General features: G+C 31.9%; 15 protein-coding genes and 1 long non-coding RNA gene across 25 annotated transcripts; 5 read left to right on the top strand and 11 right to left on the bottom strand.

Annotated features, from left to right (window-relative positions):
- Positions 1-10014: 10014 nt before the first annotated feature.
- LOC111004435 (A disintegrin and metalloproteinase with thrombospondin motifs 7) lies at positions 10015-74040 on the top strand. The gene is made up of 19 exons (XM_022275466.2): positions 10015-10307; positions 30685-31025; positions 38767-38986; positions 49290-49452; positions 52654-53211; positions 53462-53638; positions 53957-54207; positions 59969-60082; positions 63407-63553; positions 64890-65130; positions 66539-66726; positions 67637-67767; positions 68374-68496; positions 69235-69383; positions 71006-71121; positions 71507-71621; positions 71978-72146; positions 72339-72472; positions 72707-74040. Exons 2-19 carry the CDS (start codon positions 30839-30841, stop codon positions 72839-72841), a joined length of 3318 nt encoding a protein of 1105 aa, XP_022131158.2. The 5' UTR covers positions 10015-10307; positions 30685-30838; the 3' UTR covers positions 72842-74040.
- A 118-nt stretch (positions 74041-74158) lies between these two features.
- On the bottom strand, positions 74159-77596 carry LOC111004436 (G kinase-anchoring protein 1). Of its 3 annotated transcripts, none has more exons than XM_045628207.1 (7): positions 77438-77596; positions 76981-77160; positions 76721-76837; positions 76434-76614; positions 75865-76164; positions 75439-75578; positions 74159-74683 (listed from the first exon to the last, which is right to left on the bottom strand). In XM_045628207.1, the coding sequence occupies exons 2-7, from the start codon at positions 77146-77148 to the stop codon at positions 74648-74650; spliced, it is 942 nt and encodes a 313-aa protein (XP_045484163.1). In that variant the 5' UTR covers positions 77149-77160; positions 77438-77596; the 3' UTR covers positions 74159-74647. The 3 variants fall into 3 exon arrangements, with proteins under 3 accessions (XP_045484163.1, XP_045484162.1, XP_045484161.1); XM_045628205.1 differs by lacking the exon at positions 74159-74683 and adding an exon at positions 74736-74874; XM_045628206.1 differs by lacking the exons at positions 74159-74683; positions 77438-77596 and adding an exon at positions 74735-74874.
- An 849-nt stretch (positions 77597-78445) lies between these two features.
- LOC111004421 (ubiquitin-like protein 7) lies at positions 78446-83365 on the top strand. The gene is made up of 9 exons (XM_022275450.2): positions 78446-78636; positions 78708-78868; positions 78977-79191; positions 80068-80296; positions 80565-80692; positions 81407-81509; positions 82006-82137; positions 82306-82425; positions 83026-83365. The coding sequence occupies exons 2-9, from the start codon at positions 78709-78711 to the stop codon at positions 83079-83081; spliced, it is 1143 nt and encodes a 380-aa protein (XP_022131142.2). The 5' UTR covers positions 78446-78636; position 78708; the 3' UTR covers positions 83082-83365.
- Positions 83366-83712: 347 nt separating this feature from the next.
- LOC111004420 lies at positions 83713-86086 on the bottom strand. 2 transcript variants are annotated; one of them, XM_022275449.2, is made up of 3 exons: positions 85959-86086; positions 85617-85744; positions 83713-85326 (listed from the first exon to the last, which is right to left on the bottom strand). In XM_022275449.2, the coding sequence occupies exons 2-3, from the start codon at positions 85733-85735 to the stop codon at positions 83775-83777; spliced, it is 1671 nt and encodes a 556-aa protein (XP_022131141.2). In that variant the 5' UTR covers positions 85736-85744; positions 85959-86086; the 3' UTR covers positions 83713-83774. The 2 variants fall into 2 exon arrangements, with proteins under 2 accessions (XP_022131141.2, XP_022131140.2); XM_022275448.2 differs by having other exon boundaries at positions 85832-86048.
- An 867-nt stretch (positions 86087-86953) lies between these two features.
- On the bottom strand, positions 86954-89224 carry LOC123689197. The gene is made up of 3 exons (XM_045628326.1): positions 89170-89224; positions 88492-89050; positions 86954-87092 (listed from the first exon to the last, which is right to left on the bottom strand). The coding sequence occupies exons 2-3, from the start codon at positions 89001-89003 to the stop codon at positions 86954-86956; spliced, it is 651 nt and encodes a 216-aa protein (XP_045484282.1). The 5' UTR covers positions 89004-89050; positions 89170-89224.
- Positions 89225-91447: 2223 nt separating this feature from the next.
- LOC111004456 (2-oxoglutarate and iron-dependent oxygenase domain-containing protein 3) lies at positions 91448-92998 on the bottom strand. The gene is made up of 4 exons (XM_022275490.2): positions 92789-92998; positions 92239-92665; positions 91923-92075; positions 91448-91773 (listed from the first exon to the last, which is right to left on the bottom strand). The coding sequence occupies exons 1-4, from the start codon at positions 92881-92883 to the stop codon at positions 91498-91500; spliced, it is 951 nt and encodes a 316-aa protein (XP_022131182.2). The 5' UTR covers positions 92884-92998; the 3' UTR covers positions 91448-91497.
- A 254-nt stretch (positions 92999-93252) lies between these two features.
- On the top strand, positions 93253-103608 carry LOC111004432 (putative RNA-binding protein EEED8.10). The gene is made up of 13 exons (XM_022275463.2): positions 93253-93527; positions 93606-93706; positions 93776-93921; positions 94004-94176; positions 94301-94359; positions 94698-94857; positions 95440-95630; positions 96277-96363; positions 96750-97254; positions 97836-98041; positions 99085-99252; positions 100307-100463; positions 102409-103608. The coding sequence occupies exons 1-13, from the start codon at positions 93452-93454 to the stop codon at positions 102480-102482; spliced, it is 2103 nt and encodes a 700-aa protein (XP_022131155.2). The 5' UTR covers positions 93253-93451; the 3' UTR covers positions 102483-103608.
- Positions 103609-103955: 347 nt separating this feature from the next.
- LOC111004431 (mitochondrial import inner membrane translocase subunit Tim29) lies at positions 103956-104773 on the bottom strand. Its single transcript, XM_022275462.2, has one exon. It carries the CDS (start codon positions 104598-104600, stop codon positions 104034-104036), a length of 567 nt encoding a protein of 188 aa, XP_022131154.2. The 5' UTR covers positions 104601-104773; the 3' UTR covers positions 103956-104033.
- A 1066-nt stretch (positions 104774-105839) lies between these two features.
- On the bottom strand, positions 105840-108028 carry LOC123689212. Of its 3 annotated transcripts, none has more exons than XR_006750238.1 (2): positions 107713-108028; positions 105840-106095 (listed from the first exon to the last, which is right to left on the bottom strand). It is a non-coding gene; the product is annotated as an uncharacterized LOC123689212 (long non-coding RNA). The 3 variants fall into 3 exon arrangements; XR_006750239.1 differs by lacking the exon at positions 107713-108028 and adding an exon at positions 107379-107588; XR_006750237.1 differs by lacking the exon at positions 107713-108028 and adding an exon at positions 106371-106953.
- Positions 108029-109048: 1020 nt separating this feature from the next.
- Positions 109049-110214, bottom strand: LOC111004441 (probable 39S ribosomal protein L23, mitochondrial). Its single transcript, XM_022275474.2, has 3 exons — positions 110083-110214; positions 109730-110009; positions 109049-109503 (listed from the first exon to the last, which is right to left on the bottom strand). Exons 1-3 carry the CDS (start codon positions 110094-110096, stop codon positions 109345-109347), a joined length of 453 nt encoding a protein of 150 aa, XP_022131166.2. The 5' UTR covers positions 110097-110214; the 3' UTR covers positions 109049-109344.
- A 396-nt stretch (positions 110215-110610) lies between these two features.
- On the top strand, positions 110611-145449 carry LOC111004465 (tyrosine-protein phosphatase non-receptor type 9). 2 transcript variants are annotated; one of them, XM_022275503.2, is made up of 15 exons: positions 110611-110730; positions 116610-116831; positions 117173-117262; positions 117727-117867; positions 130878-131086; positions 134108-134220; positions 135036-135153; positions 136208-136284; positions 138792-138978; positions 139588-139751; positions 140801-141030; positions 141526-141662; positions 141862-141938; positions 142061-142218; positions 142582-145449. In XM_022275503.2, the coding sequence occupies exons 1-15, from the start codon at positions 110698-110700 to the stop codon at positions 142651-142653; spliced, it is 2028 nt and encodes a 675-aa protein (XP_022131195.1). In that variant the 5' UTR covers positions 110611-110697; the 3' UTR covers positions 142654-145449. The 2 variants fall into 2 exon arrangements, with proteins under 2 accessions (XP_022131195.1, XP_045484147.1); XM_045628191.1 differs by lacking the exon at positions 110611-110730 and adding an exon at positions 115583-115648.
- A 15-nt stretch (positions 145450-145464) lies between these two features.
- LOC111004450 (bumetanide-sensitive sodium-(potassium)-chloride cotransporter-like) lies at positions 145465-153345 on the bottom strand. Its single transcript, XM_022275484.2, has 19 exons — positions 153213-153345; positions 153050-153141; positions 152502-152570; positions 152150-152330; positions 151342-151601; positions 151116-151224; positions 150779-150918; positions 150115-150306; positions 149457-149688; positions 149091-149212; positions 148593-148728; positions 148143-148354; positions 147693-147934; positions 147376-147569; positions 146962-147071; positions 146478-146629; positions 146262-146401; positions 145746-145879; positions 145465-145572 (listed from the first exon to the last, which is right to left on the bottom strand). Exons 1-19 carry the CDS (start codon positions 153265-153267, stop codon positions 145465-145467), a joined length of 2880 nt encoding a protein of 959 aa, XP_022131176.2. The 5' UTR covers positions 153268-153345.
- Positions 153346-154705: 1360 nt separating this feature from the next.
- LOC111004459 (bumetanide-sensitive sodium-(potassium)-chloride cotransporter) lies at positions 154706-180675 on the bottom strand. The gene is made up of 20 exons (XM_022275493.2): positions 180459-180675; positions 175258-175383; positions 174713-174998; positions 171218-171289; positions 170664-170844; positions 168973-169232; positions 166764-166872; positions 166429-166568; positions 163784-164008; positions 163072-163303; positions 162373-162494; positions 161780-161915; positions 160414-160625; positions 159522-159763; positions 158478-158689; positions 158065-158243; positions 157392-157549; positions 156904-157046; positions 155979-156112; positions 154706-155784 (listed from the first exon to the last, which is right to left on the bottom strand). Exons 2-20 carry the CDS (start codon positions 175350-175352, stop codon positions 155671-155673), a joined length of 3252 nt encoding a protein of 1083 aa, XP_022131185.2. The 5' UTR covers positions 175353-175383; positions 180459-180675; the 3' UTR covers positions 154706-155670.
- Positions 180676-184686: 4011 nt separating this feature from the next.
- Positions 184687-186306, bottom strand: LOC111004457 (40S ribosomal protein S15). The gene is made up of 4 exons (XM_022275491.2): positions 186191-186306; positions 185948-186033; positions 185480-185702; positions 184687-184880 (listed from the first exon to the last, which is right to left on the bottom strand). Exons 1-4 carry the CDS (start codon positions 186197-186199, stop codon positions 184755-184757), a joined length of 444 nt encoding a protein of 147 aa, XP_022131183.1. The 5' UTR covers positions 186200-186306; the 3' UTR covers positions 184687-184754.
- Positions 186307-186791: 485 nt separating this feature from the next.
- On the bottom strand, positions 186792-188050 carry LOC111004443 (tRNA-uridine aminocarboxypropyltransferase 2). Of its 2 annotated transcripts, none has more exons than XM_022275475.2 (2): positions 187713-188050; positions 186792-187485 (listed from the first exon to the last, which is right to left on the bottom strand). In XM_022275475.2, exons 1-2 carry the CDS (start codon positions 187793-187795, stop codon positions 186807-186809), a joined length of 762 nt encoding a protein of 253 aa, XP_022131167.2. In that variant the 5' UTR covers positions 187796-188050; the 3' UTR covers positions 186792-186806. The 2 variants fall into 2 exon arrangements, with proteins under 2 accessions (XP_022131167.2, XP_022131168.2); XM_022275476.2 differs by having other exon boundaries at positions 186792-187482; positions 187717-187817.
- Positions 188051-188564: 514 nt separating this feature from the next.
- Positions 188565-227483, top strand: LOC111004449. 3 transcript variants are annotated; one of them, XM_045628461.1, is made up of 23 exons: positions 188565-188681; positions 189025-189120; positions 189384-189451; positions 189540-190037; positions 207806-207988; positions 208971-209103; positions 209313-215142; positions 215366-215559; positions 215805-215943; positions 217087-217252; positions 217457-217613; positions 218099-218199; positions 218537-218881; positions 219427-219712; positions 220209-220426; positions 221083-221182; positions 221763-221917; positions 222739-222993; positions 223311-223480; positions 223903-224005; positions 224341-224508; positions 225252-225380; positions 225836-227483. In XM_045628461.1, exons 3-23 carry the CDS (start codon positions 189386-189388, stop codon positions 225989-225991), a joined length of 9552 nt encoding a protein of 3183 aa, XP_045484417.1. In that variant the 5' UTR covers positions 188565-188681; positions 189025-189120; positions 189384-189385; the 3' UTR covers positions 225992-227483. The 3 variants fall into 3 exon arrangements, with proteins under 3 accessions (XP_045484417.1, XP_045484418.1, XP_045484419.1); XM_045628462.1 differs by lacking the exons at positions 188565-188681; positions 189025-189120; positions 189384-189451; positions 189540-190037 and adding an exon at positions 192687-193493; XM_045628463.1 differs by lacking the exons at positions 188565-188681; positions 189025-189120; positions 189384-189451; positions 189540-190037 and adding an exon at positions 207156-207262.
- The last annotated feature ends 3092 nt before the right edge of the window (positions 227484-230575 follow it).

The raw sequence follows: 230575 nt of genomic DNA, 5'->3' as shown, positions 1-230575 counted from the left end.
TGTATGAAACCGTTCGTTATGCTCGTTTGTTAACTTCGTTTTGCCTTGAGGTAACGCATAGAAAAAGTGTTAATATACGACCTCTATTGATACTGGCCATGTCCTTAGTTACAAATATAGTGCACATATTTGTGCGCAGAGACAACTGCGTTTTATATCTTACTCTCATGCTAATATCGGATGTGGGTAAGATGTCAGACAGGAAGTATCATAAGCCCAGCCGCAAATCTTCAGTTTTTCCAGTTTATCCTAGGATAGGGCTTAATAATATTAGTGTAAAGCAATTGGTAATATACTTTACATTAAATGGTTTAAGGATTAGAAGAATTGCTTAGCCTGTATGTACCTTAAAAGTATTTCAGATATCGGAAGCATGCCTGTTGAGCGGAGTTCACGAATTATCCTAGCTATTGGATAGCTACCATATCCTCTTTTTTAAGCCGTTTCCTCAGTTCTACACCACAATTGGACATGTTTTTGAAATCTTTAAGAAGACTGAGAGAAGAATGAGTAGATATATTGTAATTATTGTTTTAAATTTAAAAAAAAATGTTTCTTAGGAATAGCGACAGTAGGAAGGAGATTTACGACCCGGAACTGAAACCTGAGAGCTCACGATCTATCTAAGTTCTAGACCCGCATTGGCACATAGCTAAAATATAATAACTTATTGAACTGCCCTATATAAGTACCATAGATAAAGCATGCTTCCGTGCGAATTACATTGTCACGTGTATTGTGGCCTTCACCGATCGTGCTCGGTCATTCACGCATCACCCCACCTTATTATTTCTGTCAATGAGCAAAGTATTTTTCAGCCTGCGCTTTTGCCTCGAAATAAACACTAATGACAGGCGAATTAACGCTGCACGCTTGATATGTTTAATGCAGTATGCGTTATGATTTAAGATTTACATCGATTTTTGTTATTTGGAAGAATTAAAGGGAATATCCTTTATAGGTTTCTGATCGAACCTTGCTTTTGAATTGCGTGTAGGTACTATGGATTTTGCGATCTTTTCAATAATAATAATTATATTTTAGACAACTTACAAAAAATTATGATCAATTATTTAACTAAAGCTTCCTCATACGCTAGAAAACACTTACACTAAGTTTATCACCTTCACAGACAAACGAGAATGGGGATTGCATTATTTAACTTATTGCTGCTTATCGTTCACATACTCTATTATTTTTTTTATTTGCCTTTTATTGTTTCAACCTGCATTGAAGTACAATCAGAAAGTTATTAGTAAGTACATATTTCAATCCAGTGGTTTTTATGAGTGTACGCCACAGATTTCGTACATTCTACATTTGGTACATTGATGACTATTCTTTTTAAGCCAAAAAACTAGTAGTATAACGTTTGGTTTCCTATATATAATTTACAATGTTGTTTAATGTCCAGTCTGAGCTCAAACTCACGACGACAGGTTTGAGAATCACGTGCTTGTAAAATACAAAAATTAAACGTTAAGTAATCTATTAACAACAAGCTGGTTAACTGATGTTATACTTTCGATAAGACAACAAAGCTTCATTGAGTTTATAACATGTATGTCTGGTTAAATCAGACTTATATTCCATGTCCACGCCCACCATGCAATTGTTATACGCTCCATTACCTTTAAGCAAGTCTGGGGGAATCTTCAGATCGAATTACGTGCTTTCTATAATCTATAGTGAATAAGTTTTTTACTTTAAAATGCAGTACAAAATACTAGTCTTACTAGTGTATGTGGCATACGTAGCTTTAAAAACATAATGGATACAAATTCATTGTGTGAACAACGATGCAACAGGCTTCAAACATATGTTGTCAGTTAATTTGTTTATGAGTCTACGTTTACAAGTCTAATCGATAGGTATTTTTATATGATAGAGGCAAACGAGCATTCGAAGCAACCTTAAAAGGCAGCTGCCACAGTTAATGGACACGAATGTTGGCGAATGCGTTGGCTTTAAGAGAAGAGAATGCCTTTTTTAAAGTTTGGAGGCTGTATCTCCCATAAAAGTTCTCCACTAGAATACGATTCCATGGCTTAAAAAAATACGGACCGTGGAAGACTTCCATCTATTGAGGTGGTACGTATGATACCTGAAATAATTTCGACTTCGTGCAGTAATGAAACGAGGCAGGGAAGCATAAACAATTCTTCAGAACACTTATAGTACACTTATCAAAGACAATAATATACCACTCAACATAAACGAACAAAAATTTCTTTTAATCATTCTCTAACCCAAAATAAAATAATAATTCAATGTTTAAAAATAACGCGGCTATTAACTTCGGTGCGTAAACGATGTTTCCTTATTTCCTGTAAATCAGACTCTTTGTAAGCATATCAATGTTGCGAACATGCCAAAAATATTATCGTGTGTCGAATATTAATCAAATACATATGTTTCAAATACCCATGTGATATTGATGGAGCTCCTTTTGGTGAGTATAAAATCTTACAAGTAAGTGTATACTAGTGTTAGATTTTATACTCAAGGCTATTTAAATACTATATAAATCGAGAGTAACAATTTTTTTTATGTGTAAGGGTGTATAAAAGAATATAAATTAAAGTCTACCTCAAATGACTATAGTTGATCCTTCTGAAGTTTGTACCGCTACAAATGTATTTTAAAACATTACAAACACATAAATTAGCAATGGATGGCTTTACAATGTAGGCGACAGAAAATTAGCATCAATACAATCGAATCTCGACGCATTTACACTAATAATTTAAAATTAATGCACATGTTTAATATGAAAGCGAGTTTGTGCAATCTGTGAGTTGCGGAACGTAATACCCAATGTTTAATGTCGCTCTGCGCCAGAATTTTACATTAAAATAACCTGAGTACAATAGAGGGCTCGACAATATACGTAGGAGTTCCTTTTGAATGTATTTTGGATACTGAATGCATGAATTAGCGGGATTGCAGTTATAGATTAATAAAAAGTTATAGAAGAATACTTTGTTTAGATCAAAAGTCCAAAATAACGTCTATAAATAAGTAAAAAGAAAACGTAAAAAGACTAAGAAAAGACGCGCCTTTTTATATTAATATGTATTTTAAATATTTTATTTTATTAATGAGGTCGCGTAACGGCCGCCATAGACCATATTCATTATTTTTTTTCTAGAGCGTTCTAAATTCGGTTGGTACGAATCAGCACGAAATCAATTGTTAAAATGTCAATGTTTGAATTAATTATTAGAAACAATAAAGTGTATTAATGATTGACATATCGTAATCTTATATCTTAATTCAATTAGGATTTGTGTCTTGTCCAGGTTTTTCGTTAGTATCATAACGATCTTTGACACAAATAAATAAATTAAATACATTTGATAAATATTAATTATTAGTTACCGGTTTTATATAATTCACTTATCATGAAATGATGTTGATAGACGATTGTCAAGGATCCATATTATAAGTATTATTTCGAGATTTAAATTAGGATTATATTTCATTAGAATTCTTACTTGCTGAAATGGTAATAAATTATCAATGGTAACAGTTATGTACAATTTACGGCGGCCACAATTCTGGTAATAATTATAATAAAATCAGATACAAATAAAATACGTTTATATTTCTAATAATTTCTAGGTCTTTGTGCAAGAAGTTGCAGCAACTTTAGTTCCTATTAACTGATCTTATACGGAAGTCATTGCCGAGATACATAACATTTAACTAGGTACATTAAATTTGACAATCACGTTACACAAGCACAGAGGATCTGAGTCACCCATGCAATAGTTCTCAAGCAATAAATTTCAATATACGTGCCTCCTTAATATTCCCAAGAGGCCTTGTATAATGACTTTGCGGAAGGACTTCCATGGGAAGATTGTTCTAAAGGAATTGCTATTTATTATAGCGATAGGCGTTGTCAGTTGTATGACAAAAACTATTATTCCAAAGCAGACCTGGATCTTGTGCAAACAGCATTTTTTATAAAATTATATTTTTCTTGGCGGCGAGTATCGACGTTATGTAGTACCTATAGTAACTCGAGTATAAAGAATAAGATAGTAGGGACGGATAAAGGTCGGTTTACTTGCCGAAATTTCTGTGATAGTTGAGTGATATATTCACTACACTTTGCAAAGAGAAGTCTTCTACAGATTACACTCTACTCGGTCATAACAAGTGATTACATATACTACATTTTTATACGAAGGGTAAAAATTGGAAACGTTTCTTTCAAATGTATTGGTGTATTTAATCTTAATTTTTTTTGTTTTCTTTAGTGTATATAGTTATCAATGTCAGATAGTACGAGTCCACTGAAAGCTAGTGTTGCTGGTGACAGAAAGTTGGGGTTTTGATTAAATTAAAGGGTGCTTCTATTATTATCAAATATAAAATCAATAGCATAGGATAAATAATGAATTTTCTAAGCACGAATCCTGCTTTTAGTCCTAAGTTTACACCATTCGACACCATCTTACAAAGCTTCTTATTACTAAAGTACGATTTCAATAATTAAACGAAACATGACGCTAGTTACTAGTTTTAATTAAAGGTTTCACCTACATCTACTGACACAGGATGTAACTCCATAAGGTAATAGAAACGTGTTTGTAACTCCATCTATGTAATACATATAATTATAGTCTATGATTCTTTTGCTATTTTTATGTTTCCCATGTAAACTGTTATATTAAAGATGACACGCCAAAGACAATTTTTCTTATGCAAACATTTTTCAATAAGTTTTTACAAGTTTATATTAACTGAATTCATATAATTGATAAAGTGAGTTTTTTGAACTAATTCACTTTGTTTTAAGAGTACTCAGAGAGACGCCCTTCAATTGATTTAAGAAACGAGGCGGTTGTTGTCTTAAGACAGGAGTCCCGTAGGTTCGTTTTCTATAAAGATATAAAAAAATGGATACATTTTCATAAGGTTAATTTAATATGAACGTAAATTGAATTATTACACTTAAAGTTTCGCGGGTTTTTCAGTTAACAGTCAGTTCAGTTTACAGATAAGAATTTTATATTGTAATTAAGGCCTTTGAGGTGTAAATCGCGTTTCGTGTTGTGTTAAAAATGTTTTATTTTGTTTGAAAAATAACTGATACACAAGATCAATGCATTATTTAAATAAACAGTTGTAAAATATATCTACTTATGAACCACATAGATAAATAAAATTGATGCTTATAAAAAAAAAAAACTTTTTTTTTACTATTTTATATTAGCCATAGTACGTCTGAAGTAACAGTACAAGCTTTTTGCAGTATACCACCGGCTAACATTCTTTGTATCCTATTATTTTTACCTGATTTATGTTATTGAATGTCATGTAAATATTTTATATCAAATTATATTAAACCTGAGGTCAAGTTCGAGGAATCCTACCTACATGAAATATACATTTAGTTTACGGCGCTGAAACGAAAACAAGATGCACTGTTAAACATTTCGCGGAATTTCCGTACGCACAGCACGTCCACATGTTACAAATGTAAATATCAATTAAATGTACTTACAAATTGAACTTGAACAGGAGGTTGTTGTATTTATGGACAAAGACATTGCACCAAATCAAATTAACCTTCCATGTAAATATGGGTAAATGGTGTTTTGGTTCCACTCACCCAAGGCGTCTGTTTTGTCTCCGTAATATAAAGAAAAGATTTACTGTGTCGTTTAGAAATTATGTATAATACATATTATAAGGCCAAAATTTAATAAAAATTTCGTTTCTCTGAATATTTCTGCTCTTAGTATTTCTAGTTATTGATTAATCTGCGCTGAAACAGCCTCTGCAAAGAGCTAAGAAAGAGATTTTTATTAAGAAGATAGTGACCCGTAATATCCCTTATAATCTACTATTTAAAAGTAAGTATGTAAATATGTAAGTTACTTTTTAACAGTGACCTGATTATAGAACGTTGATTTCCTTTGCCTTTTTAGTTTCAAACACTATATAATAAACCCGCAAAAAACTATACCCCATAACCTTATGTCTCACAAAAGCTTGTTTCTAAAGACGATGTGGCCCGGTTCCAATATGGGTGTGTTCTTATTAAATATAGAAACCTATGTAAACGAAGAGGTTCGTGCGTGTTCTGCGTGCTTCATTTGTAAACAAGAAACTTTTAATAAAGTTAAAATCATCTAAACGCACTTTGCCGCTCGAAGGTTTGAACCAGTTTTACTAGAGTGCTGCTATTAGATATTTTAAAGGATGAAGGTTGTTAAATTGTGGACATTTTCTTGTAGTTATATTTTAGAAGTATTTACTTGTAGTTATATTTTAGATTTACATAAATCTGTAGTTGTAGCAGTTAACGTGAGGCGTTATTATAGATTACGGTTAAAATATAAAGTTTTTTTTATATAATAACTTGCATTTAACATATATTCAAAAGTATATGTTTACCTTCAACGCTAAATCATAGCGAAACCTTAAAAATAAAGAAAATTTATATTTTAACAAAATTAGAATTGATCTAGAACGTCTAGCTTAAAATATTCCCACAAATCAATTTGTATCTGTGCGAATTTTTATTCTAGGTCGATGAAATCACTGGGTGAATGGCCGTGGTGTTCTGTGGAAATAGGTCGGTGGGACTCTGACATTGATTTGATTGATATTAGAATACAGAACGTTTTCTTCGTTCTTGTGATTGTTGTGATGTTGTTGACTCTTCAAGGCAATCGAATCTAGTTAGACGCAATTTGAATTGACGTAGTTCAAATTATTTCGTTCGATTATATTGATAACGATCTTTGTCTATGAATTAATTTTATAATCGATGATCGAAAATTATTCCCTTAGCCATCGATTTAAACATGAGTTCTGATTATTATGTGAGTTTAAAAAATAATCCGTTTTTATCTGATTAACTGGCATTTCAACCATGCAGATTACAAGATATAAATCTTGTTGATATACATATATAATCTTGTCATTTACATGCAAACACTTTGTCGGTCCGTATTTTTCAGAATAAGTCTTTTTTCGGCTGTAGTAATTTAATAAGTATTTTTATTCAAAATTGGAATAGTCCATAATCTTGTGCAGCGTCTTATCCTGAAAAATACGGACTGACAAAGTGTTTGTATGTTTATTATAAATTGTATAATTATAAATAATATTTACTTATAAATTAATATAAGCGGTAATTTTACCATTGAATAAATTATTTTGTAATTTAATTCAGTTATTAACTCGGTTTTTCCTCATATGTATTTTTAATTTAATTTATGCCAGTTCTAGTGAAACATGAATCAATTATTTTTTGCTCTCGGTTCAGACGATTTTTATTAGCCAGACGGAATCGGGAGTAAAAACATGAAACACTGACATCTGCGGTTTTGAGGGCAATTTTTTTTTCAAATAAAACTGTTCATGTCAGTGTCCTACATGTTTTTTAATTTTTCTTCCGTTACCTAATATTTATATATTCCTAGACTTACGAATGTATTTAGACCAATTCATTGTCAAACTATAAGTCATTACCATAGTGGTTTTCTAATGTAACTTTTCATGATTTATTATATTTTTTAGATTTAAAGTTTTGAAAGTTTTCATAAGTCCTAAAAATCTAATTTACCTTCCTGGAAGTAACTATTGGTACTACATCCGTAACAAAATGATCTAAGTTCAAGTGAGGTGAAAACGAATTTTTGATGGAATTCTTGAACAACATGCGTAATGCCTTACTTTAATGTCTGTGAATTATATCCTAATAGATATGATTAACATGACAGTATTTGGTAGGGCATGTCAGTTACGAGCCTTGATAGAAGTAATTTGTTCATTGTTGGAATTGATAGGCGCCAGTCGGCCCTAGCCACTCATGCATGAGAGCAACTTGTCTGGTATTTTAAACCTTTTAAAAAAGTAAACATCACCCTCATTTCCATAGACAGTTAAATAAAAATAGTTAACATGTAACATTGTCATAATTAACTGGCCACTTTCAATTAAAATTAAAATTTTGTCGGCAAATTCAATTGTGTTCTAAATATGAATTTATACCAAAGAAATAAAGACACGACAGAATCTCTACAGGCGGTAAATGTAATAATACTTTTAATTTTCAGTATTAATTTCCTTAAGTAGAAGTTAAAATGTATATAAATATTTTTCACTAAGAAAATGTAAACATATCATTACTAAATTTTTAGCCTGCAAATCTTATAAGTTATTTATATGTTAAATACAAGTTAGCATCTGTCACACGGTTCAAAATAACCTATTATTTTAGCTAATTATATTATCTGGTTTGTACGGCGTTGTCAGTTTACGTAAGTGGCGCTTTGGCGCAGCTGTAAATCATATAATTTGGCACAGAGCCGCAAAAAATTAAGTACTTTTTGTAGAAATGTTGATGTTACTAAAATGTAAAACAGACGACTGGTCGTATATATCATCAGTTAGTGTAAAGATTTTCTTCTATTTTCATAAACTTGTTTTCTAGACAATGAGTGCTATGAGATACATTTACATTTACATACATGAAATTAATTATTGTTTTGTCCATGTGGGCGTTAACTTTGTAGTTTGTATCTAGGATTAAATAATCCAATGGCATTATAACCATTTAACGTTTATCTGTAAACATTTATTAGGCATGTAGGTAATCTAGTTATTCTTTTGTACTTGACAATACGATTCGATAGTCTCAAACTTTCAAAGAAAAATCCATAGGTAGCCTAAGTTTGAAACCTACGAAAGTCAAGGTTGAAAGTCATATACGCTTATACTTATATTTATAATGTTTCTAAGTTTAATTTCTAATTGTTTATTCGACTAAGAGTAATTCGTAAAAAAGAGGCTTTAATTTTTTTGTCTCTCAAGTCTCTTTGAAACTAAATAAAACTGACAAAATCTTTTTTAACTAAATCCAGTTTTTTTATGATTCTTAATAATAATTTTGATTCAATGAATTTGAAAATATGTAACAACCCTTCACCAAGCTGTTAATCATAAGAAAGCCCTCGAATTTCATAATTTTAAATTTCAATTCTAAATTGATTATTAAACACTTCCTAATCTGGTAATGTTCTAATTTTCTTCAAATACTCCCATGTATAAAAGAAACTTAATATTTTGAAGAAAAATATTAATTTGCTCACTAGCATGTATATTTCGTAAAAGAAGCCTGTTAAATTATTACTTTATAGTGAACAATGGCCAAAGAATATATTATCAAAGACTATTAATTATCTTTGGTACTACTTTTTTTTATAAATAGAAATCTCTTGATATTTAGCTGCATTACACAAAATTATTAACAATTATTAGTGTAGATGCAATCTTGGTTTTGATAGATACCTCATTGTTAAGGTTATCTAAGCCATAAATTTAGTAATAGGTCTCACAGTGATGGTAATCGAATATTTTCGGACCCTAATCCCCAGCAAGTGGTGTCGATAAATTAGTTGTGATCTGATTGGTGACATCATCGTCTGCGCCTGACCTTCCAGTTAATGGCATCATACATTTTCATAGCACTATATTAAACGAGGGCGAAGTGTTTTCAACAAGTCTATTTCGGTAATTGGTTACAGTTTTGTTGCGGAATACAAAGTTTCATATACTTAGTAATTAAAACTTTACATGTGCTTAAGAGTAGCCTTTCAGTATAAATTTGTCTTTGTATTCTAGATTTCTCCAATTCTCTACTGTTCATTGCGATGAGTCTTGAATTTTTCTATGCGCAGAAAATGATTATAATGCGCTGAGCGAGATTCAATGTAATTAATTCAAATTTAATTTCTCAATAGACTTTTTTAACTCCTTACAAATTCATTTGTACCTCATAGTAAATCGATAGCCACTCGTCTTAAGCTTAATATGCTAGCTATGTAGAAGATATATATGGTTAAAGAATTAAATTAAATTTTCTCACACAGTTTTCGATTGAACTAACTATGAATATTGAAGGAGTAGCGCGGTAAATCTGCGCCTCGGAAAAGTGTTATGTGTTAAAATTGAAAAACTGTAAGGCGAAACAGTAGTTGGGCTGTCTCGGTGAGCAGGCGCACACCGTGTAACGTGCCAGTGGTTCGCAACTCGCCGTGTCGTACGCTCCGCTCCACGGGCAAATCCGATACGAACTCCGAACGTATTCACGATTCTATATAAACCAATTATTCGAATTTTATCAAACACTTTCGTTAGAACCATAAACACGTGTTTTAGTTTTTTTACTATCGACTGTTCCGAGTGAATAATTTAGTAACCGGGGCGTCGCGAAATTTTTTACTTTTAAGGATCGTCTCTGTCAACTGGATGAGTGACAATATGCAACTCTAAGCCAAGTAAGTTATTAAGAAAATATTTAAGTAATATGTATTAACAAATATATATTACGTTTTTATATTATAGCACTGTTAAATGAAAATATATATTTTTATATGTTAAGGATAGAGATTAGCTTGTGTGTTAGGTATGTTGGTGAAAATATTTATTAATTAATATGTTATTAATATATATATTTTTATATGTTAAGGATAGAGGTTAGTTTGTGTGTGAGGTATGTTGATGAAAATTATTATTAATTAATATCTATCGGAATCGGAGACGGAATCATCTGGGCAGACAATAAAATTAAAATTGTGTTGAATTCTTTTTGACGTAAACATTTTATTATAACTCTAGATAAGAAATGCAAAAGAAATAAAAATTCAAAATTTATAACTTGGTTACCAACCTAGTAATACAGTCTGTAATAGAATGTATTTTTTTCTATATATTTATGAATTTAGCATTATAAATAAAATCAATTTAATTTCGAACATTAGGTATTTATTTTACATGGTATGTATGTGATAGAGATGTATGTGGTCTAGTTTTAAGCAGAATTATATTAAATTTATCTGTTTTGTCTAAAAAGTACATATGGTATTTTGAACCACAAGTTCAGTGGCTCACGGTTATATTGTAGAGAAAGTTCTCTCCGTTAATTCAAGGAAAACTATTACATTTCCCTGATCGAAACATAATCAACTTTTTTAATCATTAGGCCTGTGTGACATTTGACACATGATAACATATGTGATAACAAAGAAAGGTCAAAATTTGTATATGTATTTATAACTTCATTAAACATTGTATTTGATAAAAACTACTAATTAAAGATTAAAGTCGGCACTATTTATACAAATCGAACGAAGATTTCAGTAATGAATTACTAAAATCATTCGTTCTTTTTTGTCGCTTCAGACAAGTGATGTTAAAATGTAGAGCAATAAAAAGAGGCCCCATTTTGTAAATAGTAAACGGAAAATTAATTTTCAACTATTGAAATTAGAAGTTAATTGAACGTTTAGAGATGTGTTGCGAAAAATTGACGTAAAAATAGCTCGTAGGTGAATGACATGACATGTGCTAATTGCATTCAACGGAAAATGGTTTTAAAGTATAGATTACTGAGACAGTCAGTTGTCTCTGTTAAAAATATTATTTTAGTTGTTGCAAAAAATTTATGCCACTTAACCTCCCAAGGTTTAACACACAATTACGGCTAAATAATGTCAAAATGGAAAGTTCTAATCAAATAAAAAAAATTGTATTTATTTATTGGAAAGAAAAGTATACAGTATAATTTGCATTGCGTATTAGCCTATGCTGGAAATATCCAGCATAGTCTAACATAAAACTCGTGGATATTAAGATTTTTTCAATTAATATTTCGTACAGAACATATTTTATATCACAGATCGCTAGCGATCGATAGCAGTGTTGCACTAGTATAGTGTCTTTAACGAGCTATTGTCATTCCTGTAGTCGTAGTTCGTAGATTCGAACCCCGGCTGTGCACTTTTTGTCTATGCACTCTATGTAACAAAAACTCGTATATTGAAAATAAAACCGGCATTCAATATAAAAACTTAACATGTGAAACAAACACATAAATCCAAAGCCCAAGTCTAAGAGGTTGCAACTAGCAACATGTTGTAACATAGTATTTTATAGACATTATAAACGCTAAAAACCCAATTCATTTCATATTTCGGTACATACATTTAAATTAATCGAGAGTTGTTTAAAAACCAACGATCACTCAAATAATTCTTTAAATAAACAACACTTTTCGTTAGTCATGCAATAAATAAGCAATTTCATCAATTTCGTATCCAATATAGGCCATGATAACACATCCTCGCTATTAGTATCAATTAAAACGATTTTGCAGTACTTTCATGAAGTATAAGTTTCTTAGTCACTACTCTCAATCCTCAGACCAGTCTACTAATTAAAGCATTTTATTGTCTTGACACGTATATTTATATCCTTTTTAGTAGAGTAATAGTCTGGCAATGGATAAAACTTTATTCTCTGTGGTGCCGCTAGTGGATACTCCCATTTCGAGAATGCCCGACCTAAAACCTGCTTCATGTTTTTTTTTAAATTTATATATTATTTATCAATAATTCCGTGAATATTTTAGAATTTAATTTAAGTAAATTCTAAATAAATAAATTAGTAAATGAAGCTCTTCTATTTCGTAATAAATGTTGAATCAATAACCTTGCCTAGAAAGACTTACGTCAGTGAAATGGTTTAAATGGATTCGTGTACTTAAAGCAGCCCTCGCCGTGAACTGAACTCATCTGTGCTCCCACCCAAGGTTACCGGCTTAGGTTCTAGACACACTAATTTAACAATAGAACAGTTGTAATTGTTTTTACAGCTTATATCGACTTCTAATTAGAACCCTCTTATTGTTAACTCGGAATCTACCTATTCATTCCGTGTTCATGCTAATTTAGAAGTGAAAATTGAGTAATTAAAAATCGAAATCTATATTCTATATACCATTTCTTTTGATTTCGTACTGTACTTATTGCCTAGCCACATAAACTGAGTCTTGGTTTTCTACGTACTTGACCTTGCGCTTCTTTTATCATGGTGCATCTCCTCATCATCTATCCAGCGTTTCCTTGGTCAATCTACAGATTAATTCGAGATATGTATTGTTTCCTTCTTTCCTTTTATCTCAAGGATTAGCACCGGTTTTAATGAGCTTTTAGTTTAGCAGTCCCTCTTCTGCTTAGAAGGTATTCGAGCTTCCAACATTTGTTTATATCGGGCTTATAATCTCCGCTAAACATTATTTTACTAAAATTTCTCACAGTTTTTGGACATCGTCCACTGTATAATATTACTAGAAAATTTTATACTGAAAAGAGTGGTGAAAAGTTTCTTGCCAGTTCTTGCCCGCTCTACCCCCTTGAGTTGCGAACTGGTAGTAAATGTAAATTTACAATTAATTTAATTTTTTTGACATTCATAATAAAGATATTTTGTTTGTTTGTATATTTTTGTGGGTTTAATAACCGTTTTAAAACATAGTGGTGTTCACGTGGTGTGAGTTAAAAAGAAGTCTTGCAAAAGTTTTGTAATTATCTCTAGGTTCTATTTATAGTATACATTATTAAAGCTATTTTTGAATAATTATGATATATAAGAAATTATTGCCTAAAATTGCTAAATGACAGACATTAACCATTAGTTTATCATAGAGATGATAAGAAGCGGTCGTTGATCGGATGAACTTGGGCGAGGCCTTCACGCTTACATCTGGTATTGTTAACCGAATCAAGGTTTAATATTCGTAAGAAAAACAAGTTACGTGTATGATGCCATGATTTCGGCTGCAAACCCCCCATTTATATGAAATTTCTACAGTATTTTTAATTCCTGGTAATTCTTTTTAATAAAGTGTGGAATAAATTTGACGCATTCTAAATTATATTTTCCTTGGTAGGTATGGTATGCTTCCGCAAAATTTGTAGATAAACTTTTACCAAATTTAGCACACGTGTTTCAAAGACTTTCTTCAATCAATTGATTTAAGTATAGATAATATTTTAATTATTAATATCAACAGTATCACACACGTGCAGGTCTATCTTATAAACTATTTTTTTGGAGCCGTTAAATTAGAAAACGAATGAAAATATATTTCATAATAATTTGTTTTGGTCCGAAGTCTTCAGTTGTGAGTTTTTGTTCTCACCTTTTAATACTCACATACTATTGTCAGAGATGTTACATAAAGATATGGTAAGGTTTTTTTAAAAATATGTCTAAACGCACGATTACTTAAACTATATGACATAATCATTGTGTTTTTGTTAAAAACAAACGTTGTCTTTTCGCAGTGAAATAAAATAAAAAATATCTAGGTAGCTCATGTAACTCGTTCATTGATAAATATAATTTACGTAAATGAATACAAATGTAGAACATTTTTTTAAGTGTTAGATAACAGTATTTGTTTTTTAACGCTATGTATATACATAATATAAAAGAAACGTATTTTATGACGATCGGTATCAAAATTCAACTCCATTAGTGATATCACTTTTTAACAGAAAGCTAATTTCGCTAGCTTCATTTTTTTGATACATGACAAAATAGAGAAGAATGGTAACTATTTCTAACAAATTAAACATTGAATAACATAAATGACTAAAATACATATTTTAAGGTAACATATAATAAATACATAAACTTATAAACGTCAATATTAAAAAAAAATTACTTTACTACCAACACCCAAAGCAAAGGCGTAGAGCAGTTGAGAAGAACTGGCAAGAAAATCTCGAAGCCTTATGGGTAATTTAGGGTAGAGGCAAACATATCAACAGTGACCGTCGACCGGCTGAAACGAAAGTTTGAGGCGAGAAAAAGAGGCGTTAACCAACAACAAAACACAACATTAAACTATCAACTAATATCAGTTTAAACTACAAAAGCTGGTTTAGAATTTAATACATGTTCCTCACGTTTATTAATAAATGCGCTCATTACTAAAGTTGCTATTCAAACCAATCAAACAGTAATTTTCCATCGTTTAATATGCAGATAATATTATTTTTAACACCAAAAGGTAGACATAATAACACAAGATTGCCTTTTAAATTTAAATTGATACGCTTAAATGAAAAACTGATAACGGTATTAGAAGGTGCTGTCACTACTATTATGGTCGAAAGAATGCTCAACATTATTGTCTATCGTAATCCATAAATTATTTTGATATTGTCTGTGGTTTACGCGTGTACTACGTGTGCAGTTTCAGCATTATCGTAATGACAGTAAGCAATTAATCCGCGTGTATATTAACGAAGATTTAATTCAAGTATATTATTAAAAGGGGTGAATACTAATGAATAGTAAATTGAGTAACTGAGAATTATTCGGAGCTTTATACGTTTCTACATTTTTTACCCTACTACTAATTAATCAAGGGGCTGATTAGAAGAGATCACGTGATACACGTTGCTATGAAAGCTATCTACGCTTGTAAAATGTAATTCTATTTTCAACAACAAATATCACACAGCACACCGATGTGGTTACATATATAATCACAGGATTAAATAATACTAGTCAAACATTATTAATCATAGATATATGTCTATCCGGCCAGAAGCGATACAAACCTTTCAGGAGTCTTAATTTTTTTTTAATATAACTGGGGGCAAACGGGCAGAAGAGAAGACTCATTTGATGTTAAGCTCATGGTCCACCACTTTCTATTTCTTTACTATGTCCCTCTTTTTTCCAAGTTGAATAGAGAAAGATAAATTAATCGGGGGTCAGATTAGTGGTATTAAGATCCATGACTCAGAGTCAGCCATTAGAGATACGACTTAGGGCTCTGTATGACTTCCGTATGTTTAGACTCTAAATAAATGTGGTTAAACGTGTATAAGCTTTAATAAATTTGAAAACTAAAATACGGATCGTTGACCTAATATTAAATCCTTGACGTTTAAAATGACCTAATAAATGACAAACATTAATGTGAAAATACCGAAACAACTTCCGTTTGACTATTTATAGTGAGATGAACTATGTCTAACTTTGTTTTATATTTTGTACAGATGGTTATATTTAATATAAATATGTATTCGTGATTTTATCCGTTCTGGTTATTTTTTTATAGAAACAGCTTCAACAATAAATCTTACTTAGGCAATTTATTTTATTATTTAAAAGACAATATTTTGTAATCTAAACTTTACTACTGTAAAGGCAAACTTGCATGGATATAGATTTCTCAATTCTCATGTATGAAATTCCTAATATTGTATTATTTACTAGTCTGTCATCTCTGATTATTTTTCTGTGGTAATTCCACATCATCAAATACTCCTAGCTTTTATTTCCTCTTTATGTTTGTATTAAAATTATGCATCTGTTTCTTCATCAATTTATTTAGAAAACATTACAGTTTATTAATAATAAGTAATAATAATAAAATTAAATCAAAACGCCAACTTAAATGTATACTGACTAAACAATAATATATACAGAAAATCTTAGCTTGAATAAATTTGTTTCGACACCATAATTTTCTAATCCTTACGAAACAATAATTGTTTTTTAAAAATAATTGAAAAAATACTTGAACAAGGGATGACGACAATTACGGGCCTTCAATATTCAACGAATAATACAAAAGTGAAAATAAATATTACGAATAATCTGAAGTGTCTGACCCGATGGCCTAAATATCGTAGTTCAATAAAACTTCCTTGTCTAGTTTCCCTGAACTTGTGCAGACGCCAAGGTAATAAGATACGTCTTAAAGCAGATGTGATGTTTAAAAATAATTTTACGGTAGCGGAGCGTGTAGATTTATAGGTTATGAGAACGCGGCTAGTACACATATACTTATCTATATAATGTGTATGAACCATTTTAAAGAAAAACTAATTATTGAAATGACATTATAAGAATATATATTCACTTGATTTTAATAATGTATTGATATAAATGTACACAGAGTAATACCTAATACTATATTTTCTGCAAATATTTCTAGTTAGCGCGAATTTTAAAAAAGGAACATGTCATGAAACTATCAGCGCAGGTGATTCAATATGGATAATGTCTATGGGAGGTCTATGGTCAGCATAGACGTAGACATTCCACATTTAAAACAAAATGTGGTTTACGACCAGAAACATTGTTAGTTTTACATTATCCTTGGAAACTATCACAACTAAATGAGTGACAGATAATATAAACATTATTGGTGATAAAAAGAGGATTAAAATAAAAAAGAACAATGATATCGATTTATATACATTTACAAATTGGGTTAAAGTTTATCTACGTGTGCAATATATTATTTATTTTGATTGTTAATTATAATAAATGAATTGTCTTCTGTTTTTTAATATCATAATAATAAACTATTAACATTATTATTGACGCCGATTCTATATCTATAGCTAACGAAACGTTTTATTAGTATAGTTTTAACATACATAACGCTAATACTGTAAACTGAGAAATACCTGATACGGAAACGTACACTGAAATTGAGAGAATCAGTTTTGAACTTACAGACTATGGCTGGTGCGTTTGGTGTCTATCAGGCTTCCACATTCATGTTGATTCTGTTTACTTCCTTTAATCGTTTTCTCAGGTGTCGTATGGAATTTATTCTAAACATATCCTAGATTGACTTTTTAATGTACATTTTCGAAGATGCTGTTTGCAAATCACTTCAAAGGTTAAAGTTCAGTTTTGATTTCCTAGTTAGTATATTACATAAATTCACTTACCCCATAGTGGCGTAAACTTTATCAATTTAGTCAAGTTTATTAGGCAATTCACGCGTTCATATTTACACAGATGTGCAAGAGACAATAATTTACGACGTCATTTCTTACTTTAATAGGGCTTAGACAAACGTTAAATTTAATGGAAAATCTAAGATACATAATATTATAAGATAAGATAAAAAAATAAACATCAAGTGATATATTATATAAGTTCTCTAGGGAGAGATTAATAATTAAAATTGTATATTTTATAAATATAGCCCTGTCTCTGTGTGTGTCTAAGACAAATATGAACTTCAAGATGTGTCACTCTACTAATAGAGAATTTTTGACTTTATAAAAACATTATTACGAATGAAATACAAACTTCCGAACGGATTATTGTATGTTTTATGTAAATGAAATAGACCAATTATTATCTTGTCTTTAAATAACAGATTAAAAAGAGTTTGCACATAACAGATATAGAAATCCAACTCGCAGGCTATGGTTTTGGGGGGATTATTACTATAGGGTCCCAGCAAAACTGTGTTTTTAAAACTAAAATGTCGCAATATATATTATATTTGATTAGATTAATATTTCATAGACTTTCTAGATGTTGCTAACTAGAAGCTCATTAGGGTATGACAAAGACCGACAATAATTTCGTGTCGTTGTGTTAGTAAATAATCCCTCCACCCACACATTTCACTATAGACTTCGTTTTACCATTTTCTTCCGACAGTCAAGGACAGATTTATGCGTCCTCTACACGTCCTACGCGCTCTCAATTGCAGCCAACTTATCTTAATTTAAAATTTTATTACACCCACTAGACTTACCGTATCTATGGAGAAACTATTCAAGTTTTATTTCTTTGCGTTTTATAGTCTTGTCAAAATCAGTGTCATTGAAGACCTGAACTTCCAGAATACTAACGTTTAATAATAATAAGCGTTTATTTTACTCTAAAATTAAAAATGGATTATGTTTCACTATAAGTTAGTTCATTAAAAACTTAAATTAGGCTAAACAAAGTGTTTGATTGTAAGCGAAATACGTTGGCAGACCACGGCGAAGGTGGATGATCTTGTGGAGGTGGCCGACAAAAAGTATCTTCACCAAAAACGTTAGAAAGAAATGGAGTGGACCCTAGATGGGATTTACTATACAATCATATCCATCGTTATATTTTCGTTTAACCTTGGTCTATATTATATGTTTGTAACGGGGAACTCCAAATTTTCAAACAATTACCGTCTCCGTTTAGTTTTTTGAGTTACGTAGTTGTAGAATTTCAAATAAAGTAATAACTTTTGAAGTGAAACTTCTTTAGAATCGTTGTGATTTCAAACCGGATGCAACGAAAAAGCGACAGTAAAAAGAGACAGAAACATTAATTCATATGATTTAACGTGGGAGAAAATGAGATAGATAAACTTCTTTCGAATCGTCGTGATTTCAAACCGGATGCAGCGGTAAAGAGAGACAGAAACATCAATTCATCATATGATTTAACGTGGGAGAAAATGAGATAGCAGGCATTATACAGCCTCTCTTTACTGCCGCTTTTTCATTTGATCGAATTTCAAACTTTCGATGTTTTAGTTTTTCCCAAATTAAAAATTTATATTAAACTTATAAATTAAAATTTATCATTAAAATATACTGTTTTAAAAGAACACACACATTTAGATAATGGAAAATGATTAATTTATATATGATTAATAATAAAAAAAATGTTTTTGAAGGTTTCACTTCTACCATGTGTGAATTGCACATATGTTTTTATTTTTTAAAAAATCTTTTGAAACATGAACAATTTATAGAACAATGTTGAAATACAAATAATATCGACTAATCTGCTAATCAAAGTAGTCATTGTACTGTACCTATTTCTTTTATTTTGTCTGTTAAATGAATCTATAAAACAATAATTTTATCCACTGTTTTTTCAGTACCAAAATAAAATTTATATTTCATTGTTTTTATAGAATTTGAATAAAAAATTACAATTTAAATTTTGCGTATTCACAATCACGTACCATAGAATTAATTAAGATGTCTTCGAAAACTACTATATCTTATCTGTACAGTCATTTTATATCAAATAAATTTATCAACGTCATTTGTTTAAATTGCGTAATCCTAGTAATCATTTCACTCTGCCATTCACCTTGGTGACATTCACTAGAGTTTTATTTAGTTTCTTCTCAATATTCCTGTTAGGAATAGAAATATTAAGAGCCCTTTGGCAAAAATGTAGCCATTTCTCGAGTTGGTGGTGCAATAAGAAAACATTTAAACCTTTATTTATTCTCATGGAAAATTGAGCCTTTTCTTACACTTTTATCATCTCGCACTTCTACGATCACAAATTAATTAAGTATTCTTCCCGGCCTAAGATAAATGCAACTAAACTGTGGAGACAGCAAATAAATACGTGTTGTTATTCGGCTCATAAAGCGACACGTTGAAACCCATAGCCAGTGTAAATTTGTCAGTTATTAATGTAATAAAATTCTTGAATTTACACGCTCGTAAATAAGGGAAACGTATTAAATCTCATTTTATCGGTCAGGCCTCTACTCGATATAACGATAGAAATAAATCAATGTGATTTCCAAACTGAATTTTGAAAGACGTATATTGAATTTTAGCAATAAAACCTGTGATTTACAGACGAAAATTAATCAAATAATAAACTAGATAAATTGTTTTGGACAACTTTAACTTATATTTAATGTTTTAGGCCCATATTCTAATTTATATATCAATCGTCTTGAGCGCTTCAAATATCTCAGTAACTTTATTAAATTGACGTTCTTTAATGCGGTCCAAAAATTTTGTTTGTTTCGTTAAGCGTTCATCTCAGGAATTACTGGTCTGAATGGAAACAATAATTATAAATGTAAAATTAGAGTCATATTTGTTAGTTTTAATATATCAGAACTAGATTAGTTATAGATAACATTAATGTATAAGTAAATAAGAATGACCTCCCTTTATTATAGTCTATGGACCACTGACGTGAAATCGCACTGGCATGACAATCATACAGCCTAAATTCTCCAAATTTCCTTACCATCACTAGACCATAAACTATAATTTTGGATATAAAAGATAATGTTTTCGCATAGATTCTATGTCCAATCAGTTTGCAGACGGCATTGCCTACATTAGCATGTCGTAACATTGTAATTTGTAGTGAATGAACAACGAAAGAGACGCCGATAGGGAAGAGCATGTATCGATATTTTTGACAGCTTTAAACTGCCGGAATATATTACATATATTTTAATATGATTGTCAACACAAATATAACGAATTTTTCAATTTTAATAATTATAATGAAATAAATAAAAACACATTTAAAAAGTTCGGTCCCTGTAGGTATATTTATTTAATGCTGGCAGCATTAAATAATAACAATTATTCGTTGAGCGAGAAAAACGCCAGCTCTGAGGTCACCGGTACTAATATTAATTCATTCTGCTGTAATTACGGATTACTTCTCATCTCGGCCTTTAAAACCGTTAAGAAACTCACCTTGCTCTACCTTAAACGTAAATATGTTTAGCTTTCCTTAACATTTATGATACATTAGGTTGCAAAATAATCGTTAAAATATTAGCTATAACCCTAAAACTATATATCGTGTAAATGTTATTTTGAAGACATCACTAGCGGTTGACCTTAACATGCGTTGACGCGAGACGAGTGGAGTGTTTTAATTGCATGTTACTGTTGTGTTCCACCACATGCAAATCTTAAACAAACTAATTAATACGAATATCAAGTGTTCGCATCAAACTGCTGGGAATTTCATTGAGTACTGTATGTTGAGTTGGATGAATATGGAGGTAACCTACGCCCAAAAATGGACCCAAAGGAATGGCTGATAATGTGTATTATGCATTAGTGTTTTACACTTTAACCTCTTAAAACACACATTAACTTTTCTATACAACAATAATTATTTACGATTCTTAAACTCCTAGTTGCTTGAAGTTAAAGTGCATGTTCCTTAGTCGGTGACTATCTCTACAGTATCTTCTACTGAATTTGATTTGTACCTCCTTACCTCTTGATATCAGATGTGCTCAGTATTTAAATTTATTTAAAAATCTTTTTGAGCACCGAGTGTTGAAAGCATTTGGTCAGATAGCAATCCGCAGAGAGCAAGAAATGATCCCACCCTGCATCGGCTTAGACGAGGCACAGATATTGTTGCATAGTGTCAGTAGCCGTAATGGCGTCGAAACTAATCTCAAGGAACCACTTGAGCAAATTTTAACCAGTCAAACTATAAAATATTAAAATTGGCAACTCTAGTTATACTTATAAATTCAATACGAAAACGAAAGTCTATTTTTTAAATTTATAACATTCACGATTAATAAGAATTATACCATTTAATCACAAATTTACGATAGTTATTTTAAACCGGTTCTATTGACAATTTACATTAAAAAAATGTGCCATATATGCTAATCGAAGACCTTGACATACCCCCACTATTTAAAAATTATATTTCACCAAATGATTGGAAAACGTGTCAAAAAACGTGTCGAAAACTTTATGAAAAACTCTTTATTGTTAAAAAATAAAATTCGAATAGAACTTATTATATTAAATATTTTTTTATGTATATACCAAATGTTTTTTGTTTATTATCTATTGTTTAGCTGTTTGACATCTACATTAAATATCTAGCAACTTATTGAATGTCCCATTCCTAAGAACTCTTCCTACTGTGTTTTGATAACGATACTAAGAAGAATTATTAATAGGTGAAATGTATGCAATGCATAAATCACGATTACAGCTAATAAGCATTGTAATATTGTTACCATAGCTACCAGTATACTTATATAAACTTCATATATGGACTAGTCATTATACTATTTAAGTTAATTCGACAGACTGCCTGCTCTTGAGAAAAAAAAAATATTTTGACCATTCTACTGCCGCTTTTCGTTTAGTCATTCTTTTTATATAACGTACTATATTAAATAGTAAAATAATATTTTTCTATTATAAGCGTGTTTAGGGTAACAAATTCGATTGCTTAACACACATGGTATGTTTACAATTAAGTTATTAACGTTCTTATATACCATATTATTATAGATATTAATCAATGGTATGTATTGATTTGGATTAATATTATAACTTTATATTATATTCCATGAATGGTTGAAAGTAAGATTATTTTATAATTTTAATACACTAGTATTTTTTTTAAACGTCATATTTTTATCACAAACCAAATATGGATCCACACTATTTATACATTTCTTGATCAAGGATATAGAATTAAAATTTCCGGCTTAATGAGTGATAAGCACGTGTAACAACAGATTACTTGGAGTAACATACTATGGTATAATTAATTATAATCTGTTGATTAAATCTATAATCTATAAATATATTTCTGTTTGTGTATACATATTAACTCAATGCGTAAAAGAAACGAAAAATTAAAATAAAACTGCGGGATATGAAGGTAAAATTATGTATAAATTACGGTTACAATAACTTTATTTCTCATATGAATTAAAAAAAATTCGCTTACTGAGAAAACATTACTAACTAAGATTAAATAATTATTACTAGAGCGCACAGATGAAGGTACCTATATTAAAGTTCACAAACCACATGCAATTATGTGGTATTAAAAATTAAATAATGTTATTAATATATTATTATTATCTTTAATATGATCACAATAAAAATAACTATTTTATCTCACACTATTTTTACATTTCTTGATCAAGGAAGTAATATTAAAGTTTCCGGCTTAATGGTGGATATACACGTGTAACAACAGATTAATCACACTATGAAATAAGTAATAATAATCATTAATAAAATAATTAATCTATAAAGAAATTTTCATTTTTATGTAAGTAATATAGCTTAATGCGTACGATCGAATAGCGTAATTATATATAAATAACTCGATGGAGTGCATTTCAATTATTAGCGACAAATGTAAAAACACAAGCCCAAATTTATCTCTACGGATCTTCAAATACAAATTCTGTGTATATTAGCATAAATTGTACCCACCCACCCACTAACCCCATTGTATCAATTTCCTAGCTGTACTCGCGTTTTGATACAATACCATACACTGACAGCATGTCAATGACGAACTGTGACTTTTTAACAAACAATCGTACATTGAATACTGAATATATTAGACTGTGTCTCCGTCTTAAACTAGTTCAGATCGAAACCTAGATTAATAATGTTATTTTGTCCTTATTCTCATATGCGTGAAGTCCCATAATAACATTTCTCTGATCCTTTTCTTGAATATGCGCGTGGGGTAATCCAATTTTCAACTAACAACAATTATTTCTAATCGATCTTAGATCTCAATATAATTTTTGAAAAAAATAATCGTTTTTCTTTAGAGACCAAATTCCATACATCCTTAGAACTTTACTCCATAAGTTACAATTGTATGACGTTTCACATTATTTTTTGAAACAGTTGAGAGAAAGTTTTAAATCTCACCAATAAATTTATATGTAGAAACGTTTTATTGTGTATCAAACATTTCCTAACAATACGTTGAATAATAAAAATAATAAAAAAGAATGTGAATTCTATTCAGATTGTTTATGTCATTCCCATATTTGTAGTGACCAAAATTAAACCATGTTTAGGCACTATTGTCAACACAACTTTCTAGATGAATGACCTTGGAAGGTGAAGGGTTTTTGGTTTCCTTGTTAAACTCGTTATTATCCAGAAGAGTGAGCAAAAAGGATATTTTTCGATTGTACATTGTCTTCCTAGTTCCTTTTGCGTCAGAATTCTTTACAATAAGAAATTTCTATAGTGACAGTCATCATTTGTTTGCCGTCATTATTGTTAATGTTTGCTGTCAAAACACCGGCCGGTGCCACTGCGCATGACATTGAGCAAAAAGAAGTCAAACCGGTCCATGTTCTTAGGGATTCCTTAACTTCCGACATACTTTTAATATATTTTTATAATTGAGCAAATAATCGTGAATCGATTACATTTTTGTCAAGTCATTAGCCAATTTCTTTTACTTCTTGAACAAATAAATGTAGCTTGACGACTTATTACCTAAAAAAGGATGATCTTTCTGACAAGACAAACGGTGACAATATATTTATATATATATAGATAGCGAACTGAAAAATAAGCTCTAAATGAAGATCGAGAGCTCAAACCTTTTTTTTAAAGATAATATTCCTCTGTCAAAGGTCTGCAACGGAATCACTAAAATGGGGGTACATGCTACTGCTGTGATAACTGCCATTTCTGGGCGTCTCATGGGCTCGTTTACCCTATACTCTAATATTTATATATATAACTTATATAAAATGCATTACTGCATATTACATACGTTTTAATTTCAATCTCACTGACATTCTTAGCTCTTCCCCTGTAATATATTGTACTAATATCCTTAATTTTTTTATATCACAACCTCAAATGATATTACTTGAAATTTAAAAGATTATAGATCATAATATAAACGGGTATGCGCTACCCGTATCAAACAAAGCAACAGGAGCGGAATGACGGATGCCTCAGGCGTCCCACGACTCTATTGTAAACTCTTGTACTAATAGCGCAATGACCGCCTAGTCTCCGATGTCTAACTAACTGGTTGCGTCGCATAGATCGTAAAATTCTATGGCTCTATATGTATTTTTATCAAATAGAATTATAATTGCGTTCATACGTTTCGCGGATATTATAAACAAAGAACTTAAGGATAATTTTTAATATAACATCCGTACTTAAAAATCTTCCATACATGTTTTTAACTGTCTAAATTCCAAATTGTCATACCTACGTATACAATATCGAATAGTGATACTTTCATGGCATACAAATCGTTGTTATTACAAACCAAAAAAAAATATTTTTTGTATAAAAATACCTTATGAGATTAATTTGACATTTAAAATCATTAATAATTTACTGAAGTTATTTTACATTCAAATCAGAAAATTATTCATCAAAATAGAATTTATTGCTTAAATGTTAGATGGCTTAGTTTAGGAAAATCATAACAACTGAGTGCAAACAAGGTACAAGTATCTGTTAAACACTATAATTACTTAAACTACCTACTCCCATACGTCCTTAAATTCTAAGAAAGTTATTATAGTAGTTAAGTAAAAGTCTGAGAAATGATTAGCGTTGAAGAAGTAATAGGAAATAGAATAATGGTACCTGTCCGGCTGGGATTATGAAAATAAATAGAGTCGTTCCACATGGAAAAGATACTCTTTTGCGTTGTGTTAGTGTTCACTTGACAGACCAGTAAGAAATTGTTTTAAATCGAAATTCAAAAGCCAAATTAAATAAGGAGATATGCCGTAGAGAAGCTACCACAACTCAGGAGACTCTGCGACACATAATCTATTTTTTTTTTAATTTGATCCCTGGGGTTCATGTGCACAGGCACTTATTGAAGATTTAAGTCGGCGCCTGGTTAATAGTAGCGGTGACCCCAGAGCTGGTGATCAAATAAAAAAAAAATAGATTATGTGTCGCAGAGCCTCATGAGTTGTGGTAGCTTCTATTTACTTTTTGAGAATAACACCTCTCAGCAGTGTCATACGCGCCATAAACGCACTACAAAGTCTTGGCGATACAGGAAAACCCGGTAATCTTCTAGACTCTGACATACTATAATAAAGCTAACCATCGTGATGGACGAGGCGAATGATGTGACCGACTGACAAATACCTTCCAAAATTATACATTAAGTATGATGACATCGAAATCGGGACGTCATTTCAGTGGAGATTAATACAACAAAAAAGCCGCAGTTAAATATTTTACAACACACCAATTTTACGTCAACGCGAAATCCATAATGGGATATAATTTACTGTTTCTTATTATGGATTAAGTGGTCTTTTTGTTGCTTTCATTGTTTTAGTACACGTATTCAAGGCATTAAGTAAAAAGTTGCGTTTGCCTTATGGGTAGACCGAATGGGTGAGATCGTGCTATTCCATCCAAGGCGCAACCTCCTTTTAGCTAAGTTCAGTGGCGCCAAGATTTATGCTTTTTGTATGTTTCACATAAGGATCGGGTAGGTGTAATTAATTATATTATGTGTCTAAACCTGTGCATTTAATTTAAATTAAGATTCTTAATTCCTTGTATTGTCAAAAACCCCGATTAATTTATAAGTATGTATACGGCGATTTTGATCGTGGCATGCTGCACAAATTATAGCGATTACTAAAAATTTTGATATATTTACAACGATTTTTCGCACACTGAATATAATATTATAAATGTATAAACTAAGCCTAGGAACACAGAGAGACGGCGTCGGGCGCTCGACCAGATAAGACGTGTTGCCGGTTGAGCGCTGCGAGCGAGTGAGCGTGAAAATATTGCGTTGAGTACGCGTATTAATTAGTGAGTGTTTTAAAAATGTCGGTAGGCGTTAGCTACCGTCATTTATTAATGAAGGTGAATTAGTTGGAAAACTATTGTTGTTTTCTTTGTGTTATACCACACAATTATTAAAAATGGAAGACGTACAAATGAGTGACGGAACCCGGGAGATGACAGGTTCAGACACGGAAACAGAGGAGACACAATGGAGAAAAACTATCCAAGTTGCTACTGTAGGCTTGAATAAGGCACGTGAAGCATTAAAAGCGACACAGGAATCAGATGTACAGGAAGAATCTTCGGTGGAGGAAATAAAGGAATGGGTTTTTCGACTATCTGAAAGAATTGGTGTGCTTGCATTAAAATCGGGAAACACAAAACCAAAGTATGTAAAGGAAATGAAAGCAGCAGCGAGGGATATCAAAGAATTAGCTACATATCTTCCTCTACAAAATCAATCGGAGGAAGTTATTCGCCTAAAAGCGAAGTATACTGGGGTAAAGATGCGCTTGGAGGAATCAAAGAAAGAGATAGAGGTACTTAAGAAGGAGCTTCTAGCCCGGTCTGATAATGGTGCTGAAGGGCTAACGGAGGTTTTAAAATCATTTGGGAAAGATCTGAAAAGCGAAATTATGCATTCAACTGAGGAACTTTTGAAGAAAAAATTGGCGAATATAGAAAATAGGCTTTTACCTAAACAGTTAAAGTCGAAGTCGGACCAAACAGTAGTTGATCAATCGATAAAGACGTTGGATCTACAGACCTCACCGGAGGGAACTACACGCCCAGGTTGTAGGGCTAGTGTTGTTTCGAGGAAAGTAAATAAAAAGATAGTGCAACATGAGGCGATCCCACCCAAAGGAGGGGCATTGCTCACTGTACCCCGGTCAGCAGCAGTACTAGTGACATTAGAAAAGGAAGCTGAGGAAAATGGTGTTACATATGCTGAGGTTATTAAGAAAGCAAGGAAGAGTGTAGCTTTACCCGAGTTAGGCATAAGTCACATTAACATCAGGCGGGCAGCTGCAGGTGGGCGCCTTATTGAAATAGAAGGCGAGGCATATAAAGAAAAGGCAGATTTACTCGCCAGTAAATTAAAAGCTGCGCTTCTTACAATGGCGAGAGTTAGTAGGCCAGAAAAAATGGTGTGTCTCAGGGTTAAAGGCCTTGACGATGCAGTTACTGCCGAGGACGTAATTGCTGCCCTGTCGAAAAAGGCAAACTGCGCAGCAGATTTAATAAGGTGTAAAGACATTGAAAGGCGATACAGAATAAGAAGTGTGCTTGTTTCATTGCCCAGTTGCAATAGCAAAAATAATTCTTGAAGGAGAGTGCATAATAGGATGGAGTTTGGTGGAGGTAGTTCTTTTAAAAGTACCCCCATTGCGCTGTTATAAATGTTTGGAATTAGGACACACACGTTCGTCATGTACATCCACGGAGGACCGTAGCAATGTGTGCTATAGGTGTGGAAAAGCTGGACACAAATCTGTCAGATGTGACGAAGCACCACATTGTGTTATATGTGCAAGCGAGAACATGGTGGCGAATCACGTGTTAGGTGCAAGAAATTGCAACCCTTCTGTAAAGACTTCTCAGGCGATGTCAATGTAATGGAAGATGGTTGCTACAGCAGCCAGTCACGGGGTCTCTTGGTAGAATGCTTACGCGAGCCCAAGTTACCCCAACAGTGACTTGATTGGTGGGAGGGGTTTAGTGGGTAGGGCTTTTAGAGCGAGTCCCACACTCTGTGCGGAAATGCATTCCCCTCAATAAACAAAAAAAAAAAAAAAAAAAAAAAAAAAAAAAGCCTAGGAACACAAAAACTTATCTTGTATGATGGCCTCAATTATCTAACACTAAATCTCTTTTATCTATTGTTTAATTCGTTGGGAAGAGTTTGGCGTCTAGGATAAACGTCATTATTAGTCTAGACACTAACCAGGTCAGCGCTAAGATTAGGATGTACACACTTAAAGATAACGAATTATGTACAGTATGTGACAGCACGGTATCAAGCCAATTTACTCAGTAAACTGCAAGACCAAAGAGCCTAGGACTAGGAGAAACCTAAGGATATTAAGAATCAAGATCGAGCGCTGTCACTTTTCTAAGGTTCCATATATATTTATATAGAAATATAATAATTGCTCGTAACATTAAGTACACTAGGCAAAATATACGTACCTAGTAGGTTTTGGCATTGTGGGCATGTAGCTATACACTTAGAAATAAAGTGTAACATCACTGTCTCCCGTAGGTATCTCAAGTTGAAGTTGTACTAAAGAGATGCTTAGGTCTATTTAAGAGATCGAAATCAAGGGAACTGATCTTAAAAATGTGCCATAATATTTCTATATAGACGCCTTACGGTATTTGTAATGTAGGTTTTTTTTATAGAACAGGGGGCAAACCAGCAGAAGGCACACTATTACTTGGGTTTATACTATTATTTTTACAATTTTACATTCTTTTAGTACATGCTGTATATAATTTGTTTTACTTGGAAAAAGTTGTAAAGATAGCGTGCAACGTATAAATTTTACGCCTGCGTTACAATTAATCTACTGAATTTAATAGAATAGGTAATTAGGTATATTTATTCAAGTGTGTGGTTCTGAATTGAATGAAAGTTTACACAAGATGTTTAATTGTTGTTAGCACATGGCAACAATTTTATACAACTATAGCTATATATATGTAATATGATTGATATAGTCTGCTTGTGACGATAAGGTTTTTACCAGTTTTATAACTCATTAATTAGTTTCATTTGACATACATACACTTCAAAAGAAATGTAATAAGTGAAAATGTATTTAGAGTCATTATTCTTTAAAAAATACTTTAACTTTTAACTAATTCGTAAAAACTATGTTTCGTATAAGTGTAAAAATCTTAAAACCCCGCCCTGTAAACTCATAAAACAGCAATTATAAGGCAATCAAAGTAAAAGTCATTGCGCATATCGCAGCGCATTATGAGCAGGAAAATTATACTATCGTAAAATTAATGACACTGGACCCATAAAACCACTGGAACGCTAACAATCTGTCATGGCGCCACCCGGCTCCGAAAAGAAACAAAAAACTATCGGAGCCACACTGCCTGGCGCCTGCTTATCACGGCACGTGCCCCGCCCTTCTGTCCCTCACTCCTAGACACGTCTTTTTTCTTAGAGAGCAACTCATGTTGCGTCAACAGGTAAAAGTTTAAATTACAGTTATGTAAAACACATCCAAAACCTTTGGTAATAAATCGCTTATAGTTTATGGTAAGACATGCTTGTCAGTCAGCCCGATTTGGCACGAGACCTCTATAGAACATTACCGGCGGACCAAAGAGATTTTCGAATGTCACATCGTGATAAATGATAAGGCTGAAGTTACATCATGTAAGATGTGGACTAATTCTGTATTTACTTTACAATTTTAACGTTGAGTGGGCATAGGAGATAATGTTATCTACCTAATAACGAAGCATTATATAACATATGTAGCACTTGAGAGATAGTAAATTACCTCGCTGGGGGAATAACGTGTTGCATTAATTTTTCTTAGTAGATGCTTTTTAGTTTTTTGTACAAAAGTGAAAGTGTATTTATTTTAAAATAAATATTTTTATTTATTTATAGGTATATTTATCAATATATCTGTGATCGTGTAATGGAAGTGGCAAAAGTTTTAACCTTTGTTCTTTTTTACAGGTACTTTATAATGATAGTCTATAAGAAGAACAGTGCAAAATCAATATTAGTTTTGTATCGGAAGCACGAGAAAGCGCGCTGCCCATAGACAATTATAGAAGAAAGGCGATATGCCAAATTCGTAGCATTTTAAAGGCAGCATTGGTACATAAAGATGCGTACTAGTGACTGTGTTCTTAGAAAGATGGATATACGACGATCATTATTCAAGTTATTACTTTTCCAAGTGTTAATAGTCTGTTGTACGGCGAAAAACATACCCGAAGATATGCTGAGAGCGCAAGTTGTGGGTGACGTAGAAGACAGTATTCAGGATAGCATAAGAAACCTTATACACTCCGGTAAGTTGCTTTTTTACGATAATTTTAAATTTAGAATCTCCAAAATTCATTTTTAAATGATAATTTAATTTTTTAATTTTATTCCTAAACCTACATAATACCTATTTTCTAACTATAATTTAAATATTTAAATTATGTTCTAATCTATTTATAACATTGTAAATTGTTATTGTTGGCAGTTCGTAACGCAGTCAATCTATATTTACCTCTTTCATTAACTTGCACCAAATGTTTGAAGTAAAATCGGTCACATAATTAAGAAAAACTTTTATTAGAGAAGGAGCTAAGTCGAAAAGGTTGTTATTAAATACGTTAGTAATACTAGGAGTTCTCACAAAATATATTTTTTTTAACTAAAATTAATAAATTCGACATACACTGAACGGACCTCGCGCGCTGTACCTTACTCGTTACTTAGGTAGGAAGTATGCAGCAACTATGCAACTTGGTTATCCTACTTGTTCCCAAATAAACAGAAGCAGGGAAACAGACCTTAGACCTAGAAATAGAAGACATTTGTCAGCCACATAGGGTTGATATATATACAAAGATAATCAATTAAATTATGCATAAATTTACCAATATAAGTTAAAAATAAAAATAAAATACGTTTATTTTGGAACATAAGATCTTCTAGGTATCACTTATTCCACGTCAATCAATTCAAACTTGTAGGCATCCCTACTCATCGGCAAAGACAGAGGGTGTAGGCCGAGAGAAAAAGCCGGCGTAAAAAACTCTCGGTACTCTTTTAAAAAAGCAAATCATCAAACAATATTTAAAACAAATATATCAAATTAATTAGAGGCAGCCTGCCCAGCACTAGTCCCAGGCCCTTTTATCAACTAGATAATCAATAACTTTATAGTAAGCCTTTTTACACAGCTTTTCTTTAATACATTTCTTAAATTTATTAAAAGGCAGAGATAAAAGAGCCTCTGGGATTTTATTAAAGAAGAGTATCCCTTTCCCCAAAAAAGAATTACTAACTTATGATATTATCTTACCCCAGAGGTCTCCCAAATAAAGAACAAACTTAAAAAACAGCGTAATTCTCCTTTAAAAGCCGGCAATGCATGCATTAACCAAATGGGTATCCATGGGATAGTCGGTTGGTAAATGATAAACACACATCAAAGATCTTCTGTCGGGGGTTAAAATTAAAAACCGTAAGCAATTAAGACTGACGCTTCAGAAGACAAGTTATGTTAAATTTACGGACTCGTAAAATCTAATCTTAGTCGTTTTGTGGTTGTCACAAGGATTGAAATGCTGATAATTGGATTCGAGTCTCGTGTGACGGCCCAAGATTGCCTTTGAAGGATTATCTTGGTCGTGTATTTGGGAGTGGACGGCATACCGCCTCAAAATTAAAATTTAATACCAAATTAACATTATATTTCGGATCGTTGTAATAAATTACAGTGCTTATATCGCGAATGAGATTATTATAAATAGATATTTAATATCCTCCGTGATCATGGATGGACCCTAGACAACAATATATTGGATCAGATGTATCGTGCTATCGTAATAAAAATGGTATAGTGTAGAATGACATTATCTTACGCATGGTCACGTGACAGATACAAATTCTATTGAGGAGACGTACTAAATCATATTAATTATTAAAAACATAGCCTAATGTAACACGGAGTCTGTAATACACGAAAAATATGAACAATAAACAATTTAACAAATTTAATCAGGGTTTTGTTAAAAACTTTTCAATTAAAGAATGTTTAACCAAATTGAGCAATTTATTTATCAATTATATTCATGAATATAAACGATTATACGCAAATAAATTGGTTAATAATAAAATACTTGAAGTATGTTTAAGATAAATTCAATAAAGTGTTTAATAAAATTGCTCGGGTTGTATTACCGGGTTCTTATTTCTTGAGTTTATTCGTTGTAGAGTAAAAGCTTGAAGGTCAGCCTTCCAGACCTCTAGATCATATTTCTTATACCATATTATATCGCGTTTCTAAAATACCATGACCAATAAGAAATCACGAAGGCTACGATTTGAGATGTAACATTCTTATAGGTACATAGGCTGTAAAGATCGAGGCACTGATGACATCTCAATATTAATAGATTACCAGTGTTTAGTAATAAATAATAATAATAGACAAAATCATATATACATACATAGCTAATAAAACTGTATAACCCTTTAAAGTCTGGGCCTCGTATATGTTGTGTGATGATTTATTTTTTTCCAATATGCAAGTGTGTCTGACATACGCCGCAACTATTGACGGTATATGTATATTAGATCATAACACTACAATAACAAAGTAAATAAATACTATTAGACGGACTGTTTGCCTTTTATTCGTGACTTGAATAGGATATCTATACCAATAGATTAATTAATTTATCCATCATCACATACACTTAATTTCACCATCATCACCTTGATGGCTGGAAATCTTCCACAGTCCGTTTCAAAAGGCATTTTCTTTTGCGAACTAGCAAACTGTGGAATCGACTACCGTCTTCCCTGAGAGATGCGACCTCCAACAATTCAAAATTCGAGCGTAGGGGGCAAACGAGGAGAGAGAGAAACTTTAAGGGAGGAGTCCCTTAAAGGCGCAGGCTCGTTTGCCCCCTTACTATATAAAAAAATAGAGGTATCAATGAATGACATAATATTCCTTTATTTGGATATTATATATTTTTATTGCCTTGAATAATAGCGTGCAAAATGTCTGCTTTATAGCAGATTTATGGTGCAAATTCGGCATAATTGGGATGCTTGTACTTAACAATTGGGGTATTATTAATTCATTCTATATATTTATATCTTCGTTACATTAAAAGAAAAACAAGTAACAAAAATCATAAGGAATACAACGGGCGGCCTTATCACTAACAAGCTATCACTTCTAGGCAACACAAAAGCAAAACTTACAATGCATTATAATTATTATTAATATTAGAGAAGCGTAACATGTAGTTTTAAGTACTTGGAATTCATTTTTAGGTTAAGAGGTAGTTTTCGAATTGAAAGAATTGAGTATGGGAGTTAAAGGAGATGAGCGACACGTCTGAGTCGAATAGCAACCCGAATTTAGACAAATGCTCAAATATATTATATAAATATAATATACTTAAGATTCTCGTAATAAACGGCCTTAAAATAATAAGACCTAACCTGATATTTATGACACCTATACAAGAGTTCATTGAATGATAATAAGGTGCTTAACCCACATAATTAATTAAGACGGTATCAATGTTAAATTTTCCTAAAACTGTCAAGTAAAATAAAATAGTGTTTCATGCCTTCTGCATCAGGTATTTATAGTAAGAAGTATAATAAATAACTAAACTTTTTATATTTAATAATGTTCTCATTAAGATTCGTGTTCTTGCTTTATTTTTTATTTATATTAAGTAACAGTATTTTAATTTCTATTTAGATTTTTGACATTATGCAAAAAATGCTAATTATTTTAATAAAATCCTGATTTATTAGATATATTATATGTATACGATTTTAATAATACCTTTAATCAAATAAATACAATTTGGCAATAGGTTAAATGTTAAGATATGAATTGTTAAAAATGTTCGTTGCTTGCTAAAACAAAACAATCAAAATGTTTATTGAATAATTCAAAATTAACTACTACTGAAATCATTTTAATTCCCTAGTCTAGTTTAGAGAATATCGGAATTAGCTCCAATGATTGCTCAGTTATGTAGGCTCATTTACGCGCCCAGCAGCGATGCGGTCTATTCTTAGTACCTATAATGTATAAAAATAGAATAGGAGTGGGCCAAGCATACACAATGCATAAACCCAGTAATCAACCGTTGAAAAACAAATATTAATGAATTAGCGACAATATTGCTTGGTCATTCAACTTTGCCGTCGTCAATGTAAAAATGTTTTTGTCACTGCATCAATAACTGAAAATATTATACAAAGGTAATATACAGAATTTAAACTTGTGCTGACTCAGATTTTTTAAGTATTCAAAGTTTTTAAATCATTAGAGAAAATGGCGCTAGGTGTTCTCAGAGCACTAAGTACATAATAATAGACCGAACTTATCTTGAAAGTGTAAAGTATAACGATCTGGATTTCTTATCTTATAAACTCAATATTAGCTTACAAAATCTTATCTTTTTTGCGGAGAAAAGTGAATCTTGGTCAGTGACGTACTGCGTGACGTAAATCTGTCAGTTGTCATAGGCCACGCGCGCATACAGATAATACAATACTTATCCTACAGTTAGTTACAAATTTATCGTTCAGAAATAAGTATTAAATTAAAATATAATATCATATGGAGTCACTATAGTGTAAAAACAACCAATACATGTACGTTTGAAACATAAAATATGAAATAAATATTAAAAGTTCTAGTCTTATAAGAAGTCAAAACAAAGTAGTTACGAAGGCAAATAGTTACGCATCATATCGTGTAGCTCGGAAATTAATTTGTTCTTGTCACACGAAACTTAATTCCTTAGTTTACTTACTCCGATTATATTATACAGTCCATGATGTAACTGTTTTTATCTCTAGAAGACGAAGTAGGTATCTTTCTGGCGAACGATTTATAGCAAGTATATTTTCGTGTTACCTCTGTCCGGTCGTAATTTTCCATGTCGGGAGCTAATTGTGATGGAGCGGTAACAAAGAGGTGACCAGAGTTTACAGTAGGTAAATAACTATTTATGAAGACCAAATTAGGTCTTGGTTGGATAAACTGGGAGGTTTAATGTAATGTACGTAACAATTAATCTACAAAACCAATGTCTATGAAATAATTCATGTTTATGCATTCAGCAAAATCACCTGTCAAATGTGTGACTGTGATAACAGATAATGAGCTAACCAAGGACATCAAAACGTAATCTGAAAGTCACATCAACGACAAGTCTTAATTAAGCATAAATCCGTTAATCAAATGCATAGTTTATACTCAGTATCTATTCGCACAGTAGGAACAAGTATAATTAACGTGTTTGTATCGCTGTAAGTGAAATGTATATCGCATGTCTATGTTTTTGTTATAAACGTCCACCCACGGCCGGCGTTCCAAACTGGATCCCGATCGGCGGGGGGCGGCACCAAGTAATAGACAATAATTGATGCAAACGCCCAAGCTAAACAGCCCACGCCACCCCAAACTAATCTCATTACGATTTAGAGATATCATCATTACCCCGAAACCTCTTAATGTTTTTTTTAAGACACAGCAAGATGCCAAACGCATTTGGTAGATGAGTTTGTTACACCTACAATTTCGTAGAGAATTCCATTGTTATTTTTTTGTAATTTGGCAAAGCATATGATACTTCGTTTTGTAGTGCACCGACCGCGTAATTGTATAAAACAGACGTTTAAAGAGTTATTGGGTTGTTGTTTTCTTGTAGACTGGTTCGCGGCCAATATCGATACCTGTGTGGCCATCTCTCGCTAGTTACCGAGTATCGAGTGTCTAGCGCGTGTGCTGACTAGACAATCGCACCTATTTCTTAGGAAATTGTCCAGCCCAGTTTAAAATTGTAAGAATCTATGATAAAAGAAGCAGAACGAATACCGATGTATCAGTTACAATGGTTGGCGCCTAAATTCCTTAAGTATTTTGTGTCACGGTTAAAAGACCGTGAGACGAAATACGAATACTTTCTATAGACTTTTCTTTGTGTAATATGAGATCAGACGACGGCCTGTCAGCCCTTCAGCTAACATGTATTATGTGTTTCTTAAAATTTGTGGCAAAGATACTTTTAATAAATATATATGCCGTTCACTATTCCAAAAATCTATTTATTATTTAGTACAATCAATTGATTGGATGGTTGAATGTTTGCAAATCTTTCAGTCAAAAACTAGATAACGGATGTTAATGTTTCTTGCGGTAGTAATAGAATATATGTTTTACATATTAAATATTAACTGTTCTGTTCTCATAGGCAGAACAGTTTTTCGTAAGAGCCAAAATCCGGATATCTGATAAAATGAGAATCCATTTACAGAGAGAAATTATCTACTTATAATCCCGTTCAAACATAAAATTGCTAAAAGATAAAAAAATTGAATATCACCCAGATAAATGGCGCTATCAAGAGATTCTGTGTAAAACGTCACTGAAATTCAATCAATTTCGTAATAAATCCATAATTTTCTTAACAGTGATCTAATATACAAGCCTCGACATTGACCCTCACAACGCTCTTAGTATTCATAACGATTGCGAAGTTGACATTCATTGTTTTATTAACCCCTGACTACACTACATACGTAATTAATTCACTTTTTACTCTGTGGAGCGTGTCAGACTGCTTATTCCCGGCCCATATTGCAGGAACGCATTTAAACAGGATTTCGGTTCATTAGGATACTTGGAAGTTTAATAAAAGTCGATTTAGTCTTAAGAACAAATTGTATTAAAATAAAATTTAAGTCGTGTTGAATGCGAAAATAATATTTTTTTATTTTCACAAAACGGGTTTATAATTTCAATTAGGATAATCAAACACTTGGCGAACTGTAACTCACGCATGTCATATATGTATTTCGTCAACATCAACATATTCTGTGGCAACTATACTGAAATGTATTTTTGTTATCTCCAAACCAATGCATGTACTACTGGTGTAGCAAAACAAATTTAGCTTATAATGAGCCAACGAAATACCATTTTATGTACTTCTTAATTGCCCTATTAAAATGTGTATAAAATCAAGGTCTAGAATTTAACCTTTAACTGTTTATAGCAGAAAATAAGTTTTTCTAGGATTGACCTTCTTCAAGGTTTATTTTTTATTCTATGCAAATTTATTAAGCTTTAATAGACTACCAAAGTACGTTTCTTTCTAATTATACTCTGGTACTTAGCTTGCAAAGGATAATTTTTGATTCAAGCAATTCGAAATTCAAAAAATAATATAAATTCATTCTGGATACGTGAAACACAAATTGTGTACGTGTAAATACGGCAATGTCAGGTCCATGGGCGGCGAAATCATTTAAGATCAGATGACCAGTTGCCATATTACATAAATATAATATATCTTAAGTTAGTTCCACACACTAATAATAATTGAAGTTATTAATTACAGGTTATTAAATAAATAAAAAATGTGAATATTTTTATATAATATGACATAGACACTTTTTTGTGTGTTCAATTTAGTAACATCAGCTGCCGTTTTGATTAAGATTTAAAAATATTATTAAGGATTTAATTTTATACTTTTAAGACATTAATCATTGATATATTTTATACGAAAATGTTTACCAAAATACTTTACAAAAACTTGAGTGCTAGAAAACGATTAGATTACCTACTATTAGAAAATAAACAGGCACTATAGAAAACCTGTCGTTCTGCCTTCATATATAAATAATATGCAACATTGCCTAAAAGCATCAAATTACATAGATGGAGTGATCACTTGCACAATCACCCACTAAGCATTAGACAAATATCAGCACTTAATGTGTCATATTTTTCTATGTTATCCGCTTTTCTTGGAAAGCCCTGTCATGTACAATATTAGGTGACATACATTTCTGATTTTAATTTTATTAAATAAGCATTATACAAATTACATATTACATAAACAAATTTGTTTTAATTTATTTGTTTTAAAAAATAAATGTAATTTTCGTTTGAACTACCTACGTATCCAAAAGTTACTATGTGGTTACCCATAGACGTTAAATTAACTAAGATCATAAACCTCCAGCTCTTTTTTTTTCCAGGTATCTACTCCCACAAACACCTGGATACATCAGCTGTGGAGGTGGTGACCCCCGTAAAGGTGAGCCAGGATGGTGAGCTGGTCTCCCATATCCTTGATCACTCACATGCGCATGGGCACATTCGCGCACGACGCGACCTTCAGGGCTTGGACCATAACCTACCCCATGCGGTGCATTACAACCTTACACTTGGTGGACGGGAACTGAGGCTGGACCTTAGGTAAGAGAAATAATTTTTATCTATGGCAGGATTTTGCAGTACAGGCAGCTTTCACTCGTGTACTGCCTGCCTTAATACTGTATTCAACGCAAGTCAAATATTTTGTACGTCATCAATTTAAACAATGTTACCGACAATAATAGTATTGTTTTATCTATATAAAATCTAGTTAAAAATGCATGTATTATAAAAATGTATTTATTTTACCGGATTACATAGATTTTTATAAACTCCCTAAATTTTTGTAGCAACTTGACTGGACTAACTTTTATATACACAATTTAACATGTCTTTCCATATGCTTTCTATACAACTATCTATAGCAAATGTGCAGTCTCTTCAACGTCACTTTACTATTATAGGTGGTAGGTAATTTGTTATCATTTTGGGAAAATCAAATCGTAATTCCTAGCAACGAGAAACCTTATTAGAACAGTCATGTCGAATTTATAGTATCTAAAGTTGTGTAACTCAGATACAATTCAGTACTAAATACTTTAGACAGTTACGTGGAGTCATGCTTATTGAAGGATAAAGTGCATTGATACAATCATATTATGTTTCGAGATAATATTGCAACGATAGCACGTATCAGTTTCGATAATTCCTCTTAAATCTGTGAGATCAGTGACCGGTATATGTTGATAACATATAATATATCACAATTGTCGCACTATTATCTAACAACTGATAAGTGAGGCCATGTGAAAATGTAAATGTTATGACGCTATCTTTTTTATCACTATTTTGTTAATATTTGCGAATATAATTCGACTTAATTAAAGAATAAAGAGTGTATTTCTGGAACGACGCTTCGTTAACTATCATAAATTTATTTATATAAGTAACACGTTTTCAGTTTTATACTTCAATTAATATACTTTTATTCCAATTATTTTACTGTCCGGACATTTTTTTTAAATAATAGAATTGTTAATATTTGTATTTACTAAGCAGTACTTCAACCGGTTGTTTAATTTATAGTGAAAATCTTATCATCTATACAAGTACCGAATCAAATACGTGTTTATTATGATAGACATAAACAAATGACACTTACCAGAATTAAAAGTCAGTCACTACACGTGCTGAACGATGATTCAACGATTGACGATGGACTCAAGTGAAGTGATTCCAACAAACAGAATACTGCCATAAAGTACGACCTTTAGTGTTTGAACTTATCAATTGTCTGAAAGTATCTTTAAATAAGGTTTAATTAAAACGAAACCATTAGAACAATGTACACATCGGAATTAATATTTTACAAAGGTAACTCGCATGCATATTAAATTGTATTATTATCGTATTTTATCTAGGTATTAATCTGGCTTTTATAAAAAGTTTTATTCAAAATACATATTAACTCATCCGGTTTATAAAAATGATATAATTGCAATGCTTTTTATAGCTCCGATGCTTATCATTTTCGATTGATCGCACGCCCACGAAGGTTAACGAATGGGATTCTATAAAACTTTAATAGGAATAATAAATCATTCGGCGCTAACAAACGATCTATGATATTGTTTTCATTCAACTGATTATTAACAGCTCATGTTACTGGCCTTTGATAAAAGACGTGATCATAAGTTATTTTATAGTCTTTGCTTACATTCCTAATATTTTATAACTATCGCCTTGTCTATTATCTGGTTCAAAAGGAATAGCTATCAACTTTCGTTGCACTTAAAGAAAATGGCGTGTTACGTTGTTAGTAGGTTATCCGTCATATTTTTGTCTCAAGATTGTATTCATTAATAAAACTTATAAAAAACTATTGAATAATATTTAACTGTATATATACTAAGTCTCTGAGTCTGTATTTCGATCATCACAAATTGATTCAGCATTGATCAAAAGTTATTTTATGCATTTCTGACTTGGTTTAGAATGTCAATACAATTACAAATATTACTTATGCTTAAAGGAAAATACTATTACTACAAGATACAGCATTTAAATTGCTCAATAATATTAGTGTCAGCTGGCATTTAGTTCGATAGGCGAACAATAACACGTTTATCAATAATCGACCATTTAAGTTGACGTATAGACAAACCAGAAATAGTAGAAGAGATATGTCACTTCTATTATTTTTTTATAAGGAGTCCACAGATTAAAAGTTAAAACAATGCTTGTTAACTCTGGAAAACGAAAACGAAAGAAGCTTTATGTACAATAAAAGTTGCAGTTCGTAAAATATATATTGTATCGAATATCCGCTAATTTATTTGTAAAATAAGATTTCATAGATCGTAAAAGACCTTGAGACGAATGCATCGGTAACATTGAACAGATTCTGAGAAACATAACTAAATCCGTCTGAGATTCGCGTAAAAATAAATAAAAGTTAAATCCTACTGTGCTTTTAAAGCCAACAATGTAGGACATTTCATACTAAATTCTTCTTATAAGATATTAATTTCTTACAAGATGTTGGCTACTCGCCTAACTGACTATAGTATATGTGAATAGTGTATCGTGAACAGTTACTATAAATCTAAGCTAATTCGAGACATTTTAACAGTGAAACATTTCTATTAGTGAATTTGCTAGAATTAATTCTTAAGAAATTCGCTAACTCTATCCGGTGGATGCAATATTTTAGGATGCCTGCAATAAACTGATATTTAATTTTCGTCACATAAATAATTAGGAAATAGAGATGCGAGATAATATCTTATAACACGTAATTGTAATTATAGTGTTACCATAACTGATTTAAGCTTTGAAATTTAGCGTTCAAACCCGGCTGTTAACTATTTTTCTTTTAAAACATTTGATTAGTGAGTGAAATATATCGATTTAATCACTATCATAGAGTCACGTAGAATAACGTATAACATGAGAGGCGGAACGCTGATCCGTTGCTAGCAAAAACATTTAAGAAATATTTTATCACAGAGATATTCTTAAAAATATATCTTAACAAAAGCAATTCACCGGCCGTGAAGAAAGTTAAGAACCTCAATAAGACGAAGGAAGGACATACTAATACGACATACTATATGTATTATAAACCTTACCAATTATATCCATGTGTGCCAACAGTGTACATATGTTTATATATGTGGGCAGATAAGCCTCACATATTGTGTTAGTTTGCAGTGCCTGTGAAAAATGATTATCGTAACAGTCGTAGAGGCATATAAAATATACTCTATATAGAAGAAGAATATATCGTAGAAGTAACGTCATAATATTCATTTAATTTAAACGCAATTTACTATTGACATAGACAATAGACATACAAGACATTAGTTTCTAAAACTCCACCCGAGTTACACAATTTAATACCTAGAGAGTTCTAACCTTAGATATAATGAATTCCTAATCTGGACCCGACAGCATTCCTGCAGATAATGCAATAAACGAAAAGATAAAATCAACATAGTGGTTAGATTAACTGGACACGTCTGACCTACAAAGAATACCTTCCCCAAATTATTAAGTGAGGCTTTCGCATTTCCTAGACCTACGCGGAAATAAAATAGTTACCTACTTTGTTTTCTATAATGATGGCTTCTAAGGAAAAAGAACTTTCATATTTGTATTCGCTTTATTATAGATTGATCTGGCCGGCACCGAAACGCCTAACAGTTTTTAATTTTATAATTAACTATTTATAACTAAAACAATAAACCTTTATTTGACTATTAATTATTTATTAGATCACATGTTATAAAATTTTCTTGTCTTTCTAATAAATAATTTAGGTCTTGGTAATGTTCTAAAATATATGTTAACTACAGTGGACTACTTATAAAAAATAATACGTTTCTAAAAGATAAAAAATATTTATACATCAAACATTTTGAGTATTTATTCCCTTCATAAACTGGCGAATATACAATACAAATAAAAGAAGACAATCTGATAAATGATTGGCTAACCCTTAACACATTAAACTTTTAAAATTTTAAACTGTTATTAATTTAATGTACCGAGAATAGCGTTCATTAATAAAACTCTGGATACCCTTTTGACGTTATAATTCGCGAGTTTCACGAGGTTCGAAATGATTTATTGGTTTTATTTTTATTTCTGATTTACTTATCTTAAATCTTTTTGTATTTTTTTTTTAAATAGAACAGGGGGCAAACGGGCAGGAGGCTCACCTGATGTTAAGTGATACCGCCGCCCATGGACACTCTCAATGCCAGAGGGCTCGCGAGTGCGTTGCCTTGTTGTAAATGTAGATTAGCCAATCAAACGTGCAAGCTGCATTTAGAGTCACCTAAACAACGCTGACTTTCTTATTTATTTGGGTTTGTACTATTTCATATCAATTTCAATTCTACTCATTTCATGGAGTATTGGACATTTTTTTATCGTTTTAAGTTATTGATATAAAAACATAATTCACTTCGCATAAATAACACAATATACTGTTTAACTTCCATGATACTTTATTGCAAGCGATCATTGTATGTTCTCTTAATTGATAATTTAGCAGTAAACATGAATATTGGTGGGCAACGAACTTAAATACTGGACCTACATCAACGCCAGACATTTGAACTCGTTAATAATTTATACTTAGGTAATACTGAAACATTTTATACTTAATATTATCTTGTATACGTACATATACATAACATTTAACACAACTACATATACAAAGAAGTTAAGGTTAACGCTTAGAACGAAGAAGTAACGCTAAGACTTCCGTATCTCAAAAGTGTGTTGGAAAAGAGTCACAATCTAACCAAACCTAACCATACCTCTCTTCTCTACCTGTATCAGGGCACTTTACATAATATGTATAACGTTACATATAAATATATATCATACGAAAGCGTATGGTACAATTTAATAATATCTTATTTAATGTAACATCCTTGATTTGTAATCTGTATATTATTATTTATTGTAGAAAAATATTGTACCTATATAACAGAATACCTATATCAATATATTTACTTAATAAAAAGTCTCTCACTGAAAACCTTGCCTGCCTTATAAAGAGTCTTATATGGTCATATTAGAGGAATTTCTCAATTCAATCTATCAATAATCATTTAAACGACCTCAATTGTGGCACGGAGGTGTCAAGGTCCAAGATAAGGACAGATTAGATCGGATTCATTGAGTTATGCGGCTGTTGCAGTAAGATCAAAGATGTACCGCGGAAGCCAGTTTTCGCCTGCAATCGTTTCTTGGAAATCTCGCTATGCTATCACTCGTTCACAAGTCACAACTCAAGTGACCAACACGCACCGCTACTGAGAAACTATGCACTTTGTGTACGCATTTCTTAACAGTCTGCACTTTTAATAGTTCTATGCAAAAAGTAGACATGGTCTGGTATGACCTCATTATTCAACTCTCTAAACTTGTGTAAATATCCTGTTAATTCAACAACGCTGATAAGAGTCAGACAGTGTTTTAATATTCGAGAGAAATTTTCGACCAAAGAAATTATGAAAAATATTTTTTTCAACTTATAGTATATACTTTTTAACACGTATGTGCTGACTTGACTCTAACTAGGGTACTGGAGAAACACTCTTTTGCTACTGAATTATTCTTGAATTAGAAAGCTAACTTAGTTGAAGTTTAATATAATTATGTGTAACAAATAACCATAGAGCGGTTGAGAAAAGTTTGAATTATTGAGAAAAAAAACACGTCTGACACGACCTCACTCGATAGACTATCTGATCGAGTAAACGGTGTATCATGCATTTTTATGACGGGGACAAAAACTTGACAATTTGAAAGTCGCCGCATGATCGGACACATCACATGAATATTTATGGGTAATTTATAATTAATGGTAAATGCAGAAAATTGTGAAAGAAGGTCAACCTGAAACATCGTGTTGCGAATTGATACAATTTTCCTTTACTGTGTGCAATTAATTACAAAATGTTGCTAATATTTTTAGATTTTAAGTAGTCTGAATCCCCGTAACCGTAACACTGTGAAAATAGCACGTAACAAAAATAATTCGAAATTCAAATATTGATATTTTCATATATATAAATAATTTATATAAATAAATTCAGGCAAAAACCCTTAAAGGTTTTCTCATATATTTGTAAGTACAAAAAAGTAATTTGTTAAAGCAAGTTTTCCATGCGATAAATGTTCTTAACACTTATCGAGTTTAAGATAATAGTAATTATTCTCTGCGTGTAATGTTCTTGGTCATTTTCAAAACTGACTAAAGCAGTTAAACTATGGGTTAAAGAGTAAAATGTTTCCAGTTAATGGCAGTGTAGAACTAATAGTAAATTGGCATCGTTTATAATAAATTTTCTCGTTGGCAACACTAATGTTACACGTTATTTGTGCCAAGTCGTTTGGTTAAATTTACATAAGAATTAATTTTTACATTACTAATTATATAAGCATTTAATAGTATTAATAATATTTTGAAACGAGAGATTAATTACTTTAAATTAGTATTTGTGGGCGATATCATCCTACACAACATCCATACATCAACATACAATTTTGCAAGTCATATATTATAATCATATGTTCATCGATTATAGATATTTCATTATACTCAGTAGGTACACGGAAAATGGCCTAATTATTTATTTAATTCTTGTCGCTGTAGGACGTCTTATAATAAAACACTTTTACATAATTTCAGATAAAAAAAAGATAAAACAAACTAATGGTTAGATAAATAATCGTTTTTAACTAGCAATTAGCTTACGTTAAAAACTATTTGTACTTGTCAAAACACGTATTCTAAATTTATAAACAGTTTTCTGTAATCTTTTTTAATAATTCTAATTAAGCCTAATCATGTATGAATAAAATTAAATCATTAGCTAATTTTCTGATTTAAAATTAACCTGCGTATAGGTAAATTGAAATGTTAAATGTTAATAAGAGTTTTTTTTTAAAGTAAAAAATATTTTTTTCACGTTGAGTTCTTGTATGAACTATCTGGAATTTATTCACATAAATTATAAGCATCTTTTAAAAAGGATATATGGCTGTAAGAATTCAATTAGAGCTGCTCATGCCTTGAGAGTAAAGGCCTCGTAAAAGTACAATAAAATAAAAGATCGCAAGCTCAACCCGCATTCCAATTTCCTTTTTAGCATTGTTAAATCAGTTAGTAGAGCAAACTAGAAATACTTAAACACAAACTAGGCAAAAACGATTGTCTTGTTTATACCACTATAATTTCAATAGTAACGTGTGTTGACTATATTTGGCTTCACGTGCTATCAATAACTCCTAAAAAGGTTGTATGAGACTGTAATGTTCATTAACATCGTACTACCAAGCGATGGAAACCCTTTATTACAGTCGATTGCCACGACTTCAATTTAGAATTAAATCTTAGTCATTACGACGTTAGGTCTTTAATTCAATTTTTATACATATCTTTGTTTATAGTGTATATTAAAATATTACTGCAGATCGCAGTAGCTTCAGAAAGTAGCATAAAGCAATCGACTCGGCCAAATTTGACATATTCAATTTGTTTCTTTTATAGTCTTGACTTAAAATTATTATTTCTTCTCTTATATTAAGTCGGGTCTCATCGGGTGCCCACTAGACCCCTTATCAGACCATGATTAGACCATACTATCATGACCACACGTCACAAGGCTCCTTGACCTTGACAGCCGTTTAAGGTAAATTATGGTAACATGTATGGTTTTAGAGTAAGTTCTACTAACTTTAACTGACCCACCGAAATGACGCTAGAACCGATCTTGGACTGGACAAATGTATATCAATGTACATATGTACGTGAGATAATAATAATTTTACGACTGTGTAACCATCCAACCATACGATGTCTTAGCAACACATAAACAGTCTAGACATAAACAATTCTGGTAAATATAATGTTCTTTTTTGTAAATCCACAACAAAGACACTTCTCAAAATAAATCTTCCGAAAACCGCTGGAAATCTGGACTAATGCCATGCATTTGACGTTTTTGAAAATTATTTTTTGAATTAGATATGGTTCTATGACGAAAAGAACGGATAGGTGACTTATGGACCTAATAAGACGCAAAGTTTTTATACCTACATACTTATTATATCTATAGATAACTAATGTAACAGACTAAAGAAAGATATTTCTAATAAAGATAACTTTCAGAGAAGTGTTAATTGCGTAGATATAATCAAATCCGTTGATACCAGCGTTCGAACTCAGGACTGGTTGCGTTTGACGCTGATGAAAAGAAATAGCGAATCAATCGAAACAAAACACAGTTTCGTAAAATTTCAAAAACTCTAACAATTATTCCTCTCTCTAATGTTATAACTGGTAATCATAGACACGTTTCTGGGGCAAGTATATTTGCTTCCGTTAATTGCCGTAATGAGCTTTATATTGTTTATTTAGGGGCCTCTTAATTTGTTTGCCTATCGATTGAACGCACTTGCCCAAGGATATTTCCGTGTTAGAATCTCACTGGACTCACACTTGTAAATACTGCCTTTCATATGTTAAATTTTATCGTGTGAATTGAGAATATTTGATTATTAATATGGAGATAGAAATTTCAGCGCTCCTTGAGGAGAAGGGATATATAGGGGGATCTTGATTAAATAATCGAAAACAATAGTATTTAAAAGCCTATGAGTATTTTTTATTAATTCATGTTTTTAACGAACAGACACATTAATCTGAATATGAAAACGGTCAGTATACCTGAGATATTTTTCTAAAAAGGAAACGTCAAGTTATTAAAATAATCTGCATAGTAACAGTGATAATTAAGTATTTAGCTATGGTTATTGTTAAAAATATAAAGTTGTTCCTTTATATTTTCAAGTAAAGACTTTTCGGTGTTATTCTACTAGAATAAAGAAAACTACAAAGTGAAGCTAAAAACATACTCCACGTTCAACTGTACCTACTAAAATAATAACAAATACCTATTGTAATATATAAAATATATGTTTGGAATATAATATCCTCGTTATAATAAGTAAGCAATTCAATATCCCTTTTCTTTTTCTTTAAATGAATTCCGAGACCTCAATACCCACAGAGTGCTCACTCAATAAATCTTCTTGCTAAGAAAACCTACTTTTTGTGCTCAAGCATAGAGGACAGATTCTTTGGACGATATGCTTTCAAAGAGCAATTTATTGCCCACAGAAAACATTTTTCAAAGTTCGACGAGTTTGTACTGAAATTAAAACCCAATGGTTATTTATGTTTATGGGTGTGAAGTTGGCATACAAAAGGAACAAACAATACGTCGTTTATTCCCGGCTCGAATATTTGAATATTGTGTAATTACGGTTGTGAATATTAATGGCTACGCATGTGGAAATGTGTACAGAATTCTTTACTGTATAAATTGTACACAAAAGCAATGTTTCTTACTTAGGTTTTTCAAATATTATCTTTTGCTTTTTATATATTATTATATATTATTATTGTTTAGAAGCGAAAGGGCAGATGTGACTCGCTATCGAAAATAGTCATATGAGCGTATATCCTATATTGTTGTAGAGGGCTACAAATCAAGTACCTACTGAAGATTGATTGCAACTGGATAAAATGATTTATAACGTCTAATCTGCTAAGCCATGTTGGCATATACATAGATTTTTGTAAACTTCTATGTCCACAAACGGTGTAAGTTCTTCATCAACGTCATGAGTTAAAACTAGTAAGAAATAAATCAAATAGTTTTATTAGCAATCGGTAGTAATAATAGTTTAAGTAATTTGAAATAAAGTTTTACGATACGATAACTAAATGAAAGCATGTTCTGCTTCGTAAATTAATATTCAGTGAACTTTCTAATTAATGTCGGCTTATTTCAATAACCTCTGATTGGAATCAAATGCTATTTCAATTCTGACCTATATCTGTACAAGTTTATTAAAGTTTTATTGCTCCATAAAAAACCGCATTATACTGCTAAAAATTATCATGTTTTACGATTGGTCTGGTCTAAATATATTCATAGATTTGATTTGATTTACTGCACGTTTTATATTCTGCGTATATAACTGTGTTTGCATCAAGTATTCAAATGTGTACAAATCAATATTATTAAAGGTACACTGACACAGGACCTTTTATATAAATTTTTACTCGTATAAACATCTTAGATCAAGATTATATAAGTATAATATATATAACAATATCTATTTTATAACGTCATCAATTTCATTTATCTTCAATCTTAATATGCATTTATCATGTTCTAATAAACCCTTCAGATATTAAAATAGTTTTGTGTTATAACCTCAAGTTTAATGACTAAATTTTGGTTATAATATTAATTTAAGTACTTGTTAAATATACATTTTATTTCATAGTTTCTTTATCTATTGTCCACAGGCCGTCAGTAGCATTTATCACACCAGCGATGATTGTCGAGCGGCATAGCACGCGCGGGCGCATAAGATCGCGGCCAAACGAATTGTCAACCTCCTGCCACTACACAGGCTCCATACGGGGACAACCTTCCTCGAAGATCGCTATCTCTGCTTGCGATGGACTTGTAAGTCTTATCTCTAAGTTATAATGATGATAAACGTTGTGTCTAGTAAATTGGTAAAGCCAAGTTCAAATCAAAACCGGTAATATTATATTTTATTATCTTTCTATTTACAATGAGCAACGTTGGCCAAGAAGTTGTAGCTTGCAGCTCTCATGGCTGGGGTCGTAGGTTCAATCCCCGGCTGTGCACCAATGGACTTTTTTCTATGTGCGCATTTAACATTCGCTTGAATGGTGAAGGAAAACATCGTAATAAAACCGGCTTACCTTAGACCCAAAAAGTCGAGAGCGTGCATCAGGCACAGAAAGCTGATCACCTACTTGCCGATTAGGTTAACAAATGATCATGAAAAAGATACAGAAACCTGAGGACCAGACCTAAAAAGGAACCTTTTTGGAACAGTGAGAACTACTCAAATAAATAGAATCCTTTATTTACAACACAATCTAAAGTAGTCTTGCGTCGTTTTAACTTTCTTTTTACATCATAGCATAACAACTGGCCACAAAAGATTAAGAGTTTTTGGTCAAAAGTGAAGACAGACCATTTATTATTTTGAATCGGGGGGTGTCTTGTTAGCAACAAGGCTACTAATAATAATAATATTTTAGTTTCGTGATAGGCGAAAATTATATTTACGTATCTGAAAGAAAGAAACATTTCAGGACGATCAAGCCCTAAACAAAAAAACTATTACTATTAAGATACTAGGTAAATTGCTATTAATGTATTTAATGTAATTCTTAATAAAAAATATAATAAACATTATATTGCTGGCCGTACTTGTTGTTAATTTTTTTAATACAATAGGTATGCTTATGAGTTCTTTAACTTTACAAGTAATTTATGGGTCTCCGACAAGCATTACGGAGAACATTATATTTTTTTAGTCTTAACAAATGCGAATTTAAAGGAAAAAATATTAACCACATACTGTAAGGAAAGAATGATTATAATTAAGAAGAATACAAATTCCGGTTTTGAATTCTTAAAGTTAAAATATAATTGATAATTAATTCTTAGAATTAAAAAAAAATTATTTAAAATGTATGACCCTACACACGTCAGATTAATAGATACATACCCTCGTAAAACAACGATGCAACTGAGCTACGAAATAGAAAGTCCTTTACACTACTGAATGAAGAAAGCCGTGAAATGACTTTTTTAGCTTTTGATTATTTTGTCTCATTTATCTTTGATTAAATATATTGTGAAGTCAACTAATAAATAAGTCTTTTGTCTCATTTATCTTATTATTTATACAATCATTGTATTAGCTTTACATGTATACGTTCCCTGAATGATTCCCTTCATAGTCAAATAGGTGATCTGCCTTTTGTGTTTCACGCACGCCGTCGATTTATGGTTATATTGGCTTGCTCACGATTAGATGTTTTCCTGATTGTTGGTCGGTCGGGGTGCGAACGCAGGGCCTCTCGTTCGAGAATCACTAAACACTGATCTTAGTGATTTATGACACAGCGCACATTAAAATCTGAAGCTATAATTATAAGTCACGTTAAGCGAGAAAAATCAGATCTCGTCCCGCGATAACATTCCATAAAAAATAATATTCAACTGAGATAATTCTTTAGCAGTAACATTTATGTCAGAAAAATGTAAATTTCTTAGTATAATTTATATATTTATAAGTAAATATTTTTGTTACTGGGCAGTTAAGACTGAATTTTATGTTGTGAGTTACCTAGAATTTTAGAATTTTGATAATATCGTAGTATATGTATTAGTATATTTTAAATTTTAATACAGAAAATATTAACAAATAATACGCGCTGCTATCCACCTAATGTGTCACTTCTTTTATACCGAGCCTCGAACAGTGAAATACTATCTAAAATCAGAAAAACGGAAACTGTAAATCATTCATTTCCGAAAGATGTCGTTTAAAAATATTCTACTGGTAACAAAAATGCAAATACCAACCAACATATTATCTCACAATTTGAATTTACATCTTAATATAAAAAATAAACAAATTGATTACACGCATAAGTATAACGTTGTGTTTAATTTTACACGCTTCCCGTAAACCGGTTCGACTGATCGTCGCGATAATCACTACTTAGTTACGACATAACGTCAAAGAAAACGCTCACATCTCATAATCGAGAATTCATTTATAAACATCATTTGTAAATTGCCTTTTCAATTTACAAATAAAAAATCATTTTCAATGTTAATTTAGACAGAACTTTTATTTGATTATTTAAAAGGACAATATTTATTCCAGCGTATAATGGACGTCCTCCGTTTCTTACAACAAACAATAAATCAGTACTCTTTCTCTAAAGAGAACGAAACCCGGACAAATGAATACTGGAATTGTTCCGTAACATCATTGTCAGTTCAGTGATCATACATAAGTTGCTTTGGTATTATATTATATAAACTACTGTTTAAGTATGTATTTACAATTTTATTATTGCTACGGCATCCTTTATGCGATATTTTATATACTAAATGCATTAAGCCTAGGTATTTACGTCGGTATTTAAATTATACCTTAAAATAGAGGTAACCGGTTCAGGTGGCGGTGGTCAAACAAAAAGTATAGACACGATGTAATTAAATATACTTTACACTTGGTTACCTTGAGGCCGCTGCGTAGACGCATGTCAGTTTTCATTAATCAACTTTCGATCTTCTTCGACTGGTTATACCTATACATTCGTATAACATATATAATTAATAATCTTAATATTAATCTCTCTCTCTCATAATATTAATCTATACTAAAGTAAGAGAGTTATGGTGTCCGTATTTCATGATGAGACTGTGTATATGGTTTGAACTTAACTGAATTGAATTCCCGCTTTTTCGTTGGTAAATAAAATAAATATTCATTTTTCTAATGTATGTTGAAACATTGCTCGGTTCACTATCTATAAATCAATAGAAAAATTTAACATACTTAACTCATTAAGTGTTTATTGAGTAAGACCCACCTACATTAATAGAACTCTGATCGCCCAACATCTATAATACCGAGAGGTGCTGGTTTTTGCGAACGGCCTTCTTATTGACAAGGTCGGCGACATACAGGCTAGCCGGTCTCTCAACTCGATAACATAATGTATCATACTTAAATACAATCTAACCCAGAAGTACTATGCTTTTAATATTATTGATCACAAATCACATATGGTAATAATGTATAAACACTTTTTTTTGTTATAGGCGGGGCATTTGCGAACTGAACAAGGAGAATATTGGATCGAACCATCAAATCAAATTCCCACCGATAGTTCTAAGGGGCGACCCCATATTATCTTTAAGAGATCAGCTGTTGACAAAGTGGAATCATTTTATAGAAAAAAGAGAGAGGTTGGTGGTAGAAGTTTTAGTAATAATATGAGGCAACATTATGAAAATAAAAGATACTCTAACCCAAAACGAAGCCAGAAAGAGGCTGCGGACGCACGACGAAGAGCGTACTTAGAAGATAGACGGCGAAGATTGGAGGCGTTGCGACGAGACCCTTTGGCATATAGAAGACAACAAGCTAGAAAAGCGGAACAAAGAAGCCTACAGCCCCTCTCCAGGAGCTCTTCTGCTGAAGATAGTATGTCAAGAGAGCTTTACAAGAACAAAACCCATAACAAACAGAGAATTGAACAGATACCGCGAAGGATTCGTACAAGACGACGTAGGCGAAGATCAAAAAATTGCGCAACCAAGCAACCTCGGTATCAATGGGAAACCAAAAATCAACGAAATGGCAAGCAATCTAGCAAGGTAATTATTTAAATTTTAATCTACAATAATAAAAACATTTGGAATTATATAGACGTTAAATATTTTAGCATATTATGTATAGCATAAAAGAGGTGACGGTATATCAACCTTAATTTCAAAATCCACTGAAAGACTGTCAGTAACAGCAAAAAAGTAGCTTCTAATAATAATTCAAAATTGAATAAAAACATTTGCTTGCTAGCGTATTAATAAAGATATGATTGATGACTTTGTTAATGTTTTGTTTTAGAAACATCATACCCACCATCAATCACGAAATCGATGGGGATTAAACCAAACCAGGCGGAAAACAAGGTCTGTTAGCAAACCACGCCACGTAGAGGTTCTACTAGTAGGCGACAAGTCCATGACTGATTTTCACGAACAGGGAAGCTTGGAAACGTACCTACTTACTATAATGAATATGGTAAGACAATATAATGATAGCAAAGATAAGATAAGGAACGGATGTTCTGTTTTAACCTTGGAGAGAAAATTTATCTTATCTCTTTTTCTGTGTATCCGATGATTTCTGTTTTTTTTATTAAACTGTGGAAACACACCAATTTATATAAAGATGATCAATTAAGAGATGGGTTTCTTCTTTTAGAATCGATATAATAAACACAATTATCGATATGTAGAAATTATCAGATATTTTGACAACCAGATCGATTGATGTATTTTATACTTTTATTCATACACACGATAAAACGATAATGTATAAGTTTTTTTTATCATACAGGTATCCTCTTTATACATGGATCCATCAATCGGCAACTACATAAAGGTCGTTGTTGTTAAAATTATACTCGTAGAAGAACTGCAAGCCGCACCAGACTTGGAAGTAACAACAAACGCTGATTCCACATTGAATTCGTTCTGCCGTTGGCAACATCAGCTTAACCCAAATGATGATAAGGACCCTCATCACCACGATGTTGCTATTTTGGTGACTAGACAAGACATATGCAGTCAACATGATTCTCCTTGTAGGTAAGTCGATGATTTTATATATGGCAAAAACTCTATTTTATATATCCTAAATACTCTAAATCTACACAAACACCAAGATACTCATTGAAATACCTAGATGTGGCCCAGTTACCGAAATGTGGGTAATACCACTAGGAAAAATGGATAGTAGTTTTTGTTAACATTTAAATATTTATTTTAAACGAACATACGATCAAAACCAAATTCAGAGCCATTTTTATCATACTTTACGGCTTAATATGGTTTTCCTTTATAAGTAAACACTTTTAAAGTAACCAAAAAAGCTAAAATATAAAACATAGGTGTGGAATTATTTAAATGCCATAATAAAATAGCTTAAATTATTATCACTTTGGTCACGGTTGTACTTATTGTTGAAATATTTTTCGCTTTTTAATGCTTACAAAGTTCAATATACATTTTTTCTTCAAAAACTCAATCTTTTTTACCTTCATAACATTATAACAGTTTTAATTTTATAAAATTTCTTGCTCGTACAAAATTATGAAACAAAAGAAAAAATAATAGAAAAACAAATTTCTTGCCACAGAGTAACGAACAAAATTTGAAACTATCTGTCAATGGTTAGTAATGTTATATTTTATTATCTTTCATTGTGTAAAATTACTTAACAAAATAAGCGACGGAAGTTTTCTAGGTTTCTAAATACAGCGTAACTACATATTTTATTTTTTATGTTGTTAACTTAAAAACTAGAAATTCTCTAGTTTTTGTCGTCTCAAAACTTGAATGACCAATCAAAGATGCAAAACCGATCGTCTTAAAAAAACACAATAAAATTGGCGAACGCAGATAGTTAATAGTTATTGATAATCGTAATAATTTTTGCAATCTTGTATCGAGACAAGGTCAATGGCAAAGCAGGCGTCTGTTTGTTGAGTAGAATGGCAGTGAGTAACGAACTCCGAAATAGAACACTTTCGGTGTTCGACTGTAATCTATAACCTACCACCTGCTTCACTACTCCTGTTTATTAGAAAATAACTTATTGTTCATATTTTTAGAATAAATAAAAATACCATATACAACACGAACAATACTTATTGATAACGATAATTATCTCTTCTTTATATGCTACCTAAATTTGATGACAGAATTACAAAGAGCCATGTCAAATCAGCATGCCAGCCATTATATAATAATGAACAATTTAATGATTATACTACTATTATACTTTATACACTTTAGTCATATGTTTTAGTCCAATAATGACACGACATTTTCCACCATGCTTTATATCATCTGACAGGCTTATTGCAAATGCGTGATGCTAACATAACAAGTGCTAATATTAAATAAGGTCATGCCTTCACACTTATTAACGTACCGTCGCTTCAACGATAATAAATATTATGTTAATTCATTTAATATCATGTTATTTTTATTGAGGTCTGGAGAATCATTAAGGTATAAATGTTATCATAAAAATCTGTAGGAATTCCGCTTACAAATTTTTTTGCATTTACGAATAACGGCATGACCGCGCGCGCCAAATTTGTACGCACTTCAAAAACACCGACATTAAGGCCAAGGATGTTTTATAGCACTTAACAAAAGCCTATATAGTTTACGTAATTAGTAACAAAATACTATTTTATTGCCAAATACATGTAACCACACCTCTCAGACATCAATCGGTTACTAACGAGAATTTTTTTAACAAGGTGAGTAATAGCCGACTTGGTTTATTTATATTACTGTAAATATTTTGTATAGACAAACTATTTAAGACTTGGGATGCAGTAGACGCAATACGTTTATATCTGTTAAACAACGAAGCTATCTAGGATGGATCTGACGCAAAACAGATGGCCTTATGTAATATTGGATAAAAACCTAACGCATTTATGTTTACTTTAGCTACCGATAAGTGTTTATTGATAAATGCTCTATGTAATCTAAAAATATAGGCAAATGTTAAAATCTTCTTTTGAAATGAAGTAAATTTGCTAAAGGTTAGTTTTTCGTCAAGTAATTCAAGAAGTATTCTAAAATAAATAGTAGGCATCCCTACTCATCGGCAAAGAAGACAAAGGGTGAAGGCAGAAAAAAAAAGCAGGCGTAAAAAACTCTCGGTACTCTTTTACAAAAGCAAATTATCAAACAATACTTATTTTAAGCAAATTATTCAAGTCTATATTAACATCGAAAGCAGATTCGGAATTTTGATGTTCGAAACGGTACATACGAGTAGTCGAATTTTCTCGGAAGGGGGCAATCACAAGACAATGTGCCTGTAACGGTTAGCCGCAGGGTTCAGACGTTCATGAATAATGCATACTGCACAAAAAATTGCAGTCATCAATACTCGCAAATATACGTGTATGGTATACGCCTACGTAATCTGGGTTAACGAATACTTAGTAGACCGTAACCATTCCATAAACATATCTACTTTACTCAAATTAGTTTTACTAAAATATTTATAATTTAAGTTACGATTCCGACGTTCTATTTATAAATCGAATGTAACGAATAATATTTTTTACGGCGGGAAAAGCCTATCAGCTTTTCAACTTTCAGACTTCCATTCAATGAGAATTCACGTGACATAACAATCTGATATTAAAATGATAAAGCTAAAGTGATAAATTGTTATCGACTTTCGATTGAGTTGTGGGCTGTGGCCGCGAGTGGCGAGCGACGCCATGCAGTCTGGCTGCCGTTTCGACAACTTATCTCACCTTTTGTTAATGTGTTTTATGAAGGCGTTTCACAAATACGGTGGATTTTATTGCAAATTTGGTAGATTAAATTTCAATCGTCTGGTAACATAAATTAAATAAACAACTTCTTACAAATAAATATTTCGTATTACAATATTTTTTATTCACTCACTTTAGAAAAATACATTTTCTTAATTTATTTATTACATTTTAACTTCACTTGATCATAACTCTAATAATAATAAAAATGGTTATTTAAGATCTATATTATTTAATCTTTTCCCCATTAATTGTAATTAATAAATGAATTACTTAAACATTACATAATATTTTACATTGCATTATATTTGCTATAGGAAACAACCGCCATTAAATAATAATATGTTGAGTTTACTTCAAGGTTTTATTATGAACAAAAAACTTCATTAAAAACGTGTTTAAGATATATAATAATAATCGTATGTAGTTCCTTATTAAATAGCTTGACTAACTAATTCAAACTTATTTTTTATAATCAAAATACAATATATATAAGTATCTATCTATCTAAAAACAAATATACTAAATAATTATAACATGAATTTAACAAAAAAATTATAAATCAACATTACATTAACGAACGATTGAAAATCTCACATAGCCTTTGCGCAATGTATGCTATCCTTCCTATCCAAAAAGATTAGAAGATGAAAGTGACGTTTATTTATGTTTTCACCGATGACAGTTGTGTCATCGCGTCCTTATAGTCTGTGGTGAATTTAACGCTCGAATCAGACAGTCGAATGATTTATGATTCTATACAAAAGAGATGTTAAATCAAAATGTAATGTCATTAAATCGTAATTACTTTGCGATTGCGAGACAAATTGCAAGTTACATAATAAAACCGGAAAATTACAGCTAATTTATTTGAAAGTTTCTCGTGTCATGTTAAGAAAAATGTTTTCGTTTTTTACTTATGAATATTTAAATGCTTAATACTTTTTCTTATTTCAAGTGTGTAATTATACAAATTATGATTCTTCTTGACAAAAACTGAGACAGCAAACAATTATAGAAAACGACCTGCCACAATATCAGAATAATATCCAGCGACTTTTCATTCATCGAATTTATTCAATATTTGTATTTTCAATTTACAGACTGACGTCAAAGATTTACACAATTGACCTCCATATGAATCGGCACAACGATTTGGTGTCTCATATTTCATTGCTTCTTAGAAAAGACATCAACGCGTGCAACATTGTCATAAACCGCTATGTTTACTTGTAAATGCTCTTGAATTGCGACAAATCAATCACTTAAACTAAACTATTACTTGTGGTCATTACTATTAGGTGTCCCTTGCGTTATCGAGACGTTGTAATTCAAAATATATATTGTTATAATAAGTTTCATTTGGATATACTTTTTATAAACTTAGATGCGTTATTTCTTTGGTTACCAGTTGTTCTGTGGTCCATATCTACTGAAAAAAGCCGAAAAAAATAAAAGTTACTATTTCATATGCTACGAAATTTATTTTTTTTGAGTTTAGAACGTTTTTCAAGAACAATATTTAGATAAGTAAAATAAATTAGTGATGAGTACAGTTAATGCCAATTCCCGAATATCTATTTCAAAGACTGGTTATAGACAAATTTCTTACATTAAAAAAGCTCAAGTTATATTATGCATACTTACTGTTTAGAACGTGAGCAGGTGAGCCTCCCGCCCGTTTGCCCCCTGTTCTATATAAAAAACGTGGTTAACTTAGGAGTAACTGATCTAAATTGAAACAATTGTCATTATGTTGCATACATCATTTAATAACGAAGGCTATATAACACTGATAAACTAACTCGGTATCTCAACGATGATACACAGACATACATATGTAACTAATTTGAAAGTAAAAAGCAATGGTATACATTCTTCTTGTTTGAAAATCGGTCAGTAGCATACTATAGGTACTCACTAAATTATTTTTTGACAAATTCGTCCTATTTAAATAAAATATTTACTACAAATAATATTTATGGCACATAAAAAATGGCAATAAAATTGAAGCCACGTTGCGTAAGGCGTGAGTGTTATTTACATAATATAAAGAATTTATTTTACTTTTCAACGGTTTCCGCGTGAATCAGACATGTATTATTAGCAGACTATTTCTGGCTTGTCTGGTTGGTCGTTGCGATCCACTTAGCTATGGAACAATCATACAATGCTAAAATAGCTTTCGCTTCAGCTTTGTTGAACGTCAATAATGCTTACACTTTGAATTTGAAATGGGCTCAAATTAAAATTATTTTTTCTTTACAAAAATAACTTTGATTAAAAATAAATCATTGTATATTGTAAATAAACGTATTTTGTTCGACTTAAAATAATTTTATAAGCTCGGTAACCCTTGAATGAAAAAATATGGAATCAACTTTTTTTAATGATGTTCCCCAGTTACTATTATGAAAGGTAAAGGGAAGTAAAAGATAGAGACCTCACTAGGGAAACCATTAAATAATAGATACTCACTGATATTATTATAATTTATAAAAAGATCCTAATCTTCATATCGCTCAATCTGCAATAAATTCACGTCGTGATTGGACACGAGATATTGTTTTGAAATCTACGCATTAACTATTTTACATATAAACAAATAGATACAGAATATAATAGCCACTTTATTTAAGTTTAGTTAATCCTAACATTTTTTTAATAATCGTTACAAGTTTATTCCGAAACAAATAATTTATTCTTAAAAAATAATAGTTTTTCTAATTTAAAAGTCTCACCGGAGCTTGGCAAACATTAAATATTCTTGTAAAACCTCAATGCGTAAGTGGAGTAAGGGGATACCTTTTTAAATATTTTAAGGTTATTTTACATTATATTGTGGTGCATTATATTAACTTACATACATCTGTTTATTACTCGGACGTCATAGTATCGATTTCCAGTCATTAACTGTTTGTTCGTCTACATGAAACAAAAGTCTATCTAATATGTCACATGTATTATTTTATTTCTTTATAATGAATACAAATGATATTTGAAGTTCAATATAGTAATTTATATCTACGTTTCAGTACTCTTGGTGTGGCGCATGTGGCGGGCATGTGCAAGCCAGACCGGAGCTGTTCTGTCAACGAAGACAACGGCATAATGCTCGCTCACACCATCACACACGAGTTGGGACATAAGTAAGTATACCTCCTAAATGTAAAATGAATACAAATAATTCTCAGTATTGGTCCTCTAGGTTTCTTCCTTCACAGTAATTGGCCAAATACACTCCTATGAATACTTTATTGATATAATATTATAACGAATACTTCAGGAACATAATTTTACATATATTCCATCCTTTCAATTTAATGACTAGTGTTCTTTGTGGAACCAGCTGCCATGGTACCATTCCTTGAAAGGTCAACACACTTGTTAGCCTGTTGGTTGTCCATGGATGGTGGTTATCCCTTTACTCGATGTACCCGCTGGTTCATTTTCCTCCTGTATCCTTAATATGTATAAAAGTATACCTTCCGATTTTTCCGAAAACTTTTCAATACAAGAGACTATACAAATATATAATCGCGACTAATTTTCTGTAATGTGTCCGTTATAAAAAATGGAAAGTAAAATTTATAAGAACACACTCAATTGAACCGTTTTATTTTTTTTCCTATCAGAGATATCTAATTGTTATATGTTAACTATGTCACACTTCAATTACATTGTTTAATTGTCAGAATAATTTGTGTTAATGAAAATACACTAAAAACAGATCTTTCTAGAGAACGCGATACAAATATATAATGTTACTTGGTAGCTCGAATAATTTATTAGAGTCAGTCGCAAGATTATATTTAGATGTTTTATTAACATCAAAGCGATGCATCGCTAATAAACATACGAAATTTCATAAAATTCATTACAGCTTTAAATCTTTATAGCTCTGATAGTTGTTATATATCTAAATATTGAACGTTAAAGTGAAATTACTCCGTCACCTAGCTATGCAGATTTATTGTTGCAATTGTTTGATCTTAGACGTATTACGTAAAGGATATTTTATGTCGTCTGACAAAACAAACCGAAAAACAATAGAACTTATCAGATGGTTCGTTCTTGATGTCTGTCCTTTTCCTGGTCAAGTTATGTACAAATTTTCCTTTTTGTAAGTGTAGACACGCTATTATTCCCGGACATACCGATTTTCTCACGATGTTTCTGTCACCACATCAGCATGTATTCCGAACATAAAATCCATTGATATACAGTCATGGTTCGAACTAAAGCTCGGGGATGAATAGCGTCAAGGCATAAGTATACTGCTATCTGACCTACTTGACAATAATTTCGCAAAAATAACAAAATAGTGAAAAACTCAACAAGCCTGTCTCCTATTCGTTATCGCTGCAATTTATAATTTTTAACATGCATTAAAGCTATTATAACATTGCAACACAATTCATAATCTGCATTATCTCAATTACTATCTACATCCATTAAACTTTCATTGTTTCGAAACGTGTTCAGGGTATGAATTGATTTTACAAGAGTAATTTACATTATTAATACGCCTAAACGTTCGCTTTCATTTGGAATAACTTTACGATAGATTGTTACTCACATGAAATAATGCTCAGTAAAATTATCGAAATTTACAAAAACAATTGCGCATGTCTTACGACATAGTTAATAGTGAAGAGGATTGGAAAACATTTGGATGGGTGATCTTCCTAGTTGCTTAAGTATTGGATACAGATGCCAATGCTTTAATAATATACAACAATTTGATATTTTCTCTGACGACTAGTTAACATAAAAAAGGGCACTTCTATATTAAGTTCTCTCATAAGCACAAAGAATTCACACATTTAAAATTAAAAGTATTCTATATGAATTAATAACATAAATACATATTTCAAATAAAACTATGATTTTCATCTTCACGTAAAAATAACAGAAATATGATGAGCGACGGACCGGCGCCGGCACAACCATATTTCATGAAACGAAATGTCTTAGCTGTAATCCTGTATTGGTGCTACGGTGTTTTATTTGGGATCGGTTGCCTAGCGTATTACTTCGAGGCTGACTCATTCGTTTGGAAGGACGTTGCTTTTAGATTTACCTACTTTATATTAAAGTATACGCCACTATTTTCTCGCTCAGTTTGTTGATTGGGTAACTGAGATTCAAGCTATGCAGTATAGTAAACAGTTTTTAAGAATTGAACAACAGTCTATTTTAGTTCTACTATTTATGACGCAGGTGATTTTTATGTAGTAGGCTTTTGTATATTAACTAAATTGATAGGGATAATACGTACATATATACGTAGTAATTTTAACTCGGATGAAATATATCCTAGAGAAAGTATGGTTACAACCCTCCACGAATCAAAATTACCTAATAAAGTAACCGATATCACTATATTGCCATCTTTCGTAACGCCTTTGGGAAGAGTCGTCGTTTCACGCGTATTGCGTCATTGTTATTGCATTTCGTTGTATTTGCAGAAAACAGTGTCTTGTTACAGTGCACCAGACAATAGCTAAAACAAACGCTGGTTATGTAAGTTACGTAAACAGCAAGGCCCAGCCAATGACCTTCTTCTGTAGACATATGCATCAGTCGAGTCATTGCACCGAGTGCATTGACGCCGCACTATCAGCCCACACATGTTCTTTTTTCATATCTTTATCAATGAAGAATAATGAATGAATGTTCTATTTATAATATATGCGTATCGTATTATGTGCCGTAATCTTAATTATTACGTTATTAAAATATTTTTTAAGGAATAATAAAATATGCTCGTAGATAGCAAATACATTTTCATACATTTAATCGTTTAAAGTAAAATGTTATAATTTAAATTAACGTCGCTTATCAGTGAATTAACCGGTTAACATCGAAAATGCCTATTATGTAACAAAAAAATATCCCTTTTTACGTTATAATTATCTTACTTTCCAAACACATTAACCTATATACTATGATTGTTAATTACTCTGTAATATGTAAAATCGTTCTTATCGTTTTTTCGTAGAACTATAGATAAAACAACTAAACCACTATTCTGCCGTTCCATAGACAAATTCCAGAAGTAATTTAAGCGGGAAACACCATAACCAAATCAAACTTTGTATTGTTATTTACTTACCTTTCGAAGTATATATGCGCTAAATGAAAGTTATTGTTATTATTAATAACTATATCAAAACACCTTATTTTCTTTAAGTAGTTTAAAAGTACGAATGATAAGATATTGATTATAAGCTTATACGGTTAGAATAACTTTATTTCTCATAGGAATAATAAAAAAAAAAATTCGCTTACTGAGAAAAAAACATTACAAGAGACTAAATAATTATTACTAGAACGCACAGAAGGTACCTATACAAAAATTCAAAAACAAATACAATAACAAAAATGCAGGTAGACACAACAGACTCGAAACAAAAACATAGGTTTGTTACCCTATTAAAAAATATCTTCTTATTTTTTTATTGTTCTAGTTTTGGTTTATACCACGATACTGAAAAAATTGGCTGTCACCGGCGCGAAGGCTCTACATTGCATATAATGACACCTATATTCGAAGCTGACACTGTGCAAGTGGCCTGGTCAAGATGCAGCAAACGAGATGTTACCAACTTTTTAGAGTGAGTTTATTTATTTTGTTTTTATTTAATTACTAGCTGCCCCCGCGAACTTCATTTCGCCTTAATTTGTTTTTTTTATTTAGTCCACTATTCAGTAGCTACCTATTTGTATGCCCCATAGAGCCTATTCGCTTTTCCGGAATAAAAATCAAAGAACTAAATAAAACCAAGTTTTTCATTATTTGCCACTAAATAACAACTAAAGAATTAAGTTCTCGGGCACATATAAAATGATTGTTTTTTTTATTTGTGTATGTATTTTGATATTTATAGTCCCCTGAGTACTTTAATTGGCTCTTGCTGCGTTTTTGAATAAACAATACGTCAATTGTATCGGAACGACTACGATTGTATGGGAAATCATAAGGTTTTGGTTATTGTACAATGAACAGAAAAAACTTTAAAGATCGCGGTACGCATTCAAAGCCATTGGCCCAATTATATTTCGACTTTTCGTTTTTAACATGGAATTGGAAACTGACAAAACAATGTACGCAAAATGACACGTTTAAAATAAAATTAAGAAAAACATTTTTTATGACAACGATAACACGGTAGGGTTTCTGTTTTAAGAATGTCGCTTAATCATTATTATTAATGCTTAATATGTTAATTTGAAAATCAAAATGCAAATAACTTTATTACAACTGTCGTTTACATCTCTGAAGGTTTTCTAAAAGTGTTTTGCAATGCTTTTAGCTTTTATGATTGTATAATAAAGTTTTTGCTAAAAGCTATCAATAAAAAGTTCTAGCACTTATCTAGGTCACGCCGTCTCGCTAAAGTGTATTGATAGAAAACGTGGTACGTCCTGGGTAAAATAAACGGTTGAACTATACACAAGTTTCATCACATATCGTGCTTGTAAGGAAGAAATAATAATATTGCCATATCTCATACTCAAAGAGACTATGTTCTGAGATGAGAAAGAGAATGACTATCGTGGAGCTTATTGATTAGCAATAGCTACAGTTAGCTATAGTGTTATAAATAAGTGACTGTTCTGTATCTGCTATACTTTTTCATCGACGAAATGGAAATGATGATTGTCAAAATTCATTAACATGCGTTCCGATTCATATATTCTAATAGAGCCATTATTTATTAATTGGTGAACTGGCTTAAGATAAAATTATTTATAAGCATATGGTGTTTAAATATATTAAGCCTAGCTTGATACGTTACTACTGCCTTGATGGAAATACTTTAACTGGAAAGTATATTTTAACACCATTTTACAAAAACAAATATTTTACACAAAAATATACATTTGTATTACTAACTTCACTTCTAAATTATTATCTACTATAATCCCATGAGACATTTTCGTTTCTAGCGCTGGTCTAGGTGAGTGTCTAAGTGACAGACCCACAGATGAAGAACCCTACGTGTATCCAGAGGTCCCAGCAGGAGTCATGTTTGATGCCGCATCACAGTGCCATTTACAATTCGGTGCAGAGGCGGTCGTTTGTGCGAAGCCTTCGGAACTTTGTGAACATCTGTGGTGTCTCGTGAATAACACGTGCAAGACAATGTTGCGACCAGCCGCACCCGGCACCCCATGTGGAGAAAATATGGTAAATATGTTTCATTCATTTTGTTTTTCTGCTTCCGCAGGCATTTCCTGTTTTTATCACCATTAAAATTCACCGCAAAATCATATTGCTTTAAAATTTCCTTCCTGATCGGTTATTTGTAATAATGGTAATAATTAAATATATTTATAGTCTGACCACTGGATATTTTAAGGCTTAAATGGTAAATCTCCTGACTCAGAAACTGTACCTATAGATAATTCCTTTTATTTTTATAAATACATAAACAGTGTTTTTCCATTTAATGTTAACAGATTCAACTGCCTTGAGGTCCAAACATACCATTCAGCTTCTGTCAGAGCCTTTTTTAATATGTTAAATCCTCGAAACCGATGGGCAAGAGAGACCTAAGAGAATCCTCTATTTTTGAATGAGGAATTCCCAAATTCTTCCTCACACATCGTTGTGAGTCATGAGGAAGAATTTGGGAATAGATGCTTAAGTTGCATTCTGTACTTTCCCCGTTTCATATTATTTGTTATTTTGTACATGTTTGTGACGTAAAACTTGATAATTATTTAATGTACTTGACATTTTATTCTCTTTTTACTCATAGTAGAGATAAAATAAGAGCCTTACCGTATCTCTATCTATATATGTATATATATATATATGTATATCTGCCATTTAACTGCGTTGACAAATTACACTGTAGATTTTAGATTATTAATAAATAATATTATTCTGAAGAAAAATTAACAGACAACTAATTTAGTAAAAAGTAAAAAATACGGCTCTAAATTTGAATAAGCCCTACTATTGTACTTACAAACGCTTCTTACTATTGTGTGGTTATCCTATGCGTAATGAGTGTCTCATTGTATAACATAAGAGTGACTGAGATTACATTGTACAAATACTATAAAGATTAAAACACGACAAAAACAATACTAACTATAGTTCTGGGAAAATCCCACATGACCTTTACACGTGATAACTGACAGATTTGTATTATAATTTCATACAATAATCATACAATATAATTTCATACAATATAATTTCATATAAATCCAAGTAAAGGCTTACTATAAAGTTATTGATTATCTAGTTGATAAAAGGGCCTGGGACTAATGCTGGGCAGGCTACCTCTAATTAATTTGATATATTTGTTTTAAATATTGTTTGATGATTTGCTTTTTTAAAAGAGTACCGAGAGTTTTTTACGCCGGCTTTTTCTCTCGGCCTACACCCTCTGTCTTCTTTGCCGATGAGTAGGCCTACAAGTTCGAATTGATTGACGATAAGTGATACCTAGATGATCTAATGTTCCAAAATAAACGTATTTTATTTTATCTGTTTCACCGGGAATCGAGCCCTCATGAAAACACTATTCATTTACTAGTTAACATAATTCATATGCATTGTATAAAATAATAAGTAATATTTACAGTGGTGTCAAAACCAAACGTGTGTGGCGCGAACACCATCGCCTGCCCCCCGAGATGGTGGTTGGGGCCCATGGAGCGAATGGAGCGAGTGTTCGCGTACTTGCGGTGCTGGTGTGTCCACCCAATACAGAGAGTGTAATAATCCCGAGCCATATAACAATGGGCACTATTGTATCGGTGATCGAAGTCGGTAAGAATTGTAGAATGTTCGGATTTTAAATTTAGGTTAATCGTCGAGTTGCTGAAGGTTTTATACATATACAGAATAGAAACTTTAGCTCAGTCCCGTTGCCAAAACGCATTGGATTTTAGTATGTTGGGTGTCGTAGTTTATAAGCCGCATTATATTCTTTAAGCCTAAACAAATTTTGATAATTTCAGATGAACAATACTGTAATAAATAAAATATTAGACACGAGTAATAATAGGTTACGCTTTTCACTGCGTATTGACATTTTTTTAATCGGAACAGTTAACCAATCAAAACCAATTAAGAAGTAAAAATAATTCGGCAAAATTGTATGTGGTTAAATATATCTTAATACAAATTAGTATTTGCATTATTTATATAACTGTATACTGATTGTGGTTGTGTTAAATTCAACCTCAACATACGGCATATCTAATGTGATTAATGTGAAATAATCATAAAAACGATGTTGTATTAATTAGCTGCCACTTCCCGTCGGTAATGTTGGAAATTTGTAACCACTGAACCTGTCTATCTGGGTTATGGATTATAAATATTATCCTCTTAACTGTATAAATTTATTTTTATCTATCCACAGAAATTTAATTAGGGTAAATGTTAAAAATCACGTTTTAAAACTACCTGTTACGTTACGGATAAGCTTGCTAGTTTAAACCCTGAGTTTGTCAAATATTCGAATGTCGTGTTTCTTTCTATGTGCACAATTAACACTCGCTTCTATAGGAAAATATCGTGAGGATTGCATCATGACTTGCACACAAATATCGATATGATGTAGGGTAGTGCCTATACTGGTAGTCTACAAAGAATAAATATCGATCTACATACAAATATATCTTATGAGGCTTTATGCTAAGAAAACAAATATCATAAAATAAAATTGTTACAGGTACAAAGTGTGTAACACAGATCCATGCCCGTTAAACGAGCCCTCGTTTAGGGAGGTACAATGCGCGAGATACAACAATATGACATACAATAATGAAACGATCTCTAAATGGATACCATATATCGACCAAGGTGAGCCTAAAAAATTAAAACCATTTATTACAAACCACCAACGCAAAACAACAGAAATCATATTTGTTAATTGATGGCAATCAAATAATAATAACACGACTAACTTACAAATACATTAACAGATGAAAATATAAGCTTCAGAAATAATATCTTGTAACTTTTTAATTTAATACTTTAAACTTGTGTGGGCAGATTTGATCTGTGTGTAATTTTTATATCTTATGAACTAATTGACTAGAAATTAATACACCTTATTAGCATTTTTTCACCTGATCTGGCACAACATGGTAATTTTAGACCACCTTTGAATAAAACAAAAAGGTCACGTAGATACTGGAACGTTGGTTAAAGAGGTCTTTTATACCTTTATACCGTCAATATTTCCTGGGTATCTCTTTTATTTCATCTTCCCATGTTTGTCGGGGGAGTCCTTTCTTTTTATTTCATATGCATTAAAAGGGTTATACGAAGATATCTATATATACATCGATACTCTTTTTTAAGCATTCTATATATGTCATGACATACCGCACTAAAAAATTATTTGCGTAGTTTGAAAGATCTAAGCAGAAGGATTAGACGGTATATTTTTTTACTCTTTGACAGATAAGCCGTGCGATCTTCAGTGCGTCCCTCGGGACAGAAATGATGTGGAGATGGTAGGTGGGTTTGTTATTGACGGCACGCCGTGTCGCCAGTCTATTGGATCGAGAGACATGTGTATATCTGGTACGTTCATAAATATGTTTTCCTTAAGCTATATTAAAAAGAGAGACCGATCTTCTTCATCTTGGATTGTCGTGATTCATGTGCACTGTTTACTTTTTGTTTTGTTTTATGTAACTTGTATCAGTTTAGTTTATTTTTATTTCTTTTTGTTTCTGTTAAGTATGTTTTTTTTTCCCTTTTTTTATTTTTGCACTTCTTGCCTACCTTATCTAATATACTCATAGTGGTTTTTTCCTTTACTAACAGTGGTTGTCTGGAAGAAATCGCTCTAAAGCGATAAGGCCGCCAGTTGCTTGTCATTAAATTATGTTTAATATTTTCCTTTTATGTAATGCAACAAAGTGTTAATAAATAAATAAATAAATAAATAAAAAATTGTATAGAGAGAGAAAACAATTGGTTTAATTTGAGCTACTCTAAAAGTTTTTATCTACTTTTTATCTATATCTTACCATCAGATTTTATATTAAGAATGAATTTATTATGATTTTATGTCTAATATAACATTCCACATTAATATACTCGGAATTATCTTTTATGGTTTCATAATGAACTTCTACCAATAACCGAAAAATAGAGTTTCCTACAGTGTCGAACCCTTATGTATAAATTCAAAATCTGTACAGCGCCGGTATAGAAATATTTTTCGCACACTTAATCGTTTAACACTGTCAAACTCAAGATATATATGTTTTAAGCTACACGTCATAATTAAATAATCTACATGACTTATTCCAGGTGTCTGTTACAAAGTTGGTTGCGACTGGATAGTGGATTCTGACGTGGAAGAAGACGAGTGCGGTGTTTGTGGAGGAGATGGGTCCGCTTGTAAGACCGTACAAGGTATCTACAATAAGGACACTGTAAGGCGAACTGGATTTAGTGAGGTCAGTACAAATGTAATTCTGAATAATTCTCGAAGTTCAATAATAGTGTAATAGGAATAAGTCCACATGGTGATCAATAGTTTTAGTCTTCCATTAAGCTTTTTTTATTTGTTATGATTTTTTAAGAAAATTTTAGTGAATTCTATGTTGAATATCATCATCATGTCATCCAAAAATGGATACAAATTTTCCATAGACGTCCTGCTAGATGTAACAATTCTAAATCACTTATTCGGTTAGATACCACAATGCACTTTTGAACATCAATAAAGATAAAAATATTAAATGCTAAATGTTTAAAATTTTATTTACTGCCACTACTCTCAGCCACTCATTTTAATCGCCAAGTTTTACACAACGTTTGCAAGGAGCTGCAGCCACAACACCACGTTCCTTATGACATCTTAAATAATTATAAGTTATTAATAACTAAAAAAAAAAATATCTCTAGCAGGAGTAGGCATGGTAAAGTAGAAGAACGCACTAATACATAGACATCGAAAGTAGAAGAATTCGATACGAATTTTCGGAATTCGATTTCGGATTTTCGATTAAAGGCGAAATAAAACTGAAATAATTACTCGCAAAATTTCAATAAATTTTCAATATAGCCTCGAATTGTTTGCGTTGTTAATAAAAAAATTATTTCCCTTCATTACCCACTGACGGCTTTGATAACGAGATTTAATAATTTCTTAAGATGAAAAATCGCGATTAAGATCCGCGGCAGTTTAACCGCAGTGCTCTTACAGTGTGATAAATCCGTCCATGGCGTTTTGCCAAGAGATGTCTGACGATGATGGAAACCCATACTCGCAATTAGATTTATGATAAGACCGACTTAAAAAACGTGTTGAAATATAGCTAAGAATTTTAATAGGTAGCTTTAGAAGTGTTTGTGAAATTCCATAACGAACGATAGTTTAAGTGTATATCGTTTGTAATCCGTGAATAATGAGGTATTAACACGTATTTGAAATTCAAAGCTACATTCATGCCATGTTTATGGCGCGATTAGCTTTTTATAAACCATGTAATTTTACACAACATATTTTAATGAGATATTGACTTTCGAAGAGAAGTTTTGGCCTAGCGGCATCGGTTATGATTCGCTACCCCGACGTTTTCGGTTCGAACCTCTGGACTTTCTATCTATGTACGTATTTTACACGTAAATACATCGTATCAGTCCTTACACTCAAAAATTTGATGATGTCAGGCACAGAGAGCTTTTTTATTACGAAGCAGTTGTAGACATCTGATGCCCAGAGCTTGAAAGGTTTATACCACTGGTTCCTTTTTATTCACTTTCAATATTTTATATTTTGTTAAAAATTCTTTTTCGTAATAACATTTTTTTATAAAAATTTTAACCTAAATTTTAAAAATTCAAGCTTATACTTCTGAAATCCTATACCATTTTTGCTTGAACATTTACCGAGTACTCAATAACTACGCTCATAGGTTATAATAAAAATGTAATTTTTAAAATATACACTCAATGTTTATTTTTTTGTAGGTAAATAAATTTATTACTTAATTTCGAAACTGTTTGTTATGTGTGTAATTGTTTGTAGCAGCTATTTAATTGTGACGTTTTAAGAAGTTACTTACTTTCATAGGTCGCTGTTATTCCGGCCGGATCGAGAAATGTAAAGATTCAAGAGAAAGTTAGCCCTGGAAATTTCATTTCGATCGCCAGTGCGAAGTCCAGTAAAATTTACTTGAACGGAGCTCGGTAAGTAAACTAGAATATAGACAAAAATGGTTTTTTTACCCTTTGATACTCAAGATAAAAATTACAGACTAAATTGTATTCTTGTATGCTTCAAAAGAGCGATAGAGTTGCACACAGAAAGGGAAACCGAAATAGTCGGCGTAATTGCACAAGATTTTCTAGTTATGTACCTGCGAAACATTGATTTAAAACTTGAAGTTATTTGCAAACTGGCAGTACAGGCTTTAGAAATAATAATTTGAAATTGTTTGTTATATAAAATTCACGGATTAAGTCATCCCGTGGATCGAAAGGCATTGGTTTGTAAAAATTAAAGGATTTTGATTGAATTGCTCAATATTTTTGTTTTTATTTAATGTAGTCCAATAATCTTTCACTTTTATAGAAACACTACACTGACGGAGTATTTCGTAGCGGGAGCCCCAGCGGTATACGAGCGAGATCGTGACTGGGAAAAAGTACGAATAAGCGGCCCCTTAGCCGAAGATATTAAAGTTTATGTAAGTTAAAAATATATATTGAACTGTATAATACGATCTAGACGAAACCCATTTCAGTTGCTTATATATATGTATATAAAGGAATCTTAGATTAAATTTTTGATTACATTAAAACCTAGGATTTTTCCCCTTTTATGCACATAGAATATTATCACACTCTAAAAGCTTAACTTCAACCGCATACAATTTCCTTACTATGTTTATTTTCAATCGCTTCTAAAGACCGTTGAAAAGCAGCCTTAGCAGCTATCATACCAACTTAAATAAAGCCGAAATTGGACGCGATACGATGTTTATCGTTAATTTTTTTATATTGTTTTAAGTACCTACTTCCTATAACAAAAATATTTTTCTAGCAACGTATATTCCGCGGTCGTCACCGTAATCCCGGCGTGACCTACCAATATGTCGTGGATCAGCCCAAACGAAAATTCCAGTACCGTCTCTCCGACTGGACCGCTTGTTCCGTCACTTGTGGCGTTGGGCGCATGCACAGGCATTACCAATGCTATGACGACCATAATCGTAAGACCTTTGTTTATAAAATACATATACTTAAATTCCAGAAACTTTTTTGATGAAACGCAAATCGTTCTATTAGACTTAACTATTCTCCAAATCGTTGCCTAGTTTTCAGCCTGTACTTTGCTAAGCTGTATTTGATTTGTAGCAAGTCACAAAAAAATCCTACCCAACTAGATTGTTCTTTATTTCCAGGACAAGTGGATTTATCTCAGTGCTACCACATCGAACAGCCGCGTCATGAGGCGCTAATGCAGCAGTGCAGACAGACAGACTGCACGCACTGGTGGGTCGGATCTTGGAAGACATGTCAGCCATGCCATATGCCGGTGTGTGATTTAATACTATAGCCATTATATAAAGACATATTTTTTTATATACTCTAGTAAATATTAAATACGTTGAAGTTTAGTCCGAGATACCAATCTCTTGGTTCTCATATACTATATTGAATAGGTTATAATAACTTTAAGTTATGAACGAATTTTGATACCGAATATTCAAAGCTAATAATAAATGGCATTATATAATACTGACTAACAGATGTTACATATTATTTTCAGGGTGAGGAGGCCACCAAGCAAAGAAACGTACACTGCGTGAACAAAGTATCGAATAACGTCGTAAGTGATTCCGAATGCGACCCCACAACTAAGCCGATACATTCAATACGCTGTGCAGACGTGCCAGCTTGCTAATGAAGCCCCATTCTGATGAAATCGGCACAGATATAGCAAAGCGAATACGCGATAAAATCTTTTACGATACAATTGATGTGGTTTGAAAACCAAATACGAAATTGGTATGATCAAACTGATCCCATATGAATTACCTCGAGTTTGAGAGCTGAAATGGATTTGTGAAAAGTTCAAAAGGAACGCAAGTAATTAACATTTTGTGAAGTGAATGTGAGGGTGACTGTGCCTCGGTAATTGTGTTATCAAGTAACCCAACGAATATAGACGTATGTACTCGAATAAGACCACTCTGTGGTGAATCTCGCAGAATAAGTACATTAACAATTTTACAATTACCACTACTGCCATATTATTTAAGTTTAACATAGTCTTCCTAGATATATAACTATAAATATAACAGTATTAAAACGATGTACGTATTTTTACCGTAACGTGAAATTAGAAGCTAAAAATTTTGGACCAAAAATAGTAATCAAATTCACGTTGCCATAATTCACGGTTACTGCCACTATGACACTTGTATCGTTAAGTAGTTTAGATAACCCTAGCTGTATCGTCTATGAAGAATTAGTATTTTTATACAGATTTTTATCTATTTGTATTTATTGTATTTAATACTAGTCATACTTCAACTTGTACTATTTCATATTAACGCTTAATAATTATAATTTTGGTACGTAAATAGTATGCGCTATGTAGATTAACGTTTAAGTATGAACAAATCATTGATAGGTATAAATTGAACCGTGCCTTTGTGGATATAAATGTAGCCAAAATATTTATTTTATTTCGCTTTGTTGTGTTTTTCCCGTGAGCATGAAGTATGTAAAATGACATTTGTAGTCAAGTGACAAATATCAAATCGTCACTACCATACTTTGACGTAACCGTCACGCCTGCGGGAATAGGCCGTCGTCTATGGTCCTAGATTTATCTGACTACGCATAATTAATATTAAAAATATTTTTTATTTATCTTTATACCTTTGTAGGTAGGTATAATATTATAAATAAGTCACCGGATGTTTCAGTTCTAAGAATCGTCTCGGGGCAAGTCAAGTCAATTAATACACAATTTTAATATTTAATAATTTGAAACTAACCTTAGATTGATATAGTTCTCTACAAAAATATCACACGACGCATAAAATAATTACAATTGTGTATTTAATAGATATGGCAATAAAATGCATTGTTTTATAACGACTTTCATTTATGAAACCAATATACTTATAAAAATAGTTTTTATATCCAAAATCGATGATAGAAGACAAGACTGCTGATAGGGATAACCTTTTTGGAAAATTAAAAAATTCGATAATACATAAAAACTTTAATAAAAAAGTAACTTAAAGACGGATTAGGAGGAATATATCGGACACATTTATAGCTTAAATAATATAAAACTAATACTTAATTTGAGACATCTTGAGAAAGCTCGCAAGCACATCAACCGAATCAAAGTTTTGAAATATGAAATGTGGCTTATAAAATACAAAAAAGTTGAATTCTAAAAAGTTCGAGACTGGGCTAGTGTTGCATCTAGAAAAAAATAGTCTTGAATATCTTACCGTTGGAAACCATTATCTATATTAAATAAAAAGTATAATTTTGTAATATTCAACTTAAATATTAATAAAAAAATAAGAGATCGATCTTTCCACAATCAAGTTTACACTTAACACGGAATTTCACATTTAAGTGCCTAATTCTATATATAATCACATTTCTAATAATTTCTTATATAAGAATATATCAAAATTGGCATACTTTCGTACGATTTAATATATTCATTTTTTACGTAAATTTATTTTTCTTTGTCTCCGTTTGCGCCCCTCTTTTTCTGAAAAAATAAATAACAACTACATAGTAAACATAAAAAATAAAGTCAATTTCATTCAAAGGAGTAGTTTAATTAGTATTTTTCGCTATCTAAACATTCAATTGTCACATCGTTGTAGCACTCTTTTCTTTGGTTAGCAAAGCCTCTGAAGAAACATCAAACTGAATATTTTTTCTTTTGTGCAAATGTTTCTGAAATATAACAACTTCTTACTATTGTGAACATTATCAGTAATATTCTAGATTTAGAGCAGGCACTGAGTTTTTATGGCTCAGTGCAGGTACTGTCCGGAAAACAGTGATCTGCAATATCTTAGAACTGTTCTAATGTTCACAATGTAACCAACTTGAAACATTATAAATAATAAACAAAATTGGAAGCCCAAGACGTCCAATATAATTGGATAATCTATATTATGAGAGAACAACACTATTCCTTATATTATGAACAATGTACATTCCCTTGCCTTTTCTTGGCTATATGTAGCCATACATTATTATACTATTAGTATTACTCAAAAGTCAAATGCCCTCAGCATGCAAATCATATTATCATACTTTTTTCAGAACAGAAACAACTGTATAGAAATCTGTCATAAATATAATAAATAGATAGAAAATTTGTTATTCCTGTTAGATATTTTCTTGTATTGAAGGCTTTTAACTATATTTTATAGTAAGAATGCAATTGGACATCCTCTTAACTAACTTAAAAAAACAGTCAAAACTATACAATAAAATAAATATATAATGTACCTTGTCTTTAGTTCTTGGATCAGCATTCTTGGACCTTTCCTTCTCAAGCTCAGAATGAAGGGATGCAAGTTCAGCATTCAGTTCTGCCTGCACAGCTCGCAATCGCTCCACTTCAATAAGAACCTCAGCTTTGTCTTTCACTGAAAAATTTATATTAATTTAATATTTACAATTCTGAACTCAAAATATCTAAGACTTTGAAAACTGTGTATATGAAATACAAAGGGTAAGATACAGAGTTATAACTTAGTGCCGATTTTGAAAAATTTATATAAAAAATATTTATTCTGATATACAGATGATACAAACATAACTATTTAGTGGCAAGTCTTTACTGTGGGTGTTAGGATCAACATAAAATTTAGCAGAGTCAAAGCAGTCTATGAATATGTGATGTGTGTGTGTGTAAATTTATTAATAACTTACTTTCACCCTGCCCCAAGATATTACATAATTTTTTATTTCGTGATTTAACTGTTAGCAGTTCCTCTTTCAGCCTTGTGACCTCCTGTTTCAAACCAGTTATTTCTTTATCTTTCTTTTCTAGAGCTTCTATATATTGAACCCGGTTAATTATTTCATCAGGTAAAGTTTGATTTCGTACTCTGTCAATAATTTTGTCTTTTAAGAGTTCATGTTTTGTTTCATCTTGAATCCTTTCAAAGAACTTTGTATCTTTATCTGGGACTTGACACTCTTGTTGGCCATTTTTTTCTTCATGGGAAACTGAAAATATTATAAACAATTATGACTCTAGTCTTTATTTCGACGCTTATCTCACATAGTATCTTTAAATAAACATACTAAAAACTCTCACTTTCTTTTAATTTTTCTTAAATACATACAACTTCATTTAATAAAAGCAACACTACATCTTTCTTACTTCACAAATAACACAGTATCTTTAAAAAAACATACTAAAAACTCTCACTTTCTTTTAATTTTTCTTACACATACAACTTCATTTAATAAAAGCAACACTACATCTTTCTTACTTTTATGCTCTTCTATACTCCCCATATCATTAAACTGCTCTAGACTCATAACAGTTTTCTTTTTATTTTTCTTATTTCCACTTCGTGGGGGTTCAGCTTTTTTCTCTGCATCTGCATCCTTTTTCAATTGCTTGTATACAATTTTCTTTTCTTCATAATCAAGTTTAGATAGTAATATTGCCTACCAAATTAAAGAGAATAAAAATTATAATTTTGGATTTAACATTCAGTTTTTTTGTTAGACATTTATAACAGCTAAACTGATTGAGGATTTAATAATAACTGACCTGTTGGAGTTCAGATTCATAGTTTCCATGGACAAGTTCCTCATCCTTTTGCTTCCACATTTCCCATTGCTCCGAAGTTGCACCGGAAGGTTTCGGCTTTCGTTTTTTAGGTGCAGCCTATAAAATATTAATAATACATAAGCTAAGTTCAAAGCTTAAATAACAGTTATTGCTTAAAATTTAACAGTATAGCTTTTTTGATGATAAATCATAAAGGAAGAGATAAATCAATTTTACTACACCAAAAAACAATTAAGTACCTGTAGTTTGTTATTATTATTGTTAGTACTCTTAGGCTTCTTTGCAGGTTCAATTTTTTTAGCGATGTTTGTTTTATTCTTTTTATTCTTTTGAGCTTCGTTAGGAGAAATCTCGTCATCTTCAATTTTCAATCCAGCAAATCGAGATTGTACAACCACAGCAGCCATTTTTCGTGTTCACTATAAGAAATAAAATTTATGAATTAAGGATTAGTTTGTACTAAAGTATAATTACAGGAGCAGCCCGTGAATGGAGATAGTCTATAATTTATTAAATGAGAATAAAATTTTCAATAAAATAATCGCTAAGCTCAGTTTGTGCTTTTGCGTAGTAACTTTACATTAATACAAGTTGATATACTATATTAATTTTCTTTACACATCTATTTTATTTTAAAATTAATGAAATCTGGTATTATATAGGTAAGGTACATTCCCTCTCAATAAAAACACCCACCGCGTATTTAATTTCAGTTAAATTTTTGTAGTTACTAGTAACAAAAGTTTTATATTTTTTATTTTCTTTTTACTAATAATGTTTTAGAATGAAATAAAATCACTGTTTATTGTATTATGTAGATAGGCCGGAGATATTTCAACAAAGAGATTATTTTTAAATTCCAAGTTATTTTTTACTTTACTACTCTATATGACTATAGATTATATAGATTAACGTCTCCGACTCCTACTCTCTTCAGAGTCCTCACAGATAAATTAAAATTCATAAACTGTGCTTCTATCGCAGCAAGATTGTTGTATAAAACAAGTGGGTATTAATCACTCATTAAACAATATAAATGTATATTTCTATTGATAAAAAAATTAAATAAAAATAAGCAGTAACCTAAAAGAAGTTTCTAAGGAAGAATGCTTTAAATATAGCTATTTTACGCGAGCGTTTAAAGCTAGCCATTTTTGCACGCTTTGATCACATACTGTCTGGTGTCCGTTAACTCCGTTTTATGAAAGTATTAATCTAGATAACATTTTACTGCCAAATTAACATTGTTTACTGCCAAATTAACATTAATGTGGAAAGTTGAATAGTACTCATCACAAATGTTTGTCAAAATTGGAATTGGCTTCGTTTGGTTCAATGAACGTCTTAAGAAGTAAAAATGAATGAATTTTTTTACGAATACACTGTTAAATTACAAACAATATAAGTGAAATAATCCCGAATCCCGACCGTGGCGTGCAAATAGATCAGAAAAGTCTTATGTATCACAAGTACCAGTGGGTAGTGGCACCGGCAGTGACACCACGGTGTAATAAAATTTAAAGTTTAATTTGAATTAAATTAGTTTATAGGGTTTTGGTTTTTGAGATCTACGATGGCAACAAACATACTTAACTCCCTAAAACCCCTTCATTTGTAAAGCTGGAGTTCCTAGTTACGTCTACCTTGCTTAATGCCTATTTATATAATAAAACCAGTCAATAGTCAAGTTGACTGCTGACTGAATTTACTGTACTAGTTGGAGTGATGTCGCAGATTTGAATTTATTCATTGTTGTCAAAATAAATAAATATGAAAATAAGAAATTGATTTTATTGAATATCCGCGGAACTTAAGTGGTTATTATTGATTTATTTTTGAGTAATAGGCAGATACTATAGAAAATACATCGACGGTAACAACATTAAATCTATAAGGTAATAATTTGTATATAAATTTGGAATATAATTATTGATTACCATATTCCTTTCTCTGTTTGTACTTACAGAATGGATCAAATTGGAGCCCAGCCATTCGTGTTTTTAGGAATCAAAGTCAAGCCAGGACCTATCGAACGGTTTAAGCTGGAAAACTTCAGTCTCGACAACACTGTTAGCATTCTTAAGTCAGAAGCTGAGAATAAAACTAATATACCATCATCGTCTTTAGGTAATTTTACCTTTAAGCTTCTTAACTCATAATATTCTTCATTAGCGAAACATAGTATAATTTGTAAAATTGCATCTCTTATATCAAAACATATTCTCTTTATTTTAGAATTGATACACCATGGTAAAATACTTCGTGATAGTACTACGCTCCGTGAAAATGGGGTTAAAAATGGTGAAATGGTTCATGTTGTAAAGAAAAAGGAACAGAATCCTCCAGCGCCTCCACCAACCTTTAGTGATGCAGAATTACAACATTTGAACTCATCAATGAGAACTTTGGGCTGTACTCCCAATGCGCCTGGCTGGACCAGAGCCATGCAGGTATAATTAATCTATTAAATTGTTTTTTCAAACAGATACCTACTTTATATACAATACAAGTTATCCTAATGCATAAATAACATAAACATATGTGTTATCCAGTTTTGAAGAAAAATTACTAATATATACAAATACAGTGTAAAACTCAATAAAACGACACTGAAGGGACTGTGCATTTTATGGCGTTATAGAGGTGTGGTTAAATGATGAGAAGAAAAATCTATATTGTATACACGGTAGAGTGACTAAATCCAAAGCATTTGCCAACATCACTTATCATCTCTCCCGTTTCTATTGCGCATATTAGTAAAACCTTTTCGTCAGTACTCAGTGATTTTCTTTTACTAGTCATATTTACAGTTTGAAAGTTTGTGAAAAACTGAGGTCTGAGAAAAATGATAGCATATAGATAATCCATGGCGCCTACACACCTATTAGTCATAATCAAAAAATAATGAATTTCTTAGAAAGTTCGGTATGCATGGTGCCGACAGGTGAGTTTATTGCGGGATATGATAATAAAATGACAAAAAATGTACACAGCTGCACAGTTTTTATTATTTTTAAAAGATACTTTTTATTATTTAATTGTTGTCGTTATTGAGAGGGTGTGTGATGCTATGTAGAATGAATCAATGTTTGGTACACAAGCTAAACCAACCAAAGTCAATTGATTTCGATGCTTTAGAGAGTTTGTCGTTAAATCTAGTGATGTTGCATGGAGTTTACACTTTAAATAGTTATAATATATAACTAGGGAGTAGTTAACTGACTACTGTTTTAAAGAACAATATAATTATTAAAGATAAATTATTGTATTATATTATTATTGACTATTTTTAAAAACCTTCATTTTAAAACATTCTGTAATTTCAGCTATTAAATGATGAGTCTGTCATATCTGACATAATAGAGCAAACACCATCATTAGCAGAAGACTGTACAACTATATCAATTTTACATGAAGTGGAGTTACTTGCTGCTCTAGGTGCCAATGTACAAACAATGAGAAGGGGCACAGATGCCCATCCTGATCTCCCAAATGCATTGAGAAATCTATTAAGACTAGTCTGTTCAAGATGTCATGCACCTGGAACTGAAGCAAGTAAGTATTTTATTGTAATGGACTTAATATTGTAATTGGATGTTGCATTGTACCAATAACTACCTGGAAAATACATTCAAAAGAAAAATTAGTATTTTAAATCAGGGATTTACTGAAGTATAATATGTTAGAGTTACAATTGGTTTTTAACCATTTCATTCAAATTCTCTTTTAATTATATTAACTTTTCTCAATATTAAAACCAATTATATAAATTACAATGAAAACTTCTACTCATCAATTTGTTAATAGATATTCTTAATTACAGCACCTACATCTGGTTTTGCTTACTCTTTGGAAGCACTCTCGGAAGATGAGGATGCTGAGGAAGAAGAAGGTGAAGAGACTGAAGGTAGAAATGCAATTACTCTGGAGCAGTTTACTGCAGCTTTACAGGTTTATGCCGTTTATTAATAATAATCATTTAAAAAGTTCCATTAGCTCCAATGGCACTTTTTAAATGATTACCGTTGCCTTTTTGATATAGCCTATAATAACCGGCCTGGCGGTTAGGCGAAATGATATAATTCTTAGTTGGTTCGGTTGGTTCGAAATCTTCTCCGCGATTTATCTTTTTGATAACTAATAGTCATTAATCCAATGATTAACTTCAATTCAAAAAAATATCCTACTTAAATGACTGAAGATTTTGATGTGATTGAAATGAAAAAAATTGTGACCTTGAGATCCTTGAGCGCGTTATACTTATACAAGATACTCTAGACAACTCAAGTACATGCAGAAATGTGTGTATTTCAATAATCTGATACAAATTATCAGATTATTATATATAGCATGACATTTTATTAATGGGCGAGACACAAAGTTGTACAAAAAACGTTACTGATTTTAATTTATTATTTAATTATAAATAAAATTGTATAATTGTTACGACGAACATCTGACGGTTTTCATGGGACGATGTATAAATAAAGGATGTAGCGATTTTATAAAAAAAAAAACATGTCTATTAATAATTATCGAATTTAAAAATAACTCTAATGTCAGGAGTAATTTAAAACTAAATAACTAAAAAAAAATTTGATAGTCCGTTCATTGAAGAGGTGAACCAGAACCAAATAAAAAAGGAATTTCATAATGTATGTACAGGCAGCTACCGAAACAGTCCGAAGTATAGGTGGTGGACGTCAAGAAGGCCTGTTGCGGTTGCTACAAGCTGCTGGCCAATCGGATCAACAACCGACTGGCTCTGGTATGACATAAGTTAAATTTATTTAGAAAAAGAAATATAAATGTGTCTTTCATTATTTAGCAAAAACTTGTTATACACAGAAACTTAAATATGTCGCTTTCCGATGAAGATTTTAGAAAATACAAGCACTATAGTATTACGAATTGAGCCAAGAGTTGATTTGATTGTTGCTCATTTTTTTTAATGCCTGATTTTTAATTAAATTTAGTCGTTTAACATTGAGGCTTGCTTGCCGTTTGTTCTGTATAGAGTAGGAATGGGTTTTTAAAAGCATTGTCTAAGCATATAGAGAGTTTTCAGTAAACCCTATTCATGAACAATTACAATTTATTTAGATAATCAAATATAACTTTATTTAAAAAATATTATTCTACAAAGATGTATTTTAAATTTACAAATGTTTCTAGTATATTAAATAAGATCGTTTAAAATAAAGTTTTTTTTAACGATTAAACTTAACCTTAGTTAAAAATCTTTAATTAAGAACAATTTTCAGGAACAAGTAGTGATGCCACAGCTGCAAGTAGTACCCCCCCAGTAATAACACCGGAAATGTTCTGTGACGCAATCACTCAAGTTATTACACGGACAGGTACATCACCCACCTCCATGGAACAGAGTACTGCAGGTATTTGTATAGTTCCGTATACCACGTGAACAGTTATGTTTATCTGAAGTCAGACCTGTATTAAAAAGTTTATTTCAATACTTTGCTTTAACTTATCCTTAGTAAATATAAATCCAGTTATTCCATCACAAATCCGGCATAGTAATCAAATTTTGATATAAAATTTAGCATCATCATCGCAAAGTCCAGTGGCCCGAGACGAAGATTTCTCCACACAACTCAATCATATGCACGAGATGGGTTTGCTGGATGACGCATTAAATGTTCGCGCTTTACTCATATGTTCGGGTGAGTTACGGTTTGAAATAACTTATTCTATCGCCACTTATACAGGTACTTAGGAACCTGTTGTGAGAAATGAAAAGTTATCTGTATAAATCCTTAATCTTTTGTATTCTTAATTGATTCGGAAATTATATGCATACACTACGACAACCTCAGCAATTGAAGTGGGCTTAAAGAAGGTTGTAAAAACAGCCAAGAACTTTTCATGTTTCCCTCGGTAAAATCTTCGAAATAAAAAAAACGTCAACATATTTGTTGTTATTTAATTATTGCATTGCCAGGTAACATTAACTAATGTTCGTAATTAGGATCCATTTGTGTAATTAACACATTGATTACATAATCTATTACCACGTCATATTAATTTGCTTAGTGATTCAATAAAAAAGGAATCCTTAGTAAACCAAAGCAGAGAAAAATATATGTATTCAGATCTAACATTTATTTTTTGTAAAAATCAGTATGATTTGTCACTATTCTTTACAAACTATAAGAGTAGTGACTGTAAGATAATATAAACTATTAGATATAATAGTGGCCAGTAAAGAGATTCCCATTTTATAATTAAATTTTTTTCAGTTTTTACTTAGTTCTTCTTTGCAGGTGATGTGAATGCTGCTATCAATCTCGTATTTAGTGGAGCAATTGGAGACGATTAATGAATTATTTTCCTATAACATGTGGTTCACCACAATATCTAATCTCTAAAATGGCTGTTAAAACTAAGTAAAAATGAGTCATTACTTGTTATTGTATTTCTACAAAACTTTTCTAAATAGATTTGAAATAAAGTAAACTCAAAACCTTACAGCTGAGGTCATGTACTCAAGGTCAATAAAAGTCCATTGTTTAGTCATTATATTTATTAGGTACTTATAAATTTATAATACTTAATATCACTGGATAAAATCCTTAAGATCATTTAATAAATGAATACATAATATTTCTTGTTTTATTTAACTACTAAGATCTGATTTTTCACATAGATTGTGGTAAGTTTTTTTAGGAGTTCAAATAAAAGATTTTCTTGCATATAAATAGGGGTGAATTATTTTTGTATAGCTACTTAAACTCACAGTTGTTGATCAAACACACAAAGGCCAAAACAGTTATTTTAGCTCTTCTAGAATCTTACCACCAACTCAGTAGTTTTCCTGAATTATACTGACCTTTGTGCAATTGTAATTTAATGTTGAAATATCATTAATACAAATGTCAAATTAATTTATACATAAAATTTCACTTGTCAAGAAACTAGCATATTACTTTTAAATGAAAAAATAGATTTCAGATTCTACATATGCCTCTATAATTACTTATGGTCAAAATAATATATTGTGATTACATCTATCTTATTGTTTCGTTTTGTAATTCATACCCCGCTTGTCATTTAATTTTCTGTTTGTACTATTATCTTTAGTACGGCATTGTTCTCTTTTCTGCATTCTTTTAAAGTACCACCGAGCTGTGTTTGGTCCCTTTTCACCAAACAGTTCTTGCTCAAGCTTCTGTCTGGCTACCTTACGCAGTTCAACTCTTTTATCATACCAATTTTCATGTTTTGGCATGTCCTCTACAATTTTATTTTTTTTATTTTTTTTATTGGGCAGAGAATTATTGATTTCAGTCTCTACAAACCTATTAGAATAATGATTGGTTGTACCATCAGTTATGGTTGATTTTTGTTCAGAAGTTATGGGACTATAATCCTCTAGTGATGATAAAGATATGTCGTCATAATCCCTAATGAAACCACCTTTCATTTCCCATTGTTCATATTTATTACGCCTCTTTTGTTTTTTAAATGCTCGTTGGCGATTAAGTTTCTTCTTTTCCTGTTTACTTTTATTTCCAACATATCTATCATCCTTTTTTAGTTCTATATCACTTATACTTTGTTCCAAATTTTCATGTTTGTCTTTCATCTTTTTGTTATTTTGCAGTTTACTTGTATTATTTTCGAAGGCAGCATCTCTTTTATTCATCTTCTTATCTGAACCGTCACTTTTCAGAGAATCTGCATAGCTAACTTTCTTTAATGTTGTTACCAAAGAATCATCCTCTATTAAAGAGTTTTTATTTGATTTAGAAGATTCATCTTTATTCTTTTCAATGAAAGGTTTGTTTTGTTTGTACTTTGTATTTGACTTAGTTAATATATTTATATTATTATTCCACATATTTTTTTCAACCTTTAATCTTTTTGTGATTTCTCGATCAAGCCAACTTTTATTGTTTTTATAAATATTTTCAAGCTTATTAATGTCAGCTACAAAATTTCTTTCAAATGAAGGTTCAGCAAAATGACTTTCTAATTTGTTATCATCAACGACATCAACACATTTTGTAAATCTGTTCACATTCTTATTATTTAATGACTCTTCAAATACCTTTCTGCATTTATTGATTTTATTAGGTAACTTTTGCTGTATTTGGTGATACTGGCTTAGTTCTTTTAACTTGTCCCTCAAATATGCATTCTCTTCTTGCAATTTATACAAATTTGACAATATCTTGTTAACTGAAGGTGGGACAGGCATTGAGCAATCATTTTTAGCTCCCCACATATGTCCAATAGCAACACCGGCTGCTGTTATAACACTTCCCAAGACAATTATGTTAAGAACAGTACTGAGTCTCTTATTTCTTTTGTGAACATATATTCTGTGTTTATTATTATCACCCAAAAATTCATTATCAGCCCCTAAAGATTCATCAGTATTAAAGTTGAGCAGATGTGGATTAACAGGAGTATTTTGGGGAATCTCTGCTTCTATGGGACGGATCTCTTTAGGATATTTTTCAAAATGTATCTGATATGGAGAATGGGTTTCATGGTCACTGTCACTGATGATTGATATACCATCTGTATCATCGTCTTTTTCTTGGCTATCTGCTACTGGACTGGAAAAAAATAAATAAATAATAGTATCATTTCAAAAGTAGAAGTAAAGTGAAAAAATCATGTTAAATCATTAACAAAGAAAACATTTGACTACATGACAAAGATATTTTAAAATAAACAATATTAAATTAAATTAATTTCAAAGTGAATCCTTTCATAAGTGATCTTGGCAGGTTTCCAACTTACTTATGCATTTGTATTAGTAATTATTTATATTTAGACCAAAATACAATTTTACTGACTGTTGATTTTAGCACCAATAAAGTAATAATATCAATTATGATTTTACCTTTCGAAAGGCGTTTCCGCAAATCCTGGTGCTTCATCACCGAAAGCTGGGTTTGATTCTAACAAAGTCCAACTTTCGCCAGAATCAGAATCACTGTGTTCTAAAGAGTGTCCGTCCATTTTTATATTCTGAAAATGAATGAATAAAATGTGTATATCCAATTAAAATACTATCCTACGTTATGACGCAAATCAATATTATAATTTATTACGTACTGTTTATTGTAACACAAGTAATTTGGAGGTGCGAGCAAAATAATTATTTTTGACTACATCACAATCATAATATCCGAAAAAATAAAATACATTTTTAAATAATTTTATCAATATGTCGATAAGATACCTAATACTTCAAGAAAATTTCACTGTTGCCTACGTCGTGTTTTGTTTTGACTGAACTGCACTCTGCAGTCAGCATGCATTGAATTAAATCTCAAGGTCACGTTTCAGATCTTAGAAACTACAGATGATAAATAATAGATATGTAAACACAAGCTCGCTGTTGCGTCTGCCCACTTCATTCTAGTATATGTACTGTGAAAAATAAATTAGCCACAGATTGAGTTAAATGCTACATAAGAATAGTTGGAGCCTCGCAATGCCTTTTATCTTCTTCAATATAAATATATATTTACAAAAAATGTGTACTTATCAAATGCGTTTGCTGTTTAATGATTTTAATTTTGAACCTACTAATGCAGTGATGCCAACACCTACAAAATATTCCCCCTAGGACCAACTTCAAATACCCCTAAGCCGGGTTTCCACCGCGAAAGGGTAATGAGTGGGAAATGGTTAGGCGGGACGGACGCCTTTTATATGAAATAGGTTTACATTTCCACCAACAAAGAGATTTGTCTGTTGATTTCCACTGCAAAAGGAAAATGAGAGAGAGGAATCAGCGGAGCGAGCTGAATGAAAAATGAGAAATGGAAAATGAACAATCAGTTTACACAGAGAGCGAGTTCAGTTGGAGTTTTGAACGTGCGGTAGTGTTTTGTTGCGAATTTGCGACGTTGTCGAGTGACACGGGATCAAGTGAAGACAGTGATTATGTATACAGAAAGAAAAAGTACATATTATCTTAAGCATAGAAAAAACGTGCAAGACGGAGATTTTGGTTATGCCAGCACATTCGAGAAAGAACATTGAAAGGGGAATATAGGCTATTTTACGATTTAGACGATGAAAAATTTAATAACTATTACAGGGTTAGTACTTAGTAGAGAACAATTTCGGGTGATGGAAACCGCGAGCGAGTCCGTTTCAAACTAGTCGGCGAGACCTTGACACAGCGGACTCGTTTCAATCACTTTTTACTCGTTCGATCCGCCCCGCTCAGCACTTTCTGTGTGGAAACGCTACTATGTAATTTGTCACTGCGAGTTGAACGGACTCCGTAATTACTCCGCTCCGCTCCCTAGAACTGAGCGAGTTCCTTTCAACTCTTTCTGCTCGCACAGTCCTTTCCGCCCGACTATTTGTTGGTGGGAATACAAGTATGCAGTTTACGCTTGCGAGTTAGACCGAGTCCTTAATGGGTCCGTTCCGCTCGCGGTGGAAACCCGGCTTAAATGTCGATAAAAACCGCTATAGTTTTTGGTTGGAGAGGTAATTCCAAATATGAATCAATAAAAAATACGTTGAAGTAGTAAAAAGTAGCTGTTGTATATAAGTGTGTACATTTTACATATTTTAATTAATGACCGAATAATAATAATGACAATGCGATGAAACGATTCTTATTTTTTATTTCTTAACTTTTCCTTCTTCAAATTCACGTAAAGTTATCACCCCCAACCAATTTGAAGTACCAAAAACAGTTAAGTATTTAAATAAAATAAAAAAAACATATTACCTAACATTAACCGAGCCCATCGTCCTCAGTCATCCACATAAGCCGGTTGTCTATCCACCAAGCATAGTTTATCAAGTTTAAAAAAATGCAAATAAAATAACGCACTATTAATTATAGGTTTTTAGGACAGCTCCGGCGCTGCGGGAAATGCAGCCCCTCCACCCTTGCGTAACAAAGCTCAGGGGGCTGCTCTTCCTTCGCGTCTCCGATTTTTCATATACATGGGTCAATCAACTTTTAAGTGTACATCAATGATAAATTTTATTTGAATTTTTTTTATATTTTAACATTTTTCTTTAGACAATTATTTATATTTTAAGAATTTACATAGAGCAGAACGATTTATTTAAATAAAATAGTAAATTTGACTCCGAAATAGTCCCTTGGACAACTAACTAAATAGACTTCTGAACCATTTGAAATTCAGTATAATTGTGAATCGTCACTTTATTCTCACTTAATATAGGATGGATTTCAATTTGTCTTCCATAAATAACAGACGTGACTTTATTATTGAAAGGAAAAGTATTGCTCTATGCTGATTCTATCATTAAATGTCCTATAGACTGTCAAGTATAAGTTGGCGTTCCAGTGGCGGCGCCTCCTACAACCCTCTGTGTTGCCACTTTTTTTGTTTAGTTTGGATTGATGGATATTCTTAGATATTACATTAAAGGTAAATAAAAAACTTAATAACAAAAAATTATTTTTTATAGTAATTATGGTCTGTTAGAGGCATTATTCCTTCCATGAATTCTTCAGAGTCATCTGTGTCAGAAGAATCTGAGTCGCTGCTATTCAAATCAATTAAAAATGGTTCCATTACTGTTTCAAGGCGGTTGTCTGTCATACGATAATTATTTTCAACATTTATAACGTGATTACAGTGTTTCTGCCATTCTTCAGCAGTTATTTTGGAAAATGCACTATGGATTCTCTGTTCCATGTTTTCAGAGAGGCCAGTAACATTTGTGTCTGCAAATATTCTTTTGAACGAACTCCAAATGAATTCTATTGCATTAAATTTTTAACTTTATAGCCAGGGTGTAAATAAGTCTCGTCCAAATAAACGATTGGCCTCGGATTGTCACTCCTTCTATTATTGTCTATTTCTCGTAAAAATCTTGATCGCCAGGCAACAACATCATATCGCTCCATGAGAACCATCCTTTTGGATTTATTATTTTTATAACTAAATCCCAACTTGTGTAGTATTTTTCTGAGAAATTCTATACTACCCTTGAAATTGATGTCTGCCTTTAGATCACAATGTAATTTTCTGAGAGTAGGGACGGAATTATTTAAATAATAAGATTGGATTTTGCGTCTAATAACACAAAGATCAAAGTCATCCAAATCAGAAACAGTTAATTTTCTTTTTCTACTTTTACCTGGAGTGACTAGTTTTATCGTCTTAGCCTCGGAAGTAGTGTTCTCTGGTGTGGAATTGTCATCACAAGCTGTGGATGTGGAAGGTCCTTGAGCTGCTTGATTAGGGACTTCAGTTCTCGCTGTAAAATTACTTTCCATGATTTTTCCCTCTGAAACTATACGGTTCACGGTTCTTTCAGAAACACCTTAAATAAAACAAAAAATATTTTAAGTTATCCATCAATCACATTTACTTTCAAAAGCAATTATTATTTTTCCCTAAATTTGGGGATATAAATATCACTTTTAACTGGCAATACTTTACCTGTCAAAGCCGCTGTTCGAGCATTCACTTGTTGAAATGGAATAATCGGCCCATTGTTACGTTTCTCCTCTTCACAAAAACGTTTTACAGCTAGAATAATTTCTCTAGCTGCACTCCGCACTACTTTTGGCATGTTTCGTAATGATTTTTACACTTTAAAACACAAATTATTAGCACCGATACACGTGAGGCTACCAAGCTGTTAGAACTGTCAACACAACTGTCAAAATTAGTACCTTTTTCTGCCACACGCCAACTTACACATGACAACCTATATGGGCAACCAAAATGTCCCACGGACAACGGTTTTGGTTGTCTAAGTGACTGGTTGTCCGAGTGACATTTATCAGTCTTTGCGCTTTCTGATAATAAATAATGATATTTTGAATTACGTCTTACGCACAGTGAAAAATATAAATAAAATATAATATATATTTCACTTTTATTTACTATGATATATCAAATAACGTTTTTGTGCTGGTTGTCCGGTAGACACACAAAAAAGCCACGCACTTTTTCAAAACGCGCGCGACCGACTGACACCGCGGCAATGATGAAATCAAAATGACGGTTGGATGAGTGTTGTCAATAAATCGACTGACTTATTGTCAAGGCACTGATCATTCCATCTATGTTTCGGTTTCGGAACTTTTTTACCGTTGTCCGGTGGAAGTCGGAATAATAAAATATAATAGGGACCAAAACGAACATGCAAAAAATTCGGTAAAATTATGAAACAAACAAAAATCTATATGCTAGCATCTTAGTGAACATTGTAATGAATAATTATGTACAAGCGTAATTAATTGCCATATAATATTTTTTGTATAAAGTAATGTTTCATTGTAAATAGCTACTGGGGGACAAATAAAAAAACGCTACATCCAGATATTTTGTCACCTGGACAACCATTAAAATTCCAGTTTAATAGTGATTTATTAAAAAAAATTTACTCGTATGTTTGCTTAATAATAAGATAAATGCGACATATGCCAAAAAACCACTTAATTTTCTTTAGAACTGCGATTATTGGTCAGGGACAAAACAAAGTACTTACAGGACAAATAAAAGTTGATTGACCCACATACACTCTAGGGGTAGTGCAGACAAGACCATGTGGATAGTGGTTTCGGTATTTTTTGAATATCGATACTAAAAATAATCGATAAATTAAAAAAAAGATTTTTTTATACAGAATGTCAGTTTCAGTAGTCAATAGAAAAGTTTAAAATGGCAGGTTGACAACTTTCAATATATGTATTGCACAAAATATTAAAAAATTAAATACTTAGATGCAACTCCGGCAGCATAAATTACTCCAAATCACACGGAGGCATTCCAATAAGGTCCCCCAGACTCCTACATACTCAGTATTATCAAATTCCAGCTATTGATTTATAAATCCAACCCCAGCTCCTTCCACTTGACCGTATTCAACGAAGAGCGGTTCGAATCGTCGACGACCAATCTCCCTCCGAGGGGCTTGATCCTTTGGCGTTGCGTAGATATGTGGGGTCACTCTGAATCTTCTTCCGCATTTACCATGGAGAGTGTTCAGATGAGTTGTTCGGATTAATTGCAGCTGAGTTTCATCATCGGACGTCGAGGCAGAATACGAAATACCACCCATATTACCCCGACGTTCGCCGTTCCACAACTGCATGTTTTTCAACGCAGTTTTTGCCTTTCTGGAACCAGCTGCCTACTGAAGTATTTCAACTTAGGGTCCTTTAAGAAAAGAGCGTACTTTTTTCTTAAAAGGCCGGCAACGCACTCGCGAGCTTTTTAGCATTGAGAATGGGGCGGCGGTATCACTTAACATCAGGTAAGCTTCCTGCCCGTATGCCCAGTGTTCTATAAAATAAAAAAAAACGGTCAGAAGGAACAAATTTGACACATGAAATTATTGATTTCGATGTTCAAGCTGTAGCCAGGAATAAAGTACCCTTGGACATCATAATTACCCCTAAATTTGGGGGAAAAGCCCCCCCAAGTTGGCATCACTGTACTAATGTAGTCCTTTACTGTTTGACCTAGATACCAGGCCTTATAATCCAAAAAAACAGTCCGTTACTGCAAACAAAACAACATAACCCTCGCTATTAGTAAGATGTAAATGTTAAAATATATTACAATGAAATATAAATTTAGTTAATACTTTAAGGTATTTAGTAATGACAAAAAATATGATTCATTTCCCATGCCAGTAATGGACTTCTGTTTACAGAAAAGCTAATCATGTAATAAACTAATACACATTATAATAAAAAGTGTTTGTAATTTATGATTTTTTTATTAAACTTAATGGTATCAACTAAAATACATGATTTATGGAATGTTATACTTGTCAATACTAGGATCTTGAATAGCTTGCTTTTTGTCACAAGTAAAAGCAATGGTCATGGCATATCTAACTCCTGACTTAACTTTTTCTACAAAATGTAAATTTTCATGTCCACTTGTAAAGATGCTAAGTCTTCCTTTTTTTGGTTCAATAGTAGTGTTGTATTTTTCATCAATAAACACAAATCTTCCTCCTTCAAAGTTAATATTATAATCACTTAAATATACTAGACTAGTATAGTGAAAACTTGGGTATGTTTCCTGGAAATGGAAATTATATAATTCATGAATACAAAAGATTCCTACTATAATAATACTCAAGTAAATATCATATAACTCTCTCAGGGTTACAACTTTTACTTGTTAGAAATTGATATTTTATAAAAAATTAATAAACATTATAAACTTACCTTATCAACATGGGAATGCCAATATTCATCATGCTTAGTAACAGCATTTCGAGAAGTCATTTCAGATATAAAAGTTGGGTGTGTTAAATAAATTTTATCAGCATTCACATTAAAATGATTTGCAATGGTATACTTCACTTTTTCTTTCACACTCTGAAAATTAATGGATAATACAGAAATAAATTTTAATGTACCTACGAAGTTCTACTTCAAGCATTTCATAAGTAAAAATAACAAATGCTCATATACAATGTAAATGTATTACAAACATAATTGTTACCTGTTCACTTTAAATTATAGTATAATTTTAACTTACTCTATATAAATTGAAATCTTCCTCTGTGAATAAATTTTTCATGCTATTGGACTCATATATATTTATGAATCCTTGACCTTTTGACATAGCTCCACTATGTAAATCAATAACTGAAGCCCCACCTAAACTTCTTCCATGTCTTAATCCTTTTTTAGCAATTGCCAGTAACCCTTCTACTTCTGTCAATGATACAACTGTATCAAAAACAAATCTTTTACATGTCTTTGGAACACAGCCATCATAAGAATTAACTTCTTTCAAATACTGAGGAGAGCATTGTAGAGGTTGGACTTTCCCTGATAAAACTTCATTTTGTCTGGCAAATGTTCGTAATTCATCTTTTGATGTGAAATACACAACAATCAATAAAGATACTATAACTACACCACGTGACAATACTCGCAAAGGAAGTCCTTTAGGAATTGATCTACAGGAAAAAAACAATGAAATCATTTATTCATCATCAAACATTATTCATTTAGAATATTCCGTTGACACACTTGTCTTTACAAGACAAAAGTATTATATTCATAACGTCCGCTTTACTTACGGTTTATGCTTTCCTTTGTTGTTGTCTTTAGAATTTAATTCGTTTACTGTATCTGTTTTCTTTAGCAATTTACCTCTTCTTTTTAAGTCGTTCATTTCTTATATTAAACGCTAAATAACATCTTAAAAATGTTTTCTAAATAAACCGATTGATTTTTGAATCCGGTGACCTGACTCCTGACTGCCGAGTGCCGTCAGACCTCACGTCAGTCGTCACCCGTGCATACAGATACCGAAAATACCTTTTTAGATTTTTGGCAATTGACTAGTGACTACCGTTTTTTTATTTTTTAAATTTTATTCGTAGTAACGAGAGTTTTAAGCTAAATAAATTATTCTAAAAATACTCTCGTAATTATACATTATATATATATATATATAACTGGTAGTATGTATGTTTATCTATCTCAGAGCCAATAATATAGTAAACTAAGAACCTGTATGTGACGGTTTTTGTCTTTTTTCGTAATTTTCGCATTATTCTGTGGCGGTATCTCGTTCATATAAGTGCCTACTATTTTCTATTTTTATTGCAATTTGTGAATTTAAGTTAATTTTCTCAAAATTGTTTGTATCAGCGGTTTCTCAAAATTAAAAATAAAATTTATGAACAGTTTATATTGTACAATTAGATGTACTTGCTTTTGATTGTCATTTTATAGCCATGTATTTTGAAAATGACTTCGAGATTGAGGTTTTCAACCATTCTCATCTCTTTCAAGTTTTAAGCGGAGGAGTTTGTTAGTACTTCCACTTGTTCGCTTTATTCTCTTTTCACGTTTTATATTTTCTTTTTTTAAAGTCGAGTTCTCTTTTAGGTGACATTGCATCAAGATACGATAATGTTAGGAGTGTACCTACACACACAGAAGATGGAATACCCATCAGAAAACTATATGTATCAAATCTTCCTGCAAAGGTAGAGTTAAGCATTTTATGTGAACTTTTATATTTATACAGAGAGCTACAATTTTGATTATGATTGTAGACTACCCGCTCAGAACTATTTGGCATCTTCGCTCCATATGGTTTTATCAAAAGCTGTTGGTTGAGGATGGGAGATAGAGGCCCAAATAGATCACCAACTCCAACATATGCATTTGTTACATTCAGCAATCCTGCAGATGCCCACAAGTGAGGTTTTTTATTGTAGCTGCAACTTGCACTCTGAATTTTATCTTTCACTGTTAACTATCTTGCCTTTTTTTATTATTAGGGCACTTTTAGCTCCATTTCATGAAAAACAGCTTCGTGGTTACAATCTACGAATATCGCCAGCTGACAGTTGGCATCAACCAGTAGAAGATAGTGAGGGAAGAGTTCACTGGAAGCCCCTAGGTGAACGATCTGATGCTAGATTGTGCCCTAATGATCTTGAACAGCATCTTGGTTGGTATAATATATATTTTTTCAATGGATATTATGCTTATAAATGCATTATGGTCCATGATAAATAATTTGGGAGTTTTTGAAAATGCTTTTTAAAACAATTTTCTTTCCCTTTTTACAAAAGGATCTGATGTTTCAATTGTTGGTAGTTCAGCAAATCCTGATGGTGAAACAAATTCTCAGGTAAACGTTTTTTGAATTGTAAATATAAAATAGTACAAAAGTTCTCATTTTTTATTTATTTTTATAGTTTCGCTGAAGTATGATGTGGTTAATAATTTTATTGTTTTTTAAATATGGCCCCACATCAAAACACCTAATATGTGCTAAAGAATGCTAGAATTAACCTATATATTTTCTGCTGATAAACTTTGGGGTTATTTAAATTATTTAGTGTTTCACTTGTATGATGGTAGCTCTTTTTGTTATATATTATTATTTGTGTGTGTATGACTGGTTGCAATTAACATAATGATATGCATGTATGGCATTACCTAGTAGTTATAATTACTTATTTTCAGAAATCGGAAGAGGATGATGACAGTGATTTATATAATATACTAAACATTCTCAATCAAGATTGCATGTCACATATACTTAGCTTTGTACCTGTTTTGGATTTAATTAGATCAGAAAGAGTTAGCAAGAGATGGCGCAACATGATTAATGAACATTTACAAGGTAAAAGACCCTTATACCTTATCTATTTAAAAATAAAAGTATTATTCTATAATTCAAATGGTCTTGCTCTAACTACACTTGCTAAACTACAGTATTATATTTTTTTTAAATATTAATCATACAATCAGTCTTTGCGACTATAAGTAGATATGTTGAGTGCTTTTTGACGTGTTAGGCGCTACTCCCAGCGGAGCCTGCTTATTCTTATTTTAACTCAGTCTGTTGGGTTGCCTAGGTCAAAAATGTCTCGCCGATTTTTAAGTCGTCGAGTAGTTTCTGGTATAGTTAGCTGTCCTACTAGCTGTGCGATTATTACTTATACTTACTACAGTATTATTGAAAAACCTATCAGTCACAAGATTCATTATTGTAAAAAAATATGTATTACAGACAGTATTATTTTTTTAACCAATACCTTATACACTTTTTACATTAAGAATATTATTATGGTAAAAATCTTGGTGTTTAACATTAATATTAAGTGTGGGAACATACAGCATGGAACAAATATTGATATTTATTAATAATAGTAAATTATAATTCAAATTCTTTTAACCTTAAAAATATTCCTTGATATTTAAGGTATACGGACATTTAAAACTTCCTGGTGGCGTTCTACCAGTATTCGGTTTACCACAGCAGTTTTGCGTAGATTACTGCAGCGGCTAGGGGGCTCCCTTCATCATTTGCATATAGATCATAGCTGGTCTGCGCTCAATGACCGCACAGCTCACACAGTGGGCAAGTACTGTCCGAACCTTGAAAGTTTAAAGGTACTGATTTTTACAATTGTTCTAGAATCTATTTAAATTTGAGATAATTATGAAAATTCTTCATAGATTTTTTGCGTCGTTACACTTTAGTAACCTAACAATACAAAAAATTTCTAAATTTATAAAAAAGCGTTAATACGTAAGTACCAAAATCAGTTCTCATCTTAACACTATTGCGTATAGTTTGACAGTCTCGTCTGATCTTTTGCTGCACCAGTAATTATGTTGTATTTTGTATTTATATTTTTCGATATTCAGTCATTTTTGTGACAAACCACGTGCAAGCAATACCAATATGTAAACAAAAGAACGAATTTCTTAGAAAGTTCGGTACATATGTAGAGTTTATTACAAGTTAGGATAAGAAAGCGACAAATCAACATCCAAATCTCCGCAGTTTTAACTGATTTTGGCAACTTTAAACGTACTTTTTAGTATTTATTTGTTGTCGTTATTGAAAGTAATGCTTTTTAGATTGTATCATTGTATGGAAGATAAGCTAAACCAATCGAAGCCTATTTCGATTTCGACGTATTAGGTGATTTGTCATTACTTCGATAAATTAAAATACAAAAGTATTTAAAATAAAAATATATTTCCCCTCATTAAAAAAAAATGTGTCAATAATTTATTTTCCTAATTGCAGGTTGTTAGTATGAACACAAAAAATTGGAATCCTCTTATATATGGTTGCAAAGAACTTACAGAGTTAACATTTGTTTCCTGCCATAAGGTAAATACACTTTAATATTAGATTACAAAATACTAAAATTATATAAAATTATACAAAATAATTAAATTATATATTAATAATTATTTAGTATATTTTTTGATTTTGGGATAGTTTAATAAATATGGTATGAGTTGGGCTAACATTACGTCACCAATCACCATATTTTGTTCGAAAGACCGTATTGAACTCTCAATCTGTAGTGTTTATACCACATCGTCAGCACTGATCTTATAGATAAAAAACATTAAAAAATCCTACATTTCAATGTTATATAAGTAAAGTATCTGATGAAAATCAATTATTTCAAAAACCAAAATTGAAAGTTTTGAGTTGAACTATTGGTTAGTTCTTAATATGAAGTTACCTAAATTTTATTTTTATTTCAGCTTACTGACTCTAGTTTAGTGCATGCCGTTAAACCGGAATCAAAAGTGGAAAAAATAAGTGTCGCAAATAATTCTCATGTAACAGGCCTATTTCTTAACATAACCCAACCGTCTAAACTCACATCTCTATCGTTTTATAACTGTTATAGTCTTCAAGGGCCGGTGCTCTGCGTTGCTTTAAATATCCTACCAAATCTGACCACCCTTAAGCTCGACTTGTGCCCGATATATGTTTGGAAAGTGATACCGTTGATACTAAATAAATTGCCGCAGTTAGAAGAACTATCGCTCAGTGAATATATGACGGTGGGTGAATGTGTTATGCAAGTCAGTATCGATGAATTTTGCAATTCCTTTGCAACATTGAAGAATTTGAAGCGACTCCATTTGAGTAACAACATATATGTGTCTAATAGTGTGTTGAAGCAAGTGGGACAGACGTGTCATGAATTGGAATACCTCAATATATCTAATTGTAATTCCAAATTGAATTGTGTGCAACCAGGTAAGCCTTTTTGACTATTAAAAAAAATAGAACTTTTAATTTTGCATTCGTTCTTCAATTCACTTTCAAAATATGTATTATACCAGTCGTTCCTACCATAGTGCATTTTTTCTGACTACAACTCAGTAGTTTAAACAGCAAAATTTTAGATTTTTTGAATTGAACTCTAAAGCTACTGAAACAATTTATTAAATGTTTCACCAAAAAAATGATAAAGACACCTTAATTACCTTACATCACTCGACAATATTAAGAGCGGAGTATTTATTTATTTTCTTTAAATAAAAAAAATATCCTCATATTTCGATTTTTTTTCGCTTTCGGGATAATTTGTTTTAATATGCAGGACTACACACGCCGTCCATTTTAGAGTTTAAGGCTGGCTGGTTCCCTTCACCGTATGTGAGGTTGGACCCATTGGACAATGATGCACGGGCTACGAAATTATTTACGTGATATTTATTGATCGATCTTTATAATCTTGATATTGGACGAAACTAGTCGGCACAGCTAATTATAATGAAACTAAATATAAAAAAACAAACCCCTTTTTAAGTACTAATAATACATTTTTTTTCAAGGAGCTGGCGATGATGGTGTAATTGCGATTTGTTCTTCATGTCCGAGTTTAACCTACTTGGATGTTTCATATCTGGCAGGGTTAAGTCACACAGGCCTCGGTGCAATTGTCAAACTAAAGTCCCTACAAACATTAATATGCCGAGGAAACCCAGTGGTCGCAACTACACCGTTCATTGATATTGTGGAAAGCTGTCATTACCTCGAAGTAAGTCGGTGCTGTAACCCCTAACTGCTTTGTTTAAATGATTAGTAGAAAATATCACTGGCATCACTGCCTACTAATTCCAGGTTTAGTAAAGCTTTTTAAAAAATTAAATGCTATCCTTACTGCGTTTTTTCTGTTTGTGATGAAAAGGGACGTAATTAACACTTGTCGTTAAACTGCTTTTAATGTGGGGCACCGCACTTAAAGGCGCTTCTAAACGGGCCATGTTTTGCTGCAATTGATGGCTGCAACACGTGGCCCGGCAACATTGCAAACAATGTCAGCCACACGATGCAATATTGCAGTAATGTCCCGGCCATATAGCCATACATGTTTTGTATAGCCACTTATGGCCGATATTGCCCAGAGGGGTTGCCGGACAATCGCTAGGCTATCGAATTCAACTGCAATATTGCACGGCCAGTTCTATTGTTGTTTCAGTCACTCTCTTTGTTATGGCACAGTGTATCCTTTTCTACATGACATGAAGTTTGATATGAGTGAAGTGTGTCTGTTGCTATATTCAGTGTTTTGCGATCAGCTGCATTTTGACAACTACGTAAAAATGACTGCAACCTGGTCTAACGAGACAATTACTGATTTTATAAATGAAGTACATTTGCACCCTGAGCTGTGGGATATAAAAACCGGCATTTACAAAGACAGAAATGCTAAAAATGATGCATGGAATAAAATCGCTGAAAGGTTTGCCATAACAAGCAACGAGGCTTACAAAAAATTCAGAAGCCTAAGAACGTATGCAAATAACGAGGAGAAAAAGAAGAAAAGTGGTAGTGCTGGTGGTAAAACAGTAAAGTGGTTTGCATACGATGCGATATCGTTCCTCTTTAGTCAAAATACCGCAAATATAGGATTAGATAGTGAAAATCACAAAAAAACGCGCGAGACGTTCATGTTTCAAAGTGTACTTAAGCTATGATGAAAATAGACAAAATATGTTATATTTCTTAGCTTATATGTTTGAAAATGTATATAATAAAAAAATTAAGTTAATTTATTTCCTTTGCATATAAATGTTTTAGGAGATTGATTTATGTGGATGCAACAATGTGACTGAAGAAATTATACCTCCGTTAATAAAGTCAGTTGATGCTCATCCCAGAAAGATAGTCATGAGATTATCTGGCACTGCAGCTTATTTGGAAAACGAGGTCTATTTAGAAGACAGTGAAAACCAGATTTTACCATCGGTATGTTTGTTCCTATGTCATTTAAATGTTCATAATATAAGAAATAAAGTAATTTGATGATTTAATTTGGAAAATACGTATTAAAAATATTTTAAGAACGGTAATGCCATTACAATAATATGTATTTGGAGTTTAGTAAACTGCCAAGTAGACTAAAGGCAAGATCTATATAGCGCACTTACACTATGCTCAGACTTAATTTTCGAGTTAAGCCAGTAGTCGGTATTTATAGAGCAGACTACGAAACTTTTTGAGTACTAGCTTAGCTTAATGTCAAGTCCACGACATCGACGACTTACCAAAAACTTTGACTATAAGCCTAACTAATAGTGTACACTAAGCATAAAGTATGATTTAGTATTTATAGACATTTTAACAGTGAGATTAAGCTAAGCACAAGCTAAGACAGAAAATTACAAAATACAAATTGATGCTTCATTTCATGGAATACCTTATTATCATGCTTAAATTTTTTTAACAATAACAAATATTAAAACGTCTAAAACGGTACACGTATATCTTCTTTTTATTGTTATTTATTTATTTTATTATTGCAATAACTAGAAATTTATAAGTAACCTTTAGAAGATTTATTTTAGAGATGAGAATAATTTTGTTATGTAGAACGGATCGCATTGTTATGACATAAAACAGAGTTGAGATTAGTTTGTTTATAGTTTGAATTTTGTTGTCAACATATTATGATACGACAAAAATAAAAAGTCAAGTAAAAGATATGATGGCAAAGTAAATTTTGGGCCATTATTTTTGTTAGGCTTATAGTCAAAGTTTTTGGTAAGTCGTCGATGTCGTGGACTTGACATTAAGCTAAGCTAGTACTCAAAAAGTTTCGTAGTCTGCTCTATAAATACCGACTACTGGCTTAACTCGAAAATTAAGTCTGAGCATAGTGTAAGTGCGCTATATAGATCTTGCCCTAATTGTCAATTAATCAATGTAATGTCAACTGACAAAAATACTTACATATATTCTACTTGTCACATACGTAAATTTTAGTGAATATTTTTTATTGAAGTGTAATTTTCTATAACAGTGGCACAGCCGCCGTGATTTACTATATATCGATTTTAAAGACGACCGTTGCGATCCAAGATTACGTCCTGACTTCACTGATGTATACGATAATGGATCTGATGGATCCTTTGAATATGGGTTTGAGCAAGACGTCTATGAACATATTATGGCCGAGAGTAAGTTGCACCTCATAACATATTAACTTTCTCACAGGAGGCAGAAGTTAGAGGCAAGGTCTCATACCTAATCACGTGACTACTTTTATAAATTCGTTTGGCATTAGTGAGTCGCGCCTGCCACAGTGTTTATTCCCTTCAGAAATTTTAGCTCGAAAAGCAATCATAAACAGATAATTATTGAATCTCACTATATAGGTATCCCTTAACATAGATAGTGTATGCATTAGGGCTTAAGAAAGGTAAGGTAAAAATGGTCTCGTGAATCCATTTCCCATACAAATTCGCTTAGTGTTAGTGGGTCACAAGTCACGACATTCGCAAATTGGTTTTGTCTCAAGCCTCTGGACTTTTCCCTTAAACGAATCAAACATTCAGAAACGTGAATACAACATATAAAATGTATTTATTACCATTGAGCATAATTTTCAAGGCTTGTAAAAAAAAAAATTGCTCCTTAACTAATTTAAGACATTACTGTTGTGTGTTTAAAACCCTCTTCTTGGCAATGTTCTATAATATGCTTGTTTTATCATATATGTACACTTATATTAAACATATGTACTAACTATCGCACGGCGCACCGCAGAAGTCGCGATGTGTTGGTTAGGGGGGAATTAAGCAATGCAAACCTGTAAAATATGCTTTTAAATACGTTCTGCTCTGAAATTGAATAAACAAATAATATTCTCTTTACGGACAAATATATGTATTGACAATTCCCTTTCCATGTTGAAATTCGTTAAAATGCTCCCTAAATTCTTGTTGAGAGTCTTATGCTCACGGTGAGCTTTTGGGGGTAGGCGACACCCTATTAAATAGTATTTCTGCAAATGGTTGAAAATAACTCGTTGCACATCTCTGCTGTCTATTCCGCATAGTTTCATGCCCCTCCGACACTTACAAGGGGGTCAAATGGGTTGTTCCGTGAAAATGAAAACGTCCTTTTTCATTAATTAAAATAAACACATTTACAAATCCAAATAATTAAGTAATATCTCACAATTTCAATCACCCCTAAAAGCGCCCCAAATTTCTGATGTGTCCTCACCCTCGCATTACTATTCCACCTTACACTTTAAATTTACAGTGGAATGGAATATGTAAACAAATTTTGAGTATACAGATTTAATATTATATGAGTCGATTAATGGGAGACAAAGCAATTTTCAGCTCAGCCGCGCGAGAAACACCAAATTTGTCCTTTTTTGGCCATTTTGATTTTTTGTACTACCCCTATCTAGCTTAAAGTTATCTAAAACTAAGGTTTAAACGACACACAATTTCAGTCTGTTACGGTTTTGTCAGACCGGTGGCATATCTTAGGAAGCAGATGCGCTTAGCAAGCGAATGTTATAGATTTAGGAGATCTTTTAGCCATTGAAAATTTTTTTAGAACCTTGCACTCGCCAGATTTTTCTTCTACTCCATGCGACTCTACGCGAAAACGTCAATAACACCCTTAACCCCTTACGAAATAAAATGCGATAAATTAATTAATAAAAAACAAGTGGTAATCGAGGTTTTGTAGTATAATGTATTTAACAAAAATCTGTCTTCATTGTTTTAGGTTGTCCTCAATTTTCGTTAGTATGTACTACATATATGCGTATATTTTATCTCCCAGCTGACAAGCAAACCAACCGCTCAACTGCCAGCTATTGTACAGAGGATACTGTTCCGACGATTAAAGTGTGATATATAGAGATATAAGAGTCTTCTACTAAAATAATCTTACAAAATTAATTAGGTTCCTTAAATAACGCCTTCCCTTGTGATTAGCATCCAATTTTAATGCTTCTGACATAAATCAAATCTCAAAATGTTAATATAGGCCACACCTTTATAGATAAACAAGTCTGTCTAATTTCAAAAGTTAAACCAAAATTACACTTCTTTATATTATATTTGTTAACCACTTACTATAGTAACTTTTATTTTTCAGTTTTTTCATCAGACGATGAAATGTTCTTGGACGATGATCTGGATTACGAGGGAATTGATGATGACCTGTTTTGAAAATGGATATTTTGTTTCCTAATTTTCACAAAAACAATATATAGCTTCTTCATACTTTGAAGACACAATAAATTTTTGTTACAATTGCTTCCTATCAAAGTGAAGATTTTTTAGCATTTGCTTTTAAGTTTGTTTTTTAGGAATAGATAGTACCATGTTATACTGTCTTATAGCTTGCTTATAATGAACACACATAATGATAACCTTATGAATATAAGACATTTGTTAATAGTAATACTGGGTATGTTAAATTGTCAAGTTCAGATTCAAGCGTTGTAAGAATTACTTTGTCACTATTAAGACATAATTTTGGTAACATGTTTAAATGAATTTTAGTTCTCATTTCAAATGCTTTATTTAAAAAGTATTTTTTTTAAAGAACTAGAAAAATATTTTACTAGTGAATAAACTATTTTCTTCAATGAATACTGAGTCTGACGTGTAACTGTGATTAAATTATGCCCTTTCATGCAGATTGAATAATTGGCTTCCATTACCCATAACTTGTAATAAATATTTTTTTAATAAAGTAATACCATGTCTATATACCTAGTAATAATAATATGCAAAGTCTGAAACATTGTGATAGATAAAATTGTTCATGTAACTTCATAATTTTTCTCAATGCTGGTATTATTTTAATTGTGTATAGTGTAAATTTAATGTTATAGTTAATACATCAGCTTCATTGTAAGCTTGTTAAGTTAAATCCAATCAAATAGTTTACACAGTTAAAAATGTATTACAATTTTATCACACATTTGCTAAACTAATTAATAATAGCTTACAGATCAACTGTTCCTGTTACTTTACAAAGCAACAGTAAAACTCCAACAATTGAATAGTGAGATAGATTAATGGTGTTTTTGTGTATCATACTAATTGGTATTTTGAATAGGATTCTTAAAATTTAACTGTGATGGTTTAAAAAATAATTGTATCTTACTAATACCAGGTGATCACAGTCTATACTCCATATATTGTGATTTTTGTTAGGTGTATGAAGTTCCTTTAGTTGCATTGTATTTATGAATTTTTGAGCTTTTACTATGTTGTGATCAATAATTGTTTACTTTTGTATGGAGAATACTTTTTGTTTGACATTGCCAAAAATCATTTAGAATTTTATTATTTTTGTAGTGTTTTTAAAAGAATTGAACTTGGTTTGTGAGGTAATATTTTCTTTTCCAGTTTAAATGTTGTATAAATACTTGCAGAATTTTTTGTTTATTACATTTCAATGATAATAGGAGTTGTTATTTATTTTCTTATAAGTTTACCAATACAATAGATTTAAAGATAAAATTGTTTCAAAATTATAAAATGTTTGGTTTTATATATAATTTTTGTCATAGAAAAGTAGTAAGTTATAAGTTATAAACTTAGGGGTTCACTATATCCTAACATTTAATTTTGTCTTATGCATGTTTTGCAAGTTTTTTGTACTTCATTTATGAATTAGCATACAGTATAAAAAAATAAAACATCTTTTATTGCAGTTTTTTTATATATCCTAATTTTTGCTATTAATAAACACAACAGCTATAATATCTAATCTTTGACATCAAAGTTTGTTGTTTTAATGAAAATATTCCACCATCTACCCATGATACCAACATCAGTAATTTTTGATGAAATTGAAGTAAATTTAGGTTGTAAATAAGAGCAGTGTGCTTTATACAAATCACACCCATCATTTAAATCTGTGGTATACATAAAGGAGACAATACCAAAACTCACATAATGTAATACACCTTCATTATAACTTTGTTGAATGTTTCTGAGGTGGTCTATTGATTTTGTATTTCTGCAGTCTTCACTTACTAAAATGACTTCATTTGTAATACTTTTCAGTTTATCTTTAAAATCTGTTTCTGTAGGATTGTTTTTAGCCAAAAAATAAAGCGTAGTTAAGCCTGTGCACCACTTAAATGCTTTCCGTGGATCATCCTGAATGTCAGTCCGCAAATCTTGTAACATTTGTTTATAATCGATAAATAAATTCTTCCAATAATTTGCCAATTTCTCTACTACTGTACCTTTAAGTTTTTCTGGAAATACTAGCCGATTTTGCAGGTTAGTAACCAAGGCAGGAGTTTTCTTTATTGTTCTTAACATTTTAGGGACACTCCTAATATATGTATATGGTATATTGAAATATAATTATTTCAGTTGATCACTCAAAAAAGCAAGCTATTTGTTTATATAAATATTGCAAAATTAAAAAATCTATTACAGTGTTTTACTTTTCTACCTTTCAGATGAATCTGTCTACTGTCACCAAATTTCTAATTTTGGCTGTCAATTTGACAACATATAAATAATAAATTAAGGTAAATATAAACGTAACCAACCAGATAACATTCTACAAAACACTGGCTAATTAGGTGATTTAAACTTATTATAGTTAATTTACTACTTAAGCTGAAATTGAAAAGGTAAATTACTTTGTTAGGTGAATGAACAACAGATGGGGCTTATCGAACACCGCAGCACCATCTGTTATGTCTTCGTCAAAAAAATTTAAAAGGCTTAAATAAGTTGATTAATTAATACATTTCCAGTGACTCTTTAGCAATATTGAGGACGAGCAAGAGTGACTAATTATATGGTCCTCAATGGAGCAGACAGAATTCTGGTCCAGTTTTATTCAAATTTTGAGTACATAGGCACTTGCCTAAGAAAAACGTTGATAACAGATCTACTTAGATCTGTTATCAACGTTTTTCTTAAGAGTTGTTAAATAGAATTAACATTTTATTTGTGCACATTTAATTGACCACGCCGAATTATTAAGACAATCTATATATTCGACGACCAATATTCTGTTCGATAAATTAAATCGCTGTTTTAGTGTTATTTTTTAATTATTATTGGTAATTTCGGTAGTTGCTAAGTTTTAAGTCCTTTATCAAACAATGCTTAGTAATCATACTACGCATTATTTCAGAATAAATATGAATTACCAGATGAATTTTTAGATTGTTTTAAATAAAACTGGCGCGCCATCATCGTCAATTGATGATAAATAATAATAGAAGGTCACGTAACGATGTGGACTTCTATGATGTTTAAACAACTTTTCTTAATATGACTAATAATTTGTAATTTTTTACTTTTCCCATTTTAAGTATATTTATATTAGAATTTGTATTTCAAGTCAGAATCTAGTCTTGAGCACTGTCAATTAATGTGTAACGTCCTCCAAAAAAATTTGGTCAAACAGGTCCTAATTGTAAATAAGTTCTGTCTAATTTAAATATCTACTTTAATTTTGTTTGATTTGATTGATGTTGTAGAATACAGGACTTTGAAATCTTGCTTTGTCTAAATTATTATGAGTAAAAGCCTTCTAGATATGCTACAACTATTTATTTGAATAAATAAAAGGTAACATTGTCAAAATCCATTACGTGCCAATATTTCGTGTAAATATTTAGTAAGTTGTGATTGGAAAATTTTATCCTTTTCTTGTGGGCAAAGATCCACTTACTCCCTTAGCTTCTCTACGCTTCCGTAGCGCGTCATAGATCTTCATTTGCGGTTTCTGGGGTGGAGATATTTCTGATGATTGAAGTTTTTCTACTGGATTTGGCTTTGCTAGTCTCATAATCTAAAGAGAAAAATCATTTTATCTTAGGTACTTTTTTATATTATTTTCTATAAAAATAATCCAGTGTCCAAAATAACAAATCAAGAGTTCAATTCCGGTCGAAACTGAAAAATATTTAGAGTTGGCATGTACACTGTACAGAGTGGTGAACTATGTAGAAATGTGATCAGTGTAACAGACGTTTGACCAAAAAACGTTGAATGAAGCTTAAGTATGTAATAAAAAGGAATCACTAATCAGTTTTAAAGGAATCACGAATTGCCGTTTTAACTCACTCTTGTTAAAGGACGTAAAGACCAGTATATAGAATCTTCCTTTTTCCGTCTATAGCACGATGCCAATGCTACTACGATAACGAGCAAAGACAATAAATATACTAATTTCATTGTCAAAAGGCTTTTGAGACTCGAACCAAATCATCACATATTTATAACGCTGGCGAAGGCAATTAATTTTATCTCATCTCATGGCATTCTTTTGCCACAAACAATACTTCAATTTCCTGTGGTGAACAAGTATAATCAGTGCGATAAATGAGTGTCAATAAAATTAATAAGCTATGTCCGCAAACAGATTTTATCACAAAATGCAACTTAACCAGATGAATACTGATAGGAGTAATATTATACTTTTAACGCTCTTTCTCTCGAATAGATTCTAATTTATTTATCCCTGCCTAAAAACAAACTCAGCTTTATGGAGAATTTGGGGATTCACGCAAAAGAACCTGACGCTATCGTGTGGGATTCCCCGCCCCATACTCGCGATCTTTTAATTAATTGATGATCCATATTCCATGTTCATTATCATAATATAAATATTATTGATTTTTACTTCGGATGGGGTCACACCACAAAATTCCGCTCCGGGTGCCACCCAGGGTAGCTATGTCACTGTTCGTACCACTTAAAAGATTACAATAGCTACTAGGTAACTTAATCGACTAAATTCTAAAACAATACAATTTAAATCTAAATATTTTTTAAAAAGCGAATAGTTATTATTCATAAGTATATTTATAAATATAAGGTGAGTGGAAGATTGAATTCCTAAGCAGAAAAAATATAGTAAATAAAAAAATAAAGATACGACTAATAAATAGGGTAAATGTAAACGTGACTGGGAAAGTTAAAATTTAGTTAGACAAGATCTGAAAATATGTAATTTTTACTTATCATTGCATACCTATTCCGTAATGTACCTAAAACCAATATACATAATTCCGTGTAAGTATCAGCTAGGTAATGTTTTATAAGATCAAAACTTTTGTATATTTATCTTACCCCGTCATTTTTTTGGTAAAGATCCAGATTTGGGATATTTCCTAAATTACGAACAAAAACTATAATTAAATATTCATATAAAACAGTCACACCTATTTTGTAATTAAAGTTACAGAACATGAGGTATGATTATATCACTTAAAGATTTTACAAAGAAATCACGACGCAGAAATTATCCAAATTTACCCACTCCACGCACTCTGGGCGGCTAATTTCGACTATGGTTTTGGACGTTAGCAACTGGCGGTTTTAATACAAACGCCAGCACTAAAAAAACTATACTTTTTTAACTAAAGTTAAAATTGGTGTTATAGACGATTAATTGTTGTCTTACCCCATTCTTCATCTTGCCCCCAAAAAAAATATACATGTAAACTATAAATTTAAAAATAGTAAAAATTGTTTCGTGACAAAACGCAAAGTGGTTGTCACTTTTTATTTTTGTATTTTCTTAGTAAGGTAGTACTACATATAATATAGTCGATGATGGGTTCATACTTCATACCTTCTTTTTAATAACCGCCATTAGTTAATGAGTAATGAAACATTCTGTTGTCTGTGTGATAAAAAATTCTGTTTTATTCATAATTCAGTTATATTGTGTTGCTGGGAAGCAGAACTAAGAACGCTTTGTTGATACATTACAAGAAATAATGGAAAAAACTACACCCATTGTTGCAGCCAAAGCTGGGATCATTTCCAATGGTCCAAAACGCTTCGGGCGAGGTGCTCCGGAAATTCCAACTGCTTATAAGAATAACAATATATGTGTTTGTCGTAGAGACAAGGCAATTGTTTTCTGTAGAGCTTGTGGATTTTATTGTCACGGAAGAATTCGCATAAGATGCAAACAACATCCACGTGTAAGTTAGCTAAGCCTACTTTTTAAATGTACTGACAACTTTCATTAACTTAGTTTATTATATATTCTCCTTACATTTACCATGTATCACTTTTAAATATACGCGATTTATTTTTAAACTCTTTATAATGACCTTTGTACTTCTACTTAAATTTACAGTTAAAATGTCTTAACTTATATTGATGATATCTATTAGGTTTTAAAGTATATATTATTTAGTAAAATAAACCATATGATAATGGGTTTAAAAAAATTGTTGCAGGTAAGCTTCTTATTGGATATAACTGAATGTCCACGCTGTCATTCATCAGTGTTCTTGGAAGAGCATTGCGAGTTTTAATACTTATTGTTTAATAAGACATAGATTTTTATTCTTCAGTGTTAGGTAGGTTTACAGATTACTGTTTATGATTGAGAACTTTTGTTTTTTTTTATTAATCTATACTAATATTATAAAGAGGAAAGGTTTGATTTTTTGTTTGTTTGTATGAATTGAATAGGCTCCGAAACTACTTGGCAGATTTGAAAAATTCTTTCACTGTTGGAAAGCTACATCATTCCTGAGTGACATAGGCTATATTTCATTTTCAAAAAAAATAGGCATCCTTACTAAAATTACGATAACATTAACATTTGTTTATTATTTGATACAATTCTAACAGATGGCGCTGAGTTAAAGGTAGTTTAGTTTAGGTCCGTGTCGTGGTACCAACGTTTCACATAAGTTCTCCTACGGTTTCCCTTGATTAGTTTACTACTATGTAATATAACAAAAACCTTAGCCACAGCAACGCTTGGCCGAGTCTGCTAGTTGTTTATAAAAGGCATTGACTGCCAAAATATAGCACAATAAAAGTGGGTTTTTATTAAAAAAAACATGCTTTTATAGTTTAAATAGCTATGACTTCTCTACAATATCGAGGGATAGATTTAATTACCTTTATGTTAAGTTCTTAGTTGAATAAATGCAACAAATATTTTATGTTTTTCGTATTACATCCTAATTCTTATAAATTATAGTATTTGAAAATAATATATTCCAATTGACTAATAACAATTTTTATTTTAATTAAGACTAGGTATGTACAACATTACATTTAATAATCAAATGGAAAACCAGCTAGGTATATCACTTCTATCCCTGTTGCGATCTATATATTTCTTGAATGTTTTCTTTGTTTCTTCTAAGGATTTCAAGTCATCCTCTACATCACCTTTCTTTTTTTCAAATATATTGGGAAATTCAAATGTTGTAGTTTTAGGCTAAAATAAAGTTTAAAACAAAAGAAAATAAGCAAAATATTATTTAAAGTAGTGTAAAGTACATAAAAAGTAAACTATAGACTTAGAAATTATATGATTTAGAGATCTATTTGTCAACTGTTTAGCTTGATAGATGGTTTGTTACCTATTAAAATTTCAACAGAAAACTTGCTCTTGACTAGATGGTAAAATTAAATATTTTTGATATAAGAAAGATGTTTCTTACCAAAGTTACAAATGCAGTCTTTATATCATCATCCTTAACTACATAACCTTTGCCAGTATCCTTTCTGAATTTCCCAAGTGAAATTTTTGTTCTAACATGTACTACAGGTACATTGTATATCTTCTCTAAATAGTTTTTTATATCATGTTTAGTCATTTCCATAGAACATTGGAAATGAACAATATTTGGTTGTTGTCGCGGAGGTGGATGTACTAATTTCATCCAAAAATTTGGTAAAAATACACGAAGTTGTGGGTTGCCCCTTTGATAAATTGGATACCTAAAATTAGAAGTAGCCGTATAAGTTATATAAACAACATAAAAAGCTGTTTAATAATAATTCTCCAATTTACCAGCGAGTAGACATTTTATGCAATGGCAATAGCAAATTTTAGTGGTAATAAATCATTTAATAATATTGTTTTTGTTAGGTTATAATATATTAGCGCTGCTTATGCCAATTGCCAACTGCAGTAGTGCTACAGACTAAAACTAGCTAAGACCCACAAATACCTTTTTTCCATAGATTAAACATGCACGTTTGCTTTCAAAGGATTATATACCGCCAATAATGTACATATTGATAACATCTGTCGCAAAAACTTTGGATAAGTACATCTAAATTTAGGAAAAAATGTTTTTTTGTTAGAAAATTGGTATAATAAACATATCTTAATGTGTAGGTAAATAGCTATAAAAAACATATGCTAACTTGTCGTCAAAGTTCTTCTTGCCATAACTATTGGGAAATATAAACTTTGTTTTGCTTCTCTTATACCACTAGCACTGCAAATTCTACGATTCTAAGTATATATATGTTTGACCTAAGACAGATTTATGGCACACACATAAACGTATATATAACATATCTCATTCATTGTTACTGAATGGTTATAGGTAAACATACAAATGTATTTAAACAGTAGAAAACTTCTCTTAATCTGTGAAAGTAAGTATTAGTTAGAAAGATGGCGGTGGCCTTGTCACCCGATCAAGAATTGGTAAGTTTTAAAACGACATTCATTTTGCTTCTAATCCTATTTGGCTTTGACGTTTATGTAAAAACGTTTGTTTTAATGTTAATAGTCCTCTATTTCCGTTAGAAAAGTATATACCTTATCCAAATAATGCCTGCTGACCATGTCATCAGTGTTTGTTTTGATTTCCTGTTCAACGCAATTTGATGACACCTTAGTTGTGTATAAGATTATATCATTATAAAGTATAAACCTAAGTCCAGATTTACTTAAATTTTCGTTAAGAAGGTGGTTTAAGCGAACCATAAAATGTTTATTCATAAGTAACGTGAATCTCCAGAAATTCGCTTTTTCTAATTAAATGCTCCTAACCGCCTACGATTTAAAGTTCTTGCAAATTCACGGTAAAGTTTTAAGTATTATTGACAAATGGTTTTCTTTTGTTAATGTTTTTAATGTTAGATTAAAAACAGATTTTATTGTTAAACTTATAACATAACAAATTATTAATAATAATATTTTTAAATATTTGTATGAATTACTCATAAAAAGGTTATTTAAATGCTGCATATTATAATTTAAGCTAATATCGAAATCTTAATTATGAAAATGAATTTTAATATATCAAATATACTTTTTCAATTCTATTCTTGAGTATTAAGAAAATTAAAAAAATATATGAGAACTATATGTTATGAATCATAGATTTTGCTATTGAAACGAGCAACTACCTTCGGGTATTTTTTATTTAAAATATTAAAAGATAAATAAAAAATTTATATATGCAAAAACTATGCACAAATGGAAAAAGTTGTAAAATTTTGCAAATAGTGATTATAATATATAAATATAAATTTAAAGGATTAACTGGTTTACAAAGAAGCAAAACTGGTTTGATAAATAAACGGGGATAGCTAGAAACAAAATAAATAATAATGCTGGGAGTCTATGAAATATATATTTACTTAATAAAAATTATATACACCAAGAATTCATTTATACCAACAGTTCAAGAAAAAGTCATTCCAAAAGTTAACAATATATTACAGTTAAATAGGTAATCAAACAATCATTTACTATTGTAATATTATCTATAAAGAAATATTTATCACCATTTACTTGTATTAGAACTACGTAATTTTATTTCTGCCCTCTAGCCCTCTTACTTTGTCTGTTGTGCCAGTTGGAATGTTTGAAATTACTTTTTTAATTTATTACACTTATTGATGTTACAGAACAAAAAACTTCTTACCCTATCATATTATACATAAGATTCAATTGTAAAGGTAATTTTAATTATCCTATCTACTTTTGTGTTTGTTTTTTTAAAACCTGACTTGATCTGAATTTAAGTTTTAAAAGACATGGTGTTGCTTCTTTGGTTAATAGTCATATTTATATTTCTCCTTTAAAATGATATGGATAACTAGTATATTTATCATATATGTATAGCATAGAAAATATTGATTATAAAATGTAAAAAGGAAGTGGTAAATGTTGAACAAATTAGTTAAGTGTAAGCTGGGACAAGTGGGGCGAGAAGTTGCCAGCTCATTATTCAATTGCATCGACTCCTCCCCTGCTTTGTGGGTAAGCCCCTGTAAAGTGAAAATGTAAAATAATTTCTGTGAGATTTATTTAGTATTGGATATCAATATTGCTATATTATGAGTCATTTAATTAGCAATAAACTGATTTTCTTCTATTTACCAAGTCAGCAATGCTTATTAAGCTCTAAAAAGAAAATTAGGTTTCATTTTCTAAATATGGCTTTATCTACAGAATGGGAAGTAGATACATAATCTTATGTCAGATAAAAGAGAGTAATTACGAATTTAAAATAGGTATTTGGTTCATTTTGAAACTAAAATGGCTGAACAGATTGAGATTGAATGTCAAAGACAAAACAATTTTACAATTTCACACTGAAGAATTCGAGGGTGTGTGTCTGTTTAGGTATAATATATTGCGTTCAGCTTGTTTCGCGAAATATGATATCATGCCTATTCGTAGAAATCTGGTTATGCTCACTCATGGCTCTGTAATGGTAATGAAAATATGTACTTGAGAGGTGTGAATGTTCGCAAAGGACCGGCAGGTCGTCAACATTGAGTGGCTTCGCGTTCCCCATTGTATTTAGTTGCTTGTAATTCAATACATTTTCCTGCATATCAGTTTGTAGTAGGTTGGCGACGACGGCCCACACGTTCTCTTTATATACTCCCACATCATTGTAACATCTTTAATAAGTTCTTAGTAGATGATAATAGACTCTCAAGCAGTCTGAGGCTCGTTAAGCAATTTCTATTATTCCAGGAACGGTAGACGCAAGATAGTTTTTTTTTCTACTAGCAATTCCCACCGGTTTCACTCGCGTAAATACCGATCTCGTGGTAGTGAAAAGTTTACTAAATCGAACTATAGATATATTTTTGTTACCACAAAAGTTTTTTTACTTCTTTCAGATTATTAGATACACACATTCATAATCTAATTAATATACAGATTTTCCTTTACAACGAATATGTATCAAATACATTTTTACATTTACGTACAGTTTGTCGGATGTTATCAAATTTGAAAATTCTACAGGTATTGAAAAATTCTTGATTTCAAGTAGGTCATGAAAAGTTTTTTTAATCAGTCCAAGAATTTTTAGCTTGATTATTATAAAATGTTAAAAATAGAATCAACCTAATTACAAAATGCAAAACTTCTATATTGGTGAAGAGATTTATTTGTAGAACTTCAGTGTCTTAGCACTTCCCTATACACAACATTTGACGGAGTTTTGTTTTGTGGCAGCAAAATAATTTCATATTTTGGAGTTCCGTTATATTGTACAATTGCCTATGGGTATTCTTCCTGTAGATATTTTTTTTGTTATATCATCAAGAATTTCCACAGCGCACACGACGACAGATATTTATGGTAATTTTTTCACACCTTGGGTTATATAATTGGATTTTTATTAGGAATCCCTATTTTTTTTAAATCGGTCCAGTAGTTTTAGTGTGAAAACATACATACCAAAAGACAAATGTTTCATCTTTATAATATTAGTATAGATTGGTATAAATTAGAAGATAATATTTCACCGCCACCTCTTCGCTTCGAAAGTTATTCAATTATTAAGGGTTTTTAATTTAAATCAGGTTGTTTGAGCCTGTTTGTAAATTTTTACCATTCTCTTATGATTTGATGAACTATATTCGGCTTACGGGTGAGGTGACAGTTGCTTATTGGTTAAATACTGCGTACCGAATAATGAATATTAATGAACTTATTCTAATGAAATTTAGTTTCAAAGGAAGTTGCTCCTTTGCAATTATGTAATCAGATTCCGTTTACTATTGATACGTTCAGTTTTATTGAGTTTGCATTGAAATTTGGACTGTAGGCACAGTTGTAATACGCGTTTACATGTGTACACTCGTGCGTGCGTCCGTCCATATGTCTATTGTGTTTTTTTAAACAATGCGGTGCCTTTGCTAAGTCTCAAGTTACATACGTACAGTTGTGTTTAATTGTTCTTAATGCTAGTGGAGTTTTGCACTTTGATTAATATCATAAATTACATTTATATAAATAATTAAAAGAGTTTATGATATGACGTATGTATGCGAAATATTATTTGGATTGTTTAAAATACAGTCAAATTTAAACGGTCCAAAAACAGACTTATAAAATTTTCACTTAAATCTTTTTAACTGGTATATTCTTCAGACCTTTTGAGAGAGGCCTTTGCCCTGTAGTTAAAGATTAAAAGCTCTTGTCGGGATCTTAAGAATCCTTATGTTTCTCTTAGCTTGTCAAGCACGTCGCCTATTGTTGATGTGTGTAAAAAGAAAATATTTTATAAGTTTTTGTTTACATTTGTTTCTTGTGGTAAGATTTCGAGGCAAGTGAGTGACGGGCAGTGGAGTCGCTGCCCCTCTCTTTTGTTCTCTATTTGCCTGGATAAATAGTTAATTATAACTTAAATACTAATCTTTCTTTTCACCCTAGTTTAAATTATAAATTTAATAAGTTTTCTAAGAATCAGGTCTATTTTACGGTTACGACTCCTATCTGCTGCTATCTTACATATATTTAATTTAGTCAAGTCAAATTCATTTACTAATTAAGGTTACACAATGTACACTTATAAATGTTAATAAAGAAATACATATTAAATGCAAATGCTTCTAATTTTAAATTTACTGCTAGTTCTCAAATCAAGTGCGTAGAAGCGACGATAAGAACTGGCAAAAAACTTTCCGTCACTATTTTTAATCGCAATTTTTTTGTTTTGGACAATGTTTGTAAGATATATGTTTATAACCTATCAAAAATAGTTTATTGTTGATAGAAAGTGTCCCAAGCAGTGACTGGTTTCAAATATTATATAATATTAATGTCGAAATGGTGCGTGTGCGGCAATACTAATAGCCAAACAGGATACACTTCCCGGAAGAATTAGGCCCCTCCCCTAACGCACTCGTCTTCTACACGTGTAATGTACACTGTCTCTGATAATACATGTATGTAATATGTATATACTTTGTCAAATTTTCATAGAACACCTTCTAATTATTATGTAAATGCTGTGTTCAGTAAATTGTGCGCATTTAGAAATATGAACGAATGAGTGTTATAGTTAGACAGTTTATAAAATAAGTATGATGTTTTCAACTCTAGAAGCAGCTTGTAGTGTTAATTTTATTCCTTGTTGTACAAAAGTACAATAGAACAAATTAAGAATGGGAAAAGAGTAAACTTTAAGAGGAATCCATATATATATTATGTATTTAAAATAGTCGAAAGATTTAGGATAATGATGTCAATTTAAATAATAGTGCTGTAATTATTAAAATAATGTGCCAATTTATTAAGGTTTCGTCGCTTTGAAGATTTAAGGATGGCGTCTACCTTAATGAGGAATCTTATAAAGCTCTTGCGGGTAAAAATAAAAACCTTTTCTCATTATAAATATCGCGTTTGAAATAGTCTAGATAAAAATAGATTATGGAAACTGGGACGGCTTTCATGAAAACGTGAATTTAGTTTCGTCAAACGTAATTGGGTACACTAAGGCAATCCACCTAGCTATACCTTTCAATTTAGTAAATTGTCTAGCGAATTTTTTGAAGAATCCGCTTACCTATTGCTGCTGCCTTCGTCGTATACTAAGTATTTACTATGGTACACATTGTCATGAAAATCTGAAACTCGTGTTGTGCTTTTTTTAATTTGGTAAAACTCTATATGTTTTTACAAAAGATGATCAGAAATAACAGAACATTTGTTTTGTCTGAACTACTGTGGTTATTGAATTACTTATCGCTCTCGCGTAACTTTAACATTTATGAACAAAACATTTCTTCACCTTTAAGTATTGATTAGCAAGTATTAACCTTGCAAGTATTTTCCAATAGGAAAAATTTCATTACCTTATTTGTGTAGTTTTTCAACTGTTATCTAATGAATAATTACACGGCTTAACAACTGTGTCGAAACTTGTACAGTTAATAAGTTGCTCGTGTAAATGAACTTTTACGTAATAATTTGTATTACTTTTCATTATGTATTAAGTATCAGGTGATAAAAATATATTTAATAAAAATAGCGTCGCGTTGTCGAACTTGATCTTCTTACACTAATTGCGCAGAGGTACTGGATTTCCATGAAAACAAAAATTAAAAAGCAATTAGTTTGCACAGTTGCAATATTTTGTGTCGTTCCCTAACAATGGAATGTTAATTTTTACTCGTGATGTATTTTTCTTTGTGCTTGACACAACAAATGGCATGAGTTTATTTAAGTTATTTTACATAATAAACGAGCCGAAATCTTTAAAATTCAAATCAATATAGAATTGAAATAATGAAAGTATATTATTTGAACCTGTCATATTTTTACAGGCGACGAAAGCATTTCTAGACGCACTTAGCGAAGCCGGTGCGACGTGTGTGACACGAGCGACAGCTGTCAAGTTTCTCCTTGCGCGTAAATTTGACGTTGCGCGTGCCCATACCCTCTGGCGGCAACATGAAGCAACGCGACGGAGGGAAGGCCTCATCAAGTTTGAGCCATTCGAAGATCCACTGAAAAGTGAGCTTGAAACTGGAAAATTTACTATACTGGTATTAATTTTTAATGATCTTATATTATAGATAATTTCATCGTTATTTGTTATTGCAAAGATAAGTATCGGCAATAATTGATTCAAATCACAATTCACAATAAAGCTCGCTAAGCCGTATAAATAATGTTAATATACCAAAATGTAAATTTAAAATGTTTTGGTATAACTTAGTTTATAAGCAACGATCGTAAATGATATACAAAAATTTGAAATAATTTATTATAAATAACAAATAGTTCTATCAAAAATGAAGTATAGAAGAAGTTTAATTTGCATTATTCACTATGCGTTTATGTGTTCTTTGTATCTCTTTTACTTTAATTGAAGGTCACTTTTCAGCCCACGCGTGATGCTACGGGGGCGGCTATAGCAGTTTTCACCGCTAACAAACATTTTCCCAGTCTAACGTCGCATCAGACAACGTTACAGGTACGCAATTTAATTTCTATAGAATAATATACGTGTAGGTTGACTGAAAGAAACTTTGCAATAAGACGACGGTCCTTTTACTTATCTTTTGTCTACTACAATTTACCTGATGTGTTATTACCTCTTATGTTTTAATGTGGAATAGATTTTTAGACATTCCAAAATGATCCCCAACGGGTACGGCGATACATAAGTTTATTCATTAATCTTAAAAATAAACTCGTTGACGATGTTTGGACTAAAGACGGTAAATGCCGGTTACCAGTCTTTTTTAACGGTACGAGTACATATAAAGAGAAAAAATCACAGCTCCGATCAAACCTATAATTTACAAGACCGTTAACTTTTGAGAAAATAATTTACTTATGACAACGTAAGTTTCAATTACAATTAAAATTGTGTTTATAAAATTAGATATAGCGCCATCTTTTTGTGAATGGAAACACTAATGTAGAACTTTTCAGGGCGTGGTATATCAATTGGATGTGGCGTTGCAGTCCTTAGAAACACAGCGCGCTGGTTTAGTCTTCATTTATGATATGACGGACTCAAAGTACACAAACTTTGATTATGAACTTTCACAGAAGATACTCACGATGCTTAAGGTAAGTTCTGATTCAAAATAAATTAATACATATAACACATATATTACATACATATCGAGAATGACACTACAAAGTAAATGTAATTTTTGGGAAATCACGATTTAAAAAATAGTAAGAACTCCATTTATTTTTTTCTGGAAAAGCATGTCGGAAAACTTATGATAAATTTAAGAATATCGTCTACGCCCTATTAGGTTTTTATGGAATTTAGAATCTAGAGATATATATTCTCAAGCTAACTATTAAAGTTAAAATTCTATATTTTAATTAAAAGTTTTATTTATTGAATTATGACAACCTGAGTCCTTCTTCATCATAAGTTCAGTGTTAAGTCGAACACAAGTGTAATTCTTTGTTATTATATGAAATTGTTTAGCTGTAGGATTACGAAATAAATAAATACCAAAAAGGCGGTCGTGGTTTATCAATGTCACTAAAAGGGGGCGCTTATATCAATAACTTTCTCAAACAATTCCTACAAACACTATTCCATACTCTGTGGCGTATTTACAAATTTTCAACATATAGGCTGCAATGCAACAATTTCGTTGAAAATGCACGCAACATAATTTTGAGTGCAAATGCAGCTCGCAGCCTCCAACCAATAGTAGGACTGACATGTATCTGGGTTGATAAGGGGAAGAGAGAAGAGGGTATACATTTTGTTTCGCTCTTTTTACTCATACAAAGTGTGAGCTGAGGACGCAGACGTCGGTTCTAGGCTCCAGTCTACTCAGCCTCGTAACTTCGACATTTCCCATATTGATCCTTACTATTCGTAAAACGCACCTAAAATATTTCTTCCCTCACCTATCGTTGTATAAATTAATAATAGTTATATTTTTTTTATATCATGAAGTTTATAGATAATTAATTATAATGTTCCTAGATTCAAGAGATTATAATTAATCACTTACATGATAAAAAAATGTTATTTCATAGTTAAAATGTTGTTTTGTGTGCTTATTCCATTTCTGTATAAAATCCTCATTGTTAAGATAATGTTTCTAGAAATAAAATTTACAAGAGAGATAGTTCTATAAAATTTCTGTTACTGAATAATTATAAAACAAGAATTTTTCGCTGCTTATTTGTCCTTAAATAGTTTACACGAGCATAACGTTATTTCCGATAAAAATAACATGGAAAATGCTTTGGACGTTTCAATGAAAACCAATTAGTGTTTTTATTAAAAGCCCTTCTTCGATTTTCTATGGATTTCTTGGAATATGATTATATTCAAAGGTTTCAGGAATCATTTATATATTGTTTATCAGTTATCTACTGAATATTATTTTTTATTTTATTATTACCTAAATAAAAAAATCTTCAATCTTATTCAGACACGACAATTTTTTACAATTTAGGTAAATATACAAAATTAAGGTGTGCCCTAGTGGCTTTAGCGTGCGACTCTTTTCCTTGAGGTCGTAGGTTTAAGAAGAAAATCGGTCGTACTTTCGAAAGAAAATCCCTATGTGCAAAGCTCCGGCTTGAAGGAAACCGGCATGTTGTAAAACATAAAAGTCGACAGCATGTGTCAGGCGCAGGAGGCTGGTCACCAATTTGAAGCCCAGACCTAAAAAGGTTATAACGCCACTTAATTTTCTTAAGAAAATTTGATTTTAGATCGTTTAAAACTTAGATGTCTTGTTAAAAACACAATAAACAATTTAAAATTTACAAGGTCCTAAAATCAAGGATGAAAAATTATAAATAAATAAATATTATTAATAATCACTTTTTGTATTGACATTTGCGAATTAGATAACCCCAACACGCTTTACCAGCAAAATTGATAAGATTATTTATCTATCATAAGTAACTATGTATTTTGATTGGAAATGTATTCTAGATCATACCGCGCGCCGATATGAGTTTTTCACCCAGAAAAAGACTGAAGATGGATGGCTCCGATCTCTCTAAATTAAAAATCATTACGCTGTAGGTACGTGTGTTAACCACATTTACTTTCCTTTTTTGCACCCTTATATAGGAATACATATGCCCAAGTCGTTAACAACTATTAACATATCATTTTTATTATTATTGAAAGTTTTAATAACTTATAAACTCGCAATTTACTCTAAAAATTCATGACAATTCCAGTCAATATTTACTTGAATTCAATTCAGTCGGGGTTGCGTCAAGTGTCTCCTCTTAGTGTAAAAGGAACGTCCTCGATTTCTATTTGTTTATCGGCTAATTCCTTGTTCAAAACTGATTTCGAAACGGTTTTCACAATTCGGAATGTGAAATTCTGAAATTGTAAGATTTTAACCGTCTCATTTAAAGATCAATTCTTTTTTTATAGAACAGGAAGCAAAATTAAAAAAAAAATCTAATTAAAAACATGAAAACAATTTATGTAGATGATTAATAATTATTGTAATACACAAATAGTATAGAACAAAAATTTAATTGCTAAACTGCCATATGCTTTGAATAATATGTAACCTTGCGCGTTATTAGTACCAGGCTTTTCAGCATATTGCCATATAAATTTTTGTGTATAGAACTAACAGTTGAAGGGTTGAAAATCTTGTCAGTGATAACTGAAAATTCGTAGCAGTTTCGTAGCGGGGTGGGCGGATGCGACCCGTAGCAGCCGCCCGCCGTTCACCATTTACGTCAGTCGATCTCGCGCACCGCGCCCGAGCGCTCGTGTTTAGCTAAGCTAATTGGTAAAAAAAAAATTACGTTTAACACCTACGTGTTGGCAATGTAATGGATATTGGATTACAAAAACATAGGATTTGAATGACCTTGTGATTAAAGTGTTTCCGTGTTTAATAAGTGTTTGAACACTGCGGTTGTTGTTGATGTGTTCCATTTATATATTTTGAAATCAATCGATAAACCAACAGCTGTGCGGATTACATGTCTAAATTAAGGTAAATTGTATTTATAATATGTTACCTAGTTCTGTAAAATAATTCGCCGAGCAAGAGAGGGAAGCTGTCGTGATCCATGCCGCAATAGCATATGTAAATTTCCTCATTTAGAAAAACAAAAACGTTGGAAATGGATGTAATCTGTTAATTGAAAAACTTCATAAATAATATAAAAAGTTAATAAGAAATTAATACATTTTATAAACATATGTAAAGAATATAGATATGTAAAGTCTCAATCAACATCTTAAACATCATGATGTCCTTAAAGTAATTATTTATATTTATCTAATAATTTTAAAGTAATATAAAAGAACCATCAATGTGTACATCACGTGTCATGGCACGTACTAAATATCCAAAACGGAAGTATCGCCTTGTACGTCACCGAGTCGTCTCCCCTTTGGCAATGTCAATGGAAAATTAATTTGCTATAAAAGATTTAAAATAACGTGTTTTATAGTCGATGCAGCCGGTAAATAATAAAGTGAATGTTTTTAAGAAATTTTCTATAGGACGTCGTTTTTTAATATTTTCAGGGAGCCGATAGAGTAAAAATAAAACTTTAGTTCTTTTCAAAGCTACCATACATTTAATAATGGTTTAAGCGGATTGCAGATAATCTTTAACCTTTTTTAACTAAGAAATTCAAGCATGAAGAATGAAAATTTGCTAAGCCCTTTGTTACCTTAATCTGATCTAGTTTAAAAAAATATATATATCTGGATTCATGAGCCGTAACCAAATTATGCAGAGAGGTCGTATATCGATGTTATTTCGTGGCCACCACAACAAAATTATTTATCCATACAAACATGACTTAAAAAGTTTTGTTAAATAGCGGATGCAAAAGATACTGGATGACCTAGAGATATTAGATCTTTTTAGCATATCTTGTCAAGTATGGAGCATAAGCCAAGGGCGTATGATTGCCAATTTTTCACTAGTCTATTATCTGCTCGGTCGGACAGCGGCGTAATTACATCATTAGATGAGCTTTCCGTGCCGTGTAGATTAACCTAGAAACTCTGAGCATCACTTTAAAGAGATAACATTTATCTTATAGAACGTTTCCTTATAACGTTAAGTATATTTATTGATATTATACGCGGGTACTTGCGACCACACCTAGGTTGTAGAAGTTAAAATAGTTTTATAGAATATAAAAAATAATAATAATAATTCATAAAAATATTTTAGATTTCATTATTTCCTTAATCAAGTCTTTCTTTAATTATTCTCTATACATATACATAATATCATGTCTAACAAGACTAGGTTATTAAGTAATAATAAAAATTTCAGTTAAATAGCTATGTATAAAGTTTTCGAGTTCATGTGACGCAGCGCGCTGCATGCAGTGTAGTGCTATCGACAATTTCAAGAGAAACAACAATTTCAAACCAAAAAGTATTCATTATACGTCGATAAATACTCAGAATTTTTCTAACGCAGGCTCCAATAAAATAGTTGTAGTCATACATTAGGTATGCGATTAGATTAGAGGTTATGTTTCTAGATTCCGTCTATATTCTGAAGTTCTACAAAATTGGAATTGACTGAATATATACTAGTTTTTCAAAAATGTAACCATTTTATCGTGACATTTGACGCGACGCAAAATATATAAAGCCGTTAAAAGGGCAAATTGACCTTTGTAAATGGCAATAAAATCTATCTACGTTATCATAAAATCGATTCTGGGCAGACGTGCGGGGCTCGTCATGATAATCGTAATTCCAGTTTACAATTGGTTAAAAAGGATTATGCCCTTAAATTTAAATTAATTAAATAAAACATATTTATCGTGTTTTGAGTATTTATAGAGTCGACAAATCACCTCTTAGCAAACTAGCATGATCATTACTTGTAAATATGTATTGGTCTTTATAGAATTTTAATTATACATACGTTGCAACCGGGGCTCAATCACGCATTGACACTTAGCCACGTGCCAAGTGGGACTGCCAGATGCGGACTAGACGGTTAATGATGTCTCAACCAATTTATTCATAAATTCTCCTCAGTATTTCATTTATTGTTTTTAAAGGGTTGTACTGGATTTTAAATTTAGATTTTTACTCAACTCTTACAATAATATTGAGTGGGAATAATGTAAATTCGGATTCGTTGAAGTCGAAAAACAGAAAAGATTTTTCAATTCTTGGCGGAAAACGATAGACTATGTTTTAGTATTTAATGGACCCTCAGTCATGAGAACATAATGGGTTTAAGAGTAGCTCGAATTAATGAAATGAATAGACTACAGAGTTGCCGTGTTTACAATTTTTTATAGTCATGCGAATGTATAAAATTCTTGATAATTTACACATTGTTGAGGTTGGCGTGGGCGAGTGAACCAGTCTCTCCGAACAAGGCTGGGGTGCCCCTCGCTAATTCCGCCGCATTTTATTGGTTGATTTTACCACCTGTGTCTCTCAATGAGTTTTAGAACTCGTTATTCTGACATCATAGCCAATATTGATCACTCTCGATAACATTCCGGAGCTGCGAAGTAAATTGATATTCGATTTGTTGTATCTATAACGAGTCGACTGGAAACCGTTTAGAACGAAAAATATTACCATGAATAGTTATTATCACGTTATTTACGTCGTCTAACTTGTTTTGTATGATGTTTTTCAATGATTCACAATATAAATGCGTAGTAAAATCTTGACGTTATTAATCTATATAATCTTATCTTACGATATTTTCTATGTTCCTTTTTTTTCAACATTTGTCAATTGTTTTATTTCTGTTGTTGTAGTTCTAGTTAGAAAGTCGACACTTTTAATGGATTTTAGTCAGTGATATCTTTATTGTTCCTTATCGTAACGTTTTTGCATATTGCTGGGGAAAGGATTAGATGGAGTGCTAAAATACTTTGAAAGCGAGATCAGTCATCTTAATAGTTAGCTGACTTAAGAGGCAGTGACAAAAGCGTTATTGCAAAACTATAATATTGTAAAATCTTCCAAAATGTGTTTAAATTAAAGTGGATCGAGGCGACCGAACATTATCTGTGATAAGCAATATGATAATTGAAGGTATAGATAGATTTCACAATCTATATTATGTGGGAAACATCCGTCACTGTTTACATGTTTCAAATCGGTTCACCTTGAAGTCACGTGTGACTCAGCGTTGCGCAGAAGTTACCAAGAACCTTTTTAAGGCCATCTTCGTTGCGTGACGGACTATTTATTAAGTACTGCAATTTTACGTGCGCTTAGTGATTTTTAAAGAATAACTTATTTACTATTAATTACTATAATTACTATAAATTTACTATTAATCTTAATTACCAAACACCTCATAAGAACAAGATAACAATTGTTTGGCATGATATAACTAATTGATAACGATGTGATTAATGATTTAATCGCCTTCGTGCTTTTATTATGTACAACAACACAATACAAGTAAAAAAACAAGAAATACGCTTTACACAATATTTTAAACTTTCCAGTACGTCCTTCATTAAAATTTCTTTGTATGAACAAAGAAATTTTATGTTGACCATGAGGTCATCTTTATTTTCAAAACAATACAATATAAGGAAAATGTATTAGTTTCTTTTGTTTAAATACCTAATAATGACCATGATTATACATAATTGTCGTTTTACACGTCCCCCGTTTACATGTATTATTAGTGGCACCATCAATCTTCTTTAATACGTTCGCGGTACCTCCTACACCTTCGTTAGTTATAATTTAAATTATTGGTTCAAGCTTGCAGATACTCAAGCAATGAATGTATATGAATTAATAGTATTTTGTGAACTGTCTACGCAACTAATAATGCTAATACTGTTTTGTTCCTCGCTCGGCCTGGACATATATTTTTTGAAAACTGAATAATAATATAGCCTAAATTACCTACGGCTATGAGCGAATTTGGTCTGTGGAGTTGCATGTGGAGTGACTTCCCATTTCCCAAGCATCCACTCATCTAGAATATGCTCACGTTTTAGTCGACTCACATAATATTACTATTTGAAATAAATAATATTTTTTTAATAATAATAATTTCTATTCAATATTGGTACTCTTATTACCTGATATTACTACCTGAAATTGATTAATCAGCTCAATTGGGCTGTTAATATTCTGTCTGTTCTTAACCCATGTTCACGATTTAATTATTGGAAAGATCGTATAAAATCGATATGTCACACGTGCTATCATCATTGTGCTGCATATATTGTAGTTTCGCATTAGAACTAAGATGCTATACATATCTGACAGATTGACGGCTAACCATTATGTTTAAAAAAACTTACTTGAAAACATGCTTCGAGTATATATTTCTTGATTAGATTTATCACAGTGGGAAGTATTTTGATAACACATTTCACAGTGTATTATATTTATATTATAATGTCCATATTCCTCGAAATTGCTTAAGGAATCAATCACCGGTTTCAGATGAGACCTCTCTATATACATTCGGGATGATTAATATCCGCTAGGAGAAGGTCGTATATGTTGTGACGTCACCTCCGCTAGGTCTACTTCCGGTCGCCATACGTGCTCTTATTAGCATACCATACAGTACGAAAATGAATTCAACGTAGAATTCATAAATGCTTACATGTATTCTTGAAACTATAATATACTTTACGAAGTATGCATACATATCATTTTATATTTAGCATATATTTTGTGAAACATACCCTAAATGTATTCAATGTTATCAATAAAAAGTTAACTATATTTTTAGGTATTTAATTTTCGAATTTGAAATATATACGTGTAAACGTTCTTTGCAACGAGTAACGCGGTGAATTGTTGCGTTCAAAGCGTTTATTTATGCTCGCCTTGTGACCTCACTCCCGGCGGAATTATAATGTATTATGTCATAGAATGTAATGTAGAACATTATTCCATTCATTTATTGCTAACACATTGCCTCACTTCTATTCATCGTGAATACTACTAGTATTAATATATATATATTTTATTATTATTTTAATTCCCGGAAGATATATTCTTTTTTTAATCCCCTTTATAATGTCTAAAGAGACCTCTTTATATAATATGTTCATAATGAGTTTTTTAATTTACTTTATAAAATCTCACTAACCAGAATGATGTCAAATTATTATTAGAAAGCATAAATTCATGCTTGTCACGTAACCTAAATTCTCAAAAACGTAATTTAGATGACGCTTATCAAAGTAATATCAATACAGGAAGCTTCAAGGTTAATATTTTTTTTAGAGATTCTGTCGATCGTTTATTATTGCATTTATTTATTCGAGTTAACGTGCCATAAAATTCTACGACTCTTTTGTATTGGTTGCTAGCTCATAAATATTTGTCTGTTACAGATAACACGTACGACACATATTTTTCGCTGGTCGTGATATTTGGATTGATTCTATTTTATAGTAGTGTTAATATATAGGTTGTGTTAATCTATATTATATTTTTTTTAATTATTTTATCGGCAGCCAGCAATCCTATTATAAAGAAACCCTAAGTATTATACACATTATAAATTCAAATTGTATAAATAGATACTGAATGCAACTGGATGCGTGTGATAGGAATTAGATGTCGCACCTGGCTGCTTAGAGCGGCAGCTGCGCGTACGCTTGTCATTTCTTTATACAAACACTCCCTATATACAAACCCTCCTTAATTATTACGGTTTTGTACCGCAGTATAATATAGCAGCTCAATTCACTTAAAGAGCCCGCTCCAACTACTTATTTTAATATACGATTTGGCTCTTTTCCATGGAGAACGAAGCTGATCTGTGTCAGCTTTTCTATGTATTACGTGTTTTGATATCTAGGTTAGGGAATAAAATAGATTTGATGATAGGTGTGCAGTTATGGTCTTGTATTATTTCGCATGTTTGCTGCCGTTTAACCGTGTTAATGCGTTACACTCTGTTGAACTTGCTGTGTGCCCTCAGAACTGCGGCTGTCGACGTCAAATGAGGATGGAATGACTGACCTACATAACAAGTCAGCGGGGACGCCTGGGCCACAGCCAACTCTGTAACTACTTTTTATTTCGATAAAGAAAGTGCATGCTCGTGTACCATTTTAGATATTCGACCTCTTCATTTTTCACGTAGATACGTAGTTGTGACGAGTTGCTTTTGTTATACCGTAATAAATACAAGTATTTTTGGCATTGGCTTTGTAAATTACATTGGTAATCATATTTCACCTTGTGGCAAACATCTCTCTAAAGAAATATGTCGATCAATAGTTATACATTGGCCTCGTCAGATACATAGCCTTTCGTGACAGCAAACAATGGCAGATAGAGGTAGTACATAATCACAAAAATACACAACACAACGTGTGGGATATTTCTGCTTCAAGGCAATGTCGATATTGGAATATCCCCTGAGAATTTAATAGATGTCTCTGTGACGTCATTGAATTTGCAGTACAAAATTTTCCAATAGAACTTATTCTTGTTTGAACATCATGAGTTGTTGTTCACGTCTTTTGAGTCTAATTTCAGTATGAATTTTATACTTAAGTATTTCATTTTAATAAACGAAAAACTGTTTCTTTACTCAACATGTGTTTTCGTTAAAATTTTATATCGTTTAAAATCAGTACTAAACGGCATATTTTCGTGTTTATTGCACCTCATTAGTTATGGTTCCTTCGACCTCTTAACCCATTGTAGGATTATGTCCCTTGCTAACCATTCTCATTAAATATACTAGCAGCATAGTAAAGATTAGACATATAACTATAGTGTTTAAATTTTTTTAATCAGTATTGTATTGATTGTTTAATTAGTGCAGATTTAGTTCTAAAATATAGACCTATCCAACATCAGATCTGATATTCCTACTACTGTTTGATTACTATTCAGTCTAACCAATGTCCCGTGCTACCCAAAGACATCTGACAAATACTGAAATATATATCGCTTCAACGTTTAGAACCAAACAAAAAATACCCAATGTCAATGGTTAAAAGCCGTCCTTAATTAATTTTAAATGAGGACACGTGTCTAAAATTAAACATATGTCCCTTATTTTGTGATAAGGATTGGATTAATTATTATTTATGTAATAGGGACAACCTTGATTAACGAGGGTATATACGTATGTATGTTCGTAATATAACAATATAATGGTATATTTATTATATATTTTAAGCATAGGTCAATACCGGTATTTTTATATCATAAGTGTCAGATTACAGATTATTGCAATATATCTATTAATACAAGTACATTGGACAGGTAAATAACATTCTTTATTTGAAATGCTTGTGAAATATATAAAGATAATTTTCGGCCTTGTATTTCAGAGTCTCATATAACATTAATTGGAGACATTCAGCGCTGTTCTTAGAGTCACCGCGTCTCATTTAGTCGTTGAATACGTTTCATTTACTACGTGAAAACGATGTCCTTTGAGTCAAACCTCTATAAGATGCACCTTATAAGACTCCTTATTAAACTTGAGTCTTGTAGGAAATTATTTGAAAGTCTGTTTTAGTATATTATTATTTGGTATTACTTATTTTCAAACGAAAGTCACATAACTTCAAAAAGAATCTATTTAAGAAATGAGATTTAATACTTTACTCGCATAGTTACGGTGTAAGCGAGTTGATAGAACGGATGAAAACCTGACGTCATGAACGCAAAAAGCAAAGTTATATCAAGGAATTGCACGTGTTCTCAACTCTCGTGAAAACAATAAGCTCGGATCTAGTAATTTGATTGTTAGCGGAGGCGCTGAGTCAAGAACTCAGCCTTCATATTTATCTCGCCTCTCAACTCCACACTTGCCCTAATTCGCAGAATAACTTTAACATTGTTGTCACTCATGTCGACCCTTCCTATTAGACAATTCCCTTTCTTGAACGCCTCTTTATTCCTAGTCATTTATACCTTGAACTAAATCACTTTGGTCTATTCAGCGGGTTTTTTTTTAATTATGACCGGTATAGGTGCTGCGGTGTGCATTGTCTATGATAGCCACCTCCGGTTATTCCATATTCAAAAATAGATTTTCGTTAATTTGGTCTCAAAAAATTGAGCTATTGTCTTGCGAGCTCTGACTTAAGAATGAAGATGATGTTAGGGAAATTGGATCAGACAAGCTGCAATCCATAGCGTGCAGGACATTGAATGTTAGAAATTCCACAACTAATCCGTTCCAACAACATTCGACAAATTTTCAAAGAGATTCCTTATTTGGTAATTGAGAATTATCCTGATTGTATTTTGTCTAACCGTAGTTAAAATCGATTCGAACCCGTAGACAAATCTGACAAAGCTTTAAATACCAGGCGACGTCTGGACTGAGATGTATTGAAAAGCTATATTAATATTGTCGGTTGACGTCACAGGTCTAGACTACGGAAGGACGATGTACCAGGAGTTAATAGACATTTTATGTACAACATTACTCTGAAGCTTTAAATCAAATACACAGCTTTTTTGTTTCACACGTGCGCGTACACTCTGAAGTTTTGTTTTAACGAGGCATGTAATGTTAAAAAACTCACGTGCAGAAAATTATTCGCGTCTAAGTGCGTCTGTTAATAACTATTATAAAGAAATAATAATTCTCTCGGAAATGAAGAACTGCTAAATAAATGGACGTTTAGCAAGGGCTTATTTGCGTTTCTGAAATCGTTCGTAGACTTCTTCTGAGTTTTCACTATAACTGATATGAATATTTTGAGCTTGAAAGGGCAATGACCTCGCACCCCTAGCTTTCTTGTAAGCCCGTCTGGGCTCACCCTAAAGTTATCCGGGAACATTCTATTTATTGACCTTGCGTAGAACTCGTATACATATAAAACTGTATATATGCCAAAGGCAAAAAGAAATAAGGGAAGATTTTTTTATGAAGAAACTGAAAAGCGAATGGATTTTGGATTTATCGAAATTTTACTCACATTACAGTACCGAGTTAGCAAATCGTCATTCGTAACATTTATGTGTATATGTATAAAATATAACATTTATTTCCAGAAATATAATATAAATATAGAAATTGATGCCCTACTAAACTGGATTTGAAAAATTAAATTACATTTACCCAAATTTAGGTATAAATAAGGTTTAAATTCCTTTAATTTTAATTCAGAGCTATTGAGTTGTCAATAAAAGACTCATTTCATTGAAGACTATTTCAAGTATCCCAAACAAGTTCACTTTCATTACTTAAGTCGTTCTTCAACGACTTGAATGGGCCGAGTTCCTTTTCATCTCTTTAATTATTGATAATTGATTTCTGTATATTTGTGTTTTTAACTCGATAAGTGTCACCAACATAAATCAGGCAATAGGTAGTCTTTATTAAATTTCGAACATACATTTAATAACAACAGACCGATGTATCAGTTTTAAAGAAATATTAATATCTAGTCAAGACATACTGGTATATTAGCAATGAGATGCCCATTTATCGTATGTTTAATTTTTGTTTTGCACATAAATTCATATAAATTGTAAATATTTTTGTTACAATTGGTAGAGGTAGATATATTGTGCACTCTGTATACAGGCTAGACACGAGACTGGCATTACTAATTGCCCTATTTTAAAGACAATAGCTTGGCACGCTTGCGAGTTAAAGCTATTGCCATTTTTGTGCCTATTCAATCTTTTTTCTGACCTAAAAATCGCACGCGCCATTAAGTAGGTTTTATAGAAAATCGCTGTCTAGTTTCTATTGACTTCCTTGAATCACTGGTCGAGCCGGCGTCGAGCTGGTTTCATTTAGATAAATATTCATATCAGTGGATATATTTAAACAATTTATGGTTCAGAAGTGGATTTAATATAACGTTCAAAATATATTCATTAACATTTATAAAAGTGTAATGTACTTTTATACAAAAACCATTACCTACCTACCACTTTAAATGAACCTACCACAAGTACAGATTTTAGGTTTGTCATTCTGCAAAAGTAGCGGTAAATGTACAAAAAGCCACATTTTGTTCTTCCATGCAGAAGTCATAGTTCCTCTTTCATCGTGTATTTTCTAGAAATATATTACGTCATAGTCATATCACTAAGTTCATCGCTCTAAAATTCTGACATGAACAAGATTTCCAACGCAATGTTGGTCACAAAAATGTAATAATTTTTATTGTTCCAGGGCGGATATCCGGCTAAGTTAAAGAAAGTGTTGATCGTAACAGCTCCACTGTGGTTCAAAGCGCCGTTTCGCATACTACGGCTATTCGTACGTGAGAAGCTACGTGAGCGCGTGCACACAGTGAGTGCGCCTCAGTTGGGTGCCCACGTGCCAAGGGCCAGCTTGCCCAAACAGCTTGGTGGACAGCTCGAGCCCGATCACGCAGCTTGGTTGGTAATCATCATATACGATACTTTTAAGCAAATACCTAATCTACCAATTCTTAAAAGGCCGGCAACGCACTCGCGAGCCCTCTGGCATTGAGGGTGTCCATGGGCGGCGGTATCACTTAACATCAGGTGAGCCTCCTGCCCGTTTGCCCCCTGTTCTATAAAAAAAATAATAATAAATAAATAATTTCATACCGTGACCTATTTTACTAGTGATCTGTTATTTAATAACAATTCGGGCGAGTTCCGTTCGTTTACGTAAGAGATTATTCAATGAAAGCTCAATTATGTAATGCAACATGACTTAAAGAGTAGAAAAACACAATTTATCAAGATATTAATGGCATTTTAAACACTTTGGCTCTAAAACTAACATTTCATTATTTGATCATGTTTCAGCGTTCATATTTCTTCTTATTAGGCTAGTGGGAGAACTTTTTTCTCTAAGGCATTCTGGTTCACCGTACCAGAGTGTCATGGAGATTATTGCCGCCTATTGCCACTTATATTTTATGTTGTAGTATTTTATATTCTATTTATTCTTATTCTATTTTAAGTACGCTTCTTTCTATTGCTTTCTGGAATACTACTAGTTTAGTTTTTGAATTGTTTGTCTACGTTTGGCTGCCGTATATTAGATTTCAAATAATGCGCTCAGTTCTTAATTTCTTTAGTTTTTTTTCTTTTTGGATACTCAGTTCGCCTTGTCAGAAGAGTTTTAGATGGCTCAAGTATTTTGTTGATAAGTTTTTGTTTTTCATTTTTATTAGTGGCTACAACGCTTGTAGTAATGATGCTAGCGAATTTGTCGTAAAAAGTTGAATATCTTTTGTTTCCAGTTGTTGATCTCGAGGTTTTTAAAGTACTCGTCGTACTTCGTATGTACTATATCCTTGTATGTCCCTAATCGCTTAGTTAACCTTAACCTTTCCTTGCTAAAATGTATAGGTAAGCTAACTAAACTGAATACTTCTACGTGTTTCATCCTCATCGTTCGGTTTGATAGTATGAAATCAATTTCGCTTTTCACTTAACCTCAGGGGCCAGCCAGGTCCATTTAAAAAAAAAAAGAGTTCATAATTGTCTGTGTTCAAACATGTATTGCATTAGCATCTCTTCTCTATCATTTCTGTTTCCGTAGCCAAGTTTTCTCAGATCAAAATTATGTTTGTCTTTTGTTATCAGTGGTTGTATTTTTGTTTTTAAGTCCAAATTTGTTATCCTGCCTAGCTTTGAGCTACCTTTAGAGTTTCATATAATGAGTACTTACGACCTTATCTTCTCATGACCTCTTCCAAATTGTGTACCGTGGGGTTCCCGCACGAGACACAAATCAATCATCCAAGACAAAAAGTAAGTCGTAAGATGGTGCTTTGCCAATTGAGGAACCCACATATTCCAAGTATTCGAACTTTCACTTTGATGATATCTATACAGCCCATGTTATATCTTCACCGTGTAATACCATAAATTATCTTTAAACAAGGCAAATATAATGAGGCCACAAAACATTACGAATTTCAGTAAAATTTCATGTAAAAATAATTGCTTTCGTAAATTTTCTACACGTAATTGTCATTGTTTAACGGGGATTCTATTTCGCCCAAGTATACTCGAATTAATCGTGAATATTTTTTATAATAACTACATGTGCTTTGGCTGGGTTAGTGGAGAACTTAATTTGTTAAAACAACTTGGAGGTTTCATTGGCCGTTGGATGAGAATGTAAAACAAAAGACTAAATGAAAGCGCGTTTCGTTTGTGATTGGTTGGAAATAACCAATTGCAATTAACATTTCAAAACTTAGTTAAAAAATCAGTTTTTAATTTAATTAAGTCCACTTAAAACCAAAATACCTATATAAATTGATCTCAATGTTGCAATAATAAATACAAAAGGTTGATAACATATCAGTCAGATAAGAAATCTTGACCTAGTATTTGAATGGTATTTGAATTTTAGAATTCATGTATGTATGTATGTCGAAGCCAAAATATTAATACTCATTTAGTTTATACTATAAGATATTACTTGACCATTACGTGACTGATGATTCTCTTACGGGTGTATTTATAGTTAACATATACGATATTGCAATAAAAAACTAGTATATATATTATATGTTAGCTCAACCGTAACGGTTAACGTAATAGTTTTGATACTAAAGGAAACCTTAGAAAAGTGCGTGATTTTTTATCTCATAGCTAAAATACGATTTACCCTCATACACGCTTTGATCCTCTTAAACCCTTTAAACTGGATTAAGTTTTTGTGATACTTGTTGTTTCAAATAATATTAAATTTATCACAGTTAAGACAAAAATTAACTGACTAAAGCACTCGTAAAAAGTCTATTTTGAACATATTTGATAGGTTTTTGTTTTTCTTGACTTCAGTTGTCACATTTCGTAAACTAAATCAGTCTAATTTAGCTGAACAGCGTAAACACAATTTGAAAGACAGAGACAAAAGACCAGTTTAGTGAGAAGAGTGCAATGCAGTTTATTATGAATAATGGAGATTTTAACCTTTAGTATCAAACTCATGTTCTTTTAATGTATGCCTGAGCGTGATTTTTAATACAGAAGTTTTGCATTATAATTTGTTGAATTTTTAAATATAAATATAAGGTTCTTTTAATTATGACAGCTTGCGAGCGATATAATCGTCCATTACCAAGCATTTGATTTCTTGATTTTGTAACAATTATAAATTAGTTTTCAAATAAATTATATACATACCAACTGCACTATCAAACTAAATACAGATCTAGATTTAGATTTTTCTATATTACATTTGTTTGTGTAAGAAACATGTAGTATGTCTTAGACCTAATAATGACGGGGTTCCTACTTGCCAAGAAATTTCCTTAAAATCTATTTATAATCTAAATTTCCTTAACTAATACACATAAAATCTAAAAGCTTAAATAAATATATCTTTTACTTCGTTTTTATAAAAAAAATTAATAATTCTGTAATCAGGTTATTAGATAAATTAATTTGTATAATTATTTGCAGGTTAGAGCATTGCAGAAATTGTTATACGAATAATCTTCAAAACTCAAAATTGGACGGCGTCATCGACGAGTATGTGATCAGTAATCACATTGCGCCGGTCAAACCGCAAAATGGTAATAATTACACGATATCGTTTAATCAAAAACGCTTTTGTATAACTGCCTGTGTAACACATGTGTGAAACATAATGTCTTGATTTTGATTCCTGGCGAAGGTATAATTCGAAGGAATGATGAATTATGAACATAAAATATTTTTGCGCTATGGCCCTTGGAGTTAAGTGGAAAGTTAATCAATACCGTTGTTCGTATGTCGAAAAGACAAAAGTTTTGATGGCTATTTAAAGCATTTCTCTTCATAGTTTATACATATATATCAATAGACAAGTGTAAAGCGTAGCAAATACTTCATAGAACCTCTAGTCTACGTAAGTATAGGCCAGATATAAAAATGCTTTAAGTTGCTCAAGTCTCTTAAGACCGGGATTATTGCAGCTATGGGCTTTTTATAATATGCATTATAAAAAGCCCATAGTCGCAATAATCTCTGGTCCGTCATAAACGTCTGTGAACTGTCCCGTCTGTAAGATAGACTTGATCTCAACCCACCAGAGGCTAAGACGAACTAAGAAATCTATACTCATATTATATGTACCGTGAACCTTGCCCAGGAAACTTCAGAGTTTCTGGAAGGTTGGCTTAGTTAGACCGGACTACGCATAACAAACCAAATTAGCGTCTAAGTGCGAAAATTGAGCTGCATATACTTATATTCTTTTGTTGGATGCTCATACAAATCGGAATAATATATAGGCTATATAACATTTAGTAATGCGATAGGAGGCAGGGATCCAAATTGCTTGTACAAAAAATCACTACTACATCATACTTAACATCAAGATTGGTCCCTAAGTAATGCCCATTTGCAGGTATGATTGAGGAGGCGGGTCGGGACATGACGAGTGATCGTGTGTCGCGGCACACAGAAGCCGACATAATGCATATCAGCGGCGACCTTCCATACACGTGCGATCCTACGCCATTAAGGTATTGTAGTGTATTACTCACGAATCCCATAGGCCTTCCTGAACCGGCCAGTTGCAGTAGATCCTTCTCCACGGCTTCCAAAGGCGTAGAACGGGAGAACTGGCAATAAACTCTCCGCCACTCTTTTTAATAGCCAAGTTTTTTGTTTTACACAACGTTTGTAACGAGCTGCAATCATTACACTATGTTCATCATCTTAAGTAATAAATAATATAAATCAAAAACAAAGATTTGTCTCGGATTATCAAAGATCCTCTATCAGCAGGAGGCATGGTGAAATAGGAGCACGCACTTACATTCCCGTGGGAACAACAAGCAATTCGACTTAGGGTCCTTCAAGATAAGACCTTACCAATTCTTAAAAGGTCAGCAATGCATTTGCGAGCCATTTGGTATTGTTTGCATTATCACTTTATGTGAGCCTCCTGCCCGTTTGCCCTATGTAATATAAAACAAACTAGCTGTTCTCAATCGTATTTGGTTGATATCTATGGGTTAATTGTTTAAACCGTACGTGCAATTCTATAACGTAAGTTCGGTATGATTTATTCTATTGCTCGTTAAGTAATCCTTTAATTCCTTAAAAACCCCCGAACGCACTCCCGAGTCCTCTGGCATTGAGAGTGTCCATAAGTGACTCTACCATTTAACATCCCCTTAAATACGGACGTAAAAAAATAGGAAATCAAATTCTTCCTTAAATCTCGAAATAACGATGTGTTTCGGGCGCAGAAGACATCAATCGTATATCAAGTTACATTTTCGTTTTGAGCTGTCAAATATGTTAAATTTAAATTTAAGATTCAGGTGAAATTTTAAAGCGAAACTTCTGTATGTCAAAGTCTAATACGTTTTTGACATACGGAGGTTAGACTTAGCGCTAAGTTTCGTTTCTGAATCTTAAGATTAGTACCTACATGCCTTAACAAAAATTATTAGTGAGTAATATGCAAAAACGTGAATGCTCCAATTGTTATTTATATGACCCATATAAATAATTTAAAAAAGTATTTATTTACTGTGTGTAATTTTAATTTTTTATATGTGTTTACAGACACACACACGGCTACAATGGCGACATTAAAGGAAATCATATTAACTCAGGAGATGAAGATGATTTAGATTTAATAAGTAAGTGATTGATTTTATAAGAATTATTTAAAGAGAACTCGCCAAATATAGCTAAGGGTATATAATAATACTAATCCGCTGTTTGGCAAGATTTTACAACCATTTAAGACCTAGATCCTGTGACGTAGCACAGCCATAAACACATAAATGAAATGAAATCGTTCATTTGCTATTTTAGTGGTACAATTCATTATAAAAAATCCGCACAATCCGCCAAACTAAGTTTTGTTCATAAATTAATTACCGAATACATATATGTATATTATTTTTCGATGAAAATCAGTCTCAGGATCGGACTGACGAAGACACTATTTACACTACTAACAATATTATCTATATTCGCGGCAAATTGCATCAAAACCTATTTTGTATCGACCTAAAAAATAAATTTTGACAAACTGTCAGTACTGTATTTTTTAATTTGTTTACAAATGTCTAGGTCGTCGTTTATATAGTTATGAGTCTTGATTCTAAATCTGCCGGTACGTACTAATACGATGTGTAATTGTATGTCTCGGTACACGAAGCTCAATAATATTGGTAAATGAATTAATATATTGTGCCATTGGATAGTAAGAGAAACAATAGTATATAGATAAATTAAAATAGACAATTGATTAAGGCAATAGGAGGAAGAACGCTGAAGGTTTTTTTATGTTGAAATAACAACAAAACAAATTCTTTACGATATGTTTTGAAACTACACTCATCTCAAATGACCTTCAGGAAAGAACGCTATCGCCATTTCACGCTGTTCGAAGTAAATTATTGCATTAAAATGTTTTGTTTTATGTAAAAAACGGTTAATATTTTGCCATTCTTCTGTGTTATTCTCATCAAAACTCGAACATTTCGCTCAAGCTGTATCTGTTCAGTTGTTCCCTGTCAGGTCCAATAAATGTGACTTGAAAAAAATATAATGCGAGAGATAAAAGCGTGCAATTTGGAATGTAGGACACTCAAAGAATGTCATTTTCAAAGGTTCTCTTTAAAAGGTATATTTTTAAGAGCATCATACGTCTGATTTGTCATAGAACATTTTAAAATTATTAAATATTTAAGGGTGATTACGCACAATGTTTTTTTATGTATGGATGATATGGTTTTCATAGAAGTGATATTTGTTTACTTTTGGGGGAAATTTTTTCTTTCTCAGTTTTAGGATCATTATCCTCTGGTTTTTATTTCCATAGAATTCTGACAGCTATCATTTTTTGACATGTCAGAGATGGCACACCTTTTCGCCCGGGCACATTTTTTAATTTGAATACGAGTCTGAACATCTGAGTCTAAACATACATTTTATTTATTAGAGAATGTATCCATTTTATTTATATAGCTCCACATTAAAAGTAGTTGGACGGCGAGTAATAATAACGTCCCTTTTATCACATACAGTAAAAATCGCACAAGTAAAGATAACATTTTATTTTTTTAAAAGGTACTAAACCTAGAATTAGTAGGCAGTGATGCCATCTAAATAATTAGTCTACGATATTATATACGATATACGTGATATTGAAATATTTGTTATTTTTGTATTAGGTGGCTTAATTAAGTAAATATTTAGATTTACCTTTTGTAGTCAAAACAAAAAATACGTTTCATGTGTTTTTACCGTCAAATGGGCAATTTTTTCCTTTTTCCGTGAAAAACTTATTAGTATTGCTACTTATGTATTATTACTAACTAAGTTTTTTTAATTACTATATTCATATAAATGTTTTCATTATTTACAAGGGAACAGTCAAGTAACGCTTGGCCCTTGTGACCAGTTATTTCTAATTGTACATAATTGTTTGTACACATATTTTGTTTGTACCCAATAATCAATCCTACGTAGATATAGATTAGATTAACATTTATCGTAAAATTTTAATGCTTGTTTCATTTTATGAAAGTGATTACGTAAACGCATTGAGGATAACGTGAGTCGATCACAAAAACAATATTGAAACTTACGTGAACGAACAATGTGTATTATCGGATTTATATTGCTTTTAGAAATTACCTTTTATTCAAGTACGTATTTTACTTTAAAATGAAGTATTGTTTCAAGATTTCTACAGTTGTATAATGATACTTTATAGATATAAATAATTTATTACATTATTAACACAACGGCCTTCACTGTGCGTGTAACAGTAGCGGTTAAAGAGTGTTGTTTAATTTTTACTCAAGAAGTTTTATTTATTTGTATTTAGAAATGTACTTTTATTACTTATAAAAATCTCAGTTCACATGTGTATACATGCGGGTATAAATTGAGATGTAAGCTATCCTATCTTTTAAGTTAGATCAAACTGCACAAGCTGTGTCCATAGCGGACCAACAACATACATACGACGGCATATATTAAATAATATTTTATTGTACATGGGATGGCAACAAATAAATGTTTTTTTAACAATTTTCCAATTATACCGAAGTTTGCTAGCATGTAGGGTAACGAGTATGCTGGTGTTGGAAAAAAGATCACATCTGTAATACTCTATATTTATTTGCAGCACGTGGGACATGGTCATCCGGCGAAGCTTCCCCCGGTCTATCGGACGAGGAGTGCGGGGGCGGTGGGGCGGGGGAAACACCCGCAGCGTTGCTCGCACGCGTACGACAACTCGGAAGACGCGGTTTAGTTGCCGAGTATGAAGAAATACGGGCCAGGCCGCCGCATGGAACCTTTCATCACGCAAAGTAATATTTTTAAGTACAATTTAAAATTTAAAATGGTAAAAGCGAGACTAAACCCTTTTTTATTGTTGAAGATTTCGTGTTCTATACGGATGGATCCTTTTAGTCTGTCTACAATCATAGTTTGGCAGTCACCACATTTATATATATATATATATATATATATATATATATATATATATATATATATCTATAGCGATAATCAAGGATTAGGATCATTTAAATATTCGTCATATTTATAAAATGCTTTAAAGTCCAATAATTTTTAATTCTCTGTCCCTTGAGATGAAATATTAAATAGATACGAGAATAATGAAGCCCTTTGGATACCTGGAATAACGAGATGTATTAAATTCTAGTTTAGTTTAGTTAGAAGTTTCTCTGCACAGTAAAATGTGTTCATATAAGTTGATAAAAGGGCCTGGGACTAGTGCTAGACAGGCTGCTTCTAATGCCTACAAATGTCTTTGCCGATAAGTAGGGAAGTCTACCGATTCAAATTTAATGACGTGCAATAAGTTTCTAAGAAATTAATTCCAAAATCTCCAAAATTCATTGAAAATGATAATCCAAATTATAAATCTTTTAACTCCATCCTAATATTTCTTCCAGATTGCCAAGTAATCTAGTCAAGAACCGCTACACAGATGTATTGTGTTATGATCAATCGCGGGTGGTTTTATCTCAGACAGACCCAGACGACGCAACCACAGATTACATCAACGCTAACTACGTGGATGGATACAAACAGAAAAATGCCTTCATTTGTACGCAAGGTGAGTTTTTACGATTTCTTGATTTGATGTTATCTGTGACTATTTTCATTTGTAGTTAGTTGAAGAATATGTATGGTTTGCGTGTTTATTACTGGTATAATGCTATATCATTAAGAAAATCTGAGTATAGGCAATGGGCATACTGATTTGAACTTGTATTAGAACATTTTATATATGGAATTATTCAGCCTTGTGTAATGTATAAATCTATAATGCATATTATTTTTATATATGGATGATCTGGTTTTTATACAAATGTTTCTTTTATAATTTCTACTCTATTTATAAATGTTTTTTATCTACATCGATCTCGTTATTTCGGATTCCCAAAGGATAATTTGGTCTAACTTCTTCGTAAGAATGTTATATTATTAAAACTAATTCACGAAAAACGAAATCTTGTTTCTTTTAGTAATTTAATTTTGTTGATTAACCACCCCGCGCTTAAAATCCATATTGTTTCACCAAAAATGTAAATGTCGAAATTCTTGCATTATGTTTATATTTAACTATTTTTTCAAAGCTTGATAAGTAGGAGAAAGCTTTGAGTCTATTTTAGGAACTTGAAATAGTTTAACCATTGACGTCATGAGTGCCATACCTTTGACGAATTCAGGGAAACGGTGAAAAGTTTGTAAATTTCCACGTAAGCCATTGTTTATTGTTGGCTTGGCAAGCTGCCACGTAATACGCGACCCCTATTTCGCGGAAAGTTTAAAATTAGAACCGTAAAATAACGTGGGACGCAGGTTTAAGAGTGGGCGTTCATCAAGGCGAATATACATTCAAATAATTTCCTTAACAACGGAGTAACCTGTCAATAGAAATGTTTATTTTTAGATATTCGATTTTCGAACCCTCTGTAATCATGACAATTTTGTATTTTTGTTGGCTCAGTCTTTGATTACGGATTTAATACGTTTAATCCAATTCTGGATTCGATTGTGTATGGAAACGCTGAAACACAGAAAACTGATTTTTTTAAAACCACGTTGACATCGTCAAAAAACACGTCTGACAACGAATTTAATTGTATCCCTTTTATTAAGGTCCCCTTCCAAAAACATTCGGTGACTTCTGGCGTATGGTCTGGGAACAAGGCAGTCTTGTGATCGTAATGACCACTCGTGCTGTGGAACGTGGGCGAGTGAAATGCGGTCAGTACTGGCCGGCCACACTCGGCACTCGCGCAGTACACGGCGGTTTTGCGGTTACAACCGAGGATATAGAACAGGAGGACGATTATACTATATCGCATTTGCTACTTACTGATTTACGGGTGAGTTTTATATTTTCTATATAAATTCTAAATTGGTGCTTATATTATATCAACTTTTCTCTAACCAAAAATATGTGTGTAGAGACGTAAATCGTCTAATATTATTAGTATTCAAATATTTTTATTATAATTCATTACAAAATACAAAACCGTATAGGAAAGAATGGTCTGTAAGGTAGTACTAAAAATTGAACTTTATAACAATCAATGCATTGAAAAAAAGGTTGTCTAATAAAAAATAAATAGTAGGAAGGGAAGATTTATCGCAAATTTTTCCAAAAAATCTGCAATGTTTTGAGAAATACCTCCCCTATAAGAACAGGCCAATCCCTCGTAATAATTAAAAATAGTACCGATATATTTTTTTATAAATTTGAAATAGTATCGTTAGGTCATATTAGGTTGCATACATATCTCGTTCGAACAATCTACTCAGATGCTTGCAATTAATATAGATAGACTTTGTACTAAATTACTAAATTGAAACATTTACAGACGGAAGAATCGAGGAGTATATGGCACGGACAATACACGCGATGGCCTGATTACGGTGTACCAGGCGGCGGTCGAGCTCAACCAGTATTAAGGTTCTTAAATCTCGTACGAAGAGCACAGCACCGCGCTAGAGCCGAGTAAGTAAAATTGGTCCTTCGATCCGGAAGTTGCCTTGTGGCGTAGAAGATTATTAAACTAGTTAAATATTTGTAGAATCATCTATATCAGCTAGTTCCTTTTGATAACTGCCATGGTTAGTTAGCACAAGGAATTCAAACTTCTGAAATGATTTGAACAATGAAAATATCCTTATGTTATAATAATTTTAATTTTCAGGTTAGGAGATGCCTGGGCGGGACATAGTAGGGGCCCTCCCATAGTCGTGCATTGTTCAGCGGGTATTGGACGAACAGGTATGTCATTAAAAAAAATAGTTTTTCTCTATCTTTAACGACTTTGTCAATGGCTTGTTATTTTTCAGATATTGCAGATATCAGATAGTGTAAAATAATAATATTTCCATGATATTTTCCAGGAACATTCCTAACTCTGGATGTATGTACGTCCCGACTGTCTGTGGAGGGCGTAGCGGACGTACGTGGTACTGTGGAGCGTATACGTGCGCAACGAGCACATTCTATACAAATGCCTGACCAATACGTCTTCTGCCATCTAGCGCTCATCGAGTACGCTGTTAGTAGTTCATAACAATTGTTAATTTCTTATTAGAAAAAACTATTTATACATTATTACCCTTAGCTAAATAAACCGCCTTTCGATTCACAGTTTGTAAGATATTTGTTACCATGGTTACTATTCTTTTTTGCCTTTTCGTGAAAGAAACGAATATTCCGCTAATTTTGATAAATACGTATTAATTGAGTTGTTCAAATGAAACGTTGGCGATTAATCAAAATTCAGTGAAATCGTCTTGTGTGTTACATCTTAAGACTCATTGTTTGTATAATTAAAAATAATTGTATACTACTAAAATACTCTTTATTTTAAATGCTGTTTGAGCTTTATGAAGAAAGCTTCTATTTTTTTTACTTTCAGGTAATGCAAGGACACCTAGAATCAGCGGACTTGTCTGGATTTGACGACGACAATGACGATCAGTCGGAATGAAGACTGTCGCGTGCCTGCGTCCTACTGTGACTAAGAGTTGGGGTGACCATGTTTTAAGGATTTCCCTAAAAACAAGCGATCGAGGTAGTAAATTAAAGCATATATTGGATAATCCAAGTATTGGTGTATAACGTGACTGAAAAATATTTGTGGTCAAATGATAATCATGTATGTGACCGCAAATAAAAAAAAGATATATTATTGGTTATATACAGTGGAAGTAATCTCTATGTATTTAAAGTCCGTTTCGTAAATTAAAATTCAATGTATAAATCATATATGAATAAAGATTTTCTATTTGGCATTCTTATGTCATTGTGAGTCAATATTATATGAAATTATGATGTCTTAAAAAGAGGGTAATTAGAAAATTGTAAGCGTGAATACTTATGACTGACAGAATGAATTTATAGTATTGAATCTGGCAATTGCCACTGATGGTGGCAAAATCAATGTAGAAAATTTAAATGTCGAATGACTTGACAATTGGCTATTGTTCGATACTTTTATATCACCCCGATAGTATATTGTCTATGTCTATGCGATTAAAGTTTTATACTGTTCGTTTAATTTTGCAGTATAGTACATAAATATAAAGTTTGGAGTGTTATTGTGCCATTCCTACACTAAAATGACATTTGAAGTGGAGTTGTCAAAGTTTTTTTAATTCTATTTGACATAATATGCGACAGACGAAAATGTGACTTTATTATTTGAGGTGGTCATAAAGTTTATTAATGGTTTCGCATTCTAAGCTCTGTATTTTAGAGTCAAACATAAACTACAGACTAGTTTAGCATTCGACATTTTTGACAGTGCATTGACAAAGATGCGTCGCGACGGCCATATGACTAAGTGTGGCCTTTGACTCTGGTTACATGATCAGGTCAGGCTTGTTGGTATCAAATCAAACATCAATTGCCATCAAAATATTTTGTAAAGAGCGATGTGTTATGGGATATGTAGTCGTATATAATTCAGGACGCAGGCCGACATGTTTTTTGCTATGGAAAAACGCCATTATATAAATTAGAATCGTAAAGTATACTTATATCCCTTCGAAGCCACTACTTGTCCAATTCATATGTATATTTTGTATGACCTACCGGATCGGTGGTCATATTCTCCAATATTACGTAATTGGATTGTATGACTTTTTAATTTAATTTATTATTACAACGTATTAATAAAATACTACACAGCCGCCTTTAAATTACAAATAATTATTTAAATATTTGTTAAAACTTGTTGCGTTTAAAAGAATTTTTATATAGACTACCTCTGTAATTTTTGTTAGTTTAAAAAAAATATTGGCAGAATGACCACGATTCTTAATGATGTATATAAACAGGTTCCTTTAGTGTGTATAAGGACAGATAAAAAATCGATATTTATAGCAACCAAAAGCAAGAAAGTTTGGCTGTGCGAAGTCGTATTAACACATTGGTTTAAAATCCTAAGAGGTGCTGGTATTTTTTAATCTTCAAAATTTTTCACTCTTATACTCAGGTCCGTATTCTAGAGCGTTAATCAAACTTTAATCGAGTGTCTGTCAAAGCATTTCTGTTTGACAAACTTGACAGCGCTATCGACGATTAGACTTGAGATACGAATTAAAATATGGACCTAAATGTAGTGTATGTCGCACCTAATTATAATCGTGTATAGACTGAGTATTATTAATTTGCTTAAAACTATAGGAAATAGCTTTTTCTCAGTAGATTTTTGTTTATATATGAGAGGTATCAAATACAAAACGGAAAGAGTTATTTTTCAAATGGAATATAGCGACATATCTCTGGGCAAACAGAAGTATATTTTCGCCGTCCTAACGTGCCACTTACATATCTAATAAATGCAAATGTATTTTCTTATGAATTACTTTTCTTATGCATAATAATGAGAGATCGGTTGATCTTCACCATTATGTACAAATCTCGTTAGAATAATTCCAAATATCACCAGAATAGAGTCGTTGATTTTTCTATAGATTTTGTCATCTGTTTTTAATGAAATACGACTCGTAGCAGTTACGCCTGGTGTATTATGGAAATTCTAGGGAATTGGGAATAATTGACGTTTGGATACACTTGAATAGTCTCTCATTATTAATTACACCTTATCTTGCACTTATCATTTGCTAGTGTTGCTTAATCTGCCCAAATGGTAAACAGTGAGAAAATGAATTATTACAATAACATAAGAATTCGTTCAGTCTGTTATAGATTTATTAGATCTTGTGTGAATACTCTGAGTAGTTAACAATTACAAATTATAGAACAATGTCTGAGAGTTTGTTTAATACCTACTTAATATTAAGGAAATTTGTTAATCTATCTGTGTGTGTGGGTTCTTCGGGTTATATTTTGGCGAATTTCGTTTGGGGGTGACAAAGCTATGCTCACCGTAGCAATGAAATAGATGTAGTTTTGGTATGTATTACTAACTCTACATCTAAGGCTAAGTACGGACACAAGTGTCACAGACTATCACATCAAACATATTTTGACAGTTGTGAGAATTAGTCCGCGCTAGTCTTGTTTCTGAATAAGCTAGTTGTGCCAGGCTCTTTCCTACTAAATACATGCGACAACTTTCTATGTTAAATGGTCTAGTGTCGTGCCGAAACTAATCTTGATAAGTAGCAATGGCGTGCCAAAAATAAACGAACTGTCAAACCATAAACCGTAGAGCCCACGTCGCACTGTTGTTTCTGATATGTAAATAATCATTTTAAGGTCTAAATTAAATGCCCTTGTGAAATATGTGTGAAAATAAATACTTGTAATATATTTATACACATTGTTTTATTTATACACCAAGGACGGAAGTGTCATTGCCTCTTACGAATAGAACTGGTGGGAGATCGCTGCTCAGAACTTCGAGCCAGGTCATATACAAAGCAGCTGACACCGTATTCTGAAATAAAATCTAATATTAAAAGGAATTTCTAACACGTTTATAAGTAAGAACGTATTAAAGAAAATTTATCGCAATTCATTACAAATAAAAAATAATAGTTAAATAATGTAAATATTAAAGAATATATAACTAAGAAGTATTGAATTTTATTGTCTAGATAAAAGCCATACCGGTCTAGGCCTAGGAAGAGACATGACAATCAGCGAGGCGTTTGATGAGTTTTCAATTACCAGCTCTCGTAGGCGAAGGTATCTATCAGTCTTCTGATTCAATCGCTCTAGTTCTTCATTTGTTATCAATACATCTATTAGATTTAGACTATACATTATAAAACAAAAGACACAAGCAAGAATAGAGAATAGTCATGAACATACTTTAAATTGATCAAGTTGTTCCTAGTAAAGGTTACGCAAACTAAAGCATTCGAACTTGTAGACAAACAAACACTGACGGTACCTTAATAGATCATGACGCTTAAATATCAAATTCCATCTGTGATAGACATACATACAGCCGTAATCTACTTTTTGATAATAGTTAAAAATACAAAAAAAACGAAATAACCACTCATACATAGCAATTAAAAAACTGTTTGAATCGAGTTACGAAAAATATATACGATGAACTTGCTAAGAATAATGATCTAATACTAAGGAATTTCTTAAGTAAGCCGGCATAATACTGACCACTCTCAACATCGGTTCTAAATCGTTCTATCATCACATTAAATATCTCCTTTGTTTCCAATTGTGGTGGTTCATATAAACCTTGGATCATTTTAAGACAAGAGAATTCCACCCGAAATTTATGAAGCAATGCTTTCATACTGCAAATAGTCACAACAAATAAATATTTATTATACTTATAATAAACAATGGTGATACGAGGTACATAAGATTTACCCTGCTTCCGCATCTTCTAATCTGTGACAGGTTCTGGCAAGAGCAAATATTCGTAAAGGCATTGCACGAAATCCGCGTATTGCAATTATGTAGGACAAAAGTACGTTTAGCCCTCCATCGTCGTACAGCCACCAGCTATCTAAATTATTTTCCTATGGACATATGAGTTTGTCTATGGTTTCACTGTGTAGACAAGTTTTATCTAAGAAAATATTTATAAATACCTTAGATTTTATAAAAATTCTGAAAATTTATACTTAAAAATACTTTGTTGGGAACTATGAGCACGCAGTTACGGTTGACATTAAGTATTACATAGTGTAATCTCATTAACTATTAACTATAACTTTATTTCAAATACTATCTTCTTGTGGCTTCTGGATTCTGGATTTTATATTTAGATAATATTTAGGTTTAACAGCGAACATGTAGCTACAAAAGTTCGGTTCTACTGCAAGAAATCAAATTCTAGTAATTTCCATACCTCGTTAAGCTCTAAAGGACGAAACACTCCAGATTTTCCACAGCGTTGAAGTTGTTGTTCCATAATATGTTGTTGCTCCTCTGGTGATGGTGAAGTTTCACCTGCGTCTTCTGGATTACCACAATTTTCCAATTATTTGTAATAAAGGTTTGCTTTTATATTTAAGATGATATCTTACATACCTATTGTGCGTTTTATTTAAGAATTATAATATTTGTGATATTATCAAAGAATAAATAAAATTTTCAAAGTATAAATATATTAATTCATAGCGGCATATAATAGATTAGTTGAAGTGTAAATTGTGTAGGCTTAAATACCCTGGGTTCGAAAAAACTTATGTAAGAAATACAGTAGACATAGAGAGGAATTACTTTAATAACTTGTTACTAAAAACTATTCACTAAAATATACCTTCGTCGGGTTCCTCCACTTTAATAACAGTTTCTATATCCGAATCTGGATTCATAATAGCCAGGACCTGAGTGTGAATTTCATCTTGGAGGCTTGTTCGGCTGTTCTGATGTTTCATTTGACTTGCGCTCCTTGGTGGGACTGTCAGGGGCACTCGAAGAATTGCAACGGCTAGCTGCTGATCGAAGGCTATTCTACGGTTGTGATAAACGAATATAATATGGTCGCTTGGAGTAGTCAAAGCTTCTTATTCATTTTCTCTAATTTTATAATATCAACTTAATAATGCGTAAGAATTTTTATTGTTATATACTTACTGAATTAACTTAACATATGTCTTAACTTTGTTGAAAGGTGCCTTGTACCAATTATTTTTATACCCAATGAGCATAATATTCGGTGAAACTCGCCCGAGTCCAGAACATTGTATTAAATTTCTCAAACCATCCTCAAGAGAGCATCCATCGACCACGACATAGAAACCACGCTCTTTACGCGTGTGAAGCCACTCTTCACCTACTTGTTGTTGCACGGCTCTATCCGTGTATGACAAATGTGACTGAAAACGAGATAACAGATACATACTGAAAAAAGCGATCAAATGCTCTCGATAGGATACAAAATAAAAAGTACATATAAATTATTATAAATATCATGTAATTGATTAATACTAGTGGGCACGGCAAATCTCTCGTTGAACGGAAGAAAATCGCTACAATTAAAATGCCTTTTATACCTTATACATTAGTTTTGAAATAAATAATAACCTCATGTATATTTGCAACGATCATAAACGACCCGGTATTAGTAATAAATTGACCCAAATCGAGAAGGGCTGGTCGTAAATAGGGTCCGCCGGCCAGCACGAGCAGTTGTGGGTTATAAGACCTTACATTTTCTGTCACATAACACATCTGTACTAACGCTGAGATAATCTCCTTGTATCTTTGCGCTTCGGTGCTGCTGCCCCAACTCACGTCTATAACAATAAGACTGTTTTTTTATATTACAAACGCTTATAATCAAAAAGGTTTTTGCTATATTTTCCGATAGATTTATGGGTCTTAAAGCGTAAATTAAACACAAATCCAGTTAATAAATTGACATCATGATAAAGATTTATATATTTAAAATTATAGAAAAATATATAAGAAATATTTTTAGCTGTTTCTATTATCCTTAAAAAATTATAGTGCAACTTTGATGTGTATTTTCACCTGGTTTTCTGTAGAGTACGATTAGGTATAACGTTAAAAAAATTGATACAGTCAATAACGCCATCATCCAACTTATAATCATCATAATGACTATGCACATCAAAAAGCCAAATAGAGATATCCATCTGTTGTAAAACTGAAAAAAAAAGTTTACAACAGGAGTCCGTAATCGACTTTTTGAAGTATTCTTCGAGTTAAAATCTCACAGCTTAATGAATTAATGATCTATAAAAATGTTAGTTTGTCTGTCTTATTATATAACTTAGATGGTAGTGGTTGTGACCGTTTTTGCTACGGTAGTGGAGTCGAGTTTTTTTTTAATTTTAACGACGGTTTAAGTTTCTTACTAGGGTTGCCTGGAAAATATCTTTTGTTAGCTATAATATCGTCCGTTGCAACCCTGATAACTGTTATGTATTATGTTATTTATTTTTCTATAAATGTAATATATGTAACTAAAGAAATAAAAAATACGTTAAAAAGATATTCCTTAGTTACCTGAAATGATGGTCGCCAGTTGATGGACATTACTAGGGCAGCATGGAATGTGCAGAAGTTAATGAGAGCGTATGAAGCAAGATAAAAGTTAGTTATTAGCGGTGCGATTGTATTTAAATCCGCTGTAATTATAAAATACTTCAATTACATATATGAGAAATGAAATATATAAAAGTCGTTTCGTTGTGAGTTTTTAAATGATTTTTAAAAACCATGTCTAAATAATATTGCTTCACCACTGTTCATCTGCATTCGCCTTTTAGCCTTTTTGATAGATTTTGATTGTTTAGTAATAGTGTCCAGCCACCATTATCACATCTAACAAAATAAAAGATATATAGTTCGAATAAACGTAATAATATTTACCGATAAGTAGAAACAACAGTGACACTAGAAACGTTAAGACATATCCTCTGTAGGGCTCGCCATGCTTGCCATATCTTTTTGAAAAAAATATAAGTCCTGGGTATATCTGATCCACTCCCAGGGCCTGGATCAGTCGTGGAACGGACAGAAGGTTCGTAAGTGCTGTTGAAAGCGTAGCCGCCCAGCATCCAGCATATATGAGCTCACTTGAGAGGGCCATCAGTTGCATTATCTATCAAAATGCATGTTAATACTATATATATTTCAAACGGTAAAAATAAAATACGTTTATTTTGGAACATAAGATCATCAAGGTATCACTTATTCCATGTCATTAAATGTGAACCTGTAGGCATCCCTCCTCATCGGAAAAGAAGACAGAGGGTGTAGGTGTAGGCCGAGAGAAAACGCTAGCGTAAATAACTCTCAGTACTCTTTTAAAAAAGCAAATCATCAAACAATACTTATTTTTAAACAAATATAGCAAATTAATTAGAAGTAGCCTGCCCAGGACTAGTCCCACGCCCTTTTAGGTAAGCGGAAGTGAATAATAAAATTGGCTGTAGTTTTAGTTACTGTGTACTTGGATGATTTATTTTCAGTCTTCTCGATGTCTATATTGGTATCGTTAAATAATCATAATTTTCATACAGCATACCCCATAATTATTATGTAAACCATATGGACAGTTTGGTTTACAGGCGTCTGTGTTACCAGTGAATAAATCTTCCACATGTCCGCTAGCATCTCTCATGGCAGCAACCCCGCAAAGCGTGGCCATTAGAAGATAACTCGAGATTGATATTGCAAGTGCTATCAACGTTCCCTTAGGTATTGCCGTTGCTGGATCCTGGCGATGAAATATTAAAATCTGATGTAGTATTAAACACACACATGACACAACGTGCGCATTTCATGGTCTTGCATCAAAAATTTATTATATTTATTTAATATAGTTTTTATATTGAGTTTACGACTGCTAAATTCAATATTTAACAATATAAAGATACAATATGTCTTCCCGGATAAACTATCTTCCTGTATAAGTACCAAAGCAGGACAATTTGAATATCATTAATAGCGAATCGGTTTTATAATAAATAAACTTCAAGTCCTTGTTTAAGTAATAATGGTATTAAAAAGCCTGCAACTGCCTGCAATGGTCTTAAAATTATAAAACTACAATTACATCTACTAGTATTTACCAGAGCTTTTTAAATTATCCCGTAATAAAAACACTTGTTTTATCTTTTTGTAAATATCTATTACGTGTAGTACAATACGAATAATTATTGAATGTATCAGTACTATATAAACATCACCTTTAAATCACCACAAATATTAGCTCCAGCCTGAACACCGGTCACAGCCGGAAAATACATTGCAAAGATTGAGAAAAAATTATGCTCTTGATTTTCACTGTAGCGAAAGTCCGGCATTAAGTTTTTCTTAGCTTGTGCCACTGAAAATCATATAAGTCATATGTATATATTATTAAGACACCAAGCTTCTTTTAAGTTAACATTTAATGACTAAACATTATATATTATGAGTATTTCATTGACATTTGACTGTACATTTGGTAAAATAAAATTATTCTTTATAGAATTTCGAGTCACTTTCAAATATTCCGTAACTGTTGGTACCTTGAAAACTTACATTTTATACCCACGAAACCTTCAGCCTCCTGTTGTGTATGTAAAGGACCAATGAGCACTCCAAGGACATAATTTAAAATTGCTGATACTATAATTGTTATTAGAAAATTCTGTAACAAAGTAATGGAGGATTACATGTGCAATTTTTTCTTGTACAAAGAAAGATGCTGGCGTACCTGCTTTTACCTAGTCTTAGTTGACCTTTATCTAAGAAAGTTCAACGATACCTGTGTTTTAGTTTCCCAATCCATTCCGAAAGCGCAAATTAAGCACATAACAAACAGTGCAATCGCCCCAATAATTCTTATGTCATTAACGTCGTTATCAAAAATTTTCATGTTATGTGATTTAAGCAAATCGTTTAGGGATTCGCAGAAACCAATAGTGTTCATACTCGCTGCCACTGCGTTAGCAAATGCAAACATTATACCCACAGAAGCTCCAAGTTCAGCGCCAAGCGATCGGGATACTATATAATAGACACCCCCTGAAAAGTATTCCCATTTAAGAAAGGAAAGAAAGAAAGAAAAAAATAACTTTATTAGACACAAAATACATGTATTGTTTCTATAAAGTAGAGTGCACTGGCCCCCACACTAGGATTCCCTGTGTTGTGGGCAGCCAGTCTCTTCCTTTTACATCTAAACGCTACTTAATTAATTAATTTTACTTAACAAATTTATACCTATACTATTTTTGTACGATAAGAATGTTTTCTGTGTCAGTATAGGACAGCTTGACAAGATATTTTTTGAGTTTTTTAGTGAAAGTATGAAGTGTGATTTTTGAAATGTTAGTGATAATTTTATTTTTAATAAGGTGGTTAAAGATTTAAAAAGGTCGGAAGGACATTGTGGCAGTTTTTGGATTGATTTATTTTATATACCGTTACATGTCCTTCTATATATAAATAAATGTCTAATACTTTAGCTTGAAGGCTCTCTGCACTAGGAGAGTGGCTATTACTTTTTCTTTAACATATTAAAAAAAAGACATGTCAAATCTAAAATCACGTTGTAGAAGATAGACCAGTACCTCCATGGAGTTCTCCATTTGTACAAATAGCGCTCAAAGACAGTGTAGTAATAACACATACTACTCCCGAAAGGCAGATAATGGCGATGGAAAGAGCTATACCCGCCTGAGCCACGATCCAGGCTATCCTCAGGAATAACATCACTCCCCAAATGTTTAGAAGACATGGTATTAACACGCCCTGTAAATAGTTAAAGGATAAAATACTTGTAATAAAAATGATTGATTATAAGCTTTTAATAATTATCAAGAATTCACAAATTAAAAAAAAGTAAACAGTAGCATTTATGCTCAATCTATTGGTTATCATATACTTCGTTTCGTTTTTGAAATGAGTTAAAAATGAACTTACCTGTATCCATCCTAATTTTATATTATATGTTCTTAGTTCAGGAGTAGGGTCTCGACTTTTAATTTTTTCCTGAAATTATGAATAAATTAAAGGAGAATTAACGGTACAATTAGATATATAAATAAAGTAAAAAAATAGTATTCTATATCTTAAAGAAGTTTTATTAAAATGTACTCCTAGAAACCAAAAACAAAGTTATTTAGAGTTCAAATTGAATGTTTAAAGTATTGTTGTAATCAAAGTACTTTAATGGATAAACAAGAAATTATTCCATTATTTTCAAATCTCGATTTTCAGTACTTTATTGATATCGTATTCAGCTGAGATATTTAAATCTGTAGTACTCGACTAAATAAAAAAACTATATAATAAAAAATGTAGAAAGAGGGTGTAATGACCTGAGGAATATCCCGATTTTAAACTGATCTAAAAAAAAATTTCATATTTTTTTCTCTGTTGTTATCTAAATATATTTCTGACTATCTCAATGATATTCATGTAAGTCCTAACGCTCTTAAATTCAAGTCAAAAAATGGAATGTAAGAAACCTCTTCTCGCACTGGTGTCGTTCCCTTCAACTCTGATGTATTCAAGTGTCTATAGCTTATAGCTTCCGTGACTCTTTTTCCGATTTTCGGATCTAACAAACAATAAATGCATTCAATTGAATCTTTATAGAATATGAAGCTCAACCAATCTATCGAATCTTACCATTTTCAGTACAAGGCAATAATTGATCTTCAACATCAATTGTCTTGGTAGCCATTACACAAATTTAACAATAATTATTATATCGCTTAGAGTTAATTAAAAAGTGCGACAACACTGCTAACAACTTGTCATGACTGGCGGAATTCTGCTGACCATTGGTACTGACTAACGTAAAGTATTTGTACTAATTTGAGACTTTAATGACTGCTGATTGAAGTGAAACAATTGATCGTATCAAGTATGATATGTTATTGTTCCTTTTTCCACAACTGTGTAGGGTATGGGCAAATAACCTCGGTTTGCGGTTAAAAACTTAACCCACTTCAACAATTTTATTATATTTAATAGTAATGATAACAATCAAACACACAGTTTAACAATTTTCTCAAGCTACATAGTTATTATAAATAATTAAAAATTAATCAAAAGAAAATTAAAACAATTCTAAAAAGGTCCCAGTAGCAGTGTACAATCAACGCTGGCAGTATTTTATATTTTCGCGATACTTATTCGTCGAGCGAGGAAAGCCCAAGGTTTACCGGAATTGGTATCTACCGCCAGGTATCTACCAGGCGGTAGATACGAACTTAAATGTTTAATTAGCGCTATTTGTCATGAAACCCACGGCCGAAGAGAACTACTCTAATGGGAACAAAATTTAAACGAAGTTAGAGGAAAGATGATTAGAGCCGCTTATTATCTTCCGCCTGTTTTGCGGCCGCGCCAGCTTTTTTGCTCTTCGCCAAGAATTTGCTTCAACAATTGTTTTATAAAGTGTTGTAAACTTAATTATTGGAGTGAGCACTACCAAATAATACTCCGTTATCGTCAGTTACATCTATAAAGATAAATTTAATTTACCTTCATATTTAGTTTTGTTCATTTTTTTAAAGATCTCTTGCTTAATTCCCTAAATTTAATTAAAAATCACGATTGGAAAGTCCGTTTAAATCAACTTTATAGTATTGCAAGAAATATGTCTTTTATTGACACTTCCGGTGTGACAATTTGTGTCACAATCGGAAACGCATTAAAAAAATGTATGTAAAGCGATTTATTAATATCGATAATTCTGGTTTATTTTTTTAGAAGTCGAAGTTATTTCTGCTAACTAAAAGTGACTTAGTTAATCTATGCAGATTTTAGTATTGTAGCGACACCTACAATTTCCTGTTACAATCACTGGGATGACGTTTAAATGCGCTGACAAATCTATTTCCCCCCAAGAAAATATTGAACAAACAAAAACAAAATATTAAAGTCGACAAGACTTTACTGACTAAGGCCCTCGAGCAGGCCAGACCTTTAGGTCTGTAATCATAAAAAATAAAAAGTAATCTTCTTCCTAGCACTAAGCAATAAGAATATTCTGAGATAAATCAATGGACAATATTATACTCAGACTTCAAAATTCCTACACGAATTACAGTTTTAATTTGATACCTATAAAGTTTTGGGAGATAAAGGATGTTACAAAGCAAACAACACGACATACATAAATAGGTAATTTATTTACGAAAAATGAATGTCTTTCCCAATTAAAGTAAATAACTTAAAATAATAATACAGATGTCAATACTATAACAAAACTTATCAATAAAGTTAAAATAAATTTGTTAAAAAAGTGTTAAACGATGAATATAAATTATCTTTAGTACAGATGAGATGAATGACATAACAACTATGACTTGTGTTTGTTTGGTCCTTAAGGTTGGAACTGAACAAATTGTAAGCTCAAAGATGATCTCGTGATGAGTCAAAAGTGATAATTTAAGTTAGTGAGGCTGTTAGTCGCTGTTCACTTCGCACTAATGTCTTAACGTTAGCGTGGAAGTGTTTGGACTTTTTTTTTTTCAGAAAATATCACAATCTTGAGACAATGTTCTGTAGAAAAATTCATACTAACTTTTGCAGTACATAAAAATATTTTTAGATATAACTTCTTTAAATTCAAACATTAAGTCGAAAAAGACGTATTTCATAGCTCGAATCGCTGTAAAGCACGCGATACGAGATATGAAATTAAAAAAAAATTCGTTCACACTCGAATGCAGCCTCGTGTTAATCATTAATAAGACAGTACAAACACATACTTATTATTTAAATACTGATAAATTAAAATTATTATATCTGATGTATCCATATGAATAAATAAAAATAAGCTATTAAATATTAAATAATAGTTGCCTTTGGTGAAAATTGCTTTGTATTAAAGGATACAATTAAGTACCTACCTAAAATATAAGTCAGATTTTATAAGTACTAGGGGTATAAGGCAAAACCTGCCAGGCCTTTGTGCATATTAATTTGTACTTAAAGAAAATAATACTTACGGCGCATTTGCTCTGGTAAAAATTAAAGCTCTATCAAATAACATCAAACTTACAACTAATGTAACCTTACGTATTAAGTATTTTCCTTACAATTTAACACTTAACAGACATTTTAAATTAGCTGCCTATGAATAAAATGTAAGTACTGAGGTTTGATTTCCTCTTACGAAAAGCATCGGAGGGAGGTCTTTGCTCATCATCTCTAGCCAGGACATGTATAGTGGAGCTGACACTGAACCCTGGAAACGGAAATAGAAGATATGTGCAATTAGAAATCATTTCTTCGCCTTGGAATTGTTATAACATTTTCTATGAGTAAAAATTAAAGAGGAGCAGAAAAAAGTTCACGTGACAATTAATATAAATAATTATAAAAAAATTGAATAAGAACTAAGAAGGAAAATGTGATGTATATTAATAGAATTGAAATAACCTTTCTGGGCATCGGCAAGGACATGACAACGAGGCGAGCATCCTTGGAGTTTGCCAGAAGCAGTTCTCGCAGACGCAGCTGTCTGTTGGTCTTCTCACAAAGTGTCGATAGTTCCGTTTTGCTGATTAAGCAATCTAGAGAATCATATTAAATTGTTGTTAAAGTGTTTTTGATAATTTAATAATAAATGTAAATAAAATCCTCGTTAATAAATATAATATTAATCGTATAATATTTATTATATAATCGTATAATAATATTTTTTGTAAGAATAACATCTGTCAATAGATTCTGTACGGATTCTGGATCAACGGGATGGTTTTAATAAAGGAGGATTTAATTTTTAATTCATTCATTGACAACAATATAATAAATGCTAAATAATTAACTGTTAATTGCTATGAAACTCAAGAACGTTTGGCTTTTATAGATCCTGAATTTTGTATACCATACAAGGAGAGTCTATGAAAAATGAGTGACTACTGAAGACCGCGAAAAAATACACACTATTGGTTGATGTATTCGTTGCCATCTAAAGTTAAATATTACAAACGTAAAAGTTAATAATTTAGATGGCATTTCTGTCGTATAACTTGTGCAGTCAACGCAGATTTATATTTATTCACATTATCATTAGCACGTATATAGTGTGTACACAGTGTGAATCTACAAATACATAGAGTATATATATACTGATACATGATCATCTATTGGGGCTTTTACCTTAGTAATTAATTAATAATTATTAATTTACAAAGAAGTTTCACTTCTGTCATGTGTACTTTGTACGCACGCCCTGTTTTTATTTCAGTTGCCCAGACATTCATTTATCAAATTGGGTATAGGTGAATTTTAAAAACTTTATCTCTAATAATTGTTATAATTGTAATAATAATCTCATTGAGTAGAATATTTATTTGTATACCTTCACCCATAGTTTCCTCGGTGAACTTCTGAATTGTGTCCTCAAACAACTGTTTTGTTTCGGGCTGGGGAGGCTCAGTGATGTCCTGCACCATTGTCAACGAAGAGTAGTCAATACGGAATTTTCCTAATAAGTTTGCCATGCTGAAATATAATAAACCAGCGTACTTAAACGTGTCCTAGGATGTAAATAAATATACCCGGAGGGAAGAAAGAAAAAATATACTTTAATATAAATGAGTATAATACAATAAATGAGTCTACTAATATGTTGAATGACTCATTTTTTTGACAACATTTTTTTCAGTTCCTTTCTAACTAGGTTGCCTGGAAGAGATCGCTTATTAGCGATAAGGCCCGTTGCATCCCTTGTAATTTTTATGTTTTGTGTTTATTTTATAAGTATTGCAACGAAGTGTAAATAAATAAATAAGTATTGACTTGAAATATACTATTCATGCTTAGCGTATTTTAAAGAAGTTGGCTTACTTTCTTTCTTCAAGCTCCATTTCATGATGTCGGTTGGCGAGCGCGAATATTCTCAACTTACAGTTGGACCAGGCGCTACGCTGAGATATAATGTATGGTAGTAGAATCGTCAGTCCTCCATCGTCATATAACCACCACACGTCTAATGTACCGCTTTCCTACAAACATTAATATGACTATTTTATTATTTATTTATTTATTGCCTGATTCCTAGCCTAGACCCTAGACTAGATCAATTTCCCATGCACAATTATTAATATAAAAAGTTTACCTAAATTATAGATATTAATTCATGTTTAATTACTAGGAAATTGGTAACGAAACATAGTTGGTAAATTTGCAAATGATAATGATAGAAATTTTAAAACGTAATTCAATTTCATATTCCTCCCTGTGAGGCCCACGTTGAGAAACACTGGACCATTCATTTATTTCCAGAGATCTGACACGATATCAAAAGTTTTGAAAAAATATTATTTATGGCATTTATCGAATAGTAGTCTAGGTTTTCTAAATTTCATGTGGTAGTGAATAAAATAGCAGCGTTACTTTTTGTATTTTTATTTAAATTTAATAAATATTTAAGTTATCTATTAGGTATAATCTATTAGGGTTTTTGACTACAAATAGAGTGATTTAAATTTAGAACGAAGACATTTTAATTTTTACTTACCTGTTTTTTCTTAAATAACGTCATTTGCGATAACTGTTCCATAGATAACTCTATCCCCGAGGCTGATTTATATATTATATTTCGAGGTATATCTGCTATTTTCTTATCTTTCTTCTTCTCCTTTGTATCACTCTTCTCTGATATAGTGAACGAACGGGATGTCGTCAAAGTTAGTAAATCTGTAGATATATTATTAATATAGAGATTTATTACGTTTTAGGATGAATAAGGCTTTAATCATTTCAAAGTAATTTATAAATATCTCGGGTAAAAAGATAAAGTAAATGCGAGTGAAGCTGCGCCAATAGACAAATATATTTAGTGGACAAGTGAGAATCTTATGTGGAATTATCCCGATTGGAAAAACAGATTTATCCAGATATGGGCAAAACTAGACTAATAGAAAAACTTACTCAAATTATGTCTGCTGCTGGGTGTAGAGTCTCCACGTATATCAAGGTCTGAATCTGCGTGCATAATGAGTGGGCCGCGACGCACTCGCAGCTCTCCAGTGCTTGAGGTACCTGTGAGACCACTAGCTGGCGTCTCCTCTGCTACAGACCCAAAGTCCAGACCTCCTGCTACTCGTACTATTGCAACTGCCAGGCGGTTCTCAAATGCTGTACTGTAAGTCATAGAAAGTTTATGGGTTTGAATTTGAGTGAGAGGTTATTATTGATGAATTAATATTGGATTTTGAAAATTTTGCATCTCCAACGTTTGTTGAATATATTCTTTATATTATTTAATCGTTACCAAACAATTTCTGTCGTTACAACATCTTAACACTAATTATATAAAGACGAAAAAAATAACCTTATTATGACAAATACCGAACGGTTAATACGATTGGATTCTGAATTCTGTCAGTTCCGAATATGTCAGAACAACTAACATGAAGGTATGCTACTTGTACAAAACTAATCGTTTTAATAATGTAATGGGAATGTATGCACAAATTGATTTGTTCAACCATTATTCTTACTTTTTAATATAATGTATATATACTTAATCCAACATTTTAAATTTTTTTGTTATAATAATTAGTTTTAAGCTTTAAGCTTTTTTAGCTAAAACCAATTATTATAACCTAAAAATTGGGTTAGGTGTAGTAAATTACGATTCACGTGTAACTAAAAATCCAGAACGTGTTCTATGACATCCTTTTGAGGTCAATGATTTGTATAATTTAGCAATATTTATGTGAATTTCAATTCGTTACATGGTCACTATCACTTTTATATATGAAACTATAACTGACATTTTATAATAAGTGTTTTGTAGAAATTGCAAATAATATGTACCAATTTCATATAGTTTTAAATTTAAATAGGCTTGTAATTCCAATTTTTATATAGTTGAAATACAGTTTTAGAAATAAAAAGTGTGGTATTATATATTACATAAAACTGTCAATAATATTAGAGGGTTACAAGTGTTGTACAAAAGATACGTACTGTAGAACATTGAAGTAAGATTCCAAGTCGGCTGCAGATGATGTAGTCCAATTCGTCTTGTATCCCATTAACAATACATTAGGAACAAGTCTACCAACACCGGTAGACTGTATCAATGCGCGTGCGCCGGTCTCAAAGCTATACCCGTTTACATTTGCGCAGAACGCGCGTACTTTGCGTTCGCGTAGCCATTCGTCGCTCGTCCGTAATCGATACGATCTTTCTTTATATGATAGTTTCTTCTGTAATGTTTATTATAATACAAAGTTAAAAAAAACTAAAATTAAGATTCACTTAAAGTATCTAATACGTCTAACTTAATAATCATTTTGTCGATCCGAAGTGGTGGAGGCCTGATGACCTGTAACACAGGTGCACAACCTTTAACAGGCATCAGTCTCACTTAAGCAATAGCAGTTGCTCCAAAAAAGAATGACAATTATTGTATATGTTTTTGTGAGAAAAATAAATATATTATTATTATTATTATTAAAGTGATAACACCAAACTTGATTTAAGAAATTTCTCTCACATTAAGGCGATATTATATACATTATCTATTTAATTAGATATCAATTTCTTATAAACTTTGAATACTTAGTCATAGCATTAACCTTAGACATTTCCGGAACTATTTCGTTTTTATACGTCTGAGACACATCCGGTTTTTTCACGCTATTTTCCCTTCGATAAGCAAAAATTGAACGTAAAAAAATTGGTGTATATCCTGGATTGAAATACATTTTATAAGGAAATATTGGTTTTTACAGTTAGAGTCGCACTAGGGTAACACTTCCACATAATATGTAGACGCAAATAATTTCTTTATTTTAAAATATGTACACTGTACCCTACCCTTACTTATATTTCTCTTATCCAAAAATGCTTTTACCTGCTGTACGTCACCCACAATCATTAGGGACCCAGACTTCGTAATGAGATTCCCTAGATCTATCAAAGCGGGTCTGTCCTGGGGCTTCCCTGCCAGTATTAACAACTGTGGCCAATAATTCTTTACGTGTTCACTTGTACGTGCCAAGTTGTGTACACTTGACAATGTCGTCTTGTACATTTGCGCTTGAGTGCTGCTTCCCCAGTTAACATCTATAAGAAACGAGGAAATTAATTTTGTATGCTTTTTAAAATAACAACTTCCTACTAGACGGTCATTCTTTTTTAGGTCATATTTTAGGAGATACTTGAGTAGTTTTTCCTCGTCTTGGATGTAAGTACAAGGTGTCTCAGAAGTAAATTCATATTTAGTCGATCGATTAAAAAAATTAAGTCGTGTATCAAAAATAGCGTGGACGCCAATTTCTGTCACATCTCCTAAACATCAATTTGCCTGAGAAAATTTCTCGAACTGGTGGTAGAGACGTTTTCTGCTAGAATCATGTTCTTTGGTTATAGCCAGGAAAGTTTTGAAGTTCGGGCATCAAAAAGTGTGATTTCATGCCTTCACGCAGTAAGCTAATCTATTGTAAACTTTTTTTGAGACACCATATAAAAGCAACATCTATACACCTATTCTCAGAATTCTATCGACCTTGACCCACTTAGTAATCCGGGAACTACATTATTTAATCACAATCAGTTTATAAAGTTATTATAAATCATGAATGAACGTTGAAATTTTTTAGAAGAAAAACTATTTGAGTCACCTATCTATTTTTATTCAGACTGTACTCGTACGATACAATTCTGACAAGGCGATATTCTGCCATACATCATTGATTTATGGTATTTCTATTTCTAGCAAATATCTAAATGTGTTCTGTGGAAAATGATGCCATTACTCAAAGTTAGGAGCATATTTAGTTCACTCGTCACTTTGTTCTCGTTTGTACCCTCTTGAAATAATGTTTTACGATCTTTCGCGTAAATTCAAGGAATGTTTATTACATCATGATAGAATGTAAGAACAAGAGATCTTTAGAAATTTCACAGTCACAATTCAAAAAAAATTATAATGCGCATAAATTATAATTCACTCACACTATGCAAATTATTTGGCGCAAAATAAATGTATTATATAAAATGATGGTCAAATATCACGTACAATATTCTGAATATACTACTGACTATATTCTTAAGCATTGTTTTAGCACTTTACTGTGTTTCCAGAGTATATAATTTAAGTTTTTACCTTCTTCTATCCTATATGGCTTTCTCACCTAAATATTTGATAATTGATTTTTGTTAAATAATCATATTTCTACAATTTTTTTATGCAGAAATATAAAAAATATTATAGATACCTGGATGGCGGTAGTGAACAATGAGGTATAGAGTGAAGAATATCGCGAATGTCACAAGTGACATTACCCAACTGATGAGAAGCATTATTGCCACGCACATTAGGAATCCTACCAGGGAGACCCAAACATTGTAATACTGAAAAATAAATACAGTACTGCTTAATTGTGTTATATAAATTTAAGTAAAATGTAGTCAAACATTAATATAGAATTCCTATCTAAAACAAAAGACATTAAAAAAACAAAATATATGAAATTTTTTGAAGATAGAATTTATTGGAATTTTAATTATATATATAAGGCATAACTTATATTGAATGTATATATGTATATAATATAGTAATATTATATTATATTTTATATAATTTTATTTACAAATATTTAAATATCAATATTTTATTTAGCTTTATATTTTATTCTCCTTTCGGTTTGTTTATGTCCCCCAATATTTGTAAAATGTACTGCTATGTTATGAATATTTGTATACGCATGCCAGAATAATGGCATGTGTTTGTACAAATTGTGTACATTATTCGTCTTGATTGTCGTGTTGTTAAAGAATAACAGTCATTTTTATTTATAGTGTAACTTACCCGGAATGTAGGTCGCCATCCGAGGGGCCGTACTAGTGCTGCGTGGAATGTGCAGAAGTTGATGAGAGCATAGGACGCCAGGTAGAAATTGGAAATCAGTGGTGCGATTGTATTCAAATCAGCTGTTTAAAAAAATTAGGTACCTCGATTAATCGCGTCAATATATAGGCACTAAAATATGGTGATGTTTAGTACAAAAATTATCAATATGATCACATGGATTAACAATTTACGCGTATTTATCTCAGCCTGGTAATACGTGCGCGAGCGCAATTTTTATGAACTTTATCTGGTGAGAGTCATAACATTTTTTTAACTTCAAAAAAAAATTACAAATATTTTTTTAACGTAGGTTCTTGTGAATTATTATGACAAATGGTGGACTTGTGGCTTCATTGTGCGACTCTCATCCCTAAGGTCGTAGGCTCAATCCCCGGTTGAGCACCAATGGACTTTCTTTCCATGCGCCCATTTAACATTCGCACGAACGGTGAAGGAAACCATCGTGAGGACTCCAGCTTGCCTTAGGCCCAAAAGGGGGAAGGCGTGCGTCAGGCACAGAAGGCTGATCACCTACTTGCCTATTAGATTAACAAATGATCATAAAACAGTAATCTGAGACCCAGACCTAAAAAAGGTTGTAGCGCTATTAATTTTTTTTTGTAATTATAATGGTATGTAATACATTTTAGACCGTACCTATCAGTAAGAACACGAGAGATACGAAAAAAGTCAGAACATATCCTCTGTAAGGCTCGCCGTGCTTCCCATAAGGCTTTGAGAAGAAGATGAGTCCAGGATAGATTCTGTCTACTCCCAGGGCTTGGATTAATCTTGGGACTGACAGAAGGTTCGTCAGGGCTGTTGATAACGTTGCTGCCCAACATCCACCGTAGATGAATGGACCCCATGCCGACATAAGTTGCATCACCTTAAATTAACAGTCTAAAACTTTAAACTTTCTATTTTTGGTCAATTAGAAAAATTGGGCCTTAATTATTGCTTAGAACATTCTTTACACGTATCGAAACTGCTTATACGTACACATAAATGTGTATATAAGATAGTTTTATTCATATAATTGCAATAGTGTGTATGCTGTTGTATTTGATTTTATATGCTTTGGTTTGAATTAACTTATTTTCCTTTTAACAAAAATGCTTGCACATGACCGTAATAAAAAACTATGTACTTTATTTATTACTGAATTAATAAAGGAACTGGCTGCTCAAACATATTATTCTTAGTTAGGTAGCTAGTATTTTTGTGTCTATTATTAATAAATGATTATGATTCTCATTGATAACTTTTTATTTATTAACACTTTATTGGACAAGAAGCATTATACTAAGCGGTTCCGTCCAGGTAACGTATTTTACGTTACGTTATTTTCAATGAATTTAGTACTTACGGAATAACTATTGTGAAGTCCAAATTGACAGCCACCGGTAATATTGACACAGTGCGACAGAGCACTATTGTCTATCACAGTTCCATTGACCATTATCAGGTCTGTGATATTTCCACTGGCATCTCTTAAAGCCCCAGCACCAGATATAAGGACCATAACTGCATAACTGATCATGGAAATGAGCAAGGCAAGCAATGTACCTTTAGGTATGGCCGAGGCAGGGTCCTAGAACATATAAAAACGCCTTGTTATCTTAGAGTCTGAAATCCTATTAAAGGTAGACAAATAATTTTTAGTAGCATATAATAAACCCAAGAAGGAACAGTGGACTGGTCAAAAAGATGGTGGGTTGATGACTGAATAGAAATAGAAGGAACAGAGTGACAGACTTTTGACAAAGATTGAGAAAGGGTTGGAATGAGCTTTCACCCAAGAGGTATCCTTATCCTCAGGTGACGAACAAATTACTATTGACATTTAGCTAATAATAAATACTAACCACGGGAGGATATAACTTTACTATTAGGAGTAGTTAATACTTACTATGGAAAAAAAAGGCTTTATTATTATAATATGAACAACATACGACGGTAATTGGTATCGAAATTAAGTTTAACATTTTAAATAGATAATAAAAGCGTCAACCTAGCTTTGTACATCGTAATGATCTTCTTAGAATACAAACCAAACCTAAGCGAATCGCAATAGGATTGTTGACTTCTTTAGTTGTATGAATCATTTCATGTGAAATCATGAATCACTCGATTATTATTTTCGTTAGGTACAAAATTCTATTTAAACGTGAACTTGAATAATGTTTGCCTCGTTTTCAGCTTGTAAATATATATATAAATATAATTTTATTATATGAGGCGACGGGCGGTGTAACGAAATGCAAGTTTTATCTCCTATTATTATCCATTAAAGAATTCAACGTTATACTCGTAGACAAAAGAACTTTTCTATTCCCCGCTAGCGTGTGTAAACACAACTAAACTTTAACCAAAACAATAAATTGATACGCATTTTAAATTTCTCAAATGGTTCCAATGAAACAGCTATAAAAAAGAGAGTTGAATCATCAATATATTCTTGTTAGAGCTTGTAAGCAATTGCTTCAATTCCATCAGCGAGTTCTGAAAGCTGAGAGGTCAATCGAAATGACATTTGTAACAAATTTTCTAGTTGAGCAAAAAACCTTGCATTAATAAGACCGCATGTTTGAACTTAACAGCAATTGTCAATCCGTCAGATGTCAAATCGAACGATAAGTGACAGAACTTTTAATGATTTAACACGTTATTCTTTTTTAAGGCGGCCGTTATAATGTTTATGCTTTCATAAACCAAATAAATAGTTTAATTATAAGTAGATAAATGCGAATTAATTAATACACGAGTCGATGTTTCGAGAGATAATCGTGTTCAGTAAGAGACTCGCATAAAACAAAAACAGTTTTATATAAACACACTTTTCGAAATTTAAATCAGGAATAGACTAAATAATGGAAGCCGCTATTTTTAGTTACTTATTACATAGTATGTTGAACTTATTTTTAATAGTTTTACTATAAAACAGCTGGTAGCCAAAAAAAATTGTAAAACGTAGTTTATAAACAGTTTTTTCCTTTCCATCTTATAAAAAAGTTAAAATTGGCGCTAAGCACCGCTTATCATAAGACAAACCTTAGGTCATTAATGATTATTATGTGACCCATCAAAACCTTCAAAATTTTATAAAAACAAATTACAATGAAGCATTACTCGAAACATCCGTAAATTTTAGACAATTACCTACAAAAATGTTGTTTAAGTACAAGGTAAAGGCCACAATGAAGGTATAACTGTTATTATATTTTGCCATTAAGCGAATCGAACCAACTAGCAAATGTGACGTCACCATTGTCCTCGCAAACTTTTTTCGGGAATCAAAATAGATTAGTAATTTTTTATTAATAAACATTAATTTACACTTATAGGTTTAATCCGGCGCAACAATAATAACGGTCTTTTATCCCCCATTGGGTACTTACGGACGGCAAGTTCTCATTATCGAACACGTGTCAGGAAACATATGACAAATATTGACAGTTTTCTTGGAAGTTCCTGGCGCAAAGTGAGTTAATTTGAGCTTGTAACGTCACAAAATCGATGAGACGACGACAAATAGTCAACATGGACTCATTGATTCGTTCCGACTTAGTATGGGAATAAAACTACATATATATTAATTGTGAACACGCTTGATGCGTAATATTATTAACCATTAGGTGGTATATTATTGATTCGAATAGATAGTATTCGCTGTTTAACTAAACTAAAATTTGACTGTCAAAAACACTTCTTAGAAATCGGTTTTTATTTAAAACCCGTATTAATTACGACTTCTTTAAACTTAGCGTTAAAAGTAGGTATTACGCAATACTCAGAAATACACTCATCCTTATTATACAATATCTCGTTTATTCATAAAGGAACTATAAGTTTCTACAACGTAATGAATGTTTTGTCTTGAGTCTTTTAAATGTTTGTAAATAAAGTCGTCAATGTATACAAATACCTACAACTTATAAACGCTTTTGCGCGTGGATTAAAATATCGGGATAAATACTTGCATACCGTATGCATAATAATGCTTTAACGTACCTTCAGATCACCAGAGATATTGGCTCCAGCTTGGATGCCCGTCACAGATGGAAAGAATATAGCAAACACACTGAAGAAATTTTGGTCAAGATTCTCGCTGTACCGGAAATCGGGATCGAAATTGTTTGTGAAGGTTGTTGCTGTAATACAGAGATATATTAGAGATAGATTATAATTTAAAACTGTTAGGTTTTTTTTCGACTTCTTTATTTTAATAATAACGAAGTTCTATGTCTACAATACAAACACAACAATTTTCAATCAAAATAAAAATTCGATTCCTCAGTACTTTTACTCATACGATATTATTACGAGCGATCAATATATCTACGTACCGCTAAATCCAACAAAGCCTTGAGCTATTTCCGTTGCATCTTTCGGCCCCATAATTGTTCCAACGACGAAGTCTACCAATGCTCCTACGATGATTGCAACTAGGAAGTTCTGAAAAAACAGTTCTGTTAAAATCGAATTTGTTACAAACATGTGCTAAGACAATCAATTAAGTTTTATGAGATAGCTTGCGTATTAATTATTTTTTCTCATACTCATACTCGTAGTTACATATAAATTAAGCACTGTACATTTATTAGTTTTAAACACTATGGACTATATCCATGGTAATTGTATTACTTAATAATCGGCATAATGTGAAAAGTGGTGACAATTATAATGTTTACGTAGATGTTTAAGACGTTGTTGTTTTGTAATGTTTACGTAGATAGATAATACGTTAGATAGATTTAAACCCCAAAATATACTTTATTCTTAAGATACTCTCAGCAACATTTTCGTGAAAACTTGGTTCACAGTAAAAATGCCCTTTATAGAAATAGAAAATAAAATCTATTACTTTATTACCTAGTAAAAAAATTTTCACGTTATCCATATTATATTATATCAGTGTTGAATTATTAAAATAAATTAATATAGCATAATTTGATAGAGAGGAAGGTATGATTCAGTTTACGCTTAAACACTAAATAAAGATGTAGCACTAATCATTTACTTAAACAATACCTATTTCTACGACGTAGTTCTAGTGAAATCAACAAAGAAACAGTATTAATAATGTATATTTAGGATTGTTTTATTCAATTTATTGTAACACATGACTTATATGAGGCGAATAGTTTTAATTAACAAATGAAAGTTACGTATCATGATTCATGACCAAGGTTCCAAAAAAAAAACACTTTTAAGAATGTACCAGGTATTACGGAATAATTGTTATTGTTACAGAACACATGCGATAGATAAATATTGTCACAACCTATTTGTCGTTAAAAAAGTTTTTATTCATTTATATTTACGTCTACGAATTCTGGTTTAACTAATTATAACCTCAATTAAGTGTTACGTATCAAATGATAATGGAATTGTTTCAGAGGGTGTCTATTGAAGGTCGAGGCCTCTCCCTACACTAGTTCATTTGTTGCCGTTTTCATGCTACCATTATGTAAGCTTATGTTTGTTGGAAATGCTACACGTAAAAATGTATTATTTTAATATACTTTATGTACGAATTGTTGCTTAATGGGTCGCAACCTTATAAGTTATGGCATGTGAGTAAATAAATGTCTGGGATATGTTTCTCATGTCAATGTTTTAATAATTGGTTTGCGACGTTTAATGGTTATAATGTTATAGTGTATATGTCACTGGCCTAAGTTTATATACGTAGGTAATTAATTAAATCTGTTCGAAGTGCTGGTGGACAGATAAACTGTGTCCAGTTTGTTTTTACATCATACTAACTCCTTTTCTATTTCAGATTATGTTTAAAATAAATCGTTAAATAAAAAAGTTAACTAAAACTATAAAAGTGATTAATAGTGGGTAAATCATAAGAGCGAAACATAGAAAATATAAAGATATCTCTAGTAACAGAATAAAATGTCTAGCCAGGAAAATGTTGGTAAAGAATGTATAATTGTGTATATAATACATAAACAATAGCAGTGTGGCATCAAAAACATTTAAGTACGTTCTATAACTAATTATCAATTATTTAAGGTGATAAAATAACTTCTACGATGTAAAACTGTAAACATACATTGTTATTATTTATTGACTTTTGAAAATCACCTCTAATGGTGCATACATAAATCTTTCAATGGATAAGCAGATGCATTCTTTATTTTGTATTAAAAGATACATTGAATTGTTGCTACTACCACAGTTGGCTAGTTCGTAATTTCCTTTCTTTGCGTAAATAACAGACTATACAAATTCTTATCAGCCTAATTCGTATTTATTTTGTGTAATTAAAGACTAATACTGCAATATTTATTGTTATCACCTTAGCTATGCATATATTAAAATGTAAAGAAAAAATATTCGTAAATGTGTATATAGTTACGACTCAAACACTAAATATATTTAATAAAAATGTCCTGCATATGAACCCGGATTAGTTTATAATTAAATTAAAATCGTATGTTATTACAATTACAAGTTAAGTTTTAGCTATATTAAAATTATTAGAAAAAAAATATGATTATATGTACTATGTAGGAAGAATATAGCATTTATTATAATTACCTGGGCTTTGCTCTCCCAATCCATGCCGACCGCACAGATTATACACATGACGACTAAAGCAACAGCACCAACAATTCTCACGTCATTAACACCATTATCTATGATCTTTACACCTTGAGACTTCAATAGGTCATTCAGAGAATCACAAAACCCAATTGTATTCATACTTGCAGCTACCGCGTTTGCAAACGCAAATATGATTCCAACCGACGCTCCAAATTCCGGTCCAAGTGATCTTGATATTATGTAGTATATACCACCTATTTGAAGGATACATTTTTTAATGATTATAGTTGCTTGGAAAGTTTCAACGAAAATTTCGCTCAAAGTAAAAGTATTCCTGATAACTTTCCAGACAGTATATGTTAAAGTAAAAACATTGTTACCTATACGACATGTATTAGGTATAAATGAATTTACTTTGACCTCAACTGATTATAGTTTGAGACCGTTACTCTTGTAACTTCTTTTTAAATTATTATTTGCAACGCTATAAATGATTTCTTTTTCATAATATCCTATTTTTCCTTCTGATCTCTAATCAATACCTACTGCATACTAAGAAACTCAGCTTCGAATTAAATATGTAGTTTATTTGCTAAACTCCAAAAACCTTATTATAATATAAACCCAAATAGGATTGAGGTGTTTCCATGGTTACAAAGTTATTTTCATATAAAAAAAGTTTGGTAGGAAATATTTAATCAACTTAAAGACAGTTAATATTGCCGAAATACTTTGAATTCTAAAGTCTCAATGTGTGTAAATAATTTTGAAGAAGTTAAAATACTGACGTAGCATTGCTACGAATAATGTCTACGTACATTTTGTGTATAATGCTTGTGATTATCATTCTTATAGGAATAATGTAAGTAAATGTATGCAATTAGAATAACATTAATTTAATATGTATCCTTACATGTATATCTCTTTACAAATAACATTGACTGACATAAGAATTTTATAATAATAATTATTAGATATCATGGGTACAACACCTTATAAAATTTAAAAGTTAGATTATGTGGCATTCTCGTAAGGTACACAATTAACTAAAAATACTCCATCGGTGTTTCAAATTTAAAGTCTATCAACAAAGGTGTTGCCTTCAGGTAATTAATTTTGTAGTAAAATACGATTTCATCAAATCCATCTGCCTCCCAGTTCTCGATCTTATTTTCTGGTATATGTGTAAAAATGCTTCCATTGTTAGTATAATTTAATCCTATTTGCCTGATTGAGAAATATTCAGAGAGACAAACGGTTACATTATGGTTTCTAAACAGTGTCTTAGTTTTAATATAACTCATAAATGCAAACAATAGACGATCAATCTATGGTGATTTATGCAGTCTTTATCATATTATGTAGAAACCAGTTTATGTCACATAATCAATGTGAAGTAACGTTATATGCTGCGATATTTTGCATCTTGATTAGTTATATATTTATTTAAAAAATGCGAAATAGCCAACTTAAGCAAATCTGTTATAAATTCGAAAAATTTATAACTTCCATGGATTCTATCAGACAGTAACATAATATAGGAATATATCTATTTGTATTAAGTGGATACATATCAATCAATCAACCAATCAAATCAATCAAAATTCATTTATTCAGTCCAGATGCGACCTAAGGCATGCTTATGAATGTCAAAAACGTTTACAAAATTCGCGAAATATTCTTACCTCCTTTAACTTCTCCGTTCGTACAAATAGCGCTCATAGAAAGAGTAGTGATAACACATACAATAGCCGATATCGCTATGATGACGAGAGACAAACCGATTCCGGCCTGTGATACCACCCAGGAGATTCTCAGAAACAGCATAACACCCCATATGTTCAGCAGACATGGTATCAGCACGCCCTAAAATACTTTGAATACTTAATATTGACTACTTGTGATTGTAAGCAATTCCGCAAACCGAACTGGGAACATTCAAGTCTTATAGAATCACCGAGAGAAAAATATGAGTAATTCAAATTGTTAAAAATGTTAATTTTATGATTTTTGCAAGCAAAAAGGACCTACGGACTGACATACAAGAGTCAATTAAAGTTCAATAAGTCAATAATTCATTTTCGCGCTAAAAAAACTTTTTAGCCCCCCTCCCAGCCAGCCTCCCCTCTAAACATCCCACTGGACCCCCAAAAACTCAGGCGGAAACTAAAAATGTCGTACTACTTTTCATAGATATGAAATAAAAGTCTGCAAATAGTTTGGTTATTAAAAATCTTACTTGAATCCATCCTAGTTTTATTCCGAGGGCAGGAGTAGGTGATTTTGTGTCCCTTTGATTTTGCTTTTCGTCCTGAAAATTAATTAATTTTCTAATAGACAATCATAAAATCTTTAATTACAAACACATAAACTGATTTTATGTTAAATAAATCAAAATCACCTTATTACTCATTTACTAATATCATAAAAAATATTAATTTACTCATAATGTACTAATTGTATTGTGGCTTGACCTCGTTAATAATAATCGTAAATAACAAATATATTAGTAAAGTCTTTGCGTCACTAATTATGTATTAAAACATTGATTTATTTATATTGTTTGGTAGATCTTTAAAAAATAATGCAACATCGGAAATTCGCTTGTTTTTTCCTTTAAGTATCAATGTTCGATATTTGCCATAGTGTTTTCTTCATATTCTAATGAAAAACAAGCAACTCGCAGCCCGTATTCAGGGTCCTTGCAAGGACAATATTTACCAATTTGGCAATTGTATACAGATACAACGGTGAAACATATTATAGGATTGTTTCCTCAATTTCTTATGAAGATAACTATTACCAAGAGAAGTTGAATACACATTTTGCTTTAATGTACGTTGCATTAAAGTAGTTATTACGCTAAATTAAATACTTCAACTTCTGTCGTTTTAATCTATAATATTTTAAAGTAAAAGATTCTAACTGATACGTAGACAGACTTAAATACGACGAGAAAATGCTATTAGCATATTTTATTAGTTTTTGATGTTGGTACTAAAATTAGTCTTTAAAATCGATATGTGTTATCCAAATGGAATGAAATATTATTATGTTTGGTAACTGTTTACTTTAAATCAGGATCGATTCATGATCCTGGTACACTGTTACAAGCAAGCCTATGCCAAGTGAACATAATGATTTTATTTCAATATTTTGTCACCATCCAGATTTTATGTAACTACATATCTTCAATATTTTATTAATTTAATATAATATTATAACTTTGTATGATGGCAAACGTATAAGTTCTTGACTTGACCACGACTATGTGACCCCCCCCCCCCTGGCACCAAAGCTGGATCCGCCATTGGGTGGTGGATAAATATGTGACAGGGACTTATTATAATAACGGGGAAACAGGGAACGACACGTTAAAATTCCCTGTAGTATTTCATTATTTTACATAATAAAATACTACAGTCAATTTACATAGGACTTAGGGTCCTTCAAGAAAAGAGCGTACAAAGTCTTAAAAGGCCGGCAACGCACTTGCGAGTCCTCAAACATCGAGAGTGTCGATGGGCGGCGGTATCACTTAACATCAGGTGAGCCTCCTGACCGTTTGCCCCCTGTTCTATAAAAAAAACAAATTTATCAAAACTATAAGAAGTGTTTTCGTCATTCCTATCTACAAAGAACAAACCAAATGTAAATTATGTATTAAGATCTAGAAGAGCAGCAATGCGATAACTCATGTCTTCATTCAAGTATCTCACGATTACGTTGATCATAACAATATAATTATCTCGCTCAGTCAGTACATCTATACTAATATTATAAAGAGGAAAGGTTTGATTTTTTGTTTGTTTGTTTGTATGAATTGAATAGGCTCCGAAACTACTTGGCAGATTTGAAAAATTCTTTCACTGTTGGAAAGCTACATCATTCCTGAGTGACATAGGCTATATTTCATTTTCAAAAAAATAGGCATCCTTACTAAAATTACGATAACATTAACATTTGTTTATTATTTGATACAATTCTAACAGATGGCGCTGAGTTAAAGGTAGTAGTTTGGCAAGACGACGTTTGCCAGGTCAGCTAGTATAATATAATTATGTGATCACAGATAAAGCGCTAACAGGTGAAAATGATTGACACCGCCTGTCCCTGTGTTTATAAAGTTAATAAAACATTGTTTATGGTGTCACTTTTCGATGGCGCGAATATCTCAGACTAAACATTGGCCTCGAATGCCTGACCCTTTAGATAATTCAGCTTAAAAAAATGGGCAGATTTTTCACTAAATAGGCTATTCCGTGCTTATTACCATGCCCCTAATTCATCAGTCTGTTTTATAAAAAATAGTAATTTTTCGTATCACATATATTTTTTTGCGATGTGTGGACTGGACTCATGGGCGTATTGTCTTGGGCAAAGTTACTCAAGTAAATATAGATGCCTGATGACCTATACAAATGAATAGACGTGAAATGCGGAAGGCTTCATGATGGCTGTCTCTAAAGGGTTGAGGAAAGGTAAGCCTAAAATATAAAAATTATCTTTCATCAAAAGCGAGATTTGTTTACAAGGAAAACCATTACATTTTTATAGTTTACTATTCAGATTAATGTATGATTTACAAGGTCTGTTATATAAACATTTCAAAATTTTATTCGGATGCTGAAATTCTTAACTCATACAATCAAGGGCATTATATTCATAAACGTATAAGATTATTTAAGAATGCCTCATCCTATTTATTTATATTCCAACTGTCACGAGAGCGATAAGGAGCATTTAATATCTATTTAAAGTCTTACGAGTTTACGAATCAAGAGGTAATTAATGAAATAAGAAATTGAATCAAATTTTAATGTGTTATCGTAACTGCTCAGTGAACAAATATACAAATATACTTTGATACGAAAGCTACTTTTTAAGATTTGCTAAGAAACAAATATGTGACCGGAAACCGTAAAAGGCCGTCAACGCACTCGCGATCCCTATGAGATGGAGAATGTACATGAGGTGGTATCACCCACAATCAGTCGAGCCAGTCATGTGTTTCTCTCCAAACAAAAACAATTTTGTAGCAGTTAGTGATACTTTTTGTGTATTTCAGTTTTTATGAAACTGGGTCATTGGGTAATGCCACTTTTCCAGTTTAAGGCGGTTGTTTCTTGTTAACGTCGGATTTTACACTCATTGGCTCAATTCTAAAGATAATCGCAATACGCTAGTAATTCAAGTGTTGCTGTCAAGTATTTCCGATATGCTTGTAATATTATATTTTACACTTTGTAATTATATTCTGCTCTTATACCGATGGTTATAACGATATAAAGTTTGACAACATGTGTATCTAAAGTAGCGAAGTTTTTAAGTAAATAATGTAGTATTTAGATGTCTATTTAATATCTATTTTCGCGTTATCCTAAAAACAAAAGCTGATTTAAAATCTTAATAACAAAACTGTTTCTATTGTATCAAAATAATTTTATATTTAAGACATAAGTAGCAAGTCATTTTAATACTGATAACGATCATTTGAACGCAGAACATCTATTATCCGCCATGAAATGCGATTTGAATAATTTACAAATTTCCCGGCTGTATTCGAACGCAGAAAAACATCATCGTCACTACCGTATAATGAATTCATTAATTAGTATCCTTGTGTTCATAAACAGATCTACTTATTGTAATAAAATAACTAAGTCTCACGTCACTTCGTTGACGTGAAAACAGAAAGCATACTTAAAGATTTATCAACATAAAGACTACACACCTCCTCAGTTATAAGATGGTCACCATGCAATTCCCCAAGGCTAGGCCTTTTTAATGCTCTCTTTGAATTCCTATAATTTTCCATTCGCGGTAAAGCCTCTCGCGTAAGCTGAGCTAAAGATCTCTTTCTCCGCCAACCAGCGTCATGAAGCCAGGTATCTGGCTGTGGATTAGGGTCCCCTCTTTCCACAGTTTCTGCAGATGTCCGAAGGGGTCTCGTAATTATAGCAGCGCCCATATGTATGCCGTTCTTTTTGCCATCGTTTTCCACTGTTGATACGGTAAATCTAAAAATGTCATGTATATTTATAAACTTGTCAATATTAATTAATGTACTATTAAATGTAGTTATACAATACAAAGGAATCTGTATATTATGTGAGAAAAAACAAAATTATTTCGGAATTTAATTAAGCGGTGTTGATTTCAGAATATGTGATTATGTATATATCTGTTGTTTCGCACAAGTAAAAAATAATGATATTTAAGATCTAAACTTTTTTCTACGACACGTATTTACTTTTCTATAACTTTTTAACAATTTACCTGTTTTCTTCTTTCTTCCCCATATTGTTATACTCCATACCAATATTATTCACACCGCAAGAACTATCGGATACCATTGTACTGACAAATTTCATACAATGCTAGCATAATACGTGATACTTAGATCTGAAACAAAAAATAATTGTTAAACTATATATGGAAAGGTAAATTAATCAGTTTAATACTTGTAACACGTGTTAATTAATTACTATATATTTTTAATATATTTATTTACAAATACTTAAATCATGTTGAATGTATAATGTTTTGGCGTTAAACCAGTCATAGGTTCGACTCGTGAATTTGCTGTTGATAAGCATTTGGTGAAGTCAGACTATTGATTTTTGCATCAATCATCTCATAGACCGCATGAGTAGTTGTAATAAGTATTTTTCCTATTCCCTTGTCTTTGCGTAAATATGTTCGGTCTCTCCCATATTCAATTGCATTTACCATGAAGAGTGTACAGAGGAGTTTTTCGCATTAATACCTGCAGCTGAGCTTATATTTAGGCAGATAACGGAATTCTGCCCATAACACCTAGACGTCCATTCTTCCATAACTGAGTTTCTTTAAAAACTGTTTTTGCCGTACTCCACCACTATATGGAGCCAGCTACCCAATTGAGTATTTTGAAACCAATTCGACTTAGGGTCCTTCAAGAAAAGAGCAAACCAAATCTTAACTTGCGAGCGTTCTGGCATGGCATATCCATGGGCGGCAGTTTCATATCTAGTGCTAAAGAATACGATGGATGGAAATTAAATAAAATTGTACTGAAAAATAAAGTATTTTAAGTATCATACACTCTAATTGTTGATTGATAAATTAAGTACATTATTTCCTCTTATATGGTTATTTTCACGGTCATTATATATTCCATATTGTATTATCTACGGTTTTTATAATGGAACCTGTCAATGTCAACCGAAACCATTTTAAATAGACATCCACACTTCTTCTATTGTAAATTTGAGTATCAATATTCGCTAATATTTAATAATATTTCCAAAAACTTCAATTTCTTTGTTAATGTAACAAATAAAGACGAAAATCAAAATTATAATAGAAAGAAACAAAAAAATCGTTCTGGAATTAACTATTAAATTTGATATTCAAGACCTGGGAACCCTTACGAAGGTATATTTTACTTATTATCCAAATCTTACACATTGAAATGCATTCATATATGAAATTATTTATCATATCATCTAACTGAATAATATATTTATTCAAATTTTAATTAACGTTTCCTTGAATTTTAAATTTCAAATGGTACCTTTCTGTTCGACGTGTCCAACACTCGAGAATAACTATTATTTTTCCTCCTTGTCAATGCTACGTGAAGGCGATTTTAAAGGAAATAAATTACGTATTTCTAAACTATTAGTGATAACTACTGATTAACGAACTTGGGTACTTGGTAGACCCAAATGTACGCCCTAAAATATTATACTCTCTTAAAATGTAGGCTTGCCTCACTGGAATGGCAGTTCTCAAATTGTTATTATCTAAAAATAAACATTGAGCAAACATGCTTTTATAGTTAGGCCACGTAAAAGCTCGATAAGTTCAACTAATCAAGGCATTAACTGTAAGTATAATAATTATTATTAAAGCTCTCAAACATGTTTCTGAGCACGTCGCCACAGGCTTTCGCGTCAGTAGGATCCAGTTAAAACGAGAATTAGCCAGTGTCCAGTATGACGCGACTCCACGCGTCAGCAAGAATGTAATTACCATTTGCGATTCAAGACAACGGGAAAACTAAATTTGTAGAAATTATTCATCATGCCAATATTCCCAAAGATATTGTACAAACTGAATTGATCCCTGATAAGAACTGAAAAAATATGTTGGGGTCAGTTAGTGACTGCCACTGCCCATGGACACCGGTTTGGAAGCTTGCTATTGCTTTGCCGGTTAAGGTTGCTATCCGGACTATTTTTGAAATTTCCTTAGTAGTCTGATAATCGCAAGAAGATTTTGGGAACTACTAATAATAAACTACAATGGCAAGATTGTTTTATAGACTAATATTTGTTTTGTTAATGTACAATTTCATAGAGTGAATTATATGACTGATGGTAATATAATATGAGGTAATTTGTTTGATGATACCAAAAAGGGACAATTACAAGGTGATATTTGTAAACTGTGAAATAAACGACGAAGATGGCGATTTACGCAAGCCATTAAAGGACCGTTGTTTTAAGAGTTTAACACCTTTGAGACAACATTGTGTTTAAAATTTAACGATTAGATCAGATTAACCATATCGCCATAAATAACAAGGTGCTGCTATTTTCATAAAAATAATAAAATAAAATTATATTTCGACATAATATCAGTGAAACATTTTTAATAATCGTATTTTTTTGTATTAGTTGTGAAATTTTAACACCTCATGAAGTGATTTGTATTATAAAATTGTAAAGATTTTTTTAAATTACATATGAGTACTATTTTTTATTCAATACAAAAATAAGTGAATTAGTTCTTTATAAAACAAAACTCTCCTTTGAATAAAATCTATGCAGTTCACTTAGATTTCTTATTTCCCGCCAGTAAGTCTAACTATCTACCGTTCTCATTATCATCACGTCAGCGTTGACAGGATCATCACGGCAATTACCAAAGCATGTGACTGGTATAATATTCATTAAAATTATAAAGACAATACGCTAACTGATAGTATCTCACTAATTCGAATGTTAACGACTTGACAATAGAGAATAGTATGACATTTTACGTAGTTTGATAAGTGTAGTTGTAACTCAGATAAAATATACCTTAAATTTATTTCCGTTAATAAATTAAACTTATAAGATTCATCCCTCCATAACTTGTAGTATAATGTTAACCTCTTGTATATATTATTATATATCTGTGTATGTTGTCTTTTTTTGTGAAGGCATTTTTGTTTTGGGTAACTCTGCTTAGATTAAATTTAATCCATCAAATCTATCCTTACCGTGTTAAGACTTAGAACTCGACATTGGCGGAATTGTGATTTACACAGAAGTCGACATTAAAAATAAAGTGAAGTGAAGTGAAAATATACCTTCTGATTTATACTAATCGTTTATAATGATGATAGCAAAGATGTTTCCTAGAATTTGAATTAATCTGTTATAACGAAAAATCGCTTTACGAAAGTTAAACAGAACCGCCTGAATTAGAGACATACTTTAGGTCGCAGAGCCAGAAATTTGACTCGTTAATCTGTGATTCTATAGGCAAGGTATTCATTTCTGTCTTTAAATGGGAAACAGAACAGAATGAAGTCAGACGGCTTTTTAAGCTAATATCAAAAATTCAATTGAGGAAATTGTACTTGAGTACCGTAATAATAATATCATATGTACGTATATTAGACTTATAGACGAATTAAAGATCTATAACTAACTAGCGCGGCTAAAAAGTGTAATGGAAAATAAATGAAGCCTGTAAATAATTATTAGGTCGTGTAATAGAGGGCGTGTTGCCGCCCGCAGTTTAATCAAGTAATAGACAATAAGTAGACCATAGAGGTATATTTTTCTTTATAGATAATCTATAGGTGATATTCTACCTTATTTTTTTCATTATTTATTTTATTATCTGAAGAATATTATTTATAATTCGAGGATCGCAGAAACATTGTTAAAACATTAAGGATAATTAATAACACTTCTATATTTTTGATTAGGAAAAAGAATTATAAACTTCACTATCAAATAAATAACGAAAATGCACAGGATATTTTTTTAAATTAAAGTTTCTTATTTAGATTATCTCGTAGTATCCTAATAGACATATTTCTACGCACTTTGAATCATTATTAATATGAGTTGAATTTACATTACTTACATATTAAAAATGCAGACAACAACGCAAAACAGTTAATTCGCATATAAAGCATAATCAAATTCCTTACCCTGTGAAATTGGCTTCCATGGATTATATTCTACGCGTTTAACTAATTGAAAAATGGATTAAACTAAAATATATATTAGTGTATAACTATGCCAAATATATATACAAATGTCTATGTTTACTTTATGTTCATATAATTTCGTATTTTATATCGTAATATCCCATAGACACTAAACAGACACAACTTGTTTATATGAGATCGTTTTACCGACTGTATTTTACAATAATTTATTTTTCTGTTATTGAAGTATAATTGGGAATTTGTTTACTTTTCTCTTATTCCATACACAAAATTGAAATGAAGGTACTCTGTAACAGACCGACTTTTTAAGCGACCTCGGATAGACCTCACTAACAAAAAAAGTTTTTAAATTTTATATAAATAATTAATTCATAAAATTTGTAATGTTTTATGGGATGACAATCTTATTATAATCAAGATAACACTGGTTAATTATCTATTTGATATCATTATAAAAGGATCTTGTTGAGTACTCTTTTCGTTGACCTAGACCTAAAAATCATATATTTTTCTATATTGTCTTAATCATGATATAAAGGTTATTACTTTTCTTTAGTTTATTAATGTTATGATTAGCAAAATGTATAATATATATTTCTTAATAGTCGCTGAAGATTTCCGTTAGTTCTGTAGTTTCAGAAAACCCTCTTTATATATTAATAATATTAAATTTTAGTAAATAGTCCAATCCAGTCATGATAAATTGGAAAAGATAGACCTGGCTGTATGGACTAAAGTCCTTTTCCTTTCCCATTAGGGATAAATTATTATCATGACAATGTAAGATGCCTTAATAAAATGCAGATGCGTTAAAACGTTTGACAGGAATTGAAGTTGAATTTTAAAAAGTAAATTTATTTAACACCTAACAAATATCATAGACGGAATATTATGTATAACTAAAACTCTCTAACAATTTAGAATCCTAACATGCCGATATAAAATCCTAGTGGTAAAACAAGTTATTATTAGAATGTAAGCTAAAAATCAAGTCTAGCCAGAATTAATTATTTTATTACTAAACTCATTAATTCTAACTTAATAAGAAGTATAACATATTTATTTTTTAATATTTATTGTATACATACATATTTATTGTATTTAAAAGTGTTAAATACACTTAAATATATAATATAATAATAAAATCATTCTATAGTTTAAATATTATGTACGTTAAATTAAAAAATATATTAAAATAGTCAAGTGGTATATTTTTTACATGAATAAATAAAGTAAAAGTTCATATAAATTAAATATTTACCCGCTTTATTTTTTAACAAACACGATTATGGTCACTTCTCTTCCTTACACACATCACTTATAATAAAAAAAAATTAAACCCGTATTCTTATACGCCCGAACAATATGCGTAAATCATAATATATTTTGCAAAGGAACTGCCAACCGTGGACGCGTGCGAACGCCAACGCAGTCGTCGCATCAGACTCGCAAATATATAAAGTTATGGCGCCCTTACTCGCACAAACATTTTTAATCACAATAATCATTAGATCTAGTTGGCACGAGATTTCTACCAGTTTTGACTCGGGAACGATCCAAACTTTGCTCCCATATCTTTATTTTTAGTGATTCGCTCATACTCAATTATTATTACTCAATATAAAGAGAATCGATTTCAAAGCGATCATAAATAGGATATACAGAGAACTCGTGTATGTTTTGGCTCCAAACGTGGCTTTTTAACGAAACAACCTGATTTGTGTAAATTCGAACGCCATACCTATTTACTAAGGTATTCTAATACTCTCAGATATGGACCACCATGGTTATGTTTACGGCGTCCATGCGTCGGGTTGTTTCACTCCTTAAAATATAGCAAGGGGCCCGATGGCTGACCATGCGTCATACTCGTCAACGGGTGCTACTTGTGGTGACTGGTCGGACTTGAATACGTGTATTTTTGAGAACTGGCAGTAAATGTAAAACTAGAAGCATTTAATATGTATTTCTTTAGTGACGTTCAAAAGTGTATAGTGTAGTGTAAATGGTTTGATTTGATTTTGATTAATTACAATAATAACAAAAGTTAGTTTATAACAAAAAAACATATTTTAAAGAGTAGTTTTGTCTTTCCATAATAGTCTAGACTAATCAAAGTAGTTGCTGAACGCATTTCAACAATCAAACTAACTAATCAGCTTTATAATTTAAGTATAAATTGTATCATGTAATAATTAATTATAAGGCAACTTTAATCGAATGGGATTTCTAGAAGACTTCCTACTTTTACAATCTCTTTGTATATTTTAGTGAAAATAGCAGTTCGATCCTCTCACGACAGTATTGTCGTCATGGCGACGCAAGTCCATGGTCTAGAGAGGGACAATATTTATATTATAGTTATAACTAATGTATGATAGATAAATAATTGTTAGTGAAGAGCATGCAAGTATACATACAAATTGAAGAGCGAATAAAGTTACACGACTTCTTACAGCACAATTAATTATACTTGAAAAAAGGTGTTTCATGTCCTAGACAAATTTAACAGTATAAACTAAATATCAGTGTTAGGAAATGTGGAAAAATAATACGCTATGTAAAATATACATATACTATACGTAAATAATTTTTAGGATCAGTGAATTAAGGTTTACTCGTTACAAAAAAAAATACTTAAATTTTTTACAAATACACTTCGAAACAATTTAAATTATTTCTTACATTTGTTTCTCTCTCTCTCTGTTTAATTTCATTGTTTTGTTACGTTTATAAATATTATATTATTGTTGAATACATATTCAGCCTTAAAAAACTATACGATGAACACAAAGCATAATAATATGAACACGAGTACGGCGCAAAGCTAACTCAATAATTTCTTAAGTACTTATTTTATATAGTCTTATTGCATTAAGTTATAATAACAATTATTCTTGGGTTTCTATTTATTTAAACTGTCTTGTTCTCACCAAACCTAGTCGCTGCATGTTTTGCAAGTGATCATTAATTTTAAGTTTATTTGGGAGTCTCTCAATAGAACGATGCATGTGCCTGAAGCAGCCATCGCACTTCGCGCACAAAATAAAGGCTGCCTTGGGATTTCAACGATTTTCATTTGACGATTTTCGTTATTTACGCACTGTTTCTTAGCAGATAAAGAAAACGAACAGAGAAGTTTTCCAAGTTAGTGAAGCCTATAAAAGTTTGTAGGTTCGATAGTTAGTTTATAGTTTCTGTGATGCTATATCAATGTCTTAATGTAACGTATGTATATTAACAAACTAACGAGATGATTTATGTATTTTATATAATTTACTAACGTTTTTATGCTATCGAGGAATTGAGTAAAATACGTAAATCGAAAAATCACTTTAATTTATCTCCCATTTAAATGTTTTAAAAAGGATATTACTGTTATATTATCATTTTGAAATATTGGCAAATAAGTTTATTGTTTCTATGGTGCACCAAAATGACGACAAGGATGGAAGGAAAATAATGTTTATTTTTAATGATGAAACCAATTTTTTTTGTAAAGATAATTCGTAATTTGTAACAATCGTATCATGAAACAGTATGCATGCTCCTAATAAATGGTAAGAGTGTAGTCGCGCAAGGTTTTATTGAACTTAATAAATCGACATTATACGAAACATACTACACATAATATGTCTCGTATACTCAAAGCTTTATGTTCGTGCGGAAGGTGTGTCTGTATTTTTTTAAATCATTTTTTTTTTAATAACTAAATAGTTACGTTTTGCATTTTTTGTCAGGAGATTTATGAATAGTTACATTATGGATTTATTTATTTGAAGTTATAAGCATTAGGTAAGTCACAAGGTCAGTAATGGGCTAATACGGTGGTAGAGTATCGATAAAAAATGTTCGAATATCTTAATATAATTCATACATCCATTTTAAGAGACGGATACAAGACCAAAAGAGATGTTAACCAAACAAAGATGCCACTGACGGAATAGCCGCGTATTGGTTAAATGCGGTTTTGGCCAGTGACAACCACCCGAGATATCGGAGAATGCATTTGAATTATTAAAGTGATCAGATATCAACTAAGTATTGCATTTCATTTTCTTTGTATTTTTATGAATCATACGGAGATGTCGATTGCATGATAAAACGATAGTGAACACATTAGTTTTAAAATAACGTTTAACTGCGATCAGCAACGCTGTTAAACTTCTTTGCTGTTTTTATATAACAGGCGCAATAATCATATATATTTGTTATAATTAAATGTTTATTTATACAAATCTTAAATTCCTTCTTTATTCATATTTTATAGTTAATAGTAGCCTATCAAAACTTGAATTGTTTGTGCATACGTATTACGTAGTTGCTTTTAGAAAGTTTATATAGACCTAATTATTATTAGGATCCTTTGAAATCGGCGTTTTGCCGTACTGGCTACTTTTACCAAATTCCAAATTATTTTTTTTACAATCATTACCCTTTAATTTCTTTTTCAAAAAATATAATTAATTTCACTTTCCCGTTTCTTTCTTTGCGTCACTCTTTTTACCAAATGGAAAAGATGAAATATCGCGTTATTTACGAGTACGAGTTCCACCATGGCTCGAAGGGTTTAATTATGTGTAGGTATAGCGGCGTTTTTAGTTTCGAAATTTTTCGTTAAAAATTTTAACCTACAGAACAAGCCGGAGACCAAGGTCGGTAACGAAGATTTGAAGGTAGTATAGTAAAAGTGTTTAATTCATAATACCAAAAAAAAGTGTTTAATTTAGCTGCAGGCTGCGGTGTTAGTTTAAAAACTGTATCCACTTGAAGCAAATTGGAAAGGTGAAAAATCTTGAAAGATGTGTACCTCTCGAATTAAGAAATTAAATTAGACAAACTCACGTCGAGTGCTGCGTTACATTATTCAACCGGCACAATAATCAAGATTTTAAATCAAATCACCTGTGATGTAAAGGGGATGCTGTATGATAGTTGTTATAGTGGAAGGTGGTTGTATAGTCCCTTAAGCCGAAATAGCCAAATCAGCCCCATCCAAGTATCTATTTTTTCACAACAGACCCAAATTAGAAAAGCTTCAATTGGAATGTCAAGACATCCACTGTACAAACACAGTAACATTTTATTCGAAATTTGGATAACTTCATGCAAGGTTAAAACTTTCAACTCTGATGGGATAAACAAAACAGCCTTCAAAGATTTTATGAATTCCCTTCCCTTTAAACAATTATATACGAGCTGCCAAAAGTATTATAGATAGCAAAAGTACATACATTAATTAAATAAATTCCTTTATAAAAAATCTACCTTTTGTTCCTCCCTAACAAAACGCCTTTTATATATGGGTATCAACTTAGAAATCATATGCACGAATTTGATGATACTATACACAAATTCAAAGTCCAACCTAATATTTTACTTAGCCTATATCATTAAACATCTTCAATTAGTTTAAAATCAAATAGAAAACACAACACATATTCAGGTACAAAGTAAAATCACAAAATAGACTGAAATGAAACAGTAAATTATTGTTTACAAGCATTTATTGTTGCAAACATTTTTTTTTTGTGCTTAAACCTAGTAGAAAAACATCCTACTTAAGAGGAATGAATCTGGAGCTGTGGGTGGCACCAATACCAGGTCTACCGTGCTTGACAGGCTTGTATGTGACTGAAAATTCTCCAAGGTAGTGGCCAATCATCTCAGGCTTGATTTCAACCTGAAATTGTCAAACATCCAGAAATTAATAAATGCAAGAGTTTAAAGAGTAGACATGGGCTATAAGAGTAGAAAGGGACATAAGTCTTATTGAAAATTATATAAAAATATATACATGCAAATGGGCAGGAGGCTCACCAGATGTCAAGTAACGATTTTGAATAATACCTAAAAAGAAAATCATTACACAATAATTTACTATGATATTGCTAATAGGTACTGTCTGATAATGATTTACTCTAATTAAATATTATTAAGATATTTTCTTAGAAGTAATACTGCAGACATGGTCAATTAACAAACAAGCATTAGTGGTTGTTATTTATAAAAATCACAAAAGAAACAAATCAGGCTACAATAAAAGACGTTGTTTCACCATTACAATAATAGAAATGTAAAATTATAAAGTTTAACACTAAATGATTCAACTATGGCAATATCAGTTTTAGCTAGCTATTTCATAAAAAAATTACATGAACTGTGAAAGTTATATGTAGTCAAATGTACAATTGACTACAGTTATTACTGTAACTATAGTACAACAGTAATAACTGTAGTAACTATATCAAAATTTAGATTCTTATGACTTAATTCAGATACCTGGTTGAAAGTCTTTCCATTGTAAATTCCCACAATTGATCCAACCATTTCTGGGACAATAATCATGTTCCGTAAGTGTGTCTTTACAATTTCGGGTTTTTCATTTGGTGGCGCTTCTTTCTTCGCACGGCGCAGTTTCTTAACCAGCGCCATTGGTTTCCTCTTCAGACCACGCGCGAATCGCCGGCGAGCGCGGGCATGCATTAACTCCATGAGTTGTTCACTGAAAACAACATTTTTTAAGGTTATGAATTATATATACAGGTATACATATATATATATATAGGTAATGATAACACAAGAGACTTTAAGATATAAAAAATTGTTAAATAGTAAGTAATATGTGATGAAGATACTTATGTGATGATCCTAGTAAATATAAGTATGTAATGACAGTGATGCAAATGTTACCGAGTTTCACAAAATTACAGAAAATATTTTTCATGTACAGGGCAGAATAGTTCTTACTTGGGCATATCCAGAAGCTGATCTAAGTCAACCCCTCGGAAGGTAAACTTCCTGAAGGTACGCTTCTTCTTCAAAGTTTCGTCGACCTGGAAAATGTAAACAGCACTTGTCACTTATGAAAATATCACTTAATAAAGATCCTTTACCGACAACCTGGACCGACATTATTAATTACTTCACAAAATTATAGCCGATTATGGTAGTTTGAATAGATTAATTTCAGAAATTTTATATTTTACGAACCTCAGCCATGTTTCAACACAAATGACAAAACGAAAAGAATTATATGACATTGACATCCCACAATTGTGGAATTGGCATTTCAGCCATTTTCAGCTGTCATATATCACTTGACAACACTGTTTGGTACTCAGAGATGACGTAAAACAGAGATGACAGATTATTTGATAAAACCTATTAGATAACATCAAGAGAGTCGGGAATATGTTATCGGACAACGTAATTATAATTCTTAAATAACTACACAATTACATATATTTGTTTGATCTGGTCCGCTTTTGTCGTATAAATTCTGGAATATAAAATTCAATATTTTTTTTGACAAATAACTCTCATTCTCAAGCTACTTTACCGTAATTATATAGCATAGATGGCGCAATTACAAAAAACGTTTTAAAAAGTATTTTAAATTTTCCATATATAAATTAATTAATTGGACTAATATTAAAATGAAATAATTAACAAAAATTAATTGGATATATATTCTATTAATTGAAATCGTATTAATAATAATTTGATTGTTTACTAAGGAATGTCAACCCAATTGTAAGGGATAGACAAGTGTAAATCATTAAACAATTCTAAGAACTTGGAGTCAAATAAAACTAGACTTTTAGATTCAAGTTTTATTTTGACTTTCATCATAATCTTCAGTTTGTCGTAGTAATTTAGATAACCTTTTACCTATCAACTTAGGATATGTTTTAGTTTTAATTAAAAATTCTTTTGATTGATGTGTAACAGCACCATTTTCTAATTGGAATTTGCAGAGCATATGCAAAGGTTCAATTAGTTGCTGTTTATAAATAGGATTCCTTTCAAGTTGTGAGAGTGCTTCTGCAGCAGTTTCTAGTGTACTTAAACAGCCTTCTGTTGGTTGCGTCCTTATTATGTAGTTACTTGTACTAGAAGTTACAAGCTTTACTTGTTGTATTTTTTGTAATATAGTACTTGATGCATAAATTGCTTTTGCCTGTGGCCATGTGCTATCAATTAATACTAAGTTATATGATTTAATATTATTGTCAAGTTCTTTTATGTCTACAGCGGCTTTACTTGGGTATAAGAGCACAGTATTTTCATGTAGTAAAATCTTCTCTAAGCTTTTGTGACGTGGTTGAGGAAACTTCTTTCCTTTAAATATAAGGCACTTGTTTTCAGCTAATCCAAGTTGTAACATTGGAGCAGTTCGAAGACATCTTTTCTCTTCAGCTGGATGTTGCAAAAGGATTATAGTACTATGTGGATGTAACCTTTCTGGGGGCAATGCAGCACACCAACAAACAGCAGATGGCCTTCTGAAAAAAATATTTTGTTGTATAAATTATATTACACTGCTATTACAGAATCTTATATGCAATAAGAACAACATTTTAAGAAAAAGAAAATTTCTTAATGGGTAACCTGCTTAAATGTTAATATTTTTTATGGTAACAAAAAGTTGTCCCCAGTCAACAATATAATAATAATTTAAGACAAAATATATTGCCTCCAAAAAGCAAACTAATAACATAAGAATTCATACTCGCATTTTTGACACAGCTCTCGCATTACTGGTGGATCAGCAGGTATATTAGATAAATCATGCCAAACTTGCAGGTCTTCCATTTGGTTTTTCACTATACACTACTCACAGGTAATGAGAAATGATTATATCTTGATAAATAACACAATTTATTACTTTTGTTACAAAATATATATGTAATAATAAATATCAAAGGTAGAATTCACAGCTTTAGGATATATAAAAAAATCTTAAAATTACTTTAAGTGATAGTTATTTTAAATTACAATTTATATTTACAATCTACAAAATCGGACTGAATCATAGTATGTATATATAGTTTAATATATTATAATATGCGGGGATGGACTGAAATTTATATTAAAAAATAATATTAAATCTTGATCACTATTCACTATCACAAGGTCAAGTTGTCAATTGTCATAAAAAGTTGGGAATAGTGTTGCTAATAATTCTCAGATAACGCTATATTTGGTGGTTTCCTTTTTACCTTTTCGAGGTATAACATATTATTGTAACCCTTGGCCGTTAAATAAAAATTGTGAAGATTAAATTAATGTCAAATACTTCCATTTGTAGCAATTTATGATGTTAAAATTTCATCCAAAGAAATATAATTTCATAGGGTATTAAGAGAAAGAATATTAATTACGTCAGAACTGACTTATTTCCAAGAATACAGCGACTGAGAAAATATGCAGAAAAGAAAGTAACATTACATTTGAGATAACTTTTTTAAAAAATATTGTCTGTGTATCGATGCAGAACAAAATGTCATGAAATAACATTATGAAAATCTTTATATACACCTGTGGTGATCCGCACAATCAAGAATATTATCTGTGATCAACACAAAATTTTTATGTAAAAGATTTGTAAACATGGAGGCCAAGCATTGTGCACATAAGAACTTGTGTATTTAGATCACAGTTATTCCACAAAAGCAATTTTTTTTAAGTTTGAGTGCCGGTTAGTAGAAATACTAATACTAAAGACTTAAATAAAAGACTATAAAAGTGAGACGAGAAAGTTGTTATTTTGATCTACGACTGAAACGTAGGCATTGTTTGGCGCCAATGTAGCCAAAAACCGTTAAACGCTAATTGTTTTCTTCATAATAACTGATGATTATTGTTTATCATTGTATTTGTATGCGAAAAATCAACAACAAGTGTTGTAAGACCAAAATTATACTATGCTTCCTCAAGAAAAACTGGTCCTACGGGTGTCGTCAGATCTGTCATTTGGACAAATTGATGGAAAATTGAAAGCTTCTTTAAACGTATATTAGATGTTTTCCTATTTATTTCAGTGTACAGCAGTTCTGCAATGTTTATTTACACCTTTATTTGATTGAAATGAAGTGTTACGTCGTACTTTTCTTTGGAGTATCTTGACCAACCTTGAAGTAAGTGGCCCATAATACGATATCCTCTGCGTTCGATCTTAATTTAGACTTCAAAATGACTTATACAATTTAAATTGTGATTACTTCACACATGTCTAACCCTTAATCATAACAGTATACAATTTGATTTTCATTGTATATAGCCTCAGGCAGCATTCATTTATAATTGATGTATTAAAACCTCCTATAAGTTAATTCATAATTATGCATGCATATTTATTCTGTATGGTGTGGACATTGTTTCATAGTTTTATGTTTTACAGAAATGGGCACAGAAGTGCCAAAAACACATGATTCAAGTGGTGATTCAGATTCTAACAGTGATTCTGAGGTAAAATAATTTAAATTATATTTTTTTTTATAACTTATATAGTGATATAAAAAATGTAATCTATTTATAAAATTGTTTTCAATTGCAGAATAGTTCAAGTGACACATCAGGAAGTGACTGGGAATGTTCTGGTTCGAAGCAAGTGAACACTAGGAAATCACATTTCTCAGTTACATCTTGTGATACTGGGCTTAAACTTAAAATTGCTGCAATACCAAGAAAAGTAACACCTAAAAAATCAGCAAAGCCTACAGTGAGAAAGAAAAGTAATGAAACTATATCAAAGCAAAGACCGAAAGAGAAAACTAAAAAGAAGCTATCAGACAGTAGTTCCAGCTCAGAATCATGTAGCAAATGCTCGTCCGCAACATCAAGTGAAGATGATTTGCCATTGAAAGCTGTTAAAAAATCTTTACCATCAAAAACCTCAGTAAAAGTTAAGACAAGTGTTAAGAGTGACTGTGAGGGTAGTGAAAAGGACATAAAAGTCAAGGACAAGTCATGTAAAAGTATATCTACTGCGAAGAAGAATAAGTGTGATGAGTCTAGCCAAGATGGGAAGAAACAGGCACGTCAGCGGGCCAAGGTTAGTACTTTGTTTATTTTGTCAATTCTTTTTGAGACATAATTGCTGTGTTGATTTTCAAGTTTATTGAAATGACAATAATGCATATAGATGCCAGGCAAGATATGCATAAAACAAAAAAAAATATTTTCTATGCAATGTCTTGTTCAATTTAAGCATACATACAAGTAGTCAGCGTCTACCTACCTTAATAATATTGGTTAAATAGAGTGAATGTAGATTGAAAAATATAATGCAATTTATGTAGGCTTTCACTTAAAATTCTAATTAATTAACAACACAATGTTATATAGAATTACCAAAATCATGAGTTATGAATGATTATAAATAACTTGTTTATTATTCCTGTGAAAGAAAATAAAAAAAGCAGCTAGCTTAGATCATGAAATAGTTGTAGACAGAACTTCTTAACTTATATAAACCTGATTTAAACTTTATTTTAAAAGTAAGTAAATTATTATTCCACTAAAGTTTATGTTCCAAAAAAATCTATTATGAGACCAGAATATGTTCAATTTTTTTCGTAGTTATATTTTATAATCTAATTTTCTTTTAAACTCAATCACACAGTACATGACATAAAAAAATGCAGATTTGAAACTATACAAGAACCTTGAAATAGCTACAACAGATGGGGCCTAAATTTTAATGTGTTACAAGCCAAACACTATAACTATACTACTTTGCTACAAGGCTGAAAATATTTCAATACTACCGATCCTATTAAGTCTTAAACTCGTTAAGTTTGCTAACACATATTTAAGAAAATCAAAAAAGTACTCATTATAAATCTTTCTATTTTACTTGAAAACTAAATTAGCAACTATTGTATTATATATTAGTGATAAAATATAAATACACAATTAAACTAAAATGGAAAATATTAAACAAATGTTTTATAAAAAACCTTATTTATTTTTATTATTAAAAATCAATGAGCAGTTTGCATGGACACAATTTAAAGTAACACTGTTTTACTCTTTTCATATTTCTTTTAGTGAATCATGCTTCATATCAACTTATAACCAATAAGTGTATTTTTTACTTTGTGTTTCTTACCCTTTATTTTGTAACTTGGGGGACTATTAATGTATACGAAGGGTTACCTATGGCACAGATCTCAAAAGGTACCCCACTTTTGGTTGTGCTTTAATCTAATACAGTAATATTCATACATATTTTATGTACCACATTCAGCATATTAACTCGGACAATAAAAAGATTGAAAAGAATATTTTATTGTTCAAGGGCTTGCAAAGAAGCTACATTGTTAATGATATTTGGAATAACAGATGTACCGTTGACGTACTTAACATTTTAAAATTGCGTCATTGGTTACGTTTTTTGTTTAGCAAGGGTCCACAATTTAATAAGTCTTCAATTTTAAATTGTAATGGAATGTAGAGACACCAATATATTGTGTTAATTTGACCACAAACTTATATAATTATAATTTTCAACATCGGCCTAGAGTATTTTTTTTTAATGAATAAAAAACTTAACATATTAAAAATAATTTATTAATTATTCTATTACAACTATGATTCTAGGATCAAGTGCTTAGTTAAACAAAGCAATTGTTTCACGACATTTGAAGCGGTTGATTTATGTCGCAAGGAGAAAGTTGTACCATGTTTGCATTCCTGGCCTTATTTTCGTATACATCGATTTCCTAAACCTATTGAAACCTAAAGAATAGTATGTTTATGTTGGAGGACTGAGCATATGTGCAATTCACTGATATTTATCTAGCATGATCAATTTACATATTATCTTTTATTTTACCAAGATTAAATGTAGTTAGTACAGAGAACCTTTACATCATAATAGTGGGTCTGCTCAATCAATGTTAAATGAAATAGCGAAACTAATTACAGTGCTATTAATACCGCATTACAGTAAACTGTTACTTTACAGAAGTAGCCAACACGCGTCCTAGATTGCTATTTTTATTCTCCCTACACCTAGTTAAATGGAATTTTAAATGGTTCAAGACACGTAGAAATAAAAACATGTCGACAGATTTGTAATAGTCGTGAAAAATCAATATTTAAATTAGCAACGCCTACTACACATTTAATAGCTGGGTCATTCACTTTTCGCTTGATAATGGTATTCTTTTGTTGATGGATTTGTCGTGTTTTTATTACTTTTATATTGCAATCAATTTTTGAAGACTGTATGAAATGAATCCTTTTTATTATATTTAATTTTGTGAAGACAAAAAAATTATAGAATGGTAACATTTTACCCAAATTTTAGTTTAATGAAGAATGTTAAATAAATTTATGTCATCCTCTAAAAATTAGGTATTGACGATGAAATCAAAAATATTTTGACGACATTGGTATGATAGTCGTTCTACGACGTATTAAATCTCAAACTGATACAGTTGTGTAATAGTAAAATGCAATTGTATTAAGGGTAGCTTAGGTGTGCGGCGTGCAGGTTTTAATTAAGGCGGTGGGTGCGCTCGGTTCGCGTGCCGGGCTTGCACTTCCGGCGGCCCCGGGGGCGCTGTGCTTTTCCTCGCGGGGGAGGCCGGTGCGAGGAAAGCGCGACCGGTCGTCACCGCGCCAAGGAATTAAAATTTTTCACGTAAACTGGTTTGATAGCGCGAACAGTGGCAGAGTGGGGGTCGCGAATACGCGTCGCGCCATTAGCGGCTAGCGAGCTAGTTAAGCGCGCGCGCGTCTCACGTTTGCGTACGCGGTGTTTCATGCGCACGATATAACGATCGTTGGTTGAACTTACGGACTTGGAAATTTGTGACTGAAATTTTTGTGTGTATTGTGTGTGTTTATTGGTGCCTTGTTGTACTCTTTAGTGTCTATTAAGAGCTATATTATAGGTTAACAAAATTATTATAAAATTTGAGTGAAGTCGACGGTTGGTTTAATGAGTGCGGTGGCACTTATAAATGCAAAGTAAACATTTTGATAAGGAAAAGATTTAAGCGTTGCCAAAATTCTCTTATCAATTACTTAGTCCGACTCAAGGTCGCGCGTTATCACTGCCATTCGGGCAGAGCCGATGGATTCGTTCAGTGATTGCGCGCAACACTGCAAATTACTCATTTCACTGTGAGACTTAACAATTCTGTTCATTTTATTGCAGAATTAAATTTCATTATTCATATTGTTTACTTTGATTTTAGCCGAACAACATTTACTGAATTTTTTAAATTGTTAAATGGTATTAAGTATTATTGTTTACAAACTTATATCGTGAGGCCGTGTATGTAGATCGCGACCTAGTTGCGCGTGATTGAGGATAAAACAATATAAATAGATCTACTAGTTTCAGTGTGATGGTTTATAGTTATTCAGTGGCTGTAGTGAATAGTGATGCATGATGCGACACGAAGCAACGCCTGCACCCTGGACGGCTCCTGGTGAGGTTTGGGAATACGTCAGCCAACTGGTCAGCTCCTATCACGACCAACATGATTGCCAGGTGCATATTTCATATACTAAACGGGTTTAACTCGGTATTAAGGCCACTTTAATTCGACAAATTTTTTTACATCTTTTAATTGTAAGGTGTATAATAAAGTTAATTTTTTTGAAACAATTTTCGAACCTTATTAAAAAGTTAATTATAGAAAATCTGTTAAAACAATAATTTAAGGCTAGGCACCATACGAGTTTTAACATTTGATCAAGCTAGACTTTTATTACAGCATCGATTAATATCTTATTTATGTAAGATTTATTTAAGATTAAATTGGCTGGTAAATATTCAGTTTAGAAGCTGCTTCATATAATATCTGCTAATATAAGCTCCATTTGGAGGATATACAGCTTTAGTTTACCTACACATATACAAATTCCATCTTGTCCATACTATATTTTAGTATGCATATCAATATTACGAACTATTACTTTGCTAAAGCTAATGATATTCATCTTAGCTCTAAGCATTATTCATTCGAGACCTAGTTACTGTTACTTTACCGATAGGCACCTATCGCTCGCGTGTTCTAACACAGATACGCAAAATTAAATTTTATTACTTTGCTGCGACTAATGTAAACTTTAAACAGGCCAGCTGTTGTGTAAACGAATATATGCAGACAGTTTGCCGAGTTTATACACTTTTATATTCATCGATATTATTGAATTGATTTATTAATATCCTTAACATTGTGAATAAACTTAATTTAAAAAAATATTGTTATGGATAATATTTTCTATTAGTTCTATCGCATTTATCATGAAGAGTTTTCAGAGGTTCGGATTATTAGCAGAATACAAAATACCATCCGTATCACCTCGAAGTCTGCCGTTCCACAGCTGAGCGTTTTCTATGGCAGTTTTTGCCGCGCAACACTATGTGGAACCAGCTGCACTGAAGTATTTCCGAAATAATTCGACTTCGACCCTAAGTCGAATTATTTCAATTCAATCGTACCAATTCTTAAAAGGCCGCCAACGCAATTGTGAGCTATCTGGCAATGTGAGTGTCCAAGTATCACTTAATATCAAGTGAGCCTCCTGCCCGTTTAGGATGTTGATAGATATTTTAAATAAATTACATTTATAAGTTAAAAATCAAGTATATTTCTCAAGGATGTTGATGTTGAAATCATATACTGACCGTAAAGGTACAACCCCATAAACAAATATTGAGAAATTTAAAAAAAAAATGGTTAAATTGAAAGCTTTCACTATAAAAATCGTTTGAATGGGTATTAATTAATATTATATAAATTTAAACTAATTTCTTTTACATTGCCACAAAGGTGTACAGATTAGGATTCTAAATGGAGGTATTAAACTATTGACTGGATCAAAACTCGTCCGTAAAATCGTGATCGACTGAGCGTGACGATATTAAAATTGACCGCAACGCGTGTTTAAGATCAATGAACAAAATCTTATATCTAAATATAATTGTTATGCAAATTCATCTGGTTAATATTATGTTTCATTCACGTCATTACAATCAGATTAATTTATTCAATGGTCATTTTTGACCTTTAGTCTCTTAGAATAAACATCTTAATATAAAAACGGTTAAAACAATTGAATATCAAAGTCATATTAATACTTTAATTTCTATTGACTTGCGTAATTAATCGTTTATATTTTGACTAATATGTGACTTGGTTTGACTGCAATACCAGGCATTACCTCGGGTGCGTTCTACGTTGTAAGGCATTAAGATGCCTCCGAGTTCGCTGTTAAGATAAATAGGAGATTGTCTAAACTAACAGATAAACTCTAACGCTTAATAAAATTCATTAAATTGTTTATCGTCACTGCTTTGTCAATGTCCTCATGAATCGTATCCTCACTCGTTCACTAATCAGCTTTAATAAATATACCTTACAAACAACCTCGAAGACAATAAACAACTTATTACCCACACTATATTATACGTCTTAGTTATATGATTAAGAAAAAACTTAAATTCCAATAACATTGCTAATTTAGTTTCAGTTAAGACTTAATAAATTATCTATTTATTAACTTACCTAGATGTTATTTCCAAGAGTTTTTGCTCCATAGTTCGATCATTAAAGAAAGGCTGCCACTGTTGATCGAAGCTTGCTGGTCGCTACTGATTGATGTGCGTCGCAGTTAAAGCCCTGTAGATCTTATCTTGTATCTAATAGCTTTAACGAGATTACGGTACCATTCCAGTTCAATTTACATCTCTTCCTGATTGTTATCGCATCGACTTTATCAACGTTTTATTGAACTGTAGTAATGAGTAAATTGCATTTCTTGGTTTTACAAGTTTGGTATTATTCCCTCGTAAGTGTAGATCGTGTTCAAATTATATTGACCTTAGAATGCTTAAATTAAGCTATTTGTTTCCTTTGGATCTTGCTTCGTTATGCTCCCTAACTAGCTGTAGATATAAACGCTACTAATGCGATTAAAGATACAATTCTTATTGTTGCTTGTCTACGGTTAAGTTTGTATATATATTTGATGTTATATCTATTTAGAAGTATTGCTTAATGTGTGTACTAAAATATTTATCGGCAATAAAGTAATGTTGCACTTGACATAGTATTGCGTTTTGCGGTATTTGACGAGTATTGAATTTGTAGACGGTCTTATGAAGACGGGAGGTGGTTACAAAACCGGTTCGACATCTTTGAGTCGACGAATGGTGACATCCGCAAAAAGTGCGCAATTCACAATCCAGTACGTTGATCATTTAATCGGTGTGCAGACTTAACTTAAATGCAAACTATTCACTCTTAACTCGATCATTATACGAGGCATTGATTTCCTTCGCCTCGTCTCGCTTAAACCGGTTAGGCTATCGTCTATGAACATAAACGATTATAGACTCTTGTTCTGTGAAAATAGATTCGCATTGCATTCCCAGTTACACTCGACAGATGGATAATAATGATTCTATTAAAATAACAGACGAGTTCCTTGGCGGTTGAGATCGTTGGAGCGCATTTTTCTCGTTTATGAATCGGTGCCTTAATACATATTATCATGTTAACTGCGATTAAACGCTGCACATGAGTAGGTACGAAGCAAGACCGGTAAAAGTTGTGAGGGAATGCAGGAGGTTTGTATGAGTGAGTGCATTCGACGCATTTCCAAAATGGCACTTTGGTCACATTGATTTTATGCATCATTGCTGCTTACGTATATTCAATCGGCTTTTATAAACAATCGCAGACCCTCATACGGGTTCGTTGTGTTAATAATAAACGCTTTCAATCAGCCTTCTTATATGCCAATTATAAATATGGATGCCCTCATTTTTCCAACTGCCAAAGAGTTAAAACTAAACCATAATTTAATAGTTTTGAGTCGATGTTTAATTATAAGTTATCATGCACGTTTTATGTTATGAATATTATGAACTGACGCATTATAATGAGTCGGGAAAAGCCGGTCCTACCATCCTCGATCCTGGTACCTCGTTTTCATATATACATGTGACAACTACTCTTCTGTAGGGTTGACAGCCGTATACCTGTTTACATAGGGCCCCGAGACCAGTTAGCAACTACATTAAATTATCCTTTATCATTTACCCAACCTGTTCAACCGTCTATTAAGAACACAGCAGCTATAAACTATTTCCCACGCCTTTTGCTAACATGTGTTTTGTTTTTTTTTACATTTACATCCACGATTTCTGAACGTATGTTCATGTTAACATGGATCATAAAAAAGAAGACTATAATTATCTGAATAAGATAATATTGTATTGAAACAGATAATGGAAAGATACAACCCTTGCTTCCTATCGGATAATGCAAAACGAGGCTCGGGAATAAATCGTTTACATGGTTGTCGGCGTAAACTGGTACTGTGCGTTGCAACTAACAACCCAGAATATCGAGGATCTTGTGGAATTTACATAGAGAAGTATCTATTTAAGTTTTACTACGGTATTTAAATCAAAGATTTAACAATCCAAGCTTTTCACAAGATATATATTGATCAACTTAGTAGATGCAATGAACGGGGAGCCATTGTAATTGTCTCTATTCTACTTAACAATTGACATCCTACCACTTGCACTTCTACAGAGTACTATGTACTTAGTACATATGTACATTTGGTGGAGCATGTAGGTGCAGTGGCTTATCTCACCATTAGAGTTATTATGGGCTGGTATCTCGTCGATCGCACCGCACCGCTTCGATTGTTTCTGAACTCGCCACAAAGCCGGGCGCTACCACCGTAATTGACCACTGTTTATTTCCAAGACGAGGTCTTATTTTATGCATTATTCTGTTTTATCGTTAATATTTCAGCACTAACAAGAAAATGTCGAGTTCAATATTGTTGATTGTTCGTTGTTTAATTTTGGTATTAGGCATTGAGAAGTTTTTTATTTTATCAGCTTAAGTGTATTTTCATCAATTGAGGTAGGTACATTTGGTGTGCGCGAAGAACAGTTTTAGATGTTATCACATGATTGAAACCCACGCTGTTTAAAGCAGACAACGCTCTCAGCGTATGATTATTTGTTATTCTTTATTTATTTTATTTGTATTCGTAGAATTTGTGTTGGTAGCAAGGCTGATTATCTAAAGCTGTGCACAGAGAATAATTTCTTGTATCAGCCCTTTTAAATTTCGAACGACCCTTCTTCTCATTGTCTTGCCTTGACCTCTCAAATATATTTGCATGGGTTGCATTTGCACGGAACAGAAATTATTTGCTTTAAAGCTATTCCAAAGATCACGTTCGAAATGTAGCCAGTGACGACGGTAATCGTGCACTAGCTATCGCATTCAATTAATCTCGAGTAGTTTCTCTGTGACTTTTGACGTGCCGTCCCGATTCCGTGTTGCTGTGACGAGGTACAGTAATATTTTACACATGATTAGAGCGGGCTGTATGGGTAAGCAAATTGCGCCGAACGCGAGGCGAAGTCACGATCTCAACCTCGCGGGAACCCGGGAATTTCTAGAGAATTCCAACGTAAATGCTATAAGATATTAATGGAACCGTGACATTTAATGTAAAAAAATTATAAGCAACCAAACGAAGGCGGAAACGTCATAAAAATAGTGAATGATTTAATATTCCCATGGCCGGTGTAAGGGAAAGGTAAGGGAATTATCAGGTCGTTGGATATTTAAATTAGACATCGCTCTTAGCCGATTACATCGTTGCGGATAAGGAAGTCGCGGCATATCGTGTCATCGCTGGGAATGCTGCCATTGCAGTCTCTTTACAACAAATTTGTTGATAAATAAAATTACTTAAAGAAATCCTTTATTGGTTTTCATACGGCAAATGTATGAAGTAACATTCAGTTTTTATTTTCTATTCTCACCCTAAATTTGTACACCTTAATTAGGCATGGTCAGACTGGGTAGATTGTGATCAGTGTATGGTAATGGGCGCCTAATTCTGAGTCACACGCCGCCGTACCTCTTGACACCCCGATAACAAACATTGCGTGTTATTATATTGCAGTTCTATTATAAATGCAACGTCATAATAATATTTTTTTAATAAAGAAACCGTCGAGTCGAATACTTCATGATTATGAGCTTTATTTAAGTCCTAGTCAAAGGTTTCATGATCATTTTACAAGTTATTTTAGAATTTTAGCTAAAAAATGAAAGAAAAATTACAACAAAACTACTAAAACTTATGTATAATATTTGTTGTATATTGGATATTGCTCAATAATTCAAACATCGAACGCGATATTAGATTAAAAAGATCTAAATATTAATTTATTGTTTTGATTTGTCCGAAGTATTATTCTCAAACAAAACATGTAGAATGAAGGGTCCGTAAAGGTGGGATTCATACATTACCTTATGCAACGGTGTCAATCCGGTTGGAACGGATGGGCCCTCCGTCTGTTATGTATGACCTTGGTCTTATTAAACAGTTGTATTAAATTTAATAATATAAATTAATTTTGTTCACTTAAAACGATGTGCAATGTTGTGACTGTATTGCGTAATATTTATTACATTATATACAGAAGTCATTTAGATTTTAAAGCTTAAAACATAAACTTAGTAAATTACATTTTTTTATTGTTAATATGTTTAAGTAACGGTGCCTCGTAGATACGAAGTATTTTAGCAATTGCATCATAGAGTGCTTAGAGTTTTCATATAACAATTTAGTAGGGTATAATTTTCAAAACATCCTTTAGTGTCAATGCTATGTCATAAAATGTATGCAATTTCAGTTTTTCTTGAATCTCGTGAAGATAATCATCGTGAATTGTGGCTTGTTTTAGGGTAAAGAGTCAAGACAGTACTATCTATGACTTTTGTCTTGTGAAAAAAATGCAAATAATGGGTTTTAGAGAACTTAAGAATTATAATTAACTAGTGACCCGCCCCAGCTTCGCACGGGTGCAATGCTGATGAAAAGAAGGGTTTTTATTATGTATTGTTTTTCCGTCGCTGGAAAGCTCCAATAATATACGCGTTCGATCGCTGCTAAATAAACTGTAATGGGCTGTATAGATCTATATTAAATGAACAATGTATTCAAGGTATTTAATTGGTTAAGGATTAATGCTGTATTGGTTAAAATCGCTGCGAAAATTAGCCATTATTTGTCGTAAAAAGTAAATGACAAAAAAAAGTTATTGTGGGTTATCCATAAGAGATAGACATATACCATCACGGACTTTTCTGTAGACCTTTCAAGTCTTCAGTAAAATATCCTATCTACGATATTTAAGGTAATTTCCCTTCATGTTCCATAACTTTGGGACGTAATTACGATACTTTATACGAAAAACGATAATTTATTCGTCTTACATTAAAACATATAAACGTTTGTATTTATTATATTTACATCTCAGTGGATAAATGAAGAATACGAATTATATTGTTACACACAATCATTATTATTGGCATGCTAATTGCGAAGATAAATGTTTGTCTTCAGATAATAGAGTATTGTTGATGCAACGAGTATTATTATTTCAAGGAAGGTTTAGTATAGCGGTTTTGAAAACATATTTTTGAAATGAAAGCATACTATATGCAATTATTTGATTCAAGAAAATAATTTATATACATAACATTTACGAATAAGATTGCCCTAGATAATTGTCTAGATAGACCTCACCATCTAGATCTAGATACCCAAGGCTTACCGCCATCCAATTTGTCCTTTTCAAAAGCACGCCGTTTGCCCGAAAATTCTCTTGATGTGTTAATGAGCTATGTCTAGGCTAGTTTTTATATTTTTTTATTATTTTCTAGTTTATGTATCAGTGATGGTAAGCTGTATTGTAGTGTATTGAATAAGTTTACTTATTTTTATTGTAACTGAATCAAGTATATATATTAAAAGAAACGCGTTATTGAAATGTAAAATTTAAGAATGGCGGTCGATGTTTTGATAAATGCATAGGATTTTATTTTAATGTATCTGCATTATCACTTCTGATGCCAAAAATAAATGATACCCTTTAAATGACTTACAGATATCCTTAATTTTTTATTGTTTTTATTTATTTAGGTGAATATGGTTGGCAAGTTTTTTATTCGATCGTGACAACGATTGTTTTTTGACATCACATTAAGGGAGATAAGGTTTCTTATATGCTTTAAAAAATACTGTGTTGTAAATTTACGAAATTTTTGTATCGGAATATACTCAGATTTGCACGTATAGGTAGCATGATAAATAAGATTTATAAATGTTCGACATCGGTATTTATTCAAAATCATTAGATTTTTCAATACATATAAATAATAATAGAGTCGCTGGTAGCGTCTAATTTATACGTTGGAAATGCCACCATTTAAATATTTTCTCTGAATATTCGCCTTCCGTAATGTAATGTCAGCCTTTTATGATACATAGTCAATCAATTCATTGCCTATAATTTATCAAACTCATAAAATGTCAAAGAGCTTGACAAAATCTTAAAGAATCAAGTCCGATTATCATTTCAAATCAAATTTAAAAATGAAGAGCAGAAATATATTTACATTTATTATTGATTTTATTCGTGTTAATTTTAGACTGATACTGATTAACTGGTAATCACAACAGTCACACAAAATCAATTAATAACATTGTTTTTAATAGTTTTCGATACTATTTTCTGATTTTTTACAGTAATTTATATTTAATTTAATAAAGCAGTAGTTACGTAATCGATGTGTTCGTCCTTAACCAGACAACCAGATGTTGTATTTGTGATCGCACTGATACATTATATTCTCTATTTTTTGATATTACGTACAGATTGAGTATCGGTTTGTATAAATTGTAAGGAATAAACTGAATAATACTAGATAGTTCTCAAAAATTTATACCATTATAATATATGTACTGGTTTGTAACGTAGACTATAGTTAAATCATAAATATTTTAAGGAATAAATATTCAGTCGTGCGAAACCGGCACATGCATTGGCGTTGGAAATTGTTTTATGAAAAAAAAAATCTGTTCCTGACGCCAGGTCGTCTCATTTGGGTCTAAGCATGGCGGTATCATCACGATAATTTTTTTTCACCGTACGAGCAAGTGTTGCCTGTAGGTCGCTGAGTATAGAAAGAAAAATCCAATATGCACAGAGGTGATATGAATGCACGAACTCAGCATAGAGAGATGCAAGCTCAAGCCATTAGGCCAATCTCTTATATTAAAATTATATTTTATTGCAACTGCTAGTGATTAAAATACTGTGAAGTACCTTTTCATGATATTAAAATCTCCGTAATCAGGTTATCTCGTTCGGCATTTAAGTTATGTGCATCGCATGATAAAAAGATAAAATATTTGTCTCTTTCAAAAACTCTGTCATAGTTGAAAAAATATATAGTACAGTCAGATAAATTTAGTTACTGAAACGATTTTGATAACCTTTAATAGTCAGTCAGCTTAAAATATTGGCAATATCAATGATGTTAACTGCTTTAATAGTGTAAACATGGTTGTGGTAAACTTTGTCGACAAAATCTTTTGAACCACACAGTAAAGGTGGCCTTTCTCATTGCATTAATCTTGTGGCTGCAACTGTCCAATACAACTGTGCCGTTTGGTGATAGAGAGAGAAATACCTTTACCCCATACATTTATAAGGTGCATAAAGTTTTCCCTCTCTTTCGTACAGTGGCATAGTTATAATGGCGATACGTGATGTATTGTTTGCACATCACGAGCGTGTATACGCAAAACCGCAGACTCCACGTAATGTTTTGATGTCATATGTGTGCTCAAGTGTGATTTCGGACCGTTTTAATAACTTTAAAGTGACCATGAAATATTTAAAAAGCACTTTTGATCATGATTATGTGCATACAATTACAATTTCCCAAAGCAAACTGGAGTCATGTTTCTGTATAATAAAAAACACTATAAACGTTGCAGTTTTTGTTTCAATTGAACACATTGACAATATGCCTGAGTACAATAGTCTATCTGTTTAAAACAATATCAATTTATGGACTGAGCAATAAGATCATTAAGTTATCTACAACACATAATCCTAAGGAATGAATTTAATGTATTTTAATATATACAGCGAGCAATCTGATGCTAATTATCTTGACAATCGACACCGACAACATAATTATGTACAATTTACATTGTTTACAGAGGTTTATTGCTCATCTTTTAATATGTATTATATTGAAATAAAATAAGCCTGTGTGCATGTACAACCTTATTTTAATTTAACATTTAATAACTTTGCATGGAAATCAAAGACTTAGGATCCTTCAAGAAAAGAGCGTACCGGTTCTTAAAAGGCCGGCAACGCGCTTGTGATCCTTCTGGCAGTGGGAGTGTCTATGGGCGGCGGTGTCACTTAGCATAACAAAAAAAATCTGAAAAATTGTCACGATTATGATCAATTTGCAAACAGAAATATTCTACGCGTTGAGGTAACTGAACCGCATTAGATCATGGCGTTTTTTGTTGTTGTCTACACAAATGTCTATAAAAAGCTGTTCAATTATTTATCAAGGATTTTGAGTTGTGCATTTCGCCTAGTGCGAAGTATTAATTAAACGATTAATGTCATGTTAAATAATAATCATGATATTAGTAGTAACATAATGTAGTAGTTTTGAAATCCGTACTTTATTATGATTATATTACGTTTGGTTTGTCCGGAAGAATCTCTTTCTTTTTTTTGACGTTCATAAGTGTACATTATGTTACCTACATGAATAAATGATTTTGAATTGAATTGAAAATCTGCTTTTGGCAGTAAGATTTTATCATTCATTTGTCTCCATTTATTTTATTGTTCTGTCATTTTATATTTTAATAATATATAAATTTTCGAATGATTATAAAACATATCAAAATACATACTTTGTATTTTGGAAATTCTTATTATAATTTTCTTCATATACATTTCCGTATATTTCACATCGATTAAAAAACGTTAAAAAACTTATTTACTACTTATATTATAAAAATAAAATAACATTTTTTTATCGTAATAATAAAATGTTATATTAAATTCTTAATCTTATCGATCGAGAATAACGCAAAAGAGATTTAAATTGCTCACAGCTAATGGTCGTAGAAAAAAGGTATTTATAGAGATTAACCGTCGATATCACATCATGAATATAAATGAGTCAAGACAAAAACGAGATGTCTGGGAGAAATAATAAGAGCCGATCGACCACTTGTGTCTATGCGTCCTTGAGTGGAAATCCTTGATGAGTACACTCAACCGCCACCGGATAAGCACAGGGCTACCAATTAATATTATTACCATTATACGTGGATCATGTATGATTTATTCACGGCATGTTTCATTATTTTCCTATCGTATCATATTTAATCGTCGTATTTACGAAGTACTGAAGTAACTGCAGTTTAAACCTTCGTTCACTAGACACTTGAAGTTATACAAGGTAAATATATTACAAATATTTATATTATAAAGACTACTACTCGAATATCTATTTTTATCATTATAAATCTGTGGTTAAATATGCTGATTATTTACAAAACAACGATAATTATAAAAAATTTGCTTTGTTTAATGTCAAAGAGTACACGTGGTAAAGCGACCTTTCTCTCGCCCTTCCGCACAATTTGATCAGCCTTGTTCGATTGTCTGAGCATACCGTAGCAGTCAAGTTCAGGGTCTCTAATGAATTATTAAACTAACGTATTTATTCTCGTATTTTAGGCCATTACTTTGTTTGTTTAAAATAAATCAGTGGCGCTACAACATTTTTAAGTTTAGGCTTCAGATTTCTGAATCTGTTTCATGATATTTTTTTAAATCTAATAGGCCTGACACACGTCGTCGACTTTAGGTCGAAGACATGTTGGTTTCCTCACGATGTTTGAGCAAATGTTAAATTCGCACATAGAAAGTCCGTTGGTGCACAGCCGGAGATCGAACCAACGACCTCAGGTATGAGACTCGCACGCTGAAGCCACTAGGCCAACACTGCTCGTTTGTTTAGCTGCCGATATTTGAAAATTTAAATTATATAAGAGTATTGGACTACTGAAATATATTGTCTTTATTAGTACTGTTCTTAGTTCAGCATATGTCATATATCTATAGTTGGTTTCTATGTAACATTAGTTTCACAGTAACAAAATTAGGAAATAAATCAAATTTTTCAACTATTAAATCACGACTATATTGTTCTATTTTAAGATCAACAATGCTTGATCATTGTGAGACGTCCATTATGAGTATTGTTCTCGACATTTGGCGCAGGGTCAACGACTCGTGCAATCAACTATTTGGTTTAGTTTCGCCTTGTCTTAAATGAACACGATTGTGAGATTTGTCGATAGATATTCTATGCGTTTATAATTTTTGGCTTCTGTTGATTTTACGGTATCGTACGAATATACAGATTATGTATCAATTACGTAAACTAAACTCTCAGTATTTTTTATGTTTTAACGTATATTGGTCAGATCTAAATCAATAATTCGATGGCATAGAAAACGAACACTAAAAGCCAACATGTTAATCTAAAGCTATGAATGTATCTATATAATTTCGGTTCATAAATTTATAATAAGCCTTTTATTTATCTTCGTTAGCTGTCGAGATAAAAAGGTCTCATTGTTTGTTCTTTTTTCGAGAAGCATAATGTGTACGTTTTTTGCTATAACCTATTGTAAGTATTAAATATAAGCGTTTATGGTCGGCAACAGACGAGTATATACATAAATGAATAATATGAATGGTATATATAGTAATATTCATTCATTTGTTTGTTTTGAAATTTGAGTAAATTGGGCAAACAAAACTGGGCAAGGGCCGGGGTTTTGGACATCTGCAAATTACTCCGCAGATGGTAAACGCGATGTCGATCAATTAATCAACAGGTGGTGTAACTAGTTCTCATACTAATGAAACTACCAACTACTTAGCTAATATTGTTATTACGTTTTTATTCTTACTATCCTACTATACTGTTTCTTGAACTAATCTTTTCAAAAATAACTCTAACATTGCTCACGCACCTTTAAGATGACTTCGTATAGCATTTGTATGAAAAGAAAGCTATTTGAAAGTATACGTTGAAGTCGATAATGTTTGACTGCTTGTCAGATATAAATCTCCACAGATCACGAGGTGGTTAATGTGATATTCGTGTCGGCGCCCGCGCTGTTTCAATACGTATCTAACCGTTAGACTATTGTTAATTCAAATGCCTTAGGATAACATATTTTCTGTTTGCCTTTGTTGCCGCTACGTTACAAATTGATAATTTGACATTAACTTAATCGGTGTAGGAAGCGAATGATCTGACTAAATAGGGCATATATAATAAACAATATAATGTGAAAAAACTAAATATAGTAAGAGTCTACTAAACTGTGTGTTTAAGAATTGTGAGTCATGTTTGAACAAATGCCAATGCGTCAAATTAATATCGCTGTGGTGAAATATTCAAGAATGTTTAATATGCTGTGGAAATTAGATTTAAACTTAGTAATTCGACTTTATATGTATCAACTGTCATGAACGCATACATATTATTTAGAGCATACTTCATATTTTATATTTTTATCATAATTGAAAATTTTAAAATAACACACTGAGACCATACTGTTCTTACAAAATTTGTATAGACTTCTACGGGAATGACTTTCATCATCAAACGAATGTCGGGGTAAAAGTGTTCGATGCTAGCCTTGATAGCGGCCACACGATACTTCCACCCCTTGCAAAGCTAGGGTTGCATGCCCTTCCGCCTTATTGATTAGCACCTTGCATCTGATTAAAAATCCAATACATTTGTTTTAGAGTTTCGTCAGCGATATGTTCAATGAGTATGCCAGTGCCACGTCGTTCGTCATTGTACAAATATAAAAAATACGGAGTTTTATTTTTGTGTATTAGTGTAATGCATAGCGGCATCAGAAACTGTTAGTTTTCATCGAAACGAAGGTTTTATTACTTACTTTAAGCGAAGCAAATACGGGAATAAGTTTGAACATATTTGTCAAATGAACATCTCAAAAACAACTAGATCATTTATATGTAAAAACAATTATTATTAACTATTATTTTTATGTTAATATCTACATTGATCAGTGAACTCGTTTGTACAATTATTTAATTATACATATCAAATGCATTTTTCTTAGTTGTTTTCCTTTTACAAGTTATATTTGTAATCGTGTTGGCGGATTGCGGTCAGTGAGGGTAGGTTGCGACATTCGTTAGTACTATTTGCAATATATCAATCTTGCAAGTTAATGGCACCTCTCGCTTGGTGTGATTATTGTTGTTATGCTCTTTCGTGTTCGATAGCTGGATTAGGTTGTGCAATAAAGGTAAATATTAGTTATAATTGGCTTATGCACAACTTTCTAACGAATTCTATAATACGACTGGTTAATGTTAAATCTACATAACGTATTAGAGTTTTTTTATTGTTTACGATATCGCGAAATGTGCTTAGTAGAAGTATTGAGAATATCCATACCGCTAAATGACCTGCATCCTGAGCACACCCCAGATACACTCACTTTCACACCATCACAGAACACAACCAATCAATTAGGTATTACTTAGTTACAGTTTAATCTTTTTAATTAATTTTTTCCATTAGTTTTAAACCATATTGTATATATACAAAAAAAACTCTTAAATATAATTTATATTAGCTGTAGGATTACGAAATAAATGTTTAGACTATTTTTTTTAATTTTTAATGTTACGTTTATGTACGAATATGATAATTATACATACATACACACACACACATTAGAAATACTAACCTTATTAAAATATAAGTTTATTGTTTTCAGAAATCAAATATTCGTCGTTTTTTTGTTGTTACTAGAATTTACTACAATTGAAATAATCGATTTCAGTTTGCATCACCGACGGTGGCGAGTGCAGCGTGTGGTAGCAGCTCTTCTTCCTCGACTTCCTCGTCGTCGTCATCATCGTCATCCTCTTCATCAACATCATCTGACTCAGATACGCCTGATGCGGGTACACAGAACCCGCCCGATGACTCGAATGTTGCCCTTGCCGCGGCCTGCCAGTTACAGGTACCTTTTATTTCTTGATGATATGAATATATATATATATATATATATATATATATATATATATACTAGCGGATCCGACAGACGTTGTCCTGTCTACACGTCTTTAATTTCAAAATTTCAATATTTAATAAGCCATTTTGATGAAAATTATTATTCAAATGTTATGACAATATCTAACGATCCAGCACATGGTCACACACGATATAACACAATGATAACAAAACTTTTTTTAAATTTCGGGACAGACTAAAATTAAAATTCGAATATTATTTAAAATTTGAAACTGCGATGGTAGCGCCGTCTGTCGGATCCAATGTAAAACATTCCAAAATCAACAACAACTAATAAATTGAAAATTAATTAAAAAAACATTGTCCAGCGGACAAAATTGTGAATCTAAACCATTCCCAGATCCCCTTGAACACACACAAAAAATTTCGTCTAAATCGGTCCAGTCGTTTAGGAGGAGTTCAGTCACATACACACGCACACAAGAAATATATATATTAAGATTTTTTAATAAAATTAGTATTAAGCTACAGTACATAATTCTTGACTATCTGATAAATAAATAAACGTTAAATTTTATTGTTATGTACAATACCTGAAATAAATGTATCTGACCTAAAATGATACTCATAATAGTTCAAAATCTATTAATCTCCTTTTTTATTGAATAAAATTTTCTGGTGCTTTAAACCAAAATGATTTGCATACAATATACGGGTAACTTTCTAGAACTACTTATGTTTCTCTCCATTTAAATCAATAATTAGGAATACATAGTATATTTCAGTTAGTTTGATTGTCTTCATATCGATTTTTTAAAATTGTGACTACTTATGATAATACAGGATATTAATAGTTGCAGTTTATTTCAATGCCTGATAACTCAGCTTACTTAAGTTGCTGCTCCCCACATAATTCTTAAATTATAAAATCTATATATCATATGACGTAAACCACAAAAATAAATTTGCAGGTCATCGACGATGCAGACCTCGCGGAACTATTTCCAGAGCAATCGTCGAGTGCGCCGGTGCAGCAGACTAATTTCACGACGTTCGCTGAACACAGCGCGGCACCGGACGACGATAAATCTCCTGTTGATAATGGTGAGTCTTTTGGGTATTTCATTTGGAAGATGGAGCAAATTTCGAAAATATCTAAATACGGTGGTGATTAAATGTGACCTAGTAATAGATATTGTGCATGAATCTAAGTTTTATTTTTAAACCTTCCTTGTTTATTTCTTCGTATGTAATAAAGCAATCATTATTGTTTGGTTTTGTAAAATAAAATGTACGACATAATTATTTTCCAGGCGACGGATCCAGCAGTGAGATGGAGCTTACGCCCCAGTTAGTTACAGCTGCAATACAGAGAGCAACGGCTGATTCCTCTGGATCGGAAAATGAATGCTCCAATTCGGAGACAGTGCAGAATACATCACATTACGCGTCAAGTTTATTACAGCAGTTTGTTGCTCAAACACAACTTTTAAGCAATTCTGCACCTTTATCTAATATAAATTCTTCATCAATATCCTGTGGATTAAATGCAAAAGATGGAAACATTCAATCGACGATAGGGGATTGTGTGCTGGGACAGTTAAATAATCTACCAGAAATATCACCAATTACACCAAACTTCCTAAGTGGGAGTACTCATTTAAGTCCCCAACATACTGAAGAGTTGTCACTAATAAATAAAGATCTTGCGGAAATATCATCTGTTGCCGATTCGGTCGATATAGCCAACCCACCGAGTTTAGACGATTGTGTTGAGAATAACGACTTTATGAACCTGGATATAGCAGGAACTTCGGTACTGGGTAGTGCAAGTGATCTATTACAGAGTTCACATATCACAATCGCCAACAACGATGTCAACTCGTTGAATCAAATTGACCCAAACAAATTGTACTCAATCAATGCGAATTCGCTCGAATCTCAAGATGACTCGAAAAATGTTGCTGTTGAATCTAGAAGAAAAAGAGGTCGACCGCGAAAAGTAAAAAAAAATGAGGAATTTGTAAAGAAAGGAGCTGAATCTCAAAGGGATGACAAACAAGCCGCCAATGTCGACAATCACTTTCACAATAGTAATGACCCACCAAATGTTTCGCCTGATTCTGGAATTTTATCAAATCATAATTCACCAACTCAATCACCATTACGTCGTCTTGATATTGATGAGGGTAGCAGCAGAAATAGAAGGAAATCTGTTCAAAAAGAAAATACGTCAGAAAGAAAAAGTGCAAGGTCGAAATCAAAAACGCGAACCCGAACTCAAGATAGGTCTGATTCCAGTGACAATGATTTTAGGAAGAAAAGAAGTGAAACTGAGATAAAACAAATCAAAACTGAAGCCCCATCACCAGTCCCACTTAAACAAGAACCGAATAGATTGGAAAAACCAAAGAAAAACGACCGTAAAATCGATATCGCGGCCTTAGATAGAATGCTGTATGCGACGGATAGAGTCCTTTACCCGCCACGAAAAAGGCCGGGTAGAAAGCCACAAGCAAAAACAAAACCTATAAAAACAGCTTCAAAAACACTAAAAGATAAAAATCAGTATAACTCTGGTGACAGTGATAATGATTCAGCTTCTCCTAATAGATCTGTTCTGTCAGGGGTGTATGCTAAAAGGAAAGAACTCAATAGTAAACTTGCAGTCCTGCCAAAAAAGAGCAGTAAAACAATAACTAATACTTGGAGGGAAAATCAAAGTGAAAATGAAGCTGCCGCAGATGACATGATTGACCCTACATGGAAAGAAATAGATCTAAATCCAAAGTACAAAGATCTCCTCTCGGGATATAAAAGTGATTATGAATTTAAACCATACAAAAGCTGTAGTAGACTTATTGAATCGGGTTATAAAAGTGATTATGGATTTAGAAGCGGCTATAAAAGTGACTACAATCGCTCTGGTTACAAAACTGATTATAAGTCAGGATATAAGACTGATAAATCAGGATATAAAACTGACTACAGTGTTCGAAGTGGACGAAGGCGAATCAAGAAGTTGAAAAAGACGAGATCTGTACGCAATAGGTCATATTATAAAAATCAGAAGCATTTTGTATCTGATCAAGAAATATTATTGTTAAGTAATAAAACATTTAGCAGTCTCACGCTTGGGCATAGTTCAAGTGACTCTGAATGTGATAATTATATGAGAAAATCTGCCGCAAGTCCAAAATACATTAGTGTATGTACGAAATATCCCTTACCATCAAAATATGACTACAGTTTTAAAAAAAATAATCAGAAAAATATATTGCGGGTTAATTCATCAGATCCCTTTGCTCCAGGTCCAGTGTTTAGTGGGTTACAGAGACCAGTGACAACTTATAATATTTTTAAAGTAAGCCATAATAATAACAATACTCTTTTAAAACCTCCAGGGCAGTCAAAAGCTTCAAGTGGAACGTTACCCCCATTGAAACCTGTTTTTACACATAAATTCGGAGTATCGCCTTTAACCTCAACAAAACAGCCGCAAAAAGAAGTTGATAAAATTAATAGCAGAAATCTCTCCCCGAGAAATCGAAAGCACACTAAATTTACAGCGACAGCTCCCTTACCAACTCCTAAGAAGGAACATGTAAAACCATTACCAAATATATTCGAAAAAGCAAAAAATAGTTACATTCCTAATAAGTCTTTATCACGCAATGTTTTTCTAAATTTCAAAAAGTCTAACATCAAACCAACGTATCATATAAAGAAACATAGGAGAACTGTAGTACTTGCTCCACCCAAAATCAACTTAAAACCTACAGAGAGACCATCTCGAATCACAATTAAAACAGAAAGTAAACATCACAGACATCGAAGTAAAAGACGACACAGGTCGAGATCAGTGTCTCGGTGCAGAGAATCTGCTAACCGTAATGTAGCTGAAACAATTGATCAAAAATTTAATACTGATATGGATAATCTCATAAACAATTTTATTAAGCTGTGCCAGGTTGCACCAAAATTATTGACAAACGTCGCATTAAACTCTCCAAAGCATGTAGAAAAGGAGAAACCTCAATCAGATACCGCTACAACTAAAGTAGTAAAGCGAACATCAAAGAAGCGTAAAACTTCTGACAATTTAGAAACTGCCACACCTACATCAAAACGAAGACATAAAAAGCAGTTGGCAGAATCTCAAAATAAGGGTGGAAAAGATACAAATGAACATAAACTACCGCTTAAGAAAAGGCATTATCACATAAACTCGTCTACCAGCAATTCATTAAGTTTAAGTTTAGTGACCTCGGAGTTCGATGAAAATTTGAAGAATGAAGCTGGATCGGAAAAGTTTTTGTGTACAGAATCTGATTGCCTTGTAGATTTACAAACTCAAGATGCAGAAAATTCGCCTAAACCTAAAGCAGTTTCTGAAAAATCTAAAAGGCCGGGTGAGAGTTTAAAAATTGCGGCATCTGAAAGCAAGATTATTTCAGAATTACTGCCGAAGGAAACTAAAACAGATAGTGATACTAAAAGTATAATAATAAAAAAGGATGAAAGCAATTCTCCAGTCATGGATGATTCTGCTTCAAATTCAATTAATATTACGGACGATGATTTGTTGATAAAGAAGCCATCGGAAGAACAGTCTGAACTGTCGAAAAAAATATATGAAACCTCCGAAAAATTAAAAGCTGTCCATAAAATGGTTCATGATTTAGAGAAAAGCTTACCGAAAACGAAAGATGTGGATGTTAAACCTGAATCATCAAAATTAGACACTAGTCGAATTTCCTCCCCTAGATCTGAAACAAAATCATCACCAATGCGAAATCCGATAGTGACGCCGAAAAAGCGTCATAGGCTAGAAGCTGAAAAGGATACATCGCACTCCAACATAGATAATGTGGTGCAATCTCTATCTAAAAAAATATCCGAAGAAAAGCCTTTGATGTCCGATAAGAAAGATATAAATGAAAATACATCTCAGGAAGATGTTAAGGATGATGATAAAAATTCATCTACTTCACCAAACACTACATCCGTTCCAACGTCAGGTAGCGGAACAGATCCTTTGAAGAGTATGTCTGCCAGATCATTATATAAGAGTGCAATTCCACCTGCACAGAAATCAGAAATAATGACTCGAAAGAAAAACAGACTCGAAGGCTTAACAAGCAATTTAGTTTCCAAAATTAATCCAAGTGCCGCTACAAAAGTACTTGATACACTTTTAAACAACAACATAAGAAAATCAATAGAATCACGAATATTGGAAAAGGAGAAAAGTAATTCTGACAGTAGTTGCAGTAACAAATCAGATGATAAAATCAGAGGAAAAGATTCACCGAATAATCAGATAAACACTAGAGCCAGTGTAATTAAATCTCCGGTATCGAAAGGTAAGCTATTGGAGACTAAATGTAAAACCAGAACATCAGACTCGTTAACTGGTAACACTGTAGTTGTAAACGTTGATAATCCCACTGGAATTTTTGAATCGTCTGTAGACTTAGAAGACCAAATTCCAAAGTCATCTATATGTGTCAGTAACATACTAGCTGAAAAGAATAAAAAAATGAAAAATCACGATTTGAAAAGTTCTATATTATCTTCTATCGATACTGAATCGGATATACCATTATCCTTGATCGCAGAATCTTCTGATTCTATTATAAGACCTAAACGAGGAGAATCTATAGCGGCAGTTATATCGGATAAAATCCAAGAGACTGCTGGTGGCCATAACTTACGACAACCCAAAAGAAATTTAATGACTGATAGTGATGATGCAAACGAAAAGAAAAAGAAGAAAACTTCTAATAATATCATAAGAGAAAGTAAATTAGTACTTCCCTCTAAAATATTAATTCCGAAAGTTCAAGCAGAGAGGATGCCAATTGGTAATATAATAAAGAAATGTAATTTACAAACTAAGAAATCTGAACAAACTGCAGAACCCAACGATACTATTAAAACCATTGATCCTGTCAAAAAGAAACCTCGAAGGCGAAAAGCTTTCAATAGGACGGGTTTCCCAAATGTCAAACGCAAGAAGAAAAAGGTTGAATCTAATAATTCGGCTAACAGCTCACATGATCAATTAGGTTCCGAAGATACGGATAGTTCTGCATTTGAGAGAGTGCCGAAAGATGGTGAAGCGATGAGTAACTTCTTAGAACGCACTACTAATATGCAACCGGAGTTAAAGATTGTTTTAAATAAAGATGAATGTCCGAAACAAGGGCGTTTGACAGTTGTTGCCTTAGAGAAACTACAAGGAAGGGAAGCAGTAAATAAATCTAATAAACAAACCGATAAAGCTGCTCCTGAAAAGAAAACTTCGTCGATACTAAGAGCGCCTGCTTTACAATTAAAACAAAAGACTGATAAAGAAATTAAAAACCACATCAATAAATGGGAAGTACTAAGTGAGACTGATAGTATACCTTCGTTAGCGAGTTCTCTTGGCAATGACCCTGAAGACAGTATTCCATTGAGTTTATTGAACTTGAAGCAAAAGGCCAATAGAGTAGAAAATATTGAGCGATTAAAAAGAAAAAGTCGGGTTCTTTCGCCTTCTAATGAAATCGAACAAATATTTTCAAAACGGAAGGTCGTAGAGAAAACTTGCAAAGTTGGACTTCGGCCGAAATCCAGTCTGGCTGTTTTGTACCCCAGTGAGCGAAGACATACCAGAAGTTTTGATAATACTGCTGAGGATGGGAAAATTAAGCCAAGAAAATCAGAAAACAAAAAAGTTTTAGAGGTTACAGAAAAAGAAAAGATTAAACCTTTGGGCATAATAACAAGGAGAAAGTCAAGATCATGTCAGCTAAATAAAAAGGTGGCTAATGATGTCGTAAACAGTTCGAGAGAGAGTTCATTGGAGACGATTGTTAGTCGTAAAATGCCACTGTCACGGGAACCATCTGTCGACACACTACTAGACCATGATGAAAATGAGCCCTTACCGCTTAATGAGAAAGAAATTGACTTCGAAAAAAGCATAGATGTCATATCCAAGAATATTATTTGTAAAAAGAGGGTCGCTGCTTCTAGAGATGGAAGCCCGTCTAACGGAGTGGATAGTAAAGAGAGAATTGTGTCTAAGAAAAATCCCAGACTACGAAAGAAGTTCTTATTAGCCGGCTTATTTTCGGAATACTACAAGGAAGAGTAAGTTTTTTATAAATAATATTGTTAATCCGCTGCAACGCATTTCATAATTTCAATAATTGAATTAATCTGTTTCGTTCTGCAATCGTAATCATTACTTAAATGATTAAACTGTAAGAGAAAATGTCACTTAAGCAATTTAAATATATTTTATGTATTAGAAAAACTCTTATGACAATAATTTTATTTATTAATATAAAATAATTAATTGTATTACTTCTAGTCCAAAGCCTGAAGGAAAAGGAAAGAATCTGGTTACGCAAACAGAGTTTCCCCCTGGGCTCTTGGGTCCGCCCCCATACTGCGAACGTTGGGTTCGAAAAAGACTCATTCACTTCACGCTACCTTACGACATTTGGTGGGAACAACATTATAACCAACCAGTGCCTTCATGGAATTATAAGAAAATACGCACAAGTGAGTAAAATTATTTTCAATCTTGCTTATTTTAGTTTTTTTTTTCGAATTTTATTTTTAATTCAAATTATTTTAGCATCTAAATTATCAGAATCAAAATGAAATGCGTTACAATTTAGAGCTTGCAATAAAAACAATGACAAACGGATTTATAAGTTTTTTTATATTATTTTTGGCACAAAATCTTTTTAAAGTTATGAGAATTGTTAAGTATCTAAATAATTTATAATTCATTTTAATTCCAGACGTATACTACGACGTCAAGCCATCAGCCGAAGAATGCGAAAGTGTTGCATGCAATTGCGCACCGTCTTCCGGCTGTAACGAAGACTGTATCAACCGACTGGTCTATTCTGAGTGTTCACCCCAATTGTGTCCTAGCGGGTGAGTTTTCAATTTAGTATAAATCAATATAAATAATTGTACCTTTACAATTTTTCGCAATAAAAAAAGTATGTGTACTTATGTAAACGCATTAGAAGCTATATTTTGATGTGAAACATCTATAGCCGCACGTAAAACCGATTTCTGGCGTGGCGACGCATGCCGTGGCGACGCGTCGCCACGCTATATGATATACAGTCTAAATGCAGTAGTAAATTTCACATTAAAAATATTTAATGAAAATAATGTTTATTCAACAAATAGTCATCGTTATCTGGAAAAAAAATCATAATATTTTATTTTATCATTATGACATATTTAGTTCCTATCACAATCAATTATTTTCTGCATATTACTTTTACAAAATAATGTCGATGTTTCACATCTGCCAGGCGTCCCGTGACAGCTCACATTTTTTTTTGGTAATGTAACAAAATAAAAAAAAATCCAAAATGTTATTGTACATTTGTAGAAAAAACAACAATTACAATAGATATTTAGTACATTGAAAGCTTTGTTATATCGCATTATGCAGTTAAATAAAGTTTATTTAAATATCAAAAAAAAGTAATATGATGTTAATTTCAGGGTGTCGTTTTTTTTTGTCGGTCGCACGCGTCGAAAAAATGTACTCTCATCATTTTTCCCTATTAGGAATTAAATTTAAAAGCACCAAAAGAAGTATAACTTAAAAATACTTCAATGTAATTTCTAATAGGGTTCAAATATTATTCGTGATCCACTGATAATTAACTTATTCCGTATTTCGTCATCAGTGTCAGCCGTCAGGAATTAATATGGTTTTAATGAACATTTTAGGTCTCGCCCAGTTCGAAGATATTTGTACGTGTACATATCTGTGATAGTTGCTTGTATCAACTTCTGCATACAAATTCAAATTCTGCAGCCTGAAGCATAATTGAACTATAGAAATAAGATTATACAAACTGGTTAAATAATATTGTTTAATTTGTGTGCATCAGTTTATTTTTGCTCACATACGATGTATGGATGGATTGTAAATTGTTGTTGCACTGGATTACTACTATTATTATATTTAAAAGTTTATTTTTCGTTTTATCAATGTAATCGAATGCGCTATTATTACTATGATTAATTATTGCACAAAATAAATATTTTCAGTGATAAATGCAAGAATCAAAGGATCCAACGCCACGAATGGGCATCTGGTTTGGAGAAATTCATGACTGAGAACAAAGGGTGGGGAGTTCGGACCAAACATAGGATAACGTCTGGGGACTTCATTTTGGAGTATGTGGGTGAAGTCGTCTCTGATAAGGAGTTTAAGGTTTGTGATTATTTATGCTTGGTAAAGAGTATTGAAATAATCTCAAATGCTGATAAAAATGCAATGTGATGTTTTTGTAAAAAGATTGTTTTCAACCCAAAAACGAATAATTAAAAAATCATAAACAATGTTGAATAAAATCTCTTGGTCCATATTCAAACTCAAAACCTACCAAATTACATTAATAAAAGCGAAATTTTTCAGGAGCGAATGGCAACCCGATATGCCAGGGACACACATCACTACTGTCTCCACTTAGACGGGGGCTTAGTCATTGACGGACATCGCATGGGCGGAGATGGACGCTTCGTCAACCATTCGTGTCGACCTAACTGTGAGATGCAAAAATGGACTTCTAATGGTATAATATAAATATATTTTTCTGTAAAGTTTGATTTGACATTGTAACAGATATATGTTTTAAAGTAAATTATTCTAGATGTTTAATTGAGATTTACTCTTTATCTTTGGTTAGACTAGAAACGCTTTCTAACGATTTTAATAACTATTGAAAAAAAATATAAATTGAATGATATATTTTTTTTTAGTTTCTATCTCTGTTATATAGTTACTAAAGTAAATATCTAAAATATCTTTTAGGTTTTCAAAATTATTATCTGTTACATCCCTTATGATTATGTGATTAGAATCACTATTTATCTATAGACTGTGATACTACTATGACTAGTTAGAAAGTTCAGAATACCGGGAGACTAATATTTCTATGTGGAATCGTAAAAGTATCACCTTTTAAGTCAGTAAGATCTAAAGAACTGATTGGTCTGGCCATCTCGCCCAGATATAAAAAAATATGCAGTATACAATTGACGTGTAAACTTTTTACAGGTACTTTCAGGATGGCGTTATTCGCACTAAGAGACATCGATCCAGATGAGGAATTGACTTATGATTACAACTTTTCACTGTTCAACCCAGCTGTGGGACAGGTAAACAAAAAATTAAAAAATAACTTTGTACACGTTATACGTATATCTCCGTATACGTTGCTCTTTTGCGTATACGGCAGAATTTGACGCAGTAAGGATTCTTGTTTCCACTGCAAACTCAGCTTACTGCGTCTTAAATTGATTTAACTCAAATACATTATACTTTGTTTGGTTCTCAATATTTATCGATTTCCCAATTTTTATATTGTAATAACTGGTTTAAAATTAATATTATTTTGACTTGATAAGATTTCCAACTTAGCCTATAAAGAAAAAAACCAAATGTGTGACGATAATAAAATATGTGTAGATAAATAGACATACATTTTTATTTCAGCCCTGCAAATGCGACTCGGAAGACTGTCGCGGCGTCATTGGTGGCAAGTCACAGCGTATAACGAAACAGCCACTTAAAACGCAATCACGGACACCCTCCAATGCCTCAAACCAATCCAGTACCTCTAACCAGCCGCGCGTTGGAAGACCGCGAAAAGCAGTGAAATGTAATAAGAAATCTGACCAATTGAACGTATCGGCCTGCGACATCAAGAACATGACCATTTTGAAGTACCAACAACATTTGAACAAGCTCTGGCAAGAACCGCAGTTGAAACCTCTCACTGCTAAGGAAAGGGCACTGGTTAAGGACAGGCATTGCTTCCTGTTTAGGAATTTGGAGAATGTATGGATTTTTTAATTTTTTTTTATATTTTTTAATGAAAATTGATATTGCGATGTGATATTGCGTCTTCACGCAACTAGTTTTCTGTTCTAGTGCAAAGGTAATCTTTAAATAGTTTTTTTATGCGGATTTGTATAAAAACTGAAAATTGACTTATCATCAGGTGAGCCTTTAGCCCCCTGTTCTATAAAAAAAAATGTAGTCTGTGTCCTTTAATCTACTTCTTGCATAAACTATATATGCACCAAGTAGATTTTTTTTCTAGTGTTAAACTAGATTCTTTATGTTTAACTACATTAGGAGACAATCGCTGATCAATATAATTTTGGCAAATTTGTTGTATAACGTATGTAAATTTTTAATATACTTAATTTCCTTTCCCGCCTTCACGTTTTTTCTACTGGTATACCTGATATATCTTAGAACCTTTTTGATACCTTGCGAAATAAAAATTGTGGGTTTTTTACAGCACAAATGATGGACTATAATATCCCATCGCGGAACTTTCAAGTACAATATTCAACAGTTTATTTTTTATATTTCAGGTTCGTCGTACCCGCGAGAAGATAACACTCCCCATGCCCCCATCGCCCGTATCTAATGTCCCAAGTGTCAGTTTGCCTCCCGTCCCCGAAGTTATCAATGTCGATCCGTTAGCCTTACCCGATACAATGAATCCTCAAGTTTTCCACAAAAAATTGCAAAATCTTCGAGCGTCGAAGGAAAAAATACTGAAATTGGCCAAATTCGAAGATGACTCAACATTAGATATGAAACAACGTTTGGGTCGAGTGTTTAAGGCACTGTTTACTATTTTAACAACTTTTAAAGGTATTTTAAGAGTTTTATTCTAATTTTTTATTTGTTACATTGTAAGCAAAGCTTTATAATTAGTTGGTCTATTATTAGTTTGTCTATTATTGTATTATTTAATTGAAGTTGATTTAATTATATTAACGTAAAACGCACTAACTAAACAAATTTTATTAAGACTTGCAATAAGATTTTTAAATAATATTTTAAATTCAAGTTATGTATAATGTTTTTTTTTAACATCACTATATATAGATTTATTTATGAACTGATCGCATTTAAATGTAAGTGGACTTTCCGTCAACTTTAGTCGATTTCCTTTTTTCGAGAGAATTCATTACAAAGAAACAAAACAAATTGTAATTACCTTTGGTTGATAAAAAATATGCAAAATTATGCATTTAAACTTGAATATATAACTCGAAGTTTCTAGTTAATTAGTAGTGTAAAAGAATGCTTTTTTGTACATACATATACAAACCTTTTTAGTTCAATTTTTTTTTTAAATTTACAGGCGACGAAGACAAGCCAATCTGTACACCATTACTCAAACTTAAGAACCAGAAATCGGATTCTATATCAGATTTAAATGGGATTCAAAATAAAATAGATAACAACGACTATGAAAGCATAGTACAGTTTGACAGCGATGTTAGCGGACTGATGTCTATGCTAATGAGAGAGTATAGTAAAGCCACTGCTGTGGGATCGGCTGCTGCGCAGTTGAAAAAGGTATTTAGATTTAAAATTATTAGTATACAAGTAGATCGAAATTTCATCAAGAATTTACTTTAACCCAGGACCAAATTGTTAGTAGTGTATTTAACACTATATGGTTAATTGAATTTATTACGATACAACAGCGTCGTCATCAAGCAAAAGATTGAATGCATTAAAATAATAGAAATACGTACAGTCAAAATCTGTAATAACGACATCGAAGGGATTACTCATATTTGGTCGTAACAACTGATAGTCGTAACAGACGATGACGTTTTAATTAACCTAATACAATTCAGCCGGTATCTTTGTACCGTATTTTTTATTTACCTTTCACTGTATTTATTTTTATTAACTGTAGCCAACAATAATTATAAAACCTATTATAATAACAAAGAATTGACGTCAACTTGCTATCCTAGGTTAATATAATCCTTATAAATATTTATGTATTTGTGCGTACATATATTTCAGTGTGTGAAGAGAGTATATGAGACTATTTACTTAACATAATATGATTTCATAAATCATTTTGATAGAAGGTTGCTTTATTTAAAATGTTTAATTGAGAAAATAAATATTACTGGACACAAATTCTATTTATAAGAGAGTTATGAGAAAATATATTTTTATTTGATTTAACCGAGAAAACTCTTGATGACTTTCAGGTCTACACAACCGCCAAATTGGAGTTTGCCGAACATCTAAGTAAAATCCTTGGCTCTCAGGAAAGTCTACCATCTGGATTTATACAAAAAACTAAACCGGGTAAGTTTAATTTCTTATTTTTTTAATGCTCCTAATATTAAACTGTACATAAGAATGTTTATATTCATTAACATAATATCATCTGATAGCTTCAGAGTTTTCTATATTTTAAATTTACTTATAATAAAATAGACAACAAAAATCTACGACTTAAAGTAATCTTTATAAGAACACTTTGTCATTGATAGTAACACAAAAATAAAAATCGCACGCATAACTTATACTTAAAAACTTAACATGCAAATGTAAAAATAACAGATGTCATTATGGATAGAAAATTTTTAAATGTTTGTAAAACGTATATCTGCTCTACATAATAAATTACCTAAATTATTTCTGAGTAAGCATATTTTTTTGTAAATAAGCTGGCGGGCGCTACTGTCTATTTATTAGTTTTCTTATTTTCTATTCTCACCGTAGTATAATACTAATGCATTTAAAACTTTAATACAAGCAAGTAAACTAAGAATGTAATATCTAATATAAACTAAACAAGAAAACCTGATGAACAAAGTTATACTAATATACAAACTCAACTATTCCATATATGTGTGTTTATTAATTTATTTTACTTTTACAGAGGAAGTAATCCTATGCATCTGTGGACTACACGTGGAAGAAGGATTAATGGTGCAATGTGGCAACTCGCGTTGTGGCGTGTGGCAACACGCGCGATGTATGCGACTCGCTGATACCAGTTCTACGCACTACTGCCATCTATGTTCTACGGAGCCTGTAAGTTTTAAATTTTGTATATATAGTATAATATATATATAGTACGGACGCGGAGCACGAAGAATTTCGTACAATGACCTTTGGGCCTACTGCCAGTGGTTAAAAACATTTTTTTTATAAGTACGAATATTAAAAACGGTAGCTTTGATTTTTATTTAGACTAAACGGCTTGATGGATTTATAAAAAGGAAAAGTTATGATTGCGACTAAGATTTGGTAAAAAAAACAGAAATAGTCTTAAAAAAAACATTTAATTTTAGTCAGAGGCATCTATTTCTGATGAACTATCAGATGTTTCGCCAGATACGTTACTACTTATATACTATACTATAACATATATACTACTTATAACAAAACAAACCAAAGTACATGTGCACCACCGCATGTCTTTATGGTTATGACTAAAAGGTTTACAATCTCTGAATACGGCGGTCACTGCATCTGTGTGAGCGCAACGGCAATATGTTTATGCGCGAGCGACAAAGACATAAGATGAGGGGTCATTCTACGAAATTCTTCGTGCTCCGCGTCCGTACTATAGAGTTCAAAACAGTTATATTTTTATTAGGTCGGTAGGTAAAACCTATAAATTAAATGATAAAAGCAATGACGAGTTAAAAAAATATCGAATTCATGTCAATCAGAAACAATATTATAGTCTTAACCTTAATATTATTATGACTACATGTTCGGTCCATCTTATATCAATTTGAAAATAAATTTTACTAAACCATGTTTAAAATTAAATTATTAATATAATCATTATTTTATAATCAAACTTACGACCAATAAAATAAAAATTATAATTTGATTTCTTATAGGTGGATCGCGAAATTCCTCTAGACGAATATACAGAGGAAGGCCATCAATTCTACTTATCGCTTATGCGTGATGGCCTTCAAGTAAGACAAGGCGATACGGTTTACGTGCTAAGAGATATACCAATTAATGATAAACATCCCGATGTCAGTCAAAAGACAGGGGACAAAACGGATTCGCCGAAGACTAAACGAGTCGACAGGAAGAAATTAAAGAACATCAAGGGAAAGGAAAAGGAAGATGTTACGGTCAATAAGGTAATTTATTTAGCATAGGAACAAAAATAATGTATGATTGAGATTTTTAAGTTAAGGTGGCTTATTTCTTACATACACACTTGAACCAAACATCAACGCACCCACGCCCACATATTCAATGTTGCGTATATGTCATTAAAAAAAACATGCTTATGACGGATTAACGCATTTTTAATGATTTTTTGCGGTAAATGTAAAAAGGTAAATTTTCTGTGTTTATATACTCTGAGGCCTTTTTCCCGAAAGAATAGGCGGAGACTATGGATCTCCACATGGGAGCTTTTTTAAATAGTTAATAGTATATAATGTATTTTCAGGATAACGAAGTACGAAAACACACATACCAAACCATCGGATGCGTTCCAGTTTCGGAGCTGGATATATTCCGCGTGGAACGTTTGTGGAAACACAAGGACACGCAAGAGAGATACGTGTACGGGCATCATTATTTGCGGCCGCATGAGACATTCCACGAGCCAACTAGGAAGTAAGTATATTTCAATGTTTTTCTTAATGTTCTAATTTAGTCGTATTTTATTACTTTTTAATTGTTTTATTGATAAAGACTAAATTGTTTTTATACAGCTTTTTGTGGTCGTCGGTTAAACCGACGCGCTTTATGATTATTAAAATTACATAAATTTATTTGGTTAATCTTTTTAGTATGGAACCCACGGTTCTATATAACATATTTTAATCATAAATTCGCAGAAGCTTAAAAAATTTGTTGATCTTTGACTCCTTACTTCAATTTTATTCACAAAATTGTTTGCACAAGCGTACTCCATATGGAAAATAATTTGAACAATCTAAACATACTTTATAGAAATAAAATTATTACTTACTGTTATTTATTTGAACCCTCCTTATATTTACAAGTAACTGAATGTACGCGTTATTAATTTCCAGGTTCTTCCACAATGAAGTAATGCGAGTACCCTTATATGAAGCCGTTCCCATAGAACTTGTCATGTCCCAGTGCTGGGTCATGGATCTCAATACATACTGCAAGGTACTTACATTTTTTTGTTTATATTAAATCACTGAATGTTTACCTGAAGTTCCTTAAGTAATACTAATATAATTATATAATTATATAAATAGCATTTAAGTAATTTTTTGTAGTATTTACTTGTAAAGTTCATGCAGTCCTAATTAAAGTACTGCATCATCTATCTCTGTCAAATGGTGTTAGTGTGATGAAACGGGACAGATAAATACCTTAGAAAAAAATGATCCTAACTACTATTTTAACGAAGTTATTCGTTTAAGTACCATTAATCTTAAATACTACAAGAATAATTTGTGTTTTTTTTGTTGCATTTAAATGCGTTTTTCTTATATCAGGGTCGGCCAGTGGGCGCATCTGAAGCCCACGTATACATCTGTGAGCTACGCGTGGATCGTACAGCGCATCTCTTCACAAAAGTGTCTCGACCGAAATATCCTTTGTGCACGAAGCCTTACGCGTTCGACCATTTCCCGCAAAGGCTTAAAATTTCAAGGACGTATGCGGTAAGCTGATAAAGTCTTAATTCATATGTTCTTTGCTTTTCTTATTTGGCGATTACGTCAACAAAAATTATAGTCTAAGATCCGGCTGTAAGATTAGTGCGCTCATCGGTTATTTGCTAAAAGCCATTTTTTTATGTATATTTATAATTAGGAAATGCATACCTACCAAGTTGTCTATCAAATAATGAAATTATTATAACTAATTATAAATTAAAAGTTTTTTTTTTTTCTATTAATTATTTTATATGGGTGACCAGTTAAATCAGGCTGCAAATAATGGTTACCTGCTGTTAAAGATGATAAATATTTAAGGTAGCGTGAAAGAGACTTAAGGCATAACGAATGCCGCCCGTTGCTTTAAGCCATTGCGCATGCGGCATTCAATACACATTGTCTATGCTTGAAAATAAAATTAATTTTTGAGGATCCCTACAAAAAATTATACGTTTATGTACTATTATTTTTGAGAGCTTTTCTTATTTTTCTGACATAGGAGGGTGTCCTATTAGTAATTAAACATTTAATTTAAAGGTTAATTTTGTTTTTTAAAGAACTTCATGCTATAAAAAAACATTCTTCTGCGTAATTTATGTTATTTCTTATCTTGAGAATTAAACCTGTGTTTGTTGGCGATAGAAGAATGCCTTTGTTTGTTACACTCTGCACATTTTAGTAGTTTGAAAACACCTCCTTTTAATCGTAGTCTCTTTAATACAATGTTATCTTTTAATATTTTTTTACAGCCTCATGAGGTGTTGCCAGAATATCTTAAAGGTCGCGCTGGGAAGAACTTCCTTGCTACGGACAAACCAAAACCAACAAACGAGATTAAGAAAAAGCCATCCACCAGTGCAATTTCTAGTGTTAATAAGGTAATTTATCTATTTATTATTTATTCATATACAAATCCCAGACCTCTTGAATATGTTTATTTTATTAGTCGTTTATTTTCATTCTTTAACTAGACATTAACAGAACTATAGTTGTTCTTGAATACTCACTGATATCATTTTTTTTTATATCTATTCTGAATCTGAGAATTTCACTCTTATTATTATACAAATGAAATTCGTCAAATATTTACAATGACTAAAATCGTAACGTATAAGTGTATTGTAATGTTCTTGATTTCATAAATTTAATAAGTTTCAATTAAATGTGGAATAAAAACAGCCTTTATTTCGGACACACAATAAAAAAAAAAAAGTTTACTCCACTTCTTACCTTCGATTTTTTTGTAAAAACCTCTACCGTTGTCCATTTCCTAATGTTAGTATTTCTTTTTTTGTTTGTGAGATGTGTAGTAATAATACTTGAATCTTCTCAGGCATTAACTCCTTCGCAGCGGCGCGAGCAGCAAAAAGAGCGAGTGAATGAAATAGCTCGAGGTCTGCTCACACGGGGAGGTCAACGCGGGGCAGTTGACGCATCGTATCTATTGGCGCCTCGCGTTGCGCGAAGGCCTCGCGCCAGGCTCTCCTGACCACCAAGGAGTACGTGCCTTACGTGCACCACTTGATACGTAACACGTGCGCAACGTACGTTAATGATATGAAATAATTTATTACTAAATCATATATGGATCTATGGATAGAGAATAACTCACTATTTATAATATGTAAGTAATGCTCGAAAGTTATGTATTCGCGTATATCATGCATTTGTGAATATTTATTTTAGTTAAACTGCTTCTTATAAATATGACGTATTTGTAAGGGCGGTTCGTAGTATATCCTGTACATACATTTCGCATAATCACAATTAGAATATTAATTGCACGTTATGTGTAAAAAAATTGTTACATATAAGTATAAACATTCCTTATGTTGATAGTGGACAATAAAAGGAATGGTATGGATTTTCATCGGAATCTCTTGTATATATATATATTTTTATAACTTAACGTATTATTTATTTTCTTAGCTATAGAAATCTCAAATTTCGTGTGCTTATGCGTTTACAGATGTATTTCTATATAAATTAGTTATATATTTTTATAGGCTAATATTGTTAATTTATCATAGCGTAATTACTAAACGACCAGTGGTGCGAACTGATGTTGAGAGTTGAAAGATTTATAGTTAGGGAGTTGTTTGGCGGTTGTTATAGTAATGTTAGTATTTCTTCTAGGTTTTGTTAAGGTTTTATTTCTGGTCATTTTCTACGTCCCGAGGACAGAACTCTTCGATATTGAAATTTTCGTATGAAAATTCAGTCCCAAAGTTTCGATACTTGCAAAACGTTGTACACTGCTATCATGTATTAAAATCTCTCTATTTTTTACAAGTTAAGATTATGTATGTAGATGGGGTCGGTTGTTTTTAATATATTCGGTTATAAATGGCCGCGCGAAATCTTGCACTATGGTACCCTAGTAATTATCGTTTATGGTATTTATTATGACTGTACGTACGTATACGTTTCTTTTTCGATCGTTACGTTAATCGTTTTAAAAGTTTTCTACGCTTGAGATTTGCTAGTTTTTAGGTTCTAGCTTCAATCTATTAAGGGCGTGAACATTTTACTGATATAATTAATTCAAGATATTAGTCGAAGGTGCTAAATATTATCGCTTAAATTTTAATTCAGTTGAATTGTTTTGTGTTTGTCCACCGATTTTTCAGTATACTAGGGTGACTATAAAGTAGTATGTGATCGTTCGTGAACAAATTGTTTTTGTTTCTAATTTATTTGTAAAAACTGTTTTTTTAATCTTATCGCATGCTATAGTTAAGATTATGTTTTTATTGCTTTTGCACTTGCTTATACACGATTAGTTTATTGATCCCAAAAGGTTTTATATGTTTAATATGATTTTCTGTGGTTTTAGGATGTAGCATTGACTTAGCTTCGCTTTTATTATACAATTAAAATTATTTATTTTGACAGTCCGTTTTCTACAAAAAACTGGACAATTTCTTATAACCGTTTGATAATTCAGAGTATAAGGAAGACTTAAGGTTGAAATCATTAAATTTTTATGTTAAATAATAAATTAAAAGTCTTTAATTCTTTGACTTAGAAATTTGCCTCTGAATATTAAAGAGAACGTACTGTCAAAGTGTTTTGCTTTAAAACTACAGTAACGCCATTATTCATTAAAAAACGAATTGCTCTTTTTGAAGTAGTTTGTCTCTTTTCGTCAAGTTGTATTCAGCCTATGATAAAAAGAGATGTCAATTATTTTGGAAAACCGTGTAACTGATTTAGTTTTTTATGAATAACTGGTTAAAACATTCACAACTTCTTGATCACATTAGGTTTTAATATTTTATAAGAAAATACCTTTAATAACTTATATTACAGATAATGAATTTATCAACAACACGCAGTGTTTTTAAGACATTTAATTTAAATTCCCTTTAAATAGCTTAATATAATCTGTGGAACTTTGTACAATACAATTTAGTATTAATGAGTAAGACAAAATAGCTAGAATTGGTTATAGAAACATATTTAATAAGTTGATGAATTGATACAGTATTTAAATATGCTCCTCCGAAATTCAGCGGCCGTGTAAAACGTAGATAGAAATATCGTGCTTGCGACTATGGTTACCATAGACATAGAATGGTAACCATGGTAACAAACAAATTTAATTCACGATTTACAGCCGCAGATTTGTTCTTAAGTTCAATTGAATTCTGGACGCGGGGTAAATAGTTCCGCCTGTATATCGCAATTTAATGTATTAGCCTTACCGGATGCTGAACTTCCAAATACAGTTATTTAATTGTCGAGTTTAATATGGTTAAATATATGACGACTGGTGGTATGAATCTTGCACTCAGATAACCTCTAAATGTCACTACTGACAGTTAGAAATACAGTAACATGCTAAAGAGGGATATCGTTACGTGGAATGAAACGTTTTGTCGTTTTGACAGCGTAAAGCAACCAAAGTCGAGCAATTTTGACGTTTTAGGTTACGTTAAATTGAGCGACATTACATGAAGTTAACACTGCAACCTCCTTATTCATAAAACCTAAATCGATTTTGTACAATTCCGTACCTTTCTAATTATGTGTACCGAGTGATGAAAAGAGACAGATGAGTTAGTTATAACAATGCAATTAGACATTTAGTTTTTTGAAATGGAATCAGTCTCACTGTTTATCGATATGTCTCTTTTTATCACGTTTTGTTTATGTTTTGATGAAAACGAGATATCAGTACTTCAATTGATATAGTTTAATGGTAAGGGTACGATTCGGTCGAGACTTTGCGGTAAGTATGAGTCCCGTATATCAAATCCTATACGGGTCAATCCAAACGGGAGTCATACTTACAGCTAAGGCATGACTCTGTATCGTACCCTAAATTATTATTAAATTTAATGGATCTAATTGCACCATTTTTACGAAAGTACTCATCTGACCATTTTCATCACAGCGTTAAAAGAAATTGGACAGAATAAGACGAAAATATACTTAACTTAAAAGAGTGAAATTTATATGAAGAGGAGGTTAGTCTTTATCCTGAAGTAGTGAAATGAAATTACAGATTTTTCTCTTGCACAAAAACGCACTTCTTTGCCTTGTAGTTAGTTAAGTATACCACGTTACATGTTCATGTTTCACACCATATGTACTTAATTACATAATAGATTCCATAGTCAATAATATAAGCGATAGCGTAGATAATACATGCTTTCAGTATTTCAAAGTGTTTAGGGAAATACATATTTTGGGATCAAAATTATACATGTAACATTCGGCAAAACAAAATTGAAAATTGGTCACTTGAATCATTTTTGCTTTTTAGTTCTTATAAGCTGGTCTTAACATGCATAATATTAATAAAATTTAAATATAAGCCAATGTTTAAGCAAAATTTTGATTCAAGAGATACAAATGATTGAGCAGCTTTACTATTTTCTAAGTAATATTTTGTTTTAAGATGCCATTTGTTGTAAACTCATGTTTTAATATTAAATTAAAATCGATAAAATATTCGTTTTTTATTTCCAATGTACCATATGCGTGTTATTAACGCGTTTCTCTAGGAAGGAGTAGCCGAGCTACTATACCTGGGCGTTTCAACGGCGCATCAGTGTTGCGTAATGATTTTAGTGACTTGAATGACTAAAGAGCGAAACAATTCGTGTATTAATTTGCCTATAAGTAGAATTAAATTATAAAACTAGCTGACCCGGCAAACGTTGTTTTGCTATGTTTTTGTGCCAAAAAATTAAAGTTTATAATTAACAAAAAAAACATAAGGGATGATTGTAGAGGGGTGAAAATTTAGGGTTGCATGTATTTTTATATGGTGTATCGTAAAAAAATAAAAACGAAAAATATTGGTTAAAAAATAAAAACGAAAAATTTTGGTTAAAAAATAAATAAAAAAATTTGGGGGATGAAAAATAGATGTTGTTCGATTCTCAGACCTACCCAATACGCACACATTTCATGAGAATCGGTCGAGCCGTTTCGGAGGAGTTCGGTTACTAACCCCGTGACACAAGAATTTTATATATAAGATATAGATGACAACGCAAGCCAAGACAAGACAAGCGGGTTAAGTGTTGTGTTTACAGCTCACGAACAGAAGGATAACAGGGGGCTGGCCATTGCGCAGTAATATTCAGAATTAAACTAACATTGATTTGCATTAACATTGACCTTAAATAACAATTTATGTTTACTGTTTGTACGGGCCGTGTGGTCCCATTGGCTGGGGTCAGACGCAATGAAAAGATTAGGCTGGCGTCCGCCCGCAAATATAGTGCACTGGACCTGTTTAGGCTTAATTAAGCCTAATACACTTTATTGCAAACTGAACCTGAGATATCATGTAGTGCTTAATGTTGTTATCACAAATACAAGATAAACCCGTTAGTGGGACAGTGAGATTCTGTTAATTAAAATAATAATAATTGTTATAAATAGGTGGGTTTAAAAAAAAGACATTAAATTTGTTGACAAAAATTGATCACACATACTTATGGATATTATTCTTATAAGCGATAATTCGACATGACTACCCATAAAAATCCTCTATCTCTGTGTCTTGACAATGATGATCTGTGGGTCAAATTAAATGAAATTAAAATACAAGTTA

The sequence above is a fragment of the Pieris rapae genome, chromosome 5 (genome assembly GCF_905147795.1).
Source record: "Pieris rapae chromosome 5, ilPieRapa1.1, whole genome shotgun sequence".
NCBI lineage: Eukaryota > Metazoa > Arthropoda > Insecta > Lepidoptera > Pieridae > Pieris > Pieris rapae.
This window is presented reverse-complemented; position numbering and strand designations above follow the sequence as displayed.

Coding starts and splice junctions, on each gene's coding strand:
- LOC111004435 (XM_022275466.2), top strand. CDS start 30,839: ATGCGTACTAGTGACTGTGTTCTTAGAAAGATGGATATACGACGATCA. Junction 53,639..53,956: donor TACTTACTATAATGAATATG/GTAAGACAATAT, acceptor TTTATCATACAG/GTATCCTCTTTATACATGGA. Junction 54,208..59,968: donor CAACATGATTCTCCTTGTAG/GTAAGTCGATGA, acceptor TCTACGTTTCAG/TACTCTTGGTGTGGCGCATG.
- LOC111004436 (XM_045628205.1), bottom strand. CDS start 77,148: ATGGCTGCTGTGGTTGTACAATCTCGATTTGCTGGATTGAAAATTGAA. Junction 76,615..76,720: donor ATGAATCTGAACTCCAACAG/GTCAGTTATTAT, acceptor TTAATTTGGTAG/GCAATATTACTATCTAAACT. Junction 75,579..75,864: donor TATCTTGGGGCAGGGTGAAA/GTAAGTTATTAA, acceptor TAAATTTTTCAG/TGAAAGACAAAGCTGAGGTT.
- LOC111004421 (XM_022275450.2), top strand. CDS start 78,709: ATGGATCAAATTGGAGCCCAGCCATTCGTGTTTTTAGGAATCAAAGTC. Junction 80,297..80,564: donor TGCACCTGGAACTGAAGCAA/GTAAGTATTTTA, acceptor TCTTAATTACAG/CACCTACATCTGGTTTTGCT. Junction 82,426..83,025: donor CGCTTTACTCATATGTTCGG/GTGAGTTACGGT, acceptor TCTTCTTTGCAG/GTGATGTGAATGCTGCTATC.
- LOC111004420 (XM_022275449.2), bottom strand. CDS start 85,735: ATGGACGGACACTCTTTAGAACACAGTGATTCTGATTCTGGCGAAAGT. Junction 85,327..85,616: donor GCGGAAACGCCTTTCGAAAG/GTAAAATCATAA, acceptor ATTTTTTTCCAG/TCCAGTAGCAGATAGCCAAG.
- LOC123689197 (XM_045628326.1), bottom strand. CDS start 89,003: ATGGAAAGTAATTTTACAGCGAGAACTGAAGTCCCTAATCAAGCAGCT. Junction 87,093..88,491: donor TATAAAGTTAAAAATTTAAT/GCAATAGAATTC, acceptor ACCAACAAATAG/TCGGGCGGAAAGGACTGTGC.
- LOC111004456 (XM_022275490.2), bottom strand. CDS start 92,883: ATGAACGACTTAAAAAGAAGAGGTAAATTGCTAAAGAAAACAGATACA. Junction 92,666..92,788: donor AACAAAGGAAAGCATAAACC/GTAAGTAAAGCG, acceptor TTTTTCCTGTAG/ATCAATTCCTAAAGGACTTC. Junction 92,076..92,238: donor AAGATTTCAATTTATATAGA/GTAAGTTAAAAT, acceptor ATTAATTTTCAG/AGTGTGAAAGAAAAAGTGAA.
- LOC111004432 (XM_022275463.2), top strand. CDS start 93,452: ATGTATTTTGAAAATGACTTCGAGATTGAGGTTTTCAACCATTCTCAT. Junction 94,858..95,439: donor GATTAATGAACATTTACAAG/GTAAAAGACCCT, acceptor TTGATATTTAAG/GTATACGGACATTTAAAACT. Junction 98,042..99,084: donor AAAGCTGTCATTACCTCGAA/GTAAGTCGGTGC, acceptor TAAATGTTTTAG/GAGATTGATTTATGTGGATG.
- LOC111004431 (XM_022275462.2), bottom strand. CDS start 104,600: ATGTTAAGAACAATAAAGAAAACTCCTGCCTTGGTTACTAACCTGCAA.
- LOC111004441 (XM_022275474.2), bottom strand. Junction 109,504..109,729: donor AGACTGCATTTGTAACTTTG/GTAAGAAACATC, acceptor ACTTTATTTTAG/CCTAAAACTACAACATTTGA.
- LOC111004465 (XM_045628191.1), top strand. CDS start 115,607: ATGGCGTCTACCTTAATGAGGAATCTTATAAAGCTCTTGCGG. Junction 115,649..116,609: donor ATCTTATAAAGCTCTTGCGG/GTAAAAATAAAA, acceptor ATATTTTTACAG/GCGACGAAAGCATTTCTAGA. Junction 141,031..141,525: donor TGCTACTTACTGATTTACGG/GTGAGTTTTATA, acceptor AAACATTTACAG/ACGGAAGAATCGAGGAGTAT.
- LOC111004450 (XM_022275484.2), bottom strand. CDS start 153,267: ATGGCTACCAAGACAATTGATGTTGAAGATCAATTATTGCCTTGTACT. Junction 151,602..152,149: donor AAATGGAGAACTCCATGGAG/GTACTGGTCTAT, acceptor AATACTTTTCAG/GGGGTGTCTATTATATAGTA. Junction 148,729..149,090: donor ACTGGCGACCATCATTTCAG/GTAACTAAGGAA, acceptor TTTTTTTTTCAG/TTTTACAACAGATGGATATC.
- LOC111004459 (XM_022275493.2), bottom strand. CDS start 175,352: ATGAAATTTGTCAGTACAATGGTATCCGATAGTTCTTGCGGTGTGAAT. Junction 170,845..171,217: donor TAAAACTAGGATGGATTCAA/GTAAGATTTTTA, acceptor AAAGTATTTTAG/GGCGTGCTGATACCATGTCT. Junction 157,550..158,064: donor CGTTATTTAAGAAAAAACAG/GTAAGTAAAAAT, acceptor TAATGTTTGTAG/GAAAGCGGTACATTAGACGT.
- LOC111004457 (XM_022275491.2), bottom strand. Junction 185,703..185,947: donor CAGCTTCTGGATATGCCCAA/GTAAGAACTATT, acceptor TGTTGTTTTCAG/TGAACAACTCATGGAGTTAA. Junction 184,881..185,479: donor ATGGAAAGACTTTCAACCAG/GTATCTGAATTA, acceptor TGACAATTTCAG/GTTGAAATCAAGCCTGAGAT.
- LOC111004443 (XM_022275475.2), bottom strand. CDS start 187,795: ATGGAAGACCTGCAAGTTTGGCATGATTTATCTAATATACCTGCTGAT. Junction 187,486..187,712: donor GAGCTGTGTCAAAAATGCGA/GTATGAATTCTT, acceptor TATTTTTTTCAG/AAGGCCATCTGCTGTTTGTT.
- LOC111004449 (XM_045628461.1), top strand. CDS start 189,386: ATGGGCACAGAAGTGCCAAAAACACATGATTCAAGTGGTGATTCAGAT. Junction 219,713..220,208: donor TATTTTAACAACTTTTAAAG/GTATTTTAAGAG, acceptor TTAAATTTACAG/GCGACGAAGACAAGCCAATC. Junction 223,481..223,902: donor TTCCACGAGCCAACTAGGAA/GTAAGTATATTT, acceptor ATTAATTTCCAG/GTTCTTCCACAATGAAGTAA.